Source organism: Mobula birostris, chromosome 21 (assembly GCF_030028105.1).
Source record: "Mobula birostris isolate sMobBir1 chromosome 21, sMobBir1.hap1, whole genome shotgun sequence".
In the NCBI taxonomy this organism is placed as follows: Eukaryota; Metazoa; Chordata; class Chondrichthyes; order Myliobatiformes; family Myliobatidae; genus Mobula; species Mobula birostris.
In genome coordinates this window covers 52,663,286-52,951,643 of record NC_092390.1, presented here as the reverse complement: position 1 = coordinate 52,951,643, position 288,358 = coordinate 52,663,286, and the positions used below count along the sequence as shown (strand labels likewise).

General features: G+C 40.7%; 6 protein-coding genes across 12 annotated transcripts; 2 read left to right on the top strand and 4 right to left on the bottom strand.

Annotated features, from left to right (window-relative positions):
* Positions 1 to 52,917: 52,917 nt before the first annotated feature.
* On the bottom strand, positions 52,918 to 64,044 carry c21h10orf88 (chromosome 21 C10orf88 homolog). 2 transcript variants are annotated; one of them, XM_072239483.1, is made up of 6 exons: positions 63,861 to 64,044; positions 62,108 to 62,308; positions 59,885 to 59,954; positions 59,598 to 59,804; positions 55,639 to 56,138; positions 52,918 to 53,855 (listed from the first exon to the last, which is right to left on the bottom strand). In XM_072239483.1, exons 1-6 carry the CDS (start codon positions 63,986 to 63,988, stop codon positions 53,627 to 53,629), a joined length of 1,335 nt encoding a protein of 444 aa, XP_072095584.1. In that variant the 5' UTR covers positions 63,989 to 64,044; the 3' UTR covers positions 52,918 to 53,626. The 2 variants fall into 2 exon arrangements, with proteins under 2 accessions (XP_072095584.1, XP_072095585.1); XM_072239484.1 differs by having other exon boundaries at positions 62,108 to 62,303; positions 63,861 to 63,942.
* A 6,192-nt stretch (positions 64,045 to 70,236) lies between these two features.
* Positions 70,237 to 145,296, top strand: LOC140185794 (disintegrin and metalloproteinase domain-containing protein 9-like). The gene is made up of 22 exons (XM_072239477.1): positions 70,237 to 70,339; positions 77,723 to 77,814; positions 79,916 to 79,992; positions 86,626 to 86,704; positions 92,615 to 92,691; positions 98,926 to 99,118; positions 101,425 to 101,490; positions 101,569 to 101,640; positions 103,011 to 103,180; positions 105,937 to 106,021; positions 107,658 to 107,794; positions 109,971 to 110,142; positions 112,521 to 112,610; positions 119,475 to 119,670; positions 121,389 to 121,494; positions 121,591 to 121,765; positions 124,817 to 124,897; positions 126,570 to 126,675; positions 128,012 to 128,147; positions 128,976 to 129,039; positions 136,604 to 136,647; positions 142,391 to 145,296. The coding sequence occupies exons 1-22, from the start codon at positions 70,237 to 70,239 to the stop codon at positions 142,500 to 142,502; spliced, it is 2,433 nt and encodes an 810-aa protein (XP_072095578.1). The 3' UTR covers positions 142,503 to 145,296.
* Positions 87,095 to 172,036, bottom strand: LOC140185796 (L-seryl-tRNA(Sec) kinase). 5 transcript variants are annotated; one of them, XM_072239481.1, is made up of 7 exons: positions 171,794 to 172,036; positions 169,211 to 169,499; positions 165,380 to 165,581; positions 164,022 to 164,097; positions 154,182 to 154,275; positions 152,572 to 152,771; positions 87,095 to 87,118 (listed from the first exon to the last, which is right to left on the bottom strand). In XM_072239481.1, the coding sequence occupies exons 1-7, from the start codon at positions 171,977 to 171,979 to the stop codon at positions 87,110 to 87,112; spliced, it is 1,056 nt and encodes a 351-aa protein (XP_072095582.1). In that variant the 5' UTR covers positions 171,980 to 172,036; the 3' UTR covers positions 87,095 to 87,109. The 5 variants fall into 5 exon arrangements, with proteins under 5 accessions (XP_072095582.1, XP_072095579.1, XP_072095583.1 ...); XM_072239478.1 differs by lacking the exon at positions 87,095 to 87,118 and adding an exon at positions 112,376 to 115,647; XM_072239482.1 differs by lacking the exon at positions 87,095 to 87,118 and adding an exon at positions 112,376 to 115,647 and having other exon boundaries at positions 171,698 to 171,804.
* Positions 172,037 to 177,163: 5,127 nt separating this feature from the next.
* LOC140185793 (zinc finger protein Pegasus-like) lies at positions 177,164 to 218,047 on the bottom strand. 2 transcript variants are annotated; one of them, XM_072239476.1, is made up of 5 exons: positions 217,715 to 218,047; positions 195,880 to 196,043; positions 185,132 to 185,314; positions 183,377 to 183,460; positions 177,164 to 183,010 (listed from the first exon to the last, which is right to left on the bottom strand). In XM_072239476.1, exons 2-5 carry the CDS (start codon positions 196,010 to 196,012, stop codon positions 182,529 to 182,531), a joined length of 882 nt encoding a protein of 293 aa, XP_072095577.1. In that variant the 5' UTR covers positions 196,013 to 196,043; positions 217,715 to 218,047; the 3' UTR covers positions 177,164 to 182,528. The 2 variants fall into 2 exon arrangements, with proteins under 2 accessions (XP_072095577.1, XP_072095576.1); XM_072239475.1 differs by having other exon boundaries at positions 177,164 to 183,460.
* Positions 218,048 to 228,468: 10,421 nt separating this feature from the next.
* LOC140185792 (zinc finger protein Pegasus-like) lies at positions 228,469 to 243,295 on the bottom strand. Its single transcript, XM_072239474.1, has 4 exons — positions 242,975 to 243,295; positions 235,018 to 235,181; positions 231,509 to 231,691; positions 228,469 to 229,469 (listed from the first exon to the last, which is right to left on the bottom strand). Exons 2-4 carry the CDS (start codon positions 235,148 to 235,150, stop codon positions 228,541 to 228,543), a joined length of 1,245 nt encoding a protein of 414 aa, XP_072095575.1. The 5' UTR covers positions 235,151 to 235,181; positions 242,975 to 243,295; the 3' UTR covers positions 228,469 to 228,540.
* acadsb (acyl-CoA dehydrogenase short/branched chain) lies at positions 243,277 to 275,849 on the top strand. The gene is made up of 11 exons (XM_072239473.1): positions 243,277 to 243,619; positions 250,996 to 251,164; positions 255,556 to 255,656; positions 258,948 to 259,154; positions 260,322 to 260,492; positions 265,197 to 265,322; positions 268,963 to 269,055; positions 269,858 to 269,947; positions 271,549 to 271,686; positions 272,062 to 272,161; positions 273,222 to 275,849. Exons 1-11 carry the CDS (start codon positions 243,593 to 243,595, stop codon positions 273,290 to 273,292), a joined length of 1,293 nt encoding a protein of 430 aa, XP_072095574.1. The 5' UTR covers positions 243,277 to 243,592; the 3' UTR covers positions 273,293 to 275,849.
* The last annotated feature ends 12,509 nt before the right edge of the window (positions 275,850 to 288,358 follow it).

The window sequence follows — 288,358 nt, the reverse complement described above, 5'->3', positions numbered from 1 at the left end:
TGAAATAACTTCATTTAAAATTTTCTCACCTGGTGGCCATTCAGTCAACCCAAGTTATTTACTGATTGATAAGTTGAACACATTTACAGTCGCAGTGTTTGAGTGGAAGTGCAATTACTTACTTCAAATTAAGAAGATTCAATCTTACTTTTTGGTTGTGTGACACATGTATGTACCATATACATTCCACGTTATTTGAATAGCTCTTTGGATAATTGGGGCTTGTAAAATAACCATTGTTTTGAACAAGAATTCCTCCACATGATGCTTCTTTATCTGCAATAGTAAAGAAACGAGTAAGTACATGAAAATTAAACCACCTTTTCATCTCCTTTTTTGACCTCCTCCTTTTCACAGAAAGTTTTCAGTTTTGCTTTGATATAGGGTATGGCATTGTGGCTGAACTAGTAGAATTCTGCCTCACAACACGGCGACCTAGGTTCAATCCCTGAACTCAGGTTTATTTAATTTTTGCAAACTCTTTCTGGCAACATGAGTTTCTATTAAGTTTTGTAACTTCAAAACATTAAGCTAATTCAAAGGAAGACCTGGGAGTCTGAAATGCAGGTCTAACTTCAAATTTACTTTAAACGGGACGCACACATATCACATGGTAGCACGATGATATGTGCAATTAACATATTTTTATGTATAACCAGCAATTAATTATTTAAGCAAACAAGAATTCTTCATCAAGCAAATACAAGATTACTCAAATATTACTGAAGTATTAAATACACAACATTTTCCTCTGGGTGCTCAAGTTTCCTCACAGAGATGGATAAGTTGCTCCTCTGAATGCCCAGCTGTGTAGATAAATGAGAGGGACTAGGGTGCTGTTGATGAGAGTGTGGGGATTAATGTACGATTAGTGTCAATATGATTCCTTAACATTGTTATAGCCGGGGGGGAGGTGGTAGGGATAAGCTCCCACTACCTCCTTAATGGCGTGCAACTGAAATAACCTCTGATATCCAAGTCCAGCTCCTGGTCTTCACACGCGACTTAGCTACGAAGACCGCCAGAACTGTTGCTACTGACAGGAGAAGGGGCAAGGGTGGGTTACTGCCGCCTTAAAGCTAGTTGCTTCGGGCTGATGGGTCTTGTCAGCCGTGGTTGGCAGCTCACCTAGGAGAAGAAAAACTCTGATTTCTAACTTCCTCTGCCTTGCAGTTACACCACTCATGGGGGAGGCTTTGGGAGTAAACCCCAAGGGAAAGATCTAGAGCCGGAGTCTTTAAGGCTGTCCTACATTGAGTTCAATGCTGGCTGGCACCTCCTGCAACGCAGGTGCCAAACTACTGCTCCTTTGGTTTCATCAGATGCGTGCAGAGGGGGAGGTTGCTACACAGGCACCAGCTTTCTCTCTGTATCATACTGCCCTGCTTGCAAATCTAGACGGCCAGGGTGCAATATTCATGGTTGACCCTGACCAACGGAGTCCTCTCAAAGTGTAAGTATGCGGTTATAATTGACATGAACTTGGTGAGTCAAAGTTTTGTTTCAATTGCGTAACTCTCTTCTGTGACCCATTGTAACCACTGAGGTTTACAATTGAACCAGATTTTATTCTTTTCTAAAATTCAGGGTACCACGGCAGCATAGCGGTTACCGCGACACTACTACAGATCAGAGCATTGGAGTTCAGAGTTCACTCCCAGCATCCTCCATAAGGAGTTTGTACGTTCTACCCATGGAATGCTTGGGTTTTCTTCAGCTGCTCGGGTTTCCTCCCACAGTTCAAACATGTACCAGTTAGTAGGTTAATTGGTCATTATAAATTGTCCTGTGTGTTGTGTATTTAATATTTCAGTGATATTTGAGTAATCTTGTGTGTATATTGGTTGTTTAAGCATTATTGTTTATTTAAGTAGTTAATTATGGGTTATATGTAATAATGTGTTAATTGCATATGTCATCATGGTACCATGTGAAACGTGCACCTCACTTAAAGTAATGATGAAGTTATACCCGCATTCTTCTGACTCCCGTCTTTATTTGAATTATTTTAATTTTTTTGAAATACAAAGTGTAACACTGTAAAAGTCCTGCAAAACTACCTTTTCTCCTTCTTCTTTTAAATATGCTTCTACTACCAACCTGCATGTGATTGGAGACTGCAATTAACATTTTGATAATGTGTTTTTGGGATGACTGAGCAATCTTGTGCTTTTGGTGTCTCTGACGGCATTCGCTGCCGTTGAGAGTAGGTTGAGATGGAGTGTGCTGGCTTACGGCAGTGCGCGAACACCTGACCGACTCCATTACTCGCCAATCTCGCCGATGAAAGCGTTGAGCAAGGTTGAAATTGCCAAGGTCGGGAGAGGAAGTCAAGTGAGTGTTCAGCACTGTCTGCCTGCAGTTGACCAGTTTCCCTCTCCTTCTTGCCCACTGCTGCCAAGGGAAGGTGCAGGAGATTTGGGTCTTGGGCAAGGCTTGATTGGCACAGCTTGTGGATGGGACTCATTATTAGAAGGCTCTGTGGTCCACGTTACTTGTCTATTTTGTTTCTGGTTACTCCTTTTTTATTGCTATTTTGCCCAATTTTGATTGGGGCGCTGACGTGGACTGGTTCTGCAGCCTGTGTTTAATGAACAGCACAGAGCTAAAAGGACTTGAACATTCCTAGACTGTTTCGAGACTGCAGTTTGATGTTTAATATTCCGTGCGTTATTCGCTCGTTTTTTGTTGTTTGCACGATTTGTTCTTTTATTTGGTGCTTGTGTGTTTGATGTTTTCTTTGAACGGGTTCCATGGTGCTCCTTTGTTCCGTGGCTGCCCGTGGGAAGACAAATCTCAGGGTTATATTCTGTATACTTACTTTGAATCTTTGATTAGGCTCGGGTTAAATCAAGGGTTGCTGGGCAACGCGGCTCAGAGCCAGAAGGGCCTATTCCACACTGTGTCTCTCTCTAACTAACTAAGTAAATAAAATAAGTTTGCCAATCCAGTTTTTTTTTGTAGGAAATCAGCAAAGGTAATCCTGGTTGATTTTTTTCATTTTTAAGCATTTAGGTTGACATTCTTTCCACCTCTCAAAGGATAAGAAAGGGGTTTTACTACCAAACTGGGGTTTTAATTAGAAAACGTCAGAGCCTGTGGAAGTGGGCCAGATCTTGCTGTGTAATCTCAACAGTTCCAGGAGGAACTATTGATGATTAGCCATGTAGACAGGGGTAGGTGGTGGCAGATCTGAGCTGGGGAAAAATTGTCTGTTCACCTTATGGTTGGACTTCACAAGGCAGACCTTATTCTTGCTGAGATTGCCATAGCACTGCAGTAAGGAATTACAGGCCCTGTATCAGGTTAGGTGGGATATGGGATTTGACCCCCATCTATTTCAAAGGGGATTGAAGGGGAGTGCAGAGGTAAACAAAGGATTTTATTTAAAATACATTTTAATGCTGTTTTAGTTCTTCTAATGCAGATGTTGGAAATCCAAAGCAACTTACACTAAATGCTGGAGGAGCACCAGGTCAGGCAGCATCTATGGAAATGAATAGATAATCGATATTTCAGGACTGAGAAGGAAGGAGAGAAGATGCCAGAATAGAAAGGTGAGGGGAGGGGAAGGAGGCTGGCTGGAAGCTGTTAGGTGAAGCCAGGTGGGTGAGAAAGTTCAAGGACTGGAGAAGAAGGAATGTGATAGGTGAGGAGAGTGAACCATGGGAGAAAGGGACGGAGGAGGGGACCCGGGGGAAGTAATATGCAGGTGAGAAGAGGTAAGAGCCCACAGTGGGGAATAGGGGAAGTGGGGGGTGGGGTGATTTGTTTACCAGAAGAAGAAATCGATGATCAGGCCATCAAGTTGGAGGTGACCCAGACAGAATAAAAGGGGTTGCCTTGAAGAAATATCCTTCCACTGGCTTTTCCTACTCTTTCAGAACTGAGGCTACAGCTTTGGCCTATTCCTGGAGCTTAGATTAGTTAAACAACAACATCTTATTGATGAGGGTGATCTGTGGAAATTTTAAATCAGTTCTGATTTGAATTCACTGTTTGCCATTTTTTTCATTCTCTCGGTAACTAATTTTTGGCCAGTAATTTAAAAACGTGATATTGTATCAGCTTCAAAGTTCAATGTCTAATTGCTACCAAATCAGACATCAAGCACCATTAATTGCGAATGAATTCCATTCCAATTTAAATTGTGCTAAGCAGGACAGGAATATTTCCATACTTACCCTGACACAAGGGCAAGGAGTGGTAATTTGCAACGAAGCCATGATTACTTCTTTTAGTCCTATTGGATTTAAACCTAATGGTCATACTATTGGATGTTGATTTAAATATATTGTTTGAAGAAGCACAAGATACAGCAATCAGAGCAGAATCTACTGAAGGCTATTGGAAAACATTGTAACACCCTGTTTTCTAAGTGTTTATTTAAGTGTGCTTTTATTGTGCATCAAGTGTTTATTCAGGTGTTTACTATGCCTTTACGCATTAAGTGTCTGTTATTGAGTGTGTAGAGGATTCCTATGGTATTTTGCTGTGTAACCATTGATTCATTAGTTAGAATGAAACCTGTGTACTTTTAACCCCATGAGAAAGGAATGTAGCCAAGTAAGGGAGATAAGAGTAATTGATTTATTAGCTAGAGTGAAACTTACAGTGGTATGCTAATGCCAGAAGGGGGGCTATAAAGAATGTTGTGTGAAAAAATAGGCAGGCATTCAGTGGCAGGCATTCAGAGGCTAGCCCACTGACTGTCTCAGCTTTCATTTGCAAATTAAAGTTCAAAATTTCTTGAGTAATTTTTGGCGTCTCCTTGTCATTTATAAAACCACGACAAGGCCCGTCATGTATTGCAATGTAGTCACCTGAACAACCTGTGGAAACTTCCATCCTGTGGAGAGAACAAGCAGGGAGTGGAAATATAGTCTTCACTGACCGCTTGTCGTTTTCTCTTTCACTCGATGAAAATGATCGCCAATAGTCACCTCCTCCTACAATTTTCATTATCAAAACCTGGCTGGCTTCATTCCTTTCCTAATTGTAAAGCTGTGACTTCAATACCGTAGGCCCCCAGTTAGAGACTGGCTGCCAGATGCATCATCCACGGTGCACTACAGCCACTCACAGAACAATGGCCGGTACCGTCAAGAACAAGAACATCCAATGCTCCATCTGCTCTGTGTCACATGCCCTCCTGACTTGGAGTTATTTTGCCATTCCTTCATTGTTGCTTCCCAAAGCCTTGTTAGGCTCATCAGGCAGCAATCTTGCCATTTCATTAGCGTTTGTCTGTTTTATGAGGCCAAGTTGCTAGCCCAACGATCACCCCAGCATGAACGGAAAGCATGCAAGGAGCTGGCTGGTTTCGAACCCGGGACAACTCGCCCCGAAGTCCAATGCAGATGCCACTGGCTGGTTAATATTCCTTCATTGGGAGTGGTTTAAATCATGGAAGGAATAGAAAAGGAATAAGAATGAATGGCACAGACCATTGATACATTTTGACTGTCTTTAGTTAATTAGTTATTAGCTCTTAGTAAGGAATCAAACATCAGAACCAAGCAGAGTGATAGATCAGTGATCAGTAATCATTCTCGCCTAATCCTGAGATAGGAAGGATGCAGGAATAGCTGGAATGCAATTCGAATAGCCACAATGAAATCTAACTCCCCAGCAATGAATAATGAGACCTGGGATTGTGCAGTTCCTCATGCTCACCATACAAGACCTCTGGGTACCTAGAGGAAGGGTGAGGGTGGTGGTGAGGATGGTAGCTAGGCTGTTCCTGGTATAGCATTCAGTCAAGGCAGGGCAGCACATTCGATTCCCACTGTGCAGGACACCCAGGCCCGGGTGAAGGCACAGGGTGATCAGATCATGCACTCATCTCTGTAATGGCTGAAATGGGTGAAGGTGGTGAAAGAAGCTCCTCCATGTCTCCGATTAGAATAAAAAGGTAAAATTCTGTACAACTGGAGAAGCATTAGCCGTCATCTCCCCCCTCTGATTGAAACATCAGAGTGATTCTGTTTGATGTGAAGAACGGCTGGTATGAATGATGCACTCAACAGAAAGCTGCATTTTTTCCTTAACTCAATAACTCGCTACTGCAAATATCCTAACCCTTATCAATGTTGAATTATTTTCAATAGGGACCAGAGGGAGAAGCCAAGCACAGAGAATTCATCTTAAATATACTGAGAGAGACATTTCCATCAACATTTCCTTCATTTCCAGCTTGCAGGAATGTCAGCTATAACCATTCCCAGCTGAAACATAAATTGAACAGTCATATCCTGACATACATTTTCTTTGATTCCAACGTGCCCACGTAATTATTCCATGAATTTTGCAAAGTTTGAAAAGAAAAAGAATTTCAGGATGTATATTGTATACATTTCTCTGACATTAAATGTACCTATTAAACCTATTGACCTATTGAGGAATAGTTACTAAGTAATTAATACCTTCTACATTACCTATAGTTAAAAAAAAACGTCGATGTGTAAACTCTATTGCTTACTCAGTGAAAGTGAAATTCAAAACTATTCTTCTGCTCTTGTCCACAGAAATGCTCCAGATACATTCCACATTACCTCGATAATCCATTTGATAACTGGGACTGGTGAAAGTTCCCCGGTCTTCAGTAAGGGCCTTTCCACATGTTTTTCCATCTAGCAACGGGAAGAAATAGATAGCAATAAAAAATGGATTTTTCTCTCGTCCATCTCTTTACCTTTTCACTCTCCTTCACTTCTTTCAGCTAAATGACCTTCTTCTCTGTATCTTGTCAATGAGTTACCTATAAGGAGAGGTTGGGTTGTTTTCTCAATCGGTTTCCAAATTTCCATAGATTCTGAAGTGGTTAGGACATATTAGGAGGCACTAAATGTAACCCCACTACTGTATTTAAGAAATGGCAGAGCTGAATAACAGGGAAGCCTTCTATCAGAAATGGGGAAAATTCTATCATTAAGGAAGTAGTAATAGGGTACTTGGAAAGATAAAAATAGGTTTGGGCATGGATTTATGAAAGGGACATTGAGAAATTTCAGCTGCTGGCAGTAAGTTCGGCCACAGTGAGCATAATCCATCAAAATTAATTATTTCTCTTTGTTGTGAAACATGATAATGTACCCTAAAGAAGCTTTTCTTTGAACATCCTGAAGGAAGTTTCAGCTTTCTTCTATATGGAAAAGATGAAGATGTTCATCTGTGGCAAAGGGTCTGCCTTAAGTGGAAACACAAAACTCATCAAAATACATCAGGATTTTTACTCAAACAAGAGAACATCTGCAGGTGCTGCGTTGCTTGGATTTTTACTATCTCCATTTCCTTGTGTCACATTTCTAACTGCGCAACTCAACCCACAATGGATAGATTTCAACTAATAATCTTTATAAACCTATCGACACCCAGAGATACACTGATTACATCCCCCTTCATATGCTAACTCAATTCCATTCTCTCAGTTTCTCTGTATCTGTTATATTTGTTCTGATGACCTTTCACACCTTTGCCTTATGATATCTTCCATTTTCCTTAACTCTGCCTTTCTCACTCCCATAATTTGACAGCCTCTCAATTCTGTTTTCTCTGCTTACCACGTTTCTGTTCTCAGCCCCTCTTCTTCCAGACAAAAGGGTTCTCCATGCCCTCAGCTTTCACGTTCACTGGATCATCCTCTATAATTTCCAATAGTATTGCCAATGGTATTCCACCAACAGACAGATCTTCCCCTCTCCTCTCTTTTCAGCACTCTAAAGAAAGTATTCCCTCACTTGTCACTAGATTGCTCTTCCATCATCACCAACCGCTCCCCTTCTCATGCAACAATGGTAAATGGGATACCTGCCTTTTTATCTCAGCTCTTCCCTTTCCACCTTTCAGAGACCCAAATCAATTAATGTCACTTCTTCCAATTCAGTATATTGCATTCAGCACTCACCACGTTTCCTCATACGTGATCCAAAAATGCTTAATTTAAGCTCAATAACAGCATCTCATTTTCTTTTTGGTTACATTGCTCTGCATTTAATAATTTTAGGTCATCAGTTTAATTTTTCTCTCTTTCAACGTGTGGCTAAAACTTTCTTTTTAAGTCTGTTTCTTTTTGACTTGACTGTCTCCAAACAGGGATTTTTAAAGCGATGTAGTTTGACAACCTTGATATGAACTCTTTCTGACATTCCCTCTTTTCTCTTCATTGTCCTCTTCTCTGTGGCTAAACTTAACTCAATTTGCAGTTCTAATGAAGAGCCCTGACCCAATGTATCAGCTCTCTTTCCCTTTCCCATGATGTCACTTCCTGCAATTTTTGCGGTTGTTTCAAACTCCACAGTTTTTGCTTTTATTTTGCAATTATGAACTTAAAGCATTCACTTACAGCAGGGGTTTCCGAACTTTTTGATGCCATGGACCCCTACCATTAACCGAGGGGTCCCTGGGCCCCAGGTTGGGAACCCATGATTTATAGCATATGTTAATTCAAGGTAGTGAAATTACTATAATTATTGCACATGAAGATCTCCAATAATCAATGAATCTCCCTCTCTTACTTGCGCTTCACCTAAGTACTTGACAAGCAAAACTGAAGCAATGAAGAGAACACATTAAGGAAATCCATCAATGGAAGTCATTTGGGCATTTATGAAGTGGTTTCAATCAAACCCTTTATTTATAGACAATTGTGCTGTTATTTCTCTGTTTTTCTCTTTGCCAGGTTAAATATTGTTTGTTTTAGATATAAAAATTGATATTATTTTGTTAATTATTAACCTCGCTGCCCATTGGCCATCAGGGGACCTGTCAGAAGGCAATATAGCAAGTTACAAGAGCAGAGTGTTGCCATGAAAAGTTCTCTGAATTTTGTAAAAGACATTCTTACTGGGACAAGCTATGAACATAATTTTTTTAATGAAAATAGAGTAAATAATCATGGTAAATTGCATCTGCACAGAGACTCTCAAATTGACATGGGATATTTTAATTACAATATATCATTAGACTGCAATATGGTTTGCTTTAACACATGCTTTCCATGAAGGGAAGCTTATTTTCCTTCACAAGAAAGAAGATAGTGTAGAATGATTGTATAGAAAAGAAAAAAAAAGGACAATGAGGAATTTCTCTAGGATGGATTAAAAACATTCTCCATAGGCAGCTAGAGGTGAATTACTGATCATGTGACTTTTTTTAGTTTGCACTATTTGTTTTCTTTTGGACACTGGTTGTTTGTTAATCAGTCTTTGTTTATGTATAATTTTATAAATTCTATTGTATTTCTTTATTTTCCTGTAAATGCCTGCAAGAAAATAAATCTTAAGGTAGTATATAGCAACATATACATAGTTTGATAATAAATTTACTCTGACTTTGACTTTGATGTTGATGTGAGTGTCAGGCAACTGAAGGAGTCAGGCACTGAGTGCAAGAATCAGTACTGAAGAGGTTAAAGTTTGGAAGCAAATTGAGAAACTCAAAGAGAGAGTTGGCTTATTGCAACTTCATTGTTTGAGCTTCTCACTTTTTGATATACGAGTGAACTTGCACTATTACACATTCTTTTTGTCAACTTCAGCAAAACGAAAGGACTAACCAGATGTCACCTGCAATTTTGGTGCTGAATCACTTGTTAATCTTGGTACTTAGTTTCTGTTTGTCCCTGCCATAACCTGCATAGCATGAGTCAATTCAACACTAAATCTGCATGGGAAATGCAACTGACTATGTAAAGTCCCTAAAGATGAAGCATTCAAAAGTAAATGAGATGAGAGGCTTAGGGAAACACCTTTAGTCTGAAGGACCACAAAGTAGAGGTGCAGCAGAAGATAAATGTGGCCTCGTCTACTTCCTGTACATGATTTCACATGCCACAACAAAATACTTGGACAACAGTCCGTCATCTTTCCTTTGATAAAATTAAAGGACAGTTAAATATTCCTTTAATGTATCTGCCTTGACCACTTCCCCTGGCATGTTTCATACTGTTAACACTCTCTTTACATAAAAAAACTACCTCTGGCATCCTTCAATTACCTTTAAACTGTGTCCTGTCTTATTAGCCATTGTTGCCCTGGGAAAAAGGCACTGCCAATCCACGCTACTGTATCTAAGCTTCTTATAGAGCTCTACCAAGACACTTATCTGTTTTGACACTCATGTTTGACATTCCCCTTAGGCTGCCCTGTTTTGGCTCTCCCATTTCAGTGTTCCTGTTCGAGGACTCCTGTTTTAGCTCTCGGTTTGAGAAATGAGAGTTTCAGAGAATCAAAATCCTCAACGCTATTAACTGAGTGACCTTGAAGCTCTTAGTTCTAGATTCTCCCACAAAGTGAATCTTCACAACATTCATTCTGTAAGGATCCCTCAGGATCTTCCATGTTTCAATCAAGTTCAATCTTAGTCTTCTAACTTGTCCAATATTTCATCATAACAAAACTTTCCCATTTCACATGTTATTAAGCTTCTCTGAAGTGCCTCCGATGCATTAAATCAGGAGACCAATAGCTGGGCACAGAAATCCAGAAATTATCTCACCATCATTGTTTTATATAACTGAGGCACTAACACCTTACTTTTGTATTCATTTCCCCTCAGAATAAACTGTTAGATTCCACTAGCTTTCCTAATTACATGCTATCTGTGCATATTGGACTTCATCGAATCAACCAGAGCTCTCTGCATCTCTCACCATTTGCACACTTGACTTGCTAGAGGGGTATATAAGATGACAAGAGGCACAGATAGAGTGGACAGCCAGTATCTTCTATATCCTATTCCATTTGCCAGATCTTTGTTTATTCATTCATTTAACTACTTAAGTTTTCCTTATTTGACTCCTTGTACCTCTCCAAGTCGTCTATTGATCTTTCTTACCTATATTTGTGTCCTGAACAGATCTTTTGTTTAAATCATTTATATTTGTGGAGGCCCAGGCTGAGAATTGTCTTGGACACTTCTGAAGGGTCTTGGACAGATAAGATTTTTTTAAATTTATTGAGACATAGCGCAGAATAGGCTTTTCTAGCCCTTCGAGCTGTGCCTCCCAGCAATCCCCCTGACTTACTCCTAGCCTAATCGCAGGACAATTTACAATGATCAATTAACCTATCAACCGGTGCATCTTTGGACTGTAGGAGGAAACCGGAGCACCAGGAGGATACCCATGCAGTCACTGGGAGAAGGTACAAACGCCTTACAAGCTGAAGCAGGAATTAAACTCATGTCACCTATACTGTAAAGTATTGCGCTAACCACTACACTATCATGCCACCCTAAGATCTAAGTAGGTAAAATATTTTAAGGGGAAGATCAACACTCGTCTATTCTTTGTGATCTTAAAACTTGTGCTGCAGAGCAACAGTACTGTCAATGCTTAGAAGTGTGACTATACATAACTTTTTAAACATGTATTTTAGAGCATGTATAATGTTACTTTTAAATTCATTATTGGAATATGTGTTTTAGTTTCTTATCCTTGCTAGGTTACTTCTAAGGGAAATTAAAAATCAAACTGTGAGCTTTTTTGCTTGCTTTTATTAATATTTACATACAGAAGCATTAGATAATATTGTCTGCAATTACAATGTGTATTTAATTTTTTTTCCACAACCTCACTATTAGCATTCAAAGAATACTTAAAAAGTTCACCAAAATCATGGAAAGTTATTGTTAATGACAAAACCAGAAAATCTATCCACTCACCACTGCACATTTATCAGTTTGGTTTGAAAGTTGAAAAAAATCATTGAAACAAATTGCCTGATCAGAATCAGAAGCAGGTTTATTATCACCAGCATGTGACGTGAAATTTGTTAACTTGTTAACTAACTTCTATGAGTTTTTTTTTGCATTTTATTTTACACAAAAGAGAACAATGGTTGCCCTCTTTTGTATCAATTCTGGGCCAGCACACTCAATTTTATATTCAGTCTCATTAAGTCTCAGAAGAGAGCATAAGAATTTATATTTACCTCCAGGAAGTCAGCTCACATAGTAAGGTGATACTAGCACTATTCTGCTTAAATGATGATGAGCATTAAACAAAGGTTTTATACACCTTGGAAATGGGTCATTTGGCTCCTTAAGTTTCACACCGACCAGTGAGTATCTATCTCTATTAATTACACCTTCCAGCATTATGCTCTTAGTCCTCAAAGCCTAGACAATTTAAGTGCTCCTTTAGACCCTTCTTAAATGTTGCCAGTGACTCTACTTCCATAATTCTGTCAAGCGGTGTTATCGAATATCCTATTGCATTTAACAGGCCAAAGGTGCCGTGTAAATTTCATTCACAAGTCATGATTGTGTTGGAGCCTGTAGTTGTTATGCTGTTTAAAAATCTGGTATGTCTTCTGCTTCCGTAAGGGAAGTAGCGCCTTACACCTTCTTTGATAGAGATGTATCTCCACCCAGACACCCAGGAGGACAAGTGACATAACTGTAAAAATTACAACAGAATGTTGCAAAGGTAGCAGTGCAAAACTAAATCCAAACATGTTGATACTGGAATAACCAAGAAAGACAGAAATAAGAGACATTGAGTGAGGCAACATGTGAAAGAGATGATTGCTTCAGAAATCTTCGGGCGGTGGGGAAGAAGCTGTTCTTGTGTCTGGTCGTCCAGGCTATCAGAATCAGGTTTAGTATCAGTGGTATATGTTGTGAAATTTGTTAACTTTGCGGCAACTATACAATGCAATACATAATAAACATAGAGAATAAATATAGGGTAGAATGTCCATTTAGAAATCGGATGGCAGAGGGGAAGAAGCTGTTACTGAATCACCGAGTGTGTGCCTTCAGGCTTCTGTATCTCCTTCCTTAGGGTAACAATGAGAAGAGGATATGTCCTGGGCATCTCAATCTCAACTTTTTCCCAGAACGTAGAGGAAAGGAAAGAGAATATACAGCATGGTCAGCATCCTCAATGATACTGTCAGTTTTCCTGAAGCTGTACACTGTGGAGATGGACCAGATACTAGGAAATGGCAAGTCTGTGATATACTCTCTGTAAGTTCAATTAGTCCACAACAGATTAGTTGACATAACAGCTTGAGGGAATCCTCATGGACAAGGTGAACCTTCTCAGAAACCTAGGAAAGTTCATACAGTGATACAATTTCTTGATCACTGCTTTGGGATGAAGGTATCCCCCTACCCCCCTACCTACCCAGATGAGGTTGTGGTGTTATGAATGTCCAGGAACTAAATGGTGTCAATCATCCCTGTAGTAGCTCCATTAATGATGACAGGGTTCTATTCCTTAGGGAAGCAATGATCAATTTCACTTTTCAAGTTTGCCATCTCTTTCCTCTACTCGAGATCTTCATTGTTATACAAATTACATAATGACCAGAACTCTCTTTCTCCAAGATCTTTAACAGTGTTGTTGAGCAGAGAGATCTTGGGATCCAAGTCATAGCTCCTTGAAAGTGCTACTCAAGTCGATAGGGTGGTTAAAGGAGGCTTATGGAATGCTTAATTTTATTAGTCAAGGCACTGAGTTCGGAAGTTAAGGGGTTATGTTGCAACTTAATAAAACTCTGGTTAGGCCACATCTGGAGTACAGTTCTGGTCGCTCCACTATAGAGAGGATGTTGAGGCTTTGGAGAGGGTGCAGAAGAGGTTTACCAAGTTGCTGCCTGATTTAGGGGCATGTGCTATCGCAAGAGGTTGAATAAACTTAGGGTGTTTTCTCTGGAGTGCCAGCGGCTGAGGGGAGATCTGCTAGAGGTTTATAAGATTATGAGAGGCATAGATGGAGTATAGAGGGGGTACCTATTTCCCAGGGTTGAAATGTCTAATACCAGAGGGCATTTATTGAAGGTGAGAGGCAGTAGGTTCAAAGGGGGATGTGAAGGCTAAGTTTTTTACTCTGAGAGTGGTGAATGCCTGGAATGTGCTGTCTGGCATAGAGGTAGAGACAAATACAATAGGCATTTTAAGAGACATTTAGATAGGTACATGAGTAAGAAGGAGGGACATGGATTTTGTGAAGGTAGGAGGGATTAGTGTTGGGTGCTTTCGATTAGCTGCTTTGGCACAATATTATGGGTTGAAGGGCCTTTTCCGGTGCTGTGCTGTACTGTTCTACGTTCTATGTTCAATGTTCTTGGGGAAATTTATTTTCACACTTTACTATTTTACTAGTTAGAGCATAGCAATACCTAAAGGAGAAGTCTTTGCTGTTATCTTGTACTTAAATTGATGGCAGAAACGATTTCCCAACAAACACAACAATCTCAAACGCAATAATGAGCATTCACCCAAGAATAAAATTATTGTAGAAACTGAAAATCTAAAGTGTAAACTAAAAGTGCTGGAATTGCCCAGAAGGTCAGGCAACAGTTGAGGAGAGGAAGAGACAAGCAGGAGTTAAACTATTGGCCCAATAACTATTTGTCAGCACAGTAATAATGATCGTCTGTGTTCTACGCAAGGAACAATGTATTGGACCGTAACAAAGTTAACACTCAGGTGTGTTTGATTTTACATTTTGTCCTTACATGTCATGCTCAGATTTGTTTCTCTGATGAACAGCACAGATTGCATTTTCCAATGCTGATGTCACTTACAATATATTAAAACAGCGTGAAAAGAGCAGAATGCAGAAACTGCTGCTTAGCTACATTGATAATGTGCAGTCTTTAAACGGCAGTCGAAAGAGATTTTATTAAAACAGCTGCTCCATAGTCTGAAAGCATCATTTAGCAATGACGCTGATATGTAGCAAATATTCAAACATATGTTTTAAAAAAATGACCAACTGACAATTTCCTATGGAGGAACACATTCATTTCTCTGCATTATTTAATATTTTGTAGACTCTTATTATTATTATTGATTTGTTATTGTCACATGCACAAAGATACAATGAAAAACTTGTCTTGCATACTTTTCATACGGATCCTTATTATATCCTCTAACGTAATCCTCTGTGGATCAAGAGGTGTGACCCATGGACCAATGTTGCTGGGACAGAGGCCAGGCCTGATCATCCTGGCTGGGTCACCTGAGCAAGGTGATTAGTTTTATTTGTCACATGTTTATCGAATTATACAGTGAAATGCACATTTACCGGATTATTTTGCTCTTTTTTCTGATGCTCAAGTTTCTATATCTCATAATTAGATTGACTAAGCATGTATTTTCCAGTATGTCAGTTGCATGCAAACACAAATACCAATTTAAATGATCAACAGGTGATTCACCACCGTTATTTCAGGTACCATCTGTTATTCTTTGATATCATAATAACGCTCCCAAAAGGTAACCAGTGAGAAATGTAAGAAGGAAATAAGAAGGTTAGTTTTCATTCAGTGTGGTCTCAGTGTGCCAAGTAAAACAAATGTGTAGTTGCTTTTGTGATGCTGCCTCCATTAAGTTTTTCAATGCGACTACACTCTAAATTCCTCACTCCTGTGTTTTTTTTTCAGTTAAGCCTCCTCCTTTAGCTTCTTGGTGTCATAATGAATCATAGGGTCATAGAAAACTATATCACAGAATCAAGCCCTTCAGTCCATCTGGTCGGTGCTGAACTATTTAAACTGCTCCATCCCATTGACCTGCACAGGGACCATAGCCCTCCACACCCCAACCATCCATGTACCGAACCAAACTTCACTTAAGATTGAAATCGAAGTCGCATCCACCACTTGCATTGGCAGCTTGTTCCACACTCACACCACCCTCTGAGTGAAGAAGTTTTCCCTCATGTTCTCCTTAAACATTTCACCTTTCACCCTTAAACCATGACCTCAAACTGTACTCTCACCCAACCTCAATGGAAAAAAGTCTGCTTGCATTTACCTTATCTATACCCCTCATGATTGTGTATACCTCTATCAAATCTCCCCTCATTCTCCTATGCTGTACGGAATAAAGTTCTAATCTATTCGATCTCTCCTTATAACTCAGGTTCTCCAGTCCTGTCAACTTCCTTGTAAACTTCTCTGTACTCTTTCAATCTTATTTACATCTTTCCAGTAGGTAAGTGACTAAAACTGCATGCAATATTCCAAATTAGTCCTCACCAAAGAGCTCCACTTTCCCTTATGGGCAACAATCCCCTTGTTCTACTTGAGGAATGTTTGTCTTCATCAGTTACCATACCTTTGTTCCTATTTTTTCTACTTGATACCATGCTGCACAATTTGTCCCCTATCAACAGAAACACCATTTACTCACAAAGAATAAGCAAATAAAGATAAAACATAATTCATCACTTACTGCAGATTCTGAATAGCAATTCCAATTTTGTATGTCAAATTAGCAGTAATATCTCTCTTAGAAGATAAAATTAATATTTACTCTGCTTAACTGCTTAAGATCTCTATTCTCATTTTGCACAAGTTGATTGTACGTGCCTTTACCAACAACAAGAATGTCTTTCAGTAATGTCACTGCTTGGATTACCGATTTCATGTTTCCCTGCAGATCATTACAGCCAATAACTGGGGGATTAATATTTAACAATCTAATATACTGTAGTCTCTCAGATATCATTCTTACACAAACAAACACTACATTATCAGTGAATTACTGATTCTTTGAGCAAACAATCCATGTAGCAATTAAAAAATCATCTGATTAGCAATGACAACACAGTTGTTTATAAATGAAAGATCTAGGTCAGGACCTCATTTCATAATTGAAACGAGAAAATGGTATCCACACGAAGGCTTTTTTTAAATGTTTTACTCATTGCTTTGGATCTGCATGGCAGGAGCTGGGGAGAAACAGAAGGTAAGACACTTAATGTTTTAAAAATATTAACAATAGCAATACTTAGAGCAACATGGATAATATGATGGATGTGGAGGATACATCAAAAAAGTTCAAATAAATTTCAAAAGTAAGTTTATTATCAAAGTACTTATATGTCACCGTATACTGTACAACCCTGAGATTCATTTTCTTGCAGGCATACTCACTAAATCCAATGACCACAACAGAGTCAATGAGAGACTGCGCCAACAGGGTGTTCAACCAATGTGCAAAAAACAACAAACCGCACAATTACAAAGTGAAATAAATAATAATAATAAATAAATAAGCAATAAATATCGAGACTATGAGAAGAAGAGTCCTTGAAAGTGAGTCCACAGTTTGTGGGAACATTTCAATGAAGGAGCAAGTGAAGTTGAATGAAGTTATCCCCTTTGGTTCAAGAGTCTGATGTTGAGGGGTAGTTACTGTTGAGATAAAATAAAAGCTGAGAGCTGAGTCCAATAATAAGGTTTGAATATGCGAACATATCACTTTCTTTAATAAATGTATGTTGTTGCTAAATTAAGAGTGTTATTGGAAAAAGGTTTTATAAATATTCACTAGTATCTTCCATCACATCTATGGCCTCGTCTACAGACCCAAGGAGATCATCAATCTGGAACAATTGTTTTTCCACCTGCAATTCAGAATTGCTTTCACTGGTTATAGTGCACTTTCCTTTAGATTACAGAGATCAAACAAAAAATGAAGCACAAAATAGTATTTTCATTCAAGTTCAAATCTGTCTGTGACAATTGTAGCATCCATTTGCTAGATCTGTTTTGAAATGTTGCTCAGTGATTAAAGCAAACTGATCTAATAAATGTGTTTATGTGTTGATCGATTTGACCTCGGCTCACAATTTGAGGTTCCACTCCCTTTTGGAGAGGACTTTTGAGTGGAATGCCACACCAAAAGAGTTGGGAACACTCTCCCTTCACTGTCCTTTGTAGGAAAGACAGCTGGGCAAAGCACATTAAACAACCAACAACAGCTTCAAGGCTTAAGGCTTCTGCACCTGCACAGAAATCCCAAAGTTTCAGTGAAATATTAAGGAAGTTTTGGCAGCTGAGCACACAAGTGTCAATATTTTCCCACAGAGTCTCAGCCATCTGGTTTAACAAATTTCGCAACATATGCCAGTGATATAACCATATAACCATATATAACAATTACAGCACGGAAACAGGCCATCTCGGCCCTTCTAGTCCATGCCGAAATCTTACTCTCACAAATATATTAAATTATGATATATGATATTAAACCTCATTCTGATTCTGATTCTGACATTATTTAACTGATATATCCAAGTCCAACTCTGTATAATTACCTAAAGATTCAGCAATCTGATTAGCTTAGGCACTAAATTGTTAAACTTATTGCTCACACAAATTACCTGAGAAAGGTTTTCTTGATCTCTAACTTAGTAAGTTCCAAAAACTCACCAAAAGTTTGTTAAGGAGTTCAAGTGTGATGAATACTGGATTTACTCAGTCACCACAAATCCAAAGTTTAAACAAGATCATGGCGAGAATGTGAGCTGTGTCAGTAAAACTGTACACAGTGTCGGAGGAACACTAGGAATAATAAAGAAAAAATAAAATGCCTCTTTTATTGTTGAATGTGTATTCACTTTTACTTAGCTGGGTCATGTGGTGGATATCTTGCTGATGACAATGGAATGTCTGCCAGTCCCAATTACCCACAGAGTTGTTCAAATAATGCAGAATGCACCTGGTTTATACGTGTGTCTGATGGCCAAAGAATAGTGCTGGATTTAACACACTTTGAGTAAGTAATAACATTTTCATTCAGAATATATTGCCACATATCTATTGCTGGTATTTCATTAAAATATTTTAATCTCCAGTTGAATAGGATTACATTCCCACATGCAGGAGGGCCTTGCGTTCTGTGCAAAGAAGAAAGATTAATCTTTGGCATGTTGGATCATTCAATGGCGAACCAAGTTTCCTTTTGGTGATTTTAAAAAAAAGAAATATTGCAAATACTTACTAGGTTAGGCAGCATCTATAGAGAAAGAAACAAAAATTCATTTCATTCTCTCTACGGATGCTACCTGACTCGTTAAGTATCTCCAGCGTTTTCTCCTTCTATGCTTTTCAGATTTCCAACATCTTCCACAATTTGCCTTTGGATTTCTTGTGGAGATGTTTCCTTCCAGACCTGATGCATTGAAGCATATTTAATACTTCAGTATAATTTCTTGCCATCATCAGTGAGTAACCATGGCCAAGTTGTTCAGAAGGCATGTAAATATTGTATTATTACCAGCTCATGATCCATATTTTGTCAATGTTTAGATTCATCAACTTCTTCAGTTGAAGCCACCTAAAATCCTAGATAATGAACAATCAGCATTTGCTTTTTCAAAGTGGAATTTGTAGCATGGAGGTTATCACTGAAGAAGTGGGTACAGACTACTCTTACCAAAATTCCTAAGAGATCTTAAGCTTTAAATTAGAGCTTGAAGCCTAATTATGCTCTCAGATTTCTATAGCATCTTTCATGGAAGTCTTTCCAAGATCTAGATTTCTGGATTGTTAGAATGTGTCTTTATTGTTCCATGTCCATTACCCTCTTTGGAAACTGTAAGAGATGCTTAGTAAGTTGTTAAACTGAATGAGATGTGCTCAGCTTTGAAGCAATACATGGACGGTTGTGTCAATTTTGTTCCCAATCTACTTCCCACAATTTTTTTCCCAATCTGCTCTTCACAAATCAAACTAGATTCATATTCAGATTCATTTATCACATGTACATGGAAACATAGTGAAATACATTTTTTGTGTTAACAACCAGCACACCCAAGGATGTACTGGTGGCAGAACCCATTCCAGAGCTAATATAGCAACCCACGATGCTTGACAGAACAACGCAGAACATGCCAAAACAAAACATACCAAGCAGCGAAACAAGCCCCAGCCTTCCCTCCCTGCCGCCCACCCACCCACGCACATACATACACAGCCCTCTAACATGACCCTAAAAACTAGGCCTCAGACTGCAGTCTCGCCGAAGACAGGACCTCAAGGGTCCTTGCTGGTCTGCCAGCCTGAAATCCAACCATGCCTACACCACTGGCCTTGTCCCCTCCCACCCACCCATGCACATACACAGCCCTCTGTCCTGACCCTGAAAACTAGGCCTCAGACTCTGGTCTTGCCAGAGACAGGACCTCAAGGGTCCTCACTGGTCTGCCAGCCTGAAATCCAGCCATGCCTACACCACTGGTCTTCCCCACATCCCTGTCCCTAAACCCTAACCTGACCCCTAACTCCTGTCTCTGTCCCCAAAACCACCCTATGAACCTAAAAATCTAGAAGTATTTTTTAATTAAAGTAAATTAAACATCAAAAGTATTGAATGATTTGAGTGATTCAAGTGAAGGTAAAAGATGTCTTTGGTTGAACCACTGAAGCTCTAAATATTGTGCCTGAGTTGCACTCCACAGTACCCTCCCCTGAGTCCATAACATGGCTAAATCATATTTTTAGCAGCAGTGGGTAATGTTTGTGTTAAAACTAATCTTCCTCCTTTCCTCATTTTGCAGAAAAGTTGCTTATTTTCCCAACTCTTCTGATTTCTAGAAGTCCTACATTAGGTGGGCATCTCCTTATGTATCAAAGATGAATGCTGAGTAAAATAAAAATGGTATTCTATGCTGATGATGTAGAGGAAAAATGGAAATCGCAGATGGAAACAAATTCTGGCATTTCTGACACTTTAATTTGAAAAAGGATAAAAGTTATCTATATTCTTAATCCATGATTATTTTTTCACAGACTTCAGCTTTCACATATATTCTAATATATGACGGGCCTTCGAGGAATTCTAATTTGATTGCCAAAACCTGCACTCCTTCAAATCGTATATTTGTGTCATCATCCAATAAAATGACAGTACGTTTTGTTACTGATGAAACTGGAACTGTACAAGGCTTTACTGCAAAATACAATTCAGTACCAATGAATTACTGTGAGTAGATGAGTCCCAGACCTCCACCGATCAGTCATCTGTACATTTTATTCCTGTTACTAGATCACTTGTGCCAATGTTCTCATTCCGTCAGGGTATGTAGCTGAATGAGTACTGCAATCTCAATATAATAGGGTTGTCTTTTTGTTTGAATATTGAGATGATAAGAGGCATAGATACAGAGAATAGCCAGAGATTTTTTCCTAGGCGGAAGTTTCTAGTACACGGGGGCATAATTTTGAAGTATAGAGGGATTGTCAGGGGTAAGTTCTTTACACAGAGAGCAGTGGGTGTGTGGAACTTCCTACCATGTGTGGTGGTAGAGGCGATACATTAGGAGCATTTAAGAATCACTTAGATAAGCACATGAATAATGAAAAAAGGTTACAAGGTTAGATGTGTAGGAAGACAAAGTTAGATTTATCTTAGAGTAAGTTAAAAGGTCAGTAAAACATGGGCTGAAAGGCCTGAATTGCACTGTAATGTTCTATGTTGAATCTTCTTACTTCCATCTTTACTTCTGGTAAGATAGAGGCGCATTCGAATGCAGTGGCCTCTCGGGGGCCAAGCAACGGCGCACTTTTCTTTTAAAAATGTGTTTTTCATGGTCGTACGACTACACTGCACTCTGAGATCAACGGGTACAGCAAGTCTACCATTGTGATCTGTCTGTTGTTCGGAGATGCCAGCCAGGGTGTCAAAGGAGCCGGCAGACGAGTCGGAGAAGGAGAAGCCGGCGCTCGGCCAGGTGAAGGGGATACTGGTGGGCAGCCGGGAGAAGGAAAAGCTGGCGGACGACTAGGAGAAGGAGGTGTCAGTGTGCAGCTGGAAGGAGAAGCCAGAGGTTGGGCCAGCGAGGGTTCAGAGGAGCTGACCTGGGTGTAGACCGTGCTACCGCCAGCTACCCGAAGACATCGGAGTTGGTGCGTGAAAGCAGTGTGCAGTGTAACCGTGAGTGACTGTCTGGGACGTTTCTTTTGCGACTGCAAGGACCTGTTGGACACTGATGACGTGAGATGCCATAGATATGTTTCACTTGTTTGCTGGAGAGACAAGTGATGAGGCAGCAGCGTGGCTTCCGTTGTAGTGAAGACAAAGGCCTTAAGTGGGTTTGACTGCTGCTACAGTCCAGGTGAGTCGATGCTGGAGGTGGTGTAGTGTGGAGTTTGTGATAGGTTGGGAGCTGGCCTCTCCTCTCAGTGCTGCCCTCCGGTGTTCGACCGGCAGAAGGACAGGCTGGGTTACTGGGAGCTGTATCATCAATTTGCATGTCGCTCAGGGACTTGGACTATACATGTGTTTTCTTGCATAATGATGTGTGTGTGTTTTTCTCTCTCTCTCCCTCTCGCTCTCGCTATTTTGAATATACATTATGCACCTGGGCCCCAGGAGAACGCTGTCTCGTTTGACTATATCCATGCATGGTCTGAATTATAATTAAACTTGATTTGATTTTATTGATTTCTTTAAGCAAATGAAGTAGGTGATCAATATTATATTTTGGGAAAAATTGCATCACGATAGTGCAAAACGTGGTCTACTTGGTCTACCACAGTCAGGGGGCAGGAGTGAGTGTGGTTGGCATTACTAAGGAGAAGGTGTTTGGGAAACTGAAAGTTCTGAAGATAGATAAGACACCTGGACCAGATGGACTACACCCCAGGGTTCTGAATGAGGTAGCTGAAGGGATTGTGGAGGCATTATTAATGATGTTTCAAGAATCACTAGATTTTGGAATAGTTCCAGAAGACTGGAAAATTGCAAATGTTACTCCACTCTTCAAGAATTAAGAGAAGCAGAAGAAAGTAAATCATTGGCCAGTTAGCCTGACCTCAGTGGTTGGAAAGGTGCTGGAGTTGTTTGTTAAGGATGAGGTTTCAGGGTACTTGGATGCACATGAAAAATAGGTCGTAGTCAGCATGGTTTCCTCAAGGAAAAATTTTACCTAACAAATCTGTTGGAATTCTTTGAAGAAATAACAAGCAGGATAGACAAAGGAGAATTACTTGATGTTGTGTACTTGTATTCTCAGAAGGCCTTTGACAAGTTGCCACACTTGAGGCTGCCTAACAAGCTACGAGCCCTGGTATTACAGGAGAGATTCTAGCATGGATAAAGCATTGCGTCTGTACCTCCAGTTGAACTCTGTCTTTTTGTGTATTTCCCCCTAGCTGTCAGTCTGCAGTTTTGTATTGCCATGTGCTCCTGTCCCCACTCCTGCTCTACTCCGGCCCCTGTATTACTGAGTACTCCGTCCCTCATCTGTTTCTCATTATTACCTGTATTGCTGCCCCCTGTGTCTCATTGTGCTCCACCTATCATCTACCTCTCTGTTTATTCCTCAGTGTATTTCAGTCCTGTGTTTTCACCTGCTTGTTGCCAGATTATGCCAGTGAATTTTTCTGAGCCTTTCCAGCATTTGTATCTGTACTCTGTCTGAATATTGACTCTACCTATTTCCCAGTTCTGTTTTTTAGATTTCTCTGGATGTTTTGATCTCTGCCTGAACTTTGATGCTGACTTTGTTTGCATCTTGAGATTAGTTACTCAATTAACTGTGTGCACAGTACTGGGTCTGTGATTGGATACCTGCTCCAGTGTCCTGATGGTGGCTGATTGGCAGGAGGTAAAGAGGGAGCTTTTTTGGTTGGGTACTAGTGATGAGTGTTGTTCTGCAGGGGTCTGTGTTGGGACCACTTCTTTTCATGTTGTATATTGATGATTTGGATTACAGAATTGATGGCTTTGTGACCAAGTTTGCAGATGATAGAAAGATAGGTGGAGGGGTAGGTAGAACTGAGGAAGCAGAAAGTCTACAGTCTATGGATAAAGAAGTGGCAGATGGAATATTGTGGAAGTGTATGATCATGCATTTCAGTAGAAGGAATAAAGTCACAGATGATTTTCTAAATGGAGAGAAAATTCAAAAATCAGAAATGCAAAAGGATTTAGGAGTTCTCTTGCAGGATTCCCTGAAGGTTAACTTGCAGGTTGAGTCAATGGCAAGGAAGGCAAATGCAATGTTAGCACTCACTTTGAGAGGATTAGAATATGAAAGCAAGAATGTGATGCTGAGGCTTTCTAAGCATTGGTTAGACTACATGGCGTATAGTGAGCAGTTTTGCGGCACCTTATCTAAGGAAAAAAATAGGCTGGCATTGGAGATGGTCCAGAGGAAGTTCATGAGAATTATTCTGGGAATGGAAGGGATAAAGTATGAGTAGCACTTGGTGGCTCTGGGCTGTACTACTGGAGTTTAGAAGAATTGGAGGGGATCTCATTGAAACCTATAGAATATTGAAAGACTGAGATGGTGGATGTGGAGAGAATGTTTGCTATAGTGGGGGATACTAAGACCAGAGGGCACAGCCTCAGAATAGAGGTTTGTACACCTAGAACAGAGATGAAAAGGAATTTCTTTAGCCAGAGGTTGGTGAATCTGGAACAGATGCTGTGGAGGTAAAGTATTTGGGTATATTTAAAGCTGAGGTTGATGCTTGTAGGTTCTTGATTAGTCAGGGTGCTGAAGCTGACAGAGAGAAGGCAGGAGAATGGGGTTGAGGGGGATAATAAATCAGCCATTATAGAATGGTGGAGCAGACTCAATGAGCTGAGTAGGATATTTCTGCTCCTATGAAAGGCCTCAATAGAGTGGATGTGGAGAGGAGGTTTTCTCTATGGTGTAGTCTAGGACAAAAGGGCACAGCCTCAGAACAGAGGAATGTACATTTGGAACAGATGAAGAGGAATTACTTAAGCCAGTGAGTGGTGGATCTGTGAAATTCATTGCCACAGGTAGCTGTGGAGGCCAAGTATGTTTAAGGCTGAGGTTGATAGATTCTTGATTAGTCAGGGCATGAAGGGATATGGGGAGAAGGCGGGAGATTGAGACTGAGAGGGAAATGCCATGATGAAATGGTGGAGCAGACTCGATGGGCCAGATGGCCTAATTCTGCTCCTATATCTTGGGGTCTTAGTCTTATTTTATGTTCTTATCACTTTTTTATACTAAATGTTCTAATTTATTCCAAATTTGTGAATCACAATATAAATTTTAATGTGATTATCATTGCTTGACATATTGAATAGCGGGAGGGACCTGAAAGAAGGCCAGAGAAACTCACATTGTGCTGTTAATGACATCAGTTCACATCTAACATAGATTTAATAGCATTTTCCTAAATAGTGATGTGACAAATTAGCTCATGCATTAATCTTGGACTGAAGTGCCAACATTTAGCAACCGAAAGAACTCTCCACCTCTGCATGCCAGTACAATAGCATGGATTAAAGCAGGGTTTTCCCACTTGGGGTCCATAGATCCCTAGGCTAATAGTAGGGTTTCATGCCATTTTTTTTTTTTTTTAAAAAAGGTTGGGAACCCCTGGTTTAAAGGAATCTATAGTTACTTAAGGCAGTTGGATTTGAATTGATGGCAAAAAAATAAGGTTATTACTTTCATTAAGGAAGTACTTTCTGTCAAATCTTCTGGCAATCCAATATCTAAGATCAATTTTCAAGTTTAATTAAAATTCAACCATACATGAATATATCCAACCAAAATAGCTTTACTCCAGGGCCATAGTGCAAAATACATTACCAACAGCACACATCACACTGCACATAGCATATAGTACAAATAGCAAATATGGTTATGATTTCAGAAAAAAACATGCAGCCAGAATAAGAAAAAAATAATATACCCTGAGTTGTCCAGGTCCAGCTTGTTCTTCCACTGGTGCTATTTTGGTAATTAATAGCTCAGATATAATCAGTAAATATTGGTGGTTAATAGTAGGGAACTTGCGTTTCTCCTGCTCTATATGTCTTCAACATTCAGTAAGGAACTAGATCCTTATAAAGGACTGTCTCCTTTCCTCTCCATTTCTCTCATACAGTTTCACAGATTTCACATTACAAAAGCATTGCTTTTTCAAGGCACCTTGAGTGATTCAGTTTTAATTGAGACAGTATATGGGAATATACTGAGGGAGGAGGCGAAGATGGCGACACGACAGCGCACGCGGCCTCTCTGGTGAATGATATCTGTAATCTGTCAAGTTGGGGACCGTGCACACTTCTGATTTGATGGAGACAGATGTGAAAGTACAGAGGAATATCTGGAGAAACTTCTGAAATGCTGCTTCGCTGCCGCTGCTACTGTGTGGTGACCGGAATCTCCGGAGCTGAAGGCCCCGAATCCTTGGCTTTGCTTGTTTCGGCAGCCGGGGCGAGGTCGAAGGCACTCGGCAGAGGATGGCGCTCGGGAGGCTGTATCAGAGGGGCTGGTCAGAGGCTCGAAGTTTTCGGATGGACAGACTCAGTGTCGACTGTAATCGGCTGCTTCCAAGGCATCGGCAGTTGTTGGTGCCTGGAGGTTTATGGCAGGGAGTTTCTCTCTTTTGCTGCCTGCTATTGGGGACTCGGGAGTCGATCAACTCGAGACTTTGAGACTTTTTTTTACCGTGCCCATGGTCTGCTCTTCATCAAATTATGGTATTGTTTTACACTGCTGTAACTACATGTTATAATTATGTGGTTCTGTCAGTGTTAGTCTTTGGTTTGTCCTGTTTTCTGTGATATCACTCTGGAGAAACAGTGTATCATTTCTTAATGCATGTATGCATTTCTAAATGACAATAAAAGAGGGCTGAGTGTTCTCAGAATCTAATCTAAACTCTCCCTCTAATGTATGCATAGTTATCCACTCCTGCAACATCGATTGCTGCCATATCAGACATTTACCTTTTGCACCAATCAACCTTAGCTTCCAGCAATCCCTCTAGAACAAATATTGGCCATTTTGAAGCAAAATTTTATTCTATCCACCAGGAGCAGGAATAAAGCAGCAACAGGCAGCTTTTCATGGTGGTGCAGTCAGCACCTTTCTGTAATATCCATGAGGAGAAAAGATTTAGGGCTATTTTGCCTTTTTTTAATCCTCAGGTGATGTGTATTCATTAGCGACTGTGACCTATATGAGATGAGATTAGAAGGCAAAAAGGAAGCTAACTAATCTTGTTTTAATTATTTTACTTTAATGATTCCTATTACTTCTGATTGTTTATGTGTTTTTTTTAACTTTATTTATTTTAATTTATTAAAGAATGTTGTATTTTGAATCATAGTAATGATCTATAGAGCATTGGGAAATCATTGCAAGATGAAAACACTGGCTGCTTACTTGTTGCTTGTTCTCTCTTTGCACAAGATGGACCATCCTGTGGCGGGTCTCTGGTGGACGACACTGGAACTTTTACCGGCCCCAATTATCCAGACGGATATCCCGCAGAGTCGTATTGCACTTGGTACATAAGTGTGGACAGTGACAAAGTAATCACACTGAAGTTCAATGACATTAGGCAGGTAATAACTTAAACACTTTAGCTGCAGGTAATTTATTTCGAAAACTGTTCCTGATGGATTAACGTTGACTGAGTGCAGTTAAACAGTTGTCCTCCACAATGAAGATAGCACCTTTCTGTCAGATCACTTGAAAAGAACCTTCCTGGTGATATATTGTCAGGTTGGAACATATTTCAACTCGGTACTGCATTAGATCAGACAAAAGTCAAATTACAGTTATTATCAAAGTGTGTATACAATATACAACCCTGAAATTCATCTTCCCACAGACAGCCATGAAAGAAAGAAACCCCGTGGAACCTGTTCAAAGAAAACATTGAACACCCAATGCAAAAAGAGAACAAATCATGCAAAAACAGCAAAAAGAAGAGCAAATAACACAGAGAATATTAAACACCAAACCACAGAGTCCTTGAAACAGTCTAGGAAAGTTCAGTTTAGTTCAGTTCTGTTCAATTTAGCGCTATGACTGCTGGCCGCATGGCCAGTCCTCTCTGATGAAAGTCATACAAAACTGCAATAAAAACAGGAGTAACCTAAAACCAGACACACATGTAACATGAAATGCAGGGTTTTCCAAAAACAAGTCCAAGCAGCTGCGTTTTATAATCTCACAATTCCAACAGTTTTCCGTCTTCTCTGCTCTCATGCATTTCCGTCTATTTACATCTTGTACAGAAGTGTCAGCTGTGATTAACAAGCTTTCATTCCCCCTTCACTGTGAAGTTATAACTTGACTGGACAAACACAACATCTTAGCATCAGCTAAGGCTAGGAAATCAGAGAGCATTACCTATTTGAATTACTTCTGTAAGACAAAATGCTAGCTCCCACTCACCTATGCAACCTGAAGACAAGCAGGAAGATAAATAGTCATCAGCTTCTTTTAATCATCGAAAGCTAGATATTAAAACTCAATACAGTGCCTCAGTTTATTATCACCCCAATCTTCCAGACTTCAGCAATTCTAGGACAGATAAACTGAACCACTTCAGATAGCCTGTCTTATTGCCAGACTTTCCAGTCTGTATTGGAACTGGCTTGTTCTGATAAAAAAGTTATCATCATCATTATGCGCCGTGTCATGATGTTGGCGATCACGCTCCGATGTTTGGGGGTGGGGGGGGGGAAATAAGCAGGTGTTACACTTTGCCCAAGGGTGACCTCCAGGTTAGCAGAGGGAAGGGGTGCCTTACACCTCCTTTGGTAGAGATGTATCTCCACCCCACCACATTAAAAAGGTTATCAGCCTACAATATTAACAGTTTTTTCTCTTTCCACGGACATTGATTAACCTACCACTACCACAGTATTCTCTTTTTTGTTTAAGTTTTCCAGCAATTGATTTTTTTTAATCTCACAATTACCTCTATTTATATCTTCTGCAGAAGCGTCAGCTGTGATTAACAATGTAAGGATCACTATTGAACTCAAGTGCAGGAATCTCAGAGACTTCGGTAATTCAAACAAAACTAAGGATTTATTACATAAGTTAACTAGAAAAAAACTAAAAAGAGCTCAGGCAAACTGTACAGAATCTTGATGAACAGAAATCACTGATGATACACAGAACTTGGTCCAAGTTTCACCCAACAAGGAACCACAAAGACCCAACAAAGAGGGGTTTACCTGCCCCTCTGAAATACACCCCGGAACGCGCAGGAATTCTGGACATTGACAATACCGTGCTAATTAAGTTATCCCAAGTTGAACAAAAGTGATAAAAACAAAGAGAGTTTAACAATCCCCATGATCCCAAATGAGACACTGGCAACACAAAGTGAAAAACCATAGCTCGTGCAAAGACAATTAGATGTAAGAGGTAAACATACACAAGGACAGTACATACACATGAGGCGACACTGAGAAAATACATTCCACACACTAACTGACAAAAAGAACTCTCTGTTTTAAAACTGACCCCTGGTTATGACAAACAAGCCTTTATTGCCCTTTCTCAATCAAACTGACACCACTAAGATCGTTCAGTCTCTCTTGGTCCCCACATCATCACAAACATTCACTTCATTCTCTTCATCACTCTACCCCTTCTGTAATTTATACCAGTGTACTTTCTACTTCTCTTAGCCCTGATGAACAAAACAATTGATCTGAAACATTAACTCTGTTTCTCTCTCCACTGAGCCTGCCTGACCTGTTAAGAATTTACGGCATTTTCAGTTTCACTGTGCAAAAGACTTAGCCAGATATAAGGTGCCAAAGATGTTTACACTGTACAGTATTTGTCAATGTGAAGTGAAGAGCAAGTTTATAAATCTGGTGGGAGTAAAGGATGTTAGGGATGGTGAGGGTGGAGCGCATTGGGGCAGCGGGGTGGGGAGGTGGTTGGGACAGTGCAGAGAAGGAGTGCCTAGGCGGGGAATGTGTCGTGGGTGTAGACACACCCAGCCCAGAGACACCAGGCAAGGTCATTTGTTTCCAAACAATTGGGTTATTGATCATTACTGAATGTCTTTCTGCTGACTCCCTCTCCCTTCCCTTTTTCCCGATCACGGTTTCCCCTCTTCCTGCCCCCTCCCCACTCTCAGTCCACTATAGAGACCCATATCAGAATCTCGTTTATCATCATTCACATATGTCATAATATTTGTGTTCCTTTTGCGGCGGCGGGACAGTGCAATACAAAAAATTACTACAGTGCTGTGCAAAAGTCTTAGAAACCCTATGTGTTTAAGACTTATGCATAGTACTGTATATATATTATATAGATTAGGAAATATTGTTAATGAAATAAGATTATTTCATTTGCAACCTATGATAATTCTCTGCTCAGGATGATAACTGCGGAAATTGCAAATTTGATCATATTGAAATATATACTGTAATGGACCTTCAAGAAATTCCAACTTAATTGGAGTAACATGTTCTTCCAAGGAGCACGTATTTTCCTCAGCAGCCAACTTCATGACAGTTCATTTTCAAACTGAACTATCGGGTAAAATTGGCTCTCATGCAACTTATCAGTCTGAGAAAAGTAAGTCTGTTATACTCCTGGTTTTGTCAATGTTGTTTAAATTGGAAATGAATAGAATTGTAAAAGTGAAAGAGTGTTCTAAACAGGTTCATTATGTACTGTCTGTCAGTGACCAGATAGCTGCAGAGTCTAGCAGGCTATTTGCTTCTTATTTCTAATCTATTCACTGTTGTGATGGCGCAGTGATTATTCAATGATCTATAACTCAGAGACCACAGGTTAATTAGGGCAGCCTTTCTGTGCGATCTTCGATTTAAATAAATATGGCCTATAATCAAAAGCAAATATTCCTCCTAGCTTTTACAGGTACCTACTCACTAACATATGGAGAGCAACAACAGAGTCAGACGTTCTGAGGCTGCCTGAATTAGCTGTGAACTTGATCACTAAAAGCAGTGACACTGCAATAGACAATATGTAATAGTGGATAAATTACACGTTTCCCAAATTTTAAATCATCCCCTTGTTTAAAAGTGGATTGCTAATAAACACTACTACAAATTCACCCAAAAAAAATCATAGAACATAGAAAACCTGCAGCACAGTACAGGCCCTTCAGCCCACAATGCTGTGCCAAACATGTACTTACTTTAGAAATTACCTAGGATTACCCACAGCCCTCTATTTTTCTGAGCTCCGTTTACCTATCCAGGAGTCTCTTAAAGACCTTATCATATCAGCCTCCACCTCCATCGCTGGCAGCCCATTCCACGCACTCACCACTCTCTGCATAAAAACAACTTACCCCTGACATCTCCTCTGTACCTACTTCCAAGCACCTTAAAACTATGCCCTCTCATGTTAGACATTTCAGCCCTGGGAAAAAGCTTCTGACTATCCACACAATCAATGCCTCTCGTTATCTTGTACACCTCTATCAGATGTTAATGAAGTTGCAACATCAATTTTATGTGCATTCTGTGCTCTGCCTGATGGATGTGTATTAATCCTGGTCTCGGTGTCTGATTTCCAAGACTATCCAATTTATTCTCTCCGTGCTTTGGCAGTTACAATGCCACACACATTCCCTGGATAAAAAGTTATCTCTGATCAATAATTGACAGCTATCCTTGCAAACACCTTGACATCTGAGATTAGTTGTCACCTGAATTTAATGTAACTCTAGGAAAAGCCAGGAAATCTGGCCTCTCCACTTAGAGACAAGGGAAGAGAAGATCTGAGCAAAGAAAGATTTTGGACACTACTTCTGGTATTTTGGTCTGTGTACATGGTTTCTGATGTTTAAGGACCTCAGTCAATTTTTAAGATATAATGTTGCCCTGAATAACTGATTGAACAACTTTAATTGTAGAAATTAATCTGGTATTTTTAATATATATTCATAATTGACTCCTGATGCTATTATTGCATTTTAATTTTACTGTATTTTAATATTACTGTATTTTACTTTTAAACTGTGTACATTTTTCAGGAAATAACTCACAACCAACAGCAGGGAAGGTGAATGTGCATATTGAACATCTTTACTTAAACTAAAGATTTATACTGGAATAAGTTTTGTCATGTAATAATGTAATGTTACAATAGCAGTTGAAATGTCAATATTATTATAGATTAAGTATGCAATTCTTTGTAGAGTTTCACCAGGTCTGGCTTTTTACCAATCCCACTTCACATTTTCCAGTTTAGTGAACTATTTGGTCATGCATATGCAAAACAAAAAGACAGAAGTGTTGATAGCTGGCAAGTTCCTCTGTAACTTTCCTCAAAGGAAAGAGCAAGGAGAAAATTCGGTCATAGTCTGGCTCAGTAGAGTGCACTTTCTGGGCAGCTAACAACATAGCCATGGGGTATATTAATAGGAATGTTTCCATTGTATCCATGTGCTCCTTCCCATCATTAAATCATTCAATTGAATGTCCAATTTCTCCATTATTTTATGTATACATTGTGTTTCATCATTCCCTGAAAAAGAGATGCAGTCATTACCATGAGAATGGTGCTGTTTATTATTCCTGTTGTGCCGGAATAAATAGAAGTATTTACACTGTATGGTGTGGGTGTGATGAGAATCTTAAGGTGCAAGTATCTACTGAGGTGTCTCAAAGTTAGGGGTGAGCCCCAGTCTATTGGATTCTTCATGGTTCAGTGATGGGATTCATGGCTAAGTGTCTGAGTGCAGCCATTGGCAGATAGGATGTGATAATGTATGCATTGACCTTCCGACATCATGTGTGTCAATGTCAAATAATGGGATTCCTTTGGTCACAATATTTAGACTGTAAGATGTTGGAGCAGAAGTAGGCCATTCGGCCCATCGAGTCTGCTCTGCCATTTCATCATGGCTTATCCATCTCCCTCTCAACTTCATTCTCCTGCCTTCCACACCCTGATTTATCAAGATCAAATCAACCTTTGCTTTAAAATACACTCAATAACCTGGCCTTCATAATTGCCTGTGGCAATGAATTCAATAGATTAAAGAAATTCCTCCTCAACTCCGTTCTAAATTATGTCCCTCTATTCTGATGCCTCCTCCAATGCTACTTCACTTCCTTACGCACGGTTTCCTCATCCCATGCTGTTAAAATATATTTCTCCATCATTCCAGCTCATTCCTCAGAGCAGAATAAGTATCTTTGGATCCACGCATTCACTCTGTTCTGACATTTATTTCAGCCAGCTGCCAAAAACTTCAGGAAATCATCAAGGATCTGCCCTGAGTTTAGTAAATATTAGCTGGAGAAGGCCACTCACATGATTGGACCTCATGGTTAATTGATCAAATCGGCATTGCACAGTTGAGGCTAGCTGTTCTCTGGAGCACATAACCACTGTTCCCTCTAAGTGCACAGGTACGTGACCACGCAGTTACTGAAAGACTCCTGTGCATATAGCCTTTGTTGCTATGCAACTGGAATTTTCTTTTATATAATTTTTTTATTAAAGTACTGCATAGTTTTCAGGCTGTGTAAAAATTCCCTGGTTGGTCCGTGCAGCTGTAAAAACAATTATAAGGAACATTGCACATAGTGGAGGACGTGGCATCAACTTTACAGTATGTCTGTTCTGCACCAAGCATTTAAATGCTAGACAATTCAAATCTCAGATGACTGAGGATATTCAATATATTCCTACAATCCTGAGAGTTGTGCTGCCAACAAAATGACCTTATGAAATATTCATCATTATATAATTCAATCCAATTCCTGTCAATAACCTACACTGAACATTCCCTCTAATTTTTTTGTACAGCTGCACAGTCCAACCATTGCTCTGAGCAGGAAATTTTTACACAGCCAAAAAACTCCATAGCACTTTAAATGATTTTTGTAATATGCTGTTATGAGTATTTGAAATGAAGATTGAAAGTTCACATACTTCTGATTTTATTTATTTATTGAGGGGTATAATGAAATACAGTACAACAAAGAAAATCTTTCATGTTTCATAAACTTTTTCTTCTCTGCCTTTATTCCAGCTGTGCGGTAACAAAGGCTATGTGCATGGGAGCATTTCAGTTACATCGCAGCAGTGCACTTGGGGGAAACAGTGCTACAACCACTCTTACTGAATTAAAATGCAAACTTTTTTTTCTCTCTTTCCAGTCTACAATACTCCTATCAACAATGTTAGCAACTATAAAGACTGGAATTTTCTTGGTTCATCCATTCACTAAATAATATTCATGAAGCTACTTTGAATACTGTTCTATAATCAGTGGAGTGATTTTGTATCGCTTTTTATTCCTTTCCAATAATCTCCTCATGTAAAACATTTTTATCAAAAGTGGTTACAAGGCAAGAAGGTATGTCAGTTAAGTGATGAATTGAGATAGTCCAATCTCAATTGAACCTATCAAGATAATTGAACCATATCACAGCATGCACAAAAACATTTCAGGAACAGCTTTTTCCCCTCCAACATCAGATTTCTGACCAGACAATGAGTCCATGAACACTTCCTCAATATTTATTTTTTCTCATTTTGCACTACTTAGTTAATTTATTTTTAATATGTACTGCTTATTGTAATCTATAGTTTTTTATTATGTATTGCAATGTACTCTGCCAGAAAACAACAGATTTTACAACACATCCACTGTCTGCCATGAAATAAACATCACAGATTTGTAGACCTGACCATGGGGAAGATGAAAATGAGTAAAAGTAAATGGTGTTTTTCTTCCTACCAATAATTTCATCTCCTTTCCTGAATACTTCTCAGAACCAGAATCAGAATAAGTTTTAACATCACTGTTGTACAGTATTGTACAAAAGTACATGTGTATAGTTTGGGTACCTAAGTCATTCAGACAGTACTGTATTTGTCAATGTGGAGCAGAGAGCGAGTTTGTAAATCTGTTAAGAGCAATGGATTTTGGGAATGATGAGGGTGGAGCACCAAAGGAAGAGTGTGGCACAGGTAGCAGAGAAGGAATGCCAGGGGCAGGGTAGGTGCAGGCACACCCAGCTCTGAGACATCAGGCAAGGTCATTTGTTTCCAAACAATTGGTTTATAGATCTTTACAGAATGTCTCCCTGGTACTTCCTGCTCCCTCCCCACTTTTCCCCTTTTCCCAAGCTTGATTCCTCCCTCCCTGCCCCTTTCCCACTCTCAGTCCACATTAGAGACACATTTCAGAATCAGAATCAGAATCAGGTTTAATATCACCGGCATATGTTGTGAAATTTGCTAACTTTACAGCAGCATTACAATGAAATACATGATAAATAAATATAGAGAAAAAAATCTGAGTTACATTAAGTATATATATGTCTATTAAATAGTTAAGTTAAAATAAGAAAAGCAAAAAGAAGTAGAGAGGTAGTGTTGATGGGTTCAATGTCCATTTAGAAATCGGATGGCAGAGGGGAAGAAGCTGTTGCTGAATTGCTGAGTGTGTGCCTTCAGGCTCCTGTACCTCCTTCCCTATGGTAACAGTGTGAAGAGGGCACGTCCTGGATGGTAGGGATCCTTATAGATGGATGCTGCCTTCCTAAGGCACCGCTCTTTGAAGGTGGCTTGGATACTACGGAGGCTAGTACCCATGATGGAGCTGACTAATTTTATAAGTTTCTGCAACTTATTTCAATCTTGTGCAATAACAACACTCCCTCCCCCCATACCAGACGGTGATGCAGCCAGTGAGAATACTCTCCACTGTAAATTTTGTAGAAGTTTTTCAATGTTTTAGTTGACAAACCAAATCTCCTCAAACTCCTAATGAAATATAATTACAGTTTTACCTTCTTTATAGCTGTGCATCCAGGTTAGATCCTCAGAGATATTGACGCCCAGGAACTTGAAATTGCTCACTCACTCCACTTCTGATCCCTCATTGAGGATGCAGATCTTTGCCCATTGACCCAACCTATCTATAACCCTTTGTAGCTTCCTAATGCCCTTTTCGTAACTTGTTTTGCTATTTATCCATGTGTCGTCAACAAACAATCATATCTTTGGTGCTTTTGTCCATATTAAATTGCAAAATGATTAGACCATAGCACCAATGTCTGCAGCACCTCAATTATTAACTAGAGGATCCCTGGGTTCTAGTGACAGTGTAACTTATACCAAAGTACTTAATACTCATCTACAGTTCTCCTCTCTTAAAATTCATCGTCAATTGGAAATGTGAGATACTACAAACTTACTATGATCTACTGGAAGGAGATAAAAGTGCGTAGTGAGCCAATGGTCTGGAGTCTGATGCAAAATGTACAGTCATAGTATTGGACGATGTGAACATGTTATGTGAGCCATTATACAATTTTGAAAGCAAAGAGGAGTTTGTGAAAGGCCCATTGTATATTTCCACATGATCATTTGAGCACGTTGGTGAAGACTGCAATCTGTGAAGAGAATAACAGCAAATTAATAACGTTATTGTGGTAATTCCTTCTATTTGTGATTAAAATATTATATTGGGCCATTGTAAGAGAGCAGTTACATTTATACGTTTTAATCTGGAGAACTAACTTCTGTTTGGGGTTGAAGTGACAGAGTTATTGGCACAACCATGTCCATTGTCTGGGGCAGGAATTATTAGTAAAATTCCTGCCCCAGACATTTGTGGGTTAACGTCCTCTCCTGATACGTGAGCACAAAAGGCTGGGTGGAAATTAAAGGAGGACTATGCTGCTGGAGAAATCACCTTCTGAGTGAGGTATCAGACCAAGCTTTCCTGCTGCCTTTTAGAGGAATATAAAAGAACTTACTTCTCTTTTCTAAAGAAAATCAGGGAAATGTTCATGGTGTCCTGGTCAACTGGTCATCGGGTCACAATCACATTATTCTTTGTGGGAACTTGCTGTATTTAAACTGCTTCTCATGCTTCAAAACCATGACAGTGAAGACTATTCAAAAATACATTATTAATTGTAATGTGACAGCATTAAAGAAGCTATACAAATGTAAACAATTCCATTGTTTTTCTATAAACCAGGCAATATGTTGGACTGAACATATAAATACCCATTAGAAGAAATTCCATCACCTACACTGAGAACATAAGGAACTGGATATTCAATCCGCCATTTCCAAGGTTCACTTTCTTTTGTCTTATCATCTTTCCAAATCTAAATTTATTTAACTGATAATATTCCTGTAATATGTCTCCTACCTTTAAATGAAACACTCAAGACTATGAATTGCAAAACTGACATATAATTTGATAGTAATATAGCAATGTAGGTTCTGATGGAAGCCACTCAGTCTACCATGTCTGTATTAACAGCAGCTGTCCAAAGGAATGATCCATTCCAAGCCTGTTTCATTTCTGCCTCTTTGTAATATGTCAACGCGGAACTAGATCATCTCTATCTAAACCATTTAGCATTGATCGTATGATTTTCCTGTCTCAATGGTGAAATACAGTACAATGGAAAGTAGGGTTCCAGCAGTCTCAGGGGGACCTAGATGATGTAGATCTTTTCAGATAGGGTGGGATGGTCAATAACATTGGGAATTTGGTGTGCATGTACATAATGTCTGGAAGGAGGGGGGAAAACCTGACAAGTGATGAGGTCAGTCAAACCAAATCAAGGAATATATTGTAAACCAGAATAAATCATGTCACATGCCTCAACTGGGGCACTCTATGTGTCTCTAAATACCGCATTTTATAAATATTGTTTAGGTCTCATGGGGGCTGGAGCAAAGTTTTACCAGAATGAGTTGAGGAATATTAGCTACATGGTGACATTTGTAATCTTCTTTTAGAACGGAGATGTTTGGAAGAAGATTTAGTGAATGTGTTAAAAATATTTAAGGGCTTTGGTGGAGCAAACAGAGAAAATATGCTTCCTCTGGCAACTGGGTCAGTAACCAGAGAAGAGGGAGTAGCCCTATGGACAACAGGAAAGCCTCTATGATGCATGATGGGAAATGAGTCAATTGTATTGTAAATACAAGTCCGTTGGAAGTAGGAAAGTAAAACCAGACTGATGATTCAACCAGTATCGGTGTTAAGGATGCTTAAAAGTCTCTGGTTACTAAGTCTTTCAATCACAAGACTAAAAGTTTCACAATGAGCAGATAGGCCCTTATACAGAACACTTGGATAAATGACCTCAGAATCATAAGTGGCCTGGAAGGTGCACCAGTCAAACACTCTGCAGGGTTGAAACAAACATATAAAAGCAGGGACATCAGGGAAATAAGTGTTATTAAATCGAGACTAACCATGATGATGGGGAGGACACAGGACCCAGAGCTCAGAGAAGACCAGTCTCCCTCAGGGTGAGCCAGTTCCACCATATTGGGAAATGCGTGGTCTGAATCAGTGAGTTGCTTGCTAACCTGCTCTATGTTCCGTAAGTGCTGAAACTAAGTAGTGAGCAGTAATTAAGAATCTTAAGCTACAGTATCACTGAATTGTGTGGCTCTTTGACTGACACATCAGTTAACCAGCTAGGAAGGGTGAACAAGAGACTTACAGTATTGTGCAAAATTCTTAGGCACAAATACAGTATATAACTAAAGTGCCTAAGACTTTTGCACAGTACTGTATTTGTAAACATGGAGCGGAGAGCGAGTTTCTAAATCTGGCAGAGTAACTGATGTTAGGAATGGCGGTGGTGAAGTGCCACAGGAGGGGTGTGGGACAGATGGCAGAGGAGAGCCAGGGGCCAGGGTTGGTGGCACGGGTGCAGACACACCCAGCCCTGAGACACCAGGCAAGGTCATTTGAATCCAAACAATTGGTTTATTGATCATCACTGAATGTCTCTCTGGTGCTTCCTGCTCCCTCTCCTCTCTCTGCCCCCTTGCCACTCTCAGTCCTCAATAGAGACCCATATTAGAATCAGGTTTATAATCACTCTCATACGTCATGAAATTTGCTGGGTTTTTTTGCAGCACCAGTACAGTGTAATACATAAAATTATTCCAGTATTGTGCCAAAGTCTTAGCACTCTAACTATATATATGTGCCTAAGACTTTTGCACAGTACTGTATATTACGTCTTTCCAGTTACCAAGTAACACTTAATACTACTCAGCTAATACAAAGATAAGTACTTTCAATACCTTTTCCCAACCACCTATATTAACCAATATACAGCACTGTACAAAAGTCGAAGGCACTCTAACTATATATCTGTGCCTAAGGCTTTTGCACAGTACTGTACGTTACCTGACAAAAGAATGGAGAGGAAATTAATTAAAACATTTCAACACAGCAGCTTGTGAATATCTGAGTTATTCTACATGAAAGAATAACAGGATTAAATTACAAAGAAACTTTCCAAGGATTACAAAGGGCTGAGCTTTAGGCTTTTGAGATAAACTGTGGATTATTGAAAAGCTGTTTGTGAGATTAAAAAAGTAAGACAAATCAAACAGGGTCTTTATCAAGCTTCTAAGATTTTACATTTGTTTTTCCTGTAATTTCAAATTAATTTTAAAGTACCCACCTGGGGGAATTAATTATACCTGAAAACCATTGTTGAAGTAACTGACATTATTGATAATAAAATAAAATAACTAAAGTAACTGGGTCCAGAACACACACACTCTTATGATTCAAGAATTCTTTTTATTTTACTTGCGCACAAGACCAGCATGGATCCCTGTCTGGTCTGAACAGAAAACTGCTATTTTTATACATAAATGGTTTATCATTTACAAATATTGATCATTGTGAAAGTTATATGTTTGAATTCCTTACTCACAAGATCAATCACTATTCACAATGAGGTGTTAATGTCAATCAAAACTTCAAGTGGACAGACGATATTTTGAAGTTAGCAAAGACAGTAGAGCATAAGTTATTGGTTTTGTTCCACATTTTTCTGTTATCCCATTTGCCTCATGCACTCCTAATTGTGTAAGGGGATGCTATGTTTTAGGAAGACCTTTCCAGAAAAATCTTACTCACTGGTTTGACTTGAGTACACACTGCAGTCTCTCTAGTCTGTAGTAAGCAGAAGTGCCTCTGGCGGTCTCACCTCAGAGGTCTCACTTGACTACAACTGTCCCAGGCCATCGTTGCCTTTACTGCAACTCCCACAGTATCTTGGAAAAATTGTCCAGTTCAAATACACCAGTGGACATGTAATTACTTACCAAAGTTCAGTGAAATTCAGCCTTGTTCTTTGGTTAATTTTGGTATGGATATACCAAGTGCATCTTGTGTTATTTGGATAATTGGGGCTGGGAAAAAGATCCACTACCATCCACGAAATTCTCTCCACATCCTTCTTCACTGTGGGACAATAAGCATTGCAAAGGGAAACAAGGTCACCTCTGCCAGTTGTTAAACTACAGTATATAGTTCTAATTGATTTCATTACCATTCAGACATAACCTTCATATGAGCAACAATGAAAAACAATGAGAAACCTCAAAAAATGAGATAGACTGCAATGTGTACTGAAGTCAACCGAGTGAGACCGTTGTAGTAAGATTTTTCTGGAGAGATCTTCCTGAAACATGGCATCCCTTTACACAATAAGGAGTGCGTGAGGCAAATGGGATAACAGAAGAATGTGGAACAAAACCAATCTCCTTATCAAATATCGCTGTTGAGTTTTCTAGAGAAAATACTAAAAAGAATATCAATGATGTGTTTGTTTTCTGGCAAGGCTTTTGACAAGGTCCCACACAGGAGATTAGTGTGCAAACTTAAGGCACATGGTATTGGGGGTAAGGTATTGATGTGGATAGAGAATTGGTTGGCAGACAGGAAGCAAAGAGTGGGAATAAATGGGACCTTTTCAGAATGGCAGGCGGTGACTAGTGGGGTACCGCAAGGCTCAGTGCTGGGACCCCAGTTGTTTACAATATATATTAATGACTTAGACGAGGGAATTAAATGCAGCATCTCCAAGTTTGCGGATGACACGAAGCTGGGCGGCAGTGTTAGCTGTGAGGAGAATGCTAAGAGGATGCAGCGTGACTTGGATAGATTAGGTGAGTGGGCAAATTCATGGCAGATGCAATTTAATGTGGATAAACGTGAGGTTATCCACTTTGGTGGCAAAAACAGGAAAACAGATTATTATTTGAATGGTGGCTGATTAGGAAAAGGGGAGGTGCACCGAGACCTGGGTGTCATTATACACCAGTCATTGAAAGTGGGCATGCAGGTACAGCAGGCAGTGAAAAAGGCAAATGGTATTCTGGCATTCATAGCAAGAGGATTCGAGTACAGGAGCAGGGAGGTTCTATTGCAGTTGTACAACGCCTTGGTGAGACCACACCTGGAGTATTGTGTGCAGTTTTGGTCCCCTAATCTGAGGAAAGACATCCTCGCCATAGAGGGAATACAAAGAAGGTTCACCAGATTGATTCCTGGGATGGCAGGACTTTCATATGATGAAAGACTGGATCGACTAGGCTTAATATTCGTTGGAATTTAGCAGATTGAGGGGGGATCTTATTGAAACGTATAAAAAATCCTAAAGGGATTGGACAGACTAGATGCAGGAAGATTGTTCCCGATGTTGGGGAAGTCCAGAATGAGAGGTCACAGTTTGAGGATAAAGGGGAAGCCTTTTAGGACTGAGATGAGGAAAAACTTCTTCACACAGAGAGTGGTGAATCTGTGGAATTCTCCACCACAAGAAGCAGTTGAGGCCAGTTCATTGGCTATATTTAAGAGGGAGTTAGATATGGCCCTTGTGGCTAAAGGGATCGGGGGTATGGAGGGAAGGCTGGTACAGGGTTCTGAGTTGGATGATCAGCCATGATCATACTGAATGGTGGTGCAGGCTCAAAGGGCCGAATGGCCTACTCCTGCACCTATTTTCTATGTTTCTATCATGTAATGGGCTCAGGAATGCATACTGGCTTACCTGAAGCCACTGATAATGCAGGGTCAAGATAATCTGCTGAGGAAATTAATAAAGTAGACATTAAAATTGGGGAGTTGAAGGGAATACCATGAAAAGATAATAATATGCTATTTTTGATGGATAAAGGATCAACAGAATTAGATCTGTTTTTTGTCAAATGACCTGATGACCCGAAGTTATACAGTACGTTATTCACCTGGTATTGTGTTTTGCATGCAAAGCCACTGCAAAATAGTTTCATACACACCTAAAACAAGTGAAGAATGTACACAGTACATGCATCTCTAATGATATCACTTATTGCTTCTTACTCACCCTATCGTCATCATTATGTGCCATGTCATATGATAAATCTTATTGAATTTTTTGAAGAGGTTACTAGGAAAGTTGACGAGGGTAAAGTGGTGGATGTTGTCTATATGGACTTCAGTAAGGCCTTTGACAAGGTTCCACACGGAAGGTTAGTTAGGAAGGTTCAATTGTTAGGTATTAACATTGAAGTAGTAAAATGGATTCAGCAGTGACTGGATGGGAGGCGCCAGAGAGTAGTGGTGGATAACTGTTTGTCAGGTTGGAGGCCAGTGACTAGTAGTGTGCCTCAGGGCTCTGTACTGGGTCCAATGTTGTTTGTCATATACATTAATGATCTGGATGATGGGGTGGTAAATTGGATTAGTAGGTATGCAGATGATACTAAGATAGGTGGAGTTGTGGATAACGAAGTAGGTTTTCAAAGCTTGCAGAGAGATTTAGGCCAGTTGGAAGAGTGGGCTGAAAGATGGCAGACGGAGTTTAATGCTGATAAATGTGAGGTGCTACATTTTCATCGGACTAATCAAAATAGGACATACATGGTAAATGGTAGGGCATTGAAGAATGCTTTAGAACAGAGGGATCTAGGAATAATGGTGCATAGTTCCCTGAAGGTGGAATCTCATGTGGATAGGGTGGTGAAGAAAGCTTTTGGTATGCTGGCCTTTATAAATCAGAGCATTGAGTATAGGAGTTGGGATGTAATGCTGAAATTGTACAAGGCATTGGTAAGTCCAAATTTGGAGTATTGTGTACAGTTCTGGTCACCGGATTATAGGAAAGATGTCAACAAAATTGAGAGGGTACAGAGAAGATTTACTAGAATGTTACCTGGTTTTCATCTCCTAAGTTACAGAGAAAGGTTGAACAAGTTGGGTCTTTATTCTTTGGAGCGTAGAAGGTTGAGGGGGGACTTGATAGAGGTATTTAAAATTATGAGGGGGATAGATAGAGTTGATGTGCTTAGGCTTTTTCCATTGAGAGTGGGGGAGATTCAAACAAGAGGACATGAGTTGAGAGTTAAAGGGCAAAAGTTTAGGGGTAACATGAGGGGGAACTTCTTTACTCAGAGAGTAGTAGCTGTGTGGAACAAGCTTCCAGCAGACTTGGTTGAGGCAGGTTCGATGTTGTCATTTAAAGTTAAATTGGATAGCTATATGGACAGGAAAGGAATGGAGGGTTATGGGCTGAGTGCAGGTCAGTGGAACTAGGTCAGAGTAAGAGTTTGGCACAGACTAGAAGGGCCGAGATGGCCTGCTTCCATGCTGTAATTGTTATATGGTTATATAGGCAATCATGGTCTTTCCATGACCATGACTGCTCTTGGCAAATTTTTCTACATAAGTGATTTGCCATTGCATTCTTTGTGGTAGTGTCTTTACAATACGGGTGACCCCAGCCATTATCAACACTCTTCAGACACTGTCTGCCTGGCATCAGTGTTGCATAACCAGGACTTGTGATGTAGACCAGCTGCGGATGGTCAGACGACCATCCACCACCTACTCCTATGGTTTCATGTGACCCTGACCGGTGAGGGGGAAGCGGGGGGCTAGGGAGGTGCTACACCTTGCCCAAGGCTAGCGGAAGCCTTACACCTCCTTTGGTGGAGATGTATCTCCACCCTACCACCCTACACCTCCTTTGGTGGAGATGTATCTCCACCCTACCACCCTAGATCACCCTAAACCAGAACTAAAGCTTTGCCCAGCGACCAATCGGCATTTGGGGTTGATCAGTAAGAGTAAATTAAAGGAAGGCACGGGCAATCGCAGCAGCCAGCATCACAGCAGCTGAGTGGTCGTAATCAGAGAGGTGATCTTAAGCACTTAGCTCTTCGAGGCTTCAGTGAGGAGAGGCTTGAGTCAGAGAAAGCAAAGGAAAGAAAAGCTCAAGTCTTTCCTTCTTTTCCTCATATCAGCTCAGCTAGGACAGTAGAGATGCCATCCAAGATAGTGAAGTGTTCCTCTCGCAGGATCTGGGAAGGCAGGGAGTCCTCCAGTGTCTCTGATGGTTACAACTGTGAGAAGTGCATCCATCTGCAGCTTCTAACAAACCGCGTTAAGGAGTTAGAGCTGCAACTGGATTAACTCTGGATCATTCCGGAGGGTCAAGGGGTGGTAGATAGGGAATATAGGGAGGTAGTCACACCCAAGGTGCAGGACATAGGAAACTGGGTGACAGTCAGGAAGGGGAAAGGGGTTAAGGAGCCAATGCAGAGTACCCCTGTGGCCATCCCCCCTCAATAACAAGTATATCACTTTGGATACTATCATGGGGGTTTATGCCATCAGGTTGTAGGCAACCGAAACAGAACATAATGTGTTGCTCTTCCACCCTGAGGGTAGCCTCATCTTGGCACAAGGAGGCCATGGATGAACATGTTGGAACGAAAATAGGAATTCAAACCTTTGGCCAACAGGATGTGCCACATTTAGCAGATGGTGCGGAGTTGCTCAATGAAGCGGTCCCACAATTGAAATACTTGGGAAATCAGTAATTTTTTTCAGATAATGGAACCTTATCGAAGAATAGTGAGGTAAAGTGGATGTGAGCAATTTCTCAGCAATACATAATGTGATCGTAGCTGAAGGTGATAATTTCCTTTCTATCATGTGTTCAATTAGTATTTTTGAATATGACTGGAAACTGATTGACAAAAAGAACTGAAAGTAGCAAATGACTGATGTCTTTGTCTTTATAGGATACTGTGGTCTTACCACAACTGCACCAGGTCAGTAATATTTAAGTTCAATCTGCTTTATGAATTTGTTATTTTACACCTTGACAGAATCTTTGTAAATCAATTGATGTTCACAATGACGAGGAATTCTGCAGATGCTGGAAATTCAAGCAACACACATCAAAGTTGCTGGTGAATGCAGCAGGCCAGGCAGCATCTCTAGGAAGAGGTACAGTTGATGTTTCAGGCCGGGACCCTTTGTCAGGACTAACTGAAGGAAAAGCTAGTAAGAGATTTGAAAGTGAGAGGGGGAGGGGGAGATCCAAAATAATAGGAGAAGACAGGAGGGGGAGGGATGGAGCCAAGAGCTGGACGGGTGATTGGCAAAAGGGATATGAGAGGATCATGGGACAGGAGGCCTAGGGAGAAAGAAAAGGGGGAGGGGGGTGGACCCAGAGGATGGGCAAGGGGTATAGTCAGAGGGACAGAGGGAGAAAAAGGAGAGTGAGAGAAAGAATGCATACATATAAATAACGGATGGAGTACAAGGGGGAGGTGGGGCATTAGCGGAAGTTTGAGAAGTCAATGTTCATGCCATCAGGTTGGAGGCTACCCAGACGGAATATAAGGTGTTGTTCCTCCAACCTGAGTGTGGCTTCATCTTTACAGTAGAGGAGGCCGTGGATAGACATGTCAGAAAGGGAATGGGATGTGGAATTAAAATGTGTGGCCACTGGGAGATTCTGCTTTCTCTGGCGGACAGAGCGGAGGTGTTCAGCAAAACGATCTCCCAGTCTGCATCTGGTCTCGCCAATATATAGAAGGCCACATCGGGAGCACCGGACACAGTATATCACCCCAGCCGACTCACAGGTGAAGTGTCGCCTCACCTGGAAGGACTGTCTGGGGCCCTGAATGGTGGTAAGGGAGGATGTGTAAGGGCATGTGTAGCATTTGTTCCGTTTACAAGGATAAGTGCCGGGAGGGATGGGGGGGGGGGGTGGGCGGGAAACGAATGGACAAGGAAATCGCGTAGGGAGCGATCCCTGCGGAAAGCAGAGGGGGGGGGAGAGGAGGGAAAGATGTGCTTAGTGGTGGGATCCCGTTGGAGGTGGCGGAAGTTACGGAGAATAATATGTTGGACCCGGAGGCTGGTGGGGTGGTAGGTGAGGACCAGGGGAACCCTATTCCTAGTGGGGTGGCAGGAGGATGGAGTGAGAGCAGATGTGCGTGAAATGAGGGAGATGCGTTTGAGAGTAGAGTTGATGGTGGAGGAAGGGAAGCCCCTTTCTTTGAAAAAGGAGGACATCTCCTTCGTCCTGGAATGAAAAGCCTCATCCTGAGAGCAGATGCGGCGGAGACGGAGGAATTGCAAGAAGGGGATGGCATTTTTGCAAGAGACAGGGTGAGAAGAGGAATAGTCCAGATAGCTGTGAGAGTCAGTAGGCTTATAGTAGACATCAGTAGATAAGCTGTCTCCAGAGATGGAAAGATCGAGAAAGGGGAGGGAGATGTCGGAAATGGACCAGGTAAACTTGAGGGCGGGGTGAAAGTTGGAGGCAAAGTTAATAAAGTCAACAAGCTCAGCATGCGTGCAGGAAGCAGCGCCAATGCAGTCGTCGATGTAGCGAAGGAAAAATGGGGGACAAATACCAGAATAGGTTCGGAACATAGATTGTTCCACAAAGCCAACAAAAAGGCAGGCATAGCTCGGACCCATGCGGGTGCCCATAGCTACACCTTTAGTTTGGAGGAAGTGGGAGGAGCCAAAGGAGAAATTATTAAGAGTAAGGACTAATTCCGTTAGACGGAGCAGAGTGGTGGTAGAGGGGAACTGATTAGGTCTGGAATCCAAAAAGAAGCGGAGAGCTTTGAGACCTTCCTGATGGGGAATGGAAGTATGTAAGGACTGGACATTCATGGTGAAAATAAAGCGGTGGGGGCCAGGAAACTTAAAATCATCGAAAAGTTTAAGAGCGTGAGAAGTGTCACGAACATAGGTAGGAAAGGATTGAACAAGGGGGGATAAAACCGTGTCGAGGTATGCAGAAACGAGTTCGGTGCGACAGGAGCAAGTTGAGACAATAGGTCTGCCAGGACAGGCAGGTTTGTGGATCTTGGGTAGGAGGTAGAAACGGGAAGTGCGATGTGTGGGAACTATAAGGTTGGTAGCAGTGGATGGGAGATCCCCTGAGCGGATAAAGTCGGTGATGGTGTGGGAGACAATGGCCTGGTGCTCCTTAGTGGGGTCACTATCGAGGGGTAAATAAGAGGAGGTATCCGCGAGTTGTCGCTGTGCCTCAGCAAGGTAGACGTCACTACGCCAGACTACAACAGCGCCCCCCTTATCGGCAGGTTTTATAGTAAGGTTAGGATTAGTGCGGAAGGAGTGGAGAGCAGAGCGTTCGGAAGGAGTAAGGTTGGAATGGGAACAAGTATTCTGAACTATATAGCTCTTTGTGACATACCTGATTCTGCCTTACTCTCAACTAGTAAGAGCCTACAGTTAGTTATAGTTTAGATCTAGTTTATGCCATATATTAAAGATCTTGGGCTGTATATTTACTTCATCTGAATATGTGGAAGAAGTTTTTGGTTTTAGTTTTTATCTAAGATATATTCTCAAAGTTAAAGTCATTTATTTTTCTTTGTGAACACAGAATTAATATCACAATAAATGCAATCTATTCTCATCTTCCACTGAACAGCATTTTGCAAATTCAGATATAGCAGGTGAAATTTCTATCATTGTAGCTATAATAAAATACTTCTCACTAAACTGCACTTAATTGTGAAGAGCACAAATTTCAGCTCCAATGTATCATTTATCCTGCTATAAATATTGAAAAATTAGTAATTTTTCTGCATTTCTTCTACATTTAGAAATATTAAGTTGAAATGGAGAACCTTGTATTAATGATCAGCAAAAGGAACAAAAAAAATGCAGTCTCTAGCTCCCTCGTGTGTAACAACATTGAGAAGCACCAGTTAAGCAACACCATAAAGACTGATGAAAATTCTGAAAAAATACACATCATCCTTGCAATAAGTATATATGCAAGGTACTCCTTTTTTCTCTACAGCGTCATTTGGTTTCAAGGAAGATCCTCCCTTCTCAATATAGATTTATATTGACAGGGCCAACTGACATTAACACAAGATAGGTTAGCTTCTTTAGTGAAACAGTAATTAACCATTGTATTTACAGTCTGAAGCCTGAATTCATCAATAGTGTTGCTGATTCATCCTGAGCAATGTATTATTACGTATTTAACATAAACAAGACTACCTTGTTGTAGATGAAGCCACGCCTCCCCTTCTTATCCATAATTCTAGAATCCGACCTGACCTTGCTTGGGAGGGATGAAACAAATCAAGACTCATAAAATGACATGTTCCTTTAATAGTTTATTGTGTAATGAATATTAATACAGAACTACTTTTAACATTAAATAGGGTTGACTTTAGATAGGTTATGCCATTTTGTTCTAATGTTGACTTCAAACACTACTCACCTTAGTGTACTTTTCTGTTGATCAATGTCAAAAAGAGCAAATTAAATCCACTGTGATTCAATGTCGTAAAACAATAAAACATGTGAACTTCCAGGGGCGGGGGTGAATACTTTTTATAGGCACTGTATGCATTGCAAAATGGCATAGGTTAACACCACACCTCATGGGTGAAATGAGAAAAAAAGATTAGAAATAGAAAGTTCTTTTACTTGCTTATTCTATAACTTTTGTTTTGAGATTCACCACAACACCAGAGGAGATACATCATTTTTAAAAAGATAAACATATTCATGTGAAAAAGTGGTCGTTCATAGAATTGGAAACTGGCCTTTCAGCCCACTGTGTCCTGCTGGCCTTCAAGTATCGATCTATACCAATTTCACATTCCAGCATTCCACCTGCTATGCTGTGGTTTTTCAAATGCTTATCTAAATATTTCTTCATTGTGAAAATATCTGTCCTCATCATCCCCTATGGCAGTGTTCCAGATTTTAACACTCGCTTGGTGAGAGAACTTTTAGCGCACACACCCTCTCACGTCACAACTCTCTCTTCAGCTCCCTATGGGCAAAAACTTTTCTTCTACATTGCCAACTCCTGGGCCATAGCAGTTCAAATGCTTGCCTAGATCATTCTTAAATGCTGTCTGTGACCCTGCTTCAACCATTCTTTCAAGCAGTACTCAGTGCTCTCTGGGTGATAAAAGTCCACCTCATATTCCCTCTGAATTTCTTCCTCTATCATAAATCTACCTCAGATATGGAGTTTCTACAGTCTACCCTATCTATATCCCTCAAAAATGGTATGTGCCTTAAACATCTGCCCTCTTAACATCCTCTGTTCCAGAACAGACAGCTTCTTCAGTCTCTCCTCAAACTGAAATGTTCTAACCCAGACATCCTGGTGAATCTCCTCTTCATTCTCTCTAGTGCTTTCACAACTTTCCTATAGTGTAGATCCCAGAACGGCACAGAATACTCCAAATGAAGCCTATCCCAAGTTTTATAAATTTGGAGCATAAGCTTCCAGCTGAACTGAAAATATAAGCTTCACCAGGTAAAAAGAATTGTTTTTGTAAGAGTTATGTTTGTCTACATTAGAGTGTTTATTGAGTGGTTTAGAAAATGGAAGTGCCTCAGTACTGTTTTTAAAAAAGGACCCTCATTCAGTGCATGAAGATCACATTGAAGAAATAATTCCAAATTTAACACTGGTCCAATTTCCAAGCCACATGCTTAAAAATATGAAACCTATTCAATTTCTGATGGGCTCAATCAGATAATATAAAATAGGTAACAATCACAACACACTGGAGGAACTCAGCAAGTCGGGCAGCATCCGTGGAAAAGATCGGTCGACGTTTCGGGCCAGAACCCTTCGTCAGTCCTGAAGGGTTCCGGCCCGAAACATCAACCAATCTTTTCCACGGATGCTGCCCGACCTGCTGAGTTCCTCCAGCGTGTTGTGATTGTTGCTTTGACCCCAGCATCTGCAGAGTATTTTGTGCTTAATATAAAATAGGTAACTGGAAACACAGTACTGGACTGCAGAGCAACACAAACAAAACGCTGGACAAACTCAGTAGGTCAGGAGGGGTATTAACAGCTCACATTTCGGGCCAAGACCCTTCATTAGTCCAGATGTAGTTATGGCCTGACACAGCAATAAATCCTGATAAAGAATCTTGGCCTGAACTATCTGTAGCTTATTTCCGTCTACAGATTCTGCCTGATCTACTGAGTTCTTCCAGAAGTTTGTGTGTTCATACCAATAAGCCTTCTGTTCACCAATCTGCTCATCCAGCAACCCCTGATTTAACCCTAGGCTAATCACAGGAAAATTTTTAATGACCAATTAACCTACTAACTGGTACATCTTTGGACTGTGGGAGGGAACCCGAGCACCCGGAGGAAACCCACGAAAACATGGGGAGAACATACAAACTCCTTACAGACAGCAACAGGAATTGAACCCGGGTCACTGGTACTGTAAAGCATTGTGTTGTAATCACTACACTACCATGTATAAATATTGATCTAAAAACCACTGTTTGAGTGGGATTAATTTAAGAAATGAATGCAACAGATAATGGAAATTGAAAATAGGCTGCAATAGACTAACTGGGGATAACATATTCAAATGGTATGATTAAACTGTTAATAGAAATAATGCACAAACCAACAATGTCCTGATTCTGGTTTACTTATGAGGATAAAATTCAATTTATCCCTCTTCTCAAATAAGATCAAAGTGAAATGCATTCACTCACCCATTAAACCCGATGATGAATTTGTTGGATCTCCACAGATATACAAAAACTTAAGCACATTTTACAGAGCATATACATACACTAATTTTTGTGTCCTATCCAACTTTAAATTAAGTGCAATTTTTTTTTAAAACTGTAGTCATATAGTCAGTCGTATGGCACGGTAAGAGGCTCTTTAGCCCAAAGTGCCTCCCTGAGATAGTCCCATTTGCTGCATTTAGCCCACATCTCTATACAACAGAGCATAAAATGTAAATAAATACACTATATATAAAATCCAGATGGCAGGTTCCACTGACTCAGGAACAGAAAATCAAGCACAGTCCTTCCTCTATCAATCTATCACCAGCAGGGTTATATGCACAAATAGTACTGATTTGACTGTTCTTTCCACAGTATCTGCATTTGTCAAATTTCAACCACTCTTTACAGTTACAGTGTTTAACAGGATCTACTACAGTCCAGACACCAACAACCTGGTCATTGTATATGTATTAAATAGTTAAATTAAAGAAGTAGTGCAAAAAATAACAATAAAAGTGAGGTAGTGTTCATGGGTTTAATGTGCATTCAGAAAGCAAATGGCAGAGGGAAAGAAGCTGTTCCTGAATCATTGAGTGTGTGCCTTCAGGCTTCTATACCTCCTTCCTGATGGTAGCATTGAGAAGAGGGCAGTCCTGGGCGATGGGGGTCCTTAATGATGGACGCCATTTTTTGAGGGATCGCTCCTTGAAGATGTCCTGGATAATACGGAGGCTAGTGCCCATGATGCAGATGACAAATCTCTGCAGATAACTTTGAGCCTGTGCAGGAGTGCTCCCCAGACGGTGATGCAGTCAGTTAGTATACTCTCCACAGTACATCTGTAGAAATTTGTGAATGTTTTTGGTGACATACCAAACCTCCTCAAACTCCTACTGAAAATATACCCGCTGTCTTGCTTCTTTATAGCTGCATTGTTATCTTGGGTTCAGGTTAGATCCTCAGAGATATTGACACCCAGGAACTTGAAATTGCTCACTCATTCCACTTCTGATCCCTCTATCAGGACTGGTGTGTGTTCCCTCATCTTTCTTTTTCTGAAGTCCACAATCAATTCTTTGGTCTTACCGATGTTGTGCAAGGTTGTCACCGCTCAACTAGTTGATATATCTCACTCTCGTAAGCCCTCTCGTCACCATCTGAAATTCTGCCAATGGTTGTATTATCAGCAAGTTTATAAATGGCATTTAAGCTGTGCCTAGCCATAGTCATGGACTTAGAGAGTAGCGCAGTGGGCTAAGCACACATCAGTGTTGATTGTCAGCGAGGTGATCTTATTTCTGATCTGCAGACTGTGGTCTTCCAGTTAGGAAGTCGAGGATACAGTTGCAGAAGGAGGTAGAGAACCAAGTTCTGGAGCTGTAGAAATGATGGTGTTAAATGCTGAGATGTAGTCAATAAACAGCATCCTGACATAAATATTTGTATTGTCCACGTGATCCAAGGCTGCAGGGAGAGCAAATCAGATCACACCTGCCATAGACTTATTGTGGTGAATGGCAAATTGCAGTGAGTCCAGGTCCTTGCTGAGGCAGGAGATGATTCTAGCCATAACCAACCTCTTAAAACACTCTTCACCATAGATATATGAGTACTACTGGATGATAGTCGATAAGGCAGCTCACCCTGCTCTTCTTGGGCACTGTATTCATTGTTGTTGCTCACTTGAAGCAGAAACCCAATAATATCAAAATCACTTCACATCTGCCATCTGAAACAATTATGCTTTCAATCACCAGTTCCCAATGGCTGCACTGCATATAACACAAGGGCACCATGGTGACATAGTGGTTAGCATGATTTCATTACAGCTCAGGAGTTGGAGTTCAGAGTTCAATTTTGGCATCCGGCATCCCCTGTAAGAAGTTTCTGTATGTCTTTCACATGGAATGTATGGATTTTCCCCAGGTGCTCCAGTTTCCTCCCATAGTCCAAAGATGTATGGGTAATTGGTCATTGTAAATTGCTCCGTGATTAGGTTAAGGTTAAACTGGGGTTATCTGGGTTGCCAGAAGGCCTATTCTGGGCTGTATCTCTAAGTAAAATAAAGACCCACCGGAGTAACTCATTAAAGCTTCTTTGATACAATCCCCCAAGTCTTTGATTTCTATCACCTGGAAAATCAAGGATAGGAGGCAATATCTTCAAATTCTTTAGGTTAGATTAGCAATAGACTACTGTGGGCTAGGGTCTGGCTCAAATTGTCTGGGACTTTTCAAACAGGATCTCCTCAATTAACCTTAAAGCAGGCCTTCCCTGCTGGTAAAGCCTACTACTGCACAAGTTTACCACATCTAACCTGTGGCAAAAAATTTTAGGTGAAAACTGCACAGTGGCATTAAGACTACTGGATATGGTTTAGTAGCATCTAATGTAATATCTAGTGACATACAAAAGCAAACCAACCATTCCCAGGCATTGAATGTCACATAGGACCAAGGGAGAAAATCATTCATTCACAATCCACTTATTCGTTAATTTTTTTTCATATAAATTCATTTGCGTAGGACACTATGCTATGCAAGTTCAAGGCCAAGGCATTTTTTCCACAGGAATTAATTTGTATTTTAATGCCACTTATGCAGTCCAAATCTATCAAAACATTACTAATACCTCATGAATGCAAGCAGGATACAAATTTTCTTTAACTTAAATAAAGATTTAATCACACTCATTTGTATCTTGGGTAATAAATGGCAGTCAATAAAGGGTCTAAAATCAGAAGCGAATGCTGGAGAGACAAATAGAATATACCTGATAATTTTATTAAGTATGCTAAACTATGTTGTTCATGTAATTTTAAGTTTCCAATGTACCCAAAAAAGCACTGGAGGGCCAAGGATCAATTTCAGATCAACTCTTCAAGGGTAGTACAAATATGAAAAAAAAAAAATCAGTAAAACAGATTAAATTCATTCACAAAGTTATAATGCTATTTCACAAATGTTACTTATTTTTGTACATATTATAAATTTAGCATTTAAATTTTTTTTTACAGCAGTGCTGTTTTCAGTTTTTTCTTCTGCTGACATGTTGGAAGTTTGCAATAAATTTTGAGTGCCCAAGATTTTCCCGTGAATCATTTGTACACATATGGATGAGTCATATACAGACCTTACTTTCTGCATCAACCTGTATCCATCCACACTGCCAGCTTTAAACAGTCTTTAGGATTTATCTATTAACGCAGCAAAAGAGCTAGAATTAGACTTTCAAAACTGGCAAGTTGGTAGGTTAAAAGATGTAGGATTGAATTAGCTGGGTTAACTGGCCATGAATTAATGAGTGTATACATCGCTCAAGGAAAAACACACCAAATACAAACTTAATATGCCTGAACCTCAGATTCATACAGCCCAAGTACATTGCTTAGATTTCCCTGCATTAAATGCTAAATTTAGTGTTTCTCAAAACTAAAACAGTTTAGTTGTGTTTTGAGGAGTGTGAAGTTACTTAAAGCCCTCCATTTGTTAAGACAGCACCACATTCAAAACTTTTTGTTACAGTCCTATTCACAGTAATATTTTCAATCAACTTGGTGAGCGAAACAAACTTTTTATCAAGGTCATCTTGCAATATATTTAACCGATGATCAATATAATCTTTAAGTCTATTTTCTACTGACTCCATATGTTCAGTGATATGCTTTTCCAATTCGAAACAAAATGTCTGTTGGTGTAGCCTGTGAAGAAAGGAAGCAACATAAGTTAAGCAGACAGGTCTTAAAACATATATTTAAACAATTCATGATTAAAATAAGGTTAGAAAGTACAGACTTTGGGGCAGCAGTTCATCAAAAACAGCCAATGTGGCACAAAATGTGGGATCAATGAATAATAGATGCACAAGTTGTCCATTTACAATAAATTATTGCCTTTGATTAATAGGCTCTCTATGCTAATACTTGTGGATAGTTCAGGAGCCACAATACAGTTTCTGATTTAGTGAGAGCACAGAATCTAAAACGCAACACTGATTGTGCTTTAAAAACGTATTTCGTAATATCCTATCACAAGAGGTGCTATTAAATCTGATTTAGCACATTTTCTTATTTCTCCATTCCCTGTTTCCACAATAATCTAAAACATTGCATTGCGATAACAACTATTAGCTATGGTCCACTTATGTGTAAGTAGTTACGACATCTTAGATCAGTATCCAAATGTCCCTCAGACATCACCCTCAAATGTGAAATATTAGTTCCATTGTGTTTTAAAATCTATTCAAATTCAAGACAGAAACTTAGGAACAGGAGTAACATAACCAGCTCTGGCATTCAGTACCACTTTCACTTCTACTCCATTATTTGAATTCTGTTGAATAGGCAGGGTAACAAAAATCTATTAGTCTCAGATTTATAAACTTTGAGATAGCATCTGTAATACGTAAGGTTAACTTATTTCCTGATTGAAAACTGTTCCGAAAATCACTTTCACTGTGCTGGTTAATGATGGGCTCGCTCGAGGTATGTAGGTCCCTTCCCACTGATTAGCTCCTGTGCCCTGCGGCACCGGTTTCTGGTCCTAGGTCACGTGTTGAGATACCCGTGACTGGCTTCCGGTCCTCAGGTGTATAAAGGTGAATGCACATGTGCAAGTCTCTCTCCTTTTACCCCGACCTCACTCCAGGCTGTGAGCCGCAGACAGCACTGGAGAAATCATTTGGAAGGTGTGCTGCACTTATTAGGATGAGGGTCTCCTGCTTCTGGTGCAGTTAAGTAGTTGGTTATTGCTTGTTTAATCTTGTTGTGTAACTTGGACAGATTTAACAGGTGTAGTACTGTAGTTTCTTTAGTTTGGGTGACTTGGATAGGTGCTCGTTCAACTTACATGCGAGTAAAGTGTTTCATTGCTTGCTTGTGAATGAACAGTTACTGTACATACCCACAATCAGTGTTTGTTGTCTCACTTACCAAAATTGGGAATCTGCTTCTGTGCAACAGCATCCTGTGCTTTTTGTGGGAGAGATATCTTTGAAAAACATCCGTTTAAGAACTTACCCACAACCCCCATTCCCCGTCACTACACCTCCACATCCCACCTGATGGCTCTATGGTCTCCTGTCACAGATATCAGCATTGTTAGAAAATGAGTCTATCCACCATATGAATTGTTTCAAGACCTTAAAAATCTCAAATATCATCATTTACAGTCTAACCCTAACCCAGCAAAGGAAAGCAAGCCAGATTTATGAAACATTTCCTCATACTGCAATTCTCATAACCCTGATAACATGCAGAATTTCCACTCAAAATTATTTATTCACTTAAAACACAAGAGAGCAAAATTTTTAGAGATTTGGCTTAAATGAATTCCTACATCTGTGCAGTAACTGACAATTATCACATAGATACTGGTTTAAGAGAGTTAAAAGCCAAGCTGAATGTAACAACAATTTGCAGAGCAAATTTTCATAAAATACTTTGTACAAGGATGCAGGCTCCATTTTTTTGTAGAAAATCATACCTGCTATTCATTCCATCCTCTGTTGTTGGATAATTTTTGAAAGTTTTAGATTTTTCTCCTATGCGAAGATCATTCACCTGGCTGGACAAATTCCGAAGAAAGGGGAGCATTTCAGAACTAATGGTGTTTTGTTCCCCATTATTTTGTTTGCACAAGTAAGTTGATACAGCTTCTCGCATATCTCCTCTGGCAAACTTCTGTTCACCTGCATCTTTTGTGTTGGCTTCAGAAACACACACAGTATTATTTATTCCTGTAGCCAAGTTTAAAGCACCTGTTTTCTCCGCACACTCGCCATTAGATACAATGATTTCTTCTGGCTCCTTTGTTTCTTCCAGCCGTGAAATAGCTATTGAATTAGTTTCAATACATTCATGAGCAGATACCCCGTCCTTAGATTGTGCAGTTATCTGAGATGAACCAACTGCCTTTCCAATTTCTGCCAAAGTTTGTGTTCCAAACATCCCCTGAAACAATCCTCCTAATGTTGCTCGGCTGTGCTGAAATGAAAACAAGATAACAGCGATTCATATTCATTTGAAACTCATAAGCAGACTGCACAATTCTTAGTGATTCAAGGTCACCTCAGAAACAAGGTTACAGCCATTTATATTCATTTGAAAGTCATAAGCAGACTGCACAATTCTTACAAGGTCACCCAGATGTGATGTACAATTTCAGCAAAAACATAAAACCTTTGGGTTTAAGATCATGATAATAAGCATAGGTCATATGGCCCTTCGTCCAGGTCATGGATGATCCCATACCACAGCTCCACTATTATGCACTATCCCCACATCCGCTGATTCTTTTAAAATACAGAAATCTATACATCTGCTTTGAATGAACTCAACAACAGAACCTCTGTAAATCTCAGTGGTTGATAATTACCACCTTCCAGGAGAAGAAATTTCTCCTCACCACAGTTCCAAGTGACTTACCTTTTATTCCGAGACAGTGACTTCCGTTTCTATATCCCATTCAAGAAAGTATCAGCCTTTGGAACCAAGTATGAAGAGTGTAAGTTTCCATGAGGTCGATCTCTCATTCATCTAAACTATGAAGAATACTGGCCAAGTCTGCTTAATCTCTTGAAGTAAACCCAACATTCCAGCAACTAATCTGGCAAATCATCACTACTCTCCTTTTATAGCAAGTACACTGATTTTTAGCATGGGGATTAATACTTATGGGTGGTCTCACCAAAGCCCTATGTAAGTATAGTAAGACATCTTTATTCCTGCATATATATCCTTTCAAAGGTAAACATACCGTACTAATCTGTCACTATTTTAAAAAAATGCTGTGTTGTGCCAGTGAAGGACTTCACATTTTTCCAGAGAGTATAATATCTGTCATGTGCTTATTCACTCAATTTGTCTACAGCCAGTTACATAGTTTTCTCTATTCAGAATCCCACCTAGTTTTGCATCAACAAAATTAGAAATTTGACACTTAGTCTACTTTTGTAGCCATAAGTAATAGCCAAGAATGATCCATTTATTCCCACTTACTGCTTTGTCTGTTAACCAGATCTCATTCCATGCCAGTAAAATGATATGTGGTCTAGCTCTGTACACCAACATCTTGTTTGGGATGCTTTTCTATTCTAATAACACCCTCAAAAGAATTTGAATGGCTAAACATCATTTCCTTTAGTTCAACCTATGCTGACTCTGCTCAGTCCTATTATCCTCATCTAAGTGTTCAATACAGATTAAAGCATTTTCCCTCATACTGAGGCCGTTATATTTGTAGTTCATATTTTCTCTCATCTGTTTCTTAAATAGTAGTGTCACATTTACTATCTTCCAATTGATAGAGACCATTCCAGAAATTACTGACCCAATTCATCCATTAACTCTAACCCAATCTCTTTTCAAAACTCTGGAATATATGCGATTAAGTTATTGGGATTTCTGAGCTTTCAGTCACACCAACTTCTCTAATAACACTTTTCCACAAATGATCATTTCCATCTGTTCCTTGCTGTCACCAGACCCTTGGTTCTGAAGTCTTTCTGACAGGATTTAAGTCTTCTTCCAGCAAGATTAACACAAAGTATTTCTTCCTCTGCCATATTTTCCATTACAAATTCCCCACTCTGTACCCACACTTGCACTCACTTATCTATCCTATCTACTATTCCACCACCTTTTTCTCATATTTTATCTTCCCCTTATCAATTTTTTGGTTCACGTTTACCAAGTTCAAAATGCTCCCAAACTTCAGGCCTACTACCACCTCAGGCAACTTCATAAACCTGTTGACTTAAATTGTTCTACATTACTCCTGTCAGCCAAGACCAGACAATAACTCTTATTAATTTATTATTTGGAAAAATAAATGTGTTATTTATTTATTTAAATGATAGCTATTGCATGTCCTCAAATATACAGTAATGTGCAAAAGTCTTAGGCACATATATAAAGCTAGGGTGCCTGACTTTTGAGCTGTACTGTGTATTATGTCTTTCCAATGACCAAATAAAACTTAATACTACTGAGTTAATACAAGGCTAAGTGCTCATATTTCTGTTTATCAGCCACCTTCCTATTTTAACCAAAACACAGAAACGTGCATAAGTCTTAGGCGCCCTAACTATATATATGTGCCTTTGACTTCAGCACAGTACTGTAGCTTTCAGTAAGTTTGCATGCATCAATCTAATATTGCCTTCAGTAATTATTAGACAGATATTTGTTGAGTACCAACTTTCTCTCCAACATCTTTTCAAGACACTGCTTGCTTTCAGTACTGAAAACAGTTGTGAACAAGCAACATAACCATCCATATTGTTGAATTACTATGCCATTTTCCTATCTTTCTAATCCCAAACAAATAGCTTGTTCTGTCCAAATAAAGAAACTTTGTTTTAAAAATCAATTTGCCCAAATGCGGGCATCTACTTTCCCAAACTCCCTGTGAGGATGAAGCTAGCCACTTCCATAAGCTGCTGCCATACACTCTCCCAATGCCATGATTACAGAACTCCAGATATAATATGAAGTGACAATGTAAGAACCAGGATATTGTGTAACATGAATATGGAAGTACAGATAGTTGTAACATGAATATGGAAGTACAGATAGTTGTTTTTCTACATGCCTGTTGTCCTTGTCAGTTTCATTTACTGTGGCTGCAGGTTTTGGCGGGTATGTTTAGACCAGTCTAGGCAAGTAATTACAATGTGTTTTGTAGATAGTCCACAATGCTTTCAGGGCCAATCCAACAGTCTGCTATGCACCAAGTGGTGTAAAGCTTCTGTGGTACTGTTCAAGCCATGGTCATCCAAGCAACAAATGCTCTTGACCTGTGGTTTACAGGTAGTTAGGGATCTCTCACCTCTGATATAAAGTCTCTAAACTGCTTTTGTAGTCACAGATTGTGCATGACTAGTTAAACTTCCAATCAATAATGATCTCCAGAATAATGGAAGGAACTGGACAATGAAGTAACAAGGTCATTAGCAGGACTTTTTTTTTGTTGGAGATCATCATTGCCTTTCAGTTGCATGATGTATGTATTATTTCCTGCAATTAACCTACAGTACAAAAATCAACACTTTTTGTATGCAGACCAGTAAATAACTTTGACTTAAAACTGGCTTGTGAGAGAAGGCTTAATTGTGGCAGAGAGTGCGAAATACAAAGCAAATGCTTTGGAACCATGTTAAAGATGGAGATTCATGGAGCCATCTCCTCCCATTAGCTGTTCAATGGGATTGTTTAGCCCTTTGTTTAATGTCTGCTACTATTGTTTAAAATCTGCTTTGCCAGGCCAGGAACTCATTCGTAGAATCATTTGGTGCTGAAGCAAAAAGAGTCAAAGTAAAAATATTTTAATGCAGAAAATACAAGCATTGCAGCTCCTCATCCTAAAATAACTTACTTAAAATAGAAATACAACATTTTATTCAACTCTTTACATTCACTTAATATATTTTTCATATCATTCACCTTTTGTTGAAACTGGACCATGTTCAAAAGTTGCTGAGCTCCAGGTGATAGCTTTGTTCCCATTGAATCCATCATTGTCTGAACTCGTTGTAAGTTGATGTTGTTTCCTAATGGAGAAATGCCTCTGGAGATATTAACTGAAGCACGTCTTATGCCCAGCACTATTTCACCAATTTGTATCTTCTCCTTTCCACCTAAAGAAAGCAACTAAGAAGCAAACATTAATCAGGAAATTTCCTGACTAAAACATGCCAAATAAATGCCAGATGCAAATTTCAACAGCTTACCTTCAGTTCACAGGATGAACTAGGAAAATCCAATTTTAAATATTTCTTAAACATGATAACATGATGGCCACTGAAAAAGATTTAAAAGGAATCCTCATGAGTTAGAAAGCACTCAGTTACATCAATGCCTTTCAAACATCCATGGCACCTGTGCAGAAGCTACTACTAAAGTGAATCTTAAAGGATAAATCAGAAGCATATTCTTCTATCCGAACAGAGAGCTTGGGGATTATGTCTGTAATTCCAGATAAAAGCCATGCATGTTTGAATATAAGAACATGAGAAATAGGAGCAGGAGTAGGCCATCCAGCCCATCAAACCTGCTCCACCATTCCATAAGATCATGGCTGATCTGGCCATACACTCATCTCCACCTACCTGCCTCTTCCCCATAACCTTTAATTCCCTTAATATACAAATGTTGTCATAATTTTAGCATACAAAATCTCTCTAAGGCACATCATTCTAACCAACTTAACCTTTTCTTTGATATCCTTAGATAGGGAGTATAGTAGCATAACTTTACATTGCTAGCGATCTGGGTTCAATTCCCACCACTGCCTGTAAGGAGTTCCTCAATATGAATTTGAGGGTTTCTCTAGGTGCTCTGGTTTCCTCACACATTCCAAAGATGCATAGGTTAGGGTTAGTAAATTGTGGGCACATAATGTTGGTGCCAGAAGCATGGTGACAATTGTGGGCTGCCCACCAACCCCTGCCCACATCATCAGACTGTGTTGGTTATTGATGCAAACCTCGCATTTTATTGGATGTTTTGATGTATTTATGTGATATATAAAGCTAATCTTTATCTTTATGGCATAATGCCCACTTTATCTTTATCTTTATGGCATAATGCCCACTTTTTTTTTATGTATACATGAATTCAAGCAATTTGCTTTTTTTCTTATATTTATGTCTTATTTAAAAGTTTAAAACCATTAAAAAGGAAACAACTCGAATTTTTCATTTGAGACACTACCATTATTAAAAAAAGAAAGCTCTAATCTCAAAAATAGTGTAATCATTTTAGATAATTAAGAGCATTAACAGCATAGTTAGCTACACTGTGTAAACTGCAATCTGTCATGCAAATAGCTACTTTATGAAATATGGCATCGTACATACACCTTCACGTGGACTTATTTTACCTAACTTGTTGGTAAGATGTCAAGAAACTAAAAAGTGAACTGAAAAATAATTACAAGTTTCCACAAAATTACCTCATTTGCCATTTATAGTGTATTTAACCAAAATGTATTTAAACATTTAAGAATACAAGAATCTGCATTTGCTGTAATCTGAAGCAAAAAAAAATCTACTGGCACAATGAGTCAGACAGCATCTAAGGAAAATGAGAGACGTTCAACATTGCAGGTTGAGAACCTACAGCAGGACTGAGAACGTAGAGAGAAAGAGCCAGAATATAGAGGTGAGCGACAGGGATGAGTCTGGAGCTGCAGGCACTCGCTGGAACCAGGTGAGGTAGGAGATAATGGGCATGTGGAACCAGGTAGGAGTGGGATGAAGTTGGGAGACAGAAGCTGGTGGGAGATTGGTAGAAATAAGGAGGGAGATAAAAGGAGGCAGTTGGAACCAGGTAGGGGAAAGGAGAATGGGGGTAGAGACAGAGGTTGGAATGTGATCAGTGGAGACACCACAGATTACAGATGCAGGAATCTAGTAAGGAAGATGATGTGGAACCAAATAGAAGGGTGGGAGAATGATCGGCAGAAGGAACCAGTTGGGAAAGGAGATAAGAAACCCAGTAGATTAATGGATGGAAGCAGATGGGGGTGGAAAAGAACTAGGGTGGATCTCTACAGTTTCATGTCTACATTTGTCACCTTCCAGCCACCATCTCCCACAACTGGATCCTTCTATCCCTTTTCATTCCTCACTAATCTGTCTCTACCTATCACCCACCAGCTCGTGTCTACCAACTTCATCCCACCCCCTCCTGATTCTGTCTGGCCATCATCACAAGCCTCATTTGGTTCCACGTCACCTCCTGCTTCACCCCTCTCTCTCTGCACAGGCTTTCTGCCTCCATTACATTGCTGCTTTTTTTAAAAAACACATTTTTCTCTCGCAGTTTGTTGTTTTTTGGTTTGAACATCATCAATATCAAATACTTCATTGAAACGAGAGCAAAGCAGCTATACTACAACAATTTCCTAACTGTTGATTCTATGTTCATTGCAAGGTAAAATAAGAGATTACCTGTTTTTTTGTGGATTATCCACTCTTTGGCCTTGGCATGTTCCACAATACTCTTCTTCTGTGTAAACTTCCATTGTTTTTGCTTCACTAACTACTTCTACAAAGATTATCTCAGCAAGTTGTTCAGCACACTGGAGATACAAGATGCACGGCGTTTCCACAGTGTTGGTTTCAGGTCTTTCCAAAGTAACTGTTTCTGTACTGAAGCATAACAGGAACATACAATAAGACATTTCTAATAGTAAGACAATTTTCAGTCTTAATATTGTCACAATTTATTTTTATCCATGGCCTGATACACGTTATTTCCACTTACAGTAAAACAGGCTTTGCATTGTTCCAATGTTAATTGAGATTTCCTAATGCCCATTATGTAGTGCTTTCCAGATACTGATAATATTCAGAATATACAATATTCAGTGCATTTACATTCAGAGCTTCATAGAAAATGGATGCACAAACAAGAGAAAATGTACAGATGCTGGAAATCTGAGCCACACACACAAAATGCTAGATGAACTCAACAGGCATCTATGGAAAAATATACAGTCGACATTTCTGGCTGAAACCCTTCAGGATTGGTGAATACAAAGTGGATTGGTGCTTTCTTCACATATCACCATTGTTACACAAGGAAATCTTTAAAAATCTGCTAGTAATGTACTACCTCAAATCACTAAGCTCTTGAAAACAGCCAAAAAGATTGATGCAGATATACAGCATCATAATTATAACATAAGACCATAAGACATAGGAGCAGAATTAGGCCATTCAGCCCATCGAGTCTGCTCTGCCACTCCATCCTGGCTGACCCCAGATTCCACTAAACCCACTTATCGACCTTCTCACCGTATCCTTTGATGCCCTGACCGATCAGGAAACAATCAACTTCCACCTTAAGTATACACATGGACTTGGTCTCCACCACAGTCTGTGGCAGAGCATTCCACAGACATAGAGCAGTACAGCACAAGAAAAGGTCTTTCATCCTGTTGTGATGTTGTGCCAATCCAATTAAATTAGTAATTAATTTGTTGGCTATTTGTCCAAGGCTTGCTCCACAACTCAAATGTAAATCATTTTTCATTCATAATGTTGATATAGACCATCACAGACTGTGAAGGATACCAGATATATTGTCTTGAAGTCTTGGGCACACCACCAACTTTTTTCTTTGGTTATTAGATGAGAAACATAATGGGTTACACAAGACACAGTAGATGCTGAGATCAGGACCAAAAAAAAAAAAATCTGGTAAAGAAACTCAGTGGGTTTCTTTGCAGCATCTAAAAAAGGAAATGGACAAGTTGAAACCCTTCATTTGATGATCCTTCACCAGTCCTGATAAAGGCTCTCGAACTGTCCATTTCCATCTGGCCCATCGAGATCCTCCAGTAGTTTTTTTTAACACAATGGGCTACTTCGGGGCACTCAATTAGTCACAAATGGATAATGGCTAACCGGTCAGCAATCATTTCACTAAAGCCCAGCGCTGACACCACTTTATAGGTACTGTTTGTATTAAGAGGGGGTGAAAGTCAGCGCCAACATGTCAGCAGTATAAAACAAGAGTTATTGGCGCCCTTGGCGCTGTTCTGCAGCTTTGGGCAACTTTCCTTCCTGTGGGGAGGCTGCTTTCCAGCAGATAGCGGCACCTGGCCTGGAAAATGAGAAACCTCCCGCCTCCAAGTACCGGCCCAGAGGCTGGAGAACAGTCATCGGATCCGCCGCGGAAGCCAGGCCACCGTCTTACCGCAGCGCGCTCTCCCCGCTGCCACCTCCGCTCTCCGAGTCGGCCGCCACCAGCCTCAGCACCTTCCGCAGCCCGCCCTCGCCGCACTGCCAAGCGGCCCTGACACACAGGCCGGGAGTTGGCTCCATGCTTCCCACTCGGCCGCCGACCAGCCGCCAAGCGACTCGCGGGCGCCGGCGCTCCCGGAAGCCGCCGTGTGCGCAGGCGCGGGCCCGACGCCCGGCTCTGGGGGCCGCGGGGGTGTTTCTCGTGATCGTGGCGGGAGGCTTAGTGGTCCCCAGTGTGGCCACTGTCAGTTAGCACTGAGTCATTCCAGCACGAAATCAAGCCCTTTAGCCTAACTGATCCATGCATTTGTTCGCGTTGACCCATGTCCCTCCTTTAGAGAAATCCCCAACCTGTTTCGTAACATTAAGGAAGGCATCTATGGACCCCTGCAACGTTTCCTATCCCGGTACCTATCCTTAAAAAGTTGTTAATGTACTTATAGCCATATAACAATTACAGCACGGAAACAGGCCATCTCGGCCCTTCTAGTCCGTGCCAAACTCTTACTCTCACCTGGTCCCACCGACCTGCTCTCAGCCCAAAACCCTCCATTCCTTTCCTGTCCATATAGTTGTCCAATTTAACTTTAAACGACAACATCGAACCTGCCTCAACCACTTCTGCTAGAACGTTTCACACAGCTACTACTCTCTGAGTAAAGAAGTTACCCCTCATGTTACCCCTAAACTTGTGGCCTTTAACACTCAACTCAATCTTGCCTCAATTGCTTCCTCCAGCAGTTCATTGCTTATGCATTCCATTCTCTGTGTGTAAACAAAAAAGGCCAAAACTGCTATTAAATCTTTCCCCTTTCACGTTGACTCCCCAGCCATGAGAAAAAAAGACCAAATGCATTTGCCCTATCAACACCTTCAAACCCTCAGTCTCCAAGGAAAAAATGTCTTAGCTTGTCAAGCCTCTCCCTGTTTATTGTGAGTTAAAGGCACCACATCCCAGCGAATGCAAACTAGCAGGTATCAGTGGACCAGGGATTAGATGGGAGTTGGGCGGAATATGGAACAGCATCCACATCATAAAACAAGTTGCCAGCGGAACTTAGCTGGTCAGGAATTGAAGGAAGGTCAATCTTTTGGGTCAAGATGCCACATCAGGACTGGATAAAGAGGAGAGGGGTTGGAGAGAGGTAGCGCTGGAAACTGATATGTTTATCCACATGTGCTGAGTGGCAGGTGGAGCCAGTGGAGGAAGGAACAGTGGAGGTAGTGACAGATGATAGTGGAGACAACAAAAAGCTATAGTTGCAAGGAATCTGACAGGAAAGGATGGCAATGAATAGAACCAGATAAGGGAGGAGTGGTCAGCTGATAGAAACAATAAGGGGAAGGGATAGAGGATCCAATCAGACTGGAGGAACAAATTGTATCATTTCTTAATGCATGCATTACTAAATGACAATAAAAGAGGACTGCGTGTCCTCATAATCTAATCTAATAAGTGTGTGAGTGTCAGTTGGAACCAAGTGGAGGAAAGGGAAGACACTGGGTAATGAAAGGGGGGTGGTTGGAAAGAAGGGAGCATGTGGGAGGATCAAAAAGAGAAAGAAAGGAACAGAAGGGGTACTGGTTTCCTTGAATTTTGAGAATTCCAGATTCATACCATTGGGTTGTAGGTGGAACATGAGGCCCTGTTCCTTTTGTCTGTGGCGGTGCAGTGTGGGAATGAGCAGGGCAGCTGAAATGGTTTACATCCAGAAGCTCAGGATGACTATTGAGGAGGGAGAGCACCTGCTTGGAAAAGTTGCACTTGGTCTTAACAATGGAAAGGAGGCCATATCAAAAGCACTGAATGCAATAGGTGAGATTGGAGGAGATGCATGTGAATCTGTCTCATCTGGAAGGCTGTTTACCTATTGTGCTCTGAATGTTGTGCCATACACCTGCCCTTCTCCCATCCACATTCTGGCCCCAGCTCCCAGCCACTTTCCAGTTCCTTTTCCTGCCTATGCTCCTGCCACTGTTGGTGTAAGAAAGTTGTGGCTAACCATTAACTGAGAATAAGTTATAGGAACCAGATTGGGAACCAGCAAGTTCCTATCCAATCAGTAAGACAAAGGAGATGGTGATGGACTGTTTCCTATTACTATTGATGGTGAGGATGTGGATGTGAGAGGACTTTCAGTATCTGGGGGTGCACCTGGGTGACAGACTTGAGTGGAGCACCGTGTACAAGAAGGGCCAGAGTTGTCCTTACTTCCTAAGGAGACTAAGGTCCTTTGGAATATGCAGGCCTCTCCTTTACATGTTTTACCAGTCTGTTGTCGCCAGTACAATCTTCTATGTGGTGGTGTACTGGGGCAATGGCATCAACATGGGTGATGCCATTAGTCTCAATAAACTGATTAGAAAGGCTGGCTCTGTTATAGGAGTCAGACTGGACACACTGGAGGCTGTGGTTGGACAAAGGCCCCTATGGAAAATCCTGGCATTTCTGGGCATTGCTTCTCACCCTCTGCATGCCACCTTGGCTGAACAAAGGAGCACTTTCAGTAATAGACTAAGAGAACTACGCTGCTCCAAAGAGTGCTATATGAGGTCATTCTTACCTTCGGCCATTAGGCTCCATAATGAGTCAACCTACAGCCGGGGAAGTGATGACCCCCTCCTGTTAGAGGTGACCTATTTTTATTCTTTTTTTACTTCCCTTCTAATATTTGTATATCTGTGCACTTGTAATGCTAGTGACACTGTGATTTCCTTTGGGATCAATAAAGTATCTATCCAATAAAATGATAACCATGATGTTTGCAGATATGTCAATTAAAGATGATTAAACATTAGCTTTATTTGTCACGTACAAAGTACATTGAAACATACAGTGAAATGTACATCAATTCAAATCAGCAACACGCACACAAAGCTGGAGGAACTCAGCTGGCTAGGCAGCATCCATGGAAAAGAATACAGCCAACGTTCCGGGCCGAAAACCTTCGGCAGGACTGAAGGGAGTCAGCTCTTCTGGCCCTTCGAGCAAGAATGCACCAGCAACCCCTGACAAACCTGATTAGCCGTAACCTAATCACGGGACAATTTATTGCCGAAGGGTTTCAGCCTGAAACGTCGACTGTACTCTTTTCCATGGATAATGCCTGGCCTGCTGAGTTCCTCCGGCATTTTGTGTGTGTTGCTCGGATTTCCAGCATCGGCGGATTTTCTCTTTGCTTGTGATAGGATTGTGGTGGGCAGCCCACAACTGTCGCCATGCTTCCGGTGACAAAATAGCATCTCTCTAACCCTAACCAGAACATCTTCAAAAAGTGGGAGGGAACTGGGACGTCCGGAGGAAACCCATATCGTCGTGGTTTACAGATAGTGGCAGGAATTGGACCCCAGTGTTGGGTGCCATGGTAACGTAGCGGTGACTGCAACGCTATTGTAGCTCAGGACGTTCCAGAGTTTGGAGCTCAATTCGGACGCCATTCTATAAGGAGTCTGTACATCCAATATTTGTTTTCCTCGGGTGAGCTGGTTTCCTCCCGCAGTCCAAAGACATACATGGTAGGTTAATTGGTCATTGTAAATTGTCCCATGATTAGATTAGGGTTAATTAGGTGTGTCGGGAGTTGCTGGGACAGCACGACTCAAAGTGCTGGAAGGGGTGACTCCATGCTGGAGGGGTATCTCTGTAAGTAAATTACAGTGATGCACAAACTGCTCCATTACTGTGCCGTCCCCAACAATGATGTGACCCAAACGCCAAGTTCCCTGCTCACCAAGAACCAAGAATGTAAGTGAACATACCAAGGACAGAGCAGCAGTCCACATAAAGTCATAGAGCTGTAGAGTACAGACACTGGCCCTTTGGCCCAACAAGCCCATACCAACCATGGTGCCCACCCAGCTTGTCCCAATTTCACGCATTTGTTCCATTAAACCGCCAAGCCCCATCCCTCCATGAACTTATCCACGTGCTTCATAAATGATACGATTGTACTTGTCTTGACCACTTCTCCTGGCAGCTCATTCCATATACTCACCATCTTCTGCATGAAAAAGTAACCCCTTATATCCCTTTTAAATCTTTTCTCTTTCATCCTAAACCAATGTCCCCTACCCTAGGAAAAACACTATTACCATTCACCTGATCTATGCCTCTCATAATTTTAAATATTTCAATCATGTCACCCCTCATTCTCCTACATTCCAAGCGTGGAAATCTAATCTAGCTAACTTCTCCCTGTAATTCAGGCTGTCTAGTCCTGGCAAAGAGACTGTACATCTTTCTTTTTCAATCTTTTTATTAGTTTTATAGAATATAAACATAACATAGCAATAATACAAAGTTGTTGGGAATATATTGTTATACTTAACATGAGTAATTATAAAACCAAATAGTATTTAATTGACAAAACTTCCAATCATGTAGGATACCAATGAATAATACAGGACAAAAAGAAAATAATGAGACAAAAATCATGAAAAAAGAAAAAATAAATAAAATAAAACTCCCTCAAAAAAAACCAATCTAAACAGAATTAGTCAACTAAACTAAATAAAGACTTGGGCAATTTTAACAATGTAAAAATGAAAGAAAAGAAAACCTTAGTGTCAATGACTCCGTTCCTCTCAACCAACATTACAGGGAAGTAAAATAAGTTTGAAAAATGGTCAAATTACATCATATGAAAATGCTGAATAAATGGCCTCCAAGTTTTTTCAAATTTACTGGAAGGGTCATAAACCACACTTCTAATTTTTTCCAAATTTAAACACAACATAGTTTGTGAAAACCAGTGAAATACAGTAGGAGGGTTAATCTCTTTCCAATTCAGCAAAATAGATCTTCTAGCCATTAAAGTAAGAAATGCAATCATCCGACGAGCTGAAGAGGTTAAATGATTTGATTCTATCATTGGTAATCCAAAAATAGCAGTAATCTCTCTCAGAAAAGTGTTGTAGCAATTATTTATAGTACAATTATGAATTTATGTCCTGATGTTTCTAATAAAATTAAAACTGATTGGGAAAGAGAACTTAAGATTACTGTACCGATTGAAAATGGGAAAAAATTCTTCAATTAGTTAATTCATCCTCTGTATGTGCTAAACATGTATTGATACAGTTTAAAGTAGTGCACAGGGCTCATATGTCCAAAGATAAACTACCTCATTATTATTATTATATTAATCCTATATGTGATAGATATCATTCCAAGATAGCTTCTTTAACTCACATGTTTTGGTCATGTCCTTTGTTGGAAAAATATTGGAAAGATATTTTTGATATTATTTCAACGGTTTTGAATACAGACTTACAACCTCACCCAATTACTGCTATTTTTGGAATACCAATAAGAGACTGTACATCTAATCCTTGCAACGTGTAGGATTTCTTCAGGTGCTCCAATTTCCTCCCACAGTCCACTCTTGGCAGTTTAACCACATCTTTCCCATAACGGGGTAACCAAAACTGTACACAGTTCTCCAAGTGCATCTGACAATAAACTTGACTTTACTTTCATAACAACCCTGAGCTCATCTTATCAGCGACATTTCTTTTGTCCTGGCCATCTCTAGCCCACTTTCTCTGCACCTTTCAGCTGTCTTGTTTTCTTACTTTCTTGGCCCTGATTAAAGATCTTAAGTCATTAGTATTGGCTCTGTTTTCTCTTCCTGCATATACTGCCTGACCTGTTGAGTGTTTCAATTGTTTTGCTGTTCTTACTTCACTCTGAGCTCCATCAGAAGTAGAGGTTATCAAAATTTCAGAGGAAACACTTTTAGCATGTTCTCAAGCCTCACTGAAAAATGTAACACTCATGGAATCTTCATGTGCCCTGACCCAACCACTACTCTCAATTGTGAAGAATCAGTTGGAATGACTGTGAACTTCAATCCAATTCATCAGGACCATGCAGACAGCCAATGAAAATGGTGTAAGGAGTGTTCCACTTGCCATAATGCCCTCCCCTCTGTCAGTCAAGCACCTCATACAATAGTCCAAGAGCCATGCTGGCATTATTAGCCATTATAGGATATACAGAAGCAGGTGCTCTTCCATTTCTAGGAGCTGCCCAAGAAGGAGACCTGCAGAAACGACCTTTCCAAAAACTACTTAGTGCCATACCTTCCTCTGGAAGATGCTTCCAGTTACAGACCTTCCTAACAGATGCTCTGGTACTCCTCCTACGCAATCACAAGGTTAAGGAATGGGCATTCCCATCTAAATCTGACGCAAGCCGTGCGAAGTTTACTCTGATGTCATCAGTGGCCAAACTCGTTTCTCTGGTCCGTTTGGATGTTATTTATACCTGACTACAAGTTGTTCGGACCAAATTACAAGTGGTTGAAGCACAGAATGAGCCCTGGTCAATGGCGTGGGGTCTGATCACTGGGTGCCCGCCCAGACCATCTAGTTGGATGTTACTCTTGGTAGAGCTTTTACTGCTGGGATTCTGCATTAGCAGTAGGACAGGTAAGGAGAAGTGCAAGAACGGTTCCTTTATGCTGTATCCAATTGGGATTATTATTCGATCCATTACACTAAATGTATAATTACCGCAACCTTTTCGTTACGACCCATTCTTCAGACGGAAATTGGCTCGGAAGACGGGGCTTTTCGATAAGCCATTTTATTAGAAGGATTTAAGTAAAAACCAGTTCCTTAATAACAACTCTTCCGTCTCAAAGAGCGTTTGACCTACCTTTCTGCAACTTTAATTGACACGGAACTGTTCAAAATACCTTACATTGTTTCCTTATATTCTTAAGCAAGGCAAACCACAAAAGACAGAATGGACCGTGCTCAGATCTGAATGTCGGGCTGTAATTCTCACTGATAATCACCACCCTTGTCTCTCAGGAATCAAACTAGTCCTCAGCTGCAGTCTGGGTCTGCATTACCCCCACCGCAGAATCACTTCAATTCCGTCGTTCAGTCCCTACTCGTTTACTCCCTACCCCTGGGCTCCCTAAATTTGGTTCTATACCGCCCATGAGAGTTTCGAGATTTCTTCTCCCCCGGTATTAAATACAAAATCAATATTAGGCTTTCTATGCTTCAGTTTCACTTATGCAATTCCTCCATCTCATTTCTATTTTCGCCTGCCTTCCTTGGATTGATACAGTAAACAGTTTATTTTATTCTGACAATAAGACTCGTTTCTCTGTCCAGACAGACAGATGCTTTTTGAACACTTGAATTGTTCTAGCATTTTTGTTTTCCTTTCATATTTCCGGCAAACTTTTTCTCGCCTTTATGTCTTTCCAAACTCTAATATTCAGCGGGATATTGATTAGTGGGAAACATGGACAGAGAATTGGTAGATGAAGTTTAATCCAGGTAGCCGGAACTCTGCAGGTCAGGCAGCATCTATTTAAACTCCTAGGTATTATCATTTCGAAGGACCTGTCCTCGGTCCAGTTACGAAGAAAGCACGGCAGCGACTCTACTTCCTTGTAAGTTTGTGAGGATTCGGCATGGCATCGAACTTCAACAGACTTCTATAGATGTGTGACGGATTGACTGGCTGCATCAGAGTCTGGTATGGAAACACCAATGCCCTTGAACGGAAAATCCTACAAAACGTAGTGGATAGGTCCAGTCCTTCGTGGGTAAAGCCCTCCGCACTATTGAGCACATCTACACGGGGCGCTGTGGCAGGAAATCTACCCATCATCAGGGACCCCACCACCAAGGACATGCTCTCTTCCCGCTGCTGCCATCAGGAAGAAGGTACAGGGGCCTCAGGACTCACCACCTCCTGGTTTATGAACAGTTATTACCCCTCGACCATCAGACTGTTGAACCAGTGGGGATAACTTCACTCACCCCATCACTGAACTGTTCCCACATGGACTTACTTTCAAAGAGTTTTCATCTCATGTTCTCAACATCTATTGCTTATTTCTTATTATTATTTTCTTTCCTTCTTTTTGTATTTGCACAGTTTGTTGTCTTTTGAACACCGGTTGTCTGCCCAGTTGGTGTAGTCTTCCATCAATTCTATTATGGTTATTGGACTTATAGAGTATGCCCGCAAGAAAATGACTCTTGGGGTTGTACATATACATACAGTATGTTCTTTGATAATAAATTTACTTTGAACTTTGATCTATTCAGTAAGCAATTGTATTCAAATATTTAAGTAAAATCAATTTTCATTAGCAACTCTTCCTAGTCAAAGGGGAGTGTTTAACCTAACTTTATGTAACCTCAATTGATGTGGAATGTTGTCTACTCCTTTCTATAGATGCTGCCCGATATGCTGAGTTCCTCTAGCATTTTGTGTGTTAATTTGGATGCCAGCATCTGAAAAATTGCTTGTGTTTAATCCAGACAAATGTGAAGTGTTTCACTTTGAGAGATCAAATGCAAGGCAGAAGTATACAGTAAATGGCAGGACCAGGACACCAAGGAGCACTGAGGTTTAGAGGAATTACTGGGAGGAAAGTCCATAGATTCCTGAAAGTGGCCACACAAATATTTTAGATTGTGTGGTAGTGAAGATATAGGGTATACTTGCCTTCAATGGTTGGGTTGTTGAGTACAAAAACTGGCAAGTCATGTTTCAGCTTTAAGAAAACCTTGTTTCAGCCACATTTGGAGTATTGAGTGCTGTTGTAGTTGCCACATTACAGGAAAGATGAGGAGGCTTTGGAGAGAGTACACAACAGGTTCACCGGGAGACTGGCTGGATAAGAGAATATTAGTCATAAGGAGAGGCTGGACAAACTTGGGTTATTTTCTCTAGACTTTCAGAAGTTGAGAAGAGATTGGATAAAAGTATATAACTTTATGAGGAGCAATTAATAGAGTAGATAGTCAGAGTCTTTATGCCAAGATGGGTGAGGCCAATGTTAGGTGTCTTTAAGGAGGGTGAACCTTCACAAGGTGGCAAACCCCAATGGAGTACGTACCTGGTAAGGCTCTGAAAATTTGTGCCAACCAACTGGCGGGAGTATTCAAGTACATTTTTCAAATTCTCATTGCTACGGTCAGAAGTTCCCACCTGCTTCAAAAAGGCAACAGTTATATATATCATTGTCCAGTCCATGAAGTCCGCATTCTGATTCACGGTCTGGTCCATCGATCCTTGTTCCAGGTTTTCCGGTCTTCCCTTGTCCTGTTATGTGTCTTAATTGAGGCACATGATTCTCATTTTGGGTTGGCTACATAAACAGCTCCTGGGTTCAGCTTCAGTGGCTGGACTGTTCCCTTCCCTTCCTTCTGTAGCCCTCGTCTGCATCCTTGCCTATTCTCGCCGTCAAGTTCTAATGCCGGAGCAAGACCAGAGCCTTGTTAGGTCTAGATAAGGAACTGTTTATTGTTGTTTGGAACTGTCTCTGTGTCCACGCCTTCGCTAGGTAGGTTCAGCCATTTGCCACTACCTTGAGCTGAGAACTGTCTCTGTGTCCATGCCTTCACTAGGTAGGTCTGGCCATTTGCCGCTACCTTGAGTTGGGAACTGTCTCTGTATCTACACCTTCACTAGGTAGGTCCGGCTGTTTGCCACTACCTTGAGCTGGGAACTGGCTCTGTGTCCACACCTTCACTAGGTACGTCTGGTCATTTGCCACTACCTGGTGTTGGGAACCGTCTCTTTGTGCCCTTGCCTCCGCTGGGTAGGAGACCTTGAGTGGAGATCTGTCTCTGTGTTCTGTGTATGAGTCCCAGCCCTATGTCCTGCTCCCTAGGAGGGGTTCTGACTCTCTGTAGAGCCCCAGCCCCAAGTCCTGTTCCCAAGGAGGGGTCCTGGCTCTGTGTTCCTTGTTCCTGTTCTCCTTCGACCAAGTCAAGGCTTTGTGTTCCCATCCTGTCCATGTACCTCACCCAGCCCGGTGCTGGGGTTCCCTTGTCCTGTTCAGGAGTCTCACGTCCAGTCCTGTTGCCACTCCTCGTCCTGTAGCCACATCTTGTCCTCACCTAGATCTGGGGTCCGAGCCCAAGTCAAGACCCAGGTTCCAGATCCCTGTCCAGTCTCTGGCTCGGAGTCCTTGTCCAGGTCCCACTTTCCTAGTCCAGGCCCTGTGTCCTAGCCTCCTCCAGGGCCTGAGTCTTGTCCAGCATCATTTCTTTCCCACTTCCCTTGCTTGCTTGACACACCTAGTCCTGTTCCTAGTACTTCATTGTCTGTGGCTTGCAGTTGGGTCCACCATCAACACCAACCTTATGACAATATCAGTGCCTAAGAAGAGTAGTGTGAGCTGCCTTAATGATTATTGCCCAGTAGCACTCACATCTATGGTGATGTATTGAACTGCTGTGGCTAAGTCAACAAATTTCATGGCACATGCTGGTGTTAATAAACCTGATTCTGATACAGTACTAGAAGGAATAGCTTTAAGAGAGAGAGAGAGGGAAAGTTTAAAGGGGATTTCCAAGGTAAGTCTTTTCCATTAAAAGAGGCAGGTACCTGGAAGGCACAGCCAGGGGAAGGGGTGGAAGCAAATACTACAGCGATGCTCAAAAACATTTAGATAGGCACACTAACAGGCATGGAATGGAGTACTGTGACTTGAGATTCATCGTCAGATCTGAATGAATACGCCACAGTTGTCACCAGCTTCATCAAGACCTCTGTGGATGAGTGTGTTAGGTCTTTGGTCTGTCCAGGGTTGGCCAGCAAGGGCAGATATAGTTCCCACCTAGCTCTAATGCAGGCAATTGTCTAGGCGAATGGAGAGGTCAATCAGTGTGTCCAGATCACTCTCCACACCTCTGAATGCTAGTTCATCTTTGATGGCATCTGAAAGCCCATCTTCAAAAGCGGCAACAAGCTCTTCTGAGTTCCATGGACTCTCCGCAGCTGGGGTGCAGACGGAGATGGCAAAGTCAGCAGTGCTGAGGCTACCATGGTGAAGTTTGAGGAGTCGTTCGGCTGCTTCGCGACCACTGATCGGGTAGTTGAAAACCCTCCTCATCTCATCCATGAAGACTCAGTAACTGAAGCGAAGAGGACCCTGCTGTATCCAGATGGGACTAGCCCAGGCTAGTGTCTTCCTAGTAATCAAGGTGACAACTAGCATGAGGAAGTTAGTTTGTCAGAGCTGGAATGTGAGGGAGCATTGAGGGAGAAAGCCGTGACACTTCTCTGGGTTCCCATACCTCTGGGGAGCTGGCGGGTGTAGCTCAGGTCCAGAAACTAGTGGACTAAGAGGAGCTGAAGGACATTGAGGGGCTGGCAATCCAGGTGGTGGGTTGGGTTGCTGGAGAGTCTGCAATGAGTGTAGAACCTGGGTGAGCAGCTGTCCATGCCTGGAAACTGCAGCTTCCTGTCTGGCCAAGTCTTGCTCATGCCTCCCCATAGTTGTTTGACTGGCCATAGCAGCAAGATAGTTGAAGTCAGAAGGACCAGGATTATTTGTCTCTTTTCGGTCCATGAAGCAGCTCAGTCTTGCCTTAAGGAAAATGGCCTGATCAGGAATCAGGTCGCTGGGTTGAAGTCCAGCACTGTACCACAGTACCACTGAGTGAACCCAACTGCAGACACCACAATGCAGACAGGAGTTGAAATGCAGACTCAAAAGCAAGTTTTACTTTCTTTTAGCCAAGATGGGCAAAAATAGAAGGCAACCAGTCCAAATCAAAAGTTCAGTACTCCAAACACAAATTCAGTAATCCAAGATCTTGATGTACAATAAGATCCATAAATGGCAGGCAGCAAGCAGACATGAAAATATACAGAAAAGACTCCACACACAAAAATAAAACAGAGGCTCTTGTTACATAAAAGATAACACTTTAAAATTGAGCAATATAAGATACAGGAAGCAGGGTTTAAATACACAGATGTTAATTGCATTCAATGATCAATAACAAGAAGATCCAATGGATAACAAGAAGAGTCAGGAAAAAAACTTTAAGGAACTATGTCTGCCCCCTGCTGGCCAACCCCAGAATACACCGAGTCCTAACAGAGTGTGTGCCTTCGAGAATATACCGGTCATACCCAAACCGAAAGCTGTGAATGGACCAGGAGATTTGTAGTCTGCTGAGAGCTAGATCTGGGGCATTCAAGATCGGTGATCCAGAACTATGCAAGAAGTCCAGGTATAACCTACAGAAGGATATTTTAAGAATGAAGAAACAATTCTGATTGAAGTTTGAGACAGAATCGGAAGCATACCAGCTCTGGTAGGATTTGCAGGCCATTACTTCCTACAAGGTGAAACCTAAGATAATGAATGTTTGTGTTACTTCATTCCCAGATGAGCTAAATGCCTTTTTATGCATACTTTGAAAGGTAGCATAAAACAATACTTGTGCAAATCTCTACAGCATCTGGGGACACTGTAGTCTCTGTTTTGGAGCCTGACCCTTGGTTATGGTGGGGTCAGTCGAGTGATTGATGTTGTCAGGCTTTTGTACCTTCTGCCTGATGGGAAAGGAGAACTGAGAGAATGACTGGGCCGAGAAGGGGCCTTGAATAGGTTAGCTGCATCCTGAAGGCAGTGGAAAGTGTCGACAGAGTCAATGGAGGGGAAGTCGGAATAGACTGCCTTTACAATTCTCTGTAAATTTCTTTGTAGGCTTGAGCAGAGCAATTGCTATACTGTGTTGGTTTTGTGGTACAACTATAACAATTGGTATGAGACACACTGAATTTCCTTTGCTTTCAGAGGAATTAAGTTGCTTTATTTGGCCATTGCATCCATGTTGTTGGACGAGTACAAGTTGTTGGTGATATTGATTTCTAGGAACTTAAAATTCTCAACTATCTCCATCTCAGTACCATTGATTCAGATGTGGGCATGTACTCCACTCTGCTTCCTGAAGTCAATGAACAACTCCTTTGTTTTGAGGGAAATGTCCTAAATTATGCCACTTCCTGCTGAAAATCTCAACCCGCCCCCCACCACCATGGTGGTGTTATCAGCAGACGTGTGTAAGTTAGTGTTAAAGTGGAATCTGGCCACACAGTCGTGAGTGTATAGGGAGTATAGCGAGGGGTTACGGACCTGCCTTGTGGGGCGCCCAAGTTGAAAGTAATTATGGAGAAGGTGTTGTTGCCTATCTGATTGCGGTCTGTTGGTCAGAAAGTTGTAGTGGGTAGGGGTACAGAGTCTTCGTGTTTGGAGATGAGCTTATTTGGGATTTTGGTGATAAGGAGCTATGGTCGATAAATAGGAGTCCAATGTAGGTGTTTTTGTTACCCAGATGTAACAGAGAGGAGTGTAGGGCCAGGAAGTTGACACCTATCATGACCTATTTCAGTAGCATGTCAATTGTAGTGAGTTGTGGTTATCTGGGAACTACTTCCTGTATCTGAACATATGACCATAAGACCAGATGACGTAAGAACAAGATTAGGCCATTCGGCCCATCGGGTATGCTCTGCTAGTCTCAACAACATTCTCCTGCCTTCTACCTGTAACCTTTGATGCCTTTACTAATCAAGAACTTATCAACCCCCACTTTAAATATAGCCAATGATTTGGCCTCCACATCCATCCGTGGCAAAGAATTCGACAGATTCACTAACCTCTAGTGAGTCTGTGCATTCTAAAGAAATTCCTACGCATCAAGTCCTGTTCATCCCAAAGTCTTTGAAGTTGCTGCATAAAGTGAAGTTGTTTATTTTGTCAGCAGCACATGCGATCAGTGCTTGGAAATGAATTGAGAAGGTTGTGGTAATATTGCTCAGTTAGCAAAATTTTGATTCCCTTAGCGCATCTAATCAAAAGCATCTAATTCCTTTCCTGTTACTAAGCAGATTTAATTTTTAAATTACAACATGCATGGAACATCAATTGATAAATTGCAATGGATCTTTGGGCAGCTGAACAAGACACTGAAATTTGAGAGTTGTTCTGGTCATAATTCATATCATGTTTTTTTATTTTGCTTTTTTATTAGGTGTGTCATCCCATCAAACATCTAATCTGCCTGCCTATGAAATCACAATTCCTAAACTTACACTGGAATGGACGAAACGAGATGTTGCCCAGGTACTTGGAATGTTCTAGAATTCCTCCTTTTGGGATTTTCATCATTCTCTTAAATATTTTTCATTTTCAGTGTTAGTCTGATTCATGAAATATAGCAGAACAAAATATTAAAAGATTTAAAAGGACAATAAGAAATATTGTCAACTGTTGTATTTCATATTTTAATAAGTCTTTTTTGGCAGTCACTGAGTTTATAATTCCATAAAAGGTTGATCAATAAAGATTGCTTTTATCAGTGTTTTGTGACTGATGTAACCCGACATGGAATAGAATTCAAAATGAGATTTATTACCATTGACATATGACATGAAATTAGTTGTTTTGCAGCAGAATTGCACTGAGTAAATGGTGATTGTGACCACTTCCTGGGTCAAATCTGAATTGATCATTGAACATAACCTACCCAATCACTTTCAAGGAATCTACAGCTCAGTTTCTCAGTGTAATTTACTTACTTGTTTTGTCTGTTTTTTCTTCTGTATTTGCAGTTTGTCTTCACAAGCACATTGGTTGCTTGTTAGTCTTTGTGTGTAGTTTTTGATGAATTCTATTGTACTTCTTTGTTCTACCATTAGGGCCTCAAGAAAATGAACTTTAGGGTAGTACTTGGTGACATACATGTACTTTGATAATAAATTTACTTGGAACTTTTTAAACTTTGCAGTTGCACAAGTTATGAAATTTGTCAAAGTGTCTCCAGTCATAAATCATTGTTATAACACCAATATGATTTCTGTGTCAGGAAATCATTCCCTGTGCATTTTTCATTTAACCAGGGAAACCTTGGGAATACCTAACATAGGGTATTGCTGGGACTCGATTCTCTTAAATATACAGATAAGCATGGAACCTCCATATCCTTGTGCTACTCGGCCCCATCTCTGCAGTGAACCATTCTCCGAACACCTCCATTTTTCACCTGCCCTGGATGTCCCTATTTGTATCTCTCTGATCCTGTGTTCCTTTGCTCCACATTCACCATTCCCAACATCCTTTGCTCCTACCAGATTTACAAACTCACTCTCTGCTCCATGTTGACAAATACAGTACTATGCAAAAGTCTTAGGCACCCTAGCTATATATATATATACATGCGCCCAAGACTTTTGCACAGTACTATAAATGTATGGAGTTTGCATCACACACAAATGCCATTCCATTCCACAGCCTTACCTGCAATCTTTAGAGGACTCAAGTAAGTCCAATGTTTTGGGTTGGGAGCTTATCTTAAGAAGGGAAGGACATCATTGCAGGAGGCTTTGGATTTTTGTTCAGCAGAGAAAACTCTTGAACATTCAGACCCTTTGGGGAGGGGGAACATAACTTTTCCTGCTGTGATTGAGAGAATATACTTGGTTCGCCATCAATGTATACTTTGCAGGATTCCACTAACAAAACTTATGAACCATGTTCACCTCAGAGCTTAACTCTACTGCTTGTAATTCAGCCGTCACAAAGTGACATCAAACCATCTCCATAGCAACATCCAGCCAAACTTTAGATTTACAACCACTGGGGACCTTTTCTCATTGACAGCCCAATATACTTCAATGTCCACCTTATTGTTCTCGTGTTTGTACTTCACCTTATATTATTTTACCACTCTGGGTCTGCAGCCTTTCCCATTCTGGGCTCTCCTTATGTCTGCCCAAAATTTGGAGTTCCTTCCCTTCGCTGTTTCCCCTTTTATTTATTGGACAATTTACAATGACCAATTGACCTACAAAGCAGTGTATATCTTTGGACTGCAGGAGAACCTGAAGAAAACTATGCATTCCACGAGGAGGACTCGTTACAGATGACATTGGAAATGAACTTTGAACTCTGAGCTGTAATAGCATCATGCTAACCGTTAGGTTGCCATGGCATTTTCTTCCATTTTGCAATAAAAGCTGATTTGAAATTGCTTCAGGACAAGCCTTTGGTCACTCCTTCAAACTTAACAGGGTGACTTGATGCTCTTTTCAAAGTGTCTTTGGATTTATTATAGATCAGAGGAGTTATAGATTATTTTTCTATAAGGGAACAGGTAGATAGTCAAGCAAGAGTCTTTTGTAACCTGTGTAAAATCTGAAATTAATTTTTATTGTTATTACTGCAGGAACAGAGGATGGATAAAGTATCATACTCAATTGTTTTGGAAGGCAAAACATATATATTAAAGCTTGAAAAAAATAAGTAAGTATCAATAATAATTTATTTGCATTTTGAATATGTTGACCTAGAGTTACACTGCCTTTCTTGTGCAAAGTGTTTTATAACATGGTTGCGTTCAGCTGTGTACTTTCAATGTCATTAATGCAAGTCGTACCTTTGATCCATGATCTCTACGTTCACCTGCCTGTGATCCTCTCAGCTTCCTATGATCCTCTCCTATTCTAGTGCTATCTCTAGACTATTCTCTCACCCATAATCATCCAAATCCACAAATACCCGGCTCAATGTACTTCTTTCACAATATTTCCCATCTGCAATATGCACTGCACAACGCTTCAAGCCTTACCCGAGGTATCTGGGACCTTGCACTAGACTGGCATGGATTCCGTTTCAAAGACATCAACACAATTTTTCAGGCATTTTACAATTTCCATGATGTTGTTTACTTTTGGTTCTTTGTAAATATGATGTTGAAATCATTATGGTGTTGAAAATGAAGCTGTGTGTTCAACTACACTGATTCGCTATGCTGTTAATACTACAAATCAAGAGGATTCCCCTTTCCATCTTTGCTCTGTGCTATTTGGCTGATTTCTCCCAGGGTGGCAGTGATGGGTCGCAATGGAAATGAAGTCACTACAGCTAAGGAGAAGCGAAAAAGTTTTCTTTCAGTCAGGGTCTGAAAATGACTCATACAAAATGCAACTGTTTCAATCACAGACCAGACCTCAATGATCTGTTGCTCTTCATTACTTGATCTCAAGAATGGTCCTTGATACAGATCATGAAAGATAGGCCTGTATTTATAATGTTTCATTATGTCTCAGAGGCTCATCTTATTTTGAAGTTCAGCCTTGTTTTATTGGGTGAGTTAGCCTTTTTTCCCACTGCGAAATAAGCTGCAGAGAGTTGTAAACTCAATCAGTTCCATCACAGGCACTGACCTCTGTAGTGTCCAAGACATCTTCAAGGAGTGATGCTTCAAAAAGGCAGCGTCCATCATTAAGGACCCCCATCAACCAGGTCATGCCTTGTTCTCGTTGCTACCATCAGGAAGGAGGTACAGGAGCCCAAAGGCACACAAGAAACGATTCAGGGACAGATTCTTTCCCGCTGCCATCTGATTTCTGAATGGATATGGAACCCATGAACACTACCTCACTACTTCTTAATTTCTGTTTTTGCACTATTTATTTAATTTAACTATTATATATAGTGGCACTTCAGGGTTGGTGGGGTTTGGTTGACAGCCCACCTCAGCATTCCTAGTGGCCGACACTATTTATTGTTCTTGTTTTAAAATGCTTTTGTGAGATTATGGCAGGATGTTCAAGTTCATTTATTGTTACATTTTAGCTTGGGTTATACAGTTGTTCTCTTGTGTGTTTGCGGGTCACCCTGACTGCAAGCGGGGTGTGTAATAATCACCTCCCCGTCTGTATGTGACTGAATGGGTTCTCTCCCTGGGTCATAGTGCCTGGTCTGTTTTTTTTTGTGCCCATCACAATAAAACCTGCAGTTGAGCTAAATGAGCTTCTGTCGCTTGTCATCATAGACCGAATGCTCACCACACTGGTGTCAGAAGTGGAATTAGAAATTGACAGCGGGATTGAAGAGCTATGATGTCAGATGAAGTGCCTTAAGACCCAGGGAATAAATCAAGTGACTGAGCGTATTCCTCCCCTGCACCCCCGGATGGGCTCCCAAAGATGTGATGCTGACCCAGAGGGAGGACCCGAGAACAGGGTAACGTGCCTTCCCAGGGAACCCTGAAGGGGCGAGTGTACCCAGGTTCCCGAACCCGGGGGACACATCACCCGGCTCTGTCGTGGCCCGCACCGGGGAACCTGAGTCCGCAGCCATGGGAGGACGGCAACGCCGCCAGAGCAAGAGCAAGACCAACAGGCCCCAGCAATTTATACCACAAGGCCCACCATCGCCCTGTATACTGCAAGCCCGGGATTGTGTCACTGAGGTGGAGGAGGAAACTGACGAGGAGGAGCCCGTGAGACAGGCCTGACCGGTGCCACACACCACGGAACAATCTTTGCAACTGGTATTGAGAGGTAGGCCATACAGCCTGGGTCTGCCCCACACCAGCACCACAGCCTAGCCCGGCTCAGCCATCGGGAAGTACCAAGCGGGTGACGCCGCCCGAGACCTCCAGCAGAATCCCTCTGTTGTCGTCTCCCCGGGGTGGGCCATTTGGGTGAAGAGCGAGGCTTGCATGTGGGCTGCGTGGTGGAGAGAATCAGATGCCATGCGTCGATGGACACGGGGTCGACCATCACTATCATCTGTCCCAGTGGTCTCCCCAACACGAACCAGCCATCCCCGCCTGGGTGGACAACGACAGCAGTCGCAGTGGGGAAGAACACAGTGGAGCACGAGGCATGGCTTGCCAACATCTGGGAGTCCTGCATCACTGGCCTGGACCTGCTGTCCCACTGGGGCGGGGGGGGGGGGGGGCGCGGTGCCGTGTGGATGTGTTAGGGGCAACGCTCTACTTCGACGATGAAGTAGTGGCTCTCCGGCAGGGCAGCTCCAGAAAGCGGACCTGGCGGGGGGGGGTCAGCAACAACTACCATCGGTCGGTCTCACAGCAGCCCGCCGCAGTGCAGTACACCCCGCAGCGGCCCAACGCAACCCAGTGGAACCGGGGAGGTGGTGGCAGCCGGCCGCAAGGTAGACCTCCCCACGATGAACCAACAGCTGTGCAGCGAGCAGGTGAGGGGTCCCTTGCTGGCGCGGCCGAGGGGATGGCTAAGCACGGGACGGCGGCCGGAGCGAACAGACATCTCCATCCTGGACCCAGAGACCAAAGCCCTGTATCTTACGCCAGAGATGCAAGATAGGTTGTCGTTCCGGTGGTGGCAGTTTTCCGGCAGCGACAGTCGTCTCCTGTAGCTGGTGGTCCCCCGGGGCCTCTGCGCCACCCTGCTTCGGTCGGTGCACGGGCTGCTGGGGGCCAGTCATTTTGGAGCCACAAAGACTTTGGGTGAACTGTGTGAACGCTTCTACTGGCCTGGGTACAAGGCAGAACACGGAGCTGTTTGTGCACTCCTGCGACACTTAACCGTCCCAGAAAGGTCGGGCCGCCAGTCTAGGATGCCAATGCAGCAGTACCTGGTGGGGGCCCTGGTATGGGTCTGCAACCCCACCAGGAAGAAGGGACTATCATCAAAGCTTGGATGGCATTGGAAGGAGCTGGGAGAGGTGCTCAACCGTATCCCCAATGTGGTATTCTGGATGCAGCTGCCTGAGCTGCGGAAGGCAGTCGTGCTGCACTGGGACCAGCTGGCATCGTATCGGCCCTCAGCCACCACCGATCCGGTGAGGCTGAGGGAAGGAAGTGACACTCTGGGTGCCTGCCTCTTTCCTCGCCAAACAGTGCCTCCAGTGGGGGGACTACCGTAACCCCACAGTGCCCCAGGTGGCAGCATCAACCCACCACTTTTGGACTTTGTTGTGGACTCTGAGATTGCCGGGGACGGCTGATCCCTCAGGTTGGGCACTTGGGGGGGGGGGGCGGTGCCATGGTTAACAGCACACCCCAGTATTACCAGTGGCCAGCACCGGTTAAAATGCTTTCATGGGATTATGGTGGGATGTTCAAGTTTATTTATTGTGACAATTTTGCTTGGGTTATACAGTTATCCACTTGTGTGTTGGTGGGTCACCCTGACTGTAGCCGGGGTGTGTAATAATCACCTGCCCGTCTGTATGTGACTAAGTGGGTTCTCTCCCAGGGTCCTAGTGCCCGGTCTGTTTTCGTGCTTGTTGCAATAAAACCGACAGTTAAGCTAAACGAGCATCTCTCATCTGTCATCATGGACCAAATGCTCACCACTATATATACATATATATGTTTACTTACTTACTGTAATTCATGTTTTTTTCCTATTATTTTGTATTGCATTGCAAAGACAAGAAATTTCACAACATATGCCAGTGATATTAAACCTGATTCTGATTCTGATTATGTGAGATAACTGGTTTCAGTATTGTTAGTTACAAAAAGAAGGCAGCCAGAATATTGGAAAAGCTTATACCGTTTCTTTTGAAAAGCGTTTTATGATCTCAACTACACAGCAAAACCATTGCAAGCGGCAGTTTAACTTCTAAAGGCTGATAATCCCAATGTTACAGAAATGAATAACTCAACATTGTGTAGTTGCCATTGCCCATGTTCTGAGATTCAAACCTGTTCTTTTTCTTTCACGTAAACAAGGCAGATCAGATGAGGGAGATGTGGAGAAGTTGAAGCTTTTGAGCCATTACGTGATCTGAAATTATCTAATGTCCTTTTGCACTTCTATAAATTTATACATTTACTTAGTGACAGGAACTTTGTGATGAAATAAAACCCACTATTATGAGCTATTTGTCTCTTTAGACATTCATACTTAATTCAAATGAGTACTATAGTCATCGGCCAGTTGTTTCATTAAAATAGGACGAAGATGACAATTTTGAAATGATCGGTATGAATATGAGTTAACTTTATACTCAGTATATGTCTCTGGTCTTCCGCTGCTGTAGCCCATTCACTTTAAGGTTCAACATGCTGTACATCCAGAAATGCTCCTCTACACACCACTGTTGTAAGGCATGGTTATTTAATTGCTGTTGCCTTCCTGTCCCCCTGAACCAGACTGACTATTTTCCTCTGACCTCTCTCATTAACAAGATATTTTCACCTACAGAACTGCTGCTCATTGAATTTTTTTTTCAGTTTTTGCACCATTCTCCGTAAACTCTAGAGACTGTTGTGTGTGACATTCCCAGGAGATCAGCAGATTTTGAGATGCTCAAACCACCCTATCTGGCACTAACATCCATGGTCAAAGTCACTTAGATCACATCTCTTCCCCATTCTGATCTTTGTTCTGAACAACAACTAAACTTCTTGACCATGTCTGCATGTTTTAATCCATGTCATGTGATTGCCGATTAGATATTTGTATTAATAATCAGGTGTATCTAATGGAGTGGCCACTGAATGTATAACAACAATGGCCTTGTAACTGAGCATGTTAGGTATTGAATTTCTATCCATTTTGCTCTAAAGGATAAAAAATCTTGAGTATAATCTTATAAAATAATCCTTCTGAAAATGTGTAATATTTCCCCCCACTCAAGCGAATCCTTGATGATTTAAAATGGAGGGGCATTCCAGGTAGTTTTTAGGACCACAGTGAAAAAGAGGGACAGAGTGTAATACCTTCAATACCTGTCAATACTTCCTGCTGCTGCTGCTTCCACTCTGGCCACCTCAGACTCCACAGAACTGGATTTGCAACAGGTCTTTCGTCATCCTGAGTGACTGCCTAAGAACAAGAAAGAAAAGAATTACTTTCGGGCAGAGTAATCTGGTGTCCTGCTATCCTCCCTGTTTATAACAAAGGAATATTTCTGTCGTAGCCAGAGGAGACTATTACATCCACAGTTAATAATGCCGGTTAAGTATGTGGTTTAGTGTTTTTAAGGAGATGTTTGATAATTCAATCCTGTAGCACCTTGATTGGTACAAGGCCTTCTCCTCCATTTCCCCTTAGCTACTTCTGTTAAAGGAAAGAAGCAATGTTAAATTCTAGCAGTCATTAGTACAAATTGTTTCATAGGGCAAAGTTGATTCACCAGTGACAAAATAGACAGCCATATATAAATTACAATATATTGCATATAGCAAAATCTGAAGGAACATAGAAAATAGTAGGGGAATACATCCTGACTTGCTGACACAACACACAACGCAAAACGCTGGAGGAATTCGGTAGGTCAGGCAGCATCTTGGAAATGAATGAACAGTCAACGTTTTGGGCTGAGACCCTTCATCAGGACTGAGAAGGAAGGGGGAAGATGCCAGAATGAAAAGGTGAGTGGAGAGAAAAGAGGCTCGCTGGAAAGTGACAGGTGAAGCCAGGTGGCTGGGAAAGGTCAGGGGCTGGAGAAGAAGGAATCTGATAGGAGAGGAAAGTGGACCATAGGAGAAAGGGAGGGAGGAGGGGACCCAGGGAGGTAATAGGCAGGTGAGGAGAAGTGAAAGGTCAGAGTGGGGAATAGAGGAGCACGGGGTGGGGATTTGTTCACCAGAAGGAGAACTTGATATTCGTGTCATCAGGTTGGATGGTACCCAGACGGAATATAAGGTTATGCTCCTCCACCTTGTGGGAGGCCTCATCTTGGCACAAGAGGAGACTATGGATCGACACTGACCCTTCACTTCTTCTCATCTGCCTATTACTTCCCCTCCCCCCTCCCCTGGGTCCCCTCCTCCTTCCCGTTCTCCTATGGTCCACTCTCCTAACACAAGCCTTTAATGTACTGGAAGCAAATGTTAGCAAGATAAGTATGTATCCCCTTGCTCTTTTCAATGTTCCTACAGATTTTTGGTATATACAGCATTTTGCAATTTTTATATGATTATTTATCTTGCTATTGGTGAATCAGCTTTGCTGAATGATACACATTACTTATTGGACTCCAAATTTAAATTGTTGGCTTGAAATTTCTCTAGATCCTCCTGATAACATCAAATGCAGCTCTTAAATAAAGGTCTGTTGTTTCTTGGTATATAATTTAAGCTGGAAGTTCATCAGCCAAGGACCTAGAGTGACAATTATCATGATGATATGTATTTTTGTTTTCTAGGAAGCTGCTAACTAAGGATTTTGTGCAATATACATTTGGTAGAGGTGGCAAAATGAAGTCATCACAACCTAAGATTCAGGTAAATGCCAACAATACTTGGGAATAGTAATTATATCATAAAGACTATCCAAAGATAAACTTAGAAATTCATGTCATAGGTCTTTAAAATAACAGGGACATCCACAAAATCATAAAGGTTTATGGAAAACTGTCGTTCGAGCCTGACAAATCAGAATACAAAAGGACGGCACAGTAGTGTAGCGATTAGCGTAACGGTAATACAGCACTAGTGACCAGCGATCGGGTTTCAATTCCCACCGTGGCCTGTGAGGTGTCTGTACATTCTCCCCGTGTAGGTTTCTTCCAGGTGCTCTAGTTTCATCCCACATTCCAAGGATATACGAGCAACACACACTAAGTGCTGCAGGAACTCAGCAGGCCATCTATGGAAAAGAGTACAGTCGACGTTTCGGGCCAAGATCCTTCAACGAGACTGGAGAAAAAAAAAGATAAGGAGTCAGAGTCACCTGCCACCCCACCAGCTTCCGCGTCCCATACATAATTCTCCGTAACTTCCACCATTTTCAATGGGATCCCCCCGCCAAGCACATCTTTCCCTCCCTCTTCCACTTACTGCTTTCCGCAGGGATCCCTATGTTTCTCCCTTGCTTATTCATCTCTCCACTGATCTCCCTCCTGGTACTTATCCTTGCAGGTGGAACTGGAGCCTCACCTGCCCCTATGCCTCCTCCCTCACTACCATTCAGGGCCCAAACAGTCCTTCCAGGTGAGGTGACACGTCACCTGTGAGTCTGTTAGGGTCATCTACTGTATCCGGCGTGGCGTCCTGTACATTGGTGAGACCCGACATAGACTGGGAAACCACTTCACCAAGCACCTATGCTCTGTCCGCCACAACAAGTGGGATCTCCCAGTGGCCACCCATTTTAATTTCACTTCTGATACCCACTCCGACATGTCAGTCCATGGCCTCCTCCACTGTCGCGATGAGGCCACACTCAGGTTGGAGGAGCAACAGCTTATGTTCCGCTTGAGTAGCCTCCAACCCGATGGCATGAACTTTGGTTTCTCCATTTTCCGGTAATGCCCTCCCCACTCCTTCCAGGGTGGATTAAGCTAGTGTGGGGCCTGTAGCATGTGTTATAAAGGGGCCCTAAATTTAAAAAATGCACATAAGTATTAAAACATAAATTACTTACTTGCATAGTAAAGTAATTCAATTTTTTCATTTGCTATACAGCCAGATAATATGACAAATGTCTGACACTTCAGTAATAGTATTACTTACATGTAGGTATCAATTTCAAATGTCAAAAGTAACAAAACTACAATTTAAAAGTTAGATTTTCTAGATTTAGCAGGAACAAATTTGTTGATGATACTGGAAATGTCTATTTCACAGAGAAGTTCATGTCCAATCTGTTTAGACCCATGGTGCTCCTTAGCTTATTTTAAATCCTTTTCAGTTTTGAAAATGAGCTCTCCACTGCAGTTGGTAACCATGAGTGACAAATAGATGCACAGGGCATTTTCTACCTTTGGAAAATGTGACTCCAAAGATTTGTCACTTATCAAACGGTACAACTATAACTCTACAAGGTCTTGTTTGGCACCAATATGAGAAGCAAGATCAGTTTTCAACAGTTCAGTAAACGGCACAAATTCTTCATTAAGACTTTCTTCTAGATCTTCCAGATATGATTTAATAAGATTTGATGACTTCTTTACGATCTCTTCAGGTGTAAATGACTGTAACTGATGAAGGAATCTAAAAACACCATTCACCTTTGGATAAGCTTTCTGCCTTTTTGACAGGGCAGAAAGCAAGCTGTCGATAATGGCAAGAAATGTTCGCTTTTAAACTTCTGAGAAGGCATTTGAGATTCAACAAGTGGATCAAGAGTGCTGGAACCACTGAAATCATCATGCGTGTGATTTTGCTTGTGTTTTCTTCGAGTTTGCTGTTGATAATCTTCACACTTAGTCAGATCCTTGGCTTTTTGTTCAATGTCTGAAAAAGTAGACCACATAGCTTGAACATATTCATGCAAGGATTCATAGAGTGCACAAGCTGTGTTCAAGTCTTGGCCAGAAGATTACAAAGAAGCACTGGTCATTTGAAGACGCTGTAATACTTGATCCCACAACATGACCATTATTCCTGTTTCCGACTTCATCACGGTTGAAAGCAGTCCACGAGCCTGTTGTCAACACTCTGCCTTCTGATCTTTGTTATTTGAAATGTCATCCAAGACTCGTTTTATTGCAGAAAAGCTGTGCAAAGGTGCTTTTGCTGCATCTGCACGAGCTGACCACCTGGTACCTGACTTTCTTTTCACAATGGGCAAATGAGCACCACCATCAGATAATGCAGCAGAAGGGAGATCCCACCAATAAGTAGAAGCAGAAAAAATGTATACAGGCTTTCTACAAATTGAAAGAAAATTAATGCTTCTTGACAACATTCAGCTAGCACATTTTTCAATCAAATATAGTGAATGTGCAAAACACAAAATGTAATCCGCAAACTCATTCAGCTCTTTAATTCGTGCTTGTGAGCCACTATACTTGCAACTCATGTTGCTAGCATTGTCATAACTTTGACCACGGTAGTCTTTTATATCAATGTCATTTTCCTTTAAAAAGTCAAGTAAACTTTGATTGAGTTGTTCAGCACTATGATCTTCCATGTCCAAAAACTTCACAAATCTTTCAACTGGTCCAGACGGCAAAACATAGCGCATAGTCAAAGTCAGCTGGTCCACATTAGATATATCTGGAATAGAATCCAATGGAATAGAATAATACTTGTATTTCTTCACTTCACTGATAATGTGGTCCAGTATGCTGGATCCAATCAGATTGATGAATTCCTCACATGTCGTTTTAGTTCGGTATGATTTATGTCCCCTTCCTTGGTTTGCATGAGCATTTATACCACGACACAGCAAGGAGCCAACACACGCCTGCACACACATACTGTACCATGCAGCATGCAGCTCCCCCAACATGAAAACAACAGCGTTGCCAGATCGTCGTTGTTATGGCGTGGATGAAATCACAGAGCGTTGTGTTACCGGTAGGTACAGGGCAGTTCCTTTATTCAACAAAACAAGGTTACAGCAGGCAGAGACCCCCAGCAGAACAGGTCTAACTGCCTTGTGATTGAGGCTCTATATTTATTTGCTAAACACAAAGGACAGCTCATACTTACAAGTATAGACAATTCTTTCACATCTTTTGATTAAATTCATTCTGCTGGTGCCAGTATGCCTAAACTGGCATTCATGGCCTTTAGGAATGCAAGTTAAAATCCATAATACATTATTTGGTATGTCACGTGCTCACATAGAGGACAATTCATATTCAAAAAGCATAGATGTGGTGTCTTCGCAATTACCTGTAAATTTAGCATTCTTGTCTCAGAGGCTCCAGAGATGCATTGTTACAAATGAAACTGGGTTCACAGCTTTTAGGAAATGCATTGTTATGAACTCAATCCACAGTACTTGGTCAAAGAACAGAAGACTGATGGCTGAAGTCATTTATTTAAGTGTAAATGAATCATCTACCCAAAACTCACTCTAACAGTCGTGAGAATATGATGAGATGCCGATTTCACCAAACTGCAGCTTGCAAGCATTTAGTGTGGACGGGGCCCTCGAAAATGTGGGGCCCATAGCATATGCTACTTTTGCTACTAGGTTAATCCGGCCCTGCTTCCTTCACCGTTACCTATTTCCATTTCCCTCTCTCACTTTCTCACCTTAAATCCTGACCTCCCTCTGGTGCTCCATCCCTTTTTCTTTCTTCCTTGGCCTTCGTCCTCTCCTATCATATTCCCTCTTCTCAAGCCCTGTATCTCTTTCACCAATCAACGTCTCAGCTATTAACTTCATCCCTCTCCCTCCCCCTCCTGGTTTCACCTATCACCTTCTGTTTCTTCCTCCCCTCCCCCCACCTTCTCTATTTCCTCCTCTTTTATTATACATAGCACCAAAATACAGACTCTCCAAACACCCCCTTCAGCTCCAAAGCACAGTGAACCAATGCCTTCCCAAGTTCTGAAGCCTTTCTGTGTTTCCCAAATGGGTCTGGGCTCCTCAGATAAGTTTACGATGAAATACGGCCTAGCATGTTTTTAATTAACCCATTCAGTTGTGCTCAAATTCTTGTGTCCATTTGTTGGCAAGCCACTGCAACATCCAACTGGCACACCAGGAGGATGCGCTGACACTCCTAGGGCAGACAGTTTTTCAGGGAGATAAATTATGGTCATTTTCAGAAGTCTGTAATTTTGCAGCAAGTTAATTTCTTGGGCTTTGTTATTACTTAGGGTTAATCTGAAAGTATGAGGATTCCTTTTTAAGAAAAGAAAAGGAAGGAACTCCAAATTGAAAACAGCCTGTCAGAACAGAGGAAATGCTGAGCAGCATTTGCACAGAAGCGAGACACACTGGTACAGATGTCTTTGTAATTTGTCAACACCCATGTAATGGGCCACACCTTAAAGCATTTATCTATATCCCTTTGTGTATCTCTTCACTGTGATTTGCCACCATCCACTGGGTTGGAGCAAAGAAAATTGGTTTCTGATCACAGAACGAAGACCTCTATTGAAAAATGTGTATGAATGTGGGTGTGGGTATATGTCTGCATTCTAAATGAACATAGGACTAATCAGTTTATTAATCAGCCCAGAGTTGTCTAGATAGCATAAGTATGAAGAATGACCAATTGAACAATAGACCAGAGAATGACTTCAGCCACAGAACTTTAGTGGAGACAAAATACAGTAAACGGTAAGATATAGAGAAAGAATTTAGAAATCATTGCAAGATATAGGAGTGAGCTGAGTAACAACAACAACTTTGCACTCAAAGTCAGTAAGACCAACAAGCTGATTGTGGGAAGAGATACCAGTCCTCTCAGAGGGATCAGGAGTAAAAAGAGAGAGCAAGATCCACAAGATATCTGAGGACCTAACCTGGTCCCAACATATTGATGCAGTTATAAAGAAGGCAAGACAGCGGCTATATTTCATGAGGAGTTTGAGGAGATTTGTTTTGTCACCTAAAACACTCCAAAGACTTCTACAGATGTACCATAGAGAGCAATCTGACAGGCTGCATCACTGTCTAGTATGGAGAGGCTACTGCACCGAATCGAAAGCTACAGAAAGATGTAAAATTTGTCAACTCCATGTTGAGTACCAGCCTCCGGAGTATCTAAGATATCTTCAAGGAGCAGTGTCTCAGAAAGGCTGCGTCCATTATTAAAGACCCCCATCACCCAAGACATGCCCTCTTCTCACTGTTACCATCAGGAAGGAGATACCGAAGACTGAAGGCACACACTCAGTGATTCAGGAACAGCTTCTTCCCCTCTGCCATCCGATTCCTAAATGGACATTGAACCCATGAATACTACCCCACTCTTTTGTTTTTACATTATTTCTGTTTTGGCACTATTTTAATTTAACTATTTTATACACACACACACACACACACACACACACACAGACAGTAATTTATTTATTTATTTTCTATATTAACATGCATTGCATTGTACTACTGCTACTAAGTTAACAAATTTTCCGACATATGCCAGTGGTATTAAACCTGATTCTAATTCTGAATGTTCTCTGCTGGCACCAAACCAGGACTATCATGCTTATTCAAATTGTTACATCTTTTAGTTAACACACATGAAAGTTGCTGATGAACGCAGCAGGCCAGGCAGCATCTCTAGGAAGAGGTACAGTCGACGTTTCAGGCCGAGACCCTTCGTCAGGACCCTTCGTCAGGGTCTCAGCCCGAAACGTCGACTGTACCGCTTTCTAGAGATGCTGCCTGGCCTGCTGTGTTCACCAGCAACTTTTATGTGTGTTGCTTGAAATTCCAGCATCTGCAGATTTCCTCGTGTTTATGTCCTTTACTTGATATTTATAATGAACCTTTTTTTTCAGATCCACTGTTACTACCATGGAATTGTGGAAGGCATTAGTAATTCAAATGTTTTGCTCAGCACTTGTGTGGGCATCAGGTATTGTATAATAACGGCTTTTAATGTACAATGAGAAATATTTTATATATTTCTAAATTCAGCTGAATATTCTGCTTGAAATAATTGGTTAAACTTTATGAATTGTATTGTGCTTTTCTTCCAAAATCTTTGAGAAAGTAAAATATGCATAAATTGATACCTTATGGTATTACAGTATTTGCTATCTCTCAAAACTGTCTCACAGATTCCATTAGTTATGGTTTTGAAATACAGCAGCCTGTTTTGATGGTAAATGCTGCAGTCATTTTGTGCAGAACTGTGGGTGAAATGTTGGCCAAGACGTCAACAGAACACCATGCTCTCCCTCAAATAATGCAGCGGCACTGGTTACGCCCTGCTACGGCAGTGACTGCAGTCAGTTTTAAATATTATACCAGGAATCCACCTTACAGGAATGCAGCCCTTCTTCAGTACTGCACTAGACAACCAGCTCAGGCAGAGTGTTCATGTGTTAGTGTGAGGTACAAACTCAAAAACTTCTGAACCCAGAGGTGGGTGTGTTGTAACTTGAGCCAAGGTAGCTCTTATTTTACCTCAGAGTTTCTATAGATACACAGGTGGACTCTGCCAGCCAACCTCATTTTCAGTTGACGTTGGGTTGGAGGATGGGAGATAATGGAGGAGACTATACTTCAACGTGTTAAAATTATACAGTCCGCATTACTTTAATATAGAAATTACATTTAAAGGGAAAGGATCAACTAATACAGGAGCCGTCTTTCTGTGTTTGCCAAAATTACCAAACAGTTTCAATACATGTCAAGGCATAAAGCACATTACTAGCTCACACTGGGGTTAAAACAAGAAAACTCTAGAAAAGCCCAACAGGTCAGGCAACATCAGTGAAGACAAAGTCCCTCTGACTCAATTAAAACTTCACGCAAAGTTGAAAGGAAAAAATGAAATCTCATCAGAGAAAAACCTGAATTCTTCAAGGTGAGAATTCTTGAAAGAGGTGTGGCAATAAGTAGAATTCAAAACAAAACTCCACACATTCTGGAACAACCTTATAATGACAATTGAATCTCAAATATTTTGTTGGCTGTAAATTGCTTTTGGATCATTTGAAAGGAATGTATAAGGCACTACTGAAATCCATTCCACATTTTAAAACATAAAAAGTAGATCCAAAGGAGGTTGGGAAATATTTGAATTGTAGATGACCAACCCAAAATGTTAACACTATTTTTCCTTCTGTGGATTTTGCCAGGCTGCTATATACCTGCAGCACTATCTGTGATTATTACAGATGCCCCATATTCAATGTTTTGCATTAGATTTATGACAGAAACTTGTTGACAAGAGCCTCAGATTATGGGGAAGCGAGAGTCTGTGGCTCTCATTTACATTGTGACAGTTTGCTCTTCTCAATATGTAGGATTGAAACCTGGGCATATTCTGTATTTTAGCCACTATTAAACAACAGATTAGGTAATTTGTTAGATGGGTGGAAGGGTGGAGGTACATCTCTACCAAAGGGAGGTGTATGTAATTCCCTCCTTCCCTCCGCTAGCCTGCAGGTCACCCTCGGGCAAGGTGTAGCACCTGCTTACCCTCCCCCGATCAGGGTCACATCAAGGGGGCGGGTGGTGGATGGTCGCATATGGGTAGCTGGGGCATATCACAAGTCCTGGTTTTGTGACCACTTACACCAGGCAGACAAACCCTGAAGAGTATGGATAAATAGTCGGCGTCATCCGTCTTGTAAAGACTCTGCCCAGAAGAGGGCAGTGGCAAACCACTTCTGTAGAAAAATTTGCCAAGGACAATTGTGACACATGGTGATGATGAGGATGAATTTGTCAGAGTAAGGTGGAAGTAAGGAGACTGCATTACATCTGGGCAATCTTTTATATTTAGCAAATAAACCAGGGGGACACTGGGGGAGAATTTGTTTGTTAGTGTGTTACTGTGAGACACAAGTCACTCTCTGGAGAGGTGATGGAACCAGACACAATGGTAACACTCGATAGGATTAAATATGATTGAGGCTCTTTGTTGATCAGGGTCGACCTTGCATGTTGTGTCCCAACTGTCTACGTGATATGCAAGCCAGGGCAGTACGATATGGAGAGCAGCTCTTGCCAATGCCACAGGGTCCGCCTCTCCACACAGCTGATGAATCCCAACAACCGGCAAAGGCCGATACAGTTGGCACCAGCGGCACCGCAGGAGTTGCCAGTCAGCGTCGAACTCAACATAGGACTGCCTTAGGAACTCAAGCTCTGGATTCTTCCTCACGGTTTACTCCTGAACACTTCCCCGTGAGTGGGTATGGATGTAAGGCAGTGGAAGTTTGAGATCAGAGATTTTCTTCTCCTAGGTAAGCTAGGTTTTAAGGTGCCAATAACCCACCTTTGCTCCTTCTGTCAGTAGAAACAGCTCCACAGGACTTAGCAGCTAAGCCACATGTGAAGGCCAGGAGCTGGAGCTGGACGGTTGTCAGGGGCTATTTGAGGTGCATGCTATTGGGAGCATTTAATATGTAGTGGGAGCTTGTCCTTTGATTGAATATACTTGAAAATAAATGGAAAGTGCAGCGCCTGTTGGGGGGGGGATGGATATAGGGAATTACTGGATAACGTTAAATGAGCTAACATTGCCTTGGCAATTTCAATTGTCCCTATTTTTGTAGCTTAGAGAGTTTCAGTTAGTAGGCAGGCCTCTGTCCCATTTTAGTGGCAGAACTGGCCAAGCTCCTGTGTAATTTTACAGTAAGCAGACAAGGTTTTGAAATGCCACCACCATATCATTTCCTGAAACCCTACAGCTGATTTCAACCTGACAGTGTGAACTTCGTCCGTCCTCTATCCCACCACTCCACCGGCCTCTCCGCCACATTCTTTTCTGCTATTCCTTCATATCAAGTCCCACCGCTTTCCCTTTGTCAGCTGGCTACTTGTCTACTGAGAACGGTAAGTGACAGGACCTTTTATTGAACTTGCACAACATGAATATCCTATCAGCAAGTGAGAGATTTCTATGCAGAACAGGTATAAGGCTTTGGGTCACATGGTAGTTCGGGTGCAAGTGTAAAGTGAACAGAGGAATTTTAATAAAGTTTACACCCAGGTGCCTCATGGGTGGTTTAAAACTGGTTCAGGTGGGAAATTGCCGTCTACATTCCTCTCAGCGATTATAAATCAATTGTACAAAACTATGAACCAAAGATCAACGATGATAGTATTTCAGGAGATACGGTTGATTACATCACATTCTGCAGCAGATAACCAGGCCATTTGGACTGACAAGTCCATGCTGATGTTCCTTGTGTGTTCTTCTCCCACGTTCCTCTGTCTCAGCCTATTTTGAAATTCTGGAATTTAACATGTTACACAATTGGTTTTACACAATAGCATCAAAAGCAGGTTTGGCTACAAATAGAATGCCAAGAATGGAGCTTCATTTTGTTTCGGGTAACTGCCCAGATTCGCCGCTGTGTATCTTGTGCTTCATGCTTTTCTACAATTTGTTCATTATCAAGCTGTCCTTTAAATGATAGATAGCATCAAATTATTAAGGAGGATTAGAAAATGCATATGCATTCAACAGGTTTTCTATTCTTCATTCTAGTTTTCTTTTGGGAAGACAGTGAACAAATTCTAATGCTGCCCATGATAGGCAGTTTCATCAGAAGGGAAAGAAAAAAATTCTTCTTGCATCATGGACCCTTTATTTGTCTGGGCAGCATCAGTGTTTAAGTGTCAGTATGAAATGCACTTGTAGCAAGCCTTTCAAAGTGTTGCATGTCCCAAAGCACTCCACAGCCAGTGGGACATTTTTGAAGTTCAGTTACTATTGCTCTTAAGAGAGTGATCACTTTGAACTTTGAGGAAAAGTAGTGAGATAAATTGATTAAAAAGTATTGGGTATGTGTAAATAATAACTGAGGCACAGGGAAAACTACCTTGTTCTTCTAGAGCAGGAGTTCGGATTCCCAACTTTTTTTATGGGATGGACCAATACCATGAGCAATTGTGGTTGGGAACCCCTGTTCCAGAGCCAGGAGCATCAATGGGATTGAAAGACCAGATAACATCCTAGTTTAATGTCCTAACTGGAAGACAGCATTCCTTCGCACTCCTGCTGTAGTATCAACCCTTGACGTCATTTGTGGAAAATCCATACCTTTGGCATTATACATATTTGCCTATCCTTTGGAAGGTTATAGTGAGACACTTCCTTAGCCTACTGCAGTGCTTCTGGTGAAAACATGCTCATGGTTTTGAGTTGGGGAATTTAAACCCAATGATGATAAAGGATTATCAGTATGTTTCCAATTCAGTATGGTGTGCTCAAGTTACTGGAATGTTCTTCAGCATTTTGACCTTTGACTGGATGTGCTGCCACTGAACCATGACTGATGAAAATGGATCAAAGAACCAAGTTAGAATTATTTTAACCTTTACCTGCTTTTGACTGCTTGATAGGGAGCTTGTTAAAATGGTTTCTGCTCATTGGAGCATTTTGGTAAAAGTTGCCACTTTCTAAAGTAGATAGCAACCAGGAAGTTTGGAATCAACAGAAGTCTGCAATCCAGGTTAGGGATGAAAGGCATTTGTGGCTTAGCCTCTCAGGGGCTGGCAGTATTCTTTGCCTGAAGGCAGGCAACAATAGATTTGGTTGAAAAGACAGGGTGTTGGTTGGGATGAGAGCTGCTTTTGCTTGTTCTCCGTGACGGTCATCTCCATGGCACTGAGGCTATGAAGGATGTCCTGGCTGCTGTGCTCCGTGCACGCTAATATGGTGAACTGATACATGAGGCTTTGGGCCTACTCTGGGCTGCTCTGGGGTTCGGACCTGAGGACTCATTTTTGGTTTGGAACGTTGTTGTTCACTTCAATAGTATGCATAATTTGTATTTTTTTCTTTCTCTTGCGTACTGTGTGTTGGTCTTATGTTTTTATTTTTATTCTTTTTTTTCTTTGTTTGGGTTCTTTTGGGTTTCCTGTTTTGTGGTTACCTGTGAGCAAGCAAATCTCAAGATTGTATAATTTACAAGAAAGATGATAAATGAATCTTGAATCTTGAATGCTCTTCGTAGGTTAGTAAGGCAAGGCAAGGTGAGTTTATTTGTGTAGCATCTTTCAAGTGCAAGGCAGTTCAAAGTGCCTTACATAAAACAAGATATAAAAATCAAACATGAAATTTCAGACAATATAAAGAGAATAAAATCACAGCTGAAAAATAAAGGAATAAAAGCTACAGTTCAGGATTCAGGAGATTCTAATTAAAAGCTACAGCAAAAAGAAAAAAATTAAGCCTCGATTTAAAAGAGCTTAAAGTTGGGGTAAGCTTCAGATCATCTGGAAAGTAATTCCAGATATGAGGAGCATAGTAACTGAAAGCTGCTTCACCCAGGGGACAGTAAGCAGACCCACGCCAGATGACCTGAGAGCTTGGGAAGGTTCATAATGCAGCAACAGATCGGGAATGTATTTTGGCCCTCAACTATAAACTAGTAAACCTTAGCTTTATAAACTAGTACTGTGGTAATATTTTAAAGTCAATTCCCTGATGGACAGGAAGCCAGTGTAGTGATCTGAGAACTGGAGTGAAATGTTCTACCTTCTTGGTCTTAGCGGGGACTCCAGCTGCAGCGTCCTGAATGAGCTGCAGCTGTCCGAGGGATTTATTACAGAGACCTGTGAAAACGCCATTACAGTAGTCAAGCCTACAAAAAATAAAAGCATGGATGGGTTTTTCTAGATCTTTCTGAGGTATAAGCCCTTTAACTCTTGCTATATTTTTAAGATGGTATTAGGCTGACTTTGTAACTGTCTTAATGCAGCAGTTAAAATTTAATTTGAAATCCATCACAACACCAGAGTGTCTGGCTTGGTTTGTAGTCTGTAATGACAGGGATTCTAAGGGACTTTTAATAGTTCTTCTTTGGCACCAAAACAATTATTTCAATTTTCTCTTTGTTTAACTGGAGGAAATTTTGGCATATCCAATCAGTGATTTGTTCAATACAGTTTTTTAGTGACTATTACATAAATCTGAGCATCATCCACATAATTACGGTAAGATACTTAGTAGCAGTCACGTTTCCTAGAGTATCCAATGGAATAATGTAAGGAACTATCTTTTAATACAATTAAATGATTACTTGTGGGTAAAACTCAAGTACGTTGTCCATATGCCGTTCATTAATCTTCACCACAGCCACTGGACATTGATGCTTCTCACTCTCTTGTGTAATTATTTCAGGGGAATTATTTACATTCTTGAGAAAGGTTTTGTAATTGAGCCTTTGGAAGGTTCATCTACATTTGAGCACCTAATCTACCGACTGGAAGACCCAGAGGCAGAACCCTCTGTGTGCGGTGTATCTCACCATGACAGACCTGCAACTCATAACCATCATCACTTGAACTATGGAAGCTTACCACAGAATCGGAGGGTAAGTAAAACTCTATTTCATTGATTCTTCAATTTGCAATCACATTGGTGACATTGAGACACAAAGATAAGACGAGTTCCAAAGCATCTGATCAGTTCTTATCCGTAAGTTGGAAGTGGATTACAATTTGGAAATACATTAGGGAAAAAAATGGGATCAGTGTAGGTGTCATGTAAATGGATGGTTGATGGACAACAATGACTCAGTCAGATAAGGGCCTGTTTCCATGCTATATCTCTTTATTTAGGAAAGGACAGACCAATTGATCGGAATATAGCACATACACCATAGCTAACAGAAGCTGGAACTTAGTGTGGTCATTTGTTAAACAGATAGTTGGAATGTCATTTACACACACAAGAGAGTCTGCAGATGCTGGAAATCCAAAGCAACACACACAACATGCTGGAGGAACTCGGCAGGTCAGGCAGCATCTATGGAAATGAATAGACAGTCGACATTTCAGGCTGAGACCCTTCCTCGGGACTGAGAAGGAAGGGGGAAAATGCCAGAACAAAAAGGTGAAGAAGAGGAGGGAGGCTAGCTGGAAGGTGATAAGTGAAGCCAGATAATTGGAGTGTCAATTCCCCTTTTAATTCATGGACTGATTTTATCCTTGCCCATCCAACAAAAGTTAGCTAGTGGGAGAATTAAAGCTCCACAAGGTCCATCTATCTTTCAGGTGATCTGCTACAATGTTTTATTGCACAAAGCAAGAGTACCAATGTGCTTTTTAAATTGCAATATTTCTTCATACACAGTTCTTCCAGTTAGACAAAGCTGCTAATCAAGTAATATTTGGAATGTGCTTATGTTTTTTCATGAATTTATTAAACACAAGCACACAAAAAATTGTTCTAGCAGTCTGTTTCAAATTATCTCTGGAGCTGAATACTAGTCGAGACGTCTCCTTTTCACCAGTAATTTATAAAGAGAAACATTCAGAGTTAGAAAGATTACTTTATTCTGGATTGCACTAGCTACATGCTAACAGCGAAGGGCTGCACAGGGAAGCATTGGGAGCTTGTGCCCCCTGAATTAATTGAATTTTAATTTTAATCTTTCTAGTAGTTAATACTTGTGCATTACAGTTTGCCTACTCCAAGGGAAGGGTAGTTAATAGGATATTAATAGGATACCTGGCAGGATACTTGGTAGTGTGGAGGAGCAGAGGGATCTGGGGGTACATGTCCACAGATCCCTGAAAGTTGCCTCACAGGTAGATAGGGTAGTTAAGAAAGCTTATGGGGTGTTAGCTTTCATAAGTCAAGGGATAGAGTTTAAGAGTTGCGACGTAAAGATGCAACTCTATAAAACGCTGATTAGGCCACACTTGGAGTACTGTGTCCAGTTCTGGTCGCCTCACTCTAGGAAGGATGTGGAAGCATTGGAAAGGGTACAGAGGAGATTTACCAGGATGCTGCCTGGTTTAGAGAGTATGCATTATGATCAGAGATTAAGGGAGCTAGGGCTTTACTGTTTGGAGAGAAGGAGGATGAGAAGAGACATGATAGAGGTGTACAAGATAATAAGAGGAATAGCTAGAGTGGATAGCCAGCGCCTCTTCCCCAGGGCACCAGTGCTCAATACAAGAGGACATGGCTTTAAGGTAAGGGTTGGGAAGTTCAAGGGGGATATTAGAAGAAGGTTTTTTACTCAGAGAGTGGTTGGTGCGTGGAATGCACCGCCTGAGTCAGTGGTGGAGGCAGATACACTCGTGAAGCTTAAGAGACGACTAGCCAGGTATATGGAGGAATTTAAGGTGGGGGGTTATATGGGAGGCAGGGTTTGAGGGTCGGCACAACATTGTGGGTCGAAGGGCCTGTAATGTGCTGTGCTATTCTATGTTCTGTGTAATAGAATATTTTCATTCCTTCGGTACTTTTATCACTGCATGAAGTAAATTGCATTCTGATTGTATGATAGATCTGCGTATTTTAGCCAATTAAACTTATATGGATTTTAATGCACTTGCAACTTGAGGAAACTGGTAACTTTTCATATGATTGGTCTGAAATTGTTTTCCCCTTAAATATTACCAGTACATTTAAAGCAAGGGTTCCCAATCTTTTTTTATGTCATGGACCCCTGCCATTAAGCAAGGGTCCATGGATCTCTGGTTGGGAAACCCCTGATACCATGTTTATGACTATCCTGACATTGTATAAACTAAGTTAAGATACTCTGTAAACTGAAAACTATGTTTGAAAAATTCTTGTATGTAATATGCATAGATTTAGCCAGGTGTTAGATTTATTCAGGTATCTGAGCTGCAATCTAATCTTATCTCCATATTAAACCATTAGGTAAAGCGAGTTGTTTCACCAAAACCCCAATACGTGGAATTGGTTTTGGTTGTAGATAATGACAAAGTGAGTATCAGTTTATTTAAATTATTTCAAAAGTAGATTATAAAGAGCACCAGCCTCACTTACTTTTGTGTTTTTCAGTATAATCTTCACAGCAGAAATGAAACTCTGATTCAGATTCAAATGGTTGAATTGGTTCATCTTGTAAGCGGAGTATGTATAATTTTGTTTCTCAAAATCGGTTTTATAATCTGAGTTCACCTTTGAACATTCATATAATATTTGTTACTCCTGTGAGACATCAGTGTTCACATGGTGTTGGTTACAGGCAAGCAGATTGGATGCATGAAATAGAGGCATCTGATCTAAAGCAGTGGATTTTATGCATAGATGATCAGATATGATATGGTTCAGTGTGTGGTATACTTCTCATCTCTCTATCCACTCTGTTTTATTTTTTTTATTAGCGATATAACACAGCCCAATGAGCCCAAGCTGCCCAATTACACTCATGTGACCAATTAACCTACTAACACATACGGCTTTGGACCGTGGGGGGAAACTAGAGCACCCGGAGGAAACCCACATAGTCACATGGGGAAAATGTACAAACTCCTTACAGACAATGGCAAGAGTTGAACCCTAGTCACCAATGTTATAAAGCGATTGTGTTAACCACCTTGCTACTGCACCACCACTTCATCAAATTATTGAACACTTTAATCTGGCTGTTGTATTCCAGGGTTTTCTTGGTGATTTGCTGGAAGTAGTGACCTTAGACTGACTGCCACTTTAACACCAGGAGAAATCTGACAGAACGCAACTGGGGTATCCAGACAAGTGGAAAATCAGCTCTGGAAAAACCACAATGTTTCTCAGGGATTTTATAGAAATATCCATTCATCAAATGCTGGTTATTAACTGAGAAAGTGATGGCTCTGAATTCCTGAATAAAGTATATGTGAATGGGATATATTGGCTTTCCTGGTCTTGCTGGCCTACAAAGAATACTTTAGAATTTATTCACTTGGAACTCCCCAGGACAAGTATTGTTTGATAATAGACAGTATGTTAGACACATTATCCAATGTCATTCAACGTAGATGAGGGCTTGACCAATGAGAAACCTCCAGGCTTTCAAAAAAATCAAGAGGATAATGTCAGGGGTATGCAACTACTATGGACCACAGCTATTTCTGCACCATCTCTGCATCTGCATTCACCCAACCACACCATTCCCATCAATTAAGTAGAGTTAAAAATAAGGCCATAAAATTGAAGTTAAGTAAGCATAAGACTATAAGATCATAAGAAAAAGAACAGAATTAGGTCATTTGGCCCATTGAGTCAGATCTGCCATTTCATCAGGGCTGATCCATTTCTCTATGTATGTATGTATGGAAAGCACTTGATACTCAAATAATTCTAGAGTTTTTCCTCTTTTAATGCTTTTTTTTTTAAAAAAAGTTTTTTTCCCTCCACTAAAACATGAATAAAAACATGATGCTCACTGAAATAACATTCTTGGCTTTGTGACATGACTTTCACCAGGAGATGTTAACTGGCCTTTCCTCATCTTCCAGATGTTTAAATCTTTGAACGTTGCCGTCATATTGACTAGTCTAGTAATCTGGAAAGATGAAGATCAGATTGATATCACTTCAGATGCTGGGGAAGTTTTGAGTAATTTCGTACAATGGCGTCAACGAGTCCTGCTCCCTGAGAAGCAACATGACAGTGGACATCTGATTCTGTAAGTTTATTGGTAGGGGATATTCCCTGGATTTCTTCCTACCTGTTACTGTGAATTCAGAGAATTCACCTTCAAATATTTTTTTAGATTATATTTTAATATAGAATATGATTTATATTTTAAATACAGTTCAATATGCAATTCCTCATTAAGTGCATTCAGCAGAAATTTAACAACTTTAGGTCAACCCTTTCTTTCCATGCATTGTTAATTAATGTTAAAGGGTCTTTCTATGATGTGTAGCACTTCCTCATCTCAAGAAAAGCCCCATTTTAGTGTGAACTGAGAGCTAGCTGGTTACTCATTACAGACAGCACCATAACTGAGCCCAATCTTATTGTTAAATATTTTTCAGCAGGGATCACTGGAGAGTGATTAGTTAGATCCTCTTTTCTTAGCTTGAGCAATTTTAATATCATCACCAAGGACTGGTGTGGCCTGACTCATCAAAAACCTCATTAAGTGCGCCATCAAAATAAAGTGCTTGCAGCGGATACTTGAATAAACCAATGCCACTGTTAGAGACGAGCATGGGGAGTCACCCAGTACGATGCGTGTACTTGAATAAACCAACGCCACTGTTAGAGACGAGCATGGGGAGTCACCCAGTACGATGCGTGTACTTGAATAAACCAACACCACTGTTAGAGATGAGCATGGGGAGTCACCCAGTACGATGCATCTACTTGAGTTACAATACACGTGGACTAAGATGTTAACTGTCCTGTGCTATCACCAGTGGGATCATCAGTTGATATGTCACCTGTCTTCAGGAGATTCGGCCCGCCTATGATCAAGACTCCCTCGAGGTGGTGGGCCAGCAGTGCTAAAGCATCACCTCCCACTAGTGAGCTTAAAAACTTGGCATCTGCCTCTATCAGAGTTGTTGGTCACGTCCATCCAACAGATAGTCTGCTCTTCAGGTATCTATGCAACTACTGAAGGGTTTGCAAAAGATGTGTACACTGCCTGACTATCTGCCCCTCTGGACATACTTGGTCCATACCCATGCTGATCTTTTCTCTGCTGCCTCAGCTACAGCCCTGCTGGTTGACTTCTCTCTTCTAGTGAAGCCAAGGTCACACAGCCACTTCTGGAGAGTGAACGCAATAAACCCACGGCAGCCTACTTCAAATGGATAGCATGAGACCTTCCACCCTCTGTCTCTGCACTCTGATCTTAATTCTGCATACTTGGTTAACTTGCGCTCATGGGCTTCATCGATGTTGTCTTCCCAGGGGAGTGTGAGTTCACCAATAACCACTTCTCTACTGGTGTCAGACCATATGATTATATCTGGACACAATGTTGTGAAAGTTATTTGCTCCGGGAAACTGCCTTTCCCATCCAGGTCGGCCTTAACACACCAATCATTGGCTGAAGAAAGTGTGCTTGATCGTGAGCCTGTGCTGTACACCCTTGACTTGGGGCCCTCTTTCACAAATGGTATGCGGTTCTATGCAGCATGGGGCACAAGATAAGTTGTGCTGCAGTACTCTCCGCTCAACCGCTTCTGTTACAACTTTGAGAACGTTGTTATGTCTTCAAGTGTACATGCCGCTGGAAAGATTGACTCTGCATGCACTCGAGATATATTGAAGTGTTCCCTTCTCGCCACAAGCAGCACACCTGTCTGTCTCATCTTCATACCAGGTGTTGAGGTTGGCAGGTGTTGGGAGCAGATCGTACGCTGCTCTGCATAGAAAAGAAATGCGGAGCTGTTCCATCTGCCACAGAACATTCCAAGATAGATGTCGTTGTTCAACACTTTCCCACTGGGTCCAAGCCCCTTGTTTGGCCAGGCCAGCTGTTTTAGTTATCCTCTTCTCCTCTTCTGCCTCTCATATTTCTTGTGTTACAAGCTCACGGCGCTCCTCACCTGTAGAAGATGACCACCACCTGTGGGTTGTCCATCCAAGTCCCTGGCGGCCTAGCTGGGTAGCCCCAACCGTCTCCTTGTGCTTCAATCTAGACTCTGCCTCATCAACTGCTGCATGGGCTGACCACTTCCTGCCTGATCTCACATCCGACAGGGTGTCCTTGATGACAGGGTCTTTTGAGTCTCGAATAAATATCTACTTGAATATACCAACACCGCTGTTAGAGATGAGCATGAAGAGTTACCCAGTATGATGCACCTAAAACCTGAAAGCGATAAAACTAATGAAGCTAAAACTAGTGATATTAAATGTCCTGAAGCAGAATTAAGCTGTCAACAAAAATATATCACACTCAGCTGCCTGTAGCTCAAACTGAACTCTAGACTGACAAAGCATCTGTAGGTAACCAAACTATTCTCTTTTACCATGGTCCACCTACGTAACTAACTACCATAACAAACATAATAAAGGCACTACACAGCATACACTGCCGATACAAAACAGATACATGTCTCCTAAGGTGCTTCTGTCAGGTTGGTTTACCTTAAAACACTTGAGAAATAAAGCCTAATTTTATATTCAAAGAATGGGTGAATTAGACAAGGGTGGGAAGTAAAACACAAATATTTTTGGCCCCTGTAATTCAATTTGTATTGAAATTAATCAAATTGAATATTGGACAGGTCTTACAATATACAACTGATGTGATGCTATAGATTTCTGTGTGTCCAGCACCAGTTTCATTTATGATACTTTCAGCTGTAAGTATTCTTTGATAAATGCTTCACAGAAACAATGTTCTCTTAATTTTGAAATAGCAAGAACTTATCAGTTGTCACATTCTCAAACTTCACTTCCTTTTTGTTTCTGTTGCAGAGGCAAAGCACAGTTTAGTGGCATTCTTGGACTAGCCTACGTAAGCACAATCTGTTCTTCCAGGCTTGGAGGTGGAATTGATGTTGTAAGTTATCTGCTTTGTTACTTCAGCTAAGCAGTTGAATAAATCAGGAAGTTAATATTGCCACATATACAGTAGAAGCAGAAATGTAATCCTTTTCAATAATTTAGTCACTTTCAAAGTTTCAGAAACGAAGGGTCAATAACTACAGTATGTTTTTATCTTTTTGATGAAGGTATACTTACATATATTTATACAGTACTGTGCCAAAGTCTTAGGCACAAATATATATAGCCAGCGTGGCTAAGACCTTTACAGAGTACTATAGTAATTTTATGCATTGCACTGTACTACTGCTGCACAAAAAAACAAATTTTGTGACATACGTGAGTGATGATAAATCTGATTCTGATATGGGTCTCTATTGTGGACTGAAAGTGGGAAGGGGACAGGGAGCAGGGAATTAATGTTGGGAAAAGGGGAAGGGAGAGGGGAGGGTTGGGAAGCACCCGAAAGACATTCTGTAATGATCAATAAACCAATTGTTTGGAATCAAATTACCTTACCTGGTGTCTTAGGGCTGGGTGTGTCGGCACCCGCACCACCCAACCCCCCGCCCCCCCCCCGCCTCTGGCACTCCTTCTCTGCCACCTATCCCACAACCCTCCCGCGGAACTCTACCCTCGCCATTCCCAACATCCTTCGCTCCCACCAGATTTACAAACTGGCTCTCCGCTCAATGTCAATAAGCACAGTACTGTGCTAAGTTCTTTGGCATGCTAACTGTATATATATGTGCCTAAGACTTTTACACAGTACTGTATACAAATACATGTATATTGTATATATGTATATTTTTCATATTTAGAGATGCGGTACAGAGTAGGCCCTTCCAGTCCAATGAGCCATGTTGCCCAGCAACCCACCTATCTAACGCTTGTCGGGCCTGCACAGGCAGCCACCTCCCAGTCTCCACCCACGTAACAAGAGTCATCTGCCACTCCTTTCCAACTTGTCACCTGCAGCCTATTTCATTAAACCCAGCTCTCATCCACAGTCCTCTTTCACCTGTCGAACCAGCCAACCTCAACCAGTTGCTCCTCGCCTCCCGCGCCCTTGTTGCCTGTGGTGTTTAGTACCTGTTCTCTTGTTTGGTGACCCCTGGTGGCTTGTTACTTTTGGAATTTGTTATTAAAGTTACTGCTCATTGCTGAATCGTCTCTGCTGCTCTGCTTTTGGGTCAAGCCTCCTCTACATTTCCTGAAAGTGTGTCTTGCTCTTTAAAATACTCTATGTATCTTTGTTGGGAGCACCAACCTTACAGATGTGCCTCCCAGTCACACACCATCCTGATTTGGAAGTATATCACCATTTTTTGGCCAAAATCCTGGAACATCCTTTCAGCATTTAGCAACAAGACTGCAAAAGGCCAACATCACCATCCCCAGGCCTGTAAGGTATAGGCAATACATTTTGGGCTTGCCAGCAACATCCACATTCCAAACAATGAAAGAAACAAAAATGACAATGTCGATTTTTATTTGATAGCATTCCTCTGTGGGACGACATATTTCGTCAGAAATTAGAATTCTAATTTATTATCAGCATAAATTATGTTTCACCATGTTGGAGATGCTTTGTAAATGGAAGTAACTGTTGTTCCCTGTTAGCAATCAAATCTCTCTCTCCTTTTAACTAGTTTGCAGACAGTAATGTGGCAAAGGCTGCAACGCTTCTTGCTCACGAATTAGGGCATAACATGGGCATAAAGCATGATACTACTGCTCAACATTGTAAATGTTCAGACACTCCTTGCATCATGAATCCAACTCTTACGTAAGTACGAACCTCGCTTATTGAATATGTTTCCTGTGGATGTGAAAATGTAAATTATTTTCTCTGCTTGCTTGACAATGTTTAAAGTTGAATTTCAGCTGAAGAGATGGATGGCAGAAGAATCCGAATCTAACAGTAAGGACCATTTACAGAAGTGGAGATCACAGAAGAAATTAACAAAATTAGCCTAGGCAACTGAATGAGTCAAGTTTCAGAACAATTACCGATGAGGGAATGTCGAATAAGTTACCATGACAAGAAATAGAATCACTTAGTATAAATATATTCAGGAATGGGGAGAGAATCTATTCTGGAGGGAAAAGGGTATATGGGATATAGTGAGAGACGTCCAGGTAGAAAATAACAGCCTAGTCAGTATAATATTTTCTAGTTACAGTAGTTAATTCAGCAGGTCAGGCAGCATCTATGGAGAAGAGTAAATAGTCGACGTTTTGGGCTGAAATCCTTCATCAGGACTGATGAAGGGTGTCAGCACAAAACATCAACTGTTTACTCTTTTCCATTGATGCTGCCTGACCTGCTGAGTTCCTCCAGAATTTTGTGTGTGCTACTTGGATTTCCAGCATCTGCAGATTTTCTCTTCTTCCCAATTACACATAAATCGTGGAACTATTTCTGATTTAAACACTCACCCAATTGTCTTGTAAAACTGGGAATTAAATTCACTTTTAATTTCCTTATTAATAACAAATTCCACATCATAATTAATACACACAAAATTCTGAAGGAACTCAGTAGGCCAGGCAGCATCAACAGTAAACATAGAAACATAGAAAATAGGTGCAGGAGTAGGCCATTCGGCCCTTCGAGCCTGCACTGTCATTCAGTACGATCATGGCTGATCGTCCAACTCAGAGCCCTGTACCTGCCTTCCTTCCATACCCCCGATCCCTTTAGCCACAAGGGCCATATCTAACTCCCTCTTAAATATAGCCAATGAACTGGCCTCAACTGTTTCCTGTGGCAGAGAATTCCACAAATTCACCAAACAGTTGATGTTTCAGGCCGAGACGCTTCATCAGGCTGAGTTCATCTCACATTTTGTCTGTGTTACTTTGATTTCCACCATATGCAGGTTTTCCCTTGTTTGTGATTCCAAATCATAATTATTTATTACATCAAACAATTTCTTTTCCTCTGCCTTGCTGCTTTCACAACCACTAATAGTTGTCACCACATTTAATTTGCCTTTCTGCCACTTGAATATGTTCTCCCATATTTGCTCTATCAAAACTCTTCAGAATTATGAGCACCCAAGAATCAGTATGTGGTTTAATATCACCGGCACGTGTCATGAAATTTATTGTCTGCAGCCGCAGTACAATGCAATATATGATAATAGAGAAAAACTTGAATTATAGTAAATACATGTTTTTAATAGTTAAATTAAATAAGTAGTGCAAAAATAAAAATAAATTAGGTAGTGTTCATGGGTTCAATGTCCATTCAGAATTCTGATGACAAGGGGGAAGAAGCTGTTCCTAAATCATTGAGTGTGTGCCTTCAAGCTCCTGTACTTCCTTCCTGATGGTAGCAATGAGAAGGGGGCATGTCCTGGGTGATGGTGGTTCTTAGTGATGGACACGGCCTTTTTGAGGCACCACTCCTTGAAGATTGTGGATATTACATAAGCTAGAGCCCATGATGGAGCTAAGTTTACAACTCTCTGCAGCTTACTTCAATCCTGTGCAGTAGTCACCCCCACCCCCATACTAGCCTGTTAGAATGCTCTCCACAATACATCTGTCGAAATTTTGATTAAATCTTCCCTTACTGTGTTAATGGAGAACAATCCCAATTTCTTGAGAGTCTTCACCTAATTAAACTGTAGTACTAAATCTCAGACACTAGTATTGATTTTTTTTTCTTTTACTGAAATCAGTGATCAGTGTTAGACCGTCATTACAATAGCTACTTGGTCAAGATTAACAATTAATGGCAAAGAAATTTAGATGGAATAACTTACTCTGTCCTCCAGGTTTGGGGGTTCAGCTCAGGGCTAACAACCCTCACTGGTCAAAAAACAATGGAAGCAGCATTGAAGAATCCTTCTGTACAGACAGAAATGGAGGATGTTCATTGCTGCCCTAAACGCCAGCGGTGTAACAAGTAGTAGGTAAAGTACTCTAATACTGCATCTTCCACTTTATTACAGAAATTCCATGGAGTTCAGTAACTGCAGTGAGAAAGATTTTATAAGCCTGGTTGCGAGTGGAAGAGGATTATGTCTTCGAAATGAACCCAGGGTGGAAGATTATTATTCTTTCCCATCCTGTGGCAATAACATTGTGGATGAGGGAGAGGAATGTGACTGCGGAACACCGAAGGTGAAAAATAAAACTTCATATTCTTTGATTCACTTCTGTAAACGTAGGCCTTGTGCATTGGTGCATGAGCAATCTTTGTCGACCAATCTGACATGTGGTCCCATTGATTATAAATGTACTTAGCTTAGCAAACAAATACAAGGATTATCCCCACCTTATTTTGATAATAAATTGCAAGAAAAAAGTAAATACTCTTGTAATTCTACTTTTCTACTGATGCCCAGACCTTTCAAAAGCTTTAGTATATCAAAAATTCAGCTTCTTTAATCTCCTTCCTCCACATTTCACATATCACCACTGTCCTCTGTGATTTAACATATTTACATACGCTAGCACCTCAATTTTTAAAGTTTTTATCCCTTTACTGAAATTCCTCCACTGTCTTATTCCTCCTCCTTCCTCACATCACTTCTCAGCTCTGCCGTTTAATCCATATCCCTTCGCCTCAGGCTCCCAATTGCTCTGTTGCCTCTTTCTGTTGTCTCACTATTTTCACCTGTGGCTTAAGTCACAAGACCTGGACAATTCCTTTACCTTCTTCCATCCCACTGAGGCAAGGTGAGGCAGTGGGCCCTTCGCTGAGAGCGAGGAAAACCTGAGATTTAAGTACTGGGAAGAATCGTAAAGGTCGGGTACAGGCCAAATCGAGGTGGTGGGGTCCAGGCCTCAGTGCAAATCTAAGTGACTGAACCTATTGCTTGGACAAAGATTTAGGTGCTGGGCCAGATTGAAATGGTCAGAGTGTTGGGGCCCGAGGTGAGGAATGAGCTGGTGCAGCTCACTGCTCCGTGATATTTTCTCCGCTCTGCGCTGAACCGAGGGTCTGGGGATGGACTCACTGTGGGCTTCAGTTCAGAATGCTATCTGCTTGCATTTATTGTTTGCATGATCTGTTTTTTTCCTGCACATTGGGTATTCAATGGTCTTTTTATGGGTTATTTTGGGTTTCTTTGTTTTGTGCTGCCTGTTAGGAGACGAATCTCACGGTTCTATAATGTATACACACTTTGATAATAAATGCACTTTGAATTTAAAACCCAGCTCTTTGATTAAGTTTTTGGTCATCTCTTTTCATACTTGTTTTTTTGTGTCCCATTTCAATGGTTCCATTCAATATCAGAGAATGTATATAGTTTACGACCTGAAGTTCTTACTCTTTGCAGATATCCACAAAACAGAAGCAGTCCCCAAAGAACCAATGAGTGAAAAATGTTAGAGCCCCAAAGACCCCCATCCCTCCTCCCACGCACAAGCAGCAGCAAAGCATCAATCCTCTCCCCACCTCCTTCCCCCCCCCACCCCACTTGTTCTAGCAGGAAGCATCAGCGCCCATCACCCGTCAAGCAGGCAATTGCAAGAACCCAAAGAGCTCATGATCTACATTCCAACAAAAAAAAACACACAGTCCAAAACCCTAGCACTTCAACATGCCACAGGCCCTGTCCCTCACTAACAAGGGAAAGAGAGGTGTCACCCTTTCCAGGGAGAAGGGAGACCAATAGATCACTGTTTTGATGTTACAATCCAAAGTGGTGCTTATTGAGATTAGCTGACTTGAGAACCAGCAGACCTTCCTCCCCCACCCTCACCGAGAGAGAGAGCGATTGCCTGAATACAGAGGGCTACAACATCTGCACCCGCTGACTCGATGTTCCGATCATTGAATATTTTTCAAGTTATAAAATACATATAGATTATTGATATCAAGGAGGTAGTTCGAAAAGCTCATGGACCATAAGATCTAGGAGCAGAATTAGGCCATTTGGCCCATCGAGTCTGTTCTGCCATTTCATCAAGGCTGATTCAATTTTCCTCTCAGTCCCAATCTCCTGCCTTCCCCCTGTATCCATTCATGCCCTGACCAGCCAAGAATCTATCAACCTCTGCCTTAAATATACATAAAGACTTGGCCTCCACAGCTGCCTGTGGCAAAGAATTCCACCGATTCACCCCCCTCTGGCTAAAGAAATTCCTCCTCACCTCCGTTCTAAAAAATGTCCTTCTATACTGAGGCTGTGTCCTCTGGTCTTAGGCTGCCCCACCATGGGAACCATCCTTTCCACATCCACTCTATCAAGGCCTTTCACCATTCAGTAGGTTTCATTCATGTCACCCTTCACATTAAGCTGTTTTTCCTTCTTTTCTAACAATATCAAAAGATAAAATTAGAATTATGCCTTCAGGTAGGCTGTGCTTTCTTGGTTATTCACTGCTGTCATTTGCTTTTACAATTACATGATCACATTTCATTGTAGTGACAAAGAAAACAAGATTAGGTTCAAACATACAAATGAGGTTACAACAAATTTCACTTTAAACTACATGAATCAACTATTAATTTGACATTGTTAATTTTAATTTTCTTTTGTTTGCTCTAGAATTGTAAAAATCCCTGCTGCAATGCAGCCACTTGTACTTTAACGTCAGGATCCGACTGTGCCCAAGGGAGGTGCTGTAAGGACTGCAGAGTAAGTTCAGTGATTCTGTTGTAAATGCAGAGGACTTGCATTTGAATCATGATTGCAAAAGAAAATGTTCCTACATTGCTGGATAAGCTACTCACCAGATTCTTCTTATTGATTTGGATTAGTTGCAAGCTTCAAAATCATTAAAGACCAAATAAAAAATATGTACACGGGACCCCGTCAGTTTAGGTAACTTGACTTATGGGAATCCAAATTTGCACAACTTCTCCCATACACTCTTAAACTATTTTCTTAATAGATATAGCCATTCCAAACACACAAAACATACAGGAATCGATGAGAAAAACACCAGAAATATGCGGAATTAAAAGAGGAAATTTAAAGATAATGGAACATGAACAACGTGTACCTTGTCCCAATAGCAATATCTACAACTGGTATCATCCTGAAATCACTGCACAATAAAATCAAATAATTAGGTCTGTAAATCTCCAGAGAGCCACAATACTAAATACCACTAGAAAAGTCTGGAAGTTCCTAGCAATTGAGAGGTGATTGTGCTTGACTATACCTATTTGAGATGAGAAAAAAAAATAATAATAATAATTTAATTTACTGAATCAGATGAAAATTGGATATGAAATCAGAGACAATCAACTTTTTTGACAAGGTGACAAGAGGAATTGATGAGTGTGGGGCAGTGGATGTTGTCTACATGGATTTTAATAAGACATTTGACAAAGTCCCTCATGGGAGGCTAAGATGCATGGGATCTGCAGAGAATTGTCTGTTTGGATTCAGAACTGGCTCGCGCAGGGAAGACAGAGGGTAGTGGTTGAAGGGACGTATTCGAGCTGGAGGTCTATAATTGGTGGAGTTCCAAGGGATCTGTGCTGGGACCTCTGCTATCTGTGATGTATATAAATGACCTGGAAGATGGGTGAGTTAGTAAATTTGCGGGAGATATCAAGAATGGTAGAGTTGTGGATAGTGCGGATAGCTGGCCAACAATACAGAACAATATAGACCAGTTGTAGATATGGGCTGAGATGGTGTTTAACTCAGATAAATGAGAGGTGTTGCACCTTAGTAAGGCAAATGTAAGGAGACAGTATACTGTTAGGGGCAAAGTCTTTAACAGAGTTCTCGGGATCCAGGTTCATAGATCCTTAAAAGTGGCTACAAAGTTTGATAACATGGTTAGGAAGGCTAATGGAATGCTTACTTTTATTAGTCAAAGCATTGAGTTCAAAAGTTATGTTGCAACATTATAAAACTTGGGTTAGGCCACACCTGGAATATTATGTACAGTTCTGGTCACCCCACTATAGGAAGGATGTTGAGGGTTTGGCAAGAGTGCAGAAGAGGTTCACCAGGATGCTGCCTGATTTAGAGGCCATGTGTTATCATAAAAGGCTGGATAAACCACCAATGTTTTCTCTGAAGTATTGGTAGCTGAGGGGAGATTTACAAGATTATGTGAGGCATAGACAGACTGGACAGAAAGCATCTGTTTTCCAGGGTTGAAATGTCTAAACCAGAGGGCATCCATTGATTGTGAGAGAGGGGGGAGGTTCAAGAAGGATGTGAGGGGCAAGTTTTTTATCCAGAGAGTTGTGGATGTTTGAAATGCGCTGCTTGATATGGTGGTAGAGGCAAATACATTAGATTAGATTATGAGGACACTCAGTCCTCGTTTGTTGTCATTTAGAAATGCATGCATTAAAAAATGATACAATGTTCCTCTAGTATGATATCACAGAAAAACAGGACAGACCAAGACTAAAACTGACAAAAACCACATAATTATAACTTATAGTTACAACAGTGCAAAGCAATACAGTAATTTGATAACAGCAGACCATGGGCACAGTAAAGAAAAAGTCTCAAAGTCCCGACAGCCCCAACATCTAACGCAGACGGTAGAAGGGAGAAACTCTTCCTGCCATGAGCGTCCAGCGCTGCAAACTTGCCGATGCAGCACCCTGGAAGCACCCGACCGCAGTCCAACTCTGAGTCCATCCGAAAAACTTTGAGCCTCCGACACAGAGCACCGAGCACCATCTCTGCCGAGCAAAGTGACCCTGCCCTGGCCGCCGAGGACTCAGGGCCTTCCCCTCCGGAGATTTCGGATCACACAGTAGCAGTGGCAGCGAAACAGGCATTTCAGAAGTTTCACCAGATGTTCCTCCGTGCTTCTCAAGTTTGCCTCCATCAAATCAGAATTGTGCACGGCACCCCACTTGACATCTCTAAGTGTCACCATCTCTAAGTTGAACTCCATCTGCCACTTCTCAGCCCAGTTTTGCATCCTATTGATGTCCCACTGTAACCTCTGACAGCCCTCCACACTATCCACAACACCCTCAACCTTTGTGTCATGAACAAATTTATTAACTCATCCCTCCACTTCCTCGTCCAGGTCATTTATAAAAATCACGAAGAGAAGGGGTCCCAGAGCAGATCCCTGAGGTACACCACTGGTCACCGACCTCCATGCAGAATATGACCTGTCTACAACCACTCTTTGCCTTCTGTGGGCAAGCCAGTTCTGGATCCACAAAGCAATGTCCCCTCGGATCCCATGCCTCCTTATTTTCTCAATAAGCCTTATCAAGTGCTTTGCTGAAATGCATATACACTACATCTACTGCTCTACCTTCATCAACGTGTTTAGTCACATCCTCAAAAAATTCAATCAGACTCGTAAGACACGGCCTGCCCTTGACAAAGCCATGGTGACAATTCCTAATCATATTTTACCTCTCCAAATGTTCACAAATCCTGCCTCTCAGGATCTTCTCCATCAACTTACCAACCACTGAAGTAAGACTCACTGGTCTATAATTTTCTGGGCTATCCCTACTCCCTTTCTTTAATAAAGGAACAACATCCACAAACCTCTAATCCTCCGGAACCTCTCCCGTCCCCATTGATGATGCAAAGATCATTGCCAGAGGCTCAGCAATCTCCTCCCTCGCTTCCCACAGTAGCCTGGAGTACATCTCGTCCAGTCCCAGAGACTTATCCAACTTATCCAACGTATTCCTTTGGCGTAACACCTTGGTCTGAAACTGATCTGAAAAATTCACAAAGGAAAATAAGAACTGAAATGAAAAATTTCAGAAAACACTATGTACACTTGAACACACTTAGATTGACACTACCCCAGACAGAAAGAGAAAGAGGAGTAACAGGCATCAATCATTGACACAACAGTCAGACAAAACTTCTAAGAATATACTTTCATCAGTAAAAACAGAATTTAGCACACCGCACGAGCATATGCAAATCTGATAAGAAGTAGCTCAGAATTTATCAGCTTGAGCTGTTAAAAATAAAAAAATTTAGTAATTATAACAATAATAATAATGAAATGTTTGCTGGTGTTCATTAATGACTTGATGGAGTATACATTCGGTTGGTTTAATACGGGGAATGTTAATGTGATTATTAAATTAAAGAATAATATCAAATATACATATGGCACATAAAGCAATATGACATGGTTTGCTGTAGAAAATGAACATTTCTGACTCAAGGAGAAATCAGTTCACAGACGGTTCTCATTTACGTGACCACAGGACAGCCTCTAATTTTATATGTATAATGTAGTTAATGAATAATGAATAAATAGTCTTGTTTTCCTGGGCTGCCTGGTAAAACTAGAAGAATTCTGCAAAATCTGTTTTCTCATGTGTAATACATTCTGACCTACATCCTGATTACCATCTCTAGCCAGTCTTGTTGGTCAATGCAGCTCTGGGTAATGCTGTGTTCTCCTTTCACTGGGGAAATATGTGGGCCTAATGAACTGTTTGTGGAAAGAATGTTGTTGTGCTGTATGATACCTGTTTGGTTGCAGGAAGCTTATATGTTCTGTAGCAATGCAACCCTTTCTCAGTTAGCAGTGGGGAAGATCCATATCACAGGCATTTTCTATGCCAGATCTCTCTCAGTTTATGGAAAAGCAAGACTTGAAAATGTGTCTGAGGCTGGTGCATTACACATTATATTGATGTTCTGCTCACACCAATCATTACAACAAATAACATTGAATTGGAATATCTAGCCCTGTGTCATAAATTGTTTCCTTCTCATTCCAACTAAAAAGTTATGTAAATATGCTTGTTTTTTTTGGGGGGGGGGGGAATTGTCTTCAGTCTCAAGATATCTAATTCTTTGCTGTTCAGGTGTTATTGTAACCTCAAATGTTACCTCAGGCACAGCCTGGTGCAGTGTAGAGGTTGCCCCAGTTCAAATATCCCAGTCTACTTCCAGAATAGTTTTTACAACCAGCGAGGCCCTAACCCTAGGCTCAAAAGCTGCTAAGGTTGTTGTGGTTATTAAACATCTTTGGCATTTACAAACATTGAAAATTACTCCTATAACAATATAAGAATGCAACACACACAAAAACTCACAACATGCTGGACGAACTCAGCAGGTCGGGCAGCATCCGTGGAAACGATGAGTCGACGTTTTGGGCCGGAACCCTTCGTCAGGACTGTAGAGGGAAGGGGCAGAGGCCCTATAAAGAAGGTGAGGGAAGGGTGGGAAGGAGAAGGCTGGTAGGTTCCAGGTGAAAAACCAGTAAGGGGAAAGATAAAGGGGTGGGGGAGGGGATTTTGTGTTTACAACACACATAAAAGTTGCTGGTGAACGCAGCAGGCCAGGCAGCATCTCTGGGAAGAGATACTAAGAATAGTTCCTTTTTTAAGTTCAAAGTAAACTTATTATCAAGATACATAAATGTCACTATATACAACCCTGAGCTTCATTTTCTTGAGAGCATTCTCAAGAAATGCATAGAATGATAACCATTACAGAAACAATGCAAGACCGCACCAACTTGGGTGGTCAACTGGTGTGCAAACGACAACAAACTGTGCAAAGGTAAAGAGAAAGAAATAATAATGTAAATAAGGAACAAATATCGAGAACATGAGATGAAGAGTCTTTGAAAATCAGTCCATTGGCTGTAGGAGCATTTCAATGTTGAGGCAAGTGAAGTTGTGTGAGGTTATCCCCTTTGGTTCAAGAGCCTGATGGTTGAGGGGTAGTAACTGTTCCTGAACCTGGTGGTGTGAGTTGTGGGATTCCGGTACTTTCTTCCTGATGGCAGCAGCAAGAAGAAAGCATGTTCTGGGCGGTGGTGGGGGTGGGGGGGGGGCTGTCCCTGATGATGTAAGCATGTCCCACATGCACTTATACCAAATTAATTTAACATAACCAAAACAAACAAACATCCCCTGAAGCTTCATTCTCCCATCCATTCACTTCAGTTGGACTGTTGTATCTACACTAGATTGAATCTAATATCAAGTCAAGTCACTTTTTATTGTCATTTCAACTATAACTGCTGGTACAGAACATAGTAGAAATGAGACAACATTTTCCAGGACCATGGTGCTACATGAAACAATACAAAAACTATACTGAACTACGTAAGAAAAAACACGAAAACTACAGACCTATCCAGGACTGCATAAAGTGCACAAAACAGTGCAGGCACTACAATAAATAATAAACAAGACAATAGGCACAGTAGAGGGTATAGTAGGTTGGTGTCAAGCCAGGCTCTGGGTATTGAGGAGTCTGATGGCTTGGGGGAAGAAACTGTTACATAGTCTAGTCGTGAGAGCACGAATGCTTCGGTGCCTTTTTCCAGATGGCAGGAGGGAGAAGAGTTTGTATGAGGGGTGTGTGGGGTCCTTCATAATGCTGTTTGCTGTGCGGATGCAGCGTGTGGCGTAAATGTCTGTGATGGCTGGAAGAGAGACCCCGATGATCTTCTCAGCCGACCTCACTATCCGCTGCAGGGTCCTGCGATCCGAGATGGTGTAATTTCTGAACCAGGCCGTGATGCAGCTGCTCAGGATGCCCTCAGTACAACCGCTGTAGAAAGTGGTGAGGATGGTGGGGGGGGGGGCGGCACAGGAGATGGACTTTTCTCAGCCTTTACAGGAAGTAGAGACGCTGCTGGGCTTTCTTTGCTATGGAGCTGGTGTTGAGGGACCAGGTGAGATTCTCGGCCAGGTGAACACCAAGAAATTTGGTGCTCCTACTGATCTCTACGGAGGGGTCGATTCTCCAGGCTCAGCAGCAGATATTCCAGCCTGGGGCTAGAATGTGGGTCTGATAAACTCCAGGATGAGTCTATCAGTACAACATTGTGGTTCATAGCACCTCAGAATCTTGTGTTGGAAGATGCTGTCATTGTCTTCAACCTGCTCCAGTACAGAATGTGATGCTTTCTACTGAGAAACTGTGTACATACATCTATTGATTCTTCTGGACACATCTTCAGTGATGTTCCTGGAATCATCGGGTGTTTTGGGTCTTTCAACATCATACAACCTCCTCCAGGTGACCCAGCCGGGGCTGATCAGACCCCAGCTTGTGTCCAGATGGCTAGCTACTTACGACTCCATGGCTCCCCTCTTTTGAGCCACAGCCATCTTGAGGCCCTCTCTGCCACATCGGTGGTACTGCGGATGGCTCTCCTCTTCCTTTCTCCCTCGATGCCCAAAATGCTGAAGGCTTCAACTAAAGAACGGGCTACGAATCCCCTACAACCAACCTCCACTGGGAGACACCTCGCGCTCCATCCAGCCTGCTGACAGTTGCTGACCAGTCCTGCATACTTGGAGAGCTTCCTTTCAAAGGCCTCTTCCAAGCTATCTTCCCATGGGACTGTCAGCTCCAGCAGCACCACTTGCTTAGTAGACTCAGATAAGTCCTGGAAAGTACTGGGATCAGATGGAAGATTAGATCCACTGATGCATTGCTTTAAATCATATATGTTACATTATTCACCAGTTGTTGAAAAATTATAAGTAAAATATACATTTTTATAAATAACTAAACAAACATTGATATTAATATATTGCTGGATCTATACAGTTCCTTCCTGCAGGAACATTATGCAGAGCTGTAACTAATGTCTGCGACCTCCCAGAGTATTGCAACGGCTCGTCATCCTTCTGCCAGCCTGATGTCTTTGTCCAGAATGGCTACCCATGTGCAAACTCAACAACGTACTGCTATGGAGGAGTATGTCAGACCTACGACAAACAGTGTCAGGATCTCTTTGGCCCGTGTAAGTGCAAAGGTTTTCATTACTTCAGGGACCGAAACACACGTCCTCTTCAAATTAGAGAAAAAGGCGTCTCAAATTCATTAATGTTCTTTATGTGAGTTAGATTCATGACAACATGAAAAGTTTTAAGTTTTAATTTATGTGGGTGAAATAACTCCCCATGGACTCAGCCCAAAATTAACCTTCACAGTGCTATAAATATGTTTTCTGGTATTGTCCAGCTCCCAAAGCAATTAAAATACATTTCAACAAGCCATTTTGAGGAAATAGATGTATGGTGGTATTTTATCCATGCCTGTTGCTTTTCCCTGCCACGGATTTTGTGAAACATCAGGCCATTTGGTCATTGTATAACATCTCCTATGTCCACATGTGAGAGTTCTGTGCTCATGCATGCACACACCGACCTTCTGGGTCCGCATATCCAACACAGACTAGCAGTTATTGGAATATTTGCTGCCATTTCCTTCTGCTTCCATTCAGAAGGACCCTGCATCTACGGAGAAGCTTGCTGATTACTGAGCCAGCCACCCTGATGATCATTCCTTGTCCTACCTCTGAAATCTCCCTGCTTTTATTTCAGCAGGCTTTCCCTGTCAATCAGTGGTAGTGCTCTACTGGGTATTTTCAGTGAACTGGATGGCTGAATGGTGAGACCCCAGCCTTTCCTGTGATCTCAGGGACATCCAGGATGGGGCAGTGGTGAAGGGAGAATGAATTTGATAGGATTTGTTTGCACAAACCAAAAATCAACAAAGCAATTGCTTTTCCCAGAAGATTAACTTGCAGACCTCGGTGATGTTTCACAGTGCTGGGCTTATTTCAGGTTGCGAGGGTTTGGTATGAGGTCACCCGTCAGCCCAGGTTAAAGGCATAGCCAGGAAGCATGTCCATAAGTGTCTGTGTCAACCACCTGTGAAATGAAGGAAGTGATATCTTCAGATGCACAATGACTGACCATGTGACCACTGCTAGTAGATGAACACCAGCAGTGTGGAATGCACTGTGGGCTTTGGCAGGCGTGTTGTCAAGTGCATGGTGGCCAAAACCATGCCATTAAACGGCAGGTAGATGTCAGGTAAGATAATTCAGCCCTATATACCGGAGAAAGCATCATAGAACGACCAAATAACACTGTTATTTGTCAAGCATCTCCACTCCATCCACCAGAAACGGAACTTCCCGGTGGCAAAACATTTTAATTTCGATTCTCATTCCTGTTGCAAAATGTTTGTCCATGGCCTCCTCAGGGTGAAGGAGCAGCACCTTATATTCCATCTGAGTAGCCTCCAATGTGATTGCATGAAAATCGATTTCTCTTTCCGGTAAAAAAAATCCCTCTTCTATTCCCCACTCTGGCTTCATACCTCTTCTCACCTGTCTATCCCCTCCCCTGGGTTCCTTTCTCCTATAGTCTACCCTTTTCTCTTATCATATTCCTCCCTCTCCAGCCCTTTACCTTTCAAACCCACCTGGCTTCACCTACAGTATCACCGCCCAGCTACCTTCCTTCCCCTCCCCACACCTTTTTATTCTGGTGACTTTCCACTTCCTTTCCAGTCCTGAAGAAGTGTCTCAGCCCAAAGCATCAACTTGTTTTCTCTTTTTCATAGCTGCCTGACCTGCTGAGTTCCTTTGTGCACGTTTCTTTGGATTTCCAGCATCTACAGACTTTCTTGTGGTTTTAAATAACACTGTTCCTGTGATATATTCCGCAGTTTCACAGCGTGCTCCAGATGCATGTTTTTTTCATGCAAACGTGCAGGGGGATAGGTTTGGGAACTGTGGATACCAAAAATCAGGTTTCAAAAAGTGCCATAGAAGGTATGAAAAACGTTTGAAGAATAATTGAATGAAGAAAAGTTTTCAAACTGATATTTTTGACCCTTAAGTATTATCATGTGGTCTTTGCATTTTCAGCAACGTTGCCTGTGGTAAAATTCAATGCATTAAAGTGACGGAGAAACCTGCAGGTGTTGACACGAGCACTGTATCTGTTGATGGTACTGAATGCGTGAATGCTAACTTCCATGTGGGCACAGATGTCATAGATCCTTCATACGTGAATACAGGCACTGGCTGTGGCAAGGACAAGGTAACTATGAGCTGATGTAAATCAATACAATGAAAACAATGATTAGGGATCATTAATGCAAAAACTTTATCCATCCAGTATTTCTTCAAAGTTCAGAGTAAATTTACTATCAAAGTGCATATATGTTACCTTATACAATCCTGAGGTACGTTCACTTGTGGGCATACTCAGTAAATCCAAGAACAATAATAGGACCAATGAAAGGCCACACCCAACAGGGCAGACAAATAACCAGTATGCAAAAGACAACAAACAGCAAAAATGCTAAAAGGAAAATAATAATAATAAATATATATAGTTATATAGGCACCCGTTAGTCTCGTGAGACCATGGATTTGAGCCTTGGAAGGTTCCCAGGGCGCAGGCCTGGGCAAGGTTCTATGGAAGACCGGCAGTTGCCTGTGCTGCAAGTCTCCCCTCTCCACGCCACCGATATTGTCCAAGGGAAGGGCACTAGGGCCGATACAGCTTGGCACTGGTGTCGTCACAGTGCATTGTGTGGTTAAGTGCCTTGCTCAAGGACACACCACGCTGCCTCAGCTGAGGCTCGAACTAGCGACCTTCAGGTCACTAGACCGACGCCTTAATCACTTGGCCATGCGCCAACACTAATAATAAATAATCAATCATAACAAATAAACAATAAATATCGAGAACATGAGATGAAGAGTCCTTGAAAGTGAGTCCATAGGTTGTGGGAACAGTTCAGTGACGGATCAAGTGACGTTGAGTGAAGTTATCCTCGCTGGGTCAAGGGCCTGATGGTTGAGCAGTAATAACTGTTCCTGAACCTGGTGGTGTGAGTCCTGAGGCTCCTGTTACCACCTTAAATTCCTCAGTGCTGTCATTTCAAAAATAAATACAGAATCTGCTGTAAACACTCAGCAGGTCAGGCAGCATCTACAGAAAGAGAAACTGAGTTAACATTTCAGGTCGAAGATTCTTCACCAGAACTGGGAAAGTGAGAAAGCAAGGTTAAAATGTACAGTAAATACTTTTCCAGGCTTGTGGTACTGCCCTTTTTGCCACCTTTACATACAAATAGACATAAATACAGTACTGTAAATAAATGCTGTCTATTAAGATGGAACAGTCCCTTTGCAGAACACTCCAATAACAGTTCCGCAACATTGGGGGACCGCTCCATTGAGCAATTCTGTCCCATCCACCACAAGCGGGACTTCCCGGTGGCCAAACGGTTTATTTCCAATTTCCATTCCCGTCCCAACCCGTCAGTCCATGCCTCGTCTTGTGCCTCAGGGTGGAGGAGCAACAGCTTATATTCCGTCTGGGTAGCCTCCAACCTGATGGCATGAACATTGATCTCTCCTACCAGTGAACAAATCCCACCACCCCCCCCCACTTCCTCTATACCCCACTTTGACCTTTTACCTCTTCTCCCCAGCCTATTACTTCCCCCTGGGTCCACTGTCCTTTCCTACTAGATTCCTTCTTCTCCAGTCCTTCCTCCTGGCTTCACCTATCACCTTCCAGCTAGCCCCTTCCCCTTTTTATTCTGGCATCTTCCTGCTTCCTTAAGAAGGATGTTGGCCCAAGATGTCAAGTATCTATTCATTTCCATCAATGCTACCTGGCCTGCTGATTTCCTCTGGCATTTTGTGTCTGGATTTCCAACATCTACAGGCTTTCTCATTTTTAACAATTTGCATGTTCCTTATTGTAGTATATAATGCATATGTAAGACCATAAGATGTAGGAGCAGAATTAGGACATTCAGCCCATCGAGTCTGCTCCACCATTCCATCATGGCTGATTTATTATCCCTCTCAACCCCATTGTCTTGCCTTCTCCTCATAACCTTTGACATCCTTACTAATCAAGAACTTATCAATCTCTGTTTTTCCCCTGGGATCAATAAAGTATGACTATGACTTTAAATATACACAATGACTTGGCTTCCACAGCTGCTTGTGGTGATGCATTACACAGATTCAACGCCCTCTAGTTAATCAAATTCCTCCTTATCTCTGTTCTAAAGGGTTCTCTGTTCTAAACTTCTATTCTGAGTCTGTGCCCTCTGGTTGTAGACTACCCCATGAGTCAGCAGAACTATATTATCACTGATAAACACATTTGCCATCAGTACAATATAATAAGAACATTCAGAGGAAGATAATTAAGACAGTATGTGAATATACTATATCCTGGCTCAGCAGAAAAATCTGTGACAAAGCATTAGTTGCCATTGTTAGCTGTAGATGGATGCAAGGAGTTTCAGGGACATGGACAGGCTAAGAGCATAGCAAGGAATATGGCAAATGGAATATAATGCGATAGAACCGAAGTTTGGTAGGAAAAATAGATATGCAGTATATCACAAACACAAGGATAGGCAATACGTATATTTTTGGAATGGTGAAAGATGAAAAGTGTTGGTACTCAGAGGGACCTAGGTTTTCTCCCAGGGTTTTGCACAAACTGCAGAAAGTTAAGAGGTGTAGCAATCAAATAGGAAGATAAACTATATGTTAGTGTTTATCGCAAGATAATTTGAGTATAAGAATAAAGATATGGCATTGGAGTTATTTAGGACTCCTGAAGATTATTGTGTACAAGTCTAATCTTCCTAGTGAAGGATGGAAGCACTTCAGCTAAAGAGAATACAACAGATTCCTGGGATGGAGAGTGAGTTGGTTGGTGCTGTGCTCGAGATCAGCTTTAGAAGAACAGTTGCTCTCGTATGAAGAAAACTCTTGAAGGGAGTGCCAGGGTAGATGAAGATCACTGTTCTGGCTGGGATCTAGAACCAAGGATCAATCTCAAAATAAGAGATCAGCTTTCAGGACATCGAAAGGAAAGGAAATTTCTTCATCTCTGTTGTTGCAAACCTTTGGGATTCTCCATCCAACTGGGCTATGGAGGGTCAGCTGCTGACTACATTCCATTCAGAGCATGGTAAATTTTTGGATATGAAGAATCAGGAGATATGGGGTTGGTACAGGGAAGTGGCTGAAGGTATTTCTTCTCATTGTGTTCTAAATTCTGTGCTGTGACCTTGTTTCTCTCATTTATAACTTGTATCTTTTTCAGGCTTGCAAAGATTTCACATGTGCTAGTGCTGACAACCTGGGATACGATTGTAATGAGATGGAGAAATGCAATGGCCGCGGTGTAAGAAGTATTCATTTCATATTAACAGGGTTTACTTGTATTTTTGTTTCCTTTGTGCTGTTGTGTTTTGCAAAGTTAACATCTACCACCCAGACCACATGAGTTTCCTCCAAGTGCTCCAGTTTCTTTCCCCATTCCAAAGACATATGGGTTAGGGTTAGTGAGTTGTGGGACAGCTATTGTGGCATCGGAAACATGGTGATACTTCTGGTTTGCCCAACACAATCCTCACTGATTTGATTTGATGCAAAAGAAGCATTTCATTCCATGTTTCGATGTATATGGTCCACTGGTCCTCAAGATTTGGGGGTTCAGCTCAATAATAGCAACTCTGACCAGTCAAAAAAATTGTTACAGAAACAGCAATGTAGAGTTCTTCTATGTCTGTCTGCGATGGTGTTCCTGGGTCTCCGCCCAGGGTTTGCATGGCTGACAGTGGTGAAGACTGAAAGGAGGCTACTGGCTCAGTGGGGGAAGTTCAGAGCTCCACCAAGACCAAGAGCTTCCAGAAGAACCATACCTTGGGCACCACAGAGATGGCCGGGGACAGACAGAGATGGAGGATCTTCATTGCAGCCCTAAACGCCAACAGTGTAATAGGCAATTGATGATTGATTATCTTTATATCTAAGTGAAAGTGAAAGGAGACTGGGAGTTCTGGGTTGCCCCTGCAAACATCATCTATCCAATCGGGTTTGGCTTCTCCAAAGTGGAGGAGACCACATCTTGAGGACTCAGTGCAAATGCCATTTGGGTCCTCGGATGGGGGGAAGGGAAGTGGTCAAAGAGCAAGTATTGTATCTTCCATAGTTGCATAGGAAGGTGCTGTGGGGAGGGAAGCGATTGATGAAGATGGAAATGCGGTCTAGTGAATCACAGAAGGAACAGTTCTTTTGGAATGCTCATAGGGTTGGGGCGGGTACAGGATGGGGAGAGGTGAAGATTTGTCTGGTAGTGTCATCCCATTGAGGGGTTGGAAGCAATGGTGGATGAAACATTTCTCCAACTGTAGTCAATGTAAGCCTGTGGACCAGCACCTCATCTCTTGTCTAGATTTGTCACAGTACATTGACGGAGACTTAGAACTGAATTTATCAATAGCAGTTTTTTTTTAATTCTATGTACGTACTTTCAATTTACCTCTACCTACCAGTTTTTTAAGCAATTGTTACCTTGACAGCTTTGGTCTGCTTCCTTATTACAGACATTCTGTTTTCTCCACCCCTCCCATCCATTGGAATTTAAACCACATTTGCCTTCCCATTTTTCCAATTCTAAAATAAGGTCATTGGCCCAAAACCCAGGCTCTGAATTTTTTTTCCCTCCCAACTGAAGTTGCTTTAGTGCTTCCTGTATTTGTTTCTGCTCCAAGTTCAACTTGGTTGAAGTTTGTTCTGCCCTTATTTGCAAACTGATGGGATTGCTTCTGGAAGCTGTTACCACTGTGCAGGACCTTGGTGCTGAGGGTTGGCTGGACTTTGATGACAAAGTTCTCACCAAGAAAACTACATAGAATGACTGTGAACTTTATTTGTACATCAAAGTTGAGCACAAGACTTCCAAGACTGTTGAAAATTTTTGAACCAATAGGAAAATAAGGGAAATGCCTACATTTTGGATGGTAGCTCCCTTGCAGTGCTCTTTTACTGAAAGATTATTTATTTCCTAATAGATCTGCAATAATAAGAAGAACTGCCACTGTAATGATGGTTGGGCACCACCTAACTGTGCAACCAAGGGATATGGAGGAAGCATAGACAGTGGACCCACACGCATAGGTATTTTAAAAATGTAAAGTTGCTTTGCAATGTCCCAAGTGTAAACCCAACATATTTATAATACTTTACATTATTTGATTCATGCTAAATTATATATTGTAAAATGTTCTTGTTGAGACTATTCAATAACTTAATTTTATTGGTATATTTTACTTTATTCAAATGTAGAACTAAAATATGTTGTTTAGCTTTGTAAGTGTGCCAATGACTTCTGTAAGGCTCCCTTGCACCTGAACAGAGTACAGTTGTTTCTGAGGCCCAACAATTATTGGAGATCACATGTTCTTAGTCATGATTCCCAAACCAAACTAATAGTCCATCACCAAGATGAAGTCCTCATTGATTATCAACAGTATATTGCTCATCAAGAACTAGTTAATTATGGCAAAAACTATTTAACACAGGACCATGGCCCTGGAATTTCCATCAATTGCATCCAAACCGGAGAGTATAGCAGTTAATAGACTAGTCAACAACGACCTGGGAAATATTTGCTTACTATCTCATTAGCATTTATTCGATGCAAGAATAAAAACAGAGCAAATATTGTTGTGGAATAGACTATTATTCACCATGGGGAATTTCCTTGAGCAGTTTTCCAAACCTTTGTTGTGACCTTGGTGAGTTCAACAGAGGTCCATTGATGTTTGTACACAGAGGTTCTGCTGAAATCATGGTGGCGGAGTGGAGGGAGCCCGAAGACAGATATTTAATATGAGGCCTTCTGTTGGTTGGGGTCAGTCATGGATGTAGTGTCCCAGCTGTCCACATGATATGCAAGCAGGGCAGTATAATATGGAGAGCGAGATGTTGAACATGCAGCAGGCACCCCCTCTCCACGCAACTGATGAATCCACAGAAATGGCAGAGACCGGTACAGCTTGACACCAGCAACATCGCAGGTCAGTGTTGAACTCAACATTGGGAAAGGAGCCTTAAGGACTCCAGCTCCAAATTTTTCCTCGAGATTTACACATGAAGCCTTCCCTATGAGGTATAGCTGCAAGGTAGTGGAGGTTTGGAATCAGAGTTTTCCTTCTCCTAGACGACCCCCATCTGCCTGAAAATGCAGTATATGTTCTGAATAAACACCAAACACTGGCTTTAAGGCAAAGAAATAATACCTGGTATTTAACATAAAACTTTATACTAATGGTAAAAGACTCACTAAAATTTCGAGCTTCAAGGTAACTTTATGAAAGTTTTAATATTTTCAGTGTAAATCTAAATGAGAAGCCACTGCATTGTAGTATCTAACTGCATCCTTGGAGTTTATTATTAAAATGATGCAAGATATTGCAGGTAACCAGTTAAGAAATCCTTTCTGTTCCTTTAGATACATCACTTCGAGATGGCTTGCTGATATTTTTCTTATTGGTGGTCCCGGTCCTTCTATTGATTGGCTTGTTAATTTTTTTCAAACGTAATGCAATAAAGCGATCATGGAGAAAGAGGAATTCCTCCAGCAGAAGGTAATTGGGATTTGATTCAGTTTGATAATTCTCCCTGAGCTTTTATTAAATAGGAAATGACTTCTATAATGATTTTGTTTCTTAAGCTTTTTTTGTTATCGGTAGATATTTTACTTCAAGTTTGTTCTACTGTGCAGTTTCTCTCCAATTCTGCTGAAGGTATTGGCTTATGCGGTAACTGTCATTGGCTGCTCTCAAGTATAAAGACCAACTCGCCAACCTTCTTGGGTGGATCTGGAGCATGAATTTTGAGATGAATTTTTAAAATGAGGGTTCAAGTTGTCAAGTGATCTTCATCTCTCTGGATGATCTAATCTGTACTTGCCATCAGGAATTGGTGGAAAGCAACATAAAAAAAGGAACTCTTCCCAGTGATACACCGAGATTTGCCTATACTGAGCATGTAAATTATGAGCACCACAGAATAGATTGATTGAAAAGTCTAATGTGGCAAGTACAGGGCAAATAATTATATCCATGAGAAAATCTGCAGAAGCTGGAAATCCAAATCAACACACAACAATTGCTGGAGGAAATCTGCAGGTCAGGCAGCATCTATGGAACTGAATAAAGAGTCGACACTTCAGGCCAAGACCCTTTTCAGGACTGAGGAGGAAGGGGGAAGATGCCAGAGGGAAGGGGAGTGAGGAGGATAGCTAGGAGGTGATAATTGTATTGCCAACATAAAATACTTACAAGGCGTATTATTCCCTCAACATTAAGACTGAAATGGAGAAGCTGAAAATCTAACCTTGGAGAAACAGCATGATCTGAAACTGTTCATTGCTAGCCATGCTATTTGTTATTAAAATACGTTTTATTTTATAGAGCACAAAATAAAAGGCAACAACAGAACACTTATGCAAACCGAAACAACCAGAAAAACATTGCGGTAAGCATTATTGTCAATTTAGTAATCCCAGATCCCACTCAACCCCATACACCTACCTTCTCACCATATCCTTTGATGCCCTGACCAATCAGGAAACGATCAGCTTCTGGCTTAAATATACCCATGGACTCAGCCTCCACCGCAGTCTGTGGCAGAGAATTCCACAGGTTTACTACTCTCTGGCTAAAAAAAATTCCTCCTTACCTCTGTTCTAAAAGGTCGCTCCTCAGTTTTGAGGCTGTGCCCTCTGGTTCTGGATATCCCCACCAAAGGAAATGTCCTCTCCACATCCACCCTATCTTGTCCTTTCAACATCCGGTAGGTTTCAATGAGATAGCCCCGCATTCTTCTAAATTCCAGTGAGCACAGGCCCAAAGCTGCCAAATGCTCCTATATTAACCCCTTCACTCTCGGAATCATCCTTGTGAACCTCCTCTGGACTCTTTCTAATGACAACACTTTCTTTCTGAGATATGGGGCCCAAAACCATTGATAATACTCCAAGTGCGGCCTAACTCGCATCTTATAAAGGCTCTGCGTTATCTCCTTGCTTTTATATTCTATTCCCCTTGAAATAAATGCCAACATTGCATTTGCCTTCTTTACCACAGACTCAACCTGTAAATTAACCTTCTGAGAGTCTTGCATGAGGAATCTTGTGTCCCTCCGCACCTCCGAAGTTTGAACTTTCTCCCCATTTAATAATAGTCTGCACTATTGTTCCTTTTACCAAAATGCATTATCATACATTTTCCAGCCCTGTATTTCATTTGCCACTTTTTTTTGCCCATTCTTCCAACTTGTCGAAGTCCTACTGCAATCGCATTGCTTCCTCAGCACTACCTACCCCTCCACCTATCTTTGTATCATCCACAAACTTTTGTCAGAAAGCCATCAATTCTGTTATCCAACTCATTGAAAAACAACGTGAAAAGCAGCAGTCCCAATACTGACCCTTGAGGAACACCTTAGTCACTGGCAGCTAAACAGAAAAGACCCCTTTTATTCCCACTCACTGCCTCCTGCCTGTCAGCCAGTATCTTTCCTGTAACACCATAGGAATTTATCCTGTTATGCAGCCTCATGTGTGGCACCTTATCAAATGCCTTCTGAAAATCCAAGTAAATGATATCCACTGTCTCTCCTTTGTCCACCCTGCTTGTTACTTCCTTGAAGGACTCTAATTGATTTGTCAGGCAAGATTTCCCTTTGCAGAAACCATGCTGATTTTGATTTATTTTATCATTAGTCTCCAAGTACCCAGAAGCCTCATCTTTAAAAGTAGACTCCAACATTTTACCAACCACTGAGGATAGGCTAGTTGGCCTATAGTTTCCTGTCTTTTGCCTTCCTCCCTTCTTAAAGAGTGGAGTGACATTTACAATCTTCCAGTCCTCTGGGACCATGCCAGAATCAAGTAATTTTTGAAAGATCATGATCGATGCAGCTGTTATCTCTTCAGCAACCTCTCTTGGGACTCCGGGATGTAGTCTATCTGGTCCAGGTAACTTATCCACCTTAGGGCCTTTAAGTTTGCCTAGCACTTTTTCCTTTGTAATAACAATCACACTCAATCCTGATCCCTGACACTCACGGATCTCTGGCATACTACTAGAGTCTTCCACAGTGAAGGCAGATGCAAAGTATCCATTAAGTTCATCCGCCATTTCTTTGTCCGCATTATTACCTCACCATAATAATTTTTCCATGGTCCAATATCATCTCACACCTCCCTTTTACTCTTTATATAAATGCGAACCTTTTGGTATCCTGCTTTATATTATTGGTTAGTTTGCCCTCATATTTCATCTTTTCCTTTCTTATAGCTTTCTTTAGTTGCCTTTTGTTCGATTTTAAAAGCTTCCCAGTTAGCCAACTTCCCATTCACTTTTTCTACCTTATATGCCCTTTCCTTGGCTTTTATGCTGTCCTTAACTTATCAGCTTAGTTGCCTACCCCTGCCATTTGAGAATGTCTTCCTCTGTGCCTTGTGAACTATTCCTAGTAACTTCAGCCATTTCTGCTTTGCCGTCATCCCCACCAGTATCCTCCTCCAATCCAACTGGGCAAGCTCCTCCCTCATGTCGCTGTAATTCCCTTCATTTCATTATGAAACTGATGCATGTGAGTTATGCTTCGCCCTCTCAAATTACAGTATGAATTCAATCATATTATGATCACTGTCTCTAAAGGGTTCCTTTACAATAGACAATAGGTGCAGGAGTAGGCCATTCAGCCCTTCGAGCCAGCACCACCATTCACTATGATCATGGCTGATCATCCACAATCAGCACCCTTTTCCTGCCTTCTCCCCATATCCCTTCACTCCACTATCTTTAAGAGCTCTATCTAACTCTTACATTAAGCTCCGTAATAAGATCTAGGTTATTACACAACACCCAATCTAAGATAGCCTTTCCCTGAGTAGGCTCATGCACAAGCTGCCCTAAAAAGCCATCTTGTAGGCATTCAACAAATTCCTCCTCTTGCAATCTGACACCAATCTGATTTTCCCAATTCCCTTGCATACTGAAGTCCCCCATTACAATTGTGTCATTACCCTTATTACAAGCCTTTTCCAGCTCTCTTTGCAATCTCAACTCCATATCTTGGCTACTATTTGGTGGCCAATACATGTTTCCCATAACGTGCTTTTTTTTTTTAACCCTTGCAGTTTTTTTAACTCCACCCACAAAGATTCAAGATTCCCTGACCCTATGTCACCTCTCTCTAAAGATGTAATTCCATCTTTTACCGACAGAACCACGCCACCGCCCACGCCTTCCTGCCTGTCCTTTTGATACAAAGTTTATCCTTTCATGTTAAGCTCTCAACTATGGCCTTTCAGCCACGACTCAGTGATGCCCACAATGTCATACTGACCAATCTGTAATTGTGCCATGAGTTCATCCACCTTATTCCCAATGCTCTGCGCATTTAAATACAGCATCTTCAGTCCTGCATTCTTTGCCCATTTGAATTTTGCCTCAGGGTACAATTTAACTCTTTGCTTTGTCTGCGTTTATACCCAATCATTGGCTTGTCTTTCCTTACATTCATGTTACATCCATCATCTACTTGTAAACCTGCTAGCTCATCCTCAGCTCTATCATACTGGTTCCAATCCCCCTGCCATACTAGTTTAAACCACTCCCAACAGCTCTAGTAAACCTGCCCGCAGGAATATTGGTCTCCCTCAGATTCAAGTGCAACCTGTCCCTATTGTACAGGTCCCACCTGCCCCAGTAGAGATCCCAATTATCCAGAAATCTGAATCCCTGCCCCCTGCTCCAATTCTTCAGCCACGCATTTATCTGCCACCTCTTTCTATTCCTATACTTACTGTCGTGTGGCACCGGCAGCAATTCCGAGACCTTTGAGGCCCTGCTTCTCAACTTCTTTCCTAACTCCCTGTATTCCATTTCAGGACCTCCTCCCTTTTTCTATCAATTTTGTTGCTACCATGACCCTCCCTTTTCAGGATGTTGTGGAGCATCCAGAAATATTGTGGTCCCTGGCATCTGGGAGGCAAACTACCACCTGTATTTCCTTTTTGCATCCACAGAATCACCTATCTGTTCCCCTGACTATAGAATCCCCGATTACTGCTGCCACCCTCTTCAGTTCCCTACCCTTCTGAGCTACAGGGCCAGACTAAGTGCCAGAGGCAAGCCGCTGTTGCTTCCCCCAAATAGTCATTTTCCCCAACAGTACTCAAAATGGGGTACTTATTGCTGAGGGGGATGGCCACAGGGGTGCTCTCCACTATCTGATGTTCTCCCTTCCCTCTCCTGACAGTCACCCATTTATCTGTCTCCTGTAGTATTGGGGTGACTCCCTCCCTGTAGCTCCTCTCTGTCACTGCTTCACTTTCCCTAGCAAGCTGAAGGTCAGCCAGCTGCAGCTCCACTTCCCTAACATGGTCACTAAGGAGCTGCATCTTGCTGCACCTGGTGCAGATGTGGCCATCAGGGAAGCTGGTAGTCTCCTGGAAATCCCACATCTGACACTCAGAACAGAACACTGGCTCTGTAGACATAGGCACACAAGCCTCCAAACCCTATGACAAGGTTGTGGTCCTCTTGAAGGATTAAGGTACTGCTAATATTTATTTTAATTTACATGGAACTAAACCTTGCCAAAACCTTGTAAAAATATTTAAAGTCCAATTATAGAAACATAGAAAATAGGTGCAGGAGTAGGCCATTCGGCCCTTCGAGCCTGCACCGCCATTTATTATGATCATGGCTGATCATCCAACTCAGAACCCCGCCCCAGCCTTCCCTCCATACCCACTGACCCCCATAGCCACAAGGACCATATCTAACTCCCTCTTAAATATAGCCAATGAACTGGCCTCAACTGTTTCCTGTGGCAGAGAATTCCACAGATTCACCACTCTCTGTGTGAAGAAGTTTTTCCTAATCTCGGTCCTAAAAGGCTTCCCCTCTATCCTCAAACTGTGGCCCCTCGTTCTGGACTTCCCCAACATCGGGAACAATCTTCCTGCATCTAGCCTGTCCAATCCCTTTAGGATCTTATACGTTTCAATCAGATCCCCCCTCAATCTTCTAAATTCCAACGAGTACAAGCCCAGTTCATCCAGTCTTTCTTCATATGAAAGTCCTGCCATCCCAGGAATCAATCTGGTGAACCTTCTTTGTACTCCCTCTATGGCAAGGATGTCTTTCCTCAGATTAGGGGACCAAAACTGCACACAATACTCCAGGTGTGGTCTCACCAAGGCCTTGTACAACTGCAGTAGTACCTCCCTGCTCCTGTACTCGAATCCTCTCGCTATAAATGCCAGCATACCATTCGCCTTTTTCACCGCCTGCTGTACCTGCATGCCCACTTTCAATGACTGGTGTATAATGACACCCAGGTCTCGTTGCACCTCCCCTTTTCCTAATCGGCCACCATTCAGATAATAATCTGTTTTCCTATTTTTGCCACCAAAGTGGACAACTTCACATTTATCCACATTAAATTGCATCTGCCATGAATTTGCCCACTCACCCAACCTATCCAAGTCACCCTGCATCCTCTTAGCATCCTCCTCACAGCTAACACTGCCACCCAGCTTCGTGTCATCCGCAAACTTGGAGATGCTGCATTTAATTCCCTCATCCAAGTCATTAATATATATTGTAAACAACTGGGGTCCCAGCACTGAGCCTTGCGGTACCCCACTAGTCACCGCCTGCCATTCTGAACAGGTCCCGTTTATTCCCACTCTTTGCTTCCTGTCTGCTAACCAATTCTCCACCCACACCAACACCTTACCCCCAATACCGTGTGCTTTAAGTTTGCACACTAATCTCCTGTGTGGGACCTTGTCAAAAGCCTTTTGAAAATCCAAATATACCACATCCACTGGTTCTCCCCTATCCACTCTACTAGTTACATCCTCAAAAAATTCTATGAGATTCATCAGACATGATTTTCCTTTCACAAATCCATGCTGACTTTGTCCGATCATTTCACCGCTTTCCAAATGTGCTGTTATCACATCCTTGATAACTGACTCCAGCAGTTTCCCCACCACCGACGTTAGGCTAACCAGTCTATAATTCCCCGGTTTCTCTCTCCCTCCTTTTTTAAAAAGTGGAGTTACATTAGCCACCCTCCAATCCTCAGGAATTAGTCCAGAATCTAACGAGTTTTGAAAAATTATCACTAATGCATCCACTATTTCTTGGGCTACTTCCTTAAGCACTCTAGGATGCAGACCATCTGGCCCTGGGGATTTATCTGCCTTCAATCCCTTCAATTTACCTAACACCACTTCCCTACTAACATGTATTTCGCTCAGTTCCTCTATCTCACTGGACCCTCTGTCCCCTACTATTTCTGGAAGATTATTTATGTCCTCCTTAGTCAAGACAGAACCAAAGTAATTATTCAATTGGTCTGCCATGTCCTTGCTCCCCATAATCAATTCACCTGTTTCTGTCTGCAGGGGACCTACATTTGTCTTTACCAGTCTTTTCCTTTTTACATATCTATAAAAGCTTTTACAGTCCATTTTTATGTTCCCTGCCAGTTTTCTCTCATAATCTTTTTTCCCCTTTCTAATTAAGCCCTTTGTCCTCCTCTGCTGAACTCTGAATTTCTCCCAGTCCTCAGGTGAGCCACTTTCTCTGGCTAATTTGTATGCTTCTTCTTTGGAATTGATACTATCCCTAATTTCTCTTGTCAGCCACGGGTGCACTACCTTCCTTGATTTATTCTTTTGCCAAACTGGGATGAACAATTGTTGTAGTTCATCCATGCAACCTTTAAATGCTTGCCATTGCATATCCACCGTCAATCCTTTAAGTGTCATTTGCCAGTCTATCTTAGCTAATTCACGTCTCATACCTTCAAAGTTACCCCTCTTTAAGTTCAGAACCTTTGTTTCTGAATTAACTATGTTACTCTCCATCTTAATGAAGAATTCCACCATATTATGGTCACTCTTACCCAAGGGGCCTCTCACGACAAGATTGCTAATTAACCCTTCCTCATTGCTCAAAACCCAGTCCAGAATAGCCTGCTCTCTGGTTGGTTCCTCGACATGTTGGTTCAAAAAACCATCCCGCATACATTCCAAGAAATCCTCTTCCTCAGCACCTTTACCAATTTGGTTCACCCAATCTACATGTAGATTGAAGTCACCCATTATAACTGCTGTTCCTTTATTGCACACATTTCTAATTTCCTGTTTAATACCATCTCCGATCTCACTACTACTGTTAGGTGGCCTGTACGCAACTCCCACCAGCGTCTTCTGCCCCTTAGTGTTACGCAGCTCTACCCATATCGATTCCACATCTTCCCGGCTTATGTCCTTCCTTTCTATTGCGTTAATCTCTTCTTTAACCAGCAATGCCACCCCACCTCCCCTTCCTTCGTGTCTATCCCTCCTGAATATTGAATATCCCTGAACGTTGAGCTCCCATCCCTGGTCACCCTGGAGCCATGTCTCTGTGATCCCAACTATATCATAATCATTAATAACAATCTGCACTTTCAATTCATCCACCTTATTACGAATGCTCCTTGCATTGACACACAAAGCCTTCAGGCGCTCTTTTACAACTCTTTTAGCCCTTATACAATTATGCTGAAAACTGGCCCTTTTTAATGCTTGCCCTGGATTTGTCGGCCTGCCACTTTTACTTTTCTCCTTAGTACTTTTTGCTTCTACCCTCACTTTACACCCCTCTGTCTCTCTGCACTGGTTCCCATCCCCCTGTTGTGAACTAACCTCCTCTGCTCTGTAAGCCATTTCATTCCTTGCATCATGTATAAAAAAGTTCTTTTTGCTAGATCATTTCACTGTTAGATTATTAGTGACGATGACCAGTATTTCTTGGAGCATGATTTAACCTGAAACTATCTTGGGATGGTAATGTACATAATTCACCAGTTCTCTAATGCAAGAAATGAGTTAATGCCATAAAAAAGCCATGTAAGAAAATCTGAACAAATATATTTAAAATGCTTGTAATAGATTGCATAGCACAATTTATCAAAATGTGATAAATAAACATGCTGGTTGCTTTTGCTTTGTTCCTAGACTGTTTCTACAACAAATGTCTACGAGAATGTCATTCCACAGAGGTATGTATGCTTAATGGAAATGGTGCCAATTAGTCCACAGGTTAAATTCACCCAAATGGAAATGGTGCCAATTGTCCACAGGTTAAATTCACCCAAATGGAAATGGTGCCAATTAGTCCACAGGTTAAGTTCACCCAAATGGAAGTGGTGCCGATTGTCCACAGGTTAAATTCACCCAAATGGAAATGGCAATAATGGCAAAGGTGCTGCCTCACAGCTCAGTAACGGGGGTTCATTCCTGATGCTTGGCACGATCTGTGTGAAATCTGCATGTTTGCTCTGTGAACATGTGGGCTTCCTCCATGTTTTCTGATTTTCTCCCACAAACCAAAATAAGAACATGCGTGTTCAAAATCTGAATCAGGGTGATTATCACTGACTTGTGTATGGACGTCAATGGGTCAGTTGCTAGGTTAATTGGCCACTGTAAATTGTTCCTTGCATGTAGGGGAGCAATAGGCTCTGGAGAACATACAGGTTGGAGAAACAGAATCAGGTTGTAAATTCTGCTGTTTTGCAGCAGTGGTACATTGTAATATATAATAAAAGCTATGAATTACAATATTATGTATGTTGCTGCTCTGGAACTGTGCGAATATTGAGGAGAACTGGTAGAGTATATGCGAGAAAGAAACATCACATAACACCAGTACCCAATGGCTGAAAGACCTACAGGTAAGCCTCTGCAACCTCCCAGAGGAAGACCCAGTCACCGTCTCAGCAGTAGATGTCCAGCAACAGATAGCAAGTATGGACATCACCAGGGCCTGACATGATCCATGCCTGTTGGCTTAAGAAACTAACAACATTACATCCACGGCTGGCAGCTCAAATGAATCAGCTGCTTGAAGCAGGCTTTCACCCTGACTGGCTAACTCAACGAAGGACGGTACTCATAATGAAGAATCCTCACAAAGTGGCAGGACTGAGGAACAACACAGAGGCGCTGCTCGTGGCTGCACAAGAACAGGTACTGAGCACAAGAGCAATAGAATATCATACCAGACAAGACCCAAGATGCAGACTGTGCAAGGAATCCGTTGAAACCATCCAGCACATAGTAGCAGGGTGCTAGATGCAGGCAGAGACAGCTTCCACTGAACAGCACAACCAAGTTGCAGGATTTATGTTCAGGAACGTCTGTGCTGAGTATGGACTGGACACTCCCAAGTCCTAATAGGAACCACAGAGAAGGCAGTAGAGAATGACAGAGCTAAGATCCTGTGGGACTTCCAAATACAGACTGACAAGCAGGTAGTGGCCAACCAAACAGACATAGTAATACTGGACAAGGAACAGAAGAAAGCAATTGTGATGGATGTGGCAATCCCAAATGACAGTAACATCAGGAAGGAAAAAAAAATGAGAAGCTGGAGAAATTCCAGGGCTTGAAAGAGCAGATAGAAAAGATGTGGAAGGTTAGAGGCAGAGTAACCCTTGTGGAGATAGAAGCACTTGGAGCTGTGACACCTGGACTGGGAGAGTGGCTCCAACAAAGCCTGGAAACAACATCTGAAATCTCAGTCCAGGAGAGCACACAACTAGGAAAAGCAAGGATACTGCATTCAAACATTCAAGCTCCCAGGCCTCTGCCAGAGGACCTGAATTTGAGGAAAAAATACACATACACCAGCCATAAGATGTGGGAAAAGAATATATATATACACACACATACATACACTCACACACACACATATATACACACACAAATTAAATAAGTAGCATAAAAAAGTAGTGAGGTATTGTCATAGGATTAATCAGTCAGAGATCGGATGGCAGAGGGGAAGAAGCTACTCCCGAATCATTGTGTGTGTGTGTGTGTGTGTGTGTGTGTGTGTGTGTGTGTGTGTGTGTGTGTGTGCTTTCAGGCTTCTGGACCTCCGCCCTAAGGGCATGTCCTTGGTAATGAGGTCCTTAATGATGGTTGCCAACTTTCTGAGGCATCATTCCTTGAAGATATCCTGGATGCTGGGGAGGCTAGTGCCCATGGTGGAGCTGAGTTTAGATCTTTCTGGAGCTTATTTCGATCCTGTGCATTGACCCTCTCCCATTATCAGTGATGCAGCCTGTCAGAATGCACAGAAATTTGAGTGTTTTAGCTCAAACTCCTAATGAAAGAAAGCTGCTTTCGTGCCTGCTTTGGAACTGCATCAGCATGTTGGTTCCAGGATAGAAGGCAGGTAGGTGGGAAGGTGGAGAGAATAAACTGGGAGAAGCTAGGATTAATCTAACACTAAAATTGGTGTTTGATGATCAGTGCAGACTCACTGAGCTAAAAGGCCCATTTCCATTCTTTATCTCTCCACTATCTTATAAAATGTTCCACATATCACAAATATTGGCAGCTTCATTGATACATTTCATATTTAGTGTAACAGTAGTATGGTTATGTTTAGCCTGGCTTGTCATCTCAGCCTTGTATTGAAAATTACAGGTGCATGTCCAAAACAGAGCACATCAACTAGGCTAACTGCTCAATGTAGGATCAACAGATGCTCCACTGTCAAGGAGTCTTGTCTTTTGTCTTATGAACCAAGGCTCTGTCAGACCTTTCAAGTTGCTATGAAAATCCCCTGCAAACAAAAGCATAAAATTCTGGTATGAACTAGTATCACCAAAAAAAAAGCAACTAGTCATTCATTGCATTTCACTTGGTGAGAAACACTACATGCAACTGCCTGTAGTACTTCAACTATACTTCAAAGGTGTTTGAAATGCTTTAGAATGTCCACAAAATATTTCATTCACAAAATTAAAGCATTAACAACTCGCGTCAACCTTGTGTCATGGTTTTGAAATTGGCAAGGGATAGGAATAAAAGGAGCACACTCTGTTGGCAAAATGTGATGTGATCCAAGGATCTGTAACAAGACTCAGATTATCATCATATTTACCTATGATTGGTTAAATGTTTTGAAGATTGCTACCCAGTGCTGGAGTGATCAACAGTACAAAACTGTTATTTGCGCAATATAATTTCTTTACTGGTTCTGTTAAGACTAGCTCTTAACAGAAGCCCCTTCCAGGTGATGTCTGGAACTTCTTATATTCTGTAAGGTCCTGCTTGTGTCCTTTCCTGCTGAACAAAGAACTTGACCACCATTAGTCAAAGTCAAATTGGAAGTCAAAGTTTCTCTTCAATCATGGCTTCCAATGAAATAACCTTGGTGTCCACAGATATATCATCACTGCTCTGTTCCAAACATTAAGCTCCCATTCCACTGATAATCAAGAAAGAGGTGAACATACTAAGGACAAAGTAGCAAACAAGACTTTGTTACTCTGTACTTCATCTCCACACAGAGTTATAAGCTCATGGAGTAATATACTATGGATACAAAATATTCAGCCCTAGAGTCCATCCCAACATAGTAGTAGTAGTAGTAGCAACATAGAAAGCCTACAGCACAATACAGGCCCTTCAGCCCACAAAGCTGTGCTGAACATGTACTTATCTTAGAAATTACGTGGGCTTACCCATAGCCCTCTATTTTTCTGAGCTCCATGTACCTGTCCAGGAGTCTCTTAAAAGACTCTATTGTTTTTGCCTCCACCAACATTGCCGGCAGCCCATTCCACACACTCACCACTCTCTGTGTAAAAAAACTTACCCCTGACATCTCCTCTGTACCTACTTCCAAGCATGTTAAAACTGTGCCCTCTCATGCTAGCTATTTCAACCCTGGGAAAAAGCCTCTGACTATCCACATGATCAATGCCTCTCATCATCTTGTACACCTCTATCAGGTCACCTCTGACCCTCTGTCGCTCCAAGAAAAAAAGGCTGAGTTCACTCAACCTATTCTCATAAGGCATGCTCCCCAATCCAGGCAACATCCTTGTAAATCTCCTCTGCACCCTTTCTATGGTTTCCACATCCTTCCTATAGTGAGGCCACCAGAACTAAGTACAGTACTCCAAGTGGGGTCTGACCAGGGTCCGATAAAGCTGCAACCAGGCAGCCATTGTTCCCAGGGAAACATGGGTTTGCGCCTCTGATGGACTGTGTCTTCTGCTGCGTGCAAGCTTGGGTGGGAAGATTTGAAGAACCGGCTGTTGCCAACACAGCGGGTTCCCCCTCTCCACATCACTGATGTAGTCCAAGGGAAGGGCAAGCGCCGATACAGCTTGGCACCAGTGTCGTCACAGAGGTTGCCAGAGTGAAGTTGTAAACCACATCAAACTGCCTTAGGGACCCCAGCTCCGGATTTCTTCCTCGGGGTTTACTCCCAAAGCCTTTCCCATGGGTGGGTAAGGCAGCAGAGGTTTAAAATCAATTTTCCTTCTCCCAGACAGGCTGCTATCCAAGGCTGATGAGCCCCACCTGCCTGAAATCCCAACACAGTGCCCCTCCCCACAACTAGTCCTAATTTCCTGCATTCAGCCCAATTCTCTCCAAGCCCTGTCTCTCCGTGTTCCTAACCAAGTGCTTATAAAATGATACTACCATACCTGCCTCAACCATTTTCTCTGGATGCTTGTTTCATATACTCACCACCCTCTGAGTGAAAATGTTGTCACTGAGGTCACTTTTAAATATTTCCCCTCTCACCCTAAAACTACGCCTCTTAGTTTTGGACTCCCCTACCCTGGGGAAAAGACTGTTACCATCCACCTTGTCTATGTTCGAAGCAATAAAGATATAGCCTGGCTAACTTTTCCTTATAACTCAGACCCCCTACACCAGGCACCATCCTTGAAAATGTTTTCTATACTCTTTCCATTTTACCACATCTTTCCTATAACAGGATTACCAAAACTAGAGTACACAGCACGCCAAGTGTGGCCTCAGTAATGACTCATACAACTGCAACGTAACGTCCTGACTCATGTACTCAATGCCCTAATGAAGACCAGCATGCTAAATGCTTTCTCCACCACCCTGTCTATCTGTGACACCATTTTCAATGAGTAATGCACCATACTCTTAAGTTCCTCTGTTCCATTACACTGCCTAGTGCCCTACCATTCATAGCCTAAAGTCCAATGCTGGTTTGACTATCCAAAATGCATCACCTTACAAGTACCTGTACTGAAATCCATTTGCCCCTCCTTAGCCGACTTCCCCAACTAATCTACAATAACCTTCTTCATTATCTATAATGCCTAATGTTGTGTTGTTTGCAAACCTGGAGGAGTTTGCTGCAGAGAACACTGTGCTTAATAGGTTGTACGCTGTTTTAGGACATTATGAAGAGTGTGAAAGGTGCCATAAAAAGCTCTATTATTTTCACAGCTTTTTATCCTTCGAGTATGGAGCATTAGGGACTGGTTGCCAGTCTGTACGAAGGATGCTGTGGTAATGGAGAAGGTGCAGCGGAGATTCACAACAGTGTTGTGTAGATTGAAGCATTTCAGTTATAAGGAAGGAATTAATAGAGTGGGTTTGTTTTCTCCAGAATAGAGGAGCTGAGGGGTGATCTGATGGAAAATTACGAGGAAGATTGATAGAGTCTACCCACGGCATAGCCCAGTAGACGAAGAAATAGATACAAACATTAGCCTCGATATGATGTAAAATTATGGCATATAATCTTTAAAAGTAAGCAAACAGGTCCTCTATTTAATCTCCCCTATGAAAAGCATCATTTTTTAAATAGTCAGATGAAATTTTGTAACCAATTTGCTGAACTGGATTTTGAATCTGGAACCTATTGGCTGAGCTAGAGTTGACACTGTGTCTTCACAATACATCCTTAAATTTATATTATCAATAGATGAATAAAACTCTTTCTTTCTTTAGGCCAGGTGTTCCAACAGAAAAACAAGCTCTTCCTGCACCGAGACATCAGATTCCTGTTGTACCTCCTAAACCTCTTGTGCCTCCAAGACCTACTGTGCCTCCCAGATTCTAAGTTCGATCCACATCACTTAATGGAAATCTAGTATTTGAATTACATTTTGTTATATTACTGATTGCATGAAAATCTCAGAAAATCAAAAGACAAAACAATATTTTTGACTTCTTAATATTATTGCCAATTATGACAATGACTGTTAAGAAATGGTTATTCTAGGCTTAATCAGTTTTGTTGAAATTTTAATGGAAATGCAGTTTTTTAGTGTCATAACTAGAATAACATTATTAGGGTCTAGGATGAAAAGCTACAATCTCCGAGGAATATTATTTTTTAATGGAACCAAGCAGGGAAAAATTGTCGTTGTTAATAACAGTACTTTACAAAGGAAATAGTCAACTGAAGGGAGCTTGATTTTATTACTTAGAAAATAACCACTGATCTTCAAAACTTGGATCACATAGTACCATGCCTGAACTGCACATAAAATTGCTCAGGCAACTTATAGTCATCCAAAAATCATCCTAAATAAAATAAATTCTTGAAATATGCAAATGGAAATACCACTGCAGATGAAGGATGGAGAATTCAGAATTCTGATGCAAATGCAAGAAAACATCACAAGTACTAGTTATTCCCAGGTGTGGAGTGCCCTAACTAGTCAACCTGGAAAAATACAGGATTTTTCTTTTTTTTTTTTGCTTACCTTTGTGGGACTAGGAAGGCCAAAAGTCCACTCTGGACATCGCAGGAATTCTGACCCATTGCTGGGTCACTCCATTCCACAGGCACAGCGTACCAGTTTCTTTATACTTTATACAGTTAGTTCATAATGAAGGAAAGGGCTTCACTGTTCTTCTACTAATATCCAAAAGCCTCGGGCTGAAATGGGCTTAGGTAAAGCCATTATTCTATTGACTTTAGTTCTGGACAGTCAAATTTCTTCACTGAGGTAATCAATATGTTCCTTGTATTTGCTTATTTTATGTTCATTTAGCTATGTCTATGTATCTCGTAACTGTCACTATATGCCTCTACATTTATCTTGCAATCACCACTATTTTAGTCACATGGACCTAATTTATGTACATTTTGATGCAGAATAACTTTTGATCAAAAGTGGAAAGTAGTTGCTTACTCATTGGCAAAAGCAGGGACACTAAGATCAAAAGTAATATGTGAGTACAGTACTTTAGGGGGAAGGAAGTTGTCAATTGGTTACAATTTGCTTTTCACTTTCTGGAAGAATGCAATCAAATTGGTTGAAAGGTTTGTGATTTTATAATGTAAAAATGGAAAACACCATTTTAATGTTGATTTAGGTTGAAATATTTTAAAGATGTTGTTCTAAAATGCTCCACAGGGAATTTTTCAGATCTTCAATTGTCCACATTGCTTCAAGCACATATTTAGAAATGAGTTGGCAAAAATGAAATGTTAACAAATATTTTTAGTACACCTTCCCATGAAAACTTAAGTATCAAACCTCAACTTCCATTTAATTTTAAAATTAAATTATTTAAATCCTATTTTATTTCAACAACCTAAGTTAGAGCAACAAAAATAAAAATAACATTTGAATCTAATAGTTCATAATTTTTCTGCAAATCCAAATCAAGGTCCGTTGCTGAGGCCAGATTAACTGTTATGATATCGTTCTGAACATGTGAAAGGGTTAAATTTCAACCAACGTGTGAATTCTTGACAGTAAATATCAACTTTCCGGATCTCCACCTACAAAGGGACCACACCTTACATACAGAAATTCCTGGCTAACAACTAAAAATATAATTTTTACTGGTGCATTCATTACAAAATTTGAGACGATATAAAATTGTAGTTTAAAGAATTACCCAATAAAAACTTAAGGGATGCATTTCACAGAATAGACTGACTTAATGACTAGAATATGCAGAAAGTAAAGTGCGTACATTGTTAAATCAAAAGTAATCTATATTGTAATATTCCTAAATAGAACATTTCGTTCTTGGAAAAGCAACATCCTGTTGATATGCTCTTTTGACGTCAGCTAGATAGAAGCCAATGTTAAACATGCTTGCATTGATGAGCATGATTTGCTTCCTTGCCAATTATAATGCATTCTTTAAAAAGTGGGATTGAAATTCATCCTTCAAGATTTGCAGTAAACACACATTGTATGATGGTTGTATGAGGTTCCAAAATTCAACTCTATTGAAGTTGGTGGAAATGAATTACGGAAGTGGAGTACCACACCCAATCACAACTCACATGCATATTTATTGCACCAGTACTTTGCACATGTCTTGCATATTAAAGCACCTCCAGTGTTCCATGACTGCTAAAAATAGGAACTGATCTTAAATTACACCTTGCTCCAAATATCCACTTTTTAAAATTTTCAATAGATTTGATTGATTTTGACCATGATATTTTGTGCTGTGGTAAATCACAATGGGATCACAATATAACTGCTACTGAACCTAAAGATATTACAATTAAATCAAGTATTGTACTGTATAATACTGTACACTAAGAACTAGTTTGGTAAGAATCATCCATATTCATTCATTTGAATGCAGGTGATACTTGGATTATCATTTAGTCAGTTAATACTTACACATGCAGGAAATCTTTAATTTTATACATATTGTGAAAAATACAATGCAGTAGAATGTTTTACTATGCTATTATCTTGTATATATTCTGGGGATGTGATGTCCCTTCATATAGTTCAGAACTCACTGTTTTAATAAAATCGCTGTTTTTCTAATGATCACTTAAATGAAGGAAATGATAAAGCAGAAATTTATAGCAATATGATGGAAGCAATTCCAGAATTTATCAATTAAATGTCACAAACAAATTCTGGTTCAACTCTCATTTCTAATCACAGTACCTGTTCTTATTGGAAATCACACTACTTCTATAACAACGACTACTTCTCTTTAGCACAAAGCACTATTTCAAGTGTTCACAAAAGTGGTATCAACAACATTTAATAGAAAGATTGCAAAAAGCTTGCTCAAAGTTTTAAGGGATATCTTAATGAAAGAAAGGATTATAGAGCAGCAGAAATGCTTAGGGAGAGAAGGTCTTGGCAGCAGAAGACATGGATATTGTGGGAGGTCAGTTACTCTTTGCACCCATGGCATTCAATTGAAACTCAGGTTTCGTTTGTTCACTGGTTCATTGCAGCATTTACAAGGAAGCTACACAGATACAAAGTTCTGCAATGACTTTAAGATCACACGCATGCAGACAGAACTGTACCCTAGACATAATTATATGTGCTCTGCATCAACCAATTCAAAGGTTAGGGGAAATAACTCCATGATGAGATAACTGTCCCTGGTCAGTATCCATTAATAAAGCATCCCTCTGATTTATTAATCATTCACTCTCACCTCTTCAGTGGTCATTTATGTTCAGAAGGTCTGTTGATAGTAACCACCACTGTTCCCTCTGAGCCTCGCTGGTGCACGCCTACGCAGTACTGAAATGTATCCGTACACACAGCCATTGTTGCTGCACAGCTGGAACTATCTTTTATATAATGTTATTATAATTTTGAAATCATGTTAATATAATTTTGAAATTTAAATTTCATATCTTTGTGAAAAATCCCATAAGTGTGTTAATGAATATAATCCATAAATTTTCTAAATAAAAAAGCAAACTTTAACTTTTACTTTGAAACATTTTAGAGCTTCAACATATTTACATTGTCAAGTGTTACAAATTGTAACAATAAACACAGAATGGAAGTTAGTAGCTCAGGATTAATAAACCACCAGCCTGCTGAATGCCAATACTGTCTAGTCAAAATTCATAGTATGCATATTACCAAAAAAAACATATAAAGTGCAGTGCAGTTTTAGGCCTTCCTGCGCAAGTTAATCATTTTAGCAACAAGTTTATGATATCTTCCACATTTTATAGCTATTTGATAACCTGCTCACATGGAGGCAAAAGGACAATGAGGTTTTTCCTGTACATCTCCATCTATAATTAACACAGACATCACAATTGTTGCAAATGCAATCCCATAAATCTCAGTTACAAGATATTAAAGACAACATTCCAGTAGGATTGTTTATTATTAATTGTATTTCCACTCTGTTCTTGGCCCAAAATATCAACTGTTTATTGAATTCCAGAGATGCTGCCAGACCTGCTGAGTTTCTCCAGCATTTTGTACGTGTTGCTAGGGATGTTTTCCATTTGTATTTGGAAAACCTTTTTTTTGCTTCCTATTTTGGATGATGTGTCTTATCTTTCTACATTCCAACTCTGAACTCTACAGTTTTGTGTAGATAAGGTGGGATTGATGATTATTTTCAAATCATTAGTATTTGGTGTCATTTAATAAAAAGTGAATTTATTTTGATTTTTTAAAAATTTTAAATTTCAACCTCTATAATTAATTACTTCCACTTTTTTATTTTTCAACAAAATTTACACATTAGCAACTCATCTTCTACTTAAATTGTACAGATTCCATTTTCCACTTTAAATTATTCCGTTTATTACTTTATTAAACTATAGGGAGGTTAAGTGATTTTTTTAGCATTAGTTAAAAAAAACCCAGTTTGTGTCAATAGTTCCCCAACCACACCAGCTTATCTCCCGACATTTATTAATCTACAGCAGGGGTAGGCAACCTATGGCCTGCGGGCCAGATCTGGCCCGCGAGCAAATATTGGGATACTATGCTTATCCGGCCCGCAAGTGATTTTTCCTTATTCTTAGTGTTTCACGCGACCTCACTGATGGACATGCATGGCGTCTTGTTACACTGGTCCCAGGTTCCGTTTTGTTCCAAACCTAACACTGGTATATATGAATGACGGGACGGCAGACTACCTTATTAATATGTATTAGATACTCTCCGTGAACGCACATGTTTTCAGATGGGATCATTCAAATTTGTAAACAGAAACAGCGTCACTGTGTTTTAACAAGAAATCTACGCTAAATATCCAAATATTTACATGTGCTGCAATACTTGTTGAATAACTCGCGTTTCGAAATAAAATCAAAGAAAAAAATTCCAATGGCAATGAATGCAAAACGCGGAAGTTAGACACTGAGTGCCGAAATTTCCAAGACACTTGGACACTAGATTACTTCTTCATTGAGCAAGCTGGGAAACCAGTTTGTTTCATTTGCCAAGAAAATGTAGCTGTGAAGAAGGTGGCTAATATCAGGCAACATTACGAGACCCGCCATAGTGGAAATTTGAACAAGTTTACTGGGCAAGCAAGGAAAGATGAAGTTGTGCGAATGAAGGCTAGTTTTGGAAAACAAACATCATTTTTTGCCAAGAAAAGCAGTGAAAATGAAGGAAATACCCGTGCCAGCTATGAAGTCTCAAAACGTATTGCAGAAAAGATGAAGCCTTTTACAGATGGAGAGTTTATCGAAGAATGTTTACTGGCAGTGGTGGATATTGTTTGTCTTGAAAAGAAATCTTTATTTGCATCTATCAGCCTGTCAGCAAGAACGATCACACGGCGAGTTGAAGAAATGTCAGCAGATGATAAAAGTTGTTTAAGGGATGCCTGCAACGAATTGCAAGTTTTTTCAATTGCGCTTGATGAGAGCTTGATCGTTTTGCTGATTTTCGCTTGCATGCAAATAAGTTCAAGCTGTTTGCTACTCCATTTGATGTGGCAGTGGACACTGCATCAGATATTTTTCAAATGGAATTGGTTGAGACGCAGCGTGACGACATATTGAGATCAAAATTTCATTCTGAAGATGTGTCAGTGCTTGATTTCTGTAGAAAATATATTCATCCAAGTGAGAGAATCCAGGATGGTTTGTTGCCTCCCAGGTGCCAGGGTCAAGGATGTCTCTGATTGATTGCATGACATTCTGAAGTGGGAGGGTGACCAGCCAGATGTCGTGGTGCACATAGGCACCAATGACATAGCAAGGAAGAGTGAAGAGGTCCTAGACAGTGAATATAGAGAGCTTAGTAGGAAGTTGAAAAGCAGGACCTCAAGGGTGGTAATCTCAGGATTGCTACCTGTGCTAGGTGCCAGTGAGGGTAGGAATAGGATGCTCTGGAGGAGGAACAAGTGGCTGAGGAACTGGTGTAGGGGGCAGGGTTTCAGATTTCAGGATCATTGGGACCTCTTCTGGGGCAGGTGGGACCTGTACAAGAGAGACGGGTTACACTTGAACCACAAGGGGACCAATATCCTTTCAGGGAGGTTTGTTAGTGCTATTGGGAAGGCTTTAAACTAGATTTGCAGGGGGATGGGAACCAGAGTGCCAGAGCTGACAGTGTGGCTGGGGTGAAGATAAATGATATTGAAAGTTTAAGCAAATCCGCTGATAGAAAGGTTGTGAGTGGTGGTAAAAATCTTCTGAAGTGTATATATTTCAATGCTAGGAGTATTGCGGGGAAGGCGGATGAGTTGAGGGCGTGGATTGACACGTGGAATTATGATGTTGTAGCAATTAGTGAAACTTGGCTACAGGAGGGGCAGGACTGGCAGCTTAATATTCCAGGGTTCCGATGTTTCAGATGTGATCGAGGCAGAGGAATGAAAGGTGGGGGAGTAGCATTGCTTGTTAGGGAAAATATTACAGCAGTGCTCAGGCAGGACAGATTAGAGGGCTTGTCTACTGAGTCCTTATGGGTGGAGCTGAGAAACAGGAAAGGTATGGCCACATTAGTGGGATTGTATTACAGACCACCCAATAGTCAACGAGACTTGGAAGAGCAAATCTGCAGAGAGATAGCGGACAACTGCAGGAAACATAAAGTTGTGGTGGTAGGGGATTTTAATTTTCCATACATTGATTGGGACTCCCATACTGTTAGGGGTCTAGATGGTTTAGAGTTTGTAAAATGTGTTCAGGAAAGTTTTCTAAATCAGTATATAGAGGGACCAACTAGAGGGGATGCAATATTGGATCTCCTGTTAGGAAACGAATTAGGGCAAGTGACGGAAGTCTGTGTAGGGGAGCACTTTGGTTCCAGTGATCATAACGCCATTAGTTTCAATTTAATCATGGACAAGGATAGATCTGGTCCTAGGGTTGAGGTTCTGAACTGGAAGAAGGCCAAATTTGAAGAAACGAGAAAGGATCTAAAAAGCGTGGATTGGGACAGGTTGTTCTCTGGCAAAGATGTGATTGGTAGGTGGGAAGACTTCAAAGGGGAAATTTTGAGAGTGCAGAGTTTGTATGTTCCTCTCAGGATTAAAGGCAGATTGAATAGGAATAAGGAACCTTGGTTCTCAAGGGATATTGCAACTCTGATAAAGAAGAAGAGAGAGTTGTATGAAATGTATAGGAAACGGGGTAAATCAGGTGCTTGAGGAGTATAAGAAGTGCAAGAAAATACTTAAGAAAGAAATCAGGAGGGCAAAAAGAAGACATGAGGTTGCCTTGGCAGTCAAAGTGAAGGATAATCCAAAGAGCTTTTACAAGTATATTAAGAGCAAAAGGATTGTAAGGGATAAAATTGGTCCTCTTGAAGATCAGAGTGGTCGGCTTTGTGCGGAACCAAAGGAAATGGGGGAGATCTTAAATAGGTTTTTTGCATCTGTATTTACTAAGGAAGCTGGCATGAAATCTATGCAATTGAGGGAATCAAGTAGTGAGACCATGGCAACTGTACAGATTGAAAAGTAGGAGGTGCTTGCTGTCTTGAGGAAAATTAAAGTGGATAAATCCCTGGGACCTGACAGGGTGTTCCCTCGGACCTTGAAGGAGACTAGTGTTGAAATTACGGGGGCCCTGGCAGAAATATTTAAAATGTCGCTGTCTACGGGTGAAGTGCCGGAGGATTGGAGAGTGGCTCATGTTGTTCTGTTGTTTAAAAAAGGATCGAAAAGTAATCCGGGAAATTATAGGCCGGTGAGTTTAACGTCAGTAGTAGATAAGTTATTGGAGGGAGTACTAAGAGACAGAATCTACAAGCATTTGGATAGACAGGGACTTATTAGGGAGAGTCAACATGGCTTTGTGTGTGGTAGGTCATGTTTGACCAATCTGTTGGAGTTTTTCCAGGAGGTTACCAGGAAAGTGGATGAAGGGAAGGCAGTGGATATTGTCTACATGGACTTCAGTAAGGCCTTTGACAAGGTCCCGCATGGGAGGTTAGTTAGGAAAATTCAGTCGCTAGGTATACATGGAGAGGTGGTAAATTGGATTGGACATTGGCTCGATGGAAGAAGCCAGAGAGTGGTGGTAGAAAATTGCTTCTCTGAGTGGAGGCCTGTGACTAGTGGTGTGCCACAGGGATCAGTGCTGGGTCCATTGTTATTTGTCATCTATATCAATGATCTGGATGATAATGTGGTAAATTGGATCAGCAAGTTTGCTAATGATACAAAGATTGGAGGTGTAGTAGACAGTGAGGAAGGTTTTCAGAGCCTGCAGAGGGACTTGGACCAGCTGGAAAAATGGGCTGAAAAATGGCAGATGGAGTTTAATACTGACAAGTGTGAGGTATTGCACGTTGGAAGGACAAACCAACGTAGAACATACAGGGTTAATGGTAAGGCACTGAGGAGTGCAGTGGAACAGAGGGATCTGGGAATACAGATACAAAATTCCCTAAAAGTGTCGTCACAGGTAGATAGGGTCGTAAAGAGAGCTTTTGGTACATTGGCCTTTATTAATCGAAGTATTGAGTATAAGAGCTGGAATGTTATGATGAGGTTGTGTAAGGCATTGGTGAGGCCAAATCTGGAGTATTGTGTTCAGTTTTGGTCACCAAATTACAGGAAGGATATAAATATGGTTGAAAGAGTGCAGAGAAGGTTTACAAGAATGTTGCCGGGACTTGAGAAACTCAGTTACAGAGAAAGGTTGAATAGGTTAGGACTTTATTCCCTGGAGCGTAGAAGAATGAGGGGAGATTTGATAGAGGTATATAAAATTATGATGGGTATAGATAGAGTGAATACAAGCAGGCTTTTTCCACTGAGGCAAGGGGAGAAAAAAAACAGAGGACATGGGTTAAGGGTGAGGGGGGAAAAGTTTAAAGAGAACATTAGGTGGGGCTTCTTCACACAGAGAGTGGTGGGAGTATGGAATGAGCTGCCAGACGAGGTGGTAAATGCGGGTTCTTTTTTAACATTTAAGAATAAATTGGACAGATACATGGATGGGAGGTGTATGGAGGGATATGGTCCGTGTCCAGGTCAGTGGGACTAGGCAGAAAATGGTTCGGCACAGCCAAGAAGGGCCAAAGGGCCTGTTTCTGTGCTGTAGTTTCTGTGGTTCTATGGTTCTATGGAAGTATCCTAACTTAGTGGACTATGCAAAAAAGATGGCATCGTTTGCCAGCACTTACCTGTGTGAGCAATTATTTTCAAAAGTGAAGCACATCAAGAACTACTATTTGAGAACGACATTGACTGATGCCCATCTGGATAATGTCTTGCTCTTGGCATCAAGAAGCCTGACACCCAATATTGAGAAGCTTTTAAGCAACAAACAGCATCAACTTTCACATTGATTTAGCGACTGCTTGCATTAAAATTTTATTTTTTTATTATACATAATTTACCACCATTCAATGCATCATGTTCATACGTTTTATTCTATGTGTCCTTTTAATAGATTCATAAGATGCCTTGATTGAAATAAATTACAACTAAACTGAGTTGATTACTAATTGGCATCCTTGGTTAAGCACAAATGATTTTCTAGCACACATTATTCATTAACTTGAGGCAGAACATAACTAGATGTATTTAAATGGATAATTCCCATATTCTAAGTTTTTTATGGCATTTATCTGGCCCACTGTCCGCTCATTAATACGTGATCTGGCCCACAGAGGCAAAAAGGTTGCCGACCCCGATCTACAGCTTTAAACTTACTAAAAGTATCTACATTTGCAGAACAGTTCTAGTTTGTTTTTTTCCTGCTTTCTAGCATCCAAGGTATTTTACTTCTGTACATTATATGAAACAAGTGAAACAAGTTAATTTATTTGCAATCTTTTAACAGATTTATTTGTTTGAATTGCACAACAATTATATATGCTTTTACCCTGTATACCTCAACATACAGCAAGGTGATAAAAATTCTATGCAGTTCTCCAGTAAATGATTTTTCCAATCCAGACTAAGAACTGAGACAAACTGGACAGTACCATAGCATATTAACTTACAGGTTTTAGAAAATTCCTCAGAATTTCTTCTTTTTTCTGATCAAATTCACGTGTAGACTCTTGGACAATGACATCAACATCACAAGGCTTTAGAGGATTGCCCTTGGAGATCAGATGACGGAGGCCTTCCAAATGCACAGTCTTAAGCTTGTTCAGTTCTTCAGACAGCAACTTCAGATTACACTTACTTAGGTTCTTAGCTAGAGCAAAAATAATTTGTCAATGTGAGAAAAGTTGTAATTTTGAACGCAAATATAAAGAGATTTTCGTGGTATTTGAACAAACTGTATAGTCAAATTTGATCTAATGCCTCATTTCCTCATGGTTTTGTTTTCTGTTTACTGTACTAAACCAAAAAAACATAATCTTATGTGAAGCATTTCATGTTAATATTTTTTTTCCTTGAATCAATGTTTGCTACACATGCTGCATTACCATATAAATGAGTACACAAAAGCAGAAGGTTAGTCATATTGAAAGGATTACATGGGAAAGGTGGCAAAGGAAGCAGGCCATTTGACACAACCAGTCCTACAAGCAATTTTTTTCTTTTCTCGTCTCCTCTCAAATTTCCTCATCTAAATCCATCAGCATACTTCTCTATTCCTTTTCTTTTTCATTGTATGTATCTATAGAATGTATGAAGCAGGCACCTATCTACACTAATCCCATTTTTCTCCATACATTCTCATCATCTGCCCTACCTCTGCAACTCTCCAGTTACCCACCTCCACCAGGAATAATTCAGAGTAACCAATTAATCTACCAACCCACATGCCTTTGGCATGGGGGAGGGAATTGGAACACTCAGAGGAAAGCCACAAAATCACAGGGAAAATGTTAAAACTCTACACAGAGTGCATCCAAAGTAAGGATCAAACTTGGGTGTCTGGAGCCGGAAGACTGTCGTTCCAGTTGCTGCCTCAGCTTGAATCACCTCAGTGTGTGTGTGTGAAAGCACCTGCACAGTTCTGTTGCTGAGGGAGTAACCCGACTGTTACCCAGAAAAAAAATGACCAATAAAAACACGCATGGCCAGTCATCCCCTGCTTTTATTTTGTTTTCCTTGTGTCTACAAGTTGTAGCTTTTTCTTCAGAAACGCAGAAAATGCCAAAAATCAGTAGCAATAGGGAAACAGAGTCTCTCTGTTTCTGAAATCTCTGTCCATAGTCGCTGCCTGCCTTCATGAGTATTCCCAGCAATTTTGGTGACAATTTCAGATTTCTAGTATCAGAAACCTTTTGCTTTGTCCAGTTTGATTTTTCCCCACTCACTGTGATTCCTTCCCTTTCCCGGCCCCCCTCCCTGGAATCATGATGTTTCAGTTATATGTGCATTCATGTTTTTAAATGTCATTCCACTTAAGCTTTATCAATGCATACTCTCAGTTCCAAAATCATGCCCAGCATTTCTGTGTCTTGTTCACAACTTAAAGAATCAATTAGGTAAATTCAGAAAATGTAATCTAAATGAAGTTTTATGAAAGTTTAACACAACTTCCCAACTTTAGAATTCAGTACTTTTTCAACTGAAACCCAGTGCCTGGCTTGCTTTTCTTAATGGGTTCATGAACCTGTTTTCTCATGTTTTCCTACTATATAAGTTGTACCTTTTGCAGTTTTCATGGTTTGAGATACTAAACGACGGAAGGCTTGATCTACTTGATGAAGAGCATTAGCTGCACAAATGGCACGATCTCTCTCCTAAATGTGAAGCCAAAAGCAAATATTTTAAACAATTATATAATTGAGCCAAATCATTATTGTATTCTTGCAATTCTGAATTAATCTCAATAATTGTTGATTAAGTAAGTTGAAACTTAGGTAAATAAAAAGCAGGAAAGAGCAGCCTTTAGCAATGCGATATTTCCAAGTTGAAACTGTGTTGATAAGTTTTGAAAAACAAAAATAATAGTATTAGGGCGCAGGAATATATCTTCAATTGCTGAAACACAATTGGGATGTCTATTGCTACAGGAACGTAAGCTTTTAAATAAACAAGTTTTTGATGCTGTTGAGGTTTGAGAGAAGATGTGGCCTAATCTACCACCTGTTTCTCACATTCCAATATTGCTTTGATTATCAATCACTAACTATGGTCATGCAGAACCCACTTCAATTCATAAATTTCATAGGGTAATAATTTGGAGAAATATAATAAGATGATAAGACACAGGAGCAGAATTAGGCCAGTCGGTTCTTTAAATCTGCTCCACCATTTCATTTTGGCTGATCTATTTCCCCCTCAACCCCATTCTCTTACCTTCTCCCCATAACCTTTCACACCCTGAATAAAACCATAAGACATAGGTGCAGATTTAGGTCAGTTGGTTAACAGTCAGAGAAATATATTACAAAATATTGTCCCAGGATTTCTACTAAAACAGGAACAGCCCACACATTTTTAACAGCACTTCATGAACATGAATCTTGATGCAAATCCCATCTGAGGAGTCAAAACAATGATGGATCATAGAAAATTGAAAAAGAATCTGGCGGATGGCAAAGCTTAATCTTTCTGACTTGTTAGCTGTCAAATCGATCAAAATACAATGAATGATTCCAAATGTCTAACTTCCACAAACATTTTAAAACTGCTTGGATCAATCCAAAACAACGCAGTCCTTGAGATTACCTGCCTTCCTACACTTCAGATCACCATCCAGCTGATAGCGTTAACACATAACGGTGATCAGGAGGCATACAGGACTGAGATAGATCCACTGGCTGGGTGGCATCACAACAACAACCTTGCACTCAGTGTCAACAAGACCACGGGTTTGAGGATTTCAGCAAGGTAAGTCAGGAGAACACACAGCAGTCCTCATTGTGGGGTACGAGTGGAAAGGGGGAGCAGCTTCAAGTTCCTGGGTGTTAACATCTCAGAGGATCTATCATGGGCCCAACATATTGATGCAATCATGAAAAAGGCATGCCAACGGCCATGCTTCATGAGGAGTCGGAGGTGATCTGGTTTGTTACCAAAGGCTCTAGTGAATTTCTACAGATGTACTGTGGAAAACACTGTGACTAGTTCCATCATTGCCTGGTATGGAGGCACCAATCCACAGTACTGAAAATCGCTACAGATGGTTGTAAGCCTAGCTAGCTTCATCATGGGTACATGGCTCCCAACCTTTGAGGAGATTTTTAAATGGTGGTGCCTCAAGAAGGTGCAATTCATCATTAAAGATCTTCACCATCCAAGGCCAGCCCTCTTCTCATTACTAGTGTAAGGAAGCAGGTACAGAAACTTAAGGACTAACACTTAACTTTTAAGGAACAGCTTCTTCAGACGCAGATTCATTTACTCTATTTATTACATGTACATTGAAACATACAGTGAATGCATTGTTTGTGTTATCAGCCAACACAATCCAAGCATGTGCTTGTGCAGCTCACAAGTGTCACCACACATTATAGTGCCAACACAGCATATCCACCATGTTCACATGTTCTTCTCCTCTGCCATCAGGATTCTGAACAGTCCATGAACACCACCTCACTATTCTGCACTCTTTTTACAGTATTTATTTTTACACATTTGTTATCTTACAGTAATTCTTTTTGTGTATTGCAGTGTACTGCCACCTCAAAATAACAAATTTCATGACATATGTCCAGAATAATAAATCTGATTCTGATGACAAGCTATTGCAAACAATGATGGCCACTCACCCAATCTAACTCTTCCTTTCAAAAGAAACCAATATTCCCACCACCGGTGCAAAGACAGTAAGGTAGAAGGGCTAAAATGTGTGTACCTCAATGCAAGAAACATCAGGAACAAAGGTGATGAACTGACAGCTTGGATACAAACATGGAATTATGATGTAGTGGCCATTACAGAGACTTGGCTGGCACCAGGGCAGGAATGGATTCTCAATATTCCTGGATTTCAGTGCTTTAAAAGGGATAGAGAGGGTGGAAAAAGGGGAGGAGGGGTGGCATTACTGGTCAGGGATACTATTACAGCTACAGAAAGGGTGGGTAATGTAGCAGAATCCTCTTTTGAGTCAATATGGGTAGAAGTCAGGAACAGGAAGGGAGCAGTTACTCTATTGGGGGTATTCTATAGGCCCCCTGGTAGCAGCAGAGATACAGAGGAGCAGATTGGGAGGCAGATTTTGGAAAGGTGCAAAAATAACAGGGTTGTTATCATGGGTGACTTTAACTTCCCTAATATTGATTGGCACCTGATTAGTTCCAAGGGTTTAGATGGGACAGAGTTTGTTAAGTGTGTCCAGGATGGATCCCTGTCACAGTATGTGGACAGGCCGACCAGGGGGAATGCCATACTAGATCTAGTACTAGATAATGAACCGGGTCGGGTCACAGATCTCTCAGTGGGTGAGCATCTGGGGGACAGTGACCACCGCTCCCTGGCCTTTAGTATTATCATGGAAAAGGATAGAATCAGAGACGACAGGAACATTTTTAATTGGGGAAGGGCAAATTATGAGGCTATAAGGCTAGAACTTGCGTGTGTGAATTGGGATGATGTTTTTGCAGGGAAACGTACTATGGACATGTGGTTGATGTTTAGAGATCTCTTGCAGGATGTTAGGGATAAATTTGTCCTGGTGAGGAAGATAAAGAATGGTAGGGTGAAGGAACCATGGGTGACAAGTGAGGTGGAAAATCTAGTCAGGTGGAAGAAGGCAGCATACATGAGGTTTAGGAAGCAAGGATCAGATGGGTCTATTGAGGAATATAGGAAAGCAAGAAAGGAGCTTAAGAAGGGGCTGAGAAGAGCAAGAAGGGAGCATGAGAAGGCCTTGGCGAGTAGGGTAAAGGAACACCCCAAGGCATTCTTCAGTTATGTGAAGAAAAAATGGATGACAGGAGTGAAGGTAGGACCGATTAGAGATAAAGGTGGGAAGATGTGCCTGGAGGCTGTGGAAGTGAACGAGGTCCTCAATGAATACTTCTCTTCGGTATTCACCAATGAGAGGGAACTTGATGATGGTGAGGACAATATGAGTGAGGTTGATGTTCTGGAGCATGTTGATATTAAGGGAGAGGAGGTGTTGGAGTTGATAAAATACATTAGGACGTATAAGTCTACGGGGCCTGACTGAATATTCCCCAGGCTGCTCCACGAGGCGGAGGAAGAGATTGCTGAGCCTCTGGCCAGGATCTTTATGTCCTCGTTGTCCACAGGAATGGTACCAGAGGATTGGAGGGAGGCGAATGTTGTCCCCTTGTTCAAAAAAGGTAGTAGGGATAGTCCGGGTAATTATAGACTAGTGAGCCTTACGTCTGTGGTGGGAAAGCTGTTGGAAAAGATTCTTAGAGATAGGATCTATGGGCATTTAGAGAATCATGGTCTGATCAGGGACAGTCAGCATGGCTTTGTGAAGGGCAGATCGTGTCTAACAAGCCTGATAGAGTTCTTTCAGGAGGTGACCAGGCACATAGATGAGGGTAGTGCAGTGGATGTGATCTATGTGGATTTTAGTAAGGTATTTGACAAGGTTCCACATGGTAGGCTTATTCAGAAAGTCAGAAGGCATGGGATCTAGGGAAGGTTGGCCAGGTGGATTCAGAATTGGCTTGCCTGCAGAAGGCAGAGGGTGGTGGTGGAGGGAGTACATTCAGATTGGAGGATTGTGACTAGTGGTGTCCCACAAGGATCTGTTCTGGGACCTCTACTTTTCGTGATTTTTATTAATGACCTGGATGTGGGGGTAGAAGGGTGGGTTGGCAAGTTTGCAGACGACACAAAGGTTGGTGGTGTTGTAGATAGTGTAGAGCATTGTCAAAGGTTGCAGAGAAACATTGATAGGATGCAGAAGTGGGCTGAGAAGTGGCAGATGGAGTTCAACCCGGAGAAGCATGAGGTGGTACACTTTGGAAGGACAAACTCCAAGGCAGAGTACAAAGTAAATGGCAGGATACTTGGTAGTGTGGAGGAGCAGAGGGATCTGGGGGTACATGTCCACAGATCCCTGAAAGTTGCCTCACAGGTGGATAGGGTAGTTAAGAAAGTTTACGGGGTGTTAGCTTTCATAAATCGAGGGATAGAGTTTAAGAGTCGCGATGTAATGATGCAGCTCTATAAAACTCTGGTTAGGCCACACTTGGAGTACTGTGTCCAGTTCTGGTCGCCTCACTATAGGAAGGATGTGGAAGCATTGGAAAGGATACAGAGGAGATTTACCAAGATGCTACCTGGTTTAGAGAGTATGCATTATGATCAGAGATTAAGGGAGCTAAGGCTTTACTCTTTGGAGAGAAGGAGGATGAGAGGAGACATGATAGACGTGTACAAGATAATAAGAGGAATAGATAGAGTGGATAGCCAGCGCCTCTTCCCCAGGGCACCAGTGCTCAATACAAGAGGACATGGCTTTAAGGTAAGGGGTGGGAAGTTCAAGGGGGATATTAGAGGAAGGTTTTTTACTCAGAGAGTGGTTGGTGCGTGGAATGCACTGCCTGAGTCAGTGGTGGAGGCAGATACACTGGTGACGTTTAAGAGACTACTGGACAGGTATATGGAGGAATTTAAGTTGGGGGCTTATATGGGAGGCAGGGTTTGAAGGTCAGCACAACATTGTGGGCTGAAGGGCCTGTACTGTGCTGTACTATTCTAAGTTCTAAGTTTTAGCAGCAAACCTCCTCTTAAACAATACTATTCTACAATTCTGAAGGCTATCGTACTTGATCAATCTTGAGTTAAGGCTTCCTGACCAAAGACCTGAATGATCCTAAATATTTGCTCTACATTACTTAACTCTTTAATGTGAAAAAGTGTCCCCTGAAATTAACTGCTCTATTCCACACACTATAGTATCTCAATAAAATCTACTCTCATCTGTTGAATAGCCTTTTAATCTCCTGTACTCACCTATAAAATTGGCAGCAACCTCAGCCTACCAACAGTCGTTAACTCAAAGAGAGAAGACTCCATGAATTTGGGGTAAATATTTGAAGTCAAGCTTTGTTAAAATTTCATTGTGAGCATCCACGCCAACCTTAACACCAGGGAAATTCTCACAAGCACATTGTGAGCCTTTTCCTAAAGCTTCCTGGTAAGGCTGCCTAACTGCTGACTCTAATTACTGGTACAAACTGAAGAAGTGTGCTACATACCAGATTACATGGGATATATGGTAAGTCAGTTGCATATATGGATGAAGAAACAGAAGATGGAGTTCAAACCAGTCAAATGTAAAGTGTTACATCTTGGTAGGTCAAACGTAAAAGCAAGACCCTTAACGGAGTTGATGAGCAGAGGGATCCTGGGGTCCAAGCTCATAACTCCTTGAAAGTGGCTACACAGGTTGTTGGGGTGGTTAAGAAGGCATATGGCATGGTTGCCTTGATTAGCTTCAGCAATGAGTTCAAAATCCAGGAAGCTGTATTGCAGCTTTGTAAAACTGTTGTCAGGCCGCATTTGGAGAATTGTATACAGTTCTGGTCACTCCATTATAGGAAGTTAAGGCTTTGGAGAGGGTGCAGAAGAGGTTTACCAGGATGCTGCCTGGATTAGAGGGCATGTGCTATAACAAGAAGATGAACAAAGGTTGTTTTTCTGGAGCAGAGGAGATCTGATTGAGGTTTATAAGATGATGAGAGGCATAGATAATGTAGACAGACAGCATCTTTTTTCCAGGGTTGAAATGTCTAATACCAGAGGGCATGCATTTAAGCTGAGAGAGGGAAGTTCAAAGGAGATGTGAAGGGCAAGTCTGCCTTTTTTTTTAAAAAACACAGAGAGTAAAAGGTGCCTGGAATGCACTATTGGGGTTAGAGTGATGCATTGATATAGTGACCCGACTTTGACATAACAGGCTAAGACAAGAACGGGCTTGGACAAGTACAGGCAGAGGTTCTAAGTTTCCCAGAAGTTTTTCTTATGCAGTTGGCACATAGCAGATTCTGTGGATGGGAAAGCGACGCCCAGATGGTATGTTACCTCCTAGGTGCCAGGGTCAGGGATGTCTCAGATCAGGTCCACAGCATTCTAAAGGGGGAGGATGAACAGCTGGAAATTGTGGTACATACTGGCACCAACAACATAGGTAGGAAAAAGGAGAAGTTCGTGAAGAGAGAGTATAGGGAATTTGGCAGAAAGCTGAAAAGCAGGGCTTCCTTGTGAGAATTTCCCTGGCCTTAGGGTTCGCACTGATGCTCTCTGGATTGCTGCTTGGGCCACGTGCCAGTAAGGTTAAGAATAGGATGATTCGGCAGATGAATGAATGGCTGAAGAATTGGTTCAGGGGACAGGGTTTTAGATTTCTGGATCATTGGAATGTCTTCTGGGGAAGGTATGACCTGTACAAAAAGGACAGGTTACACCTGAACCCAGAGGGTGAGCAGTATCCTTGCAGGCAGGTTTGCTAGAGATGTGGGGGAGGGTGTAAACTAATTTGGCAGGGGGACGGGAACCAGACTGATAGGGCTGGGAATGGGGCATTTGCTATATACAAGTGGAGGTAGTGTGTACTCAGACAGTGAGGAAAAACAGGCAGATGATAGAGCAACATTGCAGACAGTGGGATGAATTAAAATGTAACAGGTGGCGAAAAAAAATTTAAAAAGAGTGATGAATACAGGATTGAAGGTGTTATATTTGAATGTACACAGTATACGGAATAATGTAGATGATCTTGTGATGCAGTTAGAGACTGGTAGGCACAATGTTGTGGGCATCTCCAAGTTGTAGCTGAAAGGTGGTCATAGTTGGGAGCTTAACAAGATCATAGTTGGGAGCTTAACATCTAAGGATACACATTGCATCAAAAGGACAGGCAGGGAGGCAGAGGGGGTGGGGTGACTCTGTTGGTAAAAAATGAAACCAATTCCTAGATAGAGGTGATAGAGGATTGGAAGATAGGCTGACAAGGGAAGTGAAAGACACCATAAAAGAGAGGGCGTATAATACAGCAAAAATTAATGGGAAAGTAGAGGATTGAGAAGCTTTTAAAAACTAGAAAACATCTAAAAAAGCCATAAAGAGAGAAAAGATGAAATATAAAGGTAAGCTCACCAATAATATAAAAGATGATACAGAAGAAGTGTTCAGATATGTAAGGAGTAAAAGAGAGACGAAAGTGGATATTGGACTCTGGAAAATAATGTTAGAGAGGTAGTAATGGGGGACAAAGAAATGGCAGAGGAATTTAATAAGTATTTTATGTCAGTCTTCGCTGTGGAACACACTAGCAGAATGCCAGAAATGCAAGAGTGTTGGGGAACAGGTGCTATTACTAAGGAGGAGGTGCTTGGGAAGCAGAAAAGTCTGAAGGTAGATAAGACACCTGGACCAGACGGTGTACACCCCAGGGTTCTGAAAGAGGTAGCTAAAGAGATTGTGGAGGCATCAGTATAATCTTTCAAGAATCACAAGATTCCAGAATGGTTCCTGAGGACATGAAAATTTCAAATGTTACTGTAGTCTTTAAGAAGTGAGGGAAGCAGCAGAAAAAAAATTATAAGTCAGTTAGCCTGACCTCCGTGATTGGAAAGAAGTTGAAGTCTATTATTAAGGATGAGGTTTCGGAGTACTTGGAGGAATATGATAAAGTAGGCCAAAATTAGCATGGTTTTCTAAAGGAGAAATCTTACTTGACAAATCTGTTGGAATTCTTTCAAGAGATAACAGGTAGGATAGACAAAGGAAGGTCAGTAAATGTTGTTTATTTAGATTTTCAGAGACCTTTAACAAGGTGCCAGATATGAGGCTGCTTAACAAAGTAAGAGCATATGGTATTATAAAAAAGATACTAGAATCAATAGAAATTGGCTGACTGGCAGGAGGTAAAGAGTGGAAATGAAAGGGGCCTTTACTGGTTGGCTGCCATGACTAGTGGTGTGCCACAGGGAACAGTGTTGGGACCACCTCTTTTCATGTTGTATGTCAAGCATTTGGATAAAGGAATTGATGGCTTTGTGGCCAAGTTTGTGGACGATACAAAGAATGGTTGAAGGGCAGATAGCGTTGAGGAAGCAGGGTATTGCAGAAGGACTTAGACAAATAGGGGGAATGGGCAAAGAAGTGGCAGATGGAGTATAATGTAGGGAAGTGGATGGTCATGCACTTAGGCATAAGGAATAAAGGCACGGAGTATTTTCTAAACAGGGAGAAATTTTTTAAAAATCAGAAGTGCAAGGGGATTTGGGAGTCATTGTGCAGGATTCCCTAAAGGTTAACTTGCAGATTGAATTGGTAGTGAGAAAAGCAAATGTAATGTTAGCATTCATTTTGAGAGGACTAGAATACAAAAGCAAAGATGTAATGCTGAGGCTTTATAAAGCATAGGTCAGACCACACTTGGGAGCATACTGAGCAGCTTTGGGCCATTATCTAAGCACATGCTGGCACTGAAGGGAGTCCAGACGGGGGTCACGAGAATGATCCCAGGAACGACAGGGTTAACATATGAGGAGCATTTGATGGCTGTGGGCTTGTACTTACTGGAGTTTAGAAGAACGGGGGGGGGGGGGGAATCTCTCTGAGACCTATCGATTATTGAAAGGTCTGGATAGACTGGAGGTGGAGAAGATGTTTCCTATAGTGGAGGAGTCTAGGACTATAAAGTCAGTATCAGAATTGAGGGACATCCATTTTGAACAGAGATGGGGAAAACTTTCTTTAGCCAAAGGGTGCTGAATCTGTGGAATTCATTGCCACAGATGGCTGTGCAGACAAAGTCACTGAGAATATTTAAGACAGAGGTTGATAGGTTCTTGATTAATCAAGGTGTCAAAGGTTGAGAGAGAAGGCAGAAGAATGGGGTTGAGAGGGATAATAAATCAGCCAAGATGGAATGGTGGAGCAGACTGGATAACCCTAATGGCTTAATTCTACTCCTAGATCTTATGAGCTTATTACTAATTTAATTGTTTCAGCACAACATTGTGAGCTAAAGGGCCTGTTCCTGTGCTGTACTGTTCTGTTCTGTGTCCACTTAAAAATTGCAACTAGTGTCTCATTGGAAACAAAAAAAATATTGGAGGGCCCATTTGATGACCAAGTGACCAACTACCTGTTTCTGGCTCAGTGGATGTATCGCTACCTGTTGTAAATAATCCTTATTGCAGAGGCTAAAAAAAACCTTCAACAATTAATTATACAAATAACAAAGTACATTAAAAGTAACATTTTCTAGTTCAGATGAGAGGTGTTTGATCCAAAACAAAACTCTTATTACAACTGATAATGTATATACTATGTCACTTCCTGTTCATATTGTTAGTGTACACTGAAATTAGCTTTTAAAATACAGCAGTGCTTCAGACAATTGTGGAAATAAATATGAAACATTTTTGCAAATGATGTGTATGGATTCCCTAGAGAACCTTTTTTTCCCACCAATCAGTTCCATCGATGCTGCTAACATAAGTGAATTTCTTCTCCTGCCAAAAGCCAGATCTATGTACCAAGATAACAGTTAAAAGCAAATTTACCAAACATAGTAAATGGTGTGAACCATTACATTTACCTTTTGTTCAATATTTTCTTCCAATGGCTTCTCTGGATTTTCTAACGAGATATCAAGCAGTTCAAATAGCTTTTGCCTATAAAATAAAATAGGAGTAACGCATATGAAAATGAGCAGTAAAACTAAAATACATAATACTGGATAGAAACTTTATGTATGAGAAATAGATTTGACAATTATTTAGGAAAATTATTAGCATCAACATTTCTCAATTGATGGGAAATAAATAAACATTGTGAAAGTGTACAAGGACAAAGGTGTTTTCAAAATTCCTTATCTACTATTTAAAGTGCTCCTAAGGATTTTACTTTTCCTTCCTGAAAGTTAGACTCTTTGCTCATTTATGAACATACTTTCCTGGATGCAATTCGCACTTGGCCTTGGTTATAACAGTGGCATAGTGGTTAGCACAACGCTTTACAGTACCAGCCACCCAGGCTCAATTCCCGCTGTTATCTGTAAGGGGATTGTACGTTCACCCTGTGACCACGTGAGTTTCTTCCGGGTGTTCCGGTTCCTCCCACAGTCCAAAGACATACCAGCTGGTATTGGTCATTGTAAATTGTCCCATGGTTAGGTTAAGGTTAAATCAGGGTTACTGGGCAGCACAGCTCAAAGCACCAGAAGGGCCTGTTCCACACTGCATCTCAATAAATAAATAAATAACCTTTGCTACTCAATTGTTACGTGCCTATCTGCACACACTTTGTTTAAACATTGCCTGAGCCTTATCATAATATGAAACTCTATCCAATTCTCCATTCTTTCAACCCTGAGTACACCAAAACAAATTCCCGTGACAATTGATGATATCATTTATTTTAGAGCAGAATAGAAATTACAGCACAATACTTTGAGAAACTGCATAATCCTTCTCACCAGTTAGTAAACTGATACCTCTATTTAATCCAAAAGACAACAACAATGACTACATTTCTTCTTATTTGGCATGACACAAGAGATTGGCAGTCGGCTCATCAGGTTATTGTGGCCTCTTAGTAGTCCCACTCCCCTTGTAACTTATCCTCCCTCACGTACCCATCAAGGACAAATTCCAAATCAGAATCAGTTACATTTTCACTGTACAGCGTCCTCAGGCTGAAGTGAAAGCATACATCAATCTGACATCCTGGGCTTCCATAATACATAGCAAAGTTCCCTGGCAAGAAGAATAGGTTTGTCAAGTGATAACTACAAATTTAGCATTCCATTAACTTTAAATGAAATCCAGTAACCTAACAAAAAGTTGGCTTCGAATACAACTGATGTGCATCTGGGATATTTCATCATTTACCCAAGCAAATAAGCATAAAAGTGTTAAAGAAGATTTATTCTAATTAGAAAATTTAAAAACTTACATTTCATCTTCCATTATATTTTCTGTATTTTTCAGTATAATACTGTTCTTTTCCCATGAATTCTTCTCAGGGTCTGGCAGTTGGATTTTTGCTGACATCAGGACTATTGTTTCATCACTTACTAGGGAACCTCGCTCACGATTTCTCTTCAGGCATAGTTCAAATGGACAGTCCAGAAACAGCTGCAAGAAGCCTATGGAATCTTTTAGAAAATGTGCAGTTGTTTACTGTTTATCTTAACATAATTTCTGTAATTTTTATGAAACAGAAATCTTACTTCTGCACTAACCAGCCTGGATCTTTGATTGCATTAAAAATAATCAGTCAAAAAAAATTGCTAGCTAGTTAGTACAGAAGCAGAATTTTTACAACATATCCAATATTGACAAGTATTTTAGTTCATATAAAGGATAATGCAGCACAAACACAAATCAGTCGCAGGCCAGATAAGGTTCAGCTCAGATGCAATCTGAAGAATAGTTTACACGTTCCAATAAATTTCCATTCCTGTCACGTATTGAACTTTGTTTTACGATTACTTTCTTTGAATGAGATAATCATTGTGTCAAGAGAGTCTGTGCTACAAATCAGCTCATCACAGCAACCAGCACCTCCCCCTTGGACCATCTATATTTCTTGTGACCCCAATAAAGCAGCCAGCATAATCGAAGACCCCACCCACCACAGACATTTTCTCTTCTGCCCTCTCCTATGGCAGAAGATACAAAAGACTGAAAGCACGGACCACGAAGAATTCTGCAGACGCTGGACGTTCAAGCAACACACATCACAGTTGCTGGTGAACGCAGCCGGCCAAGCAGCATCTCTAGGAAGAGGTACAGTCGACGTTTCGGGCTGAGACCCTTCGTCAGGACTAACTGAAGGAAGAGCTAGTAAGAGATTTGAAAATGGGAGGGGGAGAGGGAGATCCAAAATGATAGGAGAAGACAGGAGGGGGAGGGATGGAGCCAAGAGCTGGACAGTTGATTGGCAAAAGGGATATGAGAGGATCAGGGGACAGGAGGCCCAGGGAGAAGGAAAAGGGGGAGGGGGTGGAAAAACCCAGAGGATGGGCAAGGGGTATAGTCAGAGGGACAGAGGGAGAAAAAGGAGAGAGAGTGAAAGAATGTGTGTATATAAATAAGTAACGGATGGGGTACGAGGGGGAGGTGGGGCATTAGCGGAAGTTAGAGAAGTCAATGTTCATTGAAGTTAGAAAACACGGACCACCAGGTTCAATGCCAGATTCTATTCTACTGTTACAAGATTACTGAATGCCTCCCTAGTATAAAATAGACTCATAATGTACTTCTTTATGACAATGATCTTGGACCTTATAGGCAACCTGCACTGCACCTTTTCTGTAGCTGTTACATTTTATTTGCATTCTGTTATTGTTTTACCTTGTTACTACGTATTGTTACTATCTCCATGCACCGTGTAATGAATTGATCTGTATGAACCTTGGTACATATGACAATAATTATACAATTCTAATTCCAACACTTTCTGAACTCAAGGGACTATTCTTTATCTAGGAACTTAGGTAGTACAACACTTGCCAATTCATCACGGCCTAAACGACAGGAGAATATAGTTTATTTATTTATTCAACATAATGTCATCACAGCTGAATACAGTTCAAGTTCAGTTGTCGTTCAACCATACACATGAATACAGCCAGAAACAGCATTCCCCTGGGGCCAAGGTGCAAAACACACGACCAACCGTCACACACAGCACATGCAACTATTCAAGTTAATCAACACAGCAAAACATGACCTTCATATACAATACCTTACCTTTGGTTCAATAATGACTAAAAAATAATGGTCTTCAAAGAAATTTAAGGTACAGAAGCAGGCCCATAGCATCTTCTTGTCCAGTGAACCATACCTGAGGCCAGAAGATTCTTTCCAATCATACTATCTGCTGATTATACAGTGCCTATAGAAAGTATTCACCTCCCCCCCCCCCCCAGGAAGTTATCATGTTTTATTGTTTTACAACATTGAATCACAGTGGATTTAATTCGGCTTTTTTGACACTGATCAGCAGAAAAGGCTCTTTCGTGCCAAAGTGAAAACAAGTTTCTACAAATTGGTCTAAATTTATTACAATTATTAAACACAAAATAATTGATTGCATAATTATTCACCCCCCCCCCCCTCAAGTCAGTATTTAGTAGATACACCTTTGGCAGCAATTGCAGCCTTGAGTCTGTGTGTTTAGGTCTCTATCAGCTTTGTACTTCTGGACACCGCAATTTTATTTTCCATTCTTCCTTACAAAACTGCTCAAGCTGTCAGATTGCATGGGGATCATAAGTGAACATCCCTTTTCAAGTCCAGCCACAAATTCTCATTCGGATTGAGGTGTGGACTCTGACTTGCCCACTCAAGGCATTAACTTTGTTGTCTTAAGCTATTCCTGAGTAGCTTTGGTTTTATCCTTGGGTCACTGTCTTGCTGGAAAACAAACCTTCCCCCAAGTCACAGTTCTCTTGCAGACTGTATCAGGTATTCCTCCAGGATTTCCCTGTATTTTGCTACATTCATTTTACCCTCTACCTTCACAAATCTTCCAGGGCCTGCCGCAATGAAGCATCCCCACAGCATGATGCAGCCACCACCACGCTTTCTAATATGTGTTTTTATGTTTCTAATAATGTGCGATGTTTCGCTTACGCCAAACATTGTACTTAGTCTGATGGCCAAAAAGCTCAATTTTGGTTTCAACAGACCATTGAACCTTCTTCCAGCTGACTTCAGAGTCTCCCACATGCCTTCTGGCAAACTCTAGCTGAGATTTTATGTGAGTTTTTTTTCATCAGTGTCTTTCTCTTTGCCATTCTCCCACAAAGCAGCACCCGGGCAACAGTTGTATGTGCAGTCTCTCTCACCTCAGCCACTGAAGCTTGTAACTCCTCCAGAGTTATCCCTTACTCATCCCCTTCTTGCACGATCACTCACTTTTTGAGGACAATCAGCTCTAGGTAGATTTACAACTGTGCCCTATTCTTTCCATTTCTTGGTGATTGACTTAACTGTACTCGAGGGGATATTCAATAACTTGGAAATTATCTGTTATCTATCTCCTGCCTCGTGCTTTTCAATAACCTTTTCATGGAGTTATTTGGAGTGTTCGTTTGTCTTCATGGTGTAGTTTTTGCCAGGATACTGACTTACCAGAAGCTGGATCTTCCAGATAAAGGTGTATTTTTGCTACAATCAATTGAAACATCTTGACTGCAAACAGGTCTCCAAAAGCAGATCTCTATTTAAATAATTATGTGACTCCTAAAACCAACTGGCTGCACCAATGATGATTTGGTGTGTCATATTAAAGGGGATGAATAAGTATGTAATCAATTATTTTGCATTTTATATTTGTGATTAACTTAGATCACTTTGTAGAGATCTGTTTTCACTTTGACACAAAAGTGTCTTTTTGTGTTGGTCAGTGTCAAATAAGCCAAATTAAATCCACTGTGATTCGATATTGTAAAACAATAAAACTTCCGGGGGGGGGGTGAATATTTATAGGCACTGTATATCATGGTTTAAGGCAAATTTATTGGTATCAAAACCTTATTTGAAAATACATACCAGAAAAGAAATTTATCACTGAACCAGCAAAACCTAAAACACTGAAATTAGAATACAATGCTACATGAAAGACTACAAAACCTCAGAGTTTAAGCATGATTAAAGACATTAAATGGTTACATCTTCACTGCAATTACAGAAAACATTAAGTTTTTTTTAAACCAAAAATGTTACAAATTTTCATCGAAGGACAAGCGAGAAATATGCTCTGTTGGGAACTTACTTCGCCTCACCATCTGGTACACCTCATATCTCATGCTCTGATAGTAGAAGTTATCATCCAAAATTATAACCAAGGGCTTTGAATGTTTGATGCAAATTGTGTACTGCTGAACTCCATGCCGGGTTTCTCCAGAGATAATTTGCTGTTGCTTCAGTGACTGTATGAAGCATTCCCACATTAAGTCATGTTCATTGCCAGAAAGACAAAGGTGGCCATTCCCATTAATAGCCTGAATTAAGCATTCAATATATACCAGTAGCTTATGTCTGTACAATTTCCAAAATAAGCTCTGCAAATCAGAATAACAAAAATTTAATAAATAGTAAAAACTGAACACTGCTTAGCATTCAGTTCAAAGTAAACACAAACTTCCTTCAATCTGGATGAAGTTGATGGAACTACTACATAAAATACCAAAAGCATATTTACTACTCCTTTGTCAAATGTTAAGTCTGCGTAGAGTTAATTTCATCCTGAATAGATAATCCTTATTGTATTTTCAATCTGATAAATGTATACTTATTGATCGAGATACAGCACAGAATAGGCCCTTCGAGCCATGCTGCCCAGCAATCCCCTAATTTAACCCTAGCCTAATCACAGGACAATTTATAATGACCAATTAATCTACCAACCTCCGGAGCAGCCAGAGGAAACCCATGCAGTCATGGGGAGAATGAACAAACTCCTTACAGGGAATATGAGATGTGGGATCAGGAGGGAGTTGAGGTTAGGGGGAAAATAAAAATATGGGATTACTGTAGGATTAGTGTAAATGGGTGGATGTCAATTGGTGTGGACTTACTGGATCGAAGAGCCTGTTTCTGTGCTGTATGTCATTATGGACATAAACAACCTGGTGTACTCCCTTAAATCTGAGTGTCTCATTAAAATTCTTTATGCAAATTCAGCTATAATATCTTGCACATATAATATTTTGTAATAGCTTCCGATACAATTTAACATTTTACATATTGGTCATAACTAAAGTAACTTGGAGCTTATGGTGTTGAGTTTTGCTTTCAATATACACTGAAGATCACTGAAGTTTAAGGGCAATTATTGGTAACTAGAAAACACCAAATCTTAGAGCTGAATGAGGATAATGAATTCCACTAATTTCATCTAAAGAAAAAAAAGGTTCAAAAAGCACGATTGTGATGTTCAAAATAATAATGAAACTAAACTACAATGTAACTGAGCTACAAATTCACAGTTTATGTGATGAATTCCCACCGCTATTTGTAAGGAGTTTGCACATTTTCCGTCATCGTGCGGGTTTCCTCCAGGTGCTCCAGTTTCCTCCCAGAGTTCAAAGACGTAACAGTTGGTAGGTTACTTGGTCATTGTAAACCATCTTGTTAAATTTGGGATTGCTGGGCGACGTGGTTTGAAGGACCAGAAGGGCCTTTTCTGTGCCATATCTCAATAAATAAAATAATAAATAAATATCTAACAAAAGGATGCTCCTACTACTGGTAAAATCTATAAAATTAAAGTGAGAGGCAGAATTTTTTTCATCACACACCCCCTCACCCAATAAAGGATGAGAGGCTAACATGAATTACAAGAATTTTCTTCATTGAAATTTCTTTCTAAAGCAGCTTTTTTCCCATATTTTCTTGGTATAGTTCTACATCCCAAGGTACATGCATGTTGAAGCTGAGGGCCAGAATTGGATGGATGAGCTTAATAGTGTACTTTCACAGAGAATACTGTGCTCTTAATACAGAATTTGTATACACTTTACTGCATGTCTTTGGACAGCTTGTGCAAACACTGCCAGCACAAAAAAAATTTTAAAATGATGATGCTGTAAATTCAAAATAGGAAAATGCTAGAAGTGATCAAAAAGTCTGACTGCATCAATGAACAATGGTTTCACAAATGGTTATGCACTCTCGATCTTACTGAGTGCTTACGACCCCATCAGTGGGAGAATAGTTAAGGAACAGTGACCGTTAACTCCTTAAATTTTAAAATGGTTGGAGATAAATATGAATTTGCAGGACAGTATTAAACTAGAGTAGGGTAAATTACTAAAGAGTTCAGCGGAAATTTAGAAGAGTTAATTAGGAACAGCTTCTGGCAAGTCCACATCTGGCGTGGTTTAAAGACCAACTGCACAGCGTGCAGGACAGGTGTGTTCCAGTTAGAAAGATAAGGATGGCAAGGAAAGGGAACCTTGGATGCTGAGGTAGGTGGTGAACTTGAAGACGAAAAAGGGAACATGTGTAAGGTTTAGGAAAGTAAAAACGGAGTCCTTGAGTTTTATAAATAAACCAGAAAAGAACTCAAGCAGGGAATTACGAGAATCTCAAGGTACAGGTACTCATTCTGTTCAAGAGCTCGGAAACGGGTAGCAACACTGTAAAGGATAGAACAGATCTCGTTCTATCAGATCAATTTATGTTTGATTAACATTCTAGAATACTGTGCTGCCTGAAAGGGGCCTGGTACCTGGAGCTAAGTAAATAAAGTCGTCACCATAAAACTGCAACGCATAGATTGATCTTGCGAAGGCGAGTCATAATTTTAAAATGCCGCTGGAGAAAGCTGTAACCTGCTGTGCAACATGCTAACCGTTCCGGTGGAATTGTCACTGCCCGCCTCGGTTGTCGCCAGGAAAGCTTCCCCGGGAATCACATCATCGTAGCACAACACTATCGACTCGGACCTCGGCTGTAGGAGCTTGGGCAGAAGGCGAGCGAGCGTGGTTTTTCCGGCACCCGGGAGGCCGGCCAGCAGACACACACAGCCGGCCCTCATCCTACGCTGAATGGGCGCCGGGCGCCGGGCGCCGCCGGTAGCCAGGCCGGGACTCCACCCGCCTCCAGCGGCGGGACCTTCTGATTGACGTCAGACGCAATCAATCAGAATTGGCCATAGGCTGGCGACCGCCAATCCGGGCCCGCGATGGAGGCGAACTTCAGATGGGGGGGCGTTCACAGGCTGCACAGTGTCAGGTTAGGGGTGTCCTGGCTTGGGGTAGAAGCCCCAGGTGACCTGGAGAATCGTGGAGACATGCTGCACAGATACAGACTCTTCCATGCAGACCCTCAAACCCTCTCCCCACTTAAACTAATCCTACATTAATCCAATTTTTTAATTTCTTCCCCACATTCTTATCATCTCCTTCCGGATTCCACCGCTGACCAACACGCACTTGGGGCAATCAACAGCACCCAATTAACTTACTAAACTGGGGAAAAAACAGGTGACTACGAGAAAGATGATCTGCTTCTAACTCATGTTTAAAAGGACGATACTATTACAGCGCCGTCCCGCCGCTGCTAAGAGTCTGTACATTCTCCCTGTGACTGCACGGATTTCCTTTCACATTCCAAAGACGTACAATTTGGTAGTTTAATTGGTCACATGGGTATAATTGAGTGGCACGGGCCTATTGCCGTGCTGTATTTCGAAATAAAATGATTAATTTGGTCATTCTGTCAGAGATACTCTACCTAGCCGTCTCTGCAACTGAAAGCAAAGTATTTTCTCATTCTCACTAAAGGTCTCAAACCTGAACCAATAACTTTCTTTCTCACAAATGCTACCTCACCTCATCTGTGTATTTACATTTGTTTTTATTTTGAATTTTCCAGCATCTGCACTTTAATCATCAGGCAACAGTGGATGCTATTTCACTGGCTCTGGAACAGCTGGGCAATGGAGATGCATGCATCACGATGCTCTTCATTGACTACAGCTCAGCATTCACGTTTAAGGACTCTACAACTCATGTTCCGAGTATTATTTATATATTTGTTTATTATTAGGTTGTTTTTGTATTACACAGCTTGTTTTCTTTTGCACATTGCTTATTTGTCAGTCTTCGTGTGCAGTTTTTCATTGATTCTATTGTAGTTCTTGGTTCTATGGTGGATGCCTGCTAGAAAATGAATCTCAAGGTAGAATATTGAGACACAAGTACTTTGATAATAAATTTACTTTGAATTTTGAATATATTTACTGACATAATATGTAACTAATGGTAGAACATTGTGCACACTATGGGTGACTGAGACAATTCCAGATGAACAAAAAATATGAATGGCATTCTAGTATTACCATGTATTGACATACATTTGTGTCTCTACAATAAGAATGTTGGAAAAGCAAGGTACAAACAACACTTGCCACATATTTTGAAGGAATTAGTAATCCATACATAGCATAAACACAGGTCACAACCATACAATCACTGGTGGGGAGTTTGCAAGCTACCAAAGGCAGTGTTCCATGGGCATGGAGATATGCTGCCAAGGCCTAGGTTTACATATAGACTGCTCTACTTTGCAGGTATAACCTTGGGTGTAGAGGGTCCGCTTAGACAAGTGGAGGTGAGTTTGTGAGGCAGAGTGGATTTGGGAGTAGGCATTAACTCAAGTCTATATATTAGTTTTAAATGAGCCCAGATTCTTGGCAGTTAGCATGAGAATCATTCATGTCTTGACATACTCACTTTCAGTTGCATTCATGCAATTAACTGGAATGTATTTTCCGTTGTACTGTTCTTGAAAAGATAAAGCAATAATTGTTCCCAAGATAATATTATTTCAAGAATGTTGGCATTAACAGAAACTAATTAGGAGAACAAGAGGCCTGTATGTTGGCACAATTTAGAGCTGTTCCCTCACGACTCCACGGGCTTGGATCCCATCCTGCATGGAATTTGCATGTTTCCTCCATGACTAATTTCCATTAGTGGTAGGTACATTAGTTACTGTAAATTAATAGCAGGTTAATAGCAAAAATAAAATTGAGGGAGAGTTGATGGGCATGTGTCAGAGTAAGTTGTAGGGATGCAAGGAAATAAGAGATCATGAGACCCGACCCATAGGACAACTTCATTGAGAGCTGGTGTTTACCTGATAATTTCTTCCATGTTGGTGTAAGGTAGATAGATAAAGCATAGAAAGAGGCCTTTTGGTCCACCATACCCTGTCCAATATAGGGCACCTCCCTATAGGAAGGTTACACTGTATCAACCTACTCTTGAAAGATGGACTTACTTCCCTGTCTAGTCTCTCCAGCTACTCCGGGCAGTTCACTCATCTTTGGTCCCCATTAGACACTCACCTGTGGTTCCAAGTAGCTGTTTGCACGTGACACTGGTCACATCCCGATACACTGCTCCAATAGATGAGAGTAGCTGGTGGCCGCCCACTCCCCAGATGTGATGCTTGTTTGTATCACTGGACCAGGACCTCCAAGGTCAAGTGTGGAACTGCCCCAGTGCAATAGCTTTTCCACTTTAAAAATTCTCCCACACAGGTTTTGGGCACGATGAACAACAACCACCATTCTTAATGATACACATTTAAATTTGAACAAATAGTTCTTAACACACATTTAAAACTCAGGATATCTGATTTCAAAAGAATCTGAATTCCAAAAGTTTAAAAACTACAATGGATTTCAATTAACAGGTCCAATTTTTACAAACTAAAAGAACATATCAATGAGTTGCAGATGAAGGAGCCATCAGTCACAAAAACCGATAGCTGAGGAATGAATTCTAGTTCTTCTTTCTGTCACCTCATCTTTGTCCTTTTCTTTGTCAATACTAACAATCCCAATGCTTTCTAAGGTTTTGCTGTAGTTGATATTATTTGCATGTAATGCTTTTCAGATACCTTTGCTGGGACAAAGTAATCCACACAAATTGTCTAAAAGCTTCTGGAGTTAATCCAGACATACAAAATTAATGGTGCGAGTGTTGACTCTCTGAATACACAAAGATCACAACTATTGATTGATCATACCTGTGACCATGTCTGATGTACTAAGTCTCATAAAACTTTTCTTGCTCTCTATCAAGATGAAACAAATAACTTGGCTGTAGTTGCTGGTTTGATATAGGCCAATGAACATAATCCCATTGCTTTATGTTTACCTGATGCATGAGAACATCTTATGGTCAGTTCACTTTTCAAACCAATCTCTTATCAGCCTGTGCTATGTAGACAGTACTATTCATTAGCAAAGGTGTCCTTTTAACTTCAGACAGGTTACTGCTTGCAATTTACATTAAGAACTTAAAAGTGGTTCTTGTTTACAATATGAAGCTGAACAAGGAATATTGGTTTATGACAACATTAACCTGTTAACAACTCTGACCCTTTGGAAAGGTCATGCTGCTATGCTAGAAAGCTGAGGTTAGCAATAAGCTTCTTGGACCACGGAAAGTGAACATTCATCACAGTCTGTGCTGACCATTCACCCTCATCTATGCTCATCCAATTTTAATTCCACATTCTTTTCCTCTCAGCTATACAGAGGGTGCAATTTACGGTGTCTAATTAATCTACCAACCCATACATCCCTGAGGTGTAGCAGGAAATCAGAGCATGTGGCAGAAACCCATGTGATCACAGGGTGGATGTGCAAAATTCACTGATTACATCTGGGTCTCTGGTATTGTGAGGCAGTAACTTTACAGACACATAATCACTATCAGAGGAGATGGTGGCTGCAAGTACTATACTTAAGAGACATTAGATAAGCACTTAAATAGGCAAATCACAGCCAGATACAGTCCTGAGGGAAAAGTGTAGATAGGTAGAAAAATAAGCATGGACCTGGTGGGCCAATCCTGCACTGTACAATTCTCTTGTCCTTTCTAATTTTTGAACTATTGCTTTCATAAAAAGTTAAGTTTAAATAAAAGTAAAATGTATTTTAATATTATATGGAAATCGACTTAAAAATGTTTATTTGAAACTTCCTCCTGTGAGAATCAGCAAAATTTTATATATCACTTATCAGAAGTAGCGTTTTCATTTTATCCTAGGTTATTACAATAGTAAGTTTCATAACCCAGCCTAGTTCTTTCATTACATAAATTTTCTGAAAAGTTTACTATATCAGTACCCTCGGGCCAGTTATTAAGAATGTGAGGCAATGATTAAGTTTATTATAATCACCAAAATTAATTGCATGAAATACCTGCAATCCAATATATTAATAATAATGAAACTCTGAAACCCCAGTGATACTGCACAGTCCTCATGCTCCCTTGAGGCACACTAGCACCCAATTCCTGTGTTCACTTGAAGCATACCAAATTTATTGGAAGAGTGATAATTTTATGATGTAACACCTTAGAAAAAAACAAAATGCATTAAGTGGGAAAAACATCCAATGGTCAGAGAAAAAACTACCCATTAGGAACTATCTAAATCCAAATGGTGCCATATTAACTCTCTTGCTGTATCTGTTGAAAGAATGATGTAGATTGTTAACACAGGAATTTGCAGTGTTCAGTTTGTTGATTTATTGTTTTTTTTTGTGTGCCATACTCTGCCAGAGCCTCAGCGACCACTTTTTTCAAGTGGTTGTCTTGGAGGAAAGATTCTGTGAGTGGTCCCCCACGTCCTTTTAACAGCACAGTTTTTTTTTTATGAGGCTGAGTTGCGAGCTCGACACTCAACCCGGCACGGATAGAAAGCATGCCCAGGAGTGGCCCGACTGGATTTGAACTCGGGAACCTTCGCTCCGGAGTCTGGCGCTGATGTCACTGCGCCACCAGCCGGCTTATTCTGTTTTAGGGAAGCTCAATTTTTTGAGAGTGTACTACTTTGACACTGCTTCATCTCAAAATCCATAGTTCAAAGGTTTAACAGCTGCAGACTTCTGTGGTGCCTGGATTCAGAAAGGATTCTAACATAATTCAGAAGCTAACATAAAACAAACTCCAGGATAAAAGCAGTAAATTTGGAAATAATCAGAGATGGCACCATAAAAATATATTCTCTACAGATGTGCATACATTTGTCACCACATATCATAGCATTGCAGAAGCAGATTTATTAAAATATCTGAGAAAGTTCTTCCATTTGATATTTCATAAACAAATATTGTCCATCTTGCTGAAAATGAAAGAAAATGTACACCTTTATAGAAAATGTAAACTTTTATCTTTATTATACAGAGCATAAACTCCAGTTAAAGCAACAAAATGTCTTATACAAAACGAATCTCAAAAAGAAAATTGAATTGGTTAAGTCTTTTATTTTTTTAAAACACGATTCAATTCTAAAACATGAACAATATTTGAACAGCCAATGCCACCAAATAGTGCATTCTATTGCAACAAATTGTTTGCGCATAGAATTAGATAATCTCACAAGAAGTGTTAAAGGAATGACTTTTATAGGATATATTTTTATTAAAATAGAAACCTTTAAGCTAGTTTAAACACTTGTCTGTTTTCTAAGCACAGGTACCAATGGGAGCAATAGCTTCTTAAATAACAATTCAATCACAATAGTTTATTTACATTTTTACAGTACTTAAATTGTTAATTAAATTTATATGCACTTGTTAATGTGTGTATTGATATACCAATAGCATTGCTGAAAAGACAACACGATTCAAGCAAATGACACTCACATTTTACATTAATTATCAAATATAACAAAACTTTCATTAGATTGTATATAAATTGAACCAAATAAAATCTGGAATATAAAAGAACATGACAAAGCATCAGGATTCAAAAAGGCTTGGAATAATTAAGCCAAAAATTATAACTGTCTCTTTATTCAAAGTCCTCAAGTTCTACTTAAAGTGCTCAGTGATGTCTACCGGCACATTAATCGACATTTATATAGTTACAAATAATCAATTAATGATGGAATACTGGACTTGGGTTTGAGAGTGAAAAATCCGGGAGTAATTACTAATATGAAGATCTTGTTGAACTCTTCACCATTTTACATACAGTTGAGAACTAAAATCAACAGCCATTATACAAAATCTAACAATATTGCCCTCTTTACATTGTTGAACTGAAAAAAAGTGGAGTGTTCTTATTGACATACTATTTTCTTATTGAAATCTACAATATTTCATAACAGAATAAGTGACATGCATTTTTACTTGAGATACCAGAAGCTCTGTAACCATTTTGGATACCAGTAATATATAATTCAGCCTAATTTTCATCTGTTCCAGTTTGAAAAGATGACTAGGATTTATTGATGCATCTTTTTGTTTTTACGTGGACTAAAAATTTGTGGATTTTTACTATAATGTAACTGTCTAACTCAGCTTGCTACTATTATCAGTTAGTTGTGACATGCCACCTAGGAAGGTTTTACTTTTGATCCCATGGCCTTTCTCGATTTACATTATCGGTAAAATTCTATTTAGTCGATGTAACTGCCCTGTTGCTTGTATCTTAACTAGTACAAAAATCCGCTTCGCCCAACAACCCCTGTTCACTGATATGTTGGTAATCTAATCTCAACAATGCAAAGCATCAAATCAAAAGTCTCATCCATTTCAGTTCATGTCTATCCATGCCATTATTTTTGCTTATATTTTAAAACTCCCATTGTCCCCAAAAAATCCCAAGTAATAGTAATCCTCAACTTTTGAACTTTTGTACACCTTGGATATCTTTCATTGCCAGCCATTCCTTCATCCATCAAGGTCCCAGGTGCCGGATTCTTTCTCTGAACCTCTCAGTTTCTCCTCTCCTCTCTGTGAGTTCTTAAAACTCATCTCTTCCCTACATCAATTATCTGACTTGGTGTCAAATGATAGTTTATGGTGCTTTTATAAAAGTCCATTCAACATTTTGTTTTATCAAAGAGGTATTATAGAAAGCAACCTGTTATTTTGGCAATTTCAAATAACATAATTTAGTGGCATTACGATAGGTCTAACTCCTCTCAAACCTCTAATTACTGTGATAACTGTTAAGGTATAATTTTAAAACAAAATTAAAGATTGAAACTATTCAGCCATTTGAGACCAACCCAGCTCCATTCAGAAGTACTGACTCCAGCCCTCTACCCAAAACCCCGCAAGTGTTTTCTTTCAAGTAACTGTTTACTGCATCTTGAATATCATAAATGTATTTGTCTCTGCTTCTACCAGTACATTCCAGATCCTAACCACTCAGTGCAGAGATTTATCCTGTTATATTTGGTTCTTTAGCCAATTACCTTCATTCTACTGTGCAAAAGTCTTAGGCACACATATATATATATAGCTAAGGTGTGTGTATATATGCCTAAGACTTTTGCACAGTACTGTATATGGTCTGATTTTTGAATTTGTCACCAATGAGAACAATTTCTCTCTATGTACTCAGTCCAATATTAAAGTTAACAACAAACACAAGTAGCTATTGGGACAGTGCTGAAGGACTAAAGGACTGCATTGGGCAGGCAGAATTATTTAATATTTGCCTTGTATGCTGCCTCACGCAATAGTAGCCCGAGAAAGCAGCAAAATATATTCCACATAAGAAACATCTCTCAGAAATATCAATGAAGGACCAGTAAAATCACCTTTCATTGGCATTGACTGAAGAATGCCAACTAGAGAACTTACTGTTCTTCAATAACATTACTGAATATAATTCCTACAAAGTAGACATGTCACAGGAAATCATCTCCAACACTAAAACACTCTCAGAACACAAATACAAAGCCTAAATTTTGCACTAAATATCCAGTGCACTAAATATCTGATATATGATTCTAAACTGAGCCTAGATGTGATATACTTTCAATTAATATGTTGTCAGTGACACTGCTTCAATTAATCCAATATTCCATCATCAAAATCTCACATGTTATGCAGATATGTTCAGCCATTGTGTATCTAAAGCAATTGTGTGGATATATTTAAAAAATGGAGTTTGGCTGATTTAACAATGTGTATATTGGAAGCCTATAAGTGACTATGACATCCTTATATTTACAATGTATTCATTAGGCACCTCTGGTTGTTAATTTCTTTAAAACTTAAAACTAAAGTTTGTTTGTTGAAATTTCATACTAGTCAATGTGCAACAGAAGTAATTGAATTTGAGAAATGTGTAAGTGAAGCCCATTATTTATCAATCAGTATTATTACCAATCATTCATTTGTCAATTCCATTGTAGGACCAATTTTTAAAAAAACACAGGTAAATAGACAACCTTATTTCAGATTTGTATATGGTAACTGCAAAAGCAGAGGACAAGTAATGTTTTACAGCTGTTACCATTTTGTGCTAAATATTAACCAACTCTATTAAAACTTATTAGGTGAGATCATCTGAAGGCACAGAAGGTATGTAACATTAGTTCCCTTTGGTGGCATGCCTCCTCAATGGAGCAAGTTAAAGGACTATCTAAAACTTAACATCAACAGTGCACAGTTACCAATATAGTGAAATACAGCCTGCAAATGAAAGTTTATTTTGTTGCTGATGTTCACTAGCTGAGCGATGATAGAGTCTACCTTTCCTAACAAGCTGCAGTGGAGACACATACACTCGAAAACACATTGCTTTTTGTAAAAGTTGCTGGTTAACTGCATCAAGAATTTCTGCTAGATATGAAAGTAGATTCCCTAGCAAAACCAGAAGACAAGCAGCCACAGACCTCAGAAGTGCAAATATGAAGGACAAAGTTCTCTGTGTTTATTTCACTCCAGGAGCTGACCTTAACCCAGCTGATGATTCGTAGAGTCATTTTTAAAAAATGCATTTACAATGCTCTCAGTCACTAGAGTAAGAATCAACCAACAGTAGGTGATCTGTTCATCTACTGTCAGCTCTTGCAAAATACAAAAAGTGCTTTGAGTATTCCACATAATAATTCATAGTACTTTAAATCTAATAGTAAAGAATACTGTATGTTATATATAAAAATCATACACATTTGAAATAGCTATTATCCTTGAAGCAGAGTAATAAGTAATCTAATCGCTTCTTTAAATTATTTACTTTTTAAACCACTTTTTGCAATAGAGTTTACTAACTTATGTAATTACCAAATTGTGCAATGGAGACAGAAATTCCTGATGTTTGGTTTAAATAATGAGAGAAGCTGTTGAAGAACAGAAAGGAAACCATAATTCCCAATGGTATGAGAGATATATGGAAGGAATGGTAGACAAGGAAAAATTTTAACAGTTTAAAACATGATTTTTAGTACCAAGTTTAAAAAATGCATAGAGACTACTGAAAAAGAGAAATAAGCACCAACATTATGCTGCAATGCTTTAGATATGAACCAATGCTGGTGTACAAGAAATGCCCCAAAGGACAAGAAAGTATTGGTTCTATGTACAGCCTAATCATTTAAGCTTGCAGAATGTTTGCAGATTGAGCTGCCATGCAATTGTTCTGAATGGGCATTTTGCCTATATACTGATGATATCTAACAAATTAACTTCACAGACTGAATGTTATAAAAAGTGTACACAGCAAGAAACTGTAAAAACTAATTAAAAAGCTTTAGGTCATAAATCTCTAATAAACTTATTACTAGAAACTATCAACATGCCCATTCCACAAGTATTGCATATATTGGGTTTATATTGATTTAACTATAGCCATTGATCTGAACATTATCTTGAATCACGTGCCAGTAAACTTTAATGTTTTTGCTGCAAATCAGTCTTCCACTGAATACTACTGCCCTACAAAACATGAAGACATACAGTAGGCAGGGTTTATTAATACTGGCAGACATAGCAATTTAGAAAAGAAACATTTACTTACTTGCATCTTTACAGAATTATTAGAAACACAACCTTGGACTTTATATTGGTGTTAAAATGTTTCTCCAGATCTCAATTAGCATAAAGAAATGGTAAGATTTAAAGGTGCAAATGCTTAGTTCGACTATTTACACCACATTTTGCAATAAAATACTGCAACTATTGAATAATAAACTGTTAACACAAGTTTCATTGTTAAAAAATGATGGTGCATTTGAAGGATATCACTTGTTTCAGCTACAACTATTGCTATCTACTTCAAAACAACAGATCTTTAAAAGGCATCTTATTTGAATTTCAGAATTTTTAATGCGAAGAGCAAACAGCATTTAAAATAATATACACAGTTAACTCATTGCTATTTCAACCTACAGTAGAACACAGATGGAGAATACACGCTGGGACTGAAAAAAATGGAGGGGAAACAGTTACTTCTATACTCTGAATATTTTCTCTCCCCAGTCTCAGTAGAACCAAAACAAAACCAGTTCTCTGTAAGAACATGACTTGTTTGTACAACACATTGCCCATGATAAGATCACTGCAATGATTTTAGAGGTAAGAATGATGGTACAGCTGAAATTTACACCTTCCTATTTCTAGGAAATAGCATCAAATGCCGCTGTACACTAAAGTAGCATGAACTTTATTCACGCCCTCTTCTGAAGACTGAAGAAATTATATTTTAAGAAGGTACACAAGAGGGAAAAGAAATAAGGCTCTTAATACATTTAATATTTTCAATACAAACCAACATTCATCCAATATGTACTTACTTTGAATAACAGGACTTAATCAAGTGTTAATTCTGCTTGTGTTGACCTCGAGCAAAATGACATGCAAAATCATATTTGTTTTTACATTTGCATCCACATATATTACACTGAAATGGATTCTTATAGCCATGACACCCCATATGAATAGTATAAAGGATATTGTCGGCAAAATACATGTCACAATGTTGACAATGATGAAGAAGCTGGGGATCTTGACCTTGATTTGGCGGAGTAGGGGTGCTAGGCTGGCTGTTCGTCATGCTGGGCGTACTTGTGTGAACACTGTGCTCACTACTGGGACCTGCCACAGGACTGAAGTTCTGCTGATTGTGCGTGGGACATGCATCTGGACTGATAGGGGACGAGCTTTGGGCCACACTGGAAGCTACCGTCGAAACAACTGGAGCTGTAGACTGTGAGATCACATATGGTTTTTCATCCCTGCAGGCTACATCTTCAGGAGATGTTGGAGCTTGATTTTCAGGTGGAAGGCTGGATAATTGGCCTGCTAAGGTAGAAAGCTGATTTAATGGATTATCCAGCATAATATCTTGAGTGTCCCTCGAGATCCCACCAGAATGTAGCTTTTGCAAATTCTCACAGGAATTAGCTGATACATCATGACAGAAGTCATTGAGGTAATCTGGCTTCTGTACCACCATGGAAGGAGGACTTAGATTAATCAGAAGTCTTGGCCCATAATTCACAGAGTTGCTAGATTTTCTCTGTAAAGCTCCCAACATTTTCTTATTGGCCAGGCAGTTCCTAGCAGTTTTCAAGGGAAGAAGTTTGTGCCTACGTCTACGGTGATGGGACAAATTACTTCGATCACTGCAGCAGAAAGAGCATAGCTCACATTTGTATGGTTTTTCACCTGTATGTGAGCGCATGTGTGCTTCGAGGTGACGCTCATACGCTGAAGCAAACGGGCAAAGGTGGCATCTGTGGGGCTTCTCACCTGTATCAGAAAGAATACATCAGCAACCTTGCCATTTTATCTCTCTTTTCATTTATCCTCCAAAAATTATCTTGTACTTCAGCTGGGCGTGCTGAAGGAACCATGGAAATCTTAGGTTACTGCCAAAACTGCGACTTAATTGTCAGCTGATAAAAAGCACGGCTACAATTACACAGATCTGAAAAGTTACACTTTTCTTTTTGAGGTAAGGAATGATGAAATTCCTCCCACATGGCTGATAAGTTTCCATTGGATTTATGTCTCTTAACCCCACCAATTAATGGCTAGAATTTCAGTTTACTGATAAAATATGATGTAATATATTATCAGCATTATTTCCTCCATTTTGTGAAGATACTTAGGTCAGGCAGCATTTGTGGAAAGAGAAACAGAGAGCCAATGAAGGATCTTGGATTTGAAACGATCACTCCATTTCTCTTTCCAGAGATCCTACTTGATCCACTGAGTGCCTTCAGCATTGGTTTTTTTTTGTTTCAGGTTACCAGCATCTGAATTTATTTTTATTTCCAATAATATTACTTGAACTTAAGGATGCCCAACACCTACTTTTTTATAAAAGTTCATTGAAAGTGTTAACAAAAAAAATGTGTCAAAACCAAACGGAAATTGTTGTTTTTAAAGGAGTGGCAACAAATATTTTTGGGTTTGTACATACAATTTGAAGCTGACATGGTCATTCATAATACCACTTCACATACAATTACAAATGAAAGCTGTAGCAGTTGTGTGCTGATGTTACAGCATCTAATACCCGACATGGAGCAGTACTGTACTTTGCTATAGTTATCTCAAACTGATGTTACCAATGATACTTTACACTTAACTAATCCTTTTTCATCACTCCTAGCTCATTTCATTTTAAAAGGGCCTCACCGTCAGTACCTCTTTTAAAAAACGTTAAACTGTTACAAAGAATTGTGATCAAACGTAATATCCTCTTGCTTTTAATGTGAACATTTTGCTTAAAGGAATGGAATGAACTACTATTGAAACAAAAAGTCATCTAGCCAGTGTGAAACTGAATAAACAATTATCAACAATTAAAATGACAGGAGGGTCACTGATGTATTTGTTAAAATCAATCTCTCTCTCTTACATTGCTAATCAGCAATTATAAAATATTTCTAGTAATGAGGATGTCACTCACTCGTGATCAAACAATCCTAATCTTAACATGGAGAAAAATACATTAACTGCAGTTCTATAATATTTTGGAGGTGGGAGTGGAGTGTCAGATGGTGAGATTCTCTTAATAAATACCACATTTGAAATAAAGCTGAATGGTGATTCAAAGTCCAGAGACCTATTTAAATGCTTAACTTGAATTTCATTTAGTATTTAACTGCTGCAATAAACCTTTTATGGAAAAGAGAATAATTTACATGAAAAGCTGAGCTCTGCTCCAATTTTGCAACTTACCATCTTTGTAACAATCTTTAATTTCCAAAAGGCTCACCAAATTATTTAAAATTAAAAATCCAGCATTTTACAGGGAAGATACAGGGAATTCAATTTTTTGTATTTTCTTCCAGAATGCATATTACTGAGTAAATTTTCACTTTGTTGTACTGTAGTGCTCCTTGATAGAAACAAATTTAATAATTTCTTCTATTTTAGATCATTTGTAAATCAAAAGCATTTAGCCAGTACCTGTATGCATTCTCATGTGCTCAGTCAGTCGTGCAGTCCCTTTGCTAGCATAGTTGCAGTAGCGGCACTTCAATTTTCCATCGTACGTCCTTTCCAACCCATCATTGATGAGCCCTGAGCCATCATCCAGTGAAACTTCAACTGAAGCATTATGTATTCCATTCTGATCACTTTCCGAACCCGCTAATGGTAATAAGTCCAGAATAAAGTGAAAAATTAAAATCTCTCTGCATCTTGACATCAAAGGTGGTCGGTATTTGAAAACAAACATTTACAGAGCAAACATCATTCAGCATGGGTGGTGAATTGAGTATATATTTTTCTACATGAACCATCTTAAGCATAAATTGCTGCACGAAAGACATTTCCAAAAATACACTTTACATTTTTAGTAGATCCCCTGTGGCATTCTTCATGGAGACAAGAAATCTGCTATTTAATTAAAATTATGTTTACGCCAAACAAGCAATTATGCAAATGATTTACAAGTACAAATAAAATTATATAGTGTTCTTATCAATTTTCCCAGGCTTGTGGATTACATTGGATATTCACAACCTTTACCTACGTGTTTAATAACGATTGTTAAGGTTGTGAATACATGCACGATTATCACCATTTTTCCATTCCATTCAATGACAGGATATCATCAGCGCAGTCAACATGTAATGCCTATTTCCAATTGCTCTTTGGAAGGCAATGGTGAGTCATCTTCATGAAACATGACAGTTCACTCGTTATGTTGCTGAGTAGGGAATCCCAAATTTGAGTCAGTGACGTTAAAGGAATAGTGATTTGGAGGAAACTTAGAACTAATGAAATTTGTGTGTGTTTTTTTTAATAGGATGAATATTGTATGTGAGACAGGTGTGTTTGAAGAAGAACGCTGAACTGCTGCAGTATATTTTGTTGATGGCAAGAGCTACAGAAATAACATACCAACGTGCAATTGTATAAATGTTGTTGGAATTACATCGATCCAAGCAAAAGCAGATTACACCCTGGCATGTGCGTTGTTGATATTATAAAAGTTACGTTAAGAAAATACAATTCACCACATCATACCCTTTGATATTTACATTCCTGCACTGGTAGAGGTAAGCTTTGCAGTCCAGCTCCCGATCCACTACCTTGTAGACTCTATTTCTAATACACCTTCATGATACGAGTTCCAGTTCCTCTGGGTGAAATTAATTCTGAATTCCACACTTCAAATCTACACGTGGTTACTGATGTAACTTTAAGAAAACATTTTCCCTATCTATTATCTCAAGCCTCAGCTGTATACATCTTAATTAAACCTTCCAGCAATCTCTCTTCCAAAGAAAGCAGCACCAACCATGCAATCATTTTTGAGAGTTACAGTTCTCAAGACTGCCTAATATCCTTATAAATCTCAACTGTTTCCAGTCCAGTACAAACATAACCTGGTCATAACTCGGTGAACAGAAGTGTTATGAAGTAGCTTATCAGTAATCTAACCACCATTTTACAGAATTTCATCGCAAACTCCCATTTCTTATATTCTGTTACCTCTTCTCACTTGCCCATCATCTCCCCTGGTGCCCCTTCTCCTATGATCCACTCTCCTCTCTTAACAGATTCCTTCATCTCCAGCCCTTAACCTTTCCCACCCATCTGGCTTCACCTAGCACCTTCTAGCTATCCTTTCCAGTCTTGAAGAAAAGTCTCTGCCCAAAATGTCAAATATTTATTCACTTCTGTGGATGCTACCTGACATGCTGAGTTTCTCCAGCATTTTGTGAGTGTTGCTTTGGATTTTCAACATCTTCAAAATTTCTTGTCTTTATGTAGTGTGTCTTCCAATCCAGTTTATTCACTAGTCCTTCTTCCAAAATTTGCAGATATACATTTAAACATCTCCATATTTCCCTTCACTTGCCGTATTTGCACTTGCCAAATTAATTACCCCATCTTTTCCTGAGTGAAATCCAGTTTACTATCCCAGAACAATCAATTTATTTTCACAACTTAGATTTCTTCCCAAATAAGTAACAAGTACACAGTTTTCTGATGTCTTTTTAAGGATACCCCCCCAGCCTCATACTTAAGTCTATCGCATGAGATAGGCAAGTAATGAGCCTTGTAAGACACAAGTGTAGACAAACTACAATCACAGAAGCATCTGTTAAATTATTGCCTTTACTTTCCAGTTTTCCTTGTGTATTTTTTTAAAAACCATAGTAAAATCCATTGTTAACTCCTGGTTAACTAAGAAAATCCTATCAGATTAACCTTAACAAATCTACACTATTTTATCATAATCCATGCTATCTATATAATACTAAAACTCTCATGCTCTGTCTATCTGTCTGTTTGTCACCTCCAATTAGCCCCAACGTTGCATTACAGCGACACTTTTTTTGGCTAAATTGAATTAAAATGCACTAACTTACAAAATGCAGGCAAAGTTCAGAGTTATATATTCGTATAAAATTGCTCATTCCCCAAAAATCAACAGGTTGGCTTTCACCCGAGACCCGATCGGCCATCATGGAAATCGGGATTTCGAGGGGTCACATTCTGCTAATCACCATCAGCATGTGCAGGATTGGGACAGATCTAACTGCCACCCATCAATAAGAGATAATTAAATCTTATTGTCATGACGTACTTCAAGACACCCATAAAACCCTTTGCTGCAGTCAAAGGACAGCGGTGACGATATCACATCCATTTAGGAGAGCGCCAACCACATCATCAAGAATAATCAGCATCCTTTGGTGTTACTGCTTCATACCTTTTACCCAACATAAGGGTGAAAAAAAATGGTCAGCCTAATTATGCCGCATGGAAAGGGAAGGGGGACATTATGGTCAAGAGATGATGCCAAACGTCGTTGGGAAGCGGCAAGGAGAGGGAGAGAACAAGAATCGGATGAGGCCAGGGCTGCACGACTCCAGGATCAAAGAGTCAGGACAAAAAAAGATGAGAGAAGAAGAGACAGAGGAGGAGAGGCATGCACGTCTCCAGGATCAGAGAGAAAGAATAAACAGCAGAAGAGATGAAGAGACGGGAGATGAAAGAGCTGCATGTCTCCAGAATGACAACGAGAGGCACAAGGGTGGCAGATAAACCAGAAATTATGCCATCAAAAGTGTCCTTTGTTAAACGAGGAGCAGCTATGTTTGGTTTGCTACGCATCGTTCTTCTTTATTAAACTGAGGTTTTCTACTTCAGTTTCCAAAGCAAAGCGATACCAATAGCATTCAGGAAAATTTAATGTTCATTCTGGTCACATCAGACTGCACCACTCTTCTCTCAAAGGGTGCCCCAACGGGTCACCCCATTGTCTAGTTCTAAATGAAGATTAATACCATCCCTCAAGATTTCTTCCAAAGATTTTCCCCCCACTGACGATATATTTAGTTTATCCCTTCCTCCCTATCAAACAATGACTCCTTTGTGTAATCTTAGTGTTTGGAGATAAAAATCTGGTTTTAGCAACACTGGCAGGAAAAACTGCTAATTGTTTGCACTTGGGGTAGCTCTGACTTTGGCTGCAAGGCACTGGAAATCATGGAATTTGATGACTGCTGATTTGTAGCTTTAATCTTGATTAGTACTGAACAGGAATGTGTATTTGACCCATGCAAACTTATAGTTCAACTTTGGAAAACTGGTGGGTTGATGCAAAAAGCAGTGAAGTGCAGTAAACAAAAAAGGCTGGATAGTGGGAGATGGAAGAAATTTAATGTTGGTCAACACTGGTTGTTTATCTTTAAGGGATGTTAATAATTATTACTTTTATTATACAGGTGGCCCCCGTTTTCTGAACGTTCACTTTACGAAACCTCGATGTTACAAAAGACCTACATTAGTTACCTGTTTTCACTAGCAGAAGGTGTTTTCACTGTTACGAAAAAAGGCAGCGCGTGCCCGAACAACCAAGCTCCTCCCCCGGAACTGCATTCCAGCCGGCATTGCTTAAACACGTGCCTTATCTCGATTTATTTTGTGCATCCGTTAGCAAGATGAGTTCTAAGGTATCTGTTACACTTAGCATAAAACTAGACATAATTAAGTGTTTCGATCATGGTGAACGAAGTAAGGACAACGTGAGTTTGGCTCGTGGAAGCTGACGAACATGATGTTGAAGAGGTTTTTGCATCCCATCACCAAGAACTGACAGATGAAGAGCTGATGCAATTGGAAGAAAAAAGGATAACAATCAAAACTGAATGAGTAACGATAAAGTACGACTTTAATTTTGAAAGGGTACGTCGGTTTAGAGGATATTTGCAGGATGGTTTGATTCCTTATTAAAGAACTGTGTGATAGAAAAATGCACGAGGCTCAGCAGTCAAGCAAGCCTTCCACATCAGCCACAGCAGACGACGAACCTCGACCTTCGACGTTGAGGCGGGCAGAGATAGAAGAAGAGGAGCTGCCTGCTCTAATGGAAACTGGCGACGAGATGACAGTCTAGTGTCCCACCACCTCAACCCCCAGGCCACGGACAGATACCGATTCGTGGAGAATGCAAAGCTAGCACGGAGGCACACAGCACATCTTTAAGAAAAAAGCCAAAATAAAAATGCTAATTAATTAGGTGCCGCCGACACATAATTGTCGGCCCAGATCAGAAACAACGCAATCGGAAATCAGCACTGATCTGGGCCGACAATTACGGGCGGCACCTAATTAATTAGCATGTTTGTTTCGGCTTTTTTCTTAAAAGATGTGCTGTGTACCTCTCAGCTACCGATGGACCCCTGTGTTCTTCACGGCAATGTATCGCTCAGCGGCCTGGAGGGTCGGGGTCACTGCACCACCCAAACTCCGACAAGTCTAACACACCATCGTGTGCTCGGCGCTGTCTTCCCGATTCCCTAAGTGATACTACACTGTATATACATTATGTCTACTTTATATAGGCTGTGTATTTTTACGCATTATTTGGTATGATTTGGCAGCTTCATAGCTTAAAAGGTTACTGGAGAGCGCTTACACGTGTTTCTGCCGAGAGTGCTTGGGTGAGATTTTCTGCCGACGGCACTTGCGCGAGATTTTTGCTACGGAGAGCAGTGCAGTAATGATTGTGGAAAAGTATTTCTACTTTATATAGGCTGTGTATTTATCATATCATTCCTGCTTTTACTATGTGTTACTGTTATTTTAGGTTTTATGTGTTGTTTGGCATGATTTGGTAGGTTATTTTTGGGTCTGCCAACACTCACAAAATTTTCCCATATAAATCAATGGTAATTGCTTCTTCGCTTTACAACATTTCAGCTTACGAACCGTTTCATAGGAACGCTCTACCTTCAGATGGCGGGGGAAACCTGTAATGGATAAAATGGGAAGTCTATTGCTTGAGTGGATTAATGGGTGTACAAAGCATTGTGTTCCATTAAGTTTTCTTATACTTAAGGAGAAATCTTGTAGGAGGGGAGGAGAAGATGGCGGCACGACGCAGTGCGCACAGCCACTCCGAATTGATATTGTATTTGTTAAATAGGGGCTGTGCACAATCCTGATTTGATGGAGACGGATGTGAGAAGCACGGAAGAACATCTGGAGAAACTTCTGAAATGCCTGCTTCGCTGCTGCTGCTACTGTGCGATTGAGAATCTCCGGAGGGGAAGGCCCCAAATCATCGGCTTTGCCTATTGCTAGGGCCGGGATCGAGCGCTCAGCAGAGATGGTGCTCGGTGCTTGGTGTCGGACAGCTGGTCGGAGGCTTGAAGTTTTCGGATGGACTCGGAGTCGGACTGTGGTCGGGTGCTTTCAGGATGCTGCATCGGCAAGTCTGCGGCGCTGAAAGCTCATGGCAGGAAGAGTTTTCTTCCTTCAACCGTCTGCGTGAGATAATGGGACTTTCGAGAGACTTTGAGACTTTTTTTTTTTACTGTGCCCATGGTCTGTTCTTCTATCAAATTACAGTATCGCTTGCACTGTTGTAACTATATGTTATAATTATGTGGTTTTTGTCAGTTTTTTTTAGTCTTGGTTTGTCTTGTGTTTCTGTGATATCATTCTGGAGGAACAAATTGTATCATTTCTTAATGCATGCATTACTAAATGACAATAAAAGAGGACTGCGTGTCCTCATAATCTAATCTAATCAGTCAGTCTTTTTAATAAACTGAAACAGAAAGCACTGGATGATGGTGATGAAAGTGGAATTTAAAGGTAGTCATGGGTGGTTTGATCGGTTTCTGAGGCGAGGGCAGCTTTATAGTTTAAGCAGTGATCCCCAACCTCTGGGCCACCGACTGATACCAATCTGCGAAGAATGCAGCGGTGCAGCGGTAGTCGGGACGCACACAGCACACTTTTAAGAAAAAAGCCGAAATAAACAAGCTAATTAATTAGGTGCTGCCCGGCACATAAATGTGGCCCAGATCAGAAAACTGCAATTTATTGGCGTCTTCCTGATTCCAGTAAGTGAAACTACACTGTACAAACGTTATTTCTACTTTATATAGGCTGTGTATTTTTATGTGTTATTTGGTTTGATTTGGCAGCTTCATAGCTTAAAGGTTACTGGAGAGCGCTTGCGCTGTGTTTCTGCTGAGAGCGCTTGCGCCGGGTTTTTGCCGATAGCGCTTCCACGAGATTTTCACTGCACTAGACAGTGCTGCAGAAAAGTATTTCCACTTTATATAGGCTGTGTATTTATCATATCATTCCTGCTTTTACCATATGTCACTGTTATTTTAGGTTTTATGTGTTATTTGGCATGATTTGGTAGGTTATTTTTTGGGTCTGGGAACGCTCAAAAAGTTTCCCATATTAATAAATGGTAATTGCTTCTTCACTTTACGACATTCCGGCTTACGAACCGTTTCATTGGAACACTCTACCTTCGGATAGCGGGGGAAACCTGTAACTCTTGTAATAGTTAATCTTTTACGAGCTATAAAAGTGATACATGACCAATTAAATAGTATAAGTATAGATACTAATGTACCACTTTGCATAAAATTATTTAATAGTATAAGTATAGATACTAATGACTACTTTGGATTATTGCATTAATAATTTTATTATTGAAATTTTAGCAGCAAAATTTAGCTAAATCAAGTATTTCAAAATTCAATTCATTTTAAGCCCAAGCAGTCATCGTTTATGTATGAAAACATCCTCAGTGACAAGACGTAGCTCTGCCGTTTAATACTAAACTTAGTCAGCAAGCAGACATAGACAATAAGCAACATAGTTTGAGTTTTGCCACAGCTTTAATCAAATCACTGAAATCAAAATGAAAAAATGCAATGCATTTATTGTTATGAATGTTAAATCTCACTATCTACATTTTGTCAAGTTATGCAAAATGTGTTGACTGACTATCTGATATATTGACAAATTACACTGTACAACAAAGATTTTGTTTGCCGAATACTTTTGGGTGTATCTTATGAATTTTGGGCTGCTGAACATGAATATCATGAAATCATGCACTCATTTTTTAAAAATTGCCTATATTTGTTATTTCAATTCGTAATACAAGTCAATTAAAACGTTGCCCACAATGTAAGCAAAAAAAGAGTTTTCTATCTTGTCCAGGCATGCCTAGGGATGCATAGGCTGGGTAGATGCTACATGGCAGGACAGCTTTTAGAAAAGCGCATTTACATGGGTATTGGTTTGCAATCACATTGATGCGCATGCTCTATACACATAACACATTGCGTATACTTATTATAATAAAGCAATTGTATTTTCAGGAGTATTATTTATAGCAAAATATTTCGCCAATGTTGCAACAGCTGTGATACTTTCTTTATATTTGCAGCGAATATCTGCTCAAACCTCAAAGACAGAGCATGTCTCCTCTCATTAAGAAAGCCTACAAGCTTTACTTTGGGTGTAAAATTGGCAAACCAGACAAAGCCTGAGCTCCTCACATCTGTTGCGTAACATGCACTGTTGATCTTAGAGCTTGACTCAGAGGTACTTGGAATTCCATTCACCATTCCGTTAATATGGTGACAGCAGAAGGATCATGTGACAGAATCCTACTTCTGTCTGACCAATGTGTCTGGTTTCTCTGTTAAAAGCAAGAAATCCATTGAATACCCCAATCTCCCTTCAACCATGAGATCTGTGCTGCATGATAATAGTCTTCCAGCACTAAAGCTACCAGAGACATGGGGTTAGAGGAGGTAGACAAAGATGCCATAATGCACGAGCCAGGAATGGAAAACAACACTGATATTGTTAACAACAGGAATTCTGCAGACGCTGGAAATTCAAGCAACACACATCAAAGTTGCTGGTGAACGCAGAAGGTCAGGCAGCATCTCTAGGAAGAGATACAGTCGGCGTTTCAGGCCGAGACCCTTCATCAGGACTAACTGAAGGAAGAGTTAGTAAGAGATTTGAAAGTGGGAGGGAGAGGGGGAGATCCAAAATGATAGGAGAAGACAGGAGGGGGAGGGATGGAGCCAAGAGCTGCTCTGTCCGCCAGAGAAAGCAGGATCTCCCAGTGGCCACACATTTTAATTCCACATTCCATCTCATTCTGACATGTCTATCCACGGCCTCCTCTACTGTAAAGATACACTCAGGTTAGAGGAACAACACCTTATATTCCGTCTGGGTAGCCTCCAACCTGATGGCATGAACATCGACTTCTCTAACTTCCGCTTATGCCCCACCTCCCGCTCGTACCCCATCCGTTATTTATTTTTATACACACATTCTTTCTCTCACTCTCCTTTTTCTCCCACTGTCCCTCTGACTATACCCCTTGCCCATCCTCTGGGTTCCCCCCCCCCCTTGTCTTTCTCCCCGGGCCTTCTGTCCCATGATCCTCTCATATCCCCTTTGCTAATCACCTGTCCAGCTCTTGGCTCCATCCCTCCCCCTCCTGTCTTCTCCTATCATTTTGGATCTCCCCCTCCCCCTCGCAAATCTCTTACTAACTCTTCCTTCAGTTAGTCCTGATGAAGGGTTTCGGCCTGAAACGTCGACTGTACCTCTTCCTAGAGATGCTGCCTGGCCTGCTGCGTTCACCTGCAACTTTGATGTGTGTTGACTGATATTGCTAACTTTATGCCAAGTGAGCCTCATCTGATAACTCAGAGTTAAATGACCTGGTCAGTCTTGGGTTTGTCAAAGGCAAAAGCAGAATGACTGGGTTTAAGACTGCAAGGATGGAATCTGCTGTCACCAGGCACAAACATTTCCATGAAGGATTTCAATATTGAGACAGATGTAACTGATGCCAAGATTAAGGAAGGCAGTTAAACAGATTATTGAAAATTTTCTTGGCAACTACAGAGCACCAAACTACATGCAGCTGGTTGACAACATGCTTCAAGCAAACAAAACCATGAAGTGTAACTTGTCACTAAAGATTCATTTCCTGCATTCCCACTTAGACTTCTTTCCTGAAGTCTTGGCACTGCCAGTGACAAGCATGGTTAAAGATTTCACCAAGACATTGCAGTCATGGAGAAACAGTATCAGGGCAATTGGAATTCATCAATGCTAGCTGATTATTGTTGGACACTTAAACAAGCAGCCTCTGAAACTAAGTACCAATGAAAATCATCAACAAAACATTTTTAGTTTAGTTGAACTATTGCAAAGCATCAGCACCATTATGCAGTTAAAAAGCATTATATTCAAAATGAGTTAATTTCTTGTTTCTCCAAAACCTGATAAAAGTAGTTTGAAATTATATTTGTGCTCGGCTTCAAAGAATCTATCACAACCATCAAAAAATTCTGAGGAAGCAACACTTACAAAAAAAATCTGCTGTTCAGTGTTAGCACATTAATATTGGCCTTAAAGAATATATGACAATTATTTAATAATTCATTATCCTTTGACAAGTGGATTGAAATTGAGGAAGTCATGTTCCTCTGAAGGCAATACTGATTTAAGTTTATTCCAAAATAAAACCAAACAGTTGACATTACTAAGTAATCTTTCATCAATTTAAAAAAAATTGTTCTTCAGCTTTTTATACAATACTAAAACAGAAGTAGCTAGAAACAACAGAAAAAAGGTGTTTCAAATGGCATGCAGAATGCAATTCAGGCAATCTGGGTTCAATTCCTGCTGCTGCCTGTAAGGAGTTTGTACGTTCTCCCTGTGGCTGTGTGGGTTTCCTCTGGGTGCTCCAGTTTCTTTCCACAGTCCAAAGATGTACTGATTGATAGGTTAACTGGTCATCACAAATTGTCCCGTGATTAGGGTAGGAACTGGGCGGTGAGGCTCGAAGGGCCAGGTGGGCCTATTCTGCTCTGTATCTCAATACATAAGTAAATAGTCAGGCCATAACTTGAGTACTGAGGATAGTCCTGGTCATGATATAAGAGCAAGGATGTCTTTGTACTTCAGAGGATGTTGAGGAGATACAAGTTCATTGACAGGACTAGATATTTAATAGACTGGGATTATTTCCTTTCTAGCAGAAGAGGAAGAGCAGAAATTTAATGGATGTGACAAAGATTATGAAGGCTGAAACTAGAGTAATTGGAAGAACCTTTCTTGTTCCAATAATCAGGTGGCTTTAACTAGTAACTCATAAAAGGGCTAGAAGCATAATGAGGATTTTTTTCCACCCGAGAGTCATCAGGGCCTGGAATTTACTGTCTAAAACAGGACCTCTGCTGCATTTAAAATATTTGTATCTGTTCTTGAAGCGCATGGGTTATGGAACTAGGCAGCTTTAGGGGCAGACATGTCATAAGAGGCTGACAGGCCTCCTGTGCCATAAATCTTTCATGCTTCTAGGAATTCCAAATAAGAGTTCCAAGAGCTCTTACCAGTCTGTAAAGATTCTGACTCCTTCTCTGCACCAACTGAGCCAGATATCATGTTCACGTGATGGGTTTGTTGAGTGAGATATTCCTGGAAATCCTTCACAAAGTCCACAGAAACAGCTCTTTTTTCATCCATGTTCTTGGTGTTTCAAGAAATTCTTTATTTCCTATAAGGAAAATGTTATCAGGAATTTACACATCACCAGTCATAACAATGAACTACATAAAACCAGGGTTTTGCAAGAATAATAATTCATCAAAATCCCATCAGGGCAGAATGACACAGCTGATTTTCGGGAAAGAAGAATTTCAAACAATCTGTACTAAAATTGGAGTACTGTGTTAAATTCAACATCAAAAGCATAATCAATAGAAGTGGGCCACTTCACCATCATTCATCACTAATCTACATTTTTACAAAATCAAGGTCGAACTTTAACATTATGTTTACCACGTCATCCCTTCTCAATATGCTCATATTTCCCTAGTGTTCAAAAACTATTAATTTTAACAAATATATTCTGCCGTTGAGCAACTATGAACCTCAAGGTAGAGAATTCCAAAGATTCTGATTACTAACATGGCTCTCAAAAGTCAATTTCCAGTTGCTTTGAAGAAATTCATGTTTTTTTATAACACATAATATCTAGATAAAATACAGAAGATCTGACAGTAGCTGGCGAGTTACTGGTTCCAAATTACTGGTTGAGGCAGGTTCGATGTTGTCATTTAAAGTTAAATTGGATAGATATATGGACAGGAAAGGAATGGAGGGTTATGGGGAGTGCAGGTCGGTGGGACTAGGTGAGAGTAAGAGTTCGGCACGGACTAGAAGGGCCAAGATGGCCTGTTTCCGTGCTGTAATTGTTATATGGTTATATAGTTACTGTCTATGAACCGAAAGACGTAACTTTCACAGAACTATGGCCAGACATTTTCTGACAGAGAATTACATCTCATGGAAAGAAGCAACAATAATTCAAAATGTAACAGAAAGTTCATACATGATAGATGTTTGTGAATCAAGAGGGATAAAAGAAATCAAGCAAGTAGATGGATATACAGGATCACCGTGAAAGGCAAAGCAGGACTGAATTTGGATACCACCTATTTTAAAAAAAACTGCTTGTTTCTTTGATGTTGTTCCAAGAAGTAAATATTACAGTTTCACACAAAACATCACATTAACATTTGGACTGGCACTAAACAATATGGGAGTGGAGGGTCTAGGACCAAGGGCACAGCTTCAAAGTACAAGGATGCTGCTTTAGAATAGAGAGGAAGAAGAATTTCTTTAGCCAGAGGGTGATGAATCTGTGGAATTCATTACCACAGATGGCTGTGGTGGCCAAATCACTGGGTATATTTAAAGCGGAGGTGGATAAGATTCTTCATTAGTAAGGGAGTGAAGGGTTACAGGGAAAAGGCAAGAGAATGGGTTGGGGGGGGGGATAATAAATTAGCCATGATAGACTGATGGAGCAATGTGCTGAATAGCTTAATTCTGCTCCTATGCCTTATGGACATTCAGAGCAACATCACAAAATGAATGTAAACCAATATAGTGTGCTCTATGAGCATGCTTAATATTAACAAGTTTTGTTATTGTAAGTTATAATGACAGAACTTTTGTGTTAAGGCTTCAAGCAACCCCTGCTTGACCATAAGACAAAGGAGCAGAATCTGGCCATTCGGCCCATTGAGTCTGCTCCATCATTTCAACCACATTCTCCTGCCTTCTCCCCATAACCTTTGACGACCTGATTAATCAAGAACCTTTCAATCTCCGCCTTAAATATACCCAATGACTTGGCCTGCACAGCCACCTGTGTCAATGAATTCCACAGATTCACCATCTTCTGTCTAAAAACATTTTTCCTCATCTCTGTTCTAAATGTACGCCTCTCTATTCCGACACTGTGTGCCCTGGTCTTAGACTGTCCCGCTAGAGAAAACACTCTCTCCACATCCACACTATCTAGGCCTTTTAATATTCAATTGACCTCAATGAGATCCTCCCACGCACTTCTGAACTCCAGCAAGTCCAGGCCTAGAGCCATCAAATGCGCCTCATATGTTAACCCTTTCATTCCTGGGATTATTCTCATTTACCTCTTCTGGACTCTCTGCAATGACAGCACAACTTTTCTTAGCTAAGTGGCCTAAAACTGCTCACGATACTCCAAGTGTGGTCTGAGCAATGCCTTATAAAGCCTCAACATAACATCCTTACTTCTGTATTCTAGTCCTCTCAAAAAAGAATGCTAACATTGCATTTGCCTTCCTTACCACCAAATCAACCAGCAAGTTAAGCTGTAGGAAATCCTGCTCAGGGACTCCCAAGTCCCTCTACATCTCTGATTATTTAATTTTCTCCCTATTCAGAGAATGATCCATGCCTTTATTAACTTCTATGAAAGTGCATGACCGTACACTTCCCTACGCTATATTTCAACTCCCACTTCTTTGGCCATTCTCCCAATCTGTTTAAATCCTTCTGCAGACGTCCTTCTTCCTCAACACTTCCTACCCCTACACCTACCTTTGTATCGTCTGCAAACTTGGCCAAAAGCCATCAATTCCTTCATCCAAATCATTGGCATATAACATGAAAAGAAATGGTCCCAACACTGACCCCTGTAGAACGCCACTAGTCACCAGCTGCCAATCAGAAAAGGCCCCATTTATTCCCACTCTTTGCCACCTGCCTGTCAGCCAATCTTCTATGCTAGTATCGTTCCTGTAATACCATGGGCTCTTGTTAAGCAGCCGCATGTGCGACACCTTGTCAAAAGCCTTCTGAAAATCCAAACAAACAACATGCATTGACTCTCCTTTGTCTATCCTGTCTGTTATTTCCTCAAATAATTCCAACAGATTTGTCAGGCAAGATTTCTCCTTAAAGAAACCATGCTGACTTTGGCCTACTTTATCATTTGCCTCCAAGCTTCCAAGTTTGATCAATAAAAAATTGCTCTTACAGTTTTCATAAAGCATTTCCCAAAAAACTCACTATATTTGTTAAGAAAAATAAACAATTTGTTTTCATAAACACAAGAGATTTTGCAGATGCTGGAAATGTTGAGCGACAAAGACAAAATGCTAGAGGAACTCAGCAGGTCAGGCAAATCTACGGAGGGAAATCAACAGTCGACATTTCAGACCAAGACCCTTCATCAGGGTCTCGAGGAAATCAGTAAATTTAATTCTTCATCTCAAACTTTTGGGTAATATTTTATGAATTTTGTAGGGGCAAATTTCCACCAATCAAATGGGGATTGTGACTGTAACTGGGAAATATAAAAGCCTTTATTCACAGCAAACCTGCAGGAGGGAGTCCAGGAAAAACTCTTTCTCTTGACAGGTTCCAAGTAAATGGTTTTGGATACAGTTGAGGGGCATGAGGGGCATGACCTACTGAGGGGGAGGCGCAGCGTGTCTCTGGCACAGAGTCTCGTGCTGTAACTCAGAAGGGAAAGGGGGAGAAGAGTGCTGCAGTAGTGATATGGGAATTCACAGTTAGAGGAGTAGACACAAGAAAGAGACACCCAGATGTTGCCTCGCTGGTGCTGGGGTCAGAGGTATCTTGCATTGGGTGCATGACATTTTAAAGTGGGGGGAGGGTGAGCAGCCAGAAGTCTTGGTACATATTGGCACCTTTGATATAAGGCAGGTAGTAAAAGAGAGGAGGTCACGAAGAGAGAATTTAGGGAGTTAGGTAGAAAGCTGAGAAGCAGGACCTCCAGTGTAATAATCTCTGGATTGTTGGCTGTGCCACACGCCAATGAGGGCAAGAATAGGATAATTTGCCAGATGAATGTGTGGCTGAGGAACTGGTGCAGAGAGCAGGACTTCAGATTTCTGGATCATTGCGATCTCCTCTGCGGGAGGTATGACCTGGTCAAAAGGGACAGATTACACCTGAACCTGAAGGAGACCAATATCCTTGTGGGCAGGTTTGCTAGAGCCGTTGGGGAGGGCTTAATCTAATTTGGCAGGGAGGTGGGATCTGGAATGCTTGGGCTGAGGATGGGGGTAGTTGGTTTACTAGCAGATGCAGTGTCCAGTGAGATTGTCAGGAAGGACAGCAAGATGATAGGGCAAAATTGCAGTCAGTGGGATAAATTGCAGTTCAATTTAAGGACAAAATTGAAAAGGGTGACAAATACAGGACTGAAAGTATTATATTTGAATGCACACAGTATACGGAAAAAGGTAGATGATCATGTAGTACAGTTAGGGATTGGCAGGTATGATGTTGTGAACAGCATTGAGTTGGGGTTGATTATAGCTAGAAGCTTAATATCCAAGGATACACATTGTATCGATAGGACAGGCAGGTAGGTAGAGGGATTGGGGTGGCTCGGTTAGTAAAAATGAAATCTAATTCTTAGACAGAGGTGACAGAAGATTGGAAGATACAGAATCCTTGTAAGAAACTTTTATACAGGCCTCTGGACAGCAGCCAGGATGTGGAATACAAATTACAATGGGAGATACAAAAGCTAGTTGTGGTTCTCAGCTGTAGCAGGCTGAAACAAAAGTATTTGATGGTTTCCATTAGAGTTGCCACATGAGTCACTTTTATCTCTGGCACCCTGGTAGTATTACAGTAAAGCTCCTAGCATGGAGAGAGCACTGGCTGATCGACAGGAGACAAACAGTGGGAATAAAGGAAGCCTTTTCTGGTCGGCCGCTTGTGACTAGTGGTGTTCCACAGGGGTCATTGTTGAAACCTCTTCTACTTGCATTATATGTCAATGATTTGGATGACAGAATTGATGGCTTTGTGACCAACCTTGCAGACAATATGATGATAGGCAGAGGGGAAGATAGTGTTGAGGAAGCAAAGAAGCTGCAAAAGGACTGAGACAGATTAGGAGAATGGGGAAAGCAGTGACAGATGGAATGCAGTGCCAGGAAGTACATGGTCATGCAGTTTGGCAGAAGGAACAAGAGTATATACTATTTTCTAAATGGGGAGAAGATTCAACAATCCAGGGTGCAAAGGATTCCATAAAAGGTTTATTTGCAGGTTGTAATGCTGAGGCTTTATAAGGCACTGGTAAGGCCTCACTTGGGAGTTTTGTCAGCATTACTAAGCCTCTTATCTTAGAAAGGATGGATGTACTGACATTGCAGGGGGTTTACATGAAGTTCACGAGAATGATTCTGGGAACAAAAGGGTTATCATATGCGGAGCATTTGATGGTTCTGGGCCTGTACTAAATGGAATTTACAAGAATGGGTGAAGGAGGATCTCATTGAAACCTATTAAATTTTGAAAGGCCTGGATAGAATGGATATGGAGAGGATGTCTCCTATAGTGAGGGAGTCTAGAACCAGAGTGCACAGCCTCAGAATAGAGGGACCACTACTTAGAACAGAGAAGAAGAGGGATTTCTTTAGCCAGAGGGTGATGAATCTGTAGAACTCATTGTCGCAGGTAGCTGTAGAGGCCAGGCCATTGGGTGTCTTTAAGGCGGAGGTTGATAGTTTGATGATTAGTCAGGGCATGAAGGGTTACGGAGAGAAGGCAGAGAATGTGGTCGAGAGGGCATGACGAATGGCAAAGGAAACTGGAAAGGTCAAATGACCTAATTCCGCTCCTATGTCTACGGGCACTATGTTTTATACTTCTTCAACACAAAGATAACAATAAGTGATTACCTACAGTTTCAATTGCTATAATCACCTACATAACTTTTAATATTTTGAATATGGTCAGGTAAATTTATAGAATTACATATTTACAATGGTAGAATATTCCAACTAGCAGAAAATCCTGGTGTCTGTTCCAAAAGCTAGACACCCAAAATATATCCCCTTTTGTTACAGTGCTGAGAGATAGCTCCATGAACGTACAACTAACCAGAAGGTTAAGAGACAAATGAACCTGGTCAGGTGTCAGATCTCTCAGTGGGAGAGCATTTTGGAGATAGTGATCATAATTCTATCTCCTTTACAATAGCATTGGAGGGAGATAGGAACAGACAAGTTAGAAAAGCGTTTAATTGGAGTAAGGGGAATTATGGAGCTATCAGGCAGGAACTTGGAAGCTTAAATTGGGAACAGATGTTCTCAGGAAAAGGTACAGAAGAAATGTGGCAAATGTTCAGGGGATATTTGTGTGGAGTTCCACATTGGTACGTTCCAATGGGATAGGGAAGTAGGGTACAGGAACCGTGGTGTACAAAGGCTGTAGTAAATCTAGTCAAGGAGAAAAGATTACGAAAGGTTCAGAGAGATAGGTAATGTTAGTGATCTAGAAGATTATAAGGCTAACAGGAAGGAGCTTAAGAAGAAAATTAGGAGAGCAAGAAGGGGCCATGAGAAGGCCTTAGTGGGCAGTATTAAAGAAAACCCCAAGGCATTCTACAAGTACATGAAGAGCAAGAGGATAAGACATGAAAGAATAGCACCTATCAAGTGGGACAGTGGGAAAGTATGCATGGAACCAGAGGAAATAGCAGAGGTACTTAATGAGAACTTTACTTCAGTATTCACTATGAAAAAAAATCTTGTTGATTGTAGTGATGACTTGCAGCAGACTGAAAAGCTTGAGCATGTAGATATTAAGAAAGAGGATGTGCTGGAACTTTTGGAAAGCAACAAGTTGGATAAGTCGCCAGGACCAGATGAGATGTACCCCAGGCTACTGTAGAGGCAAAGGAGGAGATTGCTGAGCCTCAGGCGATGATCTTTGCACCATCAATGGGGACAGGAAAGGTTCCAGAGGATTGGAGGGTTGCGGATGTTGTTCCCTTATTCAAGAAAGGGAGTAGAGATAGTCCAAGAAATTATAGACCAGTGAGTCTTACTTCACTGGTTTGTAAGTTGATGGAGAAGATCCTGAGAGGCAGATTTTATGAACATTTGGAGAGGTATAATATGATTAGGAATAGTCAGCATGGCTTTGTCAAGGGCAGGTCGTGCCTCAAGAGTCTCATTGAATTTTTTAAGGATGTGACTAAACACATTGATGAAGGAAGAGCAGTAGATGTGGTGTATATAGATTTCAGCAGGCATGTGACAAGGTACCCCTTGCAAGGCTTATTGAGAAAGTAAGAAGGAATGGGATCCAAGGGGGCATTGCTTTGTGGATCCAGAACTGGCTTGCCCACAGAAGGCAAAGAGTGGTTGTAGACAGGTCATATTCTGCATGGAGGTCGGTGACCAGTGGTATGCCTCAGGGATCTGTTCTGGGACCCTTACTCTTCATGATTTTTATAAATGACCTGGATGAGGAAGTGGAGGAATGGGTTAGTAAATTTGCTGATGACACAAAGGTTGGGGGTGTTGTGGATAGTGTGGAGGGCTGTCAGAGGTTACAGCAGGACATTGATAGGATGCAAAACTGGGCTGAGAAGTGGCAGATGGAGTTCAACCCAGATAAGTGTGAGGTGGCTCATTTTGGTAGGTCAAATATGATGGCAGAATAAACTATTTATGGTAAGACTCTTGGCAGTGTGGAGGATCAGAGGGATCTTGGGGCTCGAGTCCATGGGACGCTCAAGGCAGCTGCACAGGTTGACTCTGTGGTTAAGAAGGCATATAGTGTATTGGCCTTCATCAATCGTAGAATTGAATTTAGGAGCCGAGAGGTAATGTTGCAGCTATATAGGACCCTGGTCAGACCCCACTTGGGGTACTGTGCTCAGTTCTGGCCACCTCACTACGGGAAGGATGTGGAAACCATAGAAAGGGTGCAGAGGAGATTTACAAGGATGTTGCTTGCATTGGGGAGCATGCCTTATGAAAACAGGTTGAATGAACTCGGCCTTTTCTCCTTGGAGCGATGGAGAATGAGAGGTGACCTGATAGAGGTGTATAAGATGATGAGAGGCATTGATCATGTGGATAGTCAGAGGCTTTTTCCTAGGGCTGAAATGGCTGCCACAAGAGGGCACAGGTTTAAGGTGCTTGGGATTAGGCACAGAGGAGATGTCAGGGGTAAGTTTTTTACGCAGAGTGGTGAGTGCATGGAATGGGCTGCTGACAACGGTGGTGGAAGCGGATACGATAGGGTCTTTTAAGAGACTTTTGGATAGGTACATGGAGCTTAGAAAAATAGAGGGCTATGGGTAACCCTAGCAATTTCTAAGGTAGGGACATGTTCGGCACAGCTCTGTGGGCTGAAGGGCCTGTATTCTGCTGTAGGTTTTCTATGTTTCTACATTCAATCAGATCTGCCCTGCACGGTCCAATAATTGGCAGGGATAAATCTTTATCAGTATGCTAATAGCAGGAATATTCATCTATTGTCTTCCCGTATGTGGTTTCAATGGGACAGAGTCACAATGTCCCACTAAATTGTGTACAGGTTTTATTTCTTGAAAACTTGTTCTTATGATAGTTAATCCATCATTACGCTATCCATAATATCGTCACTCCAGAATGATCCCTCACGGTACTGTTCAGAATTTGCCATTTTTCAAAACTCAAACTTGTTTTCATCTATACCTTTCAGTCTCTCAATTTTGATAAGATCTTCTGAAGTACAAAATAAAGTTGTATTTAAACATTAGTTCAAAGCCTATGCAAATTCACTTTACAATCAGCATGAAGTAATTTCCTAACAAACCATTTTTCCTAGAATATTGGACATATTCAAACAAACATGAATACATGTAATTATTTGTTTGTCACAGTTGAAACTAACCTGACTTTCCTCACTATACTATGCAAACCACAGACACAGACATAAATTACAATGCAATCTCTGGAATATGGCAACGACCAAAATTGTCTTAAAACTAATGAGACATAATTCTGATTCTACTGGCTTTCCAATATATTTAATCCAACCAAACCAAAAAAATTGCATTGTTTATTTCCAAATATTCTTTAGAGTACATTTATAGGCAATAGACAATAGGTGCAGGAGTAGGCCATTCGGCCCTTCGAGCCAGCACCGCCATTCACTGTGATCATGGCTGATCATCCACAATCAGTACCCCATACCTGCCTTCTCCCCATATCCCTTAACTCCGCCATCATTAAGAGCTCTATCTAACTCTTTCTTGAAAGCATCCAGAGAATTGGCCTCCACTGCCTTCTGGGGCAGAGCATTCCACAGATCCACAACTCTCTGGGTGATAAAGTTTTTCCTCAACTCCGTTCTAAATGGCCTACCCCTTATTCTAAAATTGTGGCCTCTGGTTCTGGACTCTCTCAACATCGGGAACATGTTTCCTGCCTCTAGCGTGTCCAATCCCTTAATAATCTTATGTTTCAATCAGATCCCCTCTCATCCTTCTAAATTCCAGTGTATACAAGCACAGTCACTCCAATCTTTCAACATATGACAGTCCCGCCATCCCGGGAATTAACCTCATGAACCTCCGCTGCACTCCCTCAATAGCAAGAATGTCCTTCCTCAAATTTGAAGACCAAAACTATACACAATGCTCCAGGTGTGATCTCAGCAGGGCCCTGTACAACTGCAGAAGGACCTCTTTGCTCTTATACTCAACTCCCCTTGTTATGAAGGCCAATATGCCCTTAGCTTTCTTCACTGCCTGCTGTACCTGCATGCTTACTTTCAGTGACTGATGAACAAGGACACCAAGATCTCGTTGTACTTCCCCTTTTCCTAACTTGACACCATTCAAGTAGTAATCTACCTTCCTGTTCTTGCCACCAAAATATATAACCTCACATTTATCCACAGTAAACTGCATCTGCCCGCTCACCCAACCTGTCCAAGTCATCCTGCATTATCTCAACATCCTCTGCACATTTCACACTGCCACCCAGCTTTGTGTCACCTGCAAAGCTAATGTTACTTTTAATCCCTTCATCTAAATCATTAATGGCTTTCTGAAAGTCCAGGTACACTACATCTACTGGCTCTCCCTTGTCCATTTTCATAGTTATGTCCTCAAAAAACTCCAGGAGATTAGTCAAGCATGATTTCCCCTTCGTAAATCCATGCTGATTTGGACCGGTCCTGTTACTGCTATCCAAATGTGCTGCTATTTCATCCTTTATAATTGACTCCAGCATCTTCCCCACCACTGATGTCAGGCTAACTGGTCTATAATTCCCTGTTTTCTCTCTCCCTCCTTTCTTAAAAAGTGGGATAACATTAGCTACCCTCCAGTCCTCAGGAACTGATCCTGAATCTATAGAACATTGGAAAATAATTACTAATGCATCCACGATTTCTAGAGCCACCTCCTTAAGTACCCTGGGGTGCAGCCCATCAGGCCCTGGGGATATATCAGCCTTCAGTCCCATCAGTCTATCCAACACCATTTTCTGTCTAATGTGAATCTCCTACAGTTCCTCCTTTACCCTAGGTCCTCTGGTCACTATTATACCTGGGAGATTGTTTGTGTCTTCCCTAGTGAAGACAGATCCAAAGTACCTGTTCAACTCATCTGCCATTTCCTTGTTCCCAATAATAAATTCACCCGTTTCTGTCTTCAAGGGCCCAACTTTGGTCTTAACTAATTTCTTCCTCTTCACATACCTAAAGAAGCTTTTACTATCTTCCTTTATATTCTTGGCTAGCTTGCCTTCATATCTCATCTTTTCTCCCTGTAATGCCTTTTTAGTTATCCTCTGTTGCTCTTTAAAAGTTTCCCAATCCTCTGGCTTCCCGCTCATCTTGGCTATGTTATACTTCTTCTCTTTTATTTTTATACTATCCTTGGCTTCCCTGTCAGCCATGGTTGCCCCTTACTCCCCTTAGAATCTTTCATCCTCTTTGAAATGAACTGATCCTGCATCTTCTGTATTATTCCCAGAAATACCTGCCATTGTTATTCCACTGTCATCCCTGCTAGAGTATCTTTCCAGCCAACTTTGGCCAGCTCCTCCCTCATGGCTCCATAGTCCCCTTTGTTCAACTGCAATACTGACGCTTCTGATTTTCCCTTCTCCCTCTCAAATTGTAGTTTAAAACTTATCATATTATGGTCACTACCTCCTAATGGCTCCTTTACCTCGAGTACCCTTATCAAATCTGGTTCATTACACAAGACTAGATCCAGAATTGCCTTCTCCCTGATAGGCTCCAGTACAAGCTGCTCTAAGAATCCATCTCGGAGGCACTCCACAAACTCCATTTCTTGGGGTCCAGTACCAACCTGATTTTCCCAATCTACCTGCATGTTCAAATCCCCCATAACAACCGTAGCATTGCTTTTGCGACATGCCAATTTTAACTCTTGATTCAACTTGCACCCTATATCCAGGCTACTGTTTGGGGGCCTATAGATAACTCCCATTAGGGTGTTTTTGCCCTTACAATTTCTCAGTTCTATCTATACTGACTCTACATCTCCTGATTCTATGTCACCCCTCGCAAGGGACTGAATTTCATTCCTCACCAACAGAGCCACCCCACCCCTCTGCCCACCTGTCTGTCCTTTCGATAGGATGTATACACTTGAGTATTCATTTCCCAACCCTGGTCCTCTTGCAGCCATGTCTCTGTTATTCCTACAACATCATACTTGCCAATTTCCAACTCAGCCTCAAGCTCATCCACTTTATTTCTTATACTTCGTGCATTCATATATAATACTTTAAATCCATTACTCCCCTCACCTTTCACATCGATTCCTATTGCACTTGGCCATACTCTCCGATCCCTTCCTGAGCTTTCTGACCCGTTAACTCTGTTGTCTTTCTTAACTTTCCTTATTCTCTCTTTCCCTTTAACTCCATCTTTATATTTCCTTTCCACCTCCCCCCCCCCGACTACTTAGTTTAAACACACCCGTGTAGCAGTGGCAAACCTGCCTGCCAGAATGCTGGTCCCCCGCCTGTTAAGGTGCAACCCGTCCCTTCTGTACAATTCATCCTTACCCCAAAACAGATCCTACACAATAAATTTGAGGAACTTTGAGCAAGGTAATGGAAATGTCCTGAAGAGGGGTCTCAGCCAGAAACATCAACTATCCATTTATTTCCATAGATGCTGTCTGACCTGCTGAGTTCCTTCAGCATTTTGTATGCATTATAATTGAAATGAATGCTGGTTCAGAAAGTTAAGGCACAAGAAATCCAAGGTATATTGGTAAACTGGTTCAAAACTGGCAGAGGTAGTGGTGGGTGACTGGAGGCCTGTAAAAAGTGGTATACTGCAGGGATTAGTGCTGGGCCAAAAAAAAAAGACTTGTCGATAGCAAAAAAGATTGTTTAAGGATACAGTTGGAAAATAGGGTTGACTGCTATCAGATAAATCCAGACAAAGTGGGAGGCAATACCTTTTTTGAATTCAAATTCTGATAGGACATATGGAGCAAAATGGCAGCGAGATGAAGAGTTCTGATGTTCAGAAACACCTCAGAGTACAAGCCCATAGCTCCCAGGGAAAATGAGTGCAAGCTAGCACGCAACAGGTGAAACCAGCTGAGAGGGAAGGTGGGTGGGTATCAGAAGGGGGGATGAACTGAGAAATGAGGAAATGATAGATGGAATAAGTAAAGAGCTGTAGAGGAGGAGAGTGGATCATGGGAGAAAGGGGTGGAGGAGCACCAGAGGAAGGTTTTGGACAGAGGAGTGAGGGTGCCCATTTCTGGTTGTCACACTACAGCAAGATGAGTGGAGGCAAGAATATGAAGGGCAAAGTTAGGATATATAGTTAAGTCTTTTTCTCAGGGCAATGGAGCTTTGAACCAGGGGGCATGGTTTAGGATGAGAGGGGAAAAATTTAAAAGGTATTTTCCCCCATAGGGAAGGTGATAATTAACTGAAACAAGCTACCAGAGGAGGTGGTAGAGGCAGATACAATTAGCGTTAAAACGTATTTGGATAGGTACGCACTTAAAACAGAACTTATATACATGTAATGCAGGCGAAAGTAACTAGCGTAGATAGGTATCACCTGTGCCTCTTATTTGGTTAAAATTAATACCATTCTAAAGCTTATCTGCTTCTCATCCCTTTCTAAAAGTCACTGCAAACTAAAGTTACATCTCCAATATAAATTACACATGCCAAGATATGTACAAGTTGTGACATATAATTGATCAAAAAGTATTTGAAAAAGAACTTAAATGGAGAAAGCACTTTTAACACACTTTCAAATTTGATAGGCAAAGTTTACTCCCAACAAATTGACTATTCCAGCATGGTGAATCTCAGTCATGCTCCTTATATTGAGTGTGAAGGAAAAGAGATTGTAATCGGTTATCAGTTTTACAGTCATGCAGCTTGGAACCAGGCCCTTTAGCGAACTTGGCTAAGCTGTCCAACATGCATTCAAGTTCATTCCATTTGCCTGTGTTTATCTTATATTGCGCTGAACTTCCTGCATCCATGAATTTTATTGAATCATGGAAAGAAAGCATCCGCTGACTGGCTATCTTTAAAGAAGAGTAAGGTCTCAAGTTCAAGTTCATTGTCATTCAACCGTACACATGTATACAGCTAAACAAAACAATGCTCCTCTGGGTTTGAGTGCAAAACATAGTACATATACCACATAAGGTAATATTAACACAACAATATTAAAAATAATAAATATCTGTAGATGTACAGGTCTATAAAAAGTGCATATACAAGATGAAGTTAAATAGACAACAGTATGATGCTATTGGGGCTGTTATAAGTAACGTGCACTGTGCAGTTGCGGGGTGTTCAGCGGTCTTACAGCCTGGGGGAAGGAGCTGTTACCCAGCCTAGCAAATCCTTGCTCTTATACTGGTATCTGCTGCTTGACATTAGAAGGTCAATGAGATTGGGGGTGGACGGGAGGGATCCTTGACAATGAGGGAGGGCTTTGTGAACATGTCCTGGATTTTGGGGGACGGAGGAGGAAAGAGATCCCTTTGATACAATCAGCAGTGCTCACAATCTGTTCCAAGGTCTTGAAGTCAGATGCCTTGCAATTCTCCTACCTGATGTGCACGTGTCAAAGCTATATATATAGACTATTTCATTCCTAACGTTTTTTATTCCTTCATCATCACAGAACTTTATTTATACAAGCTATAATGAATCTGCACACATAAACGTTCTGTAATTTGCTACAGGATATTTCAATTTCACACAAACATTTTACAGTGCCTGCCACAAATGTCTGATAAAATCATATAAACAACACATGAATATGAATTTTGCTGTTGTGCTATCTACTCAGTAACATGCTAAAACACAGCTAGACAGACATTAGGCATCCAAAATATAGTGATTTTATCAGTTGCGCTTCCAAAAAAAAGTCTAGTATTTTTGTGATTTCCAGCACCCTTACTGAACACTTGTCCAAGTGTCTGTTTCTTGTGCTCACATGGACAGAGAGTGCAGGCAGCCCACTTGATAAAAATGTAAGACACTGCTAGAGTGAACAGCAACCTTCACTAAATCTACTTCCTCGACTCATGCAATGAAATCAAATGTAACAACTCAGTTGCCACCCTAAATAACATCACTCACTGCTCAGCACCAACAGTAGAAATCATATGGCCTTCTCCACATTGGTGAGACCCGATATAGATTGGGGGACCACCTGGTTGAGCACGTTCACTCTGTCCAAATCGAAAGGCAGGATCACCTGGGGGCTAGCCATTTCAATTTTACTTCCCATTCCTATCACCCTAAGGCTTTATATGCCATTGGTCAGACCACACTATTGGAACAGTTTGGGGCCCCTTATCAGAAAGGGTGCGCTGGCATTGAAGAGGGTGCAAAAAGGTTCACGAAAGTGATCAAGCAATAAGAGGGTAAATACATGAGGAACATTTAATGGCTCTGGGCCTGTACTCAGTTGAGTCTGGAAGAAGGTGGGGGGGGAATCTCATTAAAACATACTGAATATTGAAAAATCTAGACTAGGAGAGGATGTTTCCTATAGTGAGGGAGTCTAGGACCAGACAACAGTCTCAGAATAGAAGGACGTCCCTTTAGAAAAGAGATCTGGAGAAACTTCTTTCGCCAGAGGAGGCTGAATCTGTGGAATTCAATACTACGGATGGCTACAGAGGCCAAGTCATTTGTTGTATTTAAGGTGGAGGTTGATAGATTCTTGATTAGTAAAGGCATCAAAGGTTACGGCGAGAAGGCATGAGAATGGGATTTAGAGGGAACATAAATCAGCCATGATGGAATGGCAGAGCAGATTTGATGGCCCGAAGGGCTTAAATCTGCTCCCATGTCTTATGGTCACATTTTGACATGTCTGTCCGCAGCCTTCTTTATACTACCACAATGAGGCCAAACTCAGGCTGAAGAAGCAACACCTTATGTGTCTGGATAGCCTTCAAACTTAGAGCATGTACGTCGATTTCCCTACCTTCCAGTAATTTCTCCCCTTTTCTCACTTTTTCCATCCCCCATTCTAGGTAACCTCTCTCACCTCTTCTCCTCTCCTCACTTGCCTATCACCTCCTCCTGGTTTCCTTCCTCCTTCCCTCTCTTCCATGGTCAACTGTCTTCTCCTATTAGATTCCTTCTTCTTCAGCCCTTTACCTGTTCCACCAATCACCTCCCTGCTTCTTACTCCATTCCTCCTAACCCATACACCCACATTCCCCCTCATTTGGTTCCATCCATTACCTGCTGGATTTCTTGTACTCCTTCCCCTCCCCTACCTTCTTGTTCTGGCTTCTGTCCCTTCCTTTCCAGTTCCAATGGAGGGTTTCAACCTGAAACATCAACTGTCCCCTCCATAGATGTTGTCAGACCTGCTGAGTTCCTCCAGCATTTTGTGTGTGTTGCAGTAGAAAAGTTCCAAGCTTAGCAGGGTATACTCATATCGAAGGAGAAAACTGATACATAAATCTCTGGACTGCAGCAGCGTTTATTCAGATTCCTTTCTTTACAGACGCACTGCCATTAGCCAAATAATAGTTTGATCTCACTGAAATGTACAAAATTCTTAAAGGACTCAAAAACTGCATTGCACTAAGTAAATCCTTTCTTGGAAATTGTGTTCTACATCTAGACTCTCCACCCTGACAATCTTTTTCAGAATGGTCAGTGAGATCACCTCTTATTCATTATATTTCAAACAGAATGGTTTAATCTTTCTCAGTTTCTTCACAAAAAGTTCACTTTGTCAACCAAGGAATCAATCTTGTGAGCAAATAATGCAGCACTTCTAAGTCAGATGCTGGCATGCGCAGCAGCAGCACTAACTGCTGCAGAACTGCATCTGTTTCCCAAGTGACATTAGATTTACAGTAGAGTTCGTCCTTTTCTTGTTTGTTTTATCTTGAAGTATGATATTAGATTATTTTACATTGCAGTCTAGTATGAATGTTACAGAGACTAGGGAAATCTCAACTGTACCCACCATCTCTTCATAAACCTCTTTTTGAACCCCAGGTTGCAGACTGTCATAAATACGGAATTTGTAAGCACTTGCCCACTACTTTTTTTCAGTATTTCCTCTTTATTAAGAATAATTAATTTAGTTCTTCAAGTATCATAAAATTCCTAGTTTTCACAAATCTCGGTATGTTGACTGGATCTCCTACTTAAACAAAAGGTTTAAGGGATGTGAGCTTCAGCAGCTAAGCCAACATTTAATTACCCATCCTCAACAGCACTTGAGAAAACCGAGCCGAGCTGCCTTCTTGAACTGCTACAGTCTTTGTGATGTGGGTATACCCACAATCCTGCTAGGGAAAGAATTCCAAGATTTTTGACACAGCAAATGAGAAACAACTATTTTTTTTTCAAGTCAGGATTGTGTGCTGCTTGGAAGGCATCTACAGGTAGTAGTACTCCTATGATCTTGCTGTCTTTATTCTCCAAGCAGGTAGAAATCCTGGATATGGGAGGTGCTAAGAAGTCTTAGTGAGTTGCCTCATTGCATGCTGTAGATGGTACAATCTACTGCCACTGTGTGTTTGAGGTTGTGGATGATGTGCCTATCAAAACTGTTTGTTCTTCTGCCATCAGGCAAACGTTACAGGAGCATCAAAACTAAAACCACAAGGCTACTAAACAGCTTCCTCCCACAGGCAGTCAGACTGCTAAATAGCTGCTCCACCTGACTCTGCTGTGGACACTTTTAACTTGCACTGGACACTTATAAATGATTTTAACTGACATGTGGCTGTTGTGTTTTACTACTTATTGTTATGTTTATTATTTAGTGTTGCGTTTGTTATGTTATGATTGCACTGCCCCTGAGAAACGCTGTCTCATTCTGCCCCGCAGAACTGATGTATGGTTAGAATGACAATAAAGTTTTTCAAATCTTGAATCTTGAAAATGGGCAGCCACGTCCTGTATGCTGTTAAACTTGCTGAGTGTTGTTGAAGCTGCGCTCATCCAGACAAGTGGAGAATATTCCGATTACACTCATGAGCAACTGACTCATGATGTGGGCCTGGCAGGTGGTGAACAAGGTTTGGGGAGATAGGAGGCAAGTTACGCCCTGCTCGATTCCTAGCCTCTAACATGCTCTTATAGCTACGTTACGTATATGGCTAACCTCTTTCAGGTTCTGGTCAACGGTAATACTAAACACTATAATATCTCAGCCATTTTTAAATTACTATTTTTTCTTAAGTATGGTGCACAGGGTGGCAGAACAGCAGTTACTTTATCAAATTAATAATCCAGAAACCAAATTTCAATTAATAATCTAAAATTTACCACAAACTAACACAAAAGATGCTTGATTATTGTAAAATATTCACACAAATTTGACTAACAACCTTTACAGCAGGATTCTCCAAACTGGGGTCCACAGGCCCCCATGGTTAATGGTAGGGGTCCATGGCATCAAAAAGATTGGAAACACATGCTTTAGGGGCCAACAAATTTGCCATCCTTACCCCACGTGACTGACTTTTAAAAATGCCTAAGCAAGTCACTCAGTTCTCATTATGTTCCCAGGGGACAATAATTGCTGGTCTTGCTAGTGATCCCCAATTCTGGATGATTGCCTTGTCTTGCTGCACCTCATCTTCACATTATTTTTTAAAAATTAAATCCCTTGCTACATGTTGTTGATTCCTAATGCTGCCTATCCTCACCCTACTGATTCATCTCTTGGTTTGATACAATCCTGTAATCAGTGTGTCTAATCGATTTGAAGTGTGCAATATTTTTCCAATAACATGCTGGCAATGAGAAAAGTGTGTTACAATATAGTTTCCATGATTAAGTCAAATGCTGATCATTTATATATTGACATGATTTTCGCAAAATCTCAATTGCACAAATGCACAACCTGAGCTATTTCAATAAGCAATTAAGACAAGGTAACTATCTGTAATTTGCTTGTCCATTGTTTCTAAAGTATTACTTTGTACAAGGGCAAGGGACAAGTTTACAGACTACAAGACCTTTCAGCCAGGAAAAATTCTAACAGTGCAAGTGGGTTACAGGTTAATGTTCATTTAAAGGGGCCTGAAATACGAGTACAATATGAAGGGAAAAAGAACGAGTGATGCTTGCCGGGGATAGATTAAGAATAACAAGACTGAATGTGCAGCTGCTGTTCTCCAAGTTGCTATATTGCCAAGGCTGTATGCTTGACATGACAAATAACAGAATTCTTTCTTTTCCTCAGTTCCTCTGTCTCAACCACATCTGCTCTCAGGATGAGGCTTGTCATTCCAGAACTAAGGAGATGTTCTCCTTTTTCAAAGAAAGGGGCTTTCCTTCCTCCACCATCAATGCTGTCCATACCCGTGTCTTGTCTATTTTGCGCACGTCTGCCCCAACCCATCCTCCAACCACCCTACCAGGGATAGGAGTTCTCTTGCCCTCACTTACCACCCCAGTAGCCTCTGCATCCAACACGTAGTTCTCCATAACTTCCACCACCACCAACAGGGTCCCACCACCAAGCACATCTTTCCCTTCCCCCCACTTTCTGCGGGGATTGTTCCCTACGCGACCCCCTTGTCCAATCCTCCCTCCCTACCAATTTCCCTCCTGGTACTTACCTTTTCAAGTGGAACAAGTGACATACCTGCCCCTACACTTCCTCCATCATGACCATTCAGGGCCCCAAACAGTCATTCCAGGTGAGGCGACACTTCACCTGTGAGTCTGCTGGAGTTATCTATTATATCTGGTGCTCCCGGTGTAGCCTCCAGTACATCAGTGAGACTCGATGTAGATTGGGAGACCACATTGCCAAGCACTTACGCTTTGTCTGCCAGAAAAAGCAGGACCTCATGGTGGCCACCCATTTCAATTCTACTTACAATTCCAACATGTCAGTCCATGGCCTCCTCTACTGCCGTGATGAGGTCACACTCAGGTTGGAGAAGCAATACCTTATATTCTGTCTGGATAGCCTCCAAACCAATGGCACGAACATCCATTTCCTGAACTTCATGTAATGCCCCTTCATCACCCTCTCCTTCACCATTCCCCATTACCATTTTCTTCTCTCACCTTATCTCCTTAACTTCTCCCCTCCTCTGGTGCTCCTCCCCCTTTTCTTTCTTCCATGGCCTTCTGTCCTCTCCTATCAGATTCCCCCTCCTCCAGCCCTTCATCTCTTTCACCTATCAGCTTACTTCACCCCTCCCAGTTTCACCTTTCACCTATCACCTACCACCTTGCACTTCTTCCTCCCATCCCCCTACCTTCTTGCTCTAAATTATTATCTTTTTATCCCACTCCTGATGAAGGGTATCAGCCTGAAACATCGACTGTTTACTCTCTTCCATAGATGCTTCCTAACCTGTTGAGTTCCTCCAGCATTTTGTGTGTACTGCTTGGATTTCCAGCATCTGCAGCTTTTCTCATTTTCATTCTTTTTCTTTACATTGTTTTGAAGCATACAAAACTGAATCATAAGTTTCATTTCTGATGAAGGATCAACAACATGAAATGCCAATTCTTTTTCCTTCTCCCCTACAGATACTCCTTGACATGCTGAAAATTTCCATTCAATTTTACAGCTTCTGCTTCTTATGCTTTTCATTTGCTTGAATGTAGCATTTACTGTATATTTTCAAACCTAAACTTACTATGTTTAAAATCATCAAAACTCTGATTCAATAACAACACTGCAAAAATCAGCATTAAGCACTTCTACATTACCGGCATTGTTATTTTTACAGTGAGAAAGGAACATGAAAACTAAATTCAGGGAAATTATATATTCTACTAATATCAACGGAGATACAAATTTATGACAAACACTTTTAGCAACAGTGAACTCTCAAATAAATATGGCTAGAAATTACAAGCATCAACAGGGTTTGGGGTCAAATGGACTGCTTATGTTCAGTCACACATGCCACATTTCTAACATTGGAGGAAATACACCAACTCTAGGAATGCCGACTTATAACAGATTTTCTGTGTTCGTCCAATGCTCCTAAAGGTCAGAATCCCTTGCTTTGAAGGGGCATTTAACTCCTCCAAGGTGAGCATAAACATATGGTTTTACGATCACAAGGCACTACTGGTTATTAAGAACATCCAGTACTACAAGCCTACCTCACTAGCAAGTTGCTCGATAGTGGAGGAGCTGGACTTGGTGTGGTCCATATTGCCGCCTGCTACAGGAAAGTGTCAAAGTCTAACAAACTGAGTGAGTAATTGTCTTGGATGTTCTTCTTCCAAGACCACATTGGTAATGTAGAACACTGCAGGTCTGATTCACTGGTTCATTAGTGAGACTGACAGCTACGTAGCTTTGGTTGGGGTGCGGACTAGGCACTCGTGCCACAGGGTCACCTGTTGCAGCTGCTCAGGAGAGGAAGGGGGTGAGGGAGAGAGCAGAGATGCAGCAGGTGTGCTGAAGTGCATGCTGGGTTGGGGGGCTGGGCCCTCCCATTGGTGCTGCCCTCCAGTGTTTGCTCGATGGAAGACAAGCTGGATTGTGTTCATTTGCGGGCTGCTGCGGACTTGTTCTTGCTGACAACATCCTTGCAGCAACAGTCTATAGGTTAAAACACTCAGGGACCTGGGCTTTTTTCTATGACTGTATGCTTACTGTTATTTCACATCTGCCTTGTGCCATGTACAAAGTAAAATTTGCTATCAGAGTACACACCTGTCACCACATACGCTGTGTATAACTGTTGATACAGTGTTTTGCACCTTGGCCCCAGAGGAATTCTGTTTTGTTTAGCTTTATTCATATATGGATGAATGACAATTAAATTTGAACTTAAACTTTTTAGCCATATATTAAAACAGACATTAAACGTGTGAATCACAAGTTCAGTTAAAATGCAAGAAATTGATATTTAGGTCAACCTTTCCCTTTCTACAGACGCTGACTGTCCGAGCCCAACATTTTTTATGTTTCAGTCTTCCAACAACTGCAGTTTTAAAGGGATCAGAGTGAGGGTTTTGTTCACCTATTGCTTCGCTTTCTGAGGAAGAACAGTTTATAGATATTGGGTCGTATTGGGCGCTCTCGGCTGAGATTGAAGCGGCCTGGACTATCAACTTCACAAGGACAGGGCGGTGAAGGAATCCCGATCCGCCCAACACCTACCTAACCTCATCTGGGGGCGGCAGGCACCGCCGCCTGACCCGAGCGCGACCTCTCTTCTACAAGTTTACTGATCGATTGGACACTCGGGTGCATCGCTGCCGGCTCCGATTGATCGGCCGGAACGTCAATCACAGCCAACCAGCAGGTTCGGCTGCGTTAGCTCGTTTGAAAGGTAAAAAGTGAGGAGGGGGGGGTTTAGAAACATCCCACTGGGGATGGAGGCCGAGGAAGCTGCCGCTTTCAAGTAAACATCTCCCCCCTCAAGGGAGAGATCAGGCAGCGTCGACGTTACCTGACGCGCTCATTAAAAGAGTTAAAGGGCTAGAGTTCAATCGTCACCACGCTAACACGAATCCACACAAATCCGAACAGCCGCTCGAGTGCAAAAGGCTCCGTAGTTCAGTGGCTGGGCATTTCCCGGCGCCCGGGCTGGCATTTTAAATCTCAGCCTACCTTCCGATGTAACGTCTACTCGGGACACACCGTCCGCAGTACCATCCAGTCCGTGCCGGCGGCGGAACCCCACCGCGCCAGCCGCATGGCGGGTGCGGGCCGGCCGATGGATCTAACGACACTTTCTCGGTCTGGACGTCCTTATTTTCCGCCGAGTTCCTCCACCAACAGCTCGGAGGGGCGGCCGAACAATAGCCGGGGTCAGAGTTCGGCAGGGAAGGAATCAGTGCGACGGCTTAACGGGTCCCTACGGAAACTGTCACCCTGGAAACGGCGGACCCAATGATGACGTACCCGTGGCGAAATAATGGGCGCAGCCGCTGGAGGTGAAGTGCGAGCTGAAGAATTCCTTTTCCTAGTTGCTGCCTGACCCCATGAGGTCCACCGGCATTTTGTGTGTGTGTGTGTTGAAGGACCGACTTTTGTTACTCGTCTTGGCGTAAGTTTGGGTTGCATGTTTTGTTTCAGTCGGCCGGTGCATTGCTCACCGACCCGAAACAGATTGCATAATGTGAGCACAAATGTTGTGTTGGCTCTGTTATACTCATCTGAGGGTGCAAACATTTTGAGAAAAAAAACGAGGTATGATTTGGTTATATTTGCACTGCTTATTTAATTTAATTATTTTATATATTTACTGCAGTTCACTTTTTTTCCTTTTATGTATTAAATTGTACTGCTTCCGCAAAGACAAATTTCACGGTGATATTAAACCTGAACTAATTCATGCCCGAGGCCTTGGCATAAGACGGCCTTTTTCTGCCTTGGAAGGTGCACTGGATACATTTTAGCAAAAGGCAGTATAAAGTGGTAATTCTCAATGTCAAATACTGGTTGTTCTGTTAGTTATTGGGTAACAACGAGACGGGGGAGGAGAGGGGCAATAATTGGAAATATTCCTATTGGGTCCTGTTCTACGGTAGTAACAATGCAAATCGATTTGTAACAAATTTCAGCCCAACAACGGTTAGTTTTAAATGCTGCTTAAGTTACTGCACCCGACCCTGTTTACCCATTGAAAGTTCCAGTTTAACTCAGTGCGTGTGGTCTCACGTAAAGGTATTAAAATAATTGTACACAGAATACACAAGGTTTATAGTGAAATACGGAATATAACTGTCCAGACCAGTCCAGCTGTTAGCACTCACTCCAGAAAGATAGTGGAGGTCCAGTAATTAAGTTTTGTGGGATAGGTATCCAATTTTTGAGATATTAAATACATAATGATAAATTTATTATATATTTAAACTACTACTTTAGTAAAATATCTAGAATTGTCTTTATTAGAAATACAGTTATGGAACAGGCCCTTCTACCTCAATGAGTCACACTGCCCAGCAACCCACCTATTTAACTAGCATAATCACAGGACAATTTACAATGACCAGTTAACCTACTAACTGGTACGTCTTTGGCCTGTGTCAGGAAACCCATGCGTTCACGGGGAGAATGTACAAATTCCTTACAGACTGTGTCAGAATTGAACCCCAAGCTGCAAAAGCATCGCATCAAACGCTGTGCTACTGTGGCACCCATATGTGGAATATGACGGAGGAATTAAGGTACAGGGACAGGTGGAAAAATACAAAGAATAGAATTTGCATCATTAGAAAAACAAAAGCTATGCTGAAATGGCAAGACGCAGTACATTTGTGCAAGTTAATGCTGGAGCACAAATTCTGATATTGTTTGAGCCAACTGGCCCATTTCTGTAATCAGAAATTTTCTGAAAAACCCAACAGATCATACATCTCATGTAGAAAGAGAATCAGAAAGTTAATATTTCATATCAACGATTCTTCATCACAATTGGAAAAAGGTTTGTTTTAAAGGTGAGAGAGAAATAGAGCAAAGGGAATCTGTGATGAGGGGAGGCCTTGGTTGCTGAAGTGAATCAAATGTTTACAGGGACATCTAGTTAAAAGTTGAATCAAGGCTGATAGAGAAGGTGAAGACAGAGGGGTGTGCAATGTGAACAGTTGCAAATCAAAGCTATTGTTGAATCTTAAACCAGAGTATGCTGGAAATGAGTACCACATCAGGCAGTGTCCATATCAGGGACTCCCAACCCTTTTTATGCCATGGATCAATACCATAAAACAAGGGGTCTATGGGCCCCAGGTTGGGAATGCCTGGCCCATAGTGTGAAGAAAACACAAGGTGATGTTATAGATGGATACCTTATAGTAGAACTGGCAGTCCTGATGTGACAGAGCAGATCTGCCACAAGTAACTTCCTCCCTCTCCCCCCACGTACACCAAAGTAAGCATTTAAGCAAGGATCTCCTTACTCTGAAAAAAGGGACAGTCCCTTTGAATGTGTTTAGGCAGGATTCTGACTTGGAGGCATTCAGTCATAATCTCGTACCATTTATCCATCACACTTGAAATGAACAGAAAAGGAAAAATGCAGAACAATGCTGATAATCCAGCACACTCAGGGTTTTGTTAGTGCCAGACTGACAGATTTATCGCATTATTTCGTGCACTTCTTGGTCTCCTTCAATTCCATGCTACACAGTATGATAAATTGTTCAGTAAGTCAAGTAAGTTGAGAAGGTTAGGCTGGGGAGAGGGAGCACAACATTACCTGGTCAGCCAGCTACAAAACCATTAGGTTTTCTGAACAGTTGGATAGTGAATTATTGGAGCTGTAGCGGTACCTGCAGTTGCTGAAACCAAAGGCTGCAACATGTCTGGGAGGAAAATGAAGTGCAGGTTTTCAAGTTTGTGTTAGGCCTGGTTAGAACAGTGCAGGAGGCCAGTCCAATTGGGAGTGGGACAGAGAAGTAAGTTCCAGGCAACTGGAATCTCAGGGTCACCTCTGCAGATCGAATGGAAATGCTGTATAAAGCAAGCGGCTAACTAATCTGTAAGACCGCATCACGAGCACCAAATGAAACACTCTAGACTGGAAGTGCAAATGCATCATGGTTTCTCCTGGAATATTTGTCCAGATTGCCCTGATGTTGTTGCATGGGAAATTCTGATAAGGCAAGTTGGTGCAGATGAAAGGGCAGATCAGAGTCACAAATGGAATGGACATGAAGGAGAGACATGTCTGATTGGTGGAATCTCTGAAGATTTCAGAAATTTGGAAAAAATGATCCATTGCAGGCAGAGGCTGGAATGGTGGAAGAGGATCGGAGAAACGCTGTCCTTTCTCCGCTGGGTGGGGAGGGTAAGAGCAGAGGCACAGGAAGTAGATCAGGGAAGCAGTCAACATCTGTGAGCTGTGAAAGAGGAAAGCCAAGTTTAAAAGGAAAACATCTCAGAGGCACCCGAGTTGGAAAATCACTTTGGATAACAAGCCATGACAGAGACAGGAAATGGAAGGAGTTGCACAATAGCACTTTTGATAGTGTATTTACCTCAGAGTTCCGGCAAGCTGGGCCTGGGTCCTGACTTGTCTGTGTGGAAAATGCACTTTTCCCGAGGGTACATAGGTGCTCAAGTTTCTTTAAAATGTGCTTGTTGTCAGGTTAAATGACTATTATAAATTGTCCCTGACATGGGTGGATGATAGGAAAATCAATGAGGTGTAAAACAGATACGTGTGCGAGAGGGGATAGGTGCAAGGGAACAAATTGGGCAATGTGATTGCTATTGGAACTGGTGGGCTTAATGACATCTTTCCATGTCACAAAGAAATATCTAATGGAGTCTCTGAAGGAAGCAAGGTGGGATTAAATTTCATAGAGTTCTGTAGGCTTGTGATGGCCGTTTATGCTAACCCATCCCAAGATGGAAGGAATCAGATGGGCCAGATTAAAATCCTTAAAACTGACGATTGGGGAGAGAAAAGAAACACAAGAGTTCAGGATGTTAACACAAGGGCAATGGAGCTAAAACCTTTGTGCTGACGAGTTGACAGTTGCAAATTCAGCATTGCGAAAATTTGATTTGGAAATGTGAAATTTGGGGGAAGCGGCAGCAGATTACCCAGAATTGATAATGTGCTCTCTTATCATCCTACTAAGTCACTTGCACAGTGTAAGCACATTCATTCCGTTATTTTCCTCCCATTGGAAATAATACCAGGTGGATTAAACAGGTTCAATAGAAGATTTTGCCCATTTGCCCCCTCAGGTGAATGCAAAAGATTATTTGTGGTTGCAAGTGGAATTCTCCTGTTCCTTTGGCTGATGTGCATACTTAAGTCTGTATGATTTTATTAATTAAAAAACTGTTAGCCCACAATTTCATTGTTTCTTTCTCCTCGCGCCTGCCTCATCATATGCCATCTAGATTCTCTTTTTTCCTTGCATTAAAACACAAAACAAAAATAGAAGGAAATAAGGTTTTTACATTCAGGACTTGGGAATCTCCTAAATATTTAAAGTTTAAACAATTTTTACAGGGTAATATATTTAAATTGTATGACTTGTTTTATATTAGGAACGAAGTAGGTACCCGAGAAGTAGAAAACAAGAAAGTCAGCAGGTGATGTACATCTGAAGCAACACACATAAAATGCTGGAGGAACTCAGCAGGTCAGGCAGCAAAAGAGAAAACATTTGATGTTTCAGCCTCAGAGTCAGGGCTGGGGAGGACTGGGGAAGATGCTGGAATAAAAAGATGCGGGTAGGGGAAGGAGGCTAGCTGAAAGGTGATAGGTCAAATCAGGTGGGTACAAAAGGTCAAGGGCTAGAGGAGGAATTTGATAGAAGTGAAGAGTGGACCGTAGGAGGGAAAATGAGGGAAGTGATAAGCAGGTGAAAAGAGTGGTCAAAGTGGGGAATAGAGGAAAGGAGGGGTGAATTTTGTTTATTGGAAGGAGAAATCTATATTCATGCTATCATGTTGGAAGCTACCCAGACAGAATATAATGTGCTGTTCCTCCACTCTGAGGGTGCCTCTTCATGGCACAAGAGGATGACGTGGATCAACATGTCAGAATAGGAATAAGAATCAAAAATGAAAATACTTGGCCACCTGGAAGTCCTGCTTGTGGTGGGTGGAGCTGATGTGTTTGATGAAGCAGTTCCCCTGTTTATGACAGGTCTCACCGATGTAGAGGAGGCCACATCAGGATACAGTAGACAACCCCACCAGATTTGCAGGTGAAGCGGCCAAGAACTATTTTAACTTCATCAGTCCACCGGACTTGTTTCCAAAATGCCTCAGGCTTGTTTAGATGTTCCTTTGAACTTTTTGAATAAAACTTTTTGGCCGCAATGAGCAAAGGTATGTTTGGAGAAAAAAGGGTGCAGAATTTCATGAAAAGAACCCCTCTCCAACTGTTAAGCACGGGGGTGGATCAATCATGCTTTGGGCTTGTGTTGCAGCCAGTGGCATGGGGAACATTTCACTGGTACAGGGAAAAATGAATTCAATTAAGTACCAGCAAATTCTGGAAGCAAACATCACAGTCTGTAAAAAAGCTGAAGATGAAAGGAGGATGGCTTGTACAACAGGATAATGATCCTAAACACACCTCAAAATCCACAATGGACTACCTCAAAAGACGCAAGCGGAAGGTATTGCCATTGCCCTCACAGTCCCCCGACCTAAACATCATTGAAAATCTGTGGATAGACCTCAAAAGAGCAGTGCATGCAAAATGGCCCAAGAATCTCACAGAACTACAAGCCTTTTGCAAGGAAGAATGGGCGAAAATCCCCCAAACAAGAATTGAAAGACTCTTAGCTGGCTACAGAAAGTGTTTACAAGCTGTGATACTTGCCAAAGGGGGTGTTACTAAGTACTGACCATGCAGGGTGCCTAAACTTTTGCTTTGGGCCCTTTTCCTTTTTTGTTATTTTGAAACTGTAAAAGATGGAAATAAAAAAGTAATCTTGCTTAAACTATTAAAGAAATGTGGCATCTTTAACTTTATGCCTTTTGGAAATCAGGTCATGTTTTACTCGCTTACCTATTCACAGTAACAGAAATTTTGACCGGGCTGCCCAAACTTTTGCATGCCACTGTATGTAGTTGCTACTTACCTCGTCATGCTAGCTCTCTGCACATTGGGTGTTTAATGGACTTTTTTTTTTAAACAAAACAGGCTTTTTTAGGGTTTCGTTTTATGAGTGCCTGTAAGGAGACAAATCTCAAGATCGTATATTGTATTACATAGTTTGATAATAAATGTGCATTGAACTTTGACTTCTCCTCCTGCAACTGATTTCACATTCTCAGTTCCCCTGATCGCCCCATGGATTTTATCTATGTGTGGCACACAGTTCTCTTCTCATCATCCACCTTGTTAAATGCTTTCATAACTGTGAAAAAATATTTTTTTGCTAGCAAGAAACAAATCTAGCCTGTTTAAAATTTCCAACTGGGTGACAACCTGTATCACTAATTCTAATTAATATTTTTTTTTCTACCGTGTTGCTACTTTTAGATTTGAGACTGGAATGGTTCACACTATATAAGGTACAATCAAAATTAGTTTTTCTTCTGATGAAAGATCACTGAAATCTCTTTCCATGGATGCTGTGAAACCAAATAAGTATTTACAATGTTTTAATTAATGAAGCATATCGGTATAATACAATAACAAATCTACATATAGGATGCGCTGAAACTGTCCGATTGGTGCAGGAACCATAACATCAAGACGACAAAAGAAATGATAATTGACTTTCTGGAAGGCAAGAGGTCCCAAACAAGCCCCACTATTCATAAGTGTTGAGGTAGTGGAAAGGATCTGCAGTTTCAAGTTTTTGAGGATGAACATCACCAAGGAGCTCTCTTGGTCCATCAACACAATCTTGATCGTAGGTAATGCACAACCATACTACCTGAGATGCTTAAGGGGAGCTAATCTTCCCCATATATTGCTAGCCAACTTTTATTGATGTGCAAGAGAGCATGCTGACATATGGAATGACAATGTGGCATTCTAGCTGCAGTAAGACAGATCACAAAGCACTCCAATGGGTTATTAGCACATTAGTAGGGCTCAACTACCGGACCTGGAGACAATCTACATCTGTCAATGCCTACGGCACACTTATAACATCATTAAAAACCATTCCATCTCCCAGACACCGTCTGTTCAATCTCCTGCAGGAGATACAGAAACATCTTAGCTGAGACAGCAAGACTGAAAACCAGCTTCTTTCCAAGGGCTCTTGTGCTGCTGAATAAATGCTACACCCCGGCTTGCCAATAGCCTTTGAGTGTAATGGACTATCAAAGTCACTTGTTCCATGTAATTTTTTTTTTGATTAAGCCATACCGCATGCATTATAAATACGTTTTGCGTGGACTGGAGAAGCACCACAATCTCTTCTTGAGCAATGACAACAAAGTTCTATTCATTTCAACCCTCCTTAATATTTACCACCAATTTGTATTTGGCTTAGTCATAATTGTTCAAGTTTTGAATCATTATGGTCCCTACACTAATATTTGTAATAACATCCAACACATCTGAAAACATAAAACTCACTGCATAACACAAAATGAAGTAGATTTCCTCACCACCCCAAAGGTGTTATCATTGCTGCCCGTTGCACTGCTGGGGCATAGAACAAAAATATTTTTGGAATAAATAAATTAAGTGATTTAAAATTTAAAAATCTCAAAATTAATTAGTATTTAGCTGGACAAGTTGCTCTTTCAGTATACAACTGTAAAGACCTCGGGATGCGTCAGTAAAGATAACAACTCATGCTTCAATCTTCATCTCATGACTACACATGGGTAGAAGTTAATCCTGGGGCAGGGTGGGGGGGGGAATGATTAAGAAATCAAGACCTAGGGTATCTGCAAAACAAAGTCAAGAGCAAAAAAAAAGTGAAAAATAATGAGGAATGAATGAACTCTTCTCAGGCTTCCAACCGGGTACAGATATCAATTATAATTGACGTTTCTATCACAAACTCTGCCATCTTCATCAGGGATGATGCCAGGGCACATTTAGTCTGGTGGTATTTGTACCCTGTAGCCCGTCCCTCCTGATTGGCCAGTCCTCACCCAATCAGGTTTCCGCTCTCCCACATTGTTCACAACCGAATTTCATTTCTTACTAAGAGCGAGACCTTTGTCTTTGTCAAAATTCTTTTCCTCTAGTTTTATTTAAATGGCTTCCTTTACCTTGTGACACAGTAGTTTTATGCTGTTGAAGTCGACCCTATGGCCATTGTGAATGCAATGTTCTGCTACTGCTGATTTCTCCGTGTAACCCAGATACATCTCCCATGCTCCTTGATACGGGTTTTCATGATGATAGTTCCTCTATATAGAAGTACGCTGTTGCAAGGGTAAGTTTAAATATAAGGGGATATAATGGGAACTACTATGAACAAGCAGACAGAGTGATCATGGGTTTGCCCTTGTTGCTGGCTATTGCTAATTTCTGCATGGAGGACTTTTGAGGAGTGGGCTCTGAGTTCATCACCCTTACTCACCAAATTCTGCTTCAGATACGTCAATGATACCTTCATAGCGTGGAGTCATGGACTCCCGGAATTCCAGCAGCTCCACGACCATCTGAACAGTATACATTCAATTTACGATGGAGATGGAGAAGAATGGTTACTTCCCATTCCTGGACATTCTAATAAGACAGAAACCAGATGGTAGCCTCAGACATGGCATCTGTCGGAAGCCCTTTCACACGGACTTGTACCTCAACAATAACAGCCACCATCATGCCTCCAAATATACAGCAGTTCTTTCTGCTTCAATTGACCACGCAAAACCTATTTTGGACCTGGAGAGTCTCCAAGGAAACAAAATTACGCACGACATTCTTACAGAATGGCTACAAGGTGAAGGAAATCAATCGGGCCCTTAAAAGGGCTGAGGAAAAAACCTGGAAACCTAACAAGGAAGAACCCATAGCTATCACCTGTCTTCTCTATATTTCCACAGTTTCTGCAAGGATCACCAGGATCCTGAAGGAATACTGGATTAATACCATCCACAAACCTGTAAGGAAGTTCAAGTCACAGCTTATGCAGGTCAAAGATGATCTGGGCCTCAGGTTGGCTGGCATTTACAGGATTCCCTGTGAATGCAGAGCAGCATATATCACCCAGATGAGATGCATGGTGGAAGGCTTCATTAAGGAGCACAGGAGGTGTATCCATTTGGGTTACCCAGAGAAATCAGTGGTAGCAGAACAATGCATTCACAATGGCCGTAGGATTGACTTCAATGGCACAAGGCTACTGTCCTGCACCAATGGCTTTTGAGACTGCCTAGTAAAGGAAGCCATTGAAATAAAACTAGAGGAAAAGAATTTTTACAAAGATGAAATCTCACTCAACAAAGGAGCTGATTGTGGACTACAGGAGGAATGGAGACAGGCTCACCCTTCTTGACATCAATGGATCTGGGGTAGAGAGTGAACAACTTTAAGTTCTTCTGTATACACATCACAGAGGACCTCAGGTCGTCTGTACATACCGGCTGTGTGGTGAAAAGAGCAAAACAGCGCCTCCTTCATCTCACACAGTTGAAGAAGTTTGGCATGAGTCCCCAAATCCCAAGGACTTTCTACAGGGGCATAATTGAGAGCATCCAGATTGGCAGCACTCTGCAGAGAGTGGTGCAAACAGCCCAGCGCATCCGTACGTGTTAACTTCCCACTATTCAGGACATTTACAGAGACAGCTGTGTAAAAAGGGCCCGAAGGATCATTGGGGACCCAAGTCACCCCAACCACAATCTGTTCCAGCTGTTACCATCCGGGAAATGGTACCGCAGCATTAAAGCCAGGGCCCAACGGGCTCCAGGCTAGCTTCTTCCACAAGGCCATCAGACTGATTAATTCATGCTGACAATTGTATTTTCCAAGCTATATTGGCTGCTCTGTTGTACAAACGTTTGTACATACTATTTATTACAAATTACTATAAATTGCACAGAGACGTAACAAAGATTTTTCCTCCTCATGTACATGAATGATTAGAGAAATAAAGTCAGTTCAATTCTAGTAAGAGCTAGAATTTGATTACAAACGAAGTGGGAGAGCAGAAACCTAATTGGATGAGGACTAACCAATCAGAAGGGACGCACTATGGGGGGGTATAAATACTACCGGACTAGACACACCCAGGCATCATCCCTGATGAAGATGGCGGAGATTGTCTTTGAAATGTCAGTTAGAATCGATACCTGTACCTGGTTGGAAGCCGGAGAAGTGTTTATTCATCATATACGCTGGGAAAGCACTAGATCCTAATGAGGAATATTTAATTACACGAAGACTATCTTTATAGTATCCAAGGTTTGAATTTTTCCATGTTTTATAAGTATAAACTGATTCCAAAATAGGACTTCGATGTTATTAATTTACTGTAATCATCTTTAGTGACACCCAAGAAACAGTTCTAAATTCTTTACAATTTAAATTTAGGCAGAACAGCATTAGAAACACAGCAATTTGGCAACTACAAGCTGGATAGTGCACATTTGTTAGAAAGATTCAGTGCATGTTACTTCGGAATCATACTCAGAACAGCATGAATGTGGACCACCCTGTTATTGCCATCTTGTTTTAAATGAGCGCCTTCAACTGATTCCACACCATATGCCAACAACTTAAGGGGAAAATAGGTTGGAGAAAATGCAAGTTCCTTTCACGGTCTTTTATCTTTTTATCTATTTGCAAATATTATTTTTCCCACTGCACGTGATAGCTTCCAGTTTCAAGTTTTAAAATTGGCTCAGGACAGAAAGAATAGACCAAGCAATGGAATTAAAACACTGGTGGCTTGGAAAACGCAAGAAAATTTCACTAGTATGTATTTTTAGATTTTAAAATATAAACCAATTTGAGTAATAGTTTTATACAGGATAAAGCTTCTTTCTTTCAAAAAAAAATTCTGATCAATTTAAATGCTTTATTAATACAAATAACATTAAATTTGCTTATGCTGGCCTCTGGCAAAATGACAAGCAAAGTCATATTGGTTTTTACATTTGCATCCACATATGTTACATTGAAATGGGTTCTCATAACCATGGCATCCCATATGAATGGTATAAAGGATATTGTCTGCAAAATACATGTCACAGTGTTGGCAATGATGTAAAAGCTGGGGATCCTGCACTTGAATTGGAGGAGTAGGAGTGCTACGTTGGCTGTTCGTCATGCAAGGCGAGCTCATGTGAGCACTGCGTTCACTACTTGGACCTGCTACAGGACTTAAGTTCCTCTGATTATGCACTGGATGTCTATCAGGACTAGCATTGGATGAGCTTTGTGCCACACTAGAAACCACGGTGGTAACTGTTGGTGCTATAGAATGTTGTACCACATATGGTTTTTCATCCCTGCAGGATGCCACATCTGAAGATACTGGAGCTTGGTCGTCATGTGCAAGGCTGGAGAGCTGGCCAGCTAAGGCAGATAGCTGGTTTAATGGATTATCAACCATGTCCTGTACGTCCCTTGAGATTCCACTAGTCTGTGCCTTTCCCAGACCTTCATAAGATTCAGCTGATATGTTATGAGAAAATTCATCAAGGTAATCTGTCTTCTGCACCAGCATTGGTGGAGGGCTGAAATTAATCATCGGTCTTCTTCCATAACTCAGGGTGTAGCCAGACTTTTTCTGCAAGATTCCCATCATTCTTTTATTGGTTAATGACGTCCTGCGTCCTTTTAGCGGGAGAAGTTTATGTCTGCGTCTACGATGGTGAGACAGGTTACTTTGATCACTGCAACGGAATGAGCAAAGCTCACATTTGTATGGTTTTTCACCTCTATGTGAGCGCATGTGTGCTTCAAGGTGACGCTCATAAGCTGAAGCAAATGGGCATAAATGACATCTGTGGGGCTTCTCACCTGTATTGGAAAGAACAAAAGAACACTATAAATTAAGAGTCAAACTCAGTCATTTGAACATTTAAGCCTGCTCCTCTGTAATAAGCCCAACTGTTTGGTTTCAGCACATTCTTACTACACCGTATTGTAATTCAAAAAAAATCTTAACCTATCATTGTTGGAAACCACTTTTTAAAAAAATAATACTTTTTTTATAAGATTTGTACTTTTTAAACAAACTCATGTATTTTTCACACTGGCAGAAAGCGGAATGGCAGCTAAACTAACGGTTTATCACCTTTTTCCCTGGCTAAGTATTAGCACTTTGAACCACATGTTTTAATTTGGCATCCTATTAACTTCTTGAATTCTAAGGAATTTCCTGATCTTATCTATAGAAGTGATAGGTTTTTAGAAGCACCATCTTTATTCTTTGTTTTAGCATTAATTCCCCTCTTAGCATCTTTTCTCAGCTCTTTGATTAGTTTGCTTAGTATTTGTATGTTTGTTTTACTCTAAAATAACTTGAAATCTTGGAATTAAGACTGCTCATCATTCCTGATCCCTGGAACAACCCTAAGGATTAGAAAATAAACAGATCTAATATTATACTCAACAAATGGCCACTATTCTGAGAGAGTTTCAAAGATTCACTGCCCTTTGACAGTAGGTGTCTTGTCTCATTCTTGACTACACTCAAAGATGATGACACCTAGTTCTAGATTATCTGGTTAAAGAAAATCACTGTGCCAGATTTTTTTTATTGAGGGGATTGACAGCTGCTAACCTGAGCCACACTGTTTCTTTCATCTTCACCCAAGTGTGAAGTTCTACTGGGAGTGTGGGTGTACTTCCAGCATGTTGGCATAGCAGAGCACAGCACTGAGTTGTCTCAGGGAAGGCAATCTCACACAATCTCAGAACACTGACAGCTTCACCCTTGCTCAATAGTTGTCAAAATGGACTGATTAAATGCTATTGAATGTTTTTGATGTTCAAGCATTCAAAAACTTGGACCATTTAAAAACTAGCACATCCATCAGGTTTGTGGAAGGTCACACTACACCAAGGAATTAATCAGCAGGGGGCAGCAGCAGCTGGCAGCAGGTCAGGAGATACTGCCACAAGCTTAGGCCCACACAAGAATTTGAATGGTGAAACATGCTCAATTCCAGCATTAATGCAAGCATTCATCAAAAGCTCCAGATGTTGCTCTCAATTAAGACTTAATTGTTCCACTAAGATTGCTCTGCTTTTAAATTTCCAGAAAAGGCGAAGCCAGTTTGCTCTATCACTTCAGTAAGTAGTCTAACTGAACTTGTGTTACACTACTTCCAAGGCAAAAATATTTTCAAGATTAGGAAATGAGCTGAACCCAATATAATACAAGAAGACCTCTTTTACTACTTTCCTTGTATAGTAAAGAATAACATGCCATTTACTATCCCAAACACAAACTCTTATCTGTATACTGGCTTTGGTTCAAGGACAAAGATACTTTGATTCCTCCGAATAACATAAATTTGCAATTTTGCCATTTTAAATTTACCACCTGAAATAACTTATCACATGCTGAAATATTTTCGCATGCTGCTGCAACAGCCACATTCCTGTCTACGGTTGTTTGATATATTGTATCCCTCCCATAACTTGTGCCAATCTCGCTTTGTATCAGCAGCAAACCTGGATGCATAATCCTCCTCCAGCATTCAGGTAGGTAATAAGTCACCCATGGACCAAGCACCAATTCTTGTGGTACCAAGTTAAAGGCAATTCATTTACAGCAGGTCTTTTTCATGCCCATTAAACAATCCTCAATATTTCAGCTAATCCACATGCCATGAAGAATCAAAGACCTCAAACATCAGCTATTCCTGTACAGATGTAACCTGACCCAAGTATTACCAACACTTTACATTTTGGCTTCCTTGCATCTGCGGTTATATTTTTCTTCTAATAGTTTATTAGCCATCTCACAAGAATTTGTCTGATCGGCTCAAACATTACAATAGCTGTTGTCATTTAAAATGTATAAACAAATTTACTGTGCAGTCTATTACCCGTGTGCATTCTGGTGTGCTCCATAAGTCGTGCTATCCCTTTGCTTGCATAGTTACAATACTGACACTTCAATTTTCCATCAGCCGTTCTTTCCGGCCCTTCTCCCATCATCCCAGAGCCATCATCGAGGGAAACCTCAACAGAAGCATGATGGACTCCATTTTGATGATTTTCTGTTCCAGCTGCCAATGAAAATACAAATAATTTATAAAGTTGTTACATAAAAATACAAACTTTAAGAAACTAATTGTTGCATTCTGTTCATTTGGGCTATGGGAGCATTTATGTTCACTTTTCTTGCTGTGGGCATACGCACAAGGGAGGTTATGGGAATGTTGGGAAGAAAATAGCAGCCTAGTGTACTAAACGTAAATGGAAAATGTAAGGTTGTAAAAACTAAAGACAATTTTGTTTTGGATGTTTGAAAGTTATCACTAATCACTGTATTGCTCAACTATAGCTTGACCTTCCAACATTTGCAGAAGTTACAGCCTTGTCTTTCGCCGATCCACCAAAATCAACTGGGCGTGCGTTTCAGTGCAATTCAAGCCGAAATGCCAAGGTTCTGTGCAAGTGTGTTGGATCAAGGCCTCATCCTTGAATTAGCTGAAAGCTGCTTGGCAAAGTCATGTCCCAGTCTTTAATAGTGGTTAATGACTAAAATCTTTTGAATGTTAGTAATGTCCAAAAAATTTTCAAAAAAGTAAGTAAAATTTGAGTCACTTAAAAATAATTCCCTGTTTCAATGTCAAGTCTAAACTGGTGCAGGTTTTGTGGCAGATTACCCAATACTAACAACTAAAGAACTGCAGCAAGTTCACAACACTATACTGTAATGGCTTTTGTGCAAAGTTCAATGTACATATGCTGTCTGGCATCACCAGCAATACCTAGATAGCAAGTTCCAGACTTCAGCATTCATGTGGAAGTCCTGAGCTTCTTCCCAGAAATGAGCAAGGTAAATGTGAGCAGCTTAATGTGAAATTGTTGGCATTCCCCAACGAGTTCTCACCCAATAAACATGAATCCCTGATAGATAGTTGTGGCCAAGTGGTTAAGGCATTGGACTAGCGACCTGAAGGTCGTGAGTTCGAGCCCCAGCCGAGGGAACGTGTTGTGTCCTCGAGCAAGGCACTTAATCACACGTTGCTCTGTGATGACACTGGTGCCAAGCTGTATGGGTCCTAATGCCCTTCCCTTGGACAACATTGGTGTCGTGGAGAGGAGAGACTTGCAGCATGGTCTACTGCTGGTCTTCCATACAACCTTGCCCAGGCCTGCGCCCTGGAGAGTGAAGACTTTCCAGGCGCAGATCTATGGTCTCGCAAGACTAACGGATGCCTTTACATGTGAGATACATGCATTCAAAATATATAAAAATAAGATAAGCTGGAATTAATTGCAGAAAGTTAATTTTTGATTTGGCAAAATCTTGACAGATATATAATGCACATGACAAATCAATCTGAAACTCACAGTATAAAATGGTGAGCAGAAATATAAAACAAACGTAACTCCAGTAACTCTCTTAATCTAGGTGGAGAGGGTCAGCAACTTTAAATTCCTCTATTATTTTGGACATCCTGTCCTGGGCCCAACATGTAAGTGTAATTACAAAGGAAGTATTAGCAGCACCTCTACTTCCTTAGAGATTTGGTGTGACATCTAAAACTTCCACAAACCTCTATAGATGTGTAGTGGAGAGTATATTGACTGGTTGCATCACAGCCTGGTATGGAAATACCAATGTCTTTGAATGAAATATCCTACAAAAAGTAGTGGATGTGACCCGGTCAATTATAGGTAAAGTCCTCCCCACCATTGAGCACATCTACGTGAAACCCTGTCTCAGGAAAGCAGCATCCATCATCAGGGTCCGCCACCACCCAGGCCATGCTCTCTTCTCACTGCTGCCATCAGGAAGGTGGTACAGGAGCCACAGGATTCTCACCACCGGGTTTTGAAACCATTACTACCCCTCAACCATCAGGCTCTTGAACCAAAGAGGCAACTTCACTCAACCTCACTTGCCCCATCATTGAAATGTTCCTACAACCAATAGACTCATCAAGAACTCTTCATCTCATGTTCTAGATATTTATTGCCCATTTATAATTATTATATATTTTGTATTTGCACAGTTTGTCATCTTTTGCACAAAGTTGGTGCGGTCTTTCATTGATTCTCTATAGAGTTATTGAGTATGCCAGAAAGAAAATGTATCTCAGGATTGTACATAGTACATATATATACAGTACTTGGATAATAAATTCACTTTGATAAATTCACAGGGCAATATAAAAGCATGAATAAATGTTAGACTGTAAGGGGAGTCTTAAAGAAAGACATTGTCAGGATAAGGTAATACGTAAAAATAGAGAAAAGTACAAACTTGGATTTTCATTTCTTGAAAGGTCCCACATTCTTAATAGCCAATAAAGCTGCTGTAGGAAACAGGAGTTGTATAGCACAACAAGGCCTACAAAGAGCTTTGTGATAACTGCTATTGGTCATAGAGTTGTACAGCATAGAAACAGGCCCCCTCAACCCACTGTGTTCATGCCCACTGTCATACCCAGCCTATTATTCATTAAATCCCTAATGGAGCCTGCCGAAATTCTGACCTTAAAGGCAGAGTATGTAAGCTTTGCCTCTGAATATGCTCCGAACAAGCACTACAAAGTAGCCAAGATTCTTCAAAGGTGTGAGGTAATGGTTCAATGAGGGAATTAAAACTATACAAATAATTACAATTGGACAGGCAAAACTGGAAACAAGCTAGATAGAGAGGGAGAATGGTGGGGATGACTACCAAAAGCTGTTGAAGAGACCAGATGGATAAAGAGAGACACCACATAACGAGAGGGAACTTTACACCATTTTGGACTGCTTTGGGTTTTTTTAAAATTTACTCATTTGTAGGATTTAGGAGTCGCTTCTCAGACTGGTATTTAGTACACATCCAAAACATCCCCTAACTACATGGTTTTACTAGGCCATTTCAAAAGGTAACAATAGTTTGACCACATCATGGGGTTTGAAAGTCACATAGTCCTCATCATGTACTTTTAGGAGATTCATTCCCCTGAAAGATTTAAGGACTCTTGAGTACAGTACATGAAAAAGAAACACCCCTGAGATGATAATTATGTGAAATGACCAAAAGTGCATAATTGAGATGTTTCAGAGTGATATTTTCAATAATGTTATATTGAAAATAAATGGTAGGATTAGCATTATAATGCTTAAAGCCTCTTGAACACTAATACAGGTCGACCTTCACTAATCCAACTACCTGTAATCCAGTTCCTTTGATAATCCAGCACCAAGTATGCTTAATGTGATCCTTCTGTAATTCAGCATTTAGTGAAGGTTAGCTATTGCTTAACTTGATCCTTCTGTAATTCGGCAATTTCACTAATCCGGCACTCCTCAGGTTCCAGTGGTGCTGGATTAGTGAAGGTCGACCTGTACCATTTATATATTAGTAAACTAGCCATTTTCTTACCAGGCTGAAGTAATTCCGGTTCCTTTTCATTGCAAACTGAACCAGAAATCATGTTTACATGCTGTGTTTGTTGAGTGAGATACTCTTGAAAATCCTTGACGAAATCTACAGAATCATTTCTCTTTTCTCGCATATTCCTGATTTTGATTGAAGACCTTTAATTCCTAAAGGAAAGTTACCATATTTTCTTTTAGATTTGCACAGTGAACTGCTGTTTACTCACATTATTAAGATTAGAATACATTAAGAAAACTTTGCTTATCAGCTTAAATCCACAGCAAGTTTCTTAAGATTTTATTTTTCTAAGGATCATATGACGTTGCTATAATTGACCCATTCTCACCTGTGACTTATTTCTAGAACTGAAATTACAATTACCATATATTGTTAATGTCCAGAACTTCATTTCTCTTAATGTAAGAAATACTGGAAATTCCCACATCATGCATTTCCACTATATTCTTTTCACATCACAGAATTCCAACATCCAGATTAATCTTTTGCCTTCAGATTAACATTACCTGCTTTTATATGCATTAACACTTCTATATGATGCTTTTGGGAACGGGGGTCCATTATTAAAACCATTTTGGAAATACTTATTGGAAGTACCCAACAGGTCAAGTGTTGTGCCAATATGAGGCCACCCTCAGGGTGGAGGAGCAACAGCTGATATTCCATCTGGGTAGCCTCCAACCTTATGGCATTAATATTGATTTCTCCTTGCAGAAAAAAAATTCCCTCTTCTTCCATTTCCCACTCTGGCCTCACCTCTTCTCCTCACCTGTCTATCACCTCCCCCGGGTCCCCTCTTCCTTCCCTGTCTCCTATGGTCCACTCTATCAGATTCCTTCTTCTCCAGCCCTTGACCTTTTCCAACCCCTGGCTTCACCCATCCCCTTCCAGCTTGCCTCCTTTCCCTCCACCCATCTTTCTATTCTAGCGTCTTCCCCCTTCCTTCTCAGTCCTGAAGAAGGATCTCGCTACAAAACATCAACTTATTTACTCATTTCCATAGATGTTGCATGACCTGCTGAGTTCCTCCAGTATTTTACATGTGTTGCTTTGGTCAAATATTTTTCCCAAAGCTTCTTAAAAACTAGGTTGACTACTAATTTTGTGATGTGTTGCATTTATATCAGCTATAACAGACGAGACAATACAACTGCATCACTGGAAACACAAAGATTTGCAAAATAAATTATATAATTTGAGGAAATGTTTTACCTTTTTGCAGTTATTATTAAAAAGATATCCAATAAATTTATAAATGTAATGGAAAGTTGATAAGGCAAGGCAGTGGATGTTGTCTACATAGACTTCAGAAAGGCCTTTGACAAGGTCCTGCGTGGGAGGTTGGACAAAAAGGTTCAATCACTTGGCATTCAGGATGAGGTAGTAAATTACGTTAGATATTGGCTTTGCAGAAGCCAGAGAATGGTAGTAGACAGTTGCCTCTCTGACTGGAGGCCTACAACAAATGGTGTGTTGCAGGGATTGGTCAATGATCTAGATGGCAATATAGTAAACTGGATCAGCAAATTTGTGGATGATACCAAAACTGGGGGCATAGTGGACAGCGAGGAAGGCTATCAATACTCGAAGCGGGATTGGGCCAGCTGAAAAATGGGATGAAAGCTGGCAGGTAGAATTTAATGCAGACAAACACGAGCTGTTGCACTTTGGGTGGACAAACCAATGTAGGACTTACACAGTGAGCAGTAAGGCATCGAAGAGTGCAGTAGAACAGGGGATCTGGGAATACAGGTCCATCATTCCTTGAAAGTAGCATCACAGGTAGGTAGGGTCGTAAATACAGCTTTTGGCACATTGGCCTTCATAAATCAAAAATATTGAGTACAGGAGTTGAGATGTTATGTTGAAGTTGTATAAGATGTTGGTGAGGCCTAATTTGGAGTACTAGTTGCAGTTCTGGTCACCTAGCTACAGGAAAGATGTCAATAAGATTGAAGGAGTGCAGAGAAAATTTACAAGGTTGCCACCATACTTGGGAACCTGATTTATAAGGAAAAGACAAAAAGGTTGGGGCTTTATTCCCTAGAGCATAGGAGAACGAGAGGAGATTCGATAGAGGTATACAAAATTATGAGGAGTATAGATAGGGTAAATGCAAGCAGGCTTTTTCAACTGAGTTTGGGTGAGACTAGAACTCGAGGCCATGGGTTAAAAGTGAAAAGTAAAATGTTTAAGGGGAACACGAGGGGAACTTCTTCAGTCAGACGTGGTGTGAGTGTGGAACGAGCTACCAGCAGAAGTGGTGGATGCAAGTTTGATTTCAACGTTTAAGAGAATTTTGGATAGGTACATGGATGGGATGGGTATAGAAGACTATGGTCCGGGTGTAGGGTCATCAGGACCAGTCAGATTAATAGTTTGGCATGGACCAGATGGGCCAAAGGACCCGTTTCTGTTCTGTGGCGCTAAAATATGTAGTGCAGTACTGTGATTTCTTGAGATCTGCCCAAGAATTAATTACATAATTCTCAATTATGAACTAAACTTAAGTCCAAACTCTTTATTTAGGAGTAATTTTGTTTGAGAATGCAAAAGGAAATATCTGGATAATGAAATACTGCTCACACTAGTTATCAGACTTAGTTGACTGTAAATCCTTTTAGCCGGCAATAAATCCTGGACATTTTCATTTCTTGTGTCTGGGAAAGCATCCCTGGGTTTTTGGGGATAAAGGTTGACTCGTTCTTCAAACATATCATACCTTTCAATGAAACCGCTGATGTTCAAAAACTTAAATTTTTTTGATTTTATTCCCCATAGCAAAAAGAGATATCAACCTCAGACTTTAAATTTAACATTTGATATTATTGTCATTTGCAAAAAAGAAATTCAAGTTCCAAGAGATTAAATTCCACATTCTAGATTGTGCCAATTTTCCATAGATTCTCCGTTCAACAGTTTTTTTAATCCACCTCAATAGTTCTTAATAGCTTCAAAACCTTTGAAGAAAACATTCTTTAAACTTTAGAAGTTCATAATTTTCACTTCAATCAAAATATGAGATACCATATATACACACACACAAAAGATGTAAGTATGTGTGTGTGTATGTATATATATCACACACAAAATGTCAATAAAATTGAGAGAATACAGAGGAGATTTACTAAAATGTTGCCTGGGTTTCATCTCCTAAGTTACACAGAAAGGTTGAACAAGTTAGGTCTTTATACTTTGGAGCATAGAAGGTTGAGGGGGGACTTGATAGAGGTATTTAAAATTGAGGGGGATAGATAGAGTTGACATGGATAGGCTTTTTCCATTGAGAGTGGGGGAGATTCAAACAAGAGGACATGAGTTGAGAGTTAAAGGGCAAAAGTTTAGGGGTAACAGGAGGGGGAACTTCTTTACTCAGACAGTGGTAGCTGTGTGGAACGAGCTTCCAGCAGAAGTGGTTGAGGCAGGTTCGATGTTGTCGTTTAAAGTTAAATTGGATAGCTATATGGACAGGAAAGGAATGGAGGGTTATGGGCTGAGTGCAGGTCAGTGGGACGAGGTGAGAGTAAGAGTTCAGCGTGGACTAGAAGGGCCGAGATGGCCTGTTTCCGTTCTGTAATTGTTATATGGTTATAAATATATAAGAGCCAAATCCCAGGAGCTCATAGAGCAGTGTCAGAGACAGGGTGGAGGGCACAGTCGGAGCCTGTAGAGGTGGGGTGTGGAGGTTTTGCTGGTTGCTCGCTTTGCAGAACCAACTCTCTCCTTGGCATTACCAGGGCTGCAAAGAAAAGAGCCATCAGGACTGTCACAGAGGCTGCTGAGCGAGCATCCAGATGGCTCTGGGTCAAGAGGTATGACCCATGGGCCAATGCTGCTGGAATAGAAGCCATGTCCTGATCAACCCCAGATGGGCTGCCAGGATATCACCAGCACATCTTAGGATGTATTCATTCATATTGTCATGAGCATCACACCCATGACCCACACCTCTGTGATACCCCTCTTCTTATTGATATAAACAAGTTAATTACTACTATCTTGTTGCTGGTGAATTTGTGGACAGACTACAACTAAAATTCAGGAAAGATAACAAAATAGTCCATTTAGCTCATTTAACATGACTGTGATTTCCTCTCATTGATCTCTAATTTGCCTAAAATCACAATTTAATTTATTAAATTCCAGAACATAGAGCTCTTGACAAAATTCACTCTGCAATCCCAACTCAGTCAGGAGCTTCCCTCCACACCTACAGAAAAATATAGAACAACTGTAGAAGTAAACAAAGAAAATCTGGGTTTAGTTCTCCAGAAGTACATACCTGCAGAGATAAATTTAAAACTCTCAGATCATGAAATTTCAAATAAATATAAATTTAAAAAATCATTAACATTTTCTTGTCATGAAGCAACTATAACAGCCATCTCTAGAACACTGTTTGTGTTCATTGCTTCATCTTCTCTTGACACAGGGCCAAATTACACTCAAGTTAACAGCATGTAGAATATCTCTCTACCATTTATCAACTCCACATCCATCATTACTTTTGATTCATTTGTCTGACTTTGGATGAACCAGTTCAGTGCCTTTTCAAGTACTTGAAGTATTCTTACTGTGGGCTACTATCATCTTTCTTATTCACCCTCGGCCATTGTATAATCCAGATTTGCTCCAACTAAACTCATCAAGGTAATTTTTCTAGAGAGCTCATGAAGATGGTATGTACTAACCTGGATTCAAAATTGGCGATTGGACTGAGAGCAAAGATTGAGTGTCTCTGATTCTTGCGCCCCAGTTATTCACTATCTATAAACACAATTAGGCCAAGGGGATCACAAATGCGATATTGTCAAGTCTGCCACAACTATGGGGAACTATAAGCAGGGGGGTTAAAAGAGGATTTATAGAAACCATAAATTGAATGAGTGTTCAAGAACATGGAAAATGCAATGTCATATTGAAAATGTGAAGTTACTAGCTTTGACGCACAAAACAGAAAAACAGTATTTTTAAATTGTGACAGTTAAGGTAATGTTCCAAGGGTGTTCACGTACACAAGTCACTGAAAGCTTGTACACGGACAGGCAGTTAGTATGTTGGCTTTTACTATGAAAGGATTTAAATACAGGACTAAAGATGCCATCTTGGAGTACTGTGTATAATTTTGGTATCTATACATATTGTAAGATAGCCTTACAATAGAGCAGCAAAATTTACTGTACTGGTTCAAGGGTTGCTAGATTTGCTGACGAGGATAGATCAAGTAGACTAGGACTGTATTTAATATAATTTAGAAGAATGAAAAGAACAACTCATTCAGACTAACAAATTTCATCAGAGTTTGATGGATCTAATGCTGGGAGAATGATTCTCTTGCCTAAGGAGTTCAGAATCAGGAATCGTGCTTTTAAAATAGAAGGTAGAATTAAAATGAGAAATAACTTCACGCAGGGAGTGGTGAATCTTCTGAATTCTCTGAAAGCTTAATCATTGACATCATTCACAACAAAGATCAATAGATTTATAGATATTAAGAGAACTGAGTATATGGGGATCGTGTTGGAAAATGGAATCCAGGTCAAAGGACAGCCACAAACTACTAACAGGGTTGAAGAAAGAAATGGCCTTTCCTTGCTCCTATTTTTGTTATGTATTCCCGCCCTAGTAAATCGCTTCTAACTTTTTTTTTAAATTATCTTAACTTTTCCAGATTCTTCAAGCATTGGAAACACAACCATTTTTCCATCCCCTCCATGGAGTCAATCAGCTTGTTTTATAAACACAAGCACAGCCTCACTATTCTTGCTGTCTTTTCAGCCTTTCATTCTGCAAATCCAACTGTGCAGTACACCATTGTTGTGATCTCAGATGCCTTCTCAGGACCATCCTTCCACTTGCAGACATCCCACCTCTCCTGGAAGTTCTGGGAGTCTCCCACATATTGATAGCGGCTCCCTGATGCCCACAAGTTATATACAATATCCCAGAAATTGATATTTTTTTTTGAGAGAGACACAGAATCCTGATTGGTCTCTCTTTGTGCTAAGTAGACCTATCAGTTTTCTTTGTGGGCAGGCTTTACAGTCGACCTCTCTCTCTCTCTTTCATTCATTGTCCATCAGTTCAGTTTAGTGTCCTGCAGCGCCATGGCAGAGCGTTCCAAAAAAAGAAAATATAAAACATACTTCACCCCAGACTACACTGAAGTGTACCCCTGCCTAATAGGGGTCAAAAATAATGACAGTGTTGCTCACTGCACTGTTTGTAACAGTGACTTTTCTATTGCCCATGGTGGGTTAAGACTGTAAAAGACACATTGAGGTGAGTTTAACAGGTGTCATTCGTTCATTAGCATAGCTAACGTTATTTAAACTAGCTGGCTAGCTGCTAAGGAGATACTCTATCGATGTCCTACGTGATGAGGCCAAACTCCCTGTACACTTGCTTAAAGGTGTAATAGAATAAAAAAAATGACTCCATGATAATAAAATATAATTGTGAATCTGATGTTTTGCAAAATTAACAAATTAATTGACACAGACTGCTAGGAGGTTGGGACTTCCGGCAAAATGCTCAAATCTGCCAAGCAAGCCACATCACAGTACAAGGGAAGTTTGCAAAAGGAATAGAAAAGCTATTTGCATTAGCATTTAGCTATTAGCATTGAGACTGCCAACAAAATACTCAAAGTATATATTTATATACATGTAAATAGCTTCAATATGTGATCAAATAAATTGTCGTGTTCTTTCATAATCAAATGTCCTGTATACATACACCCTTGGAGGTCGACGGGGGGTTGGGGGGGGGAGGGATGGTGGTGCTACCTCCCTGAAATGAGTTTTTGTAGGGTGGGATGTCTGTACTTGAGGCTTTTCTTCCTTAACAGTCCATTTCATTCCCATCAATTATATTTATATTATCGACGAACAAAACATCTTTACAGCTGTTACCCAGTCTACTACTTTCAAATTCCCAGCATCAGGGTTTGTCTTTGCAGCGTTTTCTTTACTACAAATACAGCATTTTATTTTCAAAAGGACAACTCAGGGGTAACATTTTAAAATATATTAACCTCCAGTTTTCTATCAATCTGTAGTGTATTTTCTTTTATAAGTTAATATATTTCTGTCCATTTTCATTATTTTAAGATATTTAAATTAACAGGTTTCTGCTGTTCTGTCTCCTATATTATTCAAATCGTCAGAAGCTTCGATGCACGATAGAACCTGTGGTTACATGTTTTTGTTGCCCATTTTTTGAATGTCTACTCATGTTAGGTAGGTCGTTGTACAGGTTTGGGGTATTTAATATCAAGCCCTGTATGTACAGACGTGGATTTGAATTGCTTCTGTTCGTGTCTCAACCTCTGAGGGACCAAGACAGAAGAACGATTCGGAGACTGCGACGAACACATTAAATAAATACACATAGGGCAATTTTGTTTGCATATTATCTACATGCAAGTCAGTCAAACTGCTCTGCGGTGAGATTTTGGTAAGGGGGGTTCCAAAACAACCCGCAATCAGAGAGCTTTGGCTCATAAATGGCTTCTGTGATGTCTCCATGAAACCGGCCTCAACCAACGTCCCGCCCTTCCATCGCCCTCATTGGTCCAACCACCGCAAACACAAAGGTAGGCCCTCCGCCCATTGGCGAACCGACACGTCACTCATATGGCGTTGCGCATCAAGTTGGAGTCCAGTGGGCCGCGTTATTTTGAAATGCAGCACGAACAAAAACAATTACAAAAAATATCACGAAGGGTTTAAGGAGAGGAAATTTGGGATCGGGGTCGGATAACCCGTCACCAGTGGCCTCACTCGCCACCAGCTTTCCCTCCCCCAACACCACAGAGGCTTCCAAGTTCTGTTCTCAGCAGCGTCTGTCCGTTTACTTTCAAACCGGGGTCCAGACAAGGGGGACGACGCTCCCATCAGACCGGAGGGGAGAGGGGACTTCTCCCGCCGCCCTTTCCTACCTTTCGCTCTGGCTTAAATTCCACTCGGCAGCGGTTTTAAACATCCAAGCATGTCGTTTCCACGGCGGATGGGGTGGGCGTGTGAGACGGCCGAGAGAGCAAGCGGGCGCTCGGGGAGGGGGGAACGCTGCCGCCAGCACGGGCCGGGGACCATACAACCGTCCCCTGTGTTGTTGTCTTTCTCAACCGCAGAGGGAACAAAAGCCCCGGCGTCGATGTCACAGTTCGGCCCGGGCACAGGCGGCTGAATGGAAGTGACATCAGCGGGGCGGGATGCTGGGCAACCCCTCCTACAGCCGGCTCGGCCGCCCGCCCTCCGGCCGCCTTCTGCTTTAACTGGCCACGAAAGGCACAACGATCACCGCCCTCTTCTGCTTATACCTGCTGCTTTTTTAAAAAAATCCTAACCATATTTATTCTTTACAGCCTGCACATCCTTTGTTAAAAAAAACATGGTGGTGGCTGAGGTGACGACTTCCGATTAGTTGAATATATTATTTTCGCACAAGGTTTTGCAACGCTTGGTAAAGGACAACGGGAAATAACCTCTCTCTCTCCCCACTCTCTGGTTATACACACACACACACACACCGTGCGCCGGTTGTTGCAAGAGACGGAATGGCCAGTTACTTGTTGTTTTCTAAGGTGAGCAATGTTCCTGTCCTTCGCAGAGTTGCTGCTTGCTATTGTAAACTTGAGGGGTTTAAGTAAGCAAATCGTTTGGTTCCCTGCGGCTTTAAGGTGAGTATCACATCTAGAGCTGGGCTAAAAGCGAACCAAATTGCAAATGTCGCATATATGAAAATAGAAATAAAAGAACACGGGTGGAATAGGCTCATTTCAAAGAGTGCTTTTGAAAGATGGAAGAAAGCTTCCACAACAAGGCCTCGGCACATGGATTGATCGAGAGGCAGGAATATGTGGGACCATGGAAGGATATAACAACCAAAACACTTTTTTTAAAAAAAAAAGTCTTTGAGCAGTAATCGGTTTCAGAAAATAATCAAAAATAGGTTTCTTGTCACTGACATATGTTGTGAAAATTGTTTGCGGCAGAAATAAAAGTTAACTTTGTTAGAAAATAAGTAAGTAGTGCAAAAGATGAATAAAGGAGGTGTTGCCAATGGACTGTTCAAGGTCGGGCACGGCAAGATTTCGGATAAAGTGAGTCTACAAAATCGATTAAGAGATACCAGACAGGAATTCTTTGGACTAAATAAAGACTTGAGGATTTTATTAGCAGGTTAACTAAAGTCGGAGTCGGACTGCTTCTGAAATGGAAACGGGCATTCTTAGCCCGGCGGAAATAAAGTGACCGGAAGCTTATCTTACAGATAAATACACGACCAAATGTCCCCTGTCCTCTCCGATCTGACTCCAGCTTCTCCAACCCTTATGCGTCTTCCACCTTTCACCTCCGAACCTCACATCCTTCCCGCTTTCATCTAGAATCACCTACCAACCCCTCCGATGCTCTTTTTCTTTCGGTCTCTGCCCAAAGTGACTGTTCATTTCCCTCTATCTATGCTACCTTTCAGCATTTTGTGTTGTTCCAGATTTTCAGTATTTGCAATCTTTCTTGTGTCTCCTGATAACAGTTCCGGTTTATTCATTATAAAAATTGTCGTTAAATAAAATATAAATGATTTGATTTGACGATGTAAACTGCAATTCAATTTTGTGTTACCGTTTAAGAATCAGACTAACTTGTATTTATATCTTGCCAAACGATATTTTATAAAGGAAGGGGGTATTAATTTTTGATTTACAGTTAAGTCGAAGTACAGTAAACTTGTTATCAAGGCACATGTATGTCACCATATACTGTTCTAGAATGAATTCATTTGCTAGCAGGCTTTTACAGAAAAATAAATAAATAGTTTATGAAAAGCTATACATAACGAAGACTGACAAACATCCAATGTGCAAAAGAGGACAAATCATAGCAATAATAAAAATGTAAATAAATAATACTGTTAACATGAGTTGTAGAATCCTTGATTGTAAGTTGTGAATTCAGTTCAGCTTGAGGTAGTGAAGTTCTCCACGCTGGTTCAGGAGACAGATAGTTGTAGGGTAATAGCTGTTTCTGAATCTGGTGGTGTGGGACCCAAGGCTCTGGCCTGGACGATAAGGGTCCTTGCTTTTTTTGTGGCAGAGCTTGTTGTAAATATGGTCAGTGATAGGGAGGGCTTTGCCTGTGATGAACTGGGCTAAATCTGCCACTTTTCAGAGAATTTCCCACTGCTGGGCATTGGTGTTTCCATACCAGCCTGTGATGCAACCAATCTGGATACTCTCCACCACACATCTATAAAAGCTTGTCAAAGTTATAGATGACATGTCACATCTGTGCAAACTTCTAAGAAAGTAAGGGCATTGTCATGCATTCTTTGTGATGGCACTTACGTGCTGGTCCCAGGACATGTCCTTTGATTACAGTAACACCAAGGAATTAAAAGTTACTGACCCTCTCCACCTCCGATCCCCTAATGAGGACTGACTTCTTCCTCCTGTTATCAATAACCACCTCTTGGTTTTGCTGTGGTTGAGTAAGAGGTTGTTTATTATTTATTGAGATTCAGTGTGGAGTCAGTCCTTCGAACCACACTGCCCAGCAATCCCGCAATTTAATCTAAGCCTAGTCACGGGACAATTTACAATGAGCAATTAACCTAGCAACTGGTACATCTTTGGACTTTGGGAGGAAACCAGAGCACCTGGAGGAAAGCCACAAGGTCACAGGGAGAGTGTACAAACTTGTAGGCAGCAGCGGGAATTGAACTGGTACTGGTCACTAGTACTGTAAAGCTTTATACTAACCACTACGCTACTGTCCTGCCCTTCTATGTCGTTATGTTGATATTTGTCAATCAAATAGCAGTTCTGAAATCAGAGATTGCAGCATTCCTCCATAAGCTAACAATGCTGAAAGCCGCACCTTGCATTGTTTTCAATTGCTGTAGCAGCTTGTATTTTATGTCCTCTGTCTTGTGTTTGCAAGGTTCCTGTAGTTGTTTAAATTGCTGACAAACTCATCACCAAAAATTAGGGATTTGTCCACTAAAGCTAAAGTACACTTCTAAAAACTATGCATTGTAGTGCTGCCAAAGAAACTACCAACTACTAAATTTATCAAGTAAGACCATGATTTGTAAAAGTAATTTTTATTTCTTGCTCGCTGTATAGGTACCGGGTTTGGCAGAAGTGTACTATTCTAGCTTTGTTTATATCTAAGCACTAGTAGTAGTTGAGGCAGATAATCCCATCACATTTGAGGGGAAATGGATATTTTAATAGAGGAAGGATTGAAGTAGATTCTTATTTTTATTTAATCACTTTTAACTTTGTCAAAGTTTGCTATCCATCCCTTTTTTTTAAAAGTCCGAAGTAAAATTTATTATCAGTACATACATGTCACCATATACAACATAGAAGATAGAAAATGAGATGCTTTTTCTGCAGGCATAATTAGCAAATCTATAGAACAGTAACTGTAAACCTCTGGAACTGTTAACTGTAAACAAACTGCAAATATAGATATAAATAGCAATAAATAATGAGCATGAGATAACAATATAAGAGAGTCCTTAAATAAGTGTAGCTATCTCCCTTTGTTCAAGGGCCTGATGGTAGAGGGGTAGTAACTGTTCTTGAACCAGGTGGTGTGAGTCCTGAGGCATTTGGATCTTGTACCAGATGGCAGCAGCGAGAAAAGATCATATCCTGGTTGGTGATGATCCTTTATAATTGATGCTACTTTTCTATGGCAGCATATGTGTGGGCACGTGGCCAAGTGGTTAAAGCTACCTGAAGGTTGTGAGTTCGAGCCCTAGCCGAGGGAACGTGTTGTGTCCTTGAGCAAGGCACTTAACCACACATTGCTCTGCGACGACACTGGTGCTAAGCCGTATGGGTCCTAATGCCCTTCTCTTGGACAACATTGGTGTCATGGAGAGGGGAGACTTGCAGCATGGGTAACTGCTGGTCTTCCATACAACCTTGCCCAGGCCTGCGCCCTGGAGAGTGAAGACTTTCCAGGCGCAGATCCATGGTCTCCCAAGACTAACGGATGCTCTAACATGGCAGCATTTCATGTAGATGTGCTCAATGGTTGGGAGGGTCTTACCCGTGATGTACTGTGCCTAATCCGCTACCTTTTGTAGGATTTTCTGCTCAAAGGCCTTGGTGTTCCCATACCAGGTCGTAATGCAGCCAGTCACCACACAGGTATAGAAGTTTGCCAAGGTTTTTAATGACATGGCATGCTGAAGTGATGAAGTTACCTTTGTGAGACTGCTGCAGTACTTCAGATGAAGATGCTCTATCGTATTGTTGGATAGAAAAGTCCTGGAGTTGGATTTGGGAATTGGGATTTACTTCAAAGTCAGGGTATTGTGTGATTTGAAAGAAAGATAGATAGTGGTACTCGTATGCCATATGTACCTGTGCTGAAAGAGAGTGAATGCCAGGATGTGAATTTGGTGTGAATCAAGTAAGCAAGTATATGAAAATAACATTGGCATGACCTAATTAATTGAATAATTATTCTATGCAAATCATGTAGTAATAACTTTTATTAGTTCAGACTGGAATTCTTTGCCAAATCAACTGATGGGAACCCTCAGTCTGCTAAAGGAAATTGCTCCTGAGAATGACTAGGAAAGTGGATTTTTCAAGAAGTGCTGATCACTGTCCAAAGTTCAAAATAAATTTATTATCAAGGTGCATATGTGTCACCATATACAACCCTGAGATTTTCATTTTCTTACAGGCATACTCAATAAATCCATTATAGAGTAATAACCATAACAGAATCAATGGAAGAACCCACCAATGTGGGCATTCAACCAGTAGGCAAAAGACGACAAACTGTGAAAATAATAATAAATAAGTATCGAGAACATGAGAAGAAGATTCCTTGAAACTGAGTTCGTAGTTTGTGGGAATATTTCTGTGACAGGGCAAGTGAAGTTATCCCCTTTGGTTCAGAGCTTGATGGTTGAGGGGTAGTAACTGTTCCTGAATCTGGTGATGCGAGTCATGAGGATCCTATACCTCCTTCCTGATGGCAACAGTGAGAAGAGAGCATGCCCAAGATGAAAGAGGGCCCTGATGTTGGATGCTGCTTTCCTGCTACAATCCTTAGGTTTCTAAATATATGTATATAATATATAATTCTTTATATTTTTTAGAAATTGTTGAACTAAGGTTGACGGCCACCTGCATAGTTTGTTCTTTCCTCTGGTGCAGATGCCATCATGTTATAGGGTTAGACCAGGCATTTTGTCAGTTTTATTCCCACTATTTGGCTTATTTACTTTTAATTCTTTTACATTGTATGCCATTCTGTGTAATCTGAATTTGTATTTATAAAAATGATGGGTCTTGTCTACAATTGTGTGATTGATTACATTAATTTGTTTCAGCTGAAGCTTCAGCAATTTGGTTGATAGAAATTTACCCAAAGGAGGCTTTTTTTTTGGTCTGCAGTCTTCTGACCCAAAGTAACTACCAAATGGGCATTGGAATCCCTTTTAGATGTACCAGATATTGTAGAGAACATTACATTACTTTGGTCATTAATTTATAGAAAGTACTAACTCATTGCATTTCCTCGTTCAATGCCTGGAGAATTGTTAGTTCACTGGTCAGCAACAAGTGTTCGTGAACTTCATGAGTTGGACGAAAGACTATTATCAGGCAAGCACGGTTAATATAGGTTGAGACCAAAGGCTTTGTCAGAGTAATGGATTTTAATTTTAAAGGAGCAATGAGGAGAAATTGGAAGGAGAGCAATAGATAGCTGTCAATTATGGGGCATCAAAAGAATGAACAGAGCTTGGAGAAAGAATGAGAGAGCAGTAGAGTGGGGTGAATATAGTGCTGGAGGAGCTGGGGGATTGTGTGGGAAGGGGTAGCTGATAGAATCTCAAATCATCAAAGAACATGGTTGAAAAATCTGAGCTGCAGCTGCTGTAAGAAGTGCAACCAATGTAGTTCATTAAATGTTACTTGTTTTAGCTGAACACTCCACTTTTACTGATTTGGATTGCATGTGTTAATGATTGGATTACCACCCAGTGGCTCTGGCATTTACCATTATGAAGTGCTTCAAGAGGCTGGTCATGGCATATGTCAGCTCCAGCCTTCCAGACAACCTTGACACATTGCAATTTACCTATCACCAAAATAGATCTGGGGTGGACACGGTCTCCCTGGCCCTACACTCATCCTGAAGCGTCTGGACAGTAAAGACACCTACATAAGACTATTGTTTATTGACTACATTTCTGCCTTCAATACTATTATTCCATGCAAACTCATCACCAAATTCTGGACTCTGGGAGTTAATGCCTCCTTCTGCAACCGGACCCTTGACTTCTTAACCATCAGGCTGCAATCAGAAAAGATAGGCAGCAACCCTCTGCCATGATTATCCTAATCACTGGTGTTCCACAAGGTTGTATACTCTGCACCTAACTCCATTTTCTGTACACTCATAATTGCAAGGCCAGATTCTTCACCCAAGTTTGCAGATGATACTGCTGCAGTGGGCCACATCTCAAATAACGGTGATTCAGAGAACAGGAAGGAAACAGAGAGCTTCATGACGTGGTATGACAACAATCTTTCCCTCAATATCTACAAAAAAAAAAATGCTGGTCATTGACTTCAAAAAGAGGCTAGTGCATATTGTCCTGTCTACATCAGCGGTTAAGTTCCTAGGTGTGAACATCACCAAAAAAAACTGTCCTGGCCCAACCACATTGATGTCAATGGCCAGGAAAGCTCACGAACACTACTGTTCCTCAGGAGGCTAAAGAAATTCAGCATGTCCTTGTCAACTCTTGCCAATTTTTACTGATGCATCATAGAAAGCATTCTGTCTGGATGCATAATAGCTTCTTACTGGTATTCTTTCTGGATGCAGAACACCTTGTTAGGGCTCTGCATGTGACTGCAAGAAACCACGGAGAGTGCTGGACATAGCTCAGTACATCACAGAAATCAGCCTCCCCTGTCTATGCTGCTACTACCTCAGTAAAGCAGCCAGCATAACCAAAGACCCCGTACGTTCTCTCTTCTCCTTCTCCCATTGGGCAAAAAATACAGAAGCTTGAAAGCATGTACCACAAAGCTCAAGGACAGCTTCTATCCCACTGTGTTCTTCAACAGACCTCTTGTATGATAAGATGACTCTTGTTCTCACTATCTACCTCATTACGATCTTGCAATTTGTTGTTATCTGCAGTACACTTTTTTGGCAGTTTTTACACTTCTGTTCTGCATTGTTATTATTTTACCTTATTCTAGCGCAATGCACTGTTTAATAATCTGTATAAATAGTATGCAAGACAAGCTTTTCACAGTATAATGGAGCATGTGACAATAATAAACCAATTACAACTTGATGTCACTGCAGGGTTAACTAATAATTGATCCATTAAGAGAATATTGAGCAATTACTATTAGAATCTAGTCACTTGTATTTAGGATGCAATTGAAGAAATTACTAAATAAACAATTTCCTTGAGGATTTTTGAGGAAGTATTGCTTCAAAGCAATGGAAACTCATAAGTTTTCAAGTGACAAATTCATGGATTGAAGGGTAGAAAGTTAATGATTTAAGTGCCAAGGTGGGAATTATGTGGTTACTAACTGTATCAATGAAACAATGAAAATTGATCAAATTTAGGGGAGGAGATATTAATTCTGACTAGACAGCCTGGCAACAATTTGGATAAAGAACATGCAAATTATATTATTCGGTATTGAATATAGAAAGAAGAAATAAATATGACAACTTCAAATATGTTTGAATCTGGTTATGCTTCTAAATAGGATTATGCATTTCTGTGACTATATAATGTATTGATTTCAAATATAAGTCATATGGAATGCATTTTATTAATGTTGGCAATCTATTTTTAGTTTGCATTTTATACTTTTTTGCCTTATTAAACTTACAATAGATGATTAATGGATTTTTTTCTCTTTGTTCTACTATTCTGCAAAAGCTGGGAAGAGTTATTGTCAGACCCTGGCGTTCAGCATTTCCAGGGGTTCAGCCAAGGCTTTCAAGATCTTCAACTGCAGAAGTTGCTGTTGTTAACAGGACAGCCAGTGGCAGCATTCATGCACCACTACAGAGTTTCACAGAAGAAGAGACAATGATGAAAGAAACAGGTTTGATGTTTAATTTGATTTTCCTACTATAATTTGACATTATAAAGACCTGTCATTTTACCAAAAATTACAAGCTAGTAGAATACAAATGTGAGGGACTCATTCTTAGAAAGCGGGGCCCAAGCAGGGCTGAAGGATTACCACTCCAGTTGTTTCTCTTTGGTCTGCAGCTACACTCAAGTTTTGTGCGTTCCACACGTTGATTTAGGCAATTCTAACAGTTCAGACAAAATCTTTTAAAGTGACAGTTTCCCCTCCTAACTAATTCGCTGCTGTATTACTAGGTTATAGTTCTTTTCTTAAAAGACTTTAGTATTGGCTCCCATTTCTCCACTGTGGTTCTTTTTTATGTGAGTAATATTGCAGGATTGACTGATGCATCATGAAAAATCAGTTTGTAACTTTAATCACTTTTAGTATTGTTTTTGTTTCATGACGGAAGCTCACCTAGACAGTTAGACCATAAGACACAGGAACAGAATTAAACCATTCATCCCATCTAGTACTCTCCACTATTTAATCATAGCTGATCCTGGATCCCATTTAACACCATACACCTTACCTCTCATCATATCCCTTGATGCCCCGATCAATCAGGAAACATATCAATTTCTGCTTTAAATATATCCACTGACTTGGCCTCAACCACAGTCTGTGACAGAGCATTCGGCAGGTTTTTTGATTAGAGGTTCCTCAGAATTCAAGAATGAGGCAAAAAAAAATTATTGCTTACGATAGTTTATGAAGAGCTAAGGACAAAGGGATTGGGAAAGGAGAGTAGTGAAAGCAGAGCCCAGTAGCAAGAGAAGGTGAAAGCAGGAAAAGAGCAAAGGCAAAAAAAAGCCAACCTGCTGTGTGCTTTTTCTATCAGTTTGCTATTTAGCAATAAATGCCATCAGATTTTGTAGATAAGAGTTAACTAATCAGATAGTCCCTATTCAAATAATATGATACCCAAGAAACTTCTATAAAGAGACAGAAGAAACTCAAGTGGAAGTCTTGGGGAGCATTTTGGCTCTGGTGACTATCATTCTATTTGTTTTAAGATAGTGATGGAAAAAGATGAACAGTTCAAGAGGTTAGTGCCCTGAACTGAAGCAGGGCTAATTTGGGGGAAATTAAGCAGGATCTGTATTTACTGTGGTGGGTCTATTTGAAAGGAAAGGAACTAAAAGCATGGGAGGATTTTAAGAGTGTAATAGCAAGTGGCCAGGAGCAGCATGTTCCTGTTAGGGTAAAGGGTAAATGTAGGAAGCTTAGGGAATCTTGACTGATGATGGACATTGAAATTCTGGTTAGTTAGGTTAAGCTCATTCAATTGACTACACCTTGCAAATGACCTGGGTATAGCTGATACCAGTGACTCAGACTGGATAAATTATCTATAGTTTCAGACTTAGGAGAAAAGAGGTGGGTGAATCCTTTAATGACTGGAGAAAGATTAAGAATACTTTTGAGGAAAATCAGGAGAGCAAATAGAGGGAATGAACTGGATCCCACAGGTAAGGTCCAGGAAAATCCCAAGTGGTTTTATAGTTATATGTCTGTGGAAGTTCTCAGTCATCCAGGTCATTGTGTATCAAGCAGTAGTAAATCAAGCCAACTGGACTTGCTGTGTTGTCTAGAAGACGTTTCGCCACTCATCTGAGAGGCTTCTTAAGTTCTAATCCATGGTGAGTAGTTTTCCTGCTTATAAACACTGTGAGTTGTTTAAAGGTATAACAGTTTTACAAACGCAAACACGAAGAAATCTGCAGATGCTGGAAATTCAAGCAACACACACAAAAAATGCTGGTGAAAGAAGCAGGCCAAGCAGCAACTAATGGAAGGGGTACAGTTGACGTTTCGGGCTGAGACCTGAAATGTTGACTGTACCTCTTCCTATAGATGCTGCCTGGTCTGCTGCGTTCACCAGCATTTTTTGTGTGTGCTGCAACAGTTATACAAAGGTCATGAAGAGTTGTAGAGGCAATGAGAGGGTCACTAGTCTTATCTTTGCATGAACGGATGGCCCAACATGGGAGGGCAAACACCTCAGGCCAAGACTCAGCTGTATATCTACACCTAGAGGACAAAGGACACTCCTTTGATGACAATGTGCACATTTTGGACAGGTAGTTTGAAAGAAGGGTTAAAGAAGGCATCTTTGTCAACTGGAAAACACATTCCTGAACAGAGGGGATGGGGTGTGACACCACCTATCAGTTACTTACAGTACAGTCCTAACATCTCTACTCCGGCATCTCCACACAGTTCACACCTCCATCCATGCAAAGATGGAAATTTGGACTAGCTGGTGGGCACTTGGATTTTTTGGGCTGCAGAGCCTATATCTGCACAGAATTGCTCTATGGTTCTATAACTCTAAATTAATCTTTAATTCCAATAGTAAATATACAGTGGATATGGCGAGGTAGAGGTGAAGGAAGAGTGGGTTGGGGTACATCCTGATTCATCTATTTTAATATTGTTATTTCAGTTTGATATTGGAGAAAACACATATACAGTCTTTTTGATCATCTTGCCACTTGTCACCTTTTTTTCAAAAGATTTTGTTTTCAGTTACCTGCTTGTGTTCATTATTAGCACTGAGTGGGATCCCTCTTTAACAATTACCACCAACCGGCACCGAAACCAATCTTAAACCTGTCTTACTGTTTTTATGCATTTTTTCCATTTTACTGACATGTTTAGTAAGAAACACTCATGGGAAGTAACTAGAAACAAACTAGATTAGAATAAATATTGGAAATTATGGGTAGCAGGGTGGAGATAAGTTTCTACCAAAGGAGGTGTAAGGTGCTCCTTCCCTCTGCTAGCCTGCAGGTCACCCTTGGGCAAGGTGCTTAGCCCCACCCCTCCCCCAAAAATCAGGGTCATGTGAAGCCATGGGAGCAGATGGTGGGTGGTGGTATGAACAGCTGGTGCACATAACAAGTCCTGGTTATGCAACCACTGACATTAGGCGGACAATCTCTGAAGAGTATCGATAATGGCTGGGGTCACCCGTCATGTAAAGACACTGCCCAGAAAAGGGCAATAGTAAACCAATTCTGTAGAATATTTGCCAAGGACAATCATGGTCGTGGAAAGACCAGGACTGCCCACATCATATGACATGGCACATGATGATGATGTTAGAAATGAAGAAGAATAACTGTAGAAATTAACAGCACAAGAAAAAGACATGAAGGAAAAAATGGGACATTTTGAGAAACAAAGGCTGTGATTTGTTTAACTTTTTTAATGGATATTTTACGTATAATAATGGCAGTGTGTTCGAAATTCAACTGGTGGATGGGGGATCCAAGATAAACTTGTGTTATGGAAGGTAAGATGGGGTTTAGTATGAGCTACAATTGTTTATTCACACTAAAGCAAGTTGATTTACTAGTGGACTTAATATGAATGGACAACATTTAGTTGGGGTGAGAGCGCATGAATATTTTCAAGGATTAGACCAAACAGAATAGCAACTTTAGATTTCTTCAACTAACTATAAGTATACAGATGCCAGTAATTCATTTTATCCATAATAACTAACCTCTGACAGTCTTGTCATGTGAACCAACGTACTGATCAAGTAATGGCAAATATAAGAGTCTTGTATGTTAATGTGAGTATTGTTTGTACCCTGCATATAATTATGTTGTATTATGTTTGTAGATTTCATTGGGTGGCAGTCTGGCATTGCTATTATTAAGAAGAGGACCTAGACAATGAATAATGTGTTGTTTTTTTTTAATGGTTTGCCCTTTTGTAAAATTTGCAATTCCTTTCTATGACCATTGGGAATGGTTTATTCTCCATATAATTGCAAATATCTTATTCTGTCCTTTGCATTTTGAGGTGAAAATTAGAACAGGTAAAGTTTTAACAGGAGATAAAATCAATGATATTTCATTCTGCGATCAAGGCTATTTAAAGGTATCCTTCAAATTGTAATCCCAGTTCATTTTGAGGGGTTAGCTGTATGGACATGTTTGATTGGTTTTGGTTGTTATTTCAATGTATATTTTTCCTTATTTTTAAATCCATGTTTTGAGTTAATTACCTTTTTATAATGTACTGTAGGAAGAGAATAGGAATTAAGATCTACCAGACCTCAGTTGCTTACTTCAGATATTATCGAAGATATTTCTCTTCTGGTTTAGGTGCTATATCAACCTCTGAATACATGATACTAACACTGTGTAGAGTAGAAAAATGTCATTCCTGCTGGTGGGATCCATCACTCTGATGAATAGATAAGAACATCAAAAGGAAATGGATGATATAAATTCCTAACTGTAAACTATGAAAAATACTGTATACTTTATTTCAGTATCTTTACTTCTTCAGTGGGGTGAAGTATAATTTTTTCTTTCTGACAACTTGGAATTTTTTTTTAGTTGCGAAGTTTGCTCAGGAGCGAATATCACCACTGGTGCGCAAAATGGATGAGCAGTCACACATGGATGAATCTGTCATTGCAGGATTGTTTGAACAAGGGGTTAGTAATATTTTATTGGAGAAGTCTTATGTTTGTTACTCTGTACCATAACTCCAAAGGTCATGGATAGGAACTGTATGCTTCAGATGATTGTGTTCTGAATTTTTTTTCCAGTGCCAAAACTTTGCACATAATTGGGTAAATTGTTGCTTTTTGTCTATCTTTAAATTAGCTAAAACAGTATTAAATTATATAGCTAACTCTCAGTTTCTCAGAAAGTTATGTTTAGTCCAGTATGGACTAGAGGTATGCACATCCTCTCTGATGGTTTAAACATTTGAGGTTTGCTTGCATACTCTACATCTTTGTCATGTGGACAAATTACTGGTTTCTTTCTTGTACGTACATTGTGCACAAATTAGTTATGTACCTGTTCAAGCAACACACATCAAAGTTGCTGGTGAACGCAGCAGGCCAGGCAGCATCTCTAGGAAGAGGTACAGTCGACGTTTCAGGCCGAGACCCTTCGTCGTTCCTGTTGTTTGTTGTTTATGTACCTGTTCAAGCTGCTTAATTGCAATTATAATGTTGGGGAGAAAGTACAATTCTCTGAACACTAAGCAAAACTCCTTTTATCAGTTTTATACAACATACAAACGTTTGTATATCATTTAACCATGGATAGTAAGGATCCTTGGTGAAGTAAGTAAGCAACTCTTCTATATGGAAATTAACAGGCCATGGATTCATAGAGAGATACAACATGGAAACAGGCCCTCTGATAAACATCAACAACCTTTTTGCACTAATTCTACACTAATTGTTTAAAGAAACTCTTCCAACTTCTCAATTAAATCAAAATATCCGTGTCCAAAAATATTTTTGTTAAACTAGACATGATATTATTCTTACATTGTAGGTCTTTAGCTTGGGTTGAGGCATATTGCACTCTTGCTTTTAAGAGCTCTACATATGATGTGCATTTGAGAAATTTATAAGCTTTTCAAATTGTCAACATTCGGTGAAATAAATTCGAGTAGTCTAATTGTCGGGTGAATTTGTAGCATAAAACATTTGTCTTAAATGCAGTCTCTACATTTGCAACTCTGAAGGGAATGAATTTTGAAAATATTTTTCAGAGGGAAGGATTTTAATGTAAGCTTTTAACAATGGTATTAACAGAGGCTTGATAGAACACTTAGTGTTGGGAGTTTTTCAGTAAAGTCCACTGAAATAGTAGACTTTAAAGTAGAGGGTATCTTCTCACGGTTTATTTGTCATGGTCATTGTGCAGTTATCTGAAGTTGTTGTTCTACCTACTCTATAGTAACAATGGGTACTGTTCTCCTCAACTGTTATAATTAGCAAAGTTCAATTTGTTGCACCGAGCAATTACAAAGGGAATTATTGAACAAATACAGAAAATTCAGAATTGTGTAGGAAAAAGGTTTTAAAACTGATCTATAAATATGACTATTTAGTTTGGCTGTTTGTAACTTCTCACCTTTTGAAGAACAAGAAAGATTTCAAGGTTCATTCTAAGAAATTTCTGGGCCTATATCTGTCTTCATATTTCCTTACATGTTAAGATGTTAAATTAAGATTTGACAGAAAGGTTGGGGAGCCATGAAAGATATCACTAACATATCGCTGGAAGGAGTACCTTCTTTCTTTCATTCATCTCCTTTGCTGTTTCTAGAATATAGATAGCCATGTCCAATTTAGCTGAAACATTAATAAGGTCTGTCTATGATTTGAAAAAGAGAACAATTTTATTAATCCACCTTCTTTATTCATTCTTATTACAAGTTATAATTGATGCCAAAGTGACAATTTATATTTACTTTCCTCCAAACCTATCAGAATTTAAAACTGTTGTGCTAGATTAATACTTTATTTTTAAACCATCACCAGTTGTACGTAACAAAAATGTAAGATTCTTAATTTTTCTACATTTCTACATTGAGTCATTTTACTAATGTTGCACAGATAAATACAAAAATAGTCATAAGTGGCCAAGCCTGCCTTTGATTGAATTCCTCATCACAGGGCCTGGGGAAATAGGTAGTATGTTTCAAAACATTTAAGGCCTAAAAATTCAAGTGCATGATACTTGTGTTTTTCAGCATTAGATCATTGAAAATTGCCTTTATTCATTCATAAGTCATGTAATTTCATTTCACTCCTGAGATTTAGCCAGTGTGTCTTCAAAGATTTCACCTTTGCACACACAATACAATTTCTAGTGCCTTTATCATCAGGCATTCTTGGGACAACGAAGTAACAATACTGTAAACTTGGATTGAGACTCTGGAAGATCAAGTGTCATATACTTGTTTTTGTACTTACTTTCCCAACCTCCCTCCACCACCACCCCACTCAAACAATCCTATTTGTCATGAGGGCTGTAATCTCTCACCTGCCTCCCCCCTTCCCACTTCACCAAGTTGTCTCTCTATCTTCATTCCCTTTGATCATAGACCAAGTTCCCAAACAGCTTTGAAAGCCCTCAATTTCTCTCACATCTTCCTCAGTATCCCAGGCCCTGATCCTTTAATGTCTAGGTGGAAGCCCTCTTGTTTTCTCTTCTTCATGCTCTCAAAAAATCCTGCCATGATTGTTCATAATTTTTTGATTACCAACAAAATACTTGTTCACTTTCATTTTCAGTAAGTTATTAGTGATTCCATTGTTATATTTTGCTCTCTTTTTCTATCTCTGGTCAGGATCCTGACTCTAGTTACTATCAGAAGAAAGATGAAAAATTGCACGTTACCATCAAGCTATGACTGGTGTCTTTCATGCTGTTTCATTTGTGCAGCACTGTGAATAGTGTTGCATTTTAAACAGATTACCAGCTGGCATTTACTTTCCCATGCCTCTTGGATATTTTTACATGCCTCATACCTGCTGTGCAGTTTTACTATTCTTTTATTTACCATCAGCACTTTTATAATTCCTAAAATAGAGAATTCCATTCACAAGTAAGTGGTTCTGATATCCTCTAACACACACAGACCCTTGATATAGCAAATATGTGCATCTCTTGAAATTCTTTTCCTGGTCTAAGTACCCTTATTTATTTAATTACATTCCTCTTACTAGCGTAATTATTCATTTTTCTTTAACATACAATCTTAATGTCACAAAAAGTCTTATTTTCTTTGGACGGTCTGGTTTTATAGAAACATCGTCACTGGTTTTGTAGGCAGTCACTTAGTTATCCATGTTTATCAGCCTGTTGCAAAATGGAAGTGAAAGTGTCAGGTTTTCATTTAGTACAACCTAATTTACCAAATGTCGCGTGATTATTTGAATTGTTTCTTATTTATGATTCTTCTTTGTTTTTAGTTGATGGGAATTGAAATTCAGGAAAAGTATGGTGGATCAGAATCAACCTTCTTTTCCTCTATCCTCGTCATTGAAGAGCTGGCCAAGGTGGACCCCTCAGTAGCAGTCCTTTGCGACATACAGAACACTTTGATCAACACGTTATTAATGAAATGTGGCACTGAAGAACAAAAAAGAAAATATCTACCTCGACTTGCCAAAGATATGGTGAGCTGTGAATGGAAACTTTAGAACCCTTAAGTTATGTTTTTATACTTGAAAGATAACTACATCTGAAACGTTGGCTCGTTTGATACTAAATGCCCAGAATTATAAAACAGCTTTCAGTGATCTAAAATGCTCTAAAACACTCTAAGGTTCTACCCAGATATAGTAACCATGCTTTTTTTTCCTCCACCATCCTAGTACAATTTTCTAAGGAAGGATAGCCAGCAAAATGATTAGTTGTATTCTATCTATCTATCTATCTACTTACTTACTTACTTACTTACCAATACAGCGCACAATAGGCCCTTTCAGCCCTTCAAGCCACTTCGCCCCAGCAACCCCCAACAAACCCAATTAACCCTAACCGAATCACAGGACAATTTACAATGACCAATTAACCTGCCCGGTACATCTTTGGATTGTGGTAGGCAAAAAACTGAAGCAATCAATGCGGTTGTTTGAAGAAAGTTTGCTGCCTTTATACTGCACATGAGAAATAAGTCGGTGTTTGATTGGATAATGCAAATTTGCATTATTGTAGTGATAAATATGCAGTGTAATAATAGTTTATGAAAAATTGGCAGTGATTTGAAAATTAAATAAAATTAATTTTCATTGCTCATTCCATGACAAACAAAATTTAAACCTGAAATTTTCCTTCATCCGTTTGGGTGCACCAACTGGACTTCAATGAATTGGTTACAGAAGATCGGCCATTGCAATTTCTTTTAGCCATTCTGCAGATATTTTCCTAGGCTGGATTTGGGAGATTAGTAGCTACAAGCCCAAACACCAGTTGGTCTTGGGGGAGATTAGGGAAGTTTGGTCATTGGTGAGTGGTTCAGAATCAAGATGGGCAGCCTTCTCAATGGATGAAATTTTTGGATGGAGAGACTTGATGTACTACTGCGAGATGCTGCCAAGGATAGCTACTGAGCTTGCAGGCAATTGTGTCATCATGTGTGCTCTGACATGGAAATGATATGGTTGCAAGTTTGATTTGTCTCAGTAAGTGCCTGAGTGATTCTCATGTTATAGAGGGTGTTTGAGACATTTGTCTTGTCTGCTGTTGGTTACTTATTTAAGATTACGGTAGAGTCAGCAATTGTTAGGCCATGTTACTATCCATAAAACGTAATCTTTAATAACCACTTTTAATATTTTTAGGTTGGCAGTTTCTGTCTTTCAGAAGTTGATTCTGGAAGTGATGCATTCTCTTTGAAAACTAATGCTGAGAAGCATAAAGATTACTACGTCATCAATGGCTCCAAGATGTGGATTAGTAATGCTGATTTTGCTGGAGTATTTCTAGTTATGGCAAATGCAAACCCCTCAGATGTAAGTATCAGATCTAATGTTTTTACTGTGAAGAATTCAGGAAACTATACAAATGTTCAGAATTTTGATTTGAATAAATATTTTTCAAAACCAAATATTAAATGAACTATTCAGCTTCCTTCATCTAGATCGGGGGTTCTGAACCTTTTCACTGCCATAGACTAATACCATTAAGCAAGGGATCTGTAGACCCCAAGTTGGGAACCCCTGATCTAGAGTTTTCTTTTAAATCTCTTTGATCCAAAGATGAGCCTAACTACTTAATATATCACTATCCTGTCTACTCTGTCTAGTTCAGGAAGCCTGAGTATAGAAGTTTTCTTGTCCTAAGTCTATTAACTTTTTGTGAATTTTTCTCTATTCAACATTGAACATGTGAATTTTTATACTAACCTATGTGCCTTCCCTAAGACAGGGAGTGCACAAATAATGTTTTCAGTGCTTTGGAACACAGTCACCAAAATTGTATGTAAGTAATTTCAGAATAGCAAATAAGAATTCTCTTAATAATTATGGGTACTGGGGATGTGGAACATACCAACAGACTATCTGAATGTAACAGAAGCCACGGCAGCATTTTCAATTAGGTTGTAAATGTGGTTGAGCAGCAGGATAAAAGGAGTTGAAATCAAGAGATTTGCTTTATTTTCTAATTTATTCTCGTTTGAAAGATTTGTACCACTGTGTACAGTAATATTGTTTTAAAGTTCAAAGTACATTTATTATCAAAGTGTGGATAGTTTATAGAACCTTGAGTTTCATCTACTTGTAGGCAGCCATAAAACATAGAACCCATTAAAAACAGAAGAGCTTCTTCCCCTCTGCCATCCAATTCCTAAATGGACATTGAAACCGTGAACACTACCTCACTTTTTTTAATATATATTCTGTTTTTTGCACAATTTTAATCTATTCAATATACATATACTGTAATTGATTTACTTATTTTTTTCTTCTATGTTATGCATTGCATTGAACTGCTGCTGCTAAGTTAACAAATTTCACGACACATGCCGGTGATAATAAACCTGATTCTGATTCTGATGTGCAGAGAGAGGAAGAAAAAAACAAATTGTGCAAACGATAAAGCAAAAAGCATTCAGAACTGGAGTTCACAACGCCAGGCATCACTGCAGCCAATTCAGAAGTTCACTGAAGCCAAATCAGAAGGTCTCAGTTCAGCACAGAGTTAAACAAACCCCATGGGGCAGCGAGCCAGTCTCTCATCTCTGACCCTGACACCCCGACCATTTCAATCTGGCTCGGTGCTTAAATTCTCCAAACCTCGGGTTGGTCCTCGCCCCCAGGCTTAAAAAGGCCATCGCCCAACCGTTCCAATTTGGCTTGGCTCTTAAATCAATCAAACCCTGGATCTTTCCACGCCTCGCCTCGGCTTCGCCACATCGAATTGCTTCCAAGTCCACTCCAGCAACTCTAGCCGGGATGTGCTGCAACCACTGTGCCCCAATGCGACTCCAGTCACACTGCAAATACACGCAATTCAGCTCAACTCCGACAGCGAACCCACAGGTCATTATTTGTAGCAATTGTTTGCTAGGAAAAGTGTGAATAACAAAGAATTTAGTTTTTTTTTTTATTTCATTGGGCACTAGCAAGCTGTCACTCAAACCAGTAGTTAGCGACATCTTAAACCAAAGAATAATCATAAAGTATTTATTAAATAATTTGCATCCAATGCAAAGAATCAATTCTTGACAAAACTGATCAGTCTTTTCCTCAATCCTGAAAAATTCATCTCCATCTCCCCCAAGGTGTTCATGTTGTGATCTCCTTTGTCCCTGTTGCCTTGAGGTTCTGTTCCTGGTGCGCTTGTACTCCCTTTTGCTCTGTCAATCCTCCTTCTCATGCTCATCTTCTATAAAGATTTTTTTTCTCTTTGCTAATTAACAATCTGTTTAGCTATATTGCCCTTTATCACTTAAGTAAAATATTTTTTCATTAATAGCCCCATTTCTTATTTTGTGCATTGAGCTATTCCTTATCAATTAGAACTTTCTTGTCTGAGACCTTTGTGGGAATTGGCTCCTATTCTGCCAGAAATGCCTTCTGTGTCGATGCAATAATCCTTTGGATATTTCACTTCCCTATCTCTTAATCTGTATTCTGCCCCTTGTAATGTGGGAGGGCAGGTTTGAGGATCCAGTGAGTGAAACGGAAGACACAAATTTAAAAATGGGTATTTTAATTATTAATTTAGCAATGAACAGTGAAACAATAAACCAGGCACCTAGCTAAACAAGCATTTGTCTAAGCTACCCAAGACCACTATATTGTACATTCAGTTACTCCTTAATTGAACAGATATGCTGCTAAATCTCCCTGAATGATAAAACCAAAGAACTAAGCATGCTGTGAATGGATACTTAACTATACCAATGCAAGAGGCTCGTTTACATCTACAACGCTCTTTCCCAATGGACCTTCAGTGCTGGTCACGACTTCAGCCTGAAGCAGGACCCATAGGTGGCAGGAACGAAAGAGGGCAAACCTCTAGCTTGTACTACTCTTGTATCTCCAAAATGGGCACCATGGCGCGCAAGCCAACTAATGGGAAAAGAGTATTGCAAGCTTTAAATGAATCAATCACCACCTGGCACGAAGGAAGCTGCTTTCGACCAGCAAATAAGGCGTGCCCTCACACACCCCCACACTTTTGTTCTCAGGTCTCTTACTTTAGTATTTTCTTAGTAGATTCAATGTACTTGCTCTGTCTGTGGTTATCAGCCTGTTTCATACACCACATTCTTAATTAATGTGTTGAGTTTACTATTCCGTAAGTTTTAAATGCTGTCCTGCTTCACCATATTCTTGGCAGTTAACATTGTTTTTGACGTAACAAAGTTAAAAGCTCAAAGTTAATTTATTATCAAAGTACTTAAATGTCACCATATGCAACCATGAGATTCATTTTCTTGCAAGCCTTCGCAGTAAGCAGAAGAAGCACAATAGAATCAAAGACCACACCTAACAAGATGGACAAACAACCAATGTGCAAAAGACAACAAACTTGTAAAAGAAAACAAACTTGTAAAAGAAAACAAACTGCAAATACAAAAAGAAAGGGAAAAAAAAAGAAAATAATAAAATTAAGCAATAAATACAAAGAACCAGAGATGAGGGAGGGAGGGAACGTCGACTCAGACCATGAGAGGCCTGCGTCGGGCATTTTCATGCCTTACAAGGTGCAGATTGGAAGTCTATGTGGGGCGCCACTCCTTGCACAGACTAGAGCAATGTGTGATTAAGTGCCTTGCTCAAGGGCACAAACACGCTGCCACAGCCGAAGCTTGAACTAGAGACCTTGAGGTAATTAGACGAACGCCTTAACCTCTCGGCCACGTGCCCAACACAGATGAAGAGCCCTTGAAAGTGAGTCAGTAGGTTGTGGGAACAGTTCAGTGATGAGGTAAGTGAAGTTATCTCCTCTGGTTCAAGACCCTGATGATTGAGGGGTAGTAACTGTTCCTGATCCTGGTGGTGTGAGTCCCGAGGCTCCTGTGGCTCCTGTATCTCCTTCCTGATGGCAGTAGTGAGAAGAGAGCATGTCCTGGGTGGTGGTGGGGTTTCTTGATGATGGATACTGCTTTCCTGCGCCAACATTCCATGTGAATGTGCTCAGTGGTTGCAAGGACTTCACCCATGATGGACTGAACCATATCCACTACTTTTTGTAGTATTTTCCATTTAGGGACATTGGTGTTTCTATACTAAGCTGTAATGCAACCAGTAACTGACCCATAGTTTGCTGCTTGATCTGTCACTTTATTAATATAAAGTTTATATTTATTGTAGTTGTTTTAACATCTTTAAATACTTTTTCATTATTGTGGCAAGTGCAATATTCAAAGCTCAAAGTAAATATTGGTGCAATTACAAGTAGCTTCAGTCATACTCAACTTGCATTTAGTGAAGAATTTTATCAAAATCATTTCAAAGTTTCTGCTTTAGAACAGGATAACTTGAGATTGTCTAAAAGATGAATTAATACAATCTGCGATATTTAGACAGCAGAAGTTAATAATTGCAAGTTAATTTTATTTGGTAATATTCTTGCACAATATAAAATGACATCTTCATTTTGTTTGCATGGTTGAACATAGCACTAAACTAACAATAAAAGGATTTCACTATTCTCACTTCAACAGCAATGGCTCATGTGAGAACATTCAATATGGGGCGCCACAGTATTACAGTGCTTTGCAATTCTTCATCTCCCTGGTGCTTTTACTGAAATTTGAAAGTAGCGACTTTTCTTATACACGTAGTTGTGACATTACAGTTTTCACCCATGTTTGTTTTGTTTTGTCTTTGGATGTTTGGATTCTTTACTACATCAAATGGAAGCTAATCATTAGCTGTATGATGCCTGGTATGACCACGTTGACACACACACACCATTAGCAATTAATTTTGTGATGGCATCTCTACAATTTGTTTGGTGGTAAGGGCTAGGAAATTACCATTAAAGTTTTACCCTTAAGTTTGGGACTTTTACATTTGCTTTGAAATTCTGAATTTGCCGGTACTGATAAGGGATAAATTGGCAGAAAACACCTGGGATTTCCTAGCAACTTCCAGCTCCATTCTGTTGGAGTGAATTAGAAACCAATTGAAAACTAGTAAGATCTGAATGTCAATAAAAACTGGAAATTGATGGATAAAATTAAGTTCCTGTTTTCCCAGGGATATAAAGGAATCACGTGCTTCATAGTGGATAAAGATACTGAAGGTCTCCAAGTAGGGAAGAAAGAAAATAAGCTTGGGATTCGTGCATCATCTACCTGTGCCATCAATTTTGACAATGTCAAGGTATATATTTTATAATTGCATATTTAATGGTCACAGTAATATTAGGTATAAGAGCTGTTTCCAAATTTCTCTCCTCTTTGTCTGAAGGATTGACTTTTGGTGTAGATATGGCTCTATGATTACCATTCACCTATCTTGCTACCTTAACTAAATGGCCATTCCTTCCTACTTATTGTTGGCAACTATTTGAAAAATAACAAAAGCAAATTGTATGTTCATTTAACATCAATGCATTGACTTTTGCAGTAATGGCTACTTAGTTTATGGGATTGAGTAGTTTCACCAATTCTTTCCTCATTGAATCTTCATATTAAATATGGCACCATCATTACTTGTCTTAAAATTTACTTCTCATCATTATCAAGTGAGCTATTGGAGAACTTGAGTATTGAAGAATTTTGACTTGTAATGCAAATAACTCTTAAGAACTTTGTATTTTAATGTAATATAATAGATCTGTAAATTATGTGTATTTATGTGTAACAACTCTTACCTAGATGGCAGTTGCTTGCCTGCACAGTGCCTGAAGACCAGTTCTCAAAATAGGAAACTTCAGATAATTGTAATAATTCACAAAACTCATGGCGAACAGGGATTGATGTTCTGAGACTCTGGTTTGATTTCTGTTCTTAGACCATGATACAACCCTTTGCTTAACTCCATTGTCTGTTTTAAGGTGACCAGGATTTAAGTATGAAAAATGGGGACAGTTTTATTTGGTAGAGATCAGAGGTCTGTTACATTATTTACTGAAGTTCCTTCACGTATGCTCTAACTGACATTTGGAGCAGATTCTTCAAGTAATTGCTGAAGTGAAGTACTGAGACAATAATCGATTTATATGAAGCTTTACACTTGCCAAAGTACTCATTTCAACAATTAATTTCAGTGTTTAGACCATAAGACCATAAGACAAAGGAGCAGAAGTAGGCCATTCGGCCCATTGAGTCTGCTCCGCCATTTTATCATGAGCTGATCCATTTTATCCTATTTAGTCCCACTGCCCCGCCTTCTCACCATAACCTTTGATGGCCTGGCTACGCAGATACCTATCAATCTCTGCCTTAAAGACACCCAATGACTTGGCCTCCACTGCTGCCCGTGGCAACAAATTCCATAGATTCACCACCCTCTGACTAAAAAAATTTTTTCACATTTCTGTTCTGAAAGGGCGCCCTTCAATCCTGAAGTCATGCCCTCTCGTACTAGACTCCCCCATCATGGGAAACAACTTTGCCACATCCACTCTGTCCATGCCTTTTAACATTCAAAATGTTTCTATGAGGTCTCCCCTCATTCTTCTAAACTCCAAGGAATACAGTCCAAGAGCAGACAAACGTTCCTCATGTGTTAACCCTCTCATTCCCGGAATCATTCTAGTGAACCTTCTCTGTACCCTCTCCAACGTCAGCACATCCTTTCTTAAATAAGGAGACCAAAACTGCCCACAGTACTCCAAGTGGGGTCTCACCAGCACCTTATAGAGCCTCAACATCACATCCCTGCTCCTATACTCTATTCCTCTAGAAATGAATGCCAACATTGCATTCGCCTTCTTCACTACCGACTCAACCTGGAGGTTAACTTTAAGAGTATCCTGTACAAGGACTCCCAAGTCCCGTTGCATCTCAGAACTGTGAATTCTTTCCCCATTTAAATAATAGTCTGCCCATTTATTTTTTCTGCCAAAGTGCATAACCATACACTTTCCAACATTGTACTGTATTTGCCACTTCTCTGCCCATTCTTCCAATCTATCCAAGTCTCTCTGCAGACTTTAGTGAGTAAAATGCTAGTTTGCAAAGAACTATGCTGAATTCATTGTGTGACCAATTTTAATTGAAATTATTTTAGAAATTTAAGAAGAAATTTATTACATTTGAAATTCACTTACACTTGAAATTTATTTTATAATTCTCCTTTGGGTTTCAGAATTCATCACCAAAGTTTTCTGGATGCCCCAAATGTATGTTTATTATCTCCATTACCTCCTATGAAAGCAACCCCACCCTGTTCTACCTCTAACTACAATCTAAAATGCCAGAGTTTGATCGTTTTTCCAAAACTGTTTTTACCTTTTTACAGTAAATGAGACGAGCATAATTGTGTAACTTGTTCAAATATTTAATTACTGTTTCCAGTACTTTTCTTAGTTTGAAGGGAGATTACTGATGTCTTCGTGGATACCCTGCATTAGCAGCATGCAAAGATTTCCCCCGTTTCCTGAATGAATTTACGAGACTTTAACTGAGGCCAAACTTGTTCTTAAACGAAATGTTTGGAGAAGCTACGAAGGTGTACACTTGTGGCCACTTTATTCCGTACACCTACTTGTTAATGTAAATACCTAATCCACCAATCTGTTGCAGAAACTCAATGTATAAAAGAATGCAGACATGGTCAAGTGATTCAGTTGTTCAGACCAAACATCAGAATGGGAAAGAAATGTGATCTCAGTGACATTGACCGTGGATTGGTTGGTGCCAGGTTTGAATATCTTAGAAACTGCTGATCCACTGGAATTTTCACGCACGTTAGTCTCTAGGGCTTACAGAGAATGATGTGAGAAACAAAAATACATTCAGTGAGCTGCAGTTCTTTAGGCAAAATGGTTTGTTAATGAGAGAGATCCGAGAAGAATAGCCAGACTTGTTCAAGTTGACAGGAAGGCGACAGTAACTCAAATAACCATGCATTACAACAGCGGTGGGCAGAAGAATTACGTGTCGAGCCTTGAAGTTCTTGGGCTATGGCAGGAGTAGACCACAAATGTACACTCAGTGACCACCTTATTAGGTACAGGAGATACTTAATCAAGTGGCCACTGAGTATAAAGTGCAGGGGAGGGCAGACATTAAGTTTTTCTCTTCTCCAGTTTCTGCTTTTCCTCATTATCTGCATTTGGCTTCTTTCCGGACAAAATGGAACAGCCAGAAGCTCCACTTGGGTTAATGAATAATGAACAACCACAGTCTTATACTCATTATACCAACACAATATGGTAAGTCAGTGGGAAAGATGAGGAAGCTTGCTGCTACTCTGAGGTGAATAATGAGGCCAATATAGCAACTATAGATTCTTTCACAGGATTATTACACTGTAATCTATGCACAGATCTTCTCTGTACTCAAGTCACCAAACTGCAAGTGTAAAATATCAAAGCAAATAACAGTGCTTGGATTAGGAGATGGAATAACTCCGCTACATTTTGGATGCTATCTCTCTTGACTTAAGGGAATTTAAAAGTAAAAACTTTTAATAAAAAAAAAATTGATTCCTATCATTTTGAGAATATGAATGCTCTTTGTTATTCACTTTGTATACTTGGGTTTGGGTACTTTGTGTACTTTGTAAGGTCAATAACTTGGTTACCCATTGAGCATAATGTCAGAAGTCCCTCATCCACTTCAGTTCTATATTATGCAAAATAATTAATAGTGCCCTTGTTGTGATCTATAATTTCACTATCCACGTGGTTCATTCTTTACCTATCTGTCACCTAACTACACGTCCTATCTCATATCAGTGTAACTTACGTGAGCAATGCCATAAAAATCCAATTAATTATAAATATGATTTTTGTATTCCTTAATTTACTTACTTCTCTAAATTGAGTCTTTTATATTTACCTGTGTTGCAGGTTCCAGAAAGTAATATTTTAGGCCAACTAGGTCATGGCTACAAATATGCAATTGGAATGCTGAACGAAGGCAGGATTGGGATTGCTGCACAGGTTTGTAAATCAATGCATTAATACCTTTTTGATTGCAAATATGTTTTCTAAGTACCTGATGGCATTGATGGAAAGTAATCCTATCACTGGGTAAAATACAATGATAAAATACTGAGGTAGCTGAGCAGCAAATGCTGGCTAGGAAGTCTACTATGCAAATTGTTCTGTTAGTTTGACTACATTTGTCACTGCCTTAGTAAAGCAGTCAACATAAAGACACCACCCGCCCTCAGTTCTTTTCTCCTCCCTTCCATCAGGCAGAAGATACCAAAGATTGAAACCACGTACCACTAGGCTTATATCCTGATCTTATAAGACTATTGAACTGTCCCCTTGTACATTAAAATGGACCCGTGATCTCATAATCTATCTCGTTATGGTCTTGCACCTTATTGTTCATCCACTGACTTTCTCTGTAACCGCAACACTTTGTTCTTTTATTGCTTTCCCTTGTACTACCTCAATGCACTACCAATGTGATGAAATCATCTGTATGAATGGCATACCGAACTTTTTTTTTAATGTACATCATACATGACAGTAATAAAGAAATTTAGGAAATGGACTGAGTAGTTGGGAACTTGCAGGATCAGTACTGGCACAGCATTAGGTATTCTTGGGTGGGGTCCTTTGGCCTTTTCACCCCAGAAGAATTGAACAATCTTCATTGTTCTTGTAGAAACAGATTTGTAAAGTGTTTCTTTATTGAAAAATAGTGTAGAGGAATGTTTTGAATAAATGAATGTATTAACTTTTAGATCTTTTGAGCATTAATGGTAGTTTCTAATTCTGTTGTTTGCAGATGCTTGGGTTGGCACAGGGTTGCTTTGATAACACCATCCCATACTTAAAGCAGCGGGTGCAATTTGGTAAAAGAATATATGATTTCCAGGTACAGTTATCAAATTTGGTTTCATGTTTCCTTGTTATATCCTCTTTAAAATAATTTGTTCTTTCACTACCCCTTTCTGAAAGCCGTTCCTGCATTCTCTGCTGACTCTGCATTGAAATGGAAGAATATAAATTTGGAAACTGCTTACTCTTTATAAAGGACCACTTTTGACCTATTGTGACAAATCAACCAGTTGAGATTGCCACCTTTTGTAAATGAGAATAATTAGTTTTGAACTGATAATTGCACTAGATAGTGATCAGATTATGGAATATAAAAGGAATTGACTTGAGTTGAGAGTTTGTTAAAATTAAAAAGGTTAGGGCCTGAAATTGAAATTTTAGGATCTCCAAGGTTATACCTAGGTTGTTTATTAGGAAATACTATATTTCTAGAGGAGGGTACCTTTGGAACTAGATGCAGGGATTAAACAAGGTATCTCACGAATATTATCTCAAGGGCAGTTAGGGATGTGCAGTTAATACTGGCTTTTCCAGCAGTATTTACATCCAGAATTGATTAAAAGATGCATATCCAGCATCTACACCTTTTGACATTGAATTAGATATTCTATCTTCCACCTGCTGAGGCTAATGATTCATCTCTTCTAATTTCAAGATGCTTACACAATTGCTTGGGTACCAAATTCACAGTAGAAGCCATGACTGAATTCCATGTTCCACTTCAAAAACTGTAAAGAACCTTTCACTACATACCATAACATCCAGGCCATTCAATTCTACTAAAAGATCTTGCAACAGTTTGGTTAATGCACCCCAAACCTGTGAATCTGCTAGGTCTGTTGTGTTTGGTGCTCCCAATGTGGCCTCTTCTACGTTGGTCAGACCCATCTTAACTTGGAGGACTGCTTCATTGAGCACCTCCGCACCATCTGCCACAAGTTGGACTTCCCAGTGGCCAAACACTTTAATTCCCATTCCCATTCCAATGTGTCGATCCATGATCTCCTCTTGTGCCACCCTGAAGGAGCAACACCTTATATTCTCTCCAGGTACCCTCTAATCAGATGGTACAAATATCGATTTCTCCTTCCGATGAACAAATTTCCCCTACCCCTTTCCTTTATTCCCCACCCTGACCTTTCACCTCACCTGCCTATTACTTCCCCTGGGTCCCCTTAACCTGTTGTCCACTCTCCTCTCCCATCGGATCGTTCTCCAGCCCTTGGTCTTTCTCACCAATCTGACTTCACCTATCACCTTCCAGCTAACCTCTTTCCCTTCTCCCCCATCTTTTTATTCAGATTTTCTCACGTTTGTAATGCACTAAGTTATTATCAGGTGTAAAAAAATAAAGGAAGTCACTGATTTTATGAATATCTAGTTTTAAAAAAAAATGAGAAAATCTGCAGATACTGGAAATCCAAGAAACACACACAGCAGGATTCCTGCTGAAGGCTCTTAGCCCGAAACATCGACTATACTCTTTTCCGTAGATGCTGCCTGGCCTGCTGAGTTCTTCCAGCATTTTGTCTAGTTTCAAAATGTTGAATTATGCTTGGGTGTAGTGGTTCAATTAATAATAGTACTATTCTAATTCCGTTTCAACTACTTAAATTCATTCCACCCTTATTGATACAGGGCATGCAGCATCAGATTTCTGAGATTGCTACGCAGCTGGAAGCTGCACGATTGCTTACATACAACGCTGCTCGATTGAAAGAGGCAGGGAGACCCTTTATTAAAGAAGCATGTATGGCAAAGTACTACACCTCTGAGGTAAAATGAAACACGGAACGGGCAAATCATTTAAAGGTTAAGAAAGGTTGAAATATATTTGATTATTTTAAGAGTTGAATCAAACATGCTATTTCCTTCAGTAAATTTTAAAATACAAAATTTAAGCAGCAAGAGCTACTGTCCAGCTTTTGGTCTTTTAGACATGTTTAGAAAGGTTTGCATATTCCTCATTAGAGGCAGTTAGAAAAGAAAACAAAAACACAAGGATTATTCTGGAGTACCACTACGGAGCGCCTGATAATAGCCTGCTTACTCATTTTACAAGAAAAACATGTTCAGTATTTGTTTTCTTTGGATGAGTGAATGAACAGTAACATACTGTATATTAGTGACAAGACTACTTATCTATTACAGATCGCAGCCAAAACTTCTGCCAAATGTATTGAATGGATGGGAGGAGTTGGCTTTACCAAAGATTATCCCATAGAAAAATACTATCGAGATTGTAAAATAGGTAAAGAAAAACTGCTTTTCATGATTTCACTTTGCGGGATCAAGGCTTAATTGTATCATGACGTTCAAACTGATTTCTCTGCTGTTAATCACTGTATAAAATCTCTTGTAAGGTATTTTGTGTATTGCATTTGATGCTCGTAATATGGTGTTATCTATGTTGAAGAACCAGACACAGACTGGCTGACTGTTTTGTAGTTTTATTACCCATCCATTTATCGTCTATCTATTTATTCCCTTCTGTCTCTTTGAGCCACGCTGCCCAGCAAGCCCTAACTTAACCCTAGCCTAGTCACAATTTACAACGCCCAACTCTTGGATGGGGGAGGAAACTGGAGCACCTGGAAGAAACCCACAGTGGGAGAACATACAAACTCCTAATAAGCTGCGGTGGGAATTGAACTTGGGTCACTGGCACTATAAAGCGTGATGCTAACCACTATATTACCATGCCACCCCTATTTGGTCACAAGAGTAACTCTGATTGTCTGGTTACCTCCCTCCTTAATTTTCCATCTCACTCCCAGTCTGATGTCTTTGGGCTCTTGCACTGTTCCAGCAAAGACTAACATAAGCTTGAGGATCAGCACCACATCTTCTTGGTCCATTTCAGCTTTATTTTATATATTTTTGTATTTAGATCATCATCTCTCAACTTTAATGTTTAAATTTATTTTTTGTAGTATTTAAATATCTGCAAATACAAAAACTTTTAAAAACAGTTTTTAAAAGAGAATCCTTCGAGGGATGCAAAAGATGCCTCTGTTGCTTCAGCCCACGTTAACGGCTGTCAGGGACGTTCCAGACGACAAACTCTTTATTTTGCTACCTGCTCCAACTTGTCATTGAATCCTCACCAACTCCTGCATTGTCTGGTCGTCCACTAATCCAGCACACAGCATCTGGTCGGGTAGGATCCATGGATGGCTAGTTCAGTTAGACTCAGCTCATTTTCATCAGTAAGACAAGCTGCAATATCTAAAATAAACCTATTTAGTCTTGAGCTTTTGGATTTATTTTTCCATTTGCAAATTGTAATTTTATTTCTTGTCCTTTTTCAGGTTCAATATATGAAGGAACTTCAAATATTCAACTGAATACAATTGCAAAATTGATAGATCAAGGATTCTAGCATTGCTGCATAATATCAACAGCTCTATTGATCTTTGCGCAGTATGGACACGGTTTACTGCAGATCAACAAACTGCTTTTCAGCAATTACTGTCCATTTATTATAAAGTTTCACAAGTAAAATCAAGTACGGTTTCAGGTGTTCTAAAAATATTCCTCTGAACCTCCTCCAAATAATGTTACAAAGTAGTGGATTGAGTTCTGTTTGGCGGTAATAAAAATAATTTTTTGCATAATTTCTTTGGTATCCAGAAGTAGATTGTAAATAATCTGTATTTATGAAGCACTACTTGTAAGAGCTGCTCTTAGTATCTTGGTATTAATAGAAAAACATTAATTGCCGTCTATATTTAACTACCCTCAAAATGAAATTGTGTTTCAGATTGTTTCTGACATTTTTAGCAAATAGAAACTGATTACAAACAATCTTCACTTCGTGGTTTTCTGTTTGCACATAATTGTCTGTACTTTTCATAAATTGTAAAGTAAACACACATCTTTCAGTTACAATAAGTGTATTTTCTCTGATAATTGGGTTAGTAAATCGGAGTTGGTGATTCAAAGTGATTAGCAAAAGAAAGAGTAAATTGTTGAAAAAAGTATTTTCCTTCAGATTTAAGATCTGGAACATACTTAGTCAGTGTAGTGGAATCAGATTACATAGAACCTTTCCAGAAGATAATTCAGCACAGTGATTGAAGTGAATTAATTTGTAAGGCTCTTGAGAAAAATGCTGGAGTGTAAGACCAACTTGAATAGCTCTGTCAAAGAGCTTGCACAGACATGATGGTTTGAAAGGCTACCTAAGAAATTGTGCCAGTGTTTTTGTGCCTCAGATGCTCTGAATGGTGAAATGGCAGCAACTCATGAGAATATATTTTTATCATGTCTCATTTCTTCTTCTACTTAATGGAAGCCAGGACACTGCTGTATGATGGTTGAGTCAGCTAGTTTTGTAAAGGTGTTGGCCACCATTTCCATGCTGGAAAATATGGGCCCTGTTGAATTTAATAAGTCACTCAGCTTTGTACACTAGCATTGTAGCAAATTACCAAATGTTACAAGCATTTCAGCCACTTTTGTAAGGCAGTCCTTTTGTAATCCTTATGAAAACTTACACAGCCTCTCTGGGAAGCTAAGCTAACACACAAGCTATCCTTTTCCTCATGGCTTTTCTGCAGCCCTCTTCATACCACTTGCCATCCCAAAACCACTGACTAAATGCCTCATCACTAATAGGCAACTAGTAGGGCCTCACTCTGATATGCATTATGAGTTCTGAAGATTAGCTTACACCGCAGGAAGATTTTTTTAAGTGTCACTCAACTTTGCAGTGAGGGGGTTTGAAGATAATAGTTGGTGCAAATGACCCAGCCTTGTTTGGTGTGGATTTTCTTGAGAATGGTTCCACTACACATCCATTGGAGATGAATTTGAGGAGGATGTTCCTCCAGATAGATGAATTCAAAGGTTTTGCGAAGTCAAAGAAGACTTCTTGGTAACGCTTACCAATTTTTATCAATGCACTGCACCATCTGGATGCACAACAGTTTGGTATGGCAACTGTTCTGTACATGGCCACAAAAAATTGCAAAGAGCTGTGGATGTAGCTCAGAAAATTACAGGTGCCAGCCTCGTATCTGTTGCCTCTGTCTATACTTCTTGCTGCCTCAGTAAAGGAGCCAACATAATCAAAGCCCCCACCCACCCACAACATTCTCTTGTCTCCCCTCTCCCATCGGGCAGAAGATACAAAAGTCTGAAAGCACATATCACCAGGTTCAAGGACAACTTCTAGCTCACTGTCATCAGACCCTTGAATGGATCTCTTGTACAGTAAGATGGATTCTTGGCCTCACAATCCACCTTTTTATGATCTTGCACTTTATTGTTGACCTGTACAGCACTTTATTGGTAACTTTTACACTTTATTCTGCATTCTGTTATTGTTTTACCTTATTCTAGTTCAATGCACTATGTAATGATTTGATCTGTAGAAACAGTGTGCAAGACAGTTATTTCTTTACTGTTGCAAACATGAGGAATTCTGCAGATGCTGGAAATTCAGGCAACACACATCAAAGTTGCTGGTGAACATTCGGGCCGAGACCCTTCATCAATTGACCTCTCAAACTTCTGCTAATGCCCTACCTCCCCCACGTACCCCATCCGTTATTTATTTATATACACACATTCTTTCTTTCTCTCTCCTTTTTCTCCCTCTGTCCCTCTGACTATACCCCTTGCCCATCCTCTGGGTTCCCCCCCTCCCCTTTTCCTTCTCCCTGGGTCTCCTGTCCCATGATCCTCTAATATCCCTTTTGCCAATCAACTGTCCAGCTCTTGGCTCCATCCCTCCCCCTGCTGTCTTCTCCTATCATTTTGGAGCTCCCCCACCCCCTCCCACTTTCAAATCTCTCACTAGCTCTTCCTTCAGTTAGTCCTGACGAAGAGTCTCGGCCGGAAAAGTCGACTGTACCTCTTCCTAGAGATGCTGCCTGGCCTGCTGCATTCACCAGCAACTTTGATGTGTGTTGCTTCTATTTTTTTACTGTATTTTGGTAGATGTGACAATAATAAACAAATACCAATATAGTAACTGAGATCGTGCCTTGCATTATGCATTAGTTGATATCACATTTACCATGCCTCTAATGTGGATGGAATTTGTATTATGATTCCCAGGTGCAACTCTTAGCTCACTGAAGGAGATTGATAACTTTCTCTGCAGCAGACAGACGAGCCCTCTGACCTATCAAAAAATCAATGGTCCTTCCTCTTGTAGGCTTCTGAAACCTGGTTGATACCTACAGCATGTGTTTAAATAGAAAGAGCTGAAACCTGGCACCACCCTCCTAGGCTTCCAGAGAGCAGCAATCCCTGGATAATTCACCTCAAAACATTGGTGATACCTTCCCCACTGAAGTCTCCACAAAATCCCCATATCCACTGCCATGACAGACAAATCAACATCAGCATTTTCTCCCAACCACCATCACTGCCACAAAAATCCTGAGTGCTGATGGTAGGTCATATTGTCATGTACCCAACTACCAAAAACAAATATCTTAATGTGCCAGTGAATTACCCGCTTGACAGAGGAAAAGGTCTGTGAATATTTCAAAGCCTTCCTAAAGATGCATCACATCCCTACCAAATTGTAGAAATCATTGGCGCATAACCACTCAAAGCGGAGAAGGAGCTTCAGGGATGGCAATAAGAACTCTAGATTCATTTCTTAGGTAAGACAGAAGTTGAGCATAAATGGTAGAAGGAACATAAATCTCCCAAATCACCATCTCCTTGTCCTGTCAAACACCTTTGGTAGAGTGTGTAGTTCACCACTAACCTCACCAACAACCTCCTCCTTCATCTTCTTCATTCTTCTCCATTGCCCATCCCCTTTTCCGTCTCTATCTCCTTGCCCACCCATCGCCTCCCTCTGGTGCTCCTGTCTCCTTCACCAGTCAATTTCCCAGCTCTTTACTTCATCCCTTCCCCCTCCATCCAGGTTTCACCTATCGCCTGGTATTTCTCTCTCCCCTCCTCCCACTTTTTAAACCTACTCCTCAGTTTTCTTTTCTCCAGTCCTGCCGAAGGGTTTCGGCCCAAAACATTGACTGTACTTTTTTCCACAGATGCTGCCTGACCTGCTGAGTTCTTCCAGAATTTTGTATGTGTTGCTCTGTTATTCCTCTGCCCATGTCCCCGCTGATCAATGTACTGTTTTAAACTTAAACAGGTTCCTTAAAGTTGTCATTAAATGGGTGGGGCACTGTCTATCGGAGCATCTATTCTCTGATTGATAACTATCTTTTGTTTTGCACCAGCATGCACATTTCCTAGGAATGTAAAAATCCTTCTGAGACTGAGAATCATTCTGTACTCACTGGTGTTCAGAAGAAATGAGACGGGATATCACTGAAACCTATTGAATATTGAATGGCCTAGACAGAGTGGGCATGGAGAGGATGTTTTCAATAGTGGGGGGAGTCTAGGATCAGAGGGCACAGCCTCAGATTGCACATTTCGTGCCTTTAGGGTAGAGATAACAGCTGTGGAGGCCAAATCATTGGGTATATTTAAAGTGGAGGTTGATAGGCTCTTGATTAGTAAGGGTGCTAAAGTTTATGGGGAGAAAACAGGAAAATGGGGTTGAGAGAGATAATAAATCAGCCATGATGGAATGGCAGAGCAGACTCAATAGGCCAAGTGACCTACTAATTCTACTTCTATGATTTACAGCCCAATGGAGAGTTGATCATATTCCAAGAGTTCACTTTAAATATTGAACAGGTGCGAGGTTATTTGAGACCTGTCATCTCTTAATGTAGAGTGTTACCTTCAATTTTTTTGATCAGATTAAATCAGTTCAGTATAATCAAAGATAATTTTGGTTCCACAGTAAACAGAAGCTATAGTGTTCACTAGAACAGGAGCTATCACTTGTGTGAAGTGATACGCTTTGGAAGGTCAAACTTGTAGGCAGAATACAGGAATAATGGCAAGATTCTTAGTAGTATGAGGAATCAAGAGATCTCGGGGGTCCATGTCCACACATCCCTCAATGTTGCCATGCAAATTGATAGGGTGTTCAAGAAGATGCAAGTTGATAGGGTGTTTAAGAAGGTGAAAGTTGTCTTGGCCTTCATGAGCTGTGGAATTGAGTTCAAGAGCTGCAAGTTGTGGCTCTATAAAGCTTGGGCTAAACCATACTTGGAATATTATGTTCATTTCTGGTTGCCTCATTATAGGAAGGATGTGGAAGCTTTAGAATGGGTGGAGAGGAGATTTACCAGAATACTACCTCAATTGAATAGCATGTCTTTTGAAGATAGCTCGAGGGAGATTGGGCTTTTTGCTTTGGAGTGAAGGAGAATGAGATGCAACTTAACAAGGGAGTACAAGATGATAAGAATCATAGGTCAACTGGACAGCCAGAGACTCTTTCCCAGGGCGTAAATGGCTAAAATAAGGGGATAATTTCTAAGTGATTGAAGGAAGGTATAAGGGATATATCAGAGGTCAGGTTTTTTTTACACGGAGAGTTGTAGGTGGGTGGAACACGCTGCGAGGAGTGGCAATAGAGGCAGCTATATTAGGGATGGTTAAGAGACTCTTGGATGAGCTCATGGATGACAGGAAAATTGAGGGCTTTGTAGGAGGGAAGGATTAGATCAATCTTATAGTAGGTTGAAAAGCGAGAACAACATTCTGGGCCAAACTCTTGTACTGTGTTGTACTGCTTTATTTTCTATGTAATGTAGTTGGAAATACTGTTCATCTGACAGAACATGGTTTGATCACCTGTCTAAAAGAAGGAGATTATGCCACTGGTCGAGAGAATTTCTGCTTGCTGTTGCCAGACTTTGCAGGTTGTTTCCTCGATCAACTGAGCAGACTTCGAATTTGAACTGTGGTCACAGCCGGGTGTTATCAAGGGCAATTGAAGATATCTGCATTTGTTTTTTATCAGGAAACCCAGAAGGGTCATGAGACTGCATTTACTTGAATAGAACAATAATTATATGTAAGAAAACAATTTTCTTAATGTATTGATCGGATTGGAAGCAGATTTTAATATATCAGCATTTTGTAAAAAGCTAAACTGTTCCAACCCAGGCAACGTTCTGCTGGGTTCCTCTGCTCCTTCTCCAATGCAATCTTGACCTTTCAAACACAGCATAGGAAGGTGGAGTTAGGGAGATCTGTAGAGATAGGAGACTCCGTAGTTAAGAGGGCAGACTGGAGATTCTGTGGTCAGGCGAGACTCCTGGATGGAATGTTGTCTCTTGCAAGTCAGGATCAAAGGATTTCTCCAAGCATTTGCACAACATTTTCACAAGTGAGGGCAAGCAGTCAGAGGTGATCAGATTAGTTGGTACCAATAGCATAGGTAGGAAAATACCAATGGCATAGGTAGAAAACACCAATGATATAGGTAGGAAAACTCCCTGTGAACACAGGGAGTTAGGCCAGTTAAAAGGCAGGACCTCAAGAGGTGTCGGCTTCGGATTACTCCTGTTTTGTTCATTCTTCTGGGCAGTGTACAAGACAGGTGACCCCAGCCAGTATCAACGCTCTTCAGGAACTGTCTGCCTGGCATCGGTGGTTGCATAACCAGGACCACCCGCCACCTGCTCCCCTGGTTTCACGTGACCCTGATCGGGGAGCTAAGCAGGTGCTACATGTTGCCCAAGGGTGACCTGCAGGCCAGTAGAAGGAAGAACTGCCTCACACCTCCTTTGGTAGAGACGTGTCTCCACCCTGCTGCCCATTAGCAGTGGTGCCATGTGCTAATGAGGGTAGGAATAGGAGGGTAGAGTGGATAAGTACATAGCTGAGGAGCTGGGACAGGAAGGAGGGATTTATGCCCTTGATCACTGGGTTCTTGGAACATTTCATTGCAGTACCTTACACTGTGTGGCAAGCAGACATTGGTATTCCTGTTTGCTGCACAGCCCTTGGCAATCAAAAACACAGTTTGCTGCTGGGGGAAGAGAAAAATACACAGAACCTGAGTATGAAGAAAAGGAAGTCTAATAATACTAATAAGTACTTTATCCACAGCATTATCACCCAGTTAAACAGCAAGGGAGGACACGGGCAGCATAGGATATAACAACTCCAATAAAGTGCCTGCAAAATAACATTCTCCAAAGCAATGGAAAATACTCTTCCTGCATAGCAATCCTTAATACTAAATGTAATGCACCAGCAATTTACTGAGAGCACCCAGATAACACACGGCATCCTGATGCATCCCATAGTGTAAATCTTTCAGTATTGAATGGAATTCTTGAATGAATAAGATGGGAAGGCTGCAAAGAGGTTAGCGTAGCACTATTACAGCACATCTGCAGACTGTGTGACAAATAAGCTAATCTTTAAATGATTCTTACTCCAATACTTTAATTACTTGTTATGTCTCTGTATTTCTTGATGAATGGTACATTACTTACAGAATTTAGCACTCTATAAACGATATGTTTTATACATTACTAGAAGGTTGAGAAATCAATGTTATGCCAGCAGTTTGGATGCTACCAAAACGGAATATAAGGTGTTGTTCCTCCAACCTAAGTGTGGCCTCATCATAACAGTGGAGGAGGCTATGGATGGACATATCAGAATGGGAATGGGAAGTGGAGTTAAAGTGAGTGGCCACTGGGAGATCTTGCTTGTTCTGGCGGACGGAGCATAGATGCTCGGTGAAGTGGTCTTCTAATCTACATCGGGTCTCACTGATGTACAAGAGGCCACACGGGGAGCACTGAACACAGTAGATGACCCCAATAGACTCACAGGTGAAGTGTTGCCTCACCTGGAAGGACTGTTTAGGGCCCTGAATGGTGGTGAGGGAGGAGGTATAAGGAAAGGTGTAGCACTTGTTCCACTTGCAAAGGTAAGTGCCGTAGGGAGAGATGAATGGACAAGAGAGTCACGTAGGGAGCAGACTCCTTTAATTCAACCATTGAAGGAAAATGTCCCCTAGGACAGAAATCACAAGAAAGCAATCTGGACACCACTCTACAACCATTCTTCTCATAATTGCTGATATTTTTTTCCTCTTTTCCAATCACTGTGGTTAGTGAAGTTCCCACAAATCACTATAGCAACAACCTTTAACCAATCTGTTTAACATGTCCTTAACACATTAATTATTACTATATGAATGCTTTTTGATAAGCTAAATAGAATGCATAATATCCGTATTCAAAACCAATTAAAAATCATTTGCTGCCTTCTGCATCATACTACACATTTATCAGGAGAGATTGAAGCGGCTGAGAATTATTTTGGTGATTATGACAAGGTAGGCAGTAAAGATCCAAGACAAGAAGTTATAGTTTGAAGGTGAAAGGTGGGAGGCTTAGAGAAGATCTGAGGGGGATTATCTTCACTCAAAACAATGGTTGGAGTCTGGACTGTGCTAACAGAAGAGATGTTGGAGACATCTCACATCATTTAGTAAGCATAGAGATAAGTACCTGAATCCCCCAGGGCATAGAGGGTAATGGAAGTAAAGTGTGTAAGTGGGATTAGTGTAGCAGAATGGACGTAATAGGCCAAGAGGTCTATTTCTGGATGGACAACTTTATGAACCAGAGACTCAGAGTGTGCAAAAACTGTACAATATCCACCACTCGTACTGTTCTGAGGTCCACCATTACTGGCACCTGTGAAAAGTGTCTTTTTTATTCCATCATCAGTTTGGCATTGAACATAAAAGTCAGGAAGTCATGTTCAGAGATTCAAAGTATATTTGTTATCAAAGCATGTATGCAGTATATACATCTTCCCACAGACAGCCATGAAACAAAGAAAACCATGGAACTCTTTCAAAGAAAAACATTCAAACCCCCAGTGTGCAAGGAAAAACAAAACAAATTGAGCAAAGGGCAAAAAAAAACATGACTGAAAAATACAGAATATAAAACACTAACCCACAAAGTCGTTATTCAGCACAGCTCAGTGCTGTATCTTTCATTATCTGCAGGCTGCCCCAATCAAACACACAAAATAGCAACAAAAAAGGAGCAACACACATAAAAGTTGCTGGTGAGCGCAGCAGGCCAGGCAGCATCTCTAGGAAGAGGTACAGTTGACGTTTCGGGCCGAGACCCTTCGTCAGGACTACAAAAAAAGCAACAACCATAAATCAGTAACACATCATGATGTGAACTACACAGCCTAATTCTCAAACTGTGTCAATTAAACCTTGCCCAAGAGCCAGGACTCTGGCAGCATCGAGCGAGAGGGAGAGAGAGAATGCAGGGACCGTCACATGCAGACACCTTTCTCCACAGCAGCAAGTGAGAGGCTGGTAGACGACGCTGAACACCCACTTGTCTTCTGCTCTCACCTCAATGACTTCAATCTTCGACACTTTAATCGGCAAGATCAGTGAAGAATAGAGTCAATGATGAGTTCATGCCCCATCTCCAGGCGTCTTGGCCTTGAGGCTGTACACTTCACTCGAAATCTTGCCAAACTCCCTCAGAGACAGAAAAGTGCCAGATCACTCAACTGGGCCGAAAATGCGCCTCCAAAATGTAGATAAAAGGCTCCAGGGATGAGAGATGATATGGGAAGGCAGTGAGACCTCCAGTGTTTCGGATGACTACACCTGCAAGAATTGCATTCAGCTGTAGCTTTTTTCAGAATGTGTTAAAGAATTGGTGCTGGAGCTGGATGAACTCCAGATCACTCAGGAGGCTGAGGTTGATTGATAGGGAGGTAATTACACCAGGAGCAGGACACATTAACTGTTCTCCTCAATAACAGCTATACCAGTTTGGATACAGATGGGGGGGGTGGGGGAATGACCATGCAGAGGAAAGCCACAATGGTCAGATTCTCTGGCACTGAGTCTGGTTTTCTAGCTCCGAAGGGTGGGAGGGAGAAGAGGCGAGATGTTGTGATAGGGGATGCAGTAGAGATGCCAGGCGGGATAGTGGAATGCTCCTCTTGCAGGATCTGGGAAGGCTGGGAGATCTCCAGTGTCCCTGATGACTACAACTGTGAGAAGTGCATCCAGCTGCAGTTACTAACAATCTGCGTTAAGGAGTTGGAGCTGCAACTGGATGAACTCCGGATCATTTGGGAGGCTGAGGGGGTGATAGGTAGGACATATAGAGAGATAGTTACACCCAAGGTGCAGGACACAGGAAACTGGGTGACAGTCAGGAAGGGGAAACGGGTTAACCAATCAGTGCCAAGCACCCTTTTGGCCATCCCCCCCTCAGCAACAGGTATATCACTTTCGATACTGCAGGGGAGGGGGGTTGACCTAACAGAGGAAAGTCAGTGGTCTGGCACTGTGACTCAGAAGGGAAGGGGAGAGAAGAGGCACACTGTGGTGATAGGGATTTGTTAGATAGGGGAACAGACAGGAACGAGATTCCCGGAGGGTATGTTGCCTCCCGGGTGTCAGGGTCCGGGATATCTCAGACCAAGTCCTCAGTATTCTTAAATGGGAAGGTGAAGAGCCAGAGGTCATGGTCCATGTAGGCACCAATAACATGGGTAGGACAAGTGATGAGGTCCTGTATGGGAAGTTCAGGGAGTTAAATGCTAAGTTAAAGGGCAGGACCTTCAGCATTGTGATCTCGGGATTGCTACCCGTGACACGTGCTAGTGAGGCCAGAACTAGGAAGATTATACAGTTTAATACATGGCTAAGGAATTGGTGTAGGAGGGAGGGCATATGATTTTTGGATCACTGGGCTCTCCTACAGTGAAGATGGGACCTGTATAAATGGGATGGTTTGCACCTGAACTTGAATTTTCAGAAGGTCTTTGACAGGCTGCATGTGAGGCTGCTTAACAAGCTACAAGTCTGTGGTATTACGGGAAAGATTGTAGCATAGATAAAGCAGTGGTTGATTGGCGGGAGGCAAAGAGCCTTTTTATGTATACTTAATGCAGGGGTTGATAAATTCTTGATTGGTCACGGTATGAAGGGCTCGTCTACTGGGACTATTTGGCTGGAATTGAGGAATAAGAAAGGGATAACCACGTTAATGGGATTATATTATAGACTACCTAGCAGTCCACGGGATTTAGGGGAGCAAATTTTTAGAGAGATCAGACTATTGCAGGAAACATAAGGTTATGATAGTAGGTGATTTTAACTTTCCACATATTGATTGGGACTCCCATACTGTAAAAGAGCTGGATAGGACAGAGTTTGTCAAATGTATTCAGGAAATATTCTTTAATCAGTACATAGAGATCCCAACTAGAGTGTGCAATATTAGATCTCCTATTAGGGAATGAGACAGGGCAGGTGACAGAAGTTTGTAGGGGAACACTTTGCATCTTGTGATCAAAATGCCATTAGTTTCAAGATAATTATAGAGAAGGATAGATCTGGTGCTTGGGTTGAGATTCTAAATTGGAAAAAGGCCAAATTGGTTGTTATCAAGTGTGGATTGGGGCAGGTTGTTTTCTGGCAAAGTGTACATGGTAAGTGGGAGTTCATCAAAAATGCAATTTTGAGAGCATTGAGTTTGTATGTTCCTGTCAGAATAAAAGGCAAGGATAACAGGTTTATGGAACCTTAGTTTTCAAATGATACTGGGGCCATGGTTAAGAAGAAGAAAAAGGTGCATATCAGGAATAGACAGGAATGAGCAAATGAGGTTCTTGAGGAATTTAAGACTTGGAAGAGAACACTTTAGAAGGAAATCAAGAAGGCTGAAAGATATGAAGTTGTTCCAGCAGAAATGTGAAGGAGAATCCCAGGGGCTTATAGAGATATATAATGAGCAAAAGGACAGCAAGGGACAAAATCAGTCCTCTGGACAATCACAGTAGTCATCTATGCATGCAGCCAAAAGAGGTAGATATTTTGAATCTGCATTTACTCAGGAGATGGACACAGAGACAATAGAATCGAGGTAAAGCAACAGTGAGATCATGGACCATATACAGATTACAGAAGTGAAGATGTTTGCTGTCTTGAGGTAAATTAGGGTGGATAAATCCACAGGGCCTGACAAGGTGTTCCCTCAGACCCTGTAGAAGGTTAATGCTAAAACTGCAGGGGCCCTAGCAGAGTTATTTCAACGGTTTAATGGTTCAGTTTAAAATCAGAAAAAGTATACATTATACAACCTGAAATTCTTATTCTTTGCAGACATCCACAAAACAGAAAAAAAACCCAAAGAATGAATGACAGAAACATCAGAACCCAAAGCTCCTCTCCCCTCCCACACACAAGCAGCAGCAAAATCATCGACCCTCCCCCTCCCCCTGTCCCCATTTGCACCATCAAAAGCGCAGACTGTCAACCTTCACCATGCAAGCAGTAGCAAAGCTCCCATGGAGAGCTATCAAAAGCTACAGTGCATGCCAACACTTGGATATCTCAGACAGGCTCTCTCTCACTAGTGAGGGAGAGAGAAATCACTCCCATAACAATGAGAGCGGGAGACCAGCAGCTCACTGCCCCAATGTTACAATCTTCCGTGTTGCCTCTCCGAGTCCCCCGACTCCTCACTGACCATCAAAGAGAAAGACAGAGGATCGCTCGAGTACACAAGGCCTTCTTCTGACAGCAACGCCCACCAACTGCTGTCTCGATGGTTCAGTCTCCCACGACGCTTCAGATTTTAGCCACGGGTGAGGTGCCAGAGGAGCAGAGGATAGTTAATATTGTTCCATTGTTTAAGAAAACCTCTAAGAATAAGCTGGGAAATTATAGAGCAGTGAGTCTGATATCAGTAGCAGGTAAGTTATTGGAAGGTATTCTAAGGGGCCGGACATACTGTATAAGTATTTGGATAGATAGTGACTGATTTACTATCCAAATACTAAAATCCCCACTTCACCAAGAGCAAAGAAAGAAATGTAAATAATCAAGGGCAGAAGTAGAGTCAATAACCATCAGACTGAACTTCTTAGAGACTTCCTCAACCATGACTCTATCTTTGACATTAGTCTCCTGAACCCTATCCCATAATAACCTGTTCAAACCTCCTTGCTGCCACCCTGAACAACAAGAAGTCAAGAGGCCATTTCCCATCTCTAATATAACAAGACATTAGGAGCACATGGCATCCACACTGAAACCCTAAAACTTGTGTGTAAGCTAAGTCATAAAAGCAGAAGTGTAATAGGGCTGAGCGGTCCTTTGTCTGACACATCTGTTGCCCAGAGGAGAAGAGCTGACAACAGGACTTGCCAGCAGAGGTTTGAGTGAAGTGGATTATTAATGGAGAATGAATGCCAGGAAGTTTGTCTGTAGAGTATTGGAATAGTTGACTCTGGTGGTAACAGTGCATGAACTGAGGACTTCAGCAGAGAGGAACAAGGATGTTCAGTAAGACAGAAATAGAATCAGAAGTTTGTAATAATACAGGGATATGTTAGAAGCTAAGTCTGGGGTCAGATAGGATGTCAAGGTCATTAACAATGCAGTGTAGTGACTAAAGAGGAGGATGGAAGCAGTAAGCAGGCAATGGAATCTATGCAAGGAAAGGGCACATTTAATAGCTTTTCTCTTCCTCATATTAAAGTGGGGAACATTTCTACTCATTCAATATTGAACGGGGACAAGTAGGATGACAGGAAGTAAGATACAATGAAGAAGTAATCAAAATCTACTGCTAAACTGTTCACGTTATTTTGAACCAGCCAACCAGATCATGACATCTAATCAATATCCATTCGGTTTCCAGAGAAGTATATAAGCTAGCATTCCGAGGAGACATCACCCTCAGTGGCGTAATGATGATGGCTTCTCAATTGGAGCCGAAATGTCTGCAAATATTTTGCCAAGCTCAGTGATCAACCAAACTTCTTTACAATGAAGAAGTTGGGAGAGTTGCAGTTATATGAATTCTGTTCCTGCTTTTTTTTTCAAATATGTCAAAGGGAAACATACAGATGAGAAATAAGCTGGGGTCAAGAATAGATCCAGGTCCACCGGTGAAGGAGTGAGAAGAGATGAGATTGCAGGAAACTCTCTGGTTCCAACCAGTTCACAGTAGATCTGGATGAGGCAGTCCCACTTAGCTGGACAACAGAGGAAAGGGGACAATAAACCATGTTTAAGCTGTAAATAAGTGTGAAGGATGAGGAGAGTTCCCTGCAGTCCCCATCATGTAAGAAATCAAAAGTAGCTTTGATAAGAACCATTACAGTGTTGGGATATGATCAGTGGACTTATTTGAAAGATTCAAATGTGGAAGAGATGTTCATGGAATCAGGAGACAATAACACATTCAAAGAATTGAAAGGAAAGAGAATGTGGAGATGGGGCATTAGTTTGCAAGGAAAATGAAGTCAAAGTTGTATTTGGGGTGGAGATGATAATGGCCATCCGAGACAACTGTTAACACTAATGGCTATATGGGGCTAATTTGAATGGTACTGTATGTCAATACCTAAGGAATGTAAAGCTAATATTTTACATCTCCATCACTCGTTTACCTACCTCAGATGTTCACTTTTATTGGTCCAACATATCCCATTTAGAGTAATTCTGGGATTATCACTTTAAGTCTTACACTCCACCACAGACCTGACTATTTCATCGAACTCTTCCAATGTTTTCACGACAATGAGAGCTTTAGCTCAGCCAGGAGCAGAATTCATCTTATTTAAGTGTCCATGAAATTCTAGTTCTTCATGATTCAATAGGCGTTTCACAATTTAAGATCCTTTCTCTGTTCAAAATGGGATTAATATCATTGATCTTAGTATTAATTAATTTACTTTATTGTCACCAAACAATTGATACTAGAAAGTACAACCATCACAGCAATATTTGATTCTGTGCTTCCCGCTTCCTGGATTACAAATACTAAATATTTAAAATAGTAAAAATTAGTAAATATTAAAAATTTAAATTATAAATCATGAATAGGAAATAGAAAAATGGAAAGTAAGGTAGTGCAAAAAAACTGAGAGGCAGGTCCGGATATTTGGAGGGTACAGCCCAGATGTGGGTCAGGATCCGTTCAGCAGTTTTATCACAGTTGGAAAGAAGCTGTTCCCAAATCTGGCCGTACGAGTCTTCAAGCTCCTGAGCCTTCTCCCGGAAGGAAGATGGACGAAAAGTATGTTGGCTGGGTGGGTCGTGTCCTTGATTATCCTGGCAGCACTGCTCTGACAGCGTGTGGTGTAAAGTGAGTCCGAGGATGGAAGATTGGTTTGTGTGATGTGCTGCGCCATGTTCACAATCTTCTGCAGCTTCTTTCAGTCTTGGACAGGACAACTTCCATACCAGGTTGTGATGCAGCCTAGAAGAATGCTTTCTACAGTGCATCTATAAAAATTAGTGAGGGTTTTAGGGGACAGGCCAAATTTCTTTAATTTTCTCAGGAAGTAAAGATGCTGGTGGGCCTTCTTGGCAGTGAACTCTGCTTGGTTGGATCAAGTCAGGTCATTTGTGATATTGACCCCGAGGAACTTAAAGCTTTTGACCTGTTCTACTTGCGCACCACCGATGTAAATTGGGTCGTGCAGTCTGCTACTCCTTCTGAAGTCAACAACCAATTCCTTCGTCTTGCTGAAGTTGAGGGATAGGTTATTGTCTTTGCACCATGCCACCAAG

Bases quoted from the DNA above. Each gene is read 5' to 3' on its own strand.
- LOC140185796 (XM_072239478.1), bottom strand. From the start codon at position 171,979: ATGAGGGCCGGCTGTGTGTGTCTGCTGGCCGGCCTCCCGGGTGCCGGA. The intron at 165,582-169,210 runs GTAAGTTCCCAA...ATTTTCTAAAAG, and splicing joins GTACCAGATGGTGAGGCGAA to ATTCCATAGGCTTCTTGCAG. The intron at 164,098-165,379 runs GTAAGTTTTTAA...TTTATTTTATAG, and splicing joins AATATAATGGAAGATGAAAT to GCAAAAGCTATTTGAACTGC.
- c21h10orf88 (XM_072239483.1), bottom strand. From the start codon at position 63,988: ATGGAGCCAACTCCCGGCCTGTGTGTCAGGGCCGCTTGGCAGTGCGGC. The intron at 59,955-62,107 runs GTAATCTCTTAT...AATCTTTTTCAG, and splicing joins GATAATCCACAAAAAAACAG to TGGCCATCATGTTATCATGT. The intron at 59,805-59,884 runs GTAAGCTGTTGA...TTTGCTTCTTAG, and splicing joins GTTCATCCTGTGAACTGAAG to TTGCTTTCTTTAGGTGGAAA.
- LOC140185793 (XM_072239475.1), bottom strand. From the start codon at position 196,012: ATGGATGAAAAAAGAGCTGTTTCTGTGGACTTTGTGAAGGATTTCCAG. The intron at 185,315-195,879 runs GTAAGAGCTCTT...TATTACCATTAG, and splicing joins GTCAGAATCTTTACAGACTG to CGGGTTCGGAAAGTGATCAG. The intron at 183,461-185,131 runs GTACTGGCTAAA...TTTCTGATACAG, and splicing joins GCACATGAGAATGCATACAG to GTGAGAAGCCCCACAGATGC.
- LOC140185792 (XM_072239474.1), bottom strand. From the start codon at position 235,150: ATGCGAGAAAAGAGAAATGATTCTGTAGATTTCGTCAAGGATTTTCAA. The intron at 231,692-235,017 runs GTAAGAAAATGG...TTTCATTGGCAG, and splicing joins ACCGGAATTACTTCAGCCTG to CTGGAACAGAAAATCATCAA. The intron at 229,470-231,508 runs GTAATAGACTGC...TTTCCAATACAG, and splicing joins GCACACCAGAATGCACACGG to GTGAGAAGCCCCACAGATGT.
- acadsb (XM_072239473.1), top strand. From the start codon at position 243,593: ATGGCCAGTTACTTGTTGTTTTCTAAG. The intron at 265,323-268,962 runs GTATATATTTTA...CCTGTGTTGCAG, and splicing joins TCAATTTTGACAATGTCAAG to GTTCCAGAAAGTAATATTTT. The intron at 269,948-271,548 runs GTACAGTTATCA...TTATTGATACAG, and splicing joins AAAGAATATATGATTTCCAG to GGCATGCAGCATCAGATTTC.
- LOC140185794 (XM_072239477.1), top strand. From the start codon at position 70,237: ATGGCGTGGGGTCTGATCACTGGGTGCCCGCCCAGACCATCTAGTTGG. The intron at 70,340-77,722 runs GTAAGGAGAAGT...CTTTTTTATTAG, and splicing joins CTGCATTAGCAGTAGGACAG to GTGTGTCATCCCATCAAACA. The intron at 124,898-126,569 runs GTAAGAAGTATT...ATTTCCTAATAG, and splicing joins AGAAATGCAATGGCCGCGGT to ATCTGCAATAATAAGAAGAA.